Here is a 221,204-nt window from a genome sequence, read left to right as displayed (position 1 = left end):
GAAAATTTTGCAATTTTCAAACTTTTAATTTTTATGCCCTTAAATCAGAGAGTGATATCGCACAAAATAGTTAATAAATAACATTTCCCACATGTCTACTTTACATCTGCACAATTTTGGAAACATAATTTTTTTTTTTTTTAGGAAGTTATAAGGGTTAAAAGTTGACCAGCAATTTCTCATTTTTACAACAAAATTTACAACACCATTTTTTTTAGGGACCACCTCACATTTGAAGTGAGTTTGGGGGGTCAATATGACAGAAAATACCGAAAAGTGACACCATTCTAAAAACTGCACCTCTCAATGTACTCAAAACCACATTCAAGAAGTTTATTAACCCTTCAGGTGCTTCACATGAATGAATGGAATGTGGAAGGAAAAAATAAACATTTAACTTTTTTTCACAAACATTTTACTTCAGAACCATTTTTTTTATTTTCACAAGTGTAAAAACAGAAAATGAACCACAAAATTTTTTGTGCAATTTCTCCCAAATACGCCAATACCCCGTATGTGGGGCTAAACCACTGTTTGAGCACATGGCAGAGCTCAGAAAGGAAGGAGTGCCGTTTGACTTTTTCAATGCAGAATTGGCTGGAATTGAGATAGGACGCCATGTCGCATTTGGAGAGCCCCTAATGTGCCTAAACAGTGGAAACCCCCATAAGTGACCCCATTTTGGAAACTAGACCCCTTAAAGAACTTATCTAGATGTGTCGTGAGCACTTTGAACCCCCAAGTGCTTCACAGAAGTTTATAACGTAGAGCCATGAAAATAAAAAATCATTTTTGTTCCACAAACATGATCTTTTAGCCCCCAATTTTTTATTTTCACAAGGGTAACAGGAGAAATTGGACCCCGAAAGTTGTTGTCCAATTTGTCCTGAGTACACTGGTACCCCATATGTGGAAGAAAACTACAGTTTGGGCACACGGGGGGGCTCGGAAGGGAAGTAGTGACGTTCTGGAATGCAGACTTTGATGGAATGGTCTGCGGGCGTCATATTGCATTTACAGAGCCCCTGATGTGCCTAAACAGTGGAAATCCTCCACAAGTGACCCCTTTTTGGAAACTAGACCCCCCCCAAGGAACTTATCTAGATGTGTGGTGAGCACTTTGAACCCCCAAGTGTTTCACTAAAGTTTATAATGTAGAGCCGTGAAAATAAAAAAATCATTTTTTTTCCACAAAAATGATCTTTTAGCTCCCAATTTTTATTTTCACAAGGGTAACAGGAGAAATTGGACCCTAAGAGTTGTTGTCCAATTTGTCCTGAGTACGCTGGTACCCCACATGTGGGGGGGGGGGGCACTGTTTGGGCACACGGTGGGGCTCGGAAGGGAAGTAGTGACGTTTTGAAATGCAGACTTTGATGGAATGGTCTGCGGGCGTCATATTGCATTTACAGAGCCCCTGATGTACCTAAACAGTGGAAACCCCCAATTCGAATTCCAATTCGAATTCCAACCCTAACCCCAACACACCCCTAGCCCTGACCCTAGCCCTAACCCTAGCCCTAGCCTGCCTACCTGCTTTTTTTTTCTTTACTTTTTTTTTTATTTTTGTGTTTTTTATTTTTTGTATTTTTGACTCATAGTAACGCCACTTCTCCTCTGATCTCACACTGGCAGATGATCAGAGGAGAAGCAGCGTTACTATGTGACAAGATCGCTGCCCGGCACATAGTAACGCCACTTCTCCTCTGATCTCACACTGACAGATGAGCAGAGGTGAAGCAGCGTTACTGTGTGACAAGATCGCTGCCTGACACAGCTGTGCCAGGCAGCGATAAGCTGTGCCAGGCAGCGATCTAGTCACACTGTAACGCTGCTTCACCTCTGCTCATCTGTCAGCATGAGCTCAGAGGAGAAGTCGCGTTATAATGAGGGAGATCGCCGGAAAACAAGCAGCTTTCCCAGCGAGCTCTCTCATTGGCTGCTGTGACGCGACGTCATCAGGACCTGAACCAATCAGGTCTCGATGACGTCGGGGGTCCCAGCATGCATTGTGCACCGGGATCCCCGCGTTATAAGGTATGAGGGGGTCCCGGGGGGCACAAAACCGCCGACAGTAGATAAACGTCGGCGCTGCACAAAGCCCAGCAAGCGCCAACGTTTATCTACTGTGGGCGGTCGCGAAGAGGTTAATACAATACTCCCATCTCATTAAAACACTGGCCCTTATCTTTCAAAGCAATTTTGCCATAATTCTGGCATAATTTTTGCTTTTAAAAAGTCTCATTTTTTGTGCAATTTGGAGTTGCGCAAACATTTTGCTGCTTTTGATGTTTTCACGCCAGTTGGGGACGTGTTGCCTCAGCTTATGTAATTCATGATCCGCTGTGAAGTTGCTTGCACCAGAAATCTTACACCGGTAAAGTTTCTGGCGTGGTGCAATGAATCAGGAGTGTCTACAGTCATGGCCAAAAGTTTAGAGAATGACACAAATATTATATTTTCACATGATCTGCTGCCCTCTGGTTTTTGTGTGTGTTTGTCAGATGTTTTTATCACATACAGAAATATAATTGCAATCATATTATGAGTAACAAAAGGTTATATTGACAGAATGAGTTAATGCAGCAAGTCAATATTTGCAGTGTTGACCCTTCTTCTTCAGGACCTCAGCAATTCTCCCTGGCATGCTCTCAATCAACTTCTGGATCAAATCCTGACTGATAGCAGTCCATTCTTGCAAAATCAATGCTTTTATTTTGTCTGAATTTGAAGGTTTTTGTTTGTCCACCCGTCTCTTGATGATTGACCACAAGTTCTCAATGGGATTAAGATCTGGGGAGTTTCCAGGCCATGGTCCCAAAATCTCTATGTTTTGTTCCCTGAGTCATTTAGTTATCACCTTTGCTTTATGGCAAGGTGCTCCATCATGTTGAAAAAGGCATTGTTGATCGCCAAACTGCTCTTGGACGGTTGGGAGAAGTTGCTCTTGGAGGACATTCTGGTACCATTCTTTATTCATGGCTGTGTTTTTAGGCAAGACTGAGAGAGAGCCCATTCCCTTGGCTGAGAAGCAACCCCACACATGAATGGTTTCAGGATGCTTGACAGTTGGCATGAGACAAGACTGCTGGTAGCGCTCACCTGGTCTTCTCCGAATAAGCCGTTTTCCAGATGTCCCAAACAATCGAAAAGGGGATTCATAAGAGAAAATGACTTTACCCCAGTCCTCAGCAGTCCACTCCCTGTACCTCTTGCAGAATATCAGTCTGTCCATGATGTTTTTTCTGGAGAGAAGTGGCTTCTTTGCTGCCCTCCTTGAGACCAGGCCTTGCTCCAAGAGTCTCCGCCTCACAGTGCGTGCAGATGCACTCACACTTGCCTGCTGCCATTCCTGAGCAAGCTCTGCACTGCTGGTAGCCCGATCCCGCAGCTGAAACACTTTTAAGAGACGGTCCTGGTGCTTGCTGCTCTTCGGCGCCCTGGAGCCTTTTTGGCAACAAGGGAACCTCTCTCCTTAAAGTTCTTGATGATGCGATAGATTGTTGATTGAGGTGCAATCTTTCTAGCTGCGATACTCTTCCCTGTTAGGCCATTTTTGTGCAGTGCAATGATGACTGCACGTGTTTCTTTAGAGATAACCATGGTTAACAGAAGAGAAACAATGATGCCAAGCACCAGCCTTAATCATGACAGATTGATCTCCAGCCCTGTCCTCATCAACACCCACACCTGTGTTAATGGAGCAATCACTGAAACGATGTTAGCTGGTCCTTTTAAGGCAGGGCTGCAATGATGTTGAAATGTGTTTTGGGGGATAAAGTTCATTTTCTAGGCAAATATTGACTTTGCAAGTAATTGCTGTTAAGCTGATCACTCTTTATAACATTCTGGAGTATATGCAAATTGCCATTAGAAAAAATGAAGCAGTAGACTTTGTAAAAATTAATATTTGTGTCATTCTCTAAACTTTTGGCCATGACTGTATTTCCTACATGCCCCCCTCATCAAAATCGGCGAGAAAATTGCCAGAGTTCACAATAATATCCTGTATTTATTTCATGAAAGAAAGAATGGTCTGATTTCTTTCTTTGTGAGATTAAAGTACTATGATGTGAACTGATGAGACCATGACTTGCAGTCCACATCTTCCAGGCTGGAAGGTGTGCAGATAGGGAAAAGCTATACCTGAATGGATTTGGAAGATCTCAGATTGTTCAAATTTAAGAAAATGCTCCAAGCAATGGGTGTTGGTGTAGTGTAAGCAAACTGCTGATGCAGGATAAACTGGAGGCTGTCTAGAAATGAGCACAACTCTCATTACTATAATCCTAAGAACACGCGCTGGAGAAGTTATCTGATGTGTTCTGGTAGACATTTTAGAAAGTCTGTTCTATGTCTTAGAAGGTATACAGCTCCTTTAAAGAGTCTTAAGACCCCCATACAGTTTAGACTTGACTGGTCTGCTGGACCCAGTGTTTTCAATGTGTTTTGCTGATAGAAAAGTTAAACAATTATGTACCCCACAATTTATGCAAAGGTGGTCGTCGTAAGGGGTTTCTGACATTTTTTAACAGGATGGGGGGTGTAGGGTAAGGGAGAGCATGTGCGGAGTGGATATCTACAAAAGTATTTCTCTTTCGTCTCATTGGGGTCACAGCGCCCACGGTTCCTGTGTCCCCCAATGAAGACTTTGAGAAACAGATTTTACGGTAAGCAACCAAAATCCTGTTTTGCTGATGGTGAAAAATGCTGGTTGCTTACTATTAGGGCTTGTGCAGACACTATGCACGGACTGACAGCGAGTCTCCCAACTGGATCATGATAGCTTCATGTATTTCTATAAGACTGAAGCTCTGGTTGGGAGAGCCACGGACAGTCTGTTTATTGCGGCCTGAGACCCAACCAATTTGACCTAATGTCTGAGCCTTTACAAAATGGTGACATTTCCAAATTTGTTTCAGTCCTTAATTAAAACAAATCCACTAACTGGTTGCAGTTTCTATTTTAATTGGCAAAAAAATTAGGGGTACATACTGACATATATTGTGCATCTGTGTGTATATGGAATATATTTACAATGGTTCACACACACCTGTTAAAATGCCAGGTTTTTATCATGTAAAAAATCTTACGGTTTCGTCACTCTTGGCGATGCACCAGCGATCCGACAATGCGACCTGTAGGGATCGCTGGTGCATCGCTATGAGGTCACTGGTGAGATGTCAAACAGTCAGATCTCACCAGCGATGCAGCAACGATATGGAACGATACGACGGTCATTGGGACCCTGTCTCTCAGACCTGTAGTATTGAGGTCGTTCGTCGTTGTCCCTGTCAAATACAGCGATGCATGCTGGCCAGCCGGAAACCAGCGATCAAAAAATGGCCCAGGACATTCGAACACGATCAGGGACATCGCAGCAGGGGCCCGATCGTCACTATGTGACACACGTAGCGAGATCGCTGTTGCGTCACAAAATCGGTGACACAACAGCGATCTCGCTTTGTGAGACGGGAGCTTTACTAAACAGAATCATTTAGGAACTTTTGCCACCTTTAATGTCGCCTAATATCTGTTCTGTTCAACTGAAAAATAAACAAATATTTTCGGGTGGAAAAATAATTAACTAAAATAATGTGGTTTCATAAATGTGCACCATTAAACCCTTTACCCTGAAGCCTGGTTTCACCTTCATGACCAGATCCATTTTTACAATTTTGACCAGTGTCAATTTATGTGGTGATAACTCTGGAACGCTTCAACGGATCTCACTGATTCTTTTTTTTTTTTTCTCATGACATATTTTACTTTGTTAGTGGTACATGTTCCCACTTCCAGGACAGGGGGGGGCACTCAGGGGGTTAAATCCGGGTGTCCTTCTCTTCATAAAGCCTAAACTTGTGGATGTACTCTGTGGAGCTTAATTACATACCTGGCCCTTTTACTGGACAAGTATTGCTGGAATTGGAGCATCCCCCTTGAAATAGATGCCACACAAATTTCTTTGGGGCATGTATTCCTCAGCAAAACTTGTTGCTTAAGTGATTGACTTAAGTTTGTCCGGTCATCGAAGTTGGGGTCATCTCGGGGAAGACATTGTGCGTTATCATTGTAATGCAATAATTTGTGGTTTGTATCAAATCGTTTACGGGTCATAGCCATCCGGAACACTGGAGTATTATACAAAACATCAACACTCCAGTATTGCCGAAGGTCTGACTTCTTAACTATCCCCATGTGAAGAACCAGGCCCCCAAAATGTCATAATTTTTACAGGGTCTACAGGGGTCCAGGAGTAAAAAAAAAAAAAAATCATGAAGGGTGGTTTTGTGCCAAAAATAGCTGGGCATACAAATTTGTATGAACCACAATCCTCAATTTTGGTTGATTAGGAAAGATTAGGAACTCTCCTTCCGTTAGTAGCAAGTACACAGGCATCAACAGGCAGAATTGTGATGGCACAGGTTTCAGTTGGCACCACAAGGCCCAGCAGTGCAAAGTGACCGCCCTCTACAAATCCAAAGCTAGAATAAGGTAGTACCAGGCAGTCACTGCCAGGTCACGCCACGTCTGTGTGCTCTTTTTGGTGCAATTGATGTCATTGTCTATCGCACCAACCTGAGCTGGCCTTGGTGATCCTGGCGTTGTCAGGCACTGATCCTAGGCTGGACATGATTGTTCCAGGCAATCTGCCTGAACCGCTGCGATTAGATGATCAGAATTGAACAGCCAAACACAGCGATCATAGTTGCGAGAGTGCATCGCAACCTCCAGGACGACGACGTCATGCACACGTGTCCAAGATGGCACTGGAATTTTAATGCGATCACTGCGACTGTGGTCACGGTGCCGCTTAAAGATATGACATGTTCATACATCAAAGGTCAGTAAGTACGATCAGACCATAGATGTATCCATACGTCATGTCGGGGAGGTTCGAAGGCAAAGCATTTATCTCCTATCTATTTAGCCCCTTAATTCAAGTTATTTTCTAAAAATACTTGCTTTAAAATTTCCTTACTGTTCTCTTATTACACTAGTTACGTTTGTAGTTTGTTTTTTAATTTCCGATCTGAGTATTTGCTAGCGTCTCATCAGTGCATGCTGGGACACTCAAACAAAGCATCATTGGGGGGGATACGGGGAAAGAGGCTGCTGTCACAGCCTCTGCCCCCTTCCCTTATACGAAGTGTCATCAAGGAGACCACCACCTCTCGTCGTCATCAGTTTTCATCATGTGTACGTTGGGCCCTCATCCCACCTTGATGGAGTCTGTTTTTGACATTTTTGAGCAGACACATGAACGTTAGTGGCCTGCTAGAAGTCTCTTCTGGCAAAAAAAAAAAAAAAAAAGTCCACTATGTTGATGTATGTAAAAAAAAAAAAAAAACTATTGAAAGAGTGGGGAAAAAAGCAGAAAATTGGTCCCTCGCATAAAGGGGCTATGTGCTATGGTTTTGTCCATTCTTTTGTCTTTGGTCATAGGGCATTTTATTGCCTACAATAATTTGTATTCAGTATAAATTGTTTTATTGGTCTCTTCACAATGGCAACTGATCTTGCCCTATAGCGAAGAAAAAAAAGTTTTTTGTTTGTGCCCATCCCCACCCTCTTTTTTTTTTTTTTTTTTTTTTTATATATATAAAGTAATAAAGGGCGGGCTCACAGCCTAGGGACTTATTAGGAAAAAAAAAAACCTTGGTCCATGACATCTGGTGAAGCTAGGCTGTCAACTGCTCTCCCTGAAAGATTTAAGAAATGATCTTGGGGGGAGTGGGCAGCAACCAGTCGGCATAACTGAAATCTGAAAATTGCACAAGTATTTGGGGATTTTGTTTATTTCTGGTAGTTTTCATAAATCTAGCCTACAGCTCATTGGTAAACTCCATTCCTCAAAGAATTTGGGCATCGTAAACGGTAAAGTTTGTATTTTTCAAGATGACTGGTTCCAATTCCTAAACAATTAACACAAACCACCTTGATTAATTGCTTGCAGTGTCTATTTTAATTGAGGAAAAAAATCAGGTGTACATTTAGACACGCAAACTAGTTTACAATACATTGTATAGGAAGTTATAAATTATGTCTACACACGATAATTGGCCAATTAAAAGACATGGTCTTGCTTAATTGCTGTTAATATCTGTTTTTCACCTTCATAACTGGTTTTTGTTTGGTTTTTGTCCTTTGATCAATAATAGAATTAATACAAATGATATGTCTTTTTGTTGGCAAAGGTTTATGTACCATCTTTAAGAGCAGATGTCCCAGAATCGCAAAAAAATGATAAATTCTGCTTTCTGTAGAGCTTTTCAGCACACCACCCCCCACATGCTAATTACGTTTTTATTCACATACTAATTGGTAATAATGATTCTTTGCTTTGTTAGGTCATATTTGAGTCCTCTTTCTTTCCCCATTTTGCATCACGTAGAACACCCTTCAAATTACCAGTTTCTGAATGGTGTTTTCTGGTGAGCAGACAAAATGTGTTGCTTGACAGTTGGTTAGTAGCCAGACACAATAGACTTGCCTACACTAAGAAAGATATGTGCTGCTTGGCTTCCAGCAGGGCAGGAGTCTGAGCGGCTGCCAGCTGGCAACCAGTCACATTAGAGAAGATGTTTCTTGTCTGCTGTATTTCGGTAATTCAGTTAAATGTAAGAGGAGGTAAAGTGGTGCACTAGAAAAAAAAATTATACATTTAAATTTTTGTTTCCTACATTTCGACAGTTAATTGTTTTTATAATACGAATGTTTGAAAGTTTAACGTAGGCCTGTTATCGAAAAATATTTTTATTTGCCAAATATGATCAGTTCAAGTTTTAAATACTCCAGGTAAGTTTTCAAGTGATTTAACTGATACATGACAGGACAATTCAAATAACAGAAGGTGAGCAGCAAGGAGTCTGCATTGTCCAAAGAGTCACACACTAGAGCTTGCATGCCAAACCTGGCCTATAGTATAACTATATTTGGCCAATGTCTACTAGAGCTGGCATGCAGGTAGACTGCGCATGCTAATACTACAAATCCATAACCAACGTTCCCCCTACTCTGACACTCTGCCATTGACACTATTGTTGCAGCCTCCACCACTCCCACATCATTGACTCGGTGCAACCGTCCCCGCACCTGTATACTTCTCGAACACTACATGTCACTCCCTTGATGATGCAGCACTGAGAGCAGTTCTGGGTCCCAGTGCCTGTGTCCCACACACACACCCATAAGTACGTGCACAACTCCCCCTCTCCTTCACATAGCTTGCTCAGTGTCACATCCACTGACTCCCTTATGGCTCTTCCTATAGCTAAGTCTCTCTTTTGAATACCTGCTGTTATACCCACTCTGTCTTGCAAAGATATATAGCTTACTCCTCTTACATACTGTTCCACCATCACTGGGCTTCACCACTGGTCTTATCCTGACTTTCCCTATAAGTTAGCCCTTCTCCCTGACTACATATCCTTTCTTTATCGCCTTATCGGGGGACACAGAATACCATGGGTGTATGCTGCTGCTGCTAGGAGGCTGACACTATGCAAAACAAGAAAATTAGCTCCTCCCCGGCAGTATACACCCACCGACAGGCACTAGGCACCTCAGTTTGTGCTTAGTGTCTGTAGGAGGCGGACCGGGATCTCCCCAGATCCGCAGTTAACTTTTTTTCCTTAGGTTTTCTAGTAGAACGTTTTAATTCTTTGTCTTTTGTTTTTCAGATTCAAGTCTGGAAACAGGGTGTAAGTTTCACCCTGCTTTCCCATATCAGGCGGCTGAGCGAGCAGTGTGGCTGATCCCACATTGCAACTCTCAGTACCGCTGGCAGGACTTTTTCCCTATCACCTTCTGGTGCTATGGGATGTGGACAGGTGGCTGGTCCTTGCCAAATCTCCCTCCTCACCCCTCTCTCGGGACAGGGCTGAGAGGAAGACGGCGATCGCAAGATTCTCCTCGCCAACAAGAGGTTAATGCCGTCTTCTGCAGGATGCGGGTACAGAGGACATTTCCCAGCGGCTTGCCTTATGCTCGTGGGCCCCTGTGATCATCCTCTTCAGGGACGTCAGGTAAGTGCCTGTACGATCCCTCCAGCCCCGCAGTGTTAGAGAACCCATCGGCATTTGAATCTCCCGCGCCTCTCCCCTGCCTGCCGCGCACCGCTCTCATCAGCGCGCGCCTCCCTTCCTATATTCAGGGGGGCACAGCACATGGCCTGGGCAGGGATTTCATGAAATCTGCGGGCATAGATACCTTAATAGCGGCATTTTTTATTGTCTTGAGTTATCAGGCATGGGGCTGCGGCGACGTCAGTTTCACTTTCGCCGCTCTCAGCGCGCTCCCTCCTCCTTCTGAGCGCGCTTTCTGTCGCGCTTTTTCTAGCCCATCACAGGGCTCCTTTCTCTTTGGTCTGGCCAGCCCTCCTCGCCGCCCCCTCCCCCCGCTGCTCTTATCCAATCGCGGCTCAGCCGCTAAGCTCCGCCCCCAACTTCCATCAAGCATTTCCTGGGTTTTCACTTCTCTTCCTGCGCTGCTTGGGGGACACTTCGTCGTTTCTGCTGCTCGCCTGAATCTCGGTAGGCTCTGCTCTGAGGCTGGAATTAGCTCTCCTCGGCATAATTCCTTCAGCCATTCAGCGCAGTTTACTTATGCCCAACCCTTCAGGGGATCTCTGCTCCAGGCCCACCGCTACCCATTACGCCTGTGCGCGCGGTAAAAAGAAGTGGGCATCGGGTCAGTCATCCCCCTTCTGCCCATCCTGCAGTCCTTCAACTAAGTCTGCATCTCAGGAGCACACCGAGTCCCTGCCTGTGGACACTCCACCCCCCCACCCCCCCCCCCGGAGTGGGCCGTTTTAATGTCTGTCACTATCTGACTTGACAAAAGTTTCTCAGTCGCTGGTCCAGGTCTTAGAACGATTACCTTAGGTATCTACAGCCACCTGTGCTCCGACCGCCTCTCAGGGTGAGTCGTCCGCACCTGACCGCGACCTTCAGAGAGACAGACAGGGCAGGAGTTCTAGGAAGCGAGCCTTATCTACTTCGTCCTCTAGCTCGCAGGGTCCTTCTACTTCTCCCAGGCTCCCTTCTCCTTCCTCGGATGACGACCTTAAGTCTGGCGATGACTCTCAATCGGTATCTAGTTCAGAAGCAGACAGCGTTTCTAAAACACGGGACATGGTTGATAGTCTCATTTTGGCTATCTTCCAAACCCTTAAAATTAAGCAAGATAAGGCTCCCCCTCAGGAATGCGCTGTTCTCTTTAAACGAGCAAGGCCTCCATCTCGAACCTTTCCCAATCACACAGAGTTCGATACTACCTTGTCCAAACACTGGGAGCGCCCGGAGCAACGTTTCTCAGTCCGCAAGTACTTAGATGTGCTGTACCCCTGTGATGCAGACCTGCTCACAGTGGACTAAGGCTCCCGAGGTGGATCTCCCAGTTTCCCGGATAGCCTCAAAAATGGTTCTATCCCTTCCAGATGGGGCATCGCTCAAAGATCCTACTGACAGGCAGATTGAACCTCTGGCTAAGTCTATCTTTGAGGCATCCGGGGCCTCCCTCTGCCCTATTTTCGCATCCGCCTGGGTGGCGAAAGTCATTTCCGCTTGGGCAAAAATTCTTCGCAGGGGCGTCTTAGCGACAGCTCCTCAAGACGAGTTGGCAGATCTAGCGGATCAGATTAACCATGTGGTAAAATATCTTTTAGCTGCCTCCTTGGACGCGGCCGGCTGCGTAGCAAGGGCTATCAGCAACATAGTAGCTATACGCAGAGTCCTTTGGCTAAAGTCATGGAATGCGGATACTACTTCAAAAAAGTCGCTTACTAATCTTCCATTCCAGTGCTCTAGGCTCTTCGGAGCCAAACTGGATCAGATAATCTCCGATGCCACAGGTGGTAAAAGCACCTCTCGCCCCCAGTCTCGACCACAATGTTTTTTTCAACAGAAAGGGTTTTCGGCCATTCCAGGCCCTTTCATCCCTTCTCTTCCACGGAAAGATCTGCCCAGCAAGATCGTCAGTCCACCACCAGGGAGCGGGAGCAGAAAAAACCTTCTTACAAACCCACTCCTCGCTGGAGATCTAGAGGACAATACTCCAGATCTTCAGGCGCCAGTTCCGATAGGTTTTCCTCTAAGTGACGGGTCACCCCCACCTGGAACTTCTTCCAGGGTGGGAGGCAGACTTTCCTTTTTCGTGGATGCTTGTCTCTCTCGTGTTGACAAGGCTTGGATCAGGGAAATCTGCACATTCCTGTTTTTGTGCAACATCAGAAATATCTTCGATTTGCGATTCAGAAAGATCACTACCAGTTCACGGCGCTTCTCTTCGGCCTAGCCTCCGCTCCCCGTGTTTTCACGAAGGTAATGGTGACTGTCATGGCCATCCTTCGCTCCAGGGGGATCCTCATCATCCCTTACCTGGATGATCTCTTGATCAAGGGCTCGTCCCGTCAAGACTGCCTTCAGAGTAGCCGCCTGGGATGGATAGTCAACAAAGAGAAGTCCGTTCTAATTCCCACTCAGCGTCTGACCTTTCTAGGCATGGAATTCGACACGAACCTAGCCCGGGTGTTTCTTCCGAGGGACAAATTGGCGGCTCTTTCCAAAGGCATCAGAATCCTAAAACGGCCAACTCCCATTCCCCTTTGGTTCTGCATGAAGGTTCTGGGGAAGATGGTAGCTTCCATGGAAGCAGTGCCCTTTGCACAATTTCATCTTCGCCCCCTTCAGCTGTCCCTTGTTTCAGCCTGGGTCAAGACCACGCTGTCTTTGGACCATCCCATTCTCCTCCCTCTGAGTGAGGCAATCCCTGACTTGGTGGGCAATGCCAGCGTCAGTTCTACAAGGGAGGTCTTTTCTCCCTTTCCAGTGGCAAGTCATCACCATCGATGCCAGCCTTCTCGGATGGGGAGCGGTGTTCCATCAGAAAACGGCCCAAGGACGCTGGAGTCCACAGGAGGCTCATCTTCCTATCAATCTTCTGAAGATCAGAGCAATTTCCCTGGCCCTTCTTCAATGGCAGCCTCTCCTCGTCGGCATGCCGTTACGCATTGTCGGACAACGCCACGGCTGTGGCGTACATAAACCACCAGGGGGGGCACTCGCAGCTAGCAAGTCATGTCAGACGTGGCCAAGATACTACGCTGGGCAGAACGTTACGTTCCGGAAATCTCCGCCGTTCACATTCCAGGGGTGGAAAACTGGGCAGCCGACTTTGAGTCGTCAAGGCCTAGCATCAGGCGAATGGGCTCTTCATCCCACAGTCTTCGATAAGATATGCCAGCGCTGGGGCTCTCTGGATATCGATCTCATGGCATCTCGGATGAACCACAAAGTTCCGCGCTTTGTGGCCAGGTCCAGGGACCCGCTAGCCGTAGCTTGCGACGCCCTAGTGATTCCAGGGTCCCAGTTCCAACTTCCATATCTGTTTCCACCTCTTGCCTTGATCCAGCGAGTGGTCAAAAAGATAAAAATCGGTAGGCGTACCAGTGATTCTAGCGGTGCCAGACTGGCCAAGACGTCCTTGGTACGTGGAGCTGTTGAACATGCTCGCAGACGTTCCCTGGAGGCTTCCAGACCTTCTCTCGCAAGGCCCCCTTTACCACGAGAATTCTCAGTCTCTGAGTTTAACGGCATGGCCGTCGAGGCCGCCATCCTGAAAGGATCAGGTCTGTCCAGCCAGGTTATTCAGACTATGATCAGAGCCAGAAAGCCAGCCTCTTCCCGCATCTACCACAGGTACTGGAAGGCTTTTTTCCGTTGGTGCGAAAGTCTTTCCAATGTCCTTTTCCATTCCGTCCATACTGGGTTTTCTCCAGTCTGGCTTAGATTCGGGTCTCTCTCTCAGTACCCTCAAGGGCCAGGTTTCCGCTTTGTCTATCCTCTTCCAAAGAGAGCTTGCTTCCTTGTCGCAGGTTAAGACCTTTCTCCAAGGGGTCGCCCACGTGGCTCCTCCTCATCATTCACCGATAGACCGTGGGATCTCAATCTCGTCCTTAGCGCTCTTCAAAAGGCGCCGTTCGAGCCTATCCAGGACATTCCGTTGTCCCTTCTCTCATGGAAGGTAACCTTCTTTTTTTGAATCAGATCTTTTTTATTAAACATTCAGGAATCAATACAGAAAGAATATGACATCTTATATAGCTAGTAAAAAATTACATTGAGAGCAGATATTATTTAAAGGGTAAAACTCTTCCTGTGTAAGAATAAATAAAAAGAAGAAATCTCAAAACACAGATATTTGCATAAAATTGAGCCTATAAACAACATGGCTCCACAAATAAACAAAAATCAAAATTATACATCAGTGCCTCATTTCAGCGGGAAAACCATCCCCGCCAGCCGCGCCACTCCGCATCATATTTCGCCCGCCCCCCACGGATATCAGGTCCAATCCACCCCAGCCCCCTCCCACCGCGCCACTCAAAATCTACTTCGCCACAAAGGGCACTAGACTTTATTTTCACCCCCCAAGCATCCCCTCATCGCAAGCACAACAGCAACTGGTCCATCATCGCATCCCGTACCAGTGCGCCCGAGGGGAGACCCGGTGACTCCATCCATGGCTGCCAAATTTTGTAAAACTTGCTTATTGCATTTCTCTTTAAATAAGCCCCCCTTTCCAATCTGATGACATTATTTAGTTTATTTTTAAGCTCTGACAATGTTGGTGGCATAGGATCCAACCAATGATATGCAAGTATCTTTCTTGCCTGATACAGGATGCGTGCTATTCCCAGGGCCACTGCAGAGTCCGGGTCAACCCCCTCCTCCCACAAATTCAACAAACATAGACGAGGTGACGGTCGTATTGTAATATGGTATACCTGGGCTATGAGTCCCAGGGTCTGCCTCCAGAAATCCCCAATGTGCCCGCACTCCCACATAACATGCATCAAGTGGGCATCATCCTGCCCACACCTAACACATTGTGTATTGGGCCTAAGTCCCATTTTAAATAATAAGCTGGGTGTTTTATATATCCTGTGAATGAGATATATTTGCGAAAGCCGCTGGCACTCAGAAACCGCCATTTTAGGGACCTGTTCTAGAATATCGGACCACTGGTCCTCCGTCAGGGGGCCAACGTCCCGTTCCCACTTATTCTTAGCAGCAGTCAGTGGATATGTCTCCAGATGGGCAGGCAATAATCTTTTATATAATTCAGAGATAAGTCCCCTAGAAGACTCAGATGTAAGTAGCATATGTAATGTTTGATTGTGTCACTATCACCGGATTTGTCCTTCTCTGTTTTTCCAATGCATGTCTTAGCTGTAAGTACTGATAAAAGAAGACGTGCGGAAGGTGAAATTCTGTTCTCAATTGTTCAAAACTCTTAAGAGTATTATTTTGCAAAATTTGTGACCCCAGATAAATCCCTTTATCTTCCCATCTTCCGAACCCCACCAGCTTTTTGATCTCTTGCAAATCCGGATTTCGCCACAATGGCCACAATTCCGTAGGCCCATTTATCTTCAAAAGAGACTTACCCCTATCCCACACCTTGAAAATCATAGCCAACGTGGGGTATCGTGCCCCATTTATCTGCCGTCTTCCCACCTCCAACCGGCACCCTGGATATTTCCATACCGATCCTTCCCTCACAATATCACCACCATTGTCACACGCCCCGTCTCTACCCCAACCCTTAAGATGTTGCATCTGGGAGGCTATAAAGTATATGAATGGGTTTGGCACCGCCAATCCTCCCTCCTCCTTCCCTCGCTGCAGTATCTCCAAGTGAATCCTAGCCTGTTTTTTCTTCCAAATTAATTCCCGGAATAATGTATTTATTTTTGCAAAAAAGTCTCTACAGATCCACACCGGAGAATTATGTATCAAATATAATAATTGTGGCATCATTACCATTTTGATTAAGTTAGATCTACCAATATTCGACAACGGCAGGCGACACCAAGTATGTACTTTTGCTCTAAATCGCTGCAACAGGGGCTCCAGATTCAGAGCCCGAAAATCCTTCGGGGCAGGACTAACAATTATACCCAGATACTTAAACTTCCGAACTACAGGGACCGGTATCTGCAAATCTGAGAAATCCGCCGGGAGAGGGTCTATAGGCATTAAAGCTGATTTGGACCAATTAATCCGAAGACCAGACCTCAGCCCAAATTCTCGAATGACCTCCATTGCCGGCTAAATCGAGGAATGTACCTTATCTAAATATAGAAGTAAATCATCCGCGTACAATGATATCTTCAACTCCACAGTTCCACACCTGAATCCCATTATTTCTCTGGACTTCCGAATTGCAACTGCCAGTGGCTCCACCGCAGTAGCAAATAGCAAGGGCGAGAGCGGGCACCCCTGTCTAGTACCTCTCCCAAGAGGAAAAGACTCAGAGACCCTGCCATTAGCCCCAACCTTCGCCACCGGCGAGCCATACAACAGCCTCACCCAATTTATAAATCTGTCCAAAGCCCATTTTCCGACGTACCGCCCACAAAAAACCCCACTCCAGACTATCGAACGCCTTAGCGGCGTCTAAGGACAAAATTGCTCTTCCCCCCAACTCCCCAGAACTATGTTGAATCCCCAAGTATAGTTTCCTAAGGTTCATAGGTGTGGCTCTGCCTGGGATAAATCCCGTCTGATCCTTCTGTATAACAGATGAGATAACTCGGGACATCCTATTGGCGAGTACCTTGGCCAATAATTTAACATCTGTTGATAATGGGGAAATCGGGCGATATGAATCCGGAACCTCTGGATCCTTTCCGGGCTTTAATATTAAAACTATCAAAGCTTCCCTCATAGATGGCGGGAGGACCCTCTGCCTTTCAGCCTCTTCAAATACCTTAAGTAGCTTAGGTAGCAGTAAGGGTGCACAGGTTTTGTAAAACTCGCCAGGCAGGCCATCCATTCCTGGAGCCTTTTCATATTGCATCTGACCAAGCGCCTCCTCCAACAGGATGTCCCGATCCAATGAATCCCTATCGCTATCAGCCAATGCAGGGAGAGAGAGAGCATCCAGGTACTGCTCAATCTCATTCTCCGTGAGACTGCAATCTGATGTGTATAGTCGCATATAATACCTCCTTATCTCACTCACTATGTCCGCACTGTCCGTCACAAGACCACCCGAGTCCATTTTTAGCCTATTGATATATGAAGATCCGTCCTGTGCTCTAATGACCGTGGCTAATAAATGTCCTACTCCCTCCCCTTCTATAAAATATTTTTGTTTGAGGAAATAACGTTTATTTGCTGCCGCCGACATGAGGTTTTCCCTGAGCGACCCATGTGCCTTCTCCAAAGCTTTTTTAGTTTCCTCTGTCGGGTTGAGTATCACCGCAGCCTCCGCAACAGACACCTCTTGGATCAGGCCCCGGGTGTAGCATCTATTTTGGCTTTTCCGTGTGCATATTTCTCTAATATATAAGCCCCTGACATAGGCTTTCATGGAATCCCAGACTATGTGTGATGATGCAGAGTACTCATTAAGTTGAAAATATTCTAGAATGGCATCATGCAAAGATCCCCCTATAAGCTGGATCCAGAAGGGATTAAGCTTCCAGATAGGTCTAGACACGGTGAGGGGGTGTCCCCATGAAAGTGTGACATGTAGTGGCGAGTGATCAGATACACTTCTAGGCAGGTAGGCCACCCCTCGTACATATGGGGTCATGAGTGTATTCCCAATGGCCAGGTCTATCCGTGACATAGCGTGGTGGGAGCTAGAGTAGCAGGAAAACTGTCTGGCTGTGGGGTTTCGGACACGCCAAAGATCTACCATACCCAGCTCCACTAACGTTCTAGCAAATGAGGTTGAGGCTGCATCTTCTGATATGTTTCCCGAATGCAACTTATCCAAATAGGGATGCAAATATGTATTAAAATCTCCTATTAAAAGAGTCGGCGCAGGGGGAAAGGAACCCAAAATAGACAAGATTCTTTTTACTGGTTCGACTGAATAGGGCGGGGGGATGTACATGGCAACCAAAATAAATTGTATACCGTATAACGTGCAAAGCAAACATACAAATCTGCCCCCAGGGTCAACCACTGATTTAGTACATGAGAAGGGGATGGACCTGTGCACCCGCGCATGGGTCGAGTACGTGGAATGATATTCATGTGAAACCCATCCCTTCCTTAGCCAATGAATATTATCTTTCACCATGTGGGTCTCAGACATACACAGGATAGCCGGGAGAAATTTCTGCATATTAGTAAATATAGCACATCTCTTATTTGCATCCCCGAGCCTCCTAACATTCCACGCTACAATATTAAGTGATATCGCCATAAGAGCAGACTAAAAAATGAGAAATCGGAGCATACTCCACTCCCGAGGGAGAGAGGCAATCTCCACCACCCCTCGGTACGATGAATTGGGTGACACGGCCGACGCACATCACATCCCACAGAACAATTAGGGAATACAACAACAAACGAAAAAAACAAAGGAGGGAGAGGGAGCACCGCACACCAGTGCACAGCGCCCCTACCCCCCAAACACAAGTGTAACTTGCACATTTCTCTCAAATAGAGAGAATCAGGGCTAGAAAACTCGCCCAGAGTCCATGCAGGGAGAAGGGTCCACAGCTTGTCACTGTAACGAGTGTCCACAGCAATCCGGTCAGCTCCCGCCCTGAATCCGAAATGAAATGAACAGTTGTAATTATACCAGCATAGCGTCCTAGACAAAAAGGAGTAACAACACCTGGTGGCGAAAAAAGGGAGAACTTCAAGTATTCTTCCTCCTCATGGACCTCTCATTAATATCCAGCCAGGACAGCACCATTCCCGCCGTATCAAAAAAGTGCGTTTCTCCATTCACATCAATCCGCAGTCTAGCAGGGTACATCATGGAATATGTCACCTGTAAGTCACGTAGGCGTTTTTTAATCTCAATAAATTGCGCCCTTTTACGCTGCACCTCCTGGGAAAAATCAGGGAAAATGGAGACTTTCCTCCCATTAATAGCAAGTTCCTTAATATCTCTGGATCTGCGCAGGATAGCATCTCTATCTTTAAAGTGTAGGAGCTTGAGCAAGATGGGACACGGGGGTGCTCCCGGCGGGGGGGCACGCGTAGGGACCCTGTGTGCTCTCTCAATAGTAAAGAATGGGGATAAAACATCTTTACCAAAGGTGTCCATTAGCCATTTTTCAAAAAAGCCCAGTGAGTCAGTCCCCTCCGTCCTCTCCGGAACCCCCACCAGTCGCAGATTACTTCTACGGGAGCGGTTCTCTAAATTATCTACCTTGTTCAGCAGTATTGTAATATTTTGCGTGGCTTTTCCCAGCTCCCGTGTTATTGGTGGCAATTTATCCTCCGTCGCACCAACACGCTCCTCCAGCTCCCCCACCCTGGCAGTCACCCCCCGCAGCTCTTGTTTAATACAGGCCATGTCCTTGGTGACAATCTCCATTTGATTACTTAGAGTGGCCAGTGTGCAGGAGTTAATTGCTGCGAGGATTTCTCCCAGCATGGGCTCAGCAGTCACAGACTCCGGCTGCTCCCCATCCCCCACTCCTTCCTCCTCCAGCACAGGCCCCTGCGTCTGCACGTGTCGGGCTGAAGGGGGGCCCAGTGTACTCACTGCTTCCTCCCTGGAGAGATGATCCCCCAGCTCCATGCTGCAGCCAGCGTCTGCCTCAGTCTGTGCACCGGGTGATCGAGCAGCAGGAGGCACCCTTGCATATCGTTCCAGCCTGCCAGCCACTCCCATCGCTCCACTACCGGCCGACTTGTTTGCTGGCGCCATCTTGGATGTAGCAGAGGCGCGCCCCGGCGTCTCCTTATCTTTTTTACTGCCACGGTTCGACATGGCCCAAGGATCCTCCGCTGTCTAGACGCCCAGGGAGATATTGCAGCCCTCCAGGTCAGTGGGACTCGTCAGCAGTGCCGGTAATCAGGATTTATTGTCGGATCCGGGCAGGAGCTCTCTCACTCCACGTCCTCCCTACATGAGGTCCAGGCCACGCCCCCCGAAGGTAACCTCCTTGATTGCCATTACGTCCATCAGAAGAGTTTCTGAGCTGGCAGCATTGTCATGTCGTTCCCCTTACCTGGTCCTCCATGCCTTTCTTCCGAAGGTGGTGTCCTCTTTCCACATCAACGAGGATATCGTTCTTCCATCTTTTTGTCCTCCTCCTTCTCACTCTCTTGAGAAGTCTCCACAAACTGGACGTAGTTAGAGCCTTGCGTGTCTATCTCGCCAGGACCTCTTCATTTCGCGAGTCCGATTCTTTGCTGGTCATCTATGAAGGTCGCCGGAAAGGACTTCCGGCATCCAAATCCACGATCGCTCGCTGGATTCGTTCTACCATTCTGGAAGCGTACCGGCTACAGGAAAAACGGCCCTCTCCAGGAGTGAGAGCTCACGCCACCCGAGCTGTGGCGGCGTCGTGGGCCGTTCGTCACCAGGCCTCGGCCTTACAAATTTGCAGGGCCGCTAGCTGGTCGTCCTTGCACACCTTTGCAAGGTTCTACAGGGTTCATACCCAGGCCTCGTCTGATGCAGTTGTTGGTAGGAAGGTTCTGCAGGCGGCGGTGGCGCACCGGCCGACCTAAGCCCTTCCTGTTCTTTCATTCCTTATTGCTGTTCCCGCCCTTGGGACTGCTTTGGAACGTCCCATGGTATTCTGTGTCCCCCAATAAGGCGATAAACGATGGATTTTTGGTTCTTACCGTAAAATCTTTCTTGGAGCCTTCATTGGGGGACACAGCACCCTCCCTGTTTAAATTGTACCGTGTTGGGTCTTTGAGTCCCTTGTTGGGTTGGTACATATGTTTAGAGTGGTTTCGTTGCTTCTCCTACTGCTTTTTCACCAACTGAGGTGCCTAGTGCCTGTCGGTGGGTGTATACTGCCGGGGAGGAGCTAATTTTCTTGTTTTGCATAGTGTCAGCCTCCTAGCAGCAGCAGCATACACCCATGGTATTCTGTGTCCCCCAATGAAGGCTCCAAGAAAGAGATTTTACGGTAAGAACCAAAAATCCATCTTTTACACCGTTCTCCCTGCACATTGTTTTGCCTATCTTTCACTCATACCTACGTATCGGCATTCTTCCTCATTACTGGTCTTCTCTCCCATTACCCATACATATCGCCTCACCCACTAATACACCCCCATATCTTTACTAACCTGATGCACTCTACACAACTCGCATTATGCCACCACATTAAACAATTAACATACCAGGAAAACACTTGATCAATTCCAATATAGGGTCACTTGTTGGGGGTTTCCAAACGCAAGATGATGCCTGCTGTCCAATCAATCTGTCTGGGTTCCAAAAAGCACTTTTCTGAGCTCTGGCATGTGCCCAAACAGTAGTTTTCCCCCACATAAGGGGTATCTGTGTACAAATTTTGGAGTCCATTTTCTCCTGTTAGCCTTGTGAAAAAAAAAAAAAAAATGGGGATAAAAGAACATATTTGTGGAAAGTGTTTTGTTTTTTTTATTTTCATGGCTCAACTTAATAAATTTCTGTTAAGCACCTGGGGGTTCAAGATGCTCACCACACAACTAGATAAATTCCTTGAGGGGGATCAACTTTTCAAAATGAGGTAATTTGTGGGGGGTTTCCATTGTTTAGGCATATCAAGTGCTCTCCAAACGCAACATTGCGACCGGTCTCAATTCCAGCCAATTTTGCATTCAGAAAGTCAAACTGTGCTTCTTCCCTTCTGAGCCCTGTCGTGTGCCCAAACAGTGGTTTTCTCCTACATATCGACATGCTCAGGAGAATTTGCACAACAAATTTTGAGGTCCATTTTCTCCTATTATTGTGAAAATAAAAACCATAAAATATTTTGTTTTTTTTCCTTCCACACCTGAAGGGTTAATAAACTTCTTGAATGTGGTTTAGAGCACTTTGAGTGGTGTCACTTCTGGGTTTTTTCTGTCAAATAGGCCCCTCAAAGCCCCTTCAAATGTGATGTGGTCCCTACAAAACTTTTTAAAGTTTTTGTTGGAAAAATTAAAAATCGCTGATAAACTTTATAGCCTTGCTAACAAAAAAAAAGTTTCAAATAGTGTTCTGATGTAAAGTAGACACAAGGGAAATGTTATTTATGAACTATTTTGTGTGGTATAACTCTGGTGTAAATGTTTGGATAAATTTAGAAAATTTCATAATTTTCAAATTTCTGATATTTTCACAAACGCAAGTCATATCGGACAAATTTTACCCTTATCGTGAAGTACAATATGTCACAAGAAAACAACCTCAGAATTGTTAGGATTCGTTGAAGTGTTCCAGAGTTATTACCTCATGAAATGATACTGGTCAGAATTGTAAAATTTGGCCTGGTCATGAAGGTGAAAATAGGCTCAGGGCTGAAGAGGTTAAAATACCGTAGCGGTTTTATTAAATTTGTTTTTTCCTGGGAGAGTTGTAGCTCTAAATGAAACTATACATTGTATGGTAAAAGAAGCTGGAAAACCAAAAGAAAAATTCCAACTGCAGTGATATTGTGCAACAAAGACACAATTCTGCCATTGTGTTTTAGGGCAAGGTTCCCCAACTCCAGTCCTCAAGGCCCACCAACAGGTCATGTTTTCAGGATTTTCTTTGTATTGCACAGGTGAAGCAATTATCACATGAGCAATACTAAGGAAATCCTGAAAACATGATCTGTTGGTGGTCCTTGAGGACTGGAGTTGGGGAACCCTGTTTTAGGGTTTTGTTTATAACAGCATTTGTGTTTAACCCCTTAATGACCTATGACGTGTATGTCTATCATATTTCGCCTCTCCCTCTTTAGTGCTTGCTCTGGCGCTGAGCCTGCACCTTTTCTGGCACATGATAGCTGATCTGATCAGCTAACAGCCACACATTGCTATTAACTAGTTAAATGCCATGGTTAATCTCTGACAGCGGCATTTAACACTCACAAACTGGATGTGTGTCTTAGTTCTGCCCATCGGCGCCCTTGTCACCAGATTGCGGGGTGCTGATGGGATGGCATGGATCTACACTTTGTGCAGAATTATTAGGCAAGTTGTAGTTGAGAGGATTCCTTTTATTATTGAACAACTGTTCTCAATCATCCCAAAAGACTCATAAATATCAAAGCTTAATATTTTTGGACGTTGGAGTGGGTTTTTTTTAGATTTGGCTATCTTAGGAGGATACCAACTAACAAGTATAATGTGAACAAGGGTTACCTATAACCGACTAACTGAAAATAACCCTATTAAAATATAACTTTTATTAAGTACAAAAATAACAATATAAAGTTGCACAGATGTCCCCTATTATAAAGCCTAGTAAAAAACGGGCTATTGTATTGCTGGAAAGATATAAGGTATAACAGTCAAACCAAATCTAACCAGCTGAATCTGCCAATCCAATCATGTGGTAAGAAAAACCTGAATCATAGCAGTTAAAAACTGCACAATACTATTATAGCCCTGTCGTCTTTTAGGATTATCAATTTTTATACATCTTTATGTCCATTTCCTTTTTTTCCGTTTTTTTTTCGGTTTTTGGGCTATAATAGTATTGTGCAGTTTTTAACTGCTATGATTCAAGTTTTTCTGACCACATGATTGGATTGGCAGATTCATCTGGTTAGATTTGGTTTGACTGTTATACCTTATCTCTTTCCAGAAATACAATAGCCTGTTTTTTACTAGGCTTTATAATCGGGGACATCTGTTTGTGCAGGTAACTATTACTGTGCAGATTTATTAGGCAACTTGATTAAAACCAAATATATACCCATCTCACTTGTTTATTTTCACCAGGTAAACCAATATAACACAAAATTTAGAAATCAACATTTCTGACATTCAAAAAAAAAAAAAAAATCAGTGACCAATATAGCCACCTTTCTTTACGATGACACTCAAAAGCCTTCCATCCATAGATTCTGTCAGTTGCTTGATCTGTTTACAATCAACATTACGTGCAACAGCCACCACAGCCTCCCAGCCACTGTTCCGAGAGGTGTACTGTTTTCCCTCCCTGTAGATGTCAAATTTTATGAGGGACCACAGGTTCTCTATGGGGTTCAGATCAGGTGAACAAAGGGGCCATGTCATTATTTTTTCTTCTTTTAGACCTTTACTGGCCAGCCACGCTGTGGAGTATTTGGATGCATGTGATGGAGCATTGTCCTGCATGAAAATCATGTTTTTCTTGAACGATACCGACTTCTTCCTGTACCACTGCTTGAAGGTGTCTTCCAGAAACTGCCAGTAGGTATGGGAGTTGAGCTTCACTCCATCCTCAACCCAAAAAGGTCCCACAAGTTCATCTTTGATGATACCAGCCCATACCAGTACCCTACCTCCACCTTGCTGGCATCTGAGTCGGAGTGGAGCTCTCTGCCCTTTACTGATCCAGCCTCGGCCCATCAAGAGTCATTCAATTCATCAGTCCATAAAACTTTAGAAAAATCCGTCTTAAGATATTTCTTGGCCCAGTCTTGACGTTTTATGTTTCTTGTTCAAAGGTGGTCGTTTTTCAGCCTTCCTTACCTTGGCCATGTCCCTAAGTATGGCACACCTTGTGCTTTTTGATACTCCAGTAACGTAGCAGCTCTGAAATATGGCAAAACTGGTGGCAAATGGCATCTTAGCAGCTTCACGCTTGATTTTCCTCAATTCCTGGGCAGTAAATTTTGCGCCTTTTTTTTTATCAACATGCTTTTTGCAACCATGTTGGATATTTGCCATGAAACGCTTGATTGTTCGGTGATCACGCTTCAAAAATTTGGCAATTTCAAGACTGCTGCATCCCTCTGCAAGACATCTCACAATTTTTGACTTTTCAGAGTCCGACAATCTCTCTTCTGAACCATTTTGCCAAAGGAAAGGAAGTTGCCTAATAAATAAGCATACCTTAAATAGGGTGTTGGCCATTAGACCACACCCCTCCTCATTAGAGATGCAAATCACCTGATTTACATAATTGGCAGTTGGCTTTCAAACCGATACAGCTTGGAGTAGGACAACATGTATAAAAAGGACGATGTGATCAAAATACTCATTTGCCTAATACTGCACACAGTGTATGGTTGTCACTGCCGAACTTCTATGAGCACCACTCAGTGGACGGCGCTTGTAGCAGATGATCATTTTTGATACATATAGCAGGGCTTCCATGGAGACTTTTTTTTTTTTTTACGCTCCTCTAAGTGACATTGATGGATTATTCACCGCCCTGAGCACCTATCGCCGAATACTGTCAACCTTCGATTCTGGTAGTCATTCCTGAGCTTCTGAGTCTAGGACGAGACCTAGGAACTCCTGCACCTTAAGGGGATGCAATCGTGATTTCTTAAAATTAATAAGCCACCCCAATTCTTGTAAGGCCGATATTTTTCGAACTGAGCCGTGCACCTGCACAGCTTTCTCTCATATTCTCAAAGATCACTTACCTGTGGCGTGCAACTGAGTGGTACTGTAATCCATGGGGGGGGGTCCTTCTTAGCTGATGGTTCAATATTACGGCCCGGAAACTTGTCCGGACTAGACTTCTGATTGGTTTTAAAGCCACCAGCGTGACTACTGCCACTAGACCTCCGCTGGGTGACTTCCAAATGGGGTTTCTCCGTGAGCTGCTGCTGCACTTGCTGCTCTGTGATTCCATCTTGAAGAATGAGCCTGGAAGCATCTGGCAACCCCCTTAGCCTCCATAAATAGCTGGACACCCCATTAGGTAACGCCCCCTGACAGGGCCAGCAGGTTTTCTGTACCTGGTCTGCCTGTTGCCCTGCTGGCTGCTGAACACCCCCTGCATCTTCCAGGCCCCGAGCAACTACTCCCTCCTACGCCCCAGCTTCATGCTCCGGCCACGGACCACATTCTCCGCCAGGAGCCACCATGTTTTCTGGCGACCCTGTGACGTCATTGGCCCACGCTCAGCTGCGTCATCCAGGTGTGTCCATGGCCAGCATTTCATGCCGGCCGCATTACCCAGGCCCCGACCCCACGCCGAAGCACACCGGATGCCACAGCTGCCCCCAGGATGCGCACATGACCAGGCCCCCGGGAGACGCCACCACAAGCCCTGACACAGCCCCAGGAGACGGACGCAGCCTCCATACTTACCCGCACCTCGGCGAAGGACCATGCTGCAAGCCAGCTCTCCTTCCCGGAGGCTGCTTTCTCTGCAGCCGCCTACACACACAGTGCCCCTGCAGTGTGGTGCTTCTGGCACTCTGGACAGACCAAGGCAGGGGACCCCCCACTACCTGAATCGGCCCACCGGGTCCAGGCAAGTCTTAAGTCTTCAACCTCTTCATAAAAGGTATGTCTGTAGAGGTTCCCTCGTCAGAGACAGAAAACCAACTGATGCAGGACAGAGGTGCCGACCTTTTATGTCTATAGGTTTCCTGTTCCCGAAGGGTGGAGCCCCGCTCTCGTGGTGCTGTCATGGGAGACTGAATAAAGCGATAATACATCATATATACATAAATACATCTCAAATCAAGAGTGGATAATAAAGAACATAATTGTATAAATGAGATTAAAAAATAGCAAGTGTGTTCATACATTGTTATTATGAACATGGGCGTCGCCCCATGCCAAATCCATCCTGCTATAAAGCTAGAAGCTGATGCGCATGTACATCACATGATAGGGTAAAGAACCAATCAGGAAATGGGTTTCCTGTAAGTCAAGTTCATCATCTGCACTATATACGTCAATCACGAAATCATAGTTTTAGTCTATCCCACACATTGTACATGTACTAGTAAGTGATTTTTATCTTGGACCAAATCTCCACCCCAGCACTAGATCTATTACAGAGGTGGTGTATAACCATCATGTGCAAGCATACAAGGAGTTAGAGGTGTACAACTAAGGTGAATATCACACCAGACTGGGTAAACTTCTTCCAGTATGTTCACCATATGGTACCTATCAATTAGTGTATCCATGGGAACAGCACATTGTATATCCTATAGACATTCATAACTGATGCTGTGCTAGTAAGTGACCACACTAAACAGCACCTGGCGTTACACAGATCAATAAGTCAGCCAGATTGGTCACAGGGAATAAAATGGGGAAAAACCAGAGGCGAAAAGAGGTTACAATGGATTCTCTAGGAGTAGTTCCCCACCTTTGTCTCCTCTAGAACAAGAAAAAAAATGTAACTACGGTATATAAATATAAAAAAATTAATTAGTCCACAGTTGTAAATATCCATGCGGGTCTCATATACCATATTTTTCAGACTATAAGATGCACTTTTTTCCAAAAAATATTTTGGGGAAATGGGGTTGCGTCTTATAGTCAGAATATACTGTACTTACAAATACTGTTGCAGCCTCCCTTCCCATGCTGGTGCGGCGGTGGTGCTCCTCTGTGAGGCGGCAGGGCTCTGCCAGCATATTGCGAAAGCCCGGAGGCCCCCGCAGATCCAGTGCTGTGATGCGGTGGCATCCGGGAAAATGGCCATTTTCCCGGAGGCCACCTCATTGCAGCACTTGATCTGGGGGCCTCCAGGCCTTCGCATAATGCCGGCGGTGCCCCGCCACCTCACAGAGGCGCACCAAAGAGCACCGCTGTGGCCGAATCCTTTCGCAAAATGCTGGCGAAGCCTCACTGCACCACAGAGCACCACCATTGCCGAACCTGTCGCAAAATACAGGCGGAGCCCCCCGCACCACAGACCACCACCACTGCACCAGCCTGGAATCAGATTTCCCAGAGGCCACTGCACCAGCCTGGACCACCGAACAACCCGTGTGACCACTCCACCTGTGCAGATCCACCCTGGTAGCTGAATTCGAACTGTAAGACGAACCCCCATTTGACATATTTTTTCCGTATTTTCCTTGTGAAAATTTGGGGTGCGTCTTATGGTTGGGTGATGTGGAGAAGAGTAACACCACCTACATTACCAAGGAGCTGGCTAGTCCACACTGGTCTATTAACCCCTTCACTCCCAGCCTGTTTTCACCTTCATGACCAGGTCAAATTTTACAATTCTGACCACTGTCACTTTATGTAGTAATAACTCAGGAACGCTTCAACATATCCCAGTGATTCTGAGATTTTTCTTTTCATGACATATTGTACTTCATGTTAATGGTAAATTTAGGTAGACATTATATAAATTGTAATATATCCAAAGAAATGAGCCTACCATTGATGGCACTTCAAAAATACTGATATATCCAATAAGACAGAAGAAATATGAGCCATAAAATATACAACTTTATTAAAGCACAATGTCCGAACAATAAAAGCACAATAAAAAGGAGATACCTGGCCAATAAACCAAACAAGGTAAGTATGCATGTATAAACCCACTAAGGGATGTACCAGTAAAAGATGAAGAAAATTTGGTTTGCAGAGAGGATTAGAATGTACCATGTAGGGAGTTATGTTTGAGCAGTCACCATGATGCTATTCTAGTCATAAGATTTTCTTCATCTTTTACTGGTACATCCCTTAGTGCGTTTATACATACATACATACTTACCTTGTTTGGTTTATTTGCCAGGTATCTTCTTTTTATTGTGCATTTATTGTACAGCCATTGTGCTTTAATAAAGTTGTATATTTTATGGCTCATACTTCTGTCTTATTGGATATATCTATATCTATAATAATAAATGCCCTAAGCAGCTTCCGGTTGTAACAAATTCCGTCCAGTTGTAACCAGTGACGTCACCGCACACCTCTTTCCATGTTAACCCTCAACACACACACTCCTCTCACCTTTCACCATCTCCACTCTTTCACTCCACATACGACCCTTTCTCTCACTCCGTCTCTCATACTCACGCCGTCATCGCCGCTGATCCACGATCCCCGACATCTTCCGCCGGCGCCATCCTGGATCCAGACGTCCTCCACGCCGGCGACATGTTCTTGCGGCGACGCCATTTTGGATCGGCGAAATCCCGCGATAGTCAAGATGGCGTCGCCGCAAGAACATGTCGCCGGCGTGGAGGACGTCGGGATCCAAAATGGCGTCGGCAAAATCTCGCGAGATTTCGCCGACGCCATTTTGGATCCCGACGGCATCCATGCCGGCGACGCTATTTTGGATCGGCGAAATCCCGCGATAGTCAAGATGGCATCGCCGCAAGAACATGTCGCCGGTGAGGACGACGTCGGGATCCAAAATGGCATCGGCGAAAACTCGCGAGATTTCGCCGACGCCATTTTGGATCCCGACGTCGTCCACGCCGGCGACGCCATCTTGAGTATCGCGGGATTTCACGATACTCAAGATGGCGTCGCCGCAAGAACATGTCGCCGGCGTGGACAACGTCTGGATCCAGGATGGCGCCGGCGGAAGATGATGTCGGGGATCGTGGAGCAGCGGCGATGACGGCGTGAGTATGAGAGACGGAGTGAGAGAAGGGGTCATATGTGGAGTGAAAGAGTGAGTGGAGATGGTGAAAGGTGAGAGGAGTGTGTGTGTTGAGGGTTAACATGGAAAGAGGTGTGATGCTATCGCATCCTCCCGATGCGATAGCATCGGGCCATAATCAAGTTATTATATAAATTGTATATACTCGAGTATAAGCCGACCCCCCTAATGTTGCCACAAAAAACTGGGAAAACTTATTGACTCAAGTATAAGCCTAGGGTGGAAAATGCAGCAGCTACTGGTAAATTTCAAAAATAAAAATAGATACCAATAAAAGAAAAATTAATTGAGACATCAGTAGGTTAAATGTTTTTGAATATCCATATTGAATCAGGAGCCCCACATAATGTTCCATACCGTTCATGATAGCCCCATAAGGTGCTCCATAGAATAATATGCCCCATATGCTGCTCCATAAAGGTTATGGCCCCATAAGATGTTCCATAGATTATGCCCCATATGCTGCCCCATAAAATGTTCCATAGAATAGGCCACATAAGATGCTCAATGGATTATGCCCCCATATGATGCCCCTATAAAATTCTCCATAGATTATGCCCCCATATGCTGCCCCATAAGATGCTCCATAGATTATGCCCCTATATGCTGCCCCATAAGATGCTTCATAGATTATGCCCCTATATGCTGCCCCCATAAGATGCTCCATAGATTATGCCCCCATATGCTGCCCCCATAAGATGCTCCATAGATTATGCTCCCAGATGCTGCCCCCATAAGATGCTCCATAGATTATGCCCCCATGTGCTGCCGCTGCTGCATTTGAAAATAAAAAAATGACATACTCACCTCTCCGTCGCTGGGGCCAGGTGCCGTTGTCACTGCTGGCACCTGGGATATTCACCTGTCCCTCAGTCCATCGCTGCTTGCTGCTGTCTGACTGGCATGTCATCTGTCAGTGACATTCAGACTACAGGGGGCACGGTGCGCACTGACCACGTCACCGTGCCCTCTGCTGTCTGAACGTCACTGACAGATGATGTGCCCGACAGCAGCAAGCGGTGATGGACCGGGGACAGGTGAGTATCGCTATACTTACTCATCCTGGCACGGTCTCTGCAGCCCCCAGCTCCTCCGCAATCTCCCTTCCTGCCTTCAGCGGTCACATGGTACCGCTCATTACACTCATGAATATGCGCATATTCATGAGTGTAATGAGTGGTATGTGACCACTGAAAGAAGGAAGGGAGATCGCGGATAAGCTGGGGGCTGCAGAGACCGTGCCAGGAGGGGTAAGTATGACCTGACACCCCTGCCCCCCTCCGCCTCCGACCCCCTGTTGTATATGACTCGAATATAAGCCGAGAGGGGGACTTTCAGCCCCAAAAAATGGGCTGAAAATCTCGGCTTATATTCGAGTATATACAGTAGGTTACGTGCGTCTTTTCGTTACATTTGTGTGCATTTTTTTTACCATGCTCTTATTGCGTTTTTGAAGCTGCATTTTTAGGAGGGTTTTTTGTGCTACAGAAATGCACTAAAAACGCATGTGTTTTTTTTACTGCGGATTTTCCGCATCTAATGTAAGTCTATTGGGAAAATCCACACTGAAAACTCAGCGTACCCACAAGAGAAAGTGACATGCTGTGGATTTGAAAAATGCACCGCAGGTGAGTTTACACAGCGTTAAAAGAAGCACAGTGTGCATGAGATTTCTATAAATTACAAACACTGTGCTAAAACTAATATGCTGCATTGTTTTAGGGACTACATTCCATTTGAAGTGATGTTGTTGAGGGCCTATGTGACAGAAAATACCCAAAAGTGACACCATTTTAGAGAATGCGCCCCTCAAAGTGTTTGACACTGCAATCAATAACTGTATTAACCCTTCAGGCATTTCATAGGAATTAAAGCAATTTGGAAAGAAAAATGAAAATTAAATTTTTCCTTAAAAATTGATGCTTTATCCCCAAATTTTCATAAGGGTAACAGGAGAAAATGCACCATACAATTTGTTGTTCAATTTCTCCTGAGTACTACTGTTTGGGTGCTTGGACAGGAAAGAGGCACCAATTGACTTTTGGAGCACAAAATTGATAGTGGGCGTCATGTCGTGTTTGCAGAGCCCCTGATGTGCCTAAATATTGGAACCCCCCCACTAGTGACTTCATTTTAGAAACTATATGCCTTAAGGAATTTATTTAGATACTAGCTGAAGAGCCCGGCATTGCCTGGGCATAGTAACCAACTGTGGTTAGTTATAACAAATTATGATTATATTGCACATAAAAACCATACATCTAATCCTCTCCTGTGTGATACTGACTGCTGCGCCGTGTATCTAATCCTATTCTGTGTGATACTGACTGCTGAGCTGTGTATCTAATCCTACCCTGTGTGATACTGTCTGCTGAGCCGTGTATCTAATCCTATCCTGTGTGATACTGACTGCTGAGCTGTGTATCTAATCCTATCCTGTGTGATAGTGCCTGCTGAGCTGTATATCTAATCCTATCCTGTGTGATACTGTCTGCTGAGCCGTGTGTCTAATCCTCTCCTGTGTGATACTGACTGCTGAGCCATGTATCTAATCCTACCCTGTGTGATACTGACTGCTGAGCCGTGTATCTAATCCTATCCTGTGTGATACTGGGCTCCCCCTGCAGTCTGTGTCAGGGGGTGGTCTGTGTTGGCATGGTAATAAATTGTGTTATTTCCAGCTTTACAGAAGGACGATAACACCATAGAAATGATAAGAATAATAGGCCTCAGTTACCACAATTGTCTACAAAGAAAACTGTTGCTGATAGCAACCAATCACAGCTCATTTTTCATCTTTTAAACAGCTCTGGGACAGCGTGGCGAGTTTTGTGTGGCGAGTTTTGTGTTTCGACTTTTATGTGGCGAGGTTGGTATATGTGTGGTGAAAAGTGTGCTGAGGGTGGTATATGTGTTGAAGCACGTGGTAGTGTATGGCGCATTTTGTGTGTGTTCATATCCCCGTGTGTGGTGAGTATCCCATGTCAGGGCCCCACCTTAGCAACTGTACGGTATATACTCTTTGGCGCCATCGCTCTCATTCTTTAAGTCCCCCTTGTTCACATCTGGCAGCTGTCAATTTGCCTCCAACACTTTTCCTTTCACTTTTTCCCCATTATGTAGATAGGGGCAAAATTGTTTGGTGAATTGGAATGCGTGAGGTTAAAATTTCGCCTCACAACATAGCCTATGATGCTCTCGGGGTCCAGACGTGTGACTGCGCAAATTTTATGGCTGTAGCTACGACGGTGCACATGCCAATACATACACTTTTTCCCCATTAGGTAGATAGGGGCAAAATTGTTTGGTGAATTGGAACGCGCGGGGTTAAAATTTTTCCTCACAACATAGCCTATGAGGGCCGGCTCCAGGTTTTTGAGGGCCCTGGGCGAAAGAGTCTCAGTGGGCCCCCCTTTAACACATATCACGATCTATGCCGTGTGACATCCATGGTGCCAGCCAAAAACGGACTTGTCTCCGTGTGGATCACTCAGACACGCATGTGATCCACACGGACACTCACTCTGTGGCAAAACACGTTCATTTGAAGGAGGCTATTGATTAGTAGTGTACGTATGAAAGAAAGAACAGAAAGAGAGAGAACAGAAAGAGAAAAAAGAAAGAGGGGAAAGAGAACAGAGAGAAAGGAAGAACAGAGAGAAAAAAAGAACAAAGAGAAAGATTAGCGAGAGAAGGTGAAAGAAAAGAACAGAGAGAGAGAAAGAAAGAGGGGGAAGAAAGAAAGAACAGAGAGAAAGAATGAGTGGACAGAAAAAAAGAACAGACAGAGAAAGAAAGAGGGGGAAAAAGAACAGAGAGGGAGAGAGAAAGAAAGGAAAGAAAGAATGGAGAAAAAGAACAGAGAGAAAGAGTGGACAGAAAAAAAGAACAGGGAGAGAGAGAGAAAAAGGAGGAGGGGAAAGAACAGTGAGAGAAAGAGGGGAAGGAAAGAAAGAAAGAAAGACCAGAGAGAGAAAGAAAGAGCAGAGAGAGAGAATGAGAGGAAAGAAAGAACAGAGAGAGAGAGAAAGAAAGTAAAGAAAGAGAACAGAGATAGAGAGAAAGAAAGAACAGAGAGAAAAAAAAGATTAGAGAGAAAGAACAGAGAGAAAGAAACAGAGAGAGAAATAAAGATTCTGTAATGATACAATAGCAGCCTGGCTCCTATTGTTGTGCCCACCTGAGCCTCCCGATGCAGGACATATCATGATCCGCTCACATGGCCGGCATCCCTGATTCCAAGGCACTGTCCGCGCTGTCAGAGGAGGACAGGGTGATGGATCTGAAGCATTCCCTGAAGTGCCTCCATGGTTCCGTCACAATCTCCTTCCGAAATTACCTCATTTCCGGTCAGCTTCCAGCACATCACTTCCGGTAGAACGTCACGTGCGAGTTTTAAAGTGCTCCTTGGGGCTCCCTGCCCTGTACTCCTGTGTCTGCGGGAAAAGTAAACTCCCGACTGGGGCAGTCTCTCTCGAAATCGGGACTGTCTCGCTGGATCCGGGACGGTTGGGAGGTATGAATGCTCCCCACCATACACTTCGTACATGCACAGCTCCGCTTTGTATGCCTCGTACACACACGGCTCCGCTCCGTACACCTTGTACACATGCGGCTTCACTCTGTACACCCCATACACACCCGGCTCTACTCCGCTCTATAAACACATGGCTCAGCTCCGTACACACAGGGCTCCATTCCGTACACCTCGTACACACACGGCTCTGCTCCGTACACCTCATGCACATCCAGCTCTGCTCCGTACACCTCGTACACATGCGGCTCTGCACAACTCATACACATGTGGCTCCGCTCCGTACACCTCGTACACACATGGCTCTGGGCTCCACACCATACACCTCGTACACACACGGCTCCACTCCGCACACCTCGTACACACACGGCTCCGCTCTGTACACTTTGTACACACAGCTCTGCTCTGTACACCTCGTACACACATGGCTCCGCTCTGTACACCTCGTACACACACGGCTCTGCTCCGTACACCTCCTACACAGACAGCTCCGCTCCGTACACCTTGTACACAGACAGCTCTGCTACATCCACCCTGTAACCCCTCCTGAACCCACGTATAAACTTTACCTCATCCAGCACCATGACAACCAGCACAGCAGAGTCCTGCAGACACTGAGACCCCGGATCATGTGACCCCTGTCTCCTCCCCTCCTGTGACCTCATCACAGGTCCTGTGCCGCACACAAGAGAATGGCCATAGCGATGACTCATTGCTGGCTGTGAGGGGCTGTGTGGGTCCCTCGGGGAGGGCAAGGATGGGGGTGGGAGCTATGTATGGTATCCCAGACAGTGTGAGTGGGCCCCCCCATCTCGCCAGGGCCCTGGCACTTGCCCGGGTGCGCTGAGTGCTGACGCCGGCCCTGCCTATGACGCTCTCGGGGTCCAGATGTGTGACTGTGCAAAATTTTGTGGCTGTAGCTGCGACGGTGCAGATACCAATACATACACTTTTTCCCCATTATGTAGATAGGGGCAAAATTGTTTGGTAAATTGGAACGCGCAGGGTGAAAAATTTGCCTCACGACATAGCCTATGACACTCTCAGGGTTCAGACGTGTGACTTTGCCAAATTTTGTGGCTGTATCTGCGACGGTGCGGATGCCAATCCCGGACATACATACATACATACATACACACACACCCACATTGAGCTTTACATATTAGATATATATATAAGGGCTAGATGTGGACTGCCCTTGTAAGGGCGGGAGTCTGGGTGATAGGATTATGCCAGCTTTGACAGGGCTTAATAGGGCTATTTAATCCTTCCCCTCTACATGAATCCTGGTTTTTCAAAGGACGGATTCTGACAGCTCACGCCCTGCAACACTTGTGTGTGAGATTGTTCTATGTTGTTATTTGTTTACAGATATAGGAGCATAGCAAGGCTCGAGGACCCGGTGTTTCCACCTTCAGGAGAAATCTGGGGGACCGTGATAGATCACGGTGCCCCTAGTTCTAGGGACCTGGAAAGCGCCCATCGTCCCAACACCTTTGTGATGTTTGGCCTCTCAAAGTAAGGCTCAGCGCACACTCGGCGCTATGTTGAACGTTTACATCGAGCTTTCTGTGTAAATCTATGAAATACATGATTCAGAAAGAACCTCTGGCGGAAGATTCCCTCTAATGAGGCAGATTGAGACACTGGACGCCATCTGACCTATGGTCCAGCAGTGTCAGTCTGTTTAGGCGTGTGTAAAAACGCGGTCGGCCACAGTTTTGTGTGCGCATGAAAAGAAGGATAGCAGCTGAGCAGAGGCCAGACAAAGTCCACAATAACTTTGCTGCTTCATTATAGTGAACGGATCCCTCTGTGGTTTCATCTGAATCAAGTCACTTGGAGATTTAGATGAAAATGTATGTGTTCAGCGTAGAACACAGGATAAACATGATTCAAATGTTAAGTAAAATGTTTTCAATAAAAGCTTCAACTCAAATCCACAAAAAAGTAAGTCCACAGTCAGGTCAATCATCTGTCAATGGAAATAGACACATTACTGGTAGAAAGAAAGCTCTGGAAAAGCAAAAATGGCTCCTCCCCCACAAAAAGAAATCTAGCAAATTCTACACTCCTAAATCCTAATGCCTCCCTTACTTTTGAGTCCAACAGTGTCCATAAATCACAGTTAGAATTCACACTTGGCATTTCTGTAGTGATAAGAGCCCATTTAATTGACGGGGTCCATGTCTCCAGAGGCACAAGCTAGGGACAATGTATGAGTACTACAAAGAATGGGCACTAGAATGGCAGATTTGCAATTTTCACTCCGCAACATCCACTGCTGCTTTTTTTCTGGAAAACACCCATAGAGTCAAAATGATCACTATACTAGTAGATAAATTCCCAGAGAACTGTAATTTCCAAAATGGGGTCAATTGAGAGGGGGGGTTCTGCTTTTCTGGCATTTACGGGCTCTGTATATGGATTCCGCAAATTATTCTATGAAAATTTGTTCACAGAGTCAATAACGCTCCTTCCCTCCAATCGCGCCGTGTAGCTTAGCAGTACTGTACAGCCACATATGGGGTATTTCCATATTGAGCAGAAATTGTGTGATGAATTTTGGTGCCATTTTTTCCATTTCCCAATGTAAAATGTGCAGCTAATACAAAATGTTGGGGGTAAAAATGTACGGTAATTATTTTTCTTGACCACCCAATAGTATAAAACTCTGTGACACACCTCACCCTCAGATGAATTCATTGAGAGGTGTACTTTGTAAAATGGGGTCACGTATTGGAGAGTTCTATTGTTCTGGCAACTCTGGCTCAGCCAAAGTGACATGGCACCCGCAAACCATAACAACAAAATCTGCACTATAATATGGCGCTTCTTCCCTTCTTAGTTTTCCACTGTGCCTGAAAAGTACTTCCCGATTACATGCAAGGTATTGATGCACTCAGCAAAAAATTGCACAACAAACCAAGATCCATTTTTGCCTATTAGCCCTTATATAGATTAAAAACTTTGCTCTAAAACATCATTTTAGTGGTAAAATGTATTTTTTCTTCAAAACCCAATGGTATAAAATTCTGAGGCACATGTGGTGTCAATATGACCTCTGCACCCCTAGATGAATTCATTGGGGGGTGTAATTTGTAAAATAGGGTCACTTATGGAAGAGTCCCTTTGTTTTGGCACCTCCCGGGGTCTACCAATGTAACATGGAACCCTACCACCATCCCAGCAAAATCTGCACTTCAATATGGCGCTTCTTCCCTTCTGAGTTTTGCACTGTGCCTCAAAAGTAGCTTTTGACCACATATCCTATTGGTGTACTCAGTAGAAACTGCATAACAAATTGTAATGTTTGTTTTCTCTTATTACCCCTTCTGAAAATGAAAGACTTGAGGCCAAATCAACATTTTAGTGGAAAAAAATGGTAACTCTCAATTTACTCGGCCCAATGTTATAATGTTATAAAATTAATACCAGGAGGAGACAGAGAGCATGCAATAAAAATTATATCAAATTTTATTCAAGTAAAGTACTACAAACAACATGTGTGTAACAGTGTACATTTTAAGGACAAAAACAGACAGTATCCACCCATGATGCCCCAAACCTCCGTATAGATGGAGAATAATCCCAGACTAGGTCCCCGGGGAGTGCTTAAACCCCACAAACAAGGTTAATGTACAATGCCCAGGCAAAATGGCCAAAAGATAATTGTAGTAGGGTAATGGGCGTCATTATAGTAAAATAAACCGCAGGTGTAAAGCTGCGGTATGAGAGTGGGGGAATGTAAACCCCAGGGGCACTTACCGGGAATGGAGGCAAGGGGGAACCAGGCTGTACCCCCCCGACGCGCGTTTTGGTGGTACAGCCTGGTTCCCCCTTGCCTCCATTCCCGGTAAGTGCCCCTGGGGTTTACATTCCCCCACTCTCATACCGCAGCTTTACACCTGCGGTTTATTTTACTATAATGACGCCCTCTACCCTATTACAATTATCTTTTGGCCATTTTGCCTGGGCATTGTACATCAACCTTGTTTGTGGGGTTTAAGCACTCCCCGGGGACCTAGTCTGGGATTATTCTCCATCTATACGGAGGTTTGGGGCATCATGGGTGGATACTGTCTGTTTTTGTCCTTAAAATGTACACTATTACACACATGTTGTTTGTAGTACTTTACTTGAATAAAATTTGATATAATTTTTATTGCATGCTCTCTGTCTCCTCCTGGTATTCATTTATTGTTGAGCTTATGCTTTTCTTTGACGTTGGAGGTTGAATTTTCCTTCCTCCATACGTCATATGATGATTATAGGGCTTTTGATTTCAATGTTATAAAATTGTGTGAATCGCCTAAGGTTTAAAATGTTCACTACACACCTAGATGAGTTTCCAAAATGGGGTCGCTTGTGGAGATTTCTTCTGTTTTGGCAAGTCAGGGGCTCTTCAAATGTGACATAGCGTCCAAAATCTATTCCAAATAAATCTTGCCAAATCAGACAAGGTGATTTTCTGGATTTGTTTTATCATTTTGACTCTCATAGTTGTGGTCTACCTATGATGTCAGTTACAGGCCTTTCTCATCTTTTTAAGTGGGAGAACTTGCACAATTAGTGGCTGACTAAATACTTTTTTCCCTACTGTATGGGGTATCCGTGTACTCAGGAAAATTGTACAACAAATTGAAAGGTCTATTTTCTCCTGTTATTCTTGAAAAAATGAAAAATTGATGTCAAAATCAACATTTTTGTGGGCAAAATGAACTGTTTCATTTTCATGGCTCAAAGTTATGAAATTCTGTGAAGCACCTGCGAGTTCAAGGAGCTCAGTAAATCTAATATACAGTTAGGTCCATATATATTTGGACAGAGACAACATTTTTCTAATTTTGGTTCTAGACATTACCACAATGAATTTTAAACAAAACAATTCAGATGCAGTTGAAGTTCAGACTTTCAGCTTTCATTTGAGGGTATCCACATTAAAATTGGATGAAGGGTTTAGGAGTTTCAGCTCCTTAACATGTGCCACCCTGTTTTTAAAGGAACCAAAAGTAATTGGACAGATTACATAATTGTAAATAAAATGTTCATTTCTAGTGCTTGGTTGAAAACCCTTTGTTGTCAATGACTGCCTGAAGTATTGAACTCATGGACATCACCAGACGCTGTGTTTCCTCCTTTTTGATGCTCTGCCAGGCCTTCATTGCGGTGGTTTTCAGTTGCTGTTTGTTTGTGGGCCTTTCTGTCTGAAGTTTAGTCTTTAACAAGTGAAATACATGCTCAATTGGGTTGAGATCAGGTGACTTGGCCATTCAAGAATATTCCACTTCTTTGCTTTAATAAACTCCTGGGTTGCTTTGGCTTTATGTTTTGGGTCATTGTCCATCTGTAGTATGAAACGACGACCAGTCAGTTTGGCTGCATTTGGCTGGATTTGAGCAACAGTATGGCTCTGAATATCTCAGAATTCATTTGGCTGACCCAGTGCCACTGGCAGCCATGCATGCCCAAGCCATCACACTGCTTCTGCCGTGTTTTACAGATGATGTGGTATGCTTTGGATCATGAGCTGTACCACGCCTTTGCCATACTTTTCACTTTCCATCATTCTGGTAGAGGTTGATCTTGGTTTCATCTGTCTAAAGACTGTTCTTCCAGAACTGTGCTGGCTTTTTTAGATGTTTTTCAGCAAAGTCCAGTCTAGTCTTTTTATTCTTGATGCTTATGAGTGGCTTGCACCGTGCAGTGAACCCTCTGTATTTACTTTCATGCAGTCTTCTCTTTATGGTAGATTTGGATATTGATACGCCTACCTCCTGGAGAGTGTTGTTCACTTGGTTGGCTGTTGTGAAGGGGTTTCTCTTCACCATGTAGACTATTCTGCGATCATCCACCACTGGGCGCCCAGGTCTTTTTGCATTGATGAGTTCACCAGTGCTTTCTTTCTTTCTCAGGATGTACCAAACTGTAGATTTTGCCACTCCCAATGTTGTAGCAATTTCTCAGATGGGTTTTTTCTGTTTTTTACAGCTTAAGGATGGCTTGTTTCACCTGCATGGAGAGCTCCTTTGACCGCTGTTTCCTTCACAGCAAAACCTTCCAAATGCAAGCACCACACCTCAAATCAACTCCAGGCCTTTTATCTGCTTAATTGAGAATGACATAACGAAGGGATTGCCCACACCTGTCCATGAAATAGCCTTGGAGTGAATTGTCCAATTACTTTTGGTCCCTTTAAAAACAGGGTGGCACATGTTAAGGAGCTGAAACTCCTAAACCCTTCATCCAATTTTAATGTGGATACCCTCAAATGAAAGCTGAAGGTCTGAACTTCAACTGCATCTGAATTGTTTTGTTTAAAATTCATTGTGGTAATGTCTGGAACCAAAATTAGAAAAATGCTGTCTATGTCCAATTATACATGGACCTAACTGTTTAAAGCACAATGTGTGTGTGTGTGTGTGTGTGTGTGTGTGTGTGTGTATGTCCAGGATTGGCATCCGCACCGTTGCAGCTACAGCCTCAAAATTTGGCACAGTCACACGTCTGGACCCCGAGAGCGTCATAGGCTATGTTGTGAGGCAAAATTTTAACCCCGCGTGTTCCAATTCACCAAACAATTTTGCCCCTATCTACATAATGGGGAAAAAGTGTATGCATTGGCATCTGCACCGTTGTACCTACAGCCACAAAATTTTGCACAGTCACACGTCTGGACCCCGAGAGCATCATAGGCTATGTTGTGAGGTGAAATTTTAACCCCGCGCGTTCCAATTCACCAAACAATTTTGCCCCTATCTACATAATGGGGAAACAGTGAAAGGAAAAGTGTTGGAGGCAAATTGACAGCTGCCAGATGTGAACAAGGGGTACTTAATGAATGAGAGCGATGGCGCCAAAGAGTATATACCGTACAGTTGCTAAGGTGGGGCCCTGACATGGGATACTCACCACACACGGGGATATGAACACACACACAAAATGCGCCACACACTACCACGTGCTTCAACACATATACCACCCTCAGCACACATTTCACCACACATACACCAACCTCGCCACATAAAAGTCGAAACACAAAAGTCGCCACTCAAAACTCGCCACGCTGTCCCAGAGCTGTTTAAAAGATGAAAAATGAGCTGTGATTGGTTGCTATCAGCAACAGTTTTCTTTGTAGACAGTTGTGGTAACTGTGGCCTATTATTCTTATCATTTCTATGGTGTTATCGTCCTTCTGTAAAGCTGGAAATAACACAATTTATTACCGTGCCAACACAGACCACCCTTAACACAGAATGAAGGGGGAGCCCAGTATCACACAGAATAGGATTAGATACACGGCTCAGCAAACGGTATCACACAGGATAGGATTAGATACACAGCTCAGCAGTCAGTATTACACAGGAGAGTATTAGATACACGGCTCAGCAGACTGTATCACACAGGATAGGATTTGACACACAGCTCAGCAGTCAGTATCACACAGGATAGGATTAGATACACAGCTCAGCAGTCAGTATCACACAGGATAGGAATAGATACACGGCTCAGCAGACAGTATCACACAGGATAGGATTAGATACGCAGCTCAGCACACAGTATCACACAGAATAGTATTAGATACATGGCTCAGCAGACATTACGTAATATGGAAAAAAATTCCAGCATCCAGATCAGTAATTAGATTAAAAATTTTTTTATTCCTTTATTCCAAAATTTAAAAAAATCATAAGATTCTCCATCATGATAAGAGACGCATCAGGACGTGTAGTTGGACGCGTTTCGGACAAAAAACCAGTCCTTATTCTAAGACAACACATTATACATCTGAACACATGCTTATAAAGGGAAACAAAGGAAGTCAAGGAACAATCAAGACTAAACATAGCCACCTGATTAATAGGAGGTAGTAAGTCAAAATCACACTTACAAAACACTCAAAATCTCATTCCTAATATTCATACCCGTTGGAACTCTGCTTTGTAACAATAACATCCATTTTGCCTCTCGGCGTAATAATAAATCATTTAAATTTCCACCTACCCTTTTTGTCTGCACCTTCTCTATGGCATTAACCCTAAAGTTGCTGAGATCTCCTTTATGTATATGCAAAAAATGTCGAGAAGCAGCAGACAAACTGCGTGTGGTAGTGTGACCTACGTCATATACGTGCTCGGAAATACGACGTCTCAAGGTGCGTGAAGTATTTCCCACATACTGAATATTACAATCCACGTATGTTATGACATAGATCACACCAGTGGAACCACAGTTCAAAAAAGATTTTATTTTGAATTCCTTTCCATTAACAGAAGATACAATTTTTTCTGTGTTCCACATAAACCTACATAGCCCACAGTTTTTCTGAGCACATTTAAAAGATCCACAAGTGGGTAACCAATTAGTTATACTTGCTGAACTGTCTGAAAAAAATTTATTAGCATGTCTATTGACACTAGTATGATCACTTGGAGATACCTTATTAGCAATAGTTTTATTTCTCCTTGAAACAAATCTAATCCCATCCTTCAGTATATTCTTTAATGTATCATCAACATACAAAATAGGGAGGAATTTTTTAATAATATGAACAATCCTGTAGTAGTCAGTACTAAAATTAGTTGAAAAAACAATAGGTGACCGACCCTCCGCAGAATTTGGTGTTTTTCTGCTTTCCTTCTGCAAATAATCCTCTCTACTTTTTTCATCCGTTCTATGCTTAGCTTTCTGAATGTCTACCTTAGTATAACCCCTCTTTATAAAACGTTTACCAATGATCTCACATTGTTTATCGTATAAATTAGGCGTGGTACATGTTCTTTTTGCTCTTACAAACTCCCCTGTAGGTATATTGGCTATAACATGACGTGGATGGCAGCTAGTTGCGTGTAACAGTGAATTACCTGCCGTAGGTTTTCTAAAAATATCACAATCAATCTTTCTTTCTTCCAAATTTGCCGACAAAAGAATATCCAAAAACGAAATTGTCTTGGCATCAAATTGATATGTGAAACATATATTGCATGGATTATTATTAATATAGAACATGAAATTCTCAATATTAAATACATCACCATCCCACACAATTATAACATCATCAATAAATCTCAAAAAAAGAAAAATATCAGAAGAAAAAGGATTTTTTTCAGAAAAAATATACTCCTTCTCCCACCAGGCCATAAAAATATTAGCAAGAGACGGTGAAAACTTGGAACCCATGGAACAGCCTTGCACCTGTAAATAAAGATCATCCAAAAAAGAAAAAAAATTGTTTTTTAACAAAAAATAGGTCACTTCAATCAAATACATCTGTAAATCTTCTGAAAAATTACTGTATTTCTGTAAATAAGTAGTAAGAGCCAAAATAGCCAAATCGTGTGGGATGGAAGTGTACAAACTTTGTACATCACAAGTGAGCCAACAAAAGGAACTTCGCCATTCCACCTGAGAAAAAATACTAAGAACATGCTTGGAATCCTGCACATAGCTAGGTGAAATAGTGGCTAGAAGTTTTAATCTTGCATCCAACCATTCTGACAAATTTTCATTAAGAGATCCTATGCCCGATATGATAGGACGAAACAAAGGTAGAAAAACCTCCTTATGAACTTTTGGAAGTGCATGTAACAAAGGAACTCTGGGATATAAAGGACAGAAAAATTCACATTGTTTTTGATTAATAATTCCCAAACTAAAACCCCTATGTAACAATTCCTGTAATTCCATTCTGATGTTATCTGTAGGGTTATAATTAATTCCCTTGTATACCTCACTATTAAAAAGCATAGCCCTCACCTCTCTTTCATACAGCCCAGTATCTAATATGGTCACAGATCCCCCCTTGTCAGAATTTCTTACCACGATATTGACATTAGCAGATAACAAATCAAGTGCCTGTTTCTCAGTACGAGAAATGTTAGAATGACCATTCTGATTAGCATTATAGATTTTCATGAGTTCATCCTCAACAAGAAATTGAAAATCATCCATAACTTGCAATTTTGACTGCTCAGGATAATATCTAGGATTAGGGACTCTAGAGGAAAAATTAACATCAGTTAAATACATTAACTTAGAACCAGATTCAGACAAGTCCCTCAAATTCTTTAGGGTAACTTGCTCCTGGAAAGAAGTAGGCATAAATTCCTCAGGAACTTTATCAACATATTCATCATTGATATTGGAAATTTTTTCACGTTCCACATCTTCTGCAAAAAAATGTCTCCTAAGAGTCAATCTTCTCATAAAGTGATTAACATCAAGCATAGTGTTGAATAAGTCCATTTTCGCTGTAGGCACAAAATTAAGACCCCTTTCAAGGATATTAATTTGATCATTCGATAAAATCGATGCAGAAAGGTTCAGGACTGTAAAATTATCAGTTGTATCTAAGCATGCTTGTTCCGCGCTGATCTCCTGAATTCTCTTATGATGGGAGTGTTTCCTCCCTGATCTGCTCTGACGTTTTCTTTTTCCTGAACCGTTTTTTGAAAAACTACTGCTTTGTGAAATCCGCTGCCCCACATCCCGTGCACACATGGAACTGTTAGATGGTAAATTCTCAGTATCAGAAGTGTCAGTATTAACATCCGTATTATCCATATCCGTTGAGGAAAAGCTTACCCTATTATCTCTGCGTTTGAAAATGGAAGGGTGAATGTTATTACGTTTTCTTCTATAATCATGCCAGTCATAAATATGATTATTCTGGTAATCAGTTTTATCTCTTCTGAATTTCTTTTCCTTTATCACTGTAATAGAGTCCTCCATTTTGCTCAGATTGTCATTAATTTTATCTCTAGCCATTATAAAAGAAGAAGAATCTTTATATTTCACCAAATCACTTTCAAGCACCTTTATAAGCATGTGTTCAGATGTGTTATGTGTTGTCTTAGAATAAGGACTGTTTTTTTGTCCGAAACGCGTCCAACTACACGTCCTGATGCGTCTCTTATCATGATGGAGAATCTTATGATTTTTTTAAATTTTGGAATAAAGGAATAAAAAAATTTTTAATCTAATTATTGATCTGGATGCTGGAATTTTTTTCCATATTACGCTTTGCTGCAGAGGGATCCTGTTTCCACATTCCGTGCACCGATCGGACTTATAGCTGTCTTCTTTGGGGTGAGCTGAAAAAATTTTCTTTTTTTACCTTATGGCTCAGCAGACAGTATCACACAGAATAGGATTAGATACACGGCTCAGCAGTCAGTATCACACAGGAGAGGATTAGATACACAGCTCAGCAGTCAGTATCACACAGGAGAGGATTAGATACACAGCTCAGCAGTCAGTATCACACAGGATAGGATTAGATGCACGTTTTTTATGTGCAATATAATCATAATTTGTTATAACTAACCACAGTTGGTTACTATGCCCAGGAAACGATGGGCTCTTCAGCTAGTATATATATAGCCCTAAATTCACCCTGTGCGTACCGACGCGTTTCTTCATTCCGTGAGTCTTCAGGGGATCTAACAGCACTCTAAGGGTCTATCAATAACATGGAGAATAGAAGGAAAGACAAACAGGAATACATGAGAATAACAATTAGGCCGGAGTCACACTAGCGAGGAATACGGCCGAGTGAGAGGCACTAAAAGCATGCATTAGACACGGACAAATGATTCTCTATGGGTTCACTCGCACCAGGCGTATATTTCTCATCCGTATCCTACGCTCCGTGCCAATCGCAGCATGCTGCGATTGTCAGCGTACTACGCCCGTAGTACGCCAATGCAATCTATGGGTGCGCAAAAAATACGGATTACACACGGACCACACGTGTGACCTGCGAGCAATACGCAGGTCTTTTGGCTGGTGACAGGAAATGGGCCAATCCATCATCAGGAAGCCTAGACATGCAAATGAGCTCAAAAAGAGCTCCAGACATCCAGGAAGTACGCCTCCACGGAGTACAGCAGCAGCATGGCGTCCACGTACATAAATGTGGAGATGCTCATTGTCCTGGTGCAGGAGCGTCCTGAAATATGGGACCCACGCGATGCAAATTATGCTAACCTGACAAGAAAGGAGGTGTCATGGAGGCGCATCTGTCGCCAGATGTACCATGACTTTGGTGACCGACCACGTGATGAGCAGCATAAAATTCGTAAGTGCAACGCAAAACATCATTAACCTTAGCGCGCAAGAAAAAAGGAATCTAGAATTAGCACCCCCCTTCCTGTGCATGTACTTTTAGCCTCATGAGGCCGTTACATTTGGATGTGACACGTGGCTTCACACAGTCATAATTTGGGGTTAGGCCACAAGTTCCTCATCCTCCTAGCCAAACACATTATTTTAAGTGTAGCTAATGAGACCCTGTGTATCTGCCCATTTACATATGCCACCATGGGTAGAAAGCACACCCCAGAAGGCCCCATGCCTAGACTACTGGTAGAAAATGTGACCACTCAAATATGTGAATTTTACAATATTTCCTGTCACATTGCAGTGGAAGATGTGATGAAACGCTGGCGAAGCATCCGGGACCAGTTCCGCCGGGAACGCCAGCAGCGGTCCAGGAGTGGGGATGCTGGATATGTAAAAAGGAAGTACATATACTATGACCGGCTGTCCTTCCTCGCCCCAATTCTGGATCTGAGACCGTAAGTAGATACCTCACACCACATTACACAAATACATTACACAAATACTTTACAGGGACAAAAATATTGATGTTTTTTTGGCTCTGTTCTATTTCATAACAGAACTCAATCCAACCTTACGGATCGAGGAACGGCCTCAGAGGCAGAGCCCATTATAGATCCTGTAGGGGATGAGGTGGCTGGCCCATCTTCTCCCCCTACAAGAAGGATGGCTGAAGATGAGTCATCACAGGACAACACAATGGCTGGCCTACACACAACACCACCAGGACGGTCTGCTGCTGCCCCATCACCCATCCTGGAAGAGCCGGGTAACTTGAGCAGCAGCCCAACTGCCCAGATCAGGGCCTCCCCACAGGCTGCTCTTACATCACAGCAAACAAGAAGAAGGCGCCAGGTCACTATTCAAGAGAGCAGGATGAATGTGGACACAGGGGTGCTCAATTATTTATCTAGAGTAACTACAGATGATGGGGAGGAGGCCTATGCACGTAGCCTCACCCTTTATCTCCGTGCCCTTACCCGTGAGGTCAGGCTCCGTATTAGGGGATGTATTCAGATCCTGCTTGATGCAAGCACCCCCCCAATACCCCATATGAGGTTTTTGAATTTCTGGAGAGGTGGCAGCTCTCACCATGAAATCTAATGCGCATGAGACCATCCACACAGATGCTTGCTCAAGCAGGGTCCGAACAGCCCCTAATACGTGGGCCAACACCTCAACCCCTTCCTCCCCCTACCCAACCTTCTATTCCGCAGCCCCAAAAGTCAGCCTCAAGCCAACCCCACCAATATGGCCACTTGTACCCACCCAGTGTTGGAGGCTGGTCCCAACCTGGTTGGGGACGATCTGGCTATCTTGGTGGGTATGAGCCACGTGCCTACCAGAGCCAGCAAGAAGCCCCTCACCATCATCATTACTCTGGCCAGTATCCCCAACAGTCCCAGGAGGCAGGACAATTCCAGCATCATGGGCAACAGTATGGCCCCACACAGGGCGATGTTGGCCACAGTGTCCAGCAGCACCCACAGGCTGTTCTTCCACGTTCCCCTTCCCCAACCTATGAGGATTTATGATTCTGATGGCGGGAGATGTCCAGTGGGTTTTAACTGGTGCTCCAAATAGAAAGGAAAAAACAGGTGTTCTCCATCACCAACATTTTGTACAGAATTTAACATTCTCATTTTTATGCAATGTTTTCCAAACATATGAAACAATCCATCAAGACAGGCAAGGCTACCTCACGCCTTTCAGACAGATATTACATGTGTGTACAAAAGAGAATATTTCAACGCGCTATACTGTAAAATGAAAGGATGAAAATACACTACTCACTTGCTAATGCCTAGGAAAGGCGTGCTGGCCTTAGTGAAGTAGTCACCTTTTTTGGTACCAATCTCTAGTAAAACTATTCAAGGAGACCAGCATTCTGAATATCACGCTCTCTCTATGTCTTAACAAGTGAGTTTTGTTTCTTCATCCTTTCAAGTATAGCATGGTTAAATATTCTCTGTTCTACAGACAGGTAATATCTGTCTGAAAGCCGTGAGGTAGCCTTGCCTGTCATGGTGGAATCTTTCTATGATTGGAAAACATTATGAGGAAATGTGAGTGTTATCTTTTAGCATTTATTTTGGTGATGGAGCTCACCTTTTTTTGGCAAATCTAGTTTAATCTTGTCATGCAGCAATGTTGTTATTGCCTAATCTTTTTTTGTGTTTTGTTATGTAATGTTACTTTTCAAAAAAGTTAAAGAAGGCACAAAGGGTCATTTTGCCCATTGCCAAAATGTTTTTATGGCAATATTATGTCTGCCTTTAAGCAAACCAAAAAAAAAAAAGGCAAAACTAAAAATTTGTCTACTCTAGTTAACGTCTCTGTGTGATTTTTCACAATCCCTCACAACATACTAACATACACTAACCAATGCAATGAAACACTCATAGAATCATAAGGGGTGGCGTAATATATATTTAGACACAATTAAAGAAACAAATTATAACATAGACACAGCATGCTCTTGCCAAGAAGTTGCCCCCTCAGGTGAGATAAAGTAATTAGTGAAAATATCACGCACTTTTAGGCCAGAGAGCGGTCTACGTTGAGGGTTCATAGGTGGTCTCACCCTGCGCACATTGTCTGGCCTACGCACAACACCATCAGAGGAGGAACAATCATGTATCCTGGTGAAGTTATGCAGAACAACACAGGCTTTCACAACTTCATTCACATTTTGCTCACTCAACTGAATGGCAGACTGGAGTACCCGCCATTTGGCACAAAGAATCCCAAAGGAACACTCCACCAGTCGCCTAGCACGTGATAGGCGCAAGTTAAAAATTCTGCGCCTGTGGTCAAGGTTGCGCCGGGGATATGGCCTCATGACATTGCGCGATAACTGAAAGGCCTCATCTGCCACAAGGACATAAGGGACTGATTCTTCAGGGGAGCCTGGTAGCTGGCGTGGTGGTGGTAGATCCAACTGGTTGGTGCGTAGCCGCCGAGCCATTATGGAAGTATTGAAGACTCTAGAGTCTCCCGTCCTTCCATAGGCCCCAATGTCAACAATTATAAACTTGTATTGAGGGTCTACCAGAGCCAACAATACAACAGAAAAGTATTGTTTATAATTGAAGAATTGGGAGCCAGAGTTCGGCGGCTTACGCACCCTGATATGTTTGCCATCCAGGGCCCCAATACAATTTGGAAACTGGCAGTCCTCCTCAAAGTCCCTTGATATCCTCAACCAGTCTTCCATCCTGGGCTCGGGCATGACCACTTGATGGAGTCTTGTCCAGATTTCTGTACATGTAGACTTCACTATGCCTGAAATGGTTGATTTTCCAATGAGAAACTCATGGTGGAGGGCGGCATAAGACAGGCCAGTGGACAGGAAGCTGTAGAACAACAGAAATTGTTAAGTTTAGAATGCCTAAAGTCCCAAAAAATCAGTTACATGCTGACCAAACTTGGTAGGAATTGAGATAGAATAACACACACATATTTGGTGGCACAATGACTAAGTGATATGCAGGACATATTAGATCTAACATTCTGGTGTGTCAGTTGAAACATATTTGGAGTAAGATGAGGGCATTAAACTTTGTCCAAGAAGGCCAAAAAACATAATTTAGCACACACATTATGAACATAGAAAATGTGGTTGTGTAGTACATACCGTATTGTGAGTAGAAGTCGCTCCTCTGCAGATATCGCTTTGCGCATCCTTGTGTCCTGAAAGGTTATCCCAGGGTGCACTGTCTCCAAGAGTCGATCAAATGTGGAAATGCTCATGTGACAGTACTGGTAAAATTTCTCCGGATGCTCCCGCAGAGAAGAATAGAGGCGGTGAAAATGACCTCTTGTGAGTCGTTGCCTCAAAAGTGGATGTACCCACATGCGCCTCCTCCTCCGTGGATCCACTATCACTGGGTATGGTTGCCCAAAGCGCCGTGTCAAAAGCCAGGTAAAGAGCACCTGCTCAGTTGTATGGAATCTCAGACCCTCTGCCATGTTGCACAAAGAACACCAACACACCTCGTGAAAGCAAGGTCACAAATGGACAGAATGGAGGCAGCCACCTGTTTCAGAGTGTATAAATAGGGTGCAGGCTAATGATTTAAATTGTTTGCAGGCCTCAAAACCGTTAAATGTCCATTTTGCAAGGCTGCGAGAAAATCTCGCCATACGGATTGCATACGGATGCCACACGGATTACATACGGATGCAGACATGCGCAAAATACGCGACCTCACCTGGCTTACGGATGACCTACGGAGCACTATTTAGGGGTCATTCATCCGTATTACACATGTAAAATACGGACCGTATTTTGCGCAGGTTAGTGTGACTCCAACCTTATACAAAATACACACACCAAACAACAAAGTGGGACACAGGAGGTTTAAAGGAAGGAGAAACTAAATAGGAGAAGATGAGGATGTGCACACAGACAAAACTCCAAGCAACAATCTCCTGAACAATCTCCAAACACCAACACCAACCACGAACTACTTAAATTCCAGAACCAGGCAGTAAGAACTAACACTGGCAATCCCTATGTGCCAGAGGCGAGCATATACAGCAGAGGTGAGTGAAAAGCTGAGACAATTCAAGTAGGAAAACTCCAGGAGCTTCAATTGAACAAATTAACCTTTGCACTGGCAGCAAAGAAAAAAAACTGCACTGTTTAATACTTCTAACCAGTGCAGGAGTGCGTGAAACCAGACACCGCAGTCTTTTGGCCGCTCTCTGTCACAGTATCCCTGTGACACAGTATGAACAAATCAATAGCAGGTGAAGAATTGGTATTATTCATTTTTTACGCTATTCCTTGTGCAGTATAAGTGATTAGACGTATGTATTCTTTACGTTTGTTAGATTACAGCGATACCAGATTTAAATAGGTTTTTTTTAATCTTTGGCTGCTGTCACACATTAAAAGACACTTTCATTTTTTATGCAAAATAAAGTTTTTGCATAACCATATTCTGAGAACTATCATTTTTCTATATTTCTGTCTACAGAGAAATGTTATTGCTTATTTTTTGCGGGACGAGTTGATGTTTTAATTAGTTTCATTTTTGGGCACATAACATTTTTTGATTACTTTCTATTCTGATTTTTTTGGTGGTCGAAGGATCAAAAACCAGCAATTCGGGAATTTTTTTTGGTGGTTTTTCTAAGCTGTTTTCCATGTGGTAAAACTGATAAGTAAGTAACTTTTTTCTTCAGGTCAGTACGAATACAGCAAGATCATTTTTACCGTATATTTTTTTCTTATGTTTTAGTGCTTTTACACAATAAAAACTTTTTTTAGAAAAAAAATGTTTTTCCATTGCTAAATTCTGAGAGCTATAACTTTTTTATTTTTCTGCTGATGGAGCTGTATGGCAGCGTGTTTTTGCAGGACAAGATGACGTTTTCAGCTATATCATTTTTATTTACATTCAACTTTTTTATCACCTTTTATTCTGCTTTTTGTTTGGCATTATGATGAGAAAGCAATGTTTTTTTGCCTGTTTTTTTCTTTTTTTTACCATGTTCACTGAAGAGGTTAACTAGTGACAGTTTTATAGGTCTGGTCGTTATGGATATGGGAAACCAAATATGTGTACTTTTGTTTTTACATAAATATATACAGTATATTATTTTTTATTTCGTGATTTATTTTTAAAAATTTTTTGCAATTTAAATTTTTTTTTTTTTTTACTTAGTCCCTCTCTATGGGACTTTAACTTTCATTATTTTGATCTCTGGTATATTGCATTGCAATGCACCAGCACTATAAAACATTATAACTGTCAGTGCTGCACTGACAGAAGCTTCTTAAGGCCCCGTCACACATAGCAACGCACCAGCGATCCTGACAACGATATTACCTTGTCAGGATCGCTGGTGTGTCGCTACATGATCGCTGCTGAGCTGCCAAACAGGCAGCTTCACCAGCGATCAGCACCAGCGACACGTGGGTAACAAGCGACGCACGTCGCTTAGTTACCCACTGTGTACCTTAGTTACCAGCGCGCTGGTGCAGGGAGCTGGTAACCAAGGTACACATCGGGTTTCTAAGCGGCGCGCGGCACTTAGAAACCAGATGTGTACCTTGGTTACCAGCTCCCTGCACCAGCGCACTGGTAACTAAGGTACACATCAGGTTTCTAAGCGTTGCGCGCCGCTTAGAAACCTGATGTTTACCTTAGTTACCAGCGGCAGCTCGCTGACCGCTGGTCTCCCGCCTGGCACACGCAGCGATGCGTGCTGGCCAGCGGGAGACCAGCGATCAAAAAAATGTTCTGGCCATTCCAGGACGATCAGCGATACCCGGCAAGGGGGCCGGTCGCTGGTCAGTGTCACACACAGTGATCTCGCTGGTGAGATCGCTGTTGCGTCACAAAACTTGTGACTCAGCAGCGATCTCGCTAGCGAGATTGCTATGTGTGATGGGAGCTTTAGACCATGCTCCTGGCATGGTCTAACAGGCTTGCCATAGCTGTGTCATTGCCATATAATGTGGGACATCCTCAGACGTAGTGCCTGCTCCAAATTAAATTGTAAAATTCAAATATGTGCTCAGAAGAACCATTCTATTACATTGAGCATCAAAGCAGATCACTCTTTATTACATCATTCAGTCAGTATTTATAAGGCTATGTGCACACGTGTGGAATTCCCTGCCGCGAGAAATCCGCATTTTAAATTCCTGGGTATTTCCCACGGAAAAACTAGCGTTTTGCAAGCGTAATTAGCTTGCAGAATGCTAGCGTTTTCCAAGCGATCTGTAGCATCGCTTGGAAAACTAAATGACAGGTTGGTCACACTCGTCAAACATAGTGTTTGACAAGTGTGACCAACTTTTTACTATTGAGGCTGCCTATGCGGCATCAGCGGTAAAAAGATAGAATGCTAAAAATAAAAAACATAAAAAATCGTGTTCTTCTCACTTTCCGGCGTCCCGCGCAGCGTTCCTGATCCTCGCGATGCTCCCGGCAAATCCCGTTCCCAGCGATGCCTTGCGACAATGACCTTTGATGACGTCGCCGTCTCGCAAGACCACTACGGTGTCACGAGACCGCGACGTCATCAAAGGTCATTGTCGTAAGGCATCGCTGGGAACGGGACTTGCCGGGAGCATCGCTGAGGCCTGGGGACGCTGCAAGGGACGCCGGAAGGTGAGAATATGACGATTTTTTTTTATTTTAATTCTATATTTTACAGGGATATGGTACCCAGAGCCCAGAGGAGAATCTCCTCTCCTCCTGACCGTGGGTACCATCTGCAAATTTTCCGCTTACTTTTCACATGGACCGGGCATAACCACATGCAAAGTAAGCGGAACAATGCAATCCTATGTGTGCGGATTTTCCTGCAATTCCGCACAAAGAATGAACATGCTGCGTATTTTTCCGCGATGCAATTCCGCCGCGGAAAAATACGCAGCATTAGCACAGCATGTGCGGAATGCCATAGGAATGCATGGGATGCTTTTTTTGTGTGTGTTTTTGCGGCAAAATTGCACGTTTAAAAATGCCGCGTAAACGCAAAGAAAACGCTATGTGTGAGCACAGCCTAAAGGTTATTAGTATTCATACATTGTAACAACGTAATTGGCTCAGCTTATCTCTAATATGTACTGGCATTAGCATACATACATCTCAATGGCTAAAGTTAATTCTGTCTACACACAACTGAAAAGTTTAGGTTTGTCTCTCACTTAGAGAAAACATAGGAAAGCAGGAGAGAATATATGTAGAATATCCAAAATAGAGTCAGGATAGATAAATATAAATCCTGCTCTCACAGCTTGCAGACCCGGAAGCCGTCATGTTGACCTCGGGACACCATGGCAACAATCAGGCCGTCACGGGGTCGCTGATCGGAAGGGAGAGGGAGCCCCTTTCCTAGCCTCCTAAATGTTGTTATCGATGTCGACCGCAGCATTCAGGTGGTTAAATGGCCTGGGGCAGGGCCGCCACATCTCTTGACGATAATCGCACGGGCACTAAATAAGAATGGAAAGGAATGAAGGCAGGGAGCCTTCTTCAGGAAAAAAGACCGATTTTTTTGTATATGTTGCCATTCTCATAGCAGATCTATGAAAGAACTAAGCGCATATTGCCACAATTCCCAGTGTGCAAATATGCAGATAAAGAATATAAAACCAAAGTGTTAAATAAAAATATATTTAAAATTAATATAACAAATGAAAAACATTCCTCAAAATAAGACTTATATAAAAATATCGCATATTTCATTTAAACCTTTTGGATTAATAGTATCGAGTCGATAAATCCAATATATTTCTTTTCTACTAAGTTGTAGCAATCTATTCGGAGCATTTTCCGGTATATGGTCAATGGGAAAAAATGTTAGGAGAGAAAAGTCATTTTTATGATGTAGGGCACATCCCGTTCCTGTTATTTTTTTTTAATTTAATTATTGAAGTTTATGTTATCATATTGATTGTCTGAATGGGATACACAATACTATCACTATCTGGAATATATGTTTTTTGATATATATATTATTTTGCCTGTTTTTCTTCTTAAATATCTTTATGTGCAACATGTGTGGGTTGACGCCCTTTTCTTACGACGGGGGGCCATGTCCACACAGCATATAAAGCTATCACTTGTATAGACCGATTACAACTCTGTACTGAACCTGAAGAAGAGGTGCGGTTTGTCTCCTTGAAACGCGTAGTTTTTGTAGTACATTTATTAAAGAACTTGAAATATTTATATGGATTTCTGAAGAATTCGTGTCACTGTAGCAGCGCGGTTGCTCAGAAGTGCTTTTCTTGATCCTCAACTTGAGTTTCACATGAAAGTTCTTTTTTTCTGGCCATTTTGAGAGTTTAATGGAACCAACAAATGTAATGCTCCAGATTCTCAACACGCTCAAAGGAAGGTCAGGTTTATAGCTTCTCTAATCAGCGAACTGTTTTCAGCTGTGCTAACATACTTGCACAAGGGTTTTCAAGGGTATGCTAACCATCCATTAGCCTTCTAAAAAAGCTAGCAAACACAAAGTACCATATGAATACTGGAGTGATGGTTGTTGGAAATGGGCCTCTATACACCTATGAAGATATTGCATTACAAACCAGACGTTTGCAGCTAGAATAGTAATTTACCACATTAACAATGTATAGAGTGTATTTCTGAATCATTTAATGTTAGCTTCCTTGGAAAAAACTGTGCTTTTCTTTCAAAAATAAGGAAATTTCTAAGTGACCCTAAACTTTTGAACGGTAGTGTATATACATACATAGATAGATAAATAAATATAGATATACAGGGTGGGCCATATATATGGATACACCTAAATAAAATGGGAATGGTTGGTGACCCAGATCGGCGCGCAGAATTTGCCAAATGGGCAAAACAAAAATTGGATCAGGACCCTCAGTTTACACCGAACATTATGTTCAGTGATGAGGCAAACTTTTTTTGGGCCATTTATATGGATTCACCAAAATAAAATGGGAATGGTGACCGTTTTCTTGTGTAGGGAGTCTTGCATTGAAATCTGCTGCAATGACCCAGGTACTGCGTTCACCAGACATCAACACAATTTCTATCCACTCCTCACGTGTTAACCTCTGTGACATGTCAATGGCTATAAAGAGAAACTTGTAAATAACTCATGAAAGAATAAAGTTACCTTAAAACCAAGCACACTAATGTTTTTCTTGTGAAATTCTCAAGTTTGATGTCACATGACCCTCTTCCCATTGAAAAAATAAAGTTGGATCCAAAATGGCTGTCTTCAAAATGGCCGCCATGGTCACCACCCATCTCAAAAAGTTTTCCTCCTCCCATATACTAATGTGCCACAAACAGGAAGTTGATATCACCAGCCATTCCCATTTTATTTAGGTGTACCCATATAAATGGCCCACCTTGTATATGTGTATATATATACTGCTCAAAAAAAATAAAGGGAACAAAAACAGCCTGTTGCAAATGGAATAGTGGTCCCTTTATTTTTTTGAGTAGTATGCAGTATACATATATAGTATATATATTATCATATCATAGTAGCAGGATGCAAGTTGCAAGCAGGAACAGCGTATACCGAACGCCACAACCAAGTAGTTCGAATTGTATACAAGAACATCTGCACATCATATTGGCTGAGTCCCCCTAAGTCCAGGTGGGAGATCCTAGAAAAAAGTGGTGGAGAATTAAAGGGATAAAATCCTGTGGGATTCGAGATCCAGATGGACAAGTAGGTGTTGGCTAACCAACCAGACATTGTGATAGTAGACAAGGATCAGAAGACAGCAATGATAATAGATGTGGCAGTGCCAATTGACAGCAACATCAGAAAGGAGACCTCAAAGGCGAACTGGAGAAGATGTGGAAGGTGAAGGCAACAGTGATTCCAGTGTTGATCGGAGCACTTGGAGCAGTGACTGTTAAGTTGGGAAAATGGCTACAACAGATCCCTGGAGAAACATCTCAACTCTCTGTCCAGAGAAGCGCAATGTTGGGAGCAACTAAGATCCTTCACAGAACCCTCAAACTTCCAGGCCTCTGGTAGAGGACCCAAGAATGAGAAAGGACAAAAATGACCATCCCCATTGGGGGTGACAAGAAAGATACACACTACCGTTCAAAAGTTTGGGGTCACCCAAGACAAGTTTGTGTTTTCCATGAAAACTCACACTTTTATTAATCAAATGAGTTGCCAAATGAATTTAAAATCTAGTCCAGACATTGACAATGTTCGAAAAAAATTTTTTTATTTGAAATAATAATTTTCTCCTTCAAACTTTGCTTTTGTCAAAGAATGCTCCCTTTGCAGCAATTCCAGCATTGCAGACCTTTGGCATTCTAGCAGTTAATTTGCTGAGGTAATCTCGATAAATTTCACCCCATGCTTCCAGAAGCCCCACCCACAAGTTGGTTTGTCTTGATGGGCATTTTTTGCGTACCATACGGTCAAGCTGCTCCCACAACAGCTCAATGGGGTTGAGATCTGGTGACTGCGCTGGCCACTCCATTACAGATAGAATACCAGATGCCTGCTTCTTCCCTAAATAGTTCTTGCATACTTTGGAGGTGTGATTTGGGTCATTATCCTGTTGAAGGATGAAATTGGCTCCAATCAAGCGCTGTCCACAGGGTATGGCATGGCGTTGCAAAATGGAGCGATAACCTTCCTTATTCAAACTCCCTTTTACCTTGTACAAATCTCTCACTTTACCAAGCACCAAAGCAACAACAGACCATCACATTACCGCCACCACGCTTGACAGATAGTGTCAGGCACTCTTCCAGCATCTTTTCAGTTGTTCTGCGTCTCACAAATGTTCGTCTGTGTGATCCAAACACCTCAAACTTGGATTCGTTTGTCCATAACACTTTTTACCAATCTTCCTCTGTCCAATGTCTGTGTTCTTTTGCCCACATTAATCTTTTCCTTTTTTTTTAAGCCAGTCTCAGATATGGCTTTTTCTTTGCCACTGTGCCCTGAAGGCCAGCATCCCGGAGTCGCCTCTTCACTGTAGACATTGTCACTGGTGTTTTGCGTGTACTATTTAATGAAGCTGCCAGTTGAGAACCTGTGAGGCGTCGATTTCTCAAACTACAGACTCTAATGTACTTGTCTTGTTGCACAGTTGTGCAGCGGGGCTTCCCACTTCTCTTTCTACTCTGGTTAGAGCCTGTTTGTGCTCTCCTCTGATGGGAGTAGTACACACCGTTGTAGGAAATCTTCAGTTTCTTGGCAATTTTTTGCATGGAATAGCCTTCATTTCTAAGAACAAGAATAGACTGTCGAGTTTCACATGAAAGTTATTTTTTTCTGGCCATTTTGAGAGTTTAATGGAACCAACAAATGTAATGCTCCAGATTCTCAACTAGCTCAAAGGAAGGTCAGGTTTATAGCTTCTCTAATCAGCCAAACTGTTTTCAGCTGTGCTAACATACTTGCACAAGGGTTTTCAGGGGTATTCTAACCATGCATTAGCCTTCTTACCCAGTTAGCAAACACAAAGTACCATAAGAACACTGGAGTGATGGTTGTTGGATATGGGCCTTTATACACCTATGAAGATATTGCATTACAAACCAGACATTTGCAGCTAGAATAGTCATTTGCCACATTAACAATGTATAGAGTGTACTTCTGAATCACTTAATGTTAGCTTCATTGGAAAAAACTGCTTTTCTTTCAAAAATAAGGAAATTTCTAAGTGACCCTAAACTTTTGAACAGTAGTGTATATACAGTGCCTTGCGAAAGTATTCGGCCCCCTGGAACTTTTCAACCTTTTCCCACATATCATACTTCAAACATAAAGATACCAAATGTAAAATTTTGGTGAAGAATCAACAACAAGTGGGACATAATTGTGAAGTTGAACGAAATTTATTGGTTATTTTAAATTTTTGTGGAAAGTCAAAAACTGAAAAGTGGGGCGTGCAATATAATTCGGCCCTGTTAACTTAATACTTTGTTGCGCCACCTTTTGCTGCGATTACAGCTGAAAGTTGCTGGGGTATGTCTCTATCAGTTTTGTACATCGAGAGACTGAAATTCTTGCCCATTCTTCCTTGGCCAACAGCTCGAGCTCAGTGAGGTTTGATGGAGATCGTTTGTGAACAGCAGTTTTCAGCTCTTTCCACAGATTCTCGATTGGATTCAGGTCTGGACTTTGACTTGGCCATTCTAACACCTGGATACGTTTATTTGTGAACCATTCCATAGTAGATTTTGCTTTATGTTTGGGATCATTGTCTTATTGGAAGAGAAATCTCCATCCCAGTCTCAGGTCTTTTGCAGACTCCAATATTTGGCTCCATCTATCTTCTTATCAATTTTAACCATCTTCTCTGTCCCTGCATAAGAAAAGCAGTCCCTAACCATGATGCTGCTACCACCATGTTTGACAGTGGGGATGGTGTGTTCAGGGTGATGAGCTGTGTTGCCTTTACGCCAAACATATAGTTTTGCATTGTTGCCAAAAAGTTCGATTTTGATTTCATCTGACCAGAGCACCTTCTTCCACAAGTTTGGTGTGGCTCCCAGGTGGCTTGTTGCAAACTTTTGAACAACTTTTTATGGATATCTTTGCAAAATGGCTTTCTTCTTGCCACTCTTCCATAAAGGCCAGATTTGTGCAGTGTACGACTGATTGTTGTCCTATGGACAGACTGTCCCACCTCAGCTGTAGATCTCTGCAGTTCATCCAGAGTGATAATGGGCCTCTTGGCTGCATCTCTGATCAGTCTTCTCCTTGATTGAGATGAAATTTTCGATGGACAGCCGGGTCTTGGTAGATTTGCAGTGGTTTGATACTCCTTCCATTTCAATAGGATCACTTGCACAGTGCTCCTTGGGATGTTTAAAGTTTTGGAAATCATTTTGTATCCAAATCCAGCTTTAAACTTCTCCACAAAAGTATCACAGACCTGCCTGTTGTGTTCCTTGGTCTTCATGATGTTCTCTGTGCTTCAATCAAAACCCTGAGACTATCACAGAGCAGGTGCATTTATACGGAGACTTGATTACACACAAGTGGATTATATTTATCATCATTAGTTATTTAGGACTACATTGGATCATTCAGAGATCCACAATGAACTTCTGGAGTGAGTTTGCTGCACTGAAAGTAAAGGGGCTGAATAATATTGTACGCCCCAATTTTCAGTTTTTGACTTTCCACAAAAATTTTAAATAACCAATAAATTTCGCTCAACTTCACAATTGTGTTCCACTTGTTGTTGATTCTTCACCCAAAATTTGCATTTGGTATCTTTATGTTTGAAGCATGATATGTGGGAAAAGGTTGAAAAGTTCCAGGGGCCGAATACTTTCGCAAGGCACTGTATGTGGGGGTGATCTCTTAAAGTGAGATCTCAGCGATTGCCTGTCCCTGACCTGATAAATATGAGCCAAGTGCATGCATAGAAGATGGACATCAGATGCAAAATCAGATGCGTGCCCTTCTTTTGGCAATAGCTGGCACAGAACTGGCTTTATTAGTACAAGACAAAAGATCATGTAACAGACAGGAAGAGGGCGTCGCACAATTTTGGAGCATTATGCATGCATTTGGAGCATTATGCATTTAATAACCCTCTGTGTCTGTATTCTTACTCATACTGGTTGGTTACTGGTTCATGCAGCATTACATGAACACCCTATTTATTACATAGATGGCTGGACCGTACAATACAAGCAATTCTTAGCATCCACTTTTTGTGTCTCCCCTATTTCCTCATAGATCGTAAGCTTGCGAGCAGGGCCCTCATTCCTCTTGGAATCTGTTGATTAATGTGATTATGCCATGAAGTGACTGTCCTAGAGTTACACGACCCAACGATTGGTCGGTCACCAAACAAAATACAAGGTAAGGTAAGACAGACATCAAACGGGAATGGGGAACAAAAATCCAATACTTAGTTTTCTCTGCTGCAATGCACCGCACAGCAAAGTAAGGCACCAGATCACAGCATTCAGCTGTAGCACCACTGCACCAGAAAGCTCCTGTCTCCAGATTGGTTGGTCTCCAAAAGGTCCTGTATAATCAACAGTCAGCTGATACACCAGGTGACCTTTAAAAGGATGTGGGAGTGGTCACCAACTGCATCAGCAAACCCAACAGCAATGCAATTACACCAGCGGGGGGAAAAACTGACATTAACCCCCGATGGCCTGAAAGAAAAAAGTTTTAATATGAAAAGCCAGATCTGCCACAGATCCAAAAATGGATTGTGACAGATTATTGTTATTCTGTAATATATTTTATCTGTACAAGTCCTCTCTAAAATGTAAATCTCTGTGGAATATGTTGGTGCAATATAGATAAAAATATTATTATTACTACTTTGGTCATCCTTCACTCCCAGATTCATTCTTCTGTTGTTTGAGTATAATTGTATGATAGGTATTTCTCTGTTGTTTGTTTGAGTATATTTGTATGATAGGTATCCCTGTTAAAATTACCTTGTTAGTCTGGTTGGTGTATTACAGAACACTACTACTCCCCTCTTCCCTGGGTGGGGGAAGGTTACATACGGAGGGTGGAGCTAGGAACTAAGGCAAGGTACGTGGCCCTGGCATCTTCACCATCAGAAGTAATCCGGGGAACAGCGCAAGCTAGGGGTGCCCCCAGCGTTAGAGACAGGGAAGGAGCCTTTGGTCTTGGACAACTGACAGCAGAGTCATAACAAGTTAAGTGATATACAGTAGTTGTGTATGCTTTATATACAGCGCATGGCAAAAAAGACACCATTATAATGTTGCAGGTGTAAAATAATGCATATCCTGTAAAATACTCAGGACTAGTTACCAGATAAAAATATAGTGGTTTATTTGATTTCTTCCATCAAAGAAAGGTTATTACAAAATAATTCAGGTGAATAAAAAGAGGTGAGATATTGTCCATTGTTCATAGCAAAAGCTTTCCATCTTCATTCTCTGAGATCCCACATGGCAAAAGCAACATGTATTCTTCTTCTCTCCGAGATCCTGAATAGCAAATGGCTGCTGTGTCTCAGTTCGGCTTCTCACATCGCCGTCAAGTAATATACCAGCTGTTATGTCGTGTCATGGCCCAACACAGGCGACATCTTCGTGTCTGTCTCTCATGATGGTGAGGGAAGAAGAGGAGCGACCTCTACAGTTAGCCATGAATTATATACGTCTCCTAAAGCACGTGGTCTCTACATATATGGAGCTGTCTTTCTACCATGAGCCAAGCTTAAAAATAGCCTATGTCATGTAAGCTAAAGCATTCTACAGAACTGGGTCTTATAAGAAATTAACGGATTATTAATATTTAACAATTCCCCCTTTTGAGGGAGACAGACATTAATTGGAACCCTCAAATATAACGATCTTTTTTCTTCTTTTCTTCTTCTTTGACAAAATAATTTAATATTAATAATAATAATAATAATATTAGATTACCGTTATAAGTACTCAATGACATAATTGATGTGAATTCATGTTATGGTAAGCCGTGAACAATATTCATATAAAATATGTATAATTATACTTCCCTAAGTCTAAATTGAAGCATCTCAGGTCCAGTCATCATCATCTGATGTCATCTGGTCTTCATTTTGATGTCTTCTGTCTTCTTCTTGGTTCTTTTAAAAATACAGTTTTCTTATAGCATATAGATGTTGTAGGAATTGTGTGGTGTATCAAATCAAAGTCCATAAATTCAAATGTTGATAAGAAACAAAGTCTATAGATGAAATGCAGCTTTAATATCTGTGCAGTGTCATCTTTAAAAACCTGGGCTTACATTGGCTCGCCTTGGATATTCTGGAATCCTCCATCGGTACTGGTCTTTGAACAGGTGTGACGTCTTTGGTCAACAAAGCAAGGGTTAAAATGACTCTTCCTTGCTAAACATAGCACCATAACCAGTCCTTGTCCTAATGCACAGGACATATGTCAGGGTTGTAGCTTCCTGATAATTACCTTCATTGTTCACCAGCTTTCATCGAAGCTTTTCAGGTGATTGAAAACCTCTGGAACTTGATAAGAACGTGATAACACAGTTCATCTCAGCATCATAGGATCATCGTCCTCTGGTTATCAGGTTAGACACTTTAATCGTGACTGTCAGTGGTGGATACTACACTTGTGACTGTCAGTGGTGGATACTGCACTTGTGACTGTCAGTGGTGGATACTGCACTTGTGACTGTCAGTGGTGGATACTGCATTTGTAATTAACACAGTCTATTACTCAGTAATCACAGCTTTGTTACCTTCTGGGATTTCTGGATCGCGGCATTCTTCTTCTCGCAACTGATAAAAATCAATGAAGTTTAGAAATGTGAAAAGTCTTTATTAACATAATTTCAGTATCTTGCTTGAAGTCTTCATTCCCTATTCTATACCAAATCTGGTAATTTCCCTATCCCATAATATCACAGCGTACCATAGCAATCAGTAATATCCATATAATTATTATCAGAATTTGTACTGTATATGGATTTCAATATTTGAAATAATAAACCAATAATAAGTGATAATACATTATTATCCATTTTTTTCATGTGATAGAACATTTTTATGTCATAGGTGTAATTACCTTTTTCAACCCATAGGTGTCACTGTGTTTTATGTAACCAGTGTTTTCATCTTTATTAATAAGGAATATATTTATTATACTAATAATATGTAGGAATGTATAGCCATGAACCAAAATAAGAATATATGAGTGAGCGAATGAATGAATAAAAGAATTGTTGCATATAACTCAGAAGTGAAACATTTTCCTTAGTAATAGAACCATATAATTGCTATATTTAATGAAGCAATATTCTCAGTAGATATTACTTTACTAAATATTGGTGAAAGAATTAAAAATAATGAAAAATAAGAATAAAAATAAAAATAAGAATAAGGCCTTTATGTTGATGCAGAGTAGTTATGTCTTCAGTAACATATACCCTTAATATTTCCATGATCTGGATTATTTCATAATTGTCATAAACTTGTGTTATCAAAATATTCAAATCATGCAACTTTGCATGTAATTCCTCTTAGTGTAAAGAAATGACTCTTTATAATACTTGTTATTATACCCAATACTTATACCATTGTACCTTATTAATATTTTTTTTTCCTATTAAAATGTGTGAAGAAGAGGTATTAATCAAATGTGATTATGTAGTCAGGATAAAAAACATATTTCCCCCTTAATACCAAAAAATATTGTTTCATGAAATAATTCATTTATCAAAACCAAAATTAAAAAATAATTAATGTATAAATTATGTGAATTTATACTTGCTTATACCATTATTTGTCTGAAGATGTGTAACCATCAAAATTAATTTGAATATCATAAAATTATCCTTTGGAAAAATTAATTTAAATGTAGTTTAAGATTAACACACTTGGACAGAGAAGGAAGGTCCACTATTCCCAGATGCAGCTGGTGAATACCAGGCTCTGTGCTGGTGCCTGTTTAAAAGAGCTAAAGCTGATAAGGAAAGAATAGATTCTCTTCCTAAACTATTTTCTATTTTGTTGTGCGATTGCACTTATCCACAATTAACTAAATCAAGAAATAATTACTATAGAAATATAGAAATATATGTTTGTATAGATAATATTTCATTATGTATCCTAATATTCTAATAATTTAACTGATCTGCATATTTCCTCCTAAAGATAAAAGCTTTTGGGGTTTTTTTTTTTTCTTTCTCTCATGCATTCAGGATCCTGAGGTCTCACAAACGTATCACATTACTCGCTCAGCAGCTGCTCATACACTCAGTCACTGTCACTCAGACTGTGTCACATATTAAGTTTAAACCAAATACCTCACATATGAAGGTGTGATGAATACACGTATTTTAACCCAAATTATCCTAATTATCAATGCATTGTAAACTATTTCAATTTAGTCTCTTAATATTTCCTTGAATATTCCCCAAATACACATGACATAAATATATGTATAGCTATACTTGACATTTAGGCCTGGAAAAAAAATTCCATTGCTTTGCAAAAGTTGAGACCCCCTTTAAAATTCTTTTCCTAAGGAACAGGGACATAGTATACTGGTATACTTGTATTATTAGAACAAGGTTCAAATTCCCCTGCTGTGGTAGTCATTCAAACCATGCAGTAAAAAAGCACACACCCAGAACATTTTAAAAAGCAATTGGTTATTTCCTTTTAAGGGTTAGATATATAAAATCATGCAATTATTGCAACATCCTGTGTAAATAAAGGCATAAATTCTTGGAAGAGAATTTTTCTCGATTAAGTCCTGCTTTGAAATGAAAATTCTAAGGAAACATAAAAAAAATAAGGTTAATATCATATTCATATTCTAAATATTATTACTGATGTAGATTTTAATTTTCATTAAAAAATACAGTTCTACTATTTCTACTTCTACAAACACTCTATATATATACTGTATGACTATGTATATATCCACAAACCATAAAACTACAGGATTATACTCTATAAAATAATTACATATAACTCACTAATTGTATAACACTGTTACACAATATATATATTACTTTTTCTAACCAATTCCTACACCCATACTTATTTCTCTGCAAAAAATATCCTGAAAGGTTCTTGCCATTTTAAAGCTGATAGATTCTTGGAGCAGAGTATTCAGTTTACAGGCCATGATGTCACTCACCACCTGTTTCTGTCTGTTAAATTCGGCCATCTTTGTTACAGAAAGAAAATCAGAACTCATCATTTTTCTTAATTCAATTTGTGTCTTTTCGGTGTTCTTTTGCATCATTCCATATGGTTTATAACAAACATGTGATTTTCTTTTTCTTTCTTCGTAGATTTGATTTTGGGGAAAACTCATTTTAGAAGGTTTTGCTAATACCAGCTTCTGATAAGATTTTACTCTGCCTGTCTTTACAAAATTAGCACAATTTACTTTCCTCTCACGATTCTCGTGTTTTCTGGCAAACTCAAGGAATTGCGCACATTCAAACAAAGAATCTTTTTGTGACGCAATAACACGAGATGCAGGATTTAGAAACCAAAATTTGCTTACAAAACTCCTTATGAGGGACGGTGTTTTGACATTCTCACTCAGCATTCTATACAAACGTTCATATATGGACATGAACGTAAAAATACATTCCTTCCGACCAATCCTTAATTTTTGAAGAATATCAATATCTGGATGATTTTCATTTGATGAACAAAAAATGAGAATTTTTAATCTGTCCTTATCAGTTAAATTCTCATGTGTCTCACCAGATAACTTTAAAGACAATCTCCTAGCAAAATTTACAGGGATCCACATTTTGAACAACTGATTCTTCTCCTCGTTAGATAAATCAAAGTTATCAGTACAACTTTCAAAGATCTCAGAGTTTCTATAAACATCTATTTTGTTGTCATAAGCAGGAATTATTTGGCATATCTTTATCAAATCCTTCCTCACGCTACTTCGGATTTGGGCCTGTGAGTCTTCTATTTTTAGTGGTACGTCTTTCCCTTGTACGTCCTCTACGTCAGTTCTGAAGTCTCCTCCTACTTCTCCATCTTGTTCCACGTCTGCAAGGTCACCTTCAATGGCTGCTACAGACACTTGATTACAGTCAATCTCCCTAACTTTACAGCCAATCTCGAGAACATCACAACAATCATTTTTGGATTTCTCTGACACAGATCTATGAAATATATCTACCATCTGTAGAATATTTTTTAATCTCTCTCTTTCTCTATTGAAAAACTTAGAATCTAACCTCTGATTCTCGAGTTCACACTCGGCATATAAACTTAACCATAAAACTTCTGAATTAGAATTGTCTACAGACTTAAATTTCAATTTACTCTGCTTAGCAAGACAATTAATGACATCCATTTTATCTTACCTTGAAATGTCTCAGCTCCTTTGATGGACAACGCTGGGTTCCTGTCTTCACACGTCTGGCTTAGGTCTGGTACTTTTGGCACTTGTAGTACTTCTCAATCTATCTGGTACTTCTTACTTCTAGGTTCTATGTGATTCTTGTAAGTAGTGGAATTCCCGATAACTTGCACATATGATTTGACGTTAGCAAAGTCCAATCCCCCGTGTGTGCAAGTTGAGGGAAATCCGCAAAAAAGTACAAAAATTCAGATCTGGCTGGCTCTCCAATGTAAAATAATGCATATCCTGTAAAATACTCAGGACTAGTTACCAGATAAAAATATAGTGGTTTATTTGATTTCTTCCATCAAAGAAAGGTTATTACAAAATAATTCAGGTGAATAAAAAGAGGTGAGATATTGTCCATTGTTCATAGCAAAAGCTTTCCATCTTCATTCTCTGAGATCCCACATGGCAAAAGCAACATGTATTCTTCTTCTCTCCGAGATCCTGAATAGCAAATGGCTGCTGTGTCTCAGTTCGGCTTCTCACATCGCCGTCAAGTAATATACCAGCTGTTATGTCGTGTCATGGCCCAACACAGGCGACATCTTCGTGTCTGTCTCTCATGATGGTGAGGGAAGAAGAGGAGCGACCTCTACAGTTAGCCATGAATTATATACGTCTCCTAAAGCACGTGGTCTCTACATATATGGAGCTGTCTTTCTACCATGAGCCAAGCTTAAAAATAGCCTATGTCATGTAAGCTAAAGCATTCTACAGAACTGGGTCTTATAAGAAATTAACGGATTATTAATATTTAACAGCAGGCATAAGCATTAGAATAGTAAGGATTTATGGATGATCAATATAAAAAATAAGGTCATGTTTAACCTATCACTAATTAACAAAATGTGCAAACAAAATAAGTAAACATTTACTGAACAAAATCAAATGTAAAATTGAGGTACGTTAATTAGAGAGCTTACTATTACTATGATACGTTTTATTATATATGTACTAGCTGAAGAGCCAGACGTTGCCCGGGCATAGTAACTAAGGCTACTTTCACACTTGCGTTTTTTGCGCTGCATGCGCAGAGCATACGCGCATAAAAAACGCATCATGCGTTTTTAATGCGTTTTCTTGCTTTTTGCACATGGTTTTTACCCAAAAACGCATGCGTTTTTAAACGCTGACGTGCACATGTCCTCTCCTTTGGCACATCCTGTTGCTAAGCTGTGTATCTAATCCTATCCTGTGTGATACCGTCTGCTGAGCTGTGTATCTAATTCTGTTCTGTGTGATACTGTCTCTGGAGCTGTGTATCTAATCCTGTCCTGTGTGATGCTGTATCCTGAGCGGTGTATCCAATCCTGTCCTGTGTAAAACTGCTGAGCTGTGTATCTAATCCTATCCTGTGTGATACTGTGTGCTGAGCTGTGTATCTAATCCTGTCCAGTGTGATACTGTCTGCTGAGTTGTGTATCTAATTCTATCCTGTGTGTTACTGTCTGCTGAGCCGTGTATCTAATCCTATCATGTGTGATACAGTCTGCTGAGCTGTGTCTCTAATCTTATCCTGTGTGATACTGTGCTGAGCTGTGTATCTAATCCTGTCCTGTGATACTGTCTGCTGAGCTGTGTACCTAATCCTATCCTGTGTGATACTGTCTGCTGAGCCTTGTATCTAATCCTATCCTGTGTGTTAGTCTGCTGAGCCGTGTATCTAATCCTATCCTGTGTGATACAGTCTGCTGAGCCGTGTATCTAATCCTATCCTGTGTGATACCGGGCTCCCCCTGCAGTCTGTGTCAGAGGGTGGTCTGTGTCGGCATGGTAATAAATTAAAAAGATAACACCATAGAAATGATAAGAATAATAGGCCTCAGTTGCCACAACTGTCTACAAGGAAAACTGTTGCTCATAGCAACCAATCACAGCTCAGCTTTCATCTTTTAAACAGCTCTGGTGAAATGAAAGATGCTTAGTGATTGGTTGCTAAGTGGGCATGGCTTGATACACACACATACATACACTCGTTTTTATAAATATAGATATTTAATCAGCAAGTTGAATATCACCATGATAATAATAACAATAATAATACATTTTATTTTTATAGCACCGACATACAGTTGTGGCCAAAAGTATTGACACCCCTGCAATTTTGTCAGATAATACTCAGTTTCTTCCTGAAAATGATTGCAAACACAAATTCTTTGGTATTATTATCTTCATTTAATTTGTTTTAAATGAAAAAAACACAAAAAGAATTGTCCTAAAGCCAAATTGGATATAATTCCACACCAAACATGAAAAAGAGGGTGGACAAAAGTATTGGCACTGTTCAAAAAATCATGTGATGCTTCTCTAATTTGTGTAATTAACAGCACCTGTAACTTACCTGTGGCACCTAACAGGTGTTGGTAATAACTAAATCACACTTGCAGCCAGTTGACATGGATTAAAGTTGACTCAACCTCTGTCCTGTGTCCTTGTGTGTACCACATTGAGCATGGAGAAAAGAAAGAAGACCAAAGAACTGTCTGAAGACTTGAGAAACCAAATTGTGAGGAAGCATGAGCAATCTCAAGGCTACAAGTCCATATCCAAAGACCTGAATGTTCCTGTGTCTACCGTGCGCAGTGTCATCAAGAAGTTTAAAGCCCATGGCACTGTGGCTAACCTCCCTAGATGTGGACGGAAAAGAAAAATTGACAAAAGATTTCAACGCAAGATTGTGCGGATGTTGGATAAAGAACTAACATCCAAACAAGTTCAAGCTGCCCTGCAGTCCGAAGGTACAACAGTGTCAACCCGTACTATCCGTCGGCATCTGAATGAAAAGGGACTGTATGGTAGGAGACCCAGGAAGACCCCACTTCTTACCCCGAGACATAAAAAAAGCCAGCCTGGAGTTTGCCAAAACTTACCTGAAAAAGCGTAAAATGTTTTGGAAGAATGTTCTCTCGTCAGATGAGACAAAAGTAGAGTTTTTTGGGCAAAGGCATCAACATAGAGTTTACAGGAGTAAAAAAAGGCATTCAAAGAAAAAAACACTGTCCCTACAGTCAAACATGGCGGAGGTTCCCTGATGTTTTGGGGTTGCTTTGCTGCCTCTGGCACTGGACTGCTTGACCGTGTGCATGGCATAATGGAGTCTGAAGACTACCAACAAATTTTGCAGCATAATGTAGGGCCCAGTGTGAGAAAGATGGGTCTCCCTCAGAGGTCATGGGTCTTCCAGCAGGACAATGACCCAAAACACACTTCAAAAAGCACTAGAAAATGGTTTGAGAGAAAGCACTGGAGACTTCTAAGGTGGCCAGCAATGAGTTCAGACCTGAATCCCATAGAACACCTGTGGAGAGATCTAAAAATGGCAGTTTGGAGAAGGCACCCTTCTAATATAAGGGACCTGGAGCAGTTTGCCAAAGAAGAATGGTCTAAAATTCCAGCAGAGCATTGTAAGAAACTCATTGATGGTTACCGGAAGCGGTTGGTCGCAGTTATTTTGGCTAAAGGTTGTGCAACCAAGTATTAGGCTGAGGGTGCCAATACTTTTGTCTGGCCCATTTTTGGAGTTTTGTGTGAAATGATCAATGTTTTGCTTTTTGCTTCATTCCCTTTTGTGTTTTTTCATTTAAGACAAATTAAATGAAGATAATAATACCAAAGAATATGTGTTTGCAATAATTTTCAGGAAGAAACTGAGTATTATCTGACAAAATTGCATGGGTGTCAATACTTTTGGCCACAACTGTATTCCGCAGCACTTTACATTTCAGAGGGGACTTGTACAGACAATAGACATTACAGCATAACAATAATCACATAGATCATAACAGATACCAAGAGGAATGAGGGCCCTGCTCGCAAGCTTACAATCTATGAGGAAAAAAGGTAGACAAGAAAGGGTGGTAACAATTGCCCTGATTGTTTGGATCAGCCATAATGTTAAGTGTGTAACAGTACAGACACAGAGGGCTGATAGATGCATAGGGCATGTGGGAGCATGATACAGGGAACCTGGTTATGGTAAAACTTTTGACTGTGCCACACAGGGATAGTTAGGTTAATGTGTTGAGGCGGTAGGCCAATCTGAATAAGGCTAGTTTCACACTAGCGTTTTTGAGCGCAGTGACGGCCTGCGCACGGCTGCCGCTAAGCAGCGGAGGCGCGGCAGGGGGCGGGGCTTAGCGGCGGCCGTTCGCAGGCCGTCGCTGCGCTCAAAAACGCTAGTGTGAAACTAGCCTAAATGTGTTTTCAGGGCACGCTTAAAATTGTAGGGATTTGGGGACTAATCGTAATGACCTGGGAAGTGCATTCCAAATAATTGGCGCCGCACGTGTAAAGTCTTGGAGACGGGAGTGGGAGGTTCTGATTATTGAGGATGCTAACCTCAGGTCATCAGCAGAACGGAGGGCACTGGTAGGGTGGTAGACTGAGACAAGGGAGGAGATGTAGGGTGATGCTGAGCCATGGAGTGCTTTGTGGGTGAGGGTAATAAGCTTGTACTGGATTCTGGAGTGGATGGGTAGCCAGTGTAAGGACTGGCACAAGGTAGAAGCATTGGTGTAACGATTGGCGAAAATATGGTCCTGGCTGCAGCATTCAAGACAGATTGGAGAGGGGAAAGTTTGGTAAGAGGGAGACCGATTAGAAGAGAGTTACAATAGTCTAGACGAGAATGAATAAGAGAAACAGTAAGAGTTTTTACGGAGTCAAAGGTAAGAAAAGGTCGAATTCTAGAAATGTTTTTGAGATGCAGATAACAAGAGCGAGCCAGTGATCGGATGTGGGGGGCAAAGGAAAGCTGGGAGTTAAATATTACCCCAAGACAGCGGGCATGTTGCTGGGGAGTAATAGTGGAACCACACACAGAAATGGCAGTGCCGGGCATAGGTAGGTTAGTAGAGGGAGGAAACACAAGGAGTTCAGTCTTTGACAGTGTGACGAGGTCAGTTTACACTGAGTCGACTTTTTCTTTAGAGTGGACCCTCTGGGTCGTGGCACCCACCCACCTAGGGCGAGCTGACCTTGTGAGGAACCACCCCCTATACAGGGAGTGTCAGGGGCAAGACCAAGGGGCTGAGCCACCACGACTGCTGGCACCAGACAGTCGGCTCAGGTAGACACTAGGTACGAGTGTCTGACGACCAGGACGAGCAGAAAGCAAGACAAGACAAGACATAAGTTCAAGGTATCTTCATTAAGACAACTTTAGGAAAACATTCAGTGCAAAACACGATAACAAGCAAACACGGCAAGGTGCGTGCGTGGCACGCCAAGGTCCATGGAATAGTACATGCTAGAAGGCAAGCCTGGTTACCGGCAAGGGCACGATGGCATCAGACTCCGGACAGCTGGCAGGGATCAGGGCATCAGGCTGTAGACTTCATGCTTATGATCTCTGGCAGTGACGGCAGGTTCCGGGAGTCCAGCAGGCAACCCAGGGTACGGGCAAGGAGGCACAACAGATCTCCAGGCATGGTGCGTGTTAGGGAACACGCCGAGGTCCAAGGCAGGATTCCAGGCAGGGTGCGTGCTAGGGGCACACCAGGGTCCAGGGCAAGGTGCAAGGCAAGGTGTGTGTGTAGAGGACACGCCAGGTTCTAGGTGTGAAACACGGTGCGTGTGTAGGGGACACGCCAGGGTTCAAAGTTCAACATACAAGACAGGATGCGTGTATAGAGACACGCCAAGGCACAAGGGACAAGGCAGAATCCTGCGCGTGCAGAGGGCACGCCAGGGTCATAGTTCAAGGCAGAGTCCTGCGCATGCAGAGGGGCATGCCAGGGTCAGGGTTCAAGGCAGAGTCCTGCGCTTGCAGAGAGACACGCCAGGGTCAGGGTTCAAGGCAGAGTCCTGCGCATGCAGAGAGACACGCCAGGGTCAGGGTTCAAGGCAGAGTCCTGCGCGTGCAGAGAGACACGCCAGGGTCAGGGTTAAAAGCAGAGTCCTGCATGTGCAGAGGGCACGCCAGGGACAGAGTACAGGCTAGGACCTGTGCGTGCAAGAGGGCACAACAGGGTACATGGCAAGACCTGCGCATACTTTTACAGAAGCACGGGGAGGTATGCCACGGGGCAGGCGAGGGCCTGCGCGTGCTAAGAGAAGCATGAGAGCACAGTGCAGAGACAGCGTAGGTGCAAGGAAGCACAGAGAGCACGGCTGGGGCACTGGCTAGCTGGACGGGCTGCAGCACAAACAGGCGAGTATGACTCCAGCGAACCCGACTGGGGCTAGGAAGGCCAGGCGCATGCAAAGGGCACACGGAGAAACAAGGCAAGGCAAAGCAAGAAACAAGGCTAGGCAGGGTATGAAACAAAGAGCGGAACGTAGGCAGAAACACAGAGCCAGGTCAGAGTGAGAACAGAGCTAGCAGCGGAGCGTAGGCCGAAGCCCAGAGACGGGTCAAGGGAGAACCTTGAGACTAGCGTGGAAATGTGCAAGAGAGCACGATAGGACAGAGTCTAGCAGCGGAGCATTGGCCGAAACCCAGAGCCGGGTCAAGGCGGAGCCTTGAGACTAGACATGGAAATGTGCAAGAGAGCACCAAAGGGCAGAGTAAGGAAAACCAGGCAGAGACAAGAAACATGAGAAGCACTACAAGGCTCAGAATAGCAAAGACCAGACATGGCGAAACAGGCAAAGGCAGAGAACAGTTGAAGTACTACAAGGCAAAGCAAGGCAAGGACAAACAGGGCACGAGAGACAACACAAGACATGGCACGAGACAAGAGGCAGAGTACAAGCACAGAGCGTGTGCACAGACACATGACAGGGCAGAGTGCAGGGGCACAGAATACAGGGAGCGACCGAGCAGACCAAGCAGCCATGCAGGGAAGCAACACGATACTCAGGCCCCGACCATAGGAAGGGGCGGTCTGATATAGCACCATAGCACCTGCAGTTCCGGGTCAGGATCAGGGAAGATCAGACTGGGCAGAACCATAGAGAAGGTCACATGATCAGGGCTCCAGGAATACATAGAGGATTGCAGAATCAGACAGTGCTGGAACATAGGAAAGGTCACATGATCAGGGGGTCCAGGAACACATAGAGGATTGCAGAATCAGACAGTGCTGGAACATAGGAAAGGTCACATGATGAGGGGGTCCAGGAATACATAGAGGATTGCAGAATCAGACAGAGACAGATGGTTACCTAGCAACGGCGTCCAGGAGTCATGCGGCACACCAGACATGGCGGGCATGATAGTTCGGTGCACGTGCACACTGCTCCAGGGGTCATGCGGCAAAATAGACATGGCGGGCATGACGGACATGACAGGCATAACGGACATGGCGGGCATAACGGACATGGCGGGCATGACAGACAGGTTCAGTTTCAGATATAGTGAGGACATGATGTTAGACACAGCGTTTAGACAATCGCTGGTGTTTTCTAAAAAGGTAGGCATGATGTCAGGAGAGGAAGCGTATAATTGGGTCTCATCAGCATAGAGATGGTGCTGGAAACCAAATCTACTGATTGTTTGACCAATAGGGGCAGTGTACAAAGAGAAGAGGACGGGACCTAGAACCGATCCTTGAGGAACCCCAACAGTAAGTGAAAGATTAGAGGAGGAGGAGCCAGCAAAAGATACAGTAAAGGAGTGGACAGATAGGAGGAAAACCAGGAGATAACGGTGTCCTTGATGCCAATGGAGCGGAGCATAGTGAGGAGGAGCTGATGATCCATCGTGTCGAATGCTGCAGAGGGATCCAAGAGAATTAGCATGGAATAGTGACCATTAGATTTAGCTGTTAATAAATCATTAGAGACTTTAGTGAGGGCAGTTTCAGTAGAGTGTAGAGTGGAAACCGGATTGGAGAGGGTCGAGAAGAGAGTTATCAGAGAGTACTAGTGGATGTATGATGGCATGCTTAAATGAGGAGGGAAAGATACCAGAAGAGAGAGAGAGGTTAAATATTTTAGTTAGGTGAGTGGTGACAGCAGGGGAAAGGGACTGGAGGAAATGTGACGGAAATGGGTCACTGGTGCAAGTGGTTGGGCGAGAAGATGCAAGGAGCCTGCTTACTTCTTCTTCTGTGACTGGTTCAAATCAGAGAGTGAGCTAGATGCAGTGGGGGAGGGAGGACAGTGCATGGTATGATGCTGCTACTATAGCATCCATTCAGGGAGAACAACGTTAGAAATGACTGTGATGGTATCCAATGTCACTGTGATGTGGTTGCTATTGTAGCTACGTCAATGTGATGATTTTGACAAGCTCCTACCTGATTGGAGCATTGGCGAGCGCGGACCTCTCCAGAATCGGACTGGCCCACCAGAGTACTGGAGGATTCTGCGGTGGGCCCTGGCACCTGCTGGCATACAGGGCCAGCAGTTGCCTAGAGCAACCGCTGCTTCAAGGGCCCCCAGCCAGTAGTGTGTCGCTAATAGCGGCACACCACGCAGCTGCTATGAGAGCCCATGCCAGCGGAGCAGCAGCGGGTGAAAGGAGGCAGGAGCCCCTGTCCCCACTGCTAAAGAGAAATGAATATTCACTGCTTCATGGGCGTGGAAAGGGGTGAATATAATTTCACTTTAGCGGTCTCCGCCTGCTCCCCCAGGATCCCCAAGCCCAGGCAGCCGCTATGTGGCAGAAAGTCAGGGCCGACGCTGCCCACAATTGTAATGGAAGAGAAAGTGTCAGATGACGCTCTCTCCCATCAGTTCCCTCTGCTTCTGACACACAGCCGATGCGCGATGACGTCACTTCATCGCGCACCCACTGTGTGTCTGGCAGATGGCAGCTCAGCCCTGACACTAAAGCCAGAATCAGCATGGCAGCGAGGAGGAGCGGTGATTATTGTGGTTTGTGTTTTTTTTTTTACAGGGGTTGGACAAAATAATGGAAACACCTAACGTTTTGGCATCATCATCTCCGAACATGTTATAAACATGCAAACCGTGACATATGGTAATGTTTTGTAGTTGATTATTTGTGTTATGTGATATGTGTATGTAAATTAACTGTTTGTTTTGCAGAATTGTAAGAACATTGATGAGAACCTGATACCAATGGCAGAAAACTCGGATTTTCAAAGAGGCCAAATTGTTGGTGCTCGTATGGCAGGCGCTAGTGTAACAGAAAGTGCCCGAATGCTTGGCGTGTCAAGAGGTACTGTCTCCAAAGTAATGACTGCGTTTGAATGAGAAGGAAAAACGTCCGCAGCAAAGCACAGGTCCGGCCGAAAGTCGAAGTTGACTGAGAGAGACCGTCGGTCTCTAAAGCGAATTGTGAGAGAGGATCGCAAGACCACGGCTCAGAAAATCACTGCTGAGCTCAATGAACACCTACAGAACCCAGTTTCCACGAAAACTGTTCGTCGGGAGCTGCACAAATCTGGATTCCACGGAAGAGCTGCAATTAGAAAACCGCTGCTCTCAATGACAAATGTTTCCAAGCATTTAGAGTGGTGTAGAAACCTCCAGCATTGGTCCCTCGAGCAGTGGAAACATGTGATATTCTCAGACGAATCATCGTTTACCCTATTTCCAACCTCCGGCTGAGTGTACGTTTAGAGACAGCCGAAAGAAGCATTCCATCCAGACTGCCTTCTCCCTACAGTAAAACAAAGAACTGGAGGGTGTTTTAACTGAAGAATGGGCTAAAATTCCTTTGGAAACAATTCACTCCTTGTATGAATCCATACCTCAGCGGATTGAGGCTGTAATCGCCGCAAAATGTGGACCTACACCATATTAAACTAACTTTTGTTGATGTTTCCAGATGTTTCCATTATTTTGTCCAACCCCTGTATATTATCTCTGTCTCTCTCTATCATCTCTATTACCTCTATCACCTCTCTCTCTCTATTACCTCTCTATCACCTCCCTCTCTCACCTCTCTATCACCTCTCTATCACCTCTCTCTCCAACATCTCTATCACCTCTCTCTCCATCACTTCTCTCTCTCTATCATCTCTCTCTTTTACCTGACTGAATTTGAGAACGGCAACTTTTTAAAATCTGAAGCGTGTCACTTCTTTCAGCAATTTTTCACCCATAGAAAGCAATGAATAAATCTATAATCTCTATCTCTATCACCTCTATCTCTATCATCTCTATCACCTCCATCTCTGTCATCTCTATCATCTCCCCCCTAGCTCTATCATCTCCCCCCCCGCTTTCTATGGGTGAAAAATGCTGAAAAAAGTGACATGCTGAAGACGTAAAAAATGCAGCAGTTCTGAAATTCAGTCAGGAAGAAATAAAAGGGTGTGCAGATTTCTGAAATCTCATAGTTTTTGCTTGTGCTGTAAAATGCAACTTATTTGCAGAAGAGAGAGCTTCAAAAATTCTGCATGAGAACATAGTCAAAAGCTGCTCTTTACAGCACCAGAGAAACACATGAGATTTCCAAAATCTCCTGCACACACTTGTTTTTTTTTCCTGACTGAATATAAGAATGGCAACGTTTTTAAATCTGCAGCGTGTCACTTCTTTCAGCAATTTTTCACCCATAGAAAGCAATGAAAAAATCTATCACCTCTATCTCTATCATCTCTATCTCTAACATCTCTCATCTCTATCATTATCATCTTTACTTCTATCATCTCTATCTCCTCTATCATCTCTATCTCTGTCATTTCTATCTCTATCATCTCTATGTCCTCTATATCTCTATTTCTATCTCTATCATCTCTATAATCTCTATCACTATCATTTCTTCTATCGCTTCTATCATCGCTATCTCTAACATCTCTATCTCGATCTCTATCACCTCTATGACTATCATCTTTACTTCTATCATCTCTATCGCTATCATCTCCCCTCTATCTCTATCATCTCCCCATATCTCTATCACCCCCTAGCTCTATCATCTCCCCCTAGCTCTATCATCTCCCCCCGCTTTCTATGGGTGAAAAATGCTGAAAAAAGTGACATGCTGAATATGTAAAAAATGCAGCAGTTCTGAAATTCAGTCAGGAAGATAATAAAAAGGTGTGCAGGAGATTTCTGAAATCTCATAGTTTTTGCTTGTGCTGTAAAATGCAACTTATTTGCTGAAAAGAAAGCTTAAAAATTCTGCATGTGAACATAGCCAAAAGCTGCTCTTTACAGCACCAGCGAAACACATGAGATTTCCAAAATCTCCTGCACACACTTGTTTTTTTTCCTGACTGAATTTCAGAATGGCAACGTTTGTTAAATCTGCAGCGTGTCACTTCTTTCAGCAATTTTTCACCCATAGAAAGCAAAGAATAAATCTGTCATCTCTATCACTTTTATCTCTATCACCTCTATCTCTTTCATCTTTATCACCTCTATCTCCATCTCCCTCTCTCTCTATGATCTCCCTCTCTCTATATGTATCTTTATTTCTATTATCTCTATTTCTATCATCTCTATCTCTTTCATCTTTATCACCTCTATCTCTATCATCTCTATTTCTATCACCTCTATCTTTATCATCTTTATCTCTATTTTCTCTATCATCTCCATCTCTATCACCTTTATCTCTATCATCTCTATCATCTCTCAACTTTATCACCTCTATCTCCCTCTCTCTATCATCTCTATTTCTGTCATCTCTAGCATCGCTATTTCTATCATCTCTAGTTCTGTCATCTCTATCATCTCTCTTTATCTCTATCATCTTTATCTCTATCATCTCTATGTCTATCATCTCTATTATCTATCTTTATCTCTCTCCATCTCTATCATCTCTATAATATCTATCATCTCCATCTCTATCATTTCTATCTTTATCACCTCTATCATCTCTACTTCTATCATCTCCATCATATCTATTTCTATCATTGCTATTTCTATCATCTCTATCTGGCAAACAAGACTTAATACTTGGTGGCAAAACCCAGAAAGCAGGCAGTGACAACCATAGAGGTCTCCAGGTCACCGATGGGTGGATTTCCGGCACGATTGCCGGAAGCGCATGTCAGCGGCATTTAACGGGCTAATAGCCGCGGGTGGATCGCTATTCCATCTGAGGCTGTTCCAGACACATGTGCCAGGAAAGATGTGGGCTCACTGCTGGAGCTCACAACAAAGGGAGGGTGTCCTACATCGGTGTACTATTACGCCCGAGGTCGGAAAGGGGTTAAATACGTCAGCTCAGTATGCAAAAAATAAGCCCTCACCCACCCCAAGATCACGAAAAATGGAAACAATAGGGTATCAGAAAATAGTGAAAACTTTTTTTTTTAACGTTTGGAATTTTTTTCACCACTTAGGCCTCTTTCACACATCAGTTTTTTGCTATCAATCGCAATCCGTCGAATTGTGAAAAAAACAGATCCTGGGACTGATGCCGCTGGATCCATTTTTTTCCCATCGACTTCTATTAGCAACGGATGGCCTCACGTTTCATCCGTCGTTCGCTGGATCCGTCGAAAATTGTTTGTCCGTCAGCCGGAGATGACGGACAAAGTAACATTTTTTGTCTACATCGAAAAATCGGACGGCGACGTCCGTCGTTTGCTAGAATGGAAGCCTATGGGTGCAGGATCCGTCGTAATCAGTCAAATGATGGAATCCGGTGACAGATTCCATTTTTTTTAACTGAGCATGCTCCGAATACTATCTTAATTTATAATTCTTTAATAAATTTTTTTTTTTATAAAAAGCTTTATTGTCTTTTATTTATTTAATGATAAGGTACAATACTTTGGGTAAAATAGAAAAAATTCATGGTTTAAAAAACGGATCCGTCGAAAAACGGAAGAAAAAACTGATGTGATGGATCAGACTAGCAGATCCGTCTCATCAGTTTTTCCACAATCTGCGACGGATCCGTCAAGCCAACGGATTATGATTGATAGCAAAAAACTGATGTGTGAAAGGGGCCTTAGATAAGAAAGAATCTAGACATGTTTGGTGTCTATGAACATGTAATGACCTGGGGAATCATAATGCCAGGTCAGTTTTAGCATTTAGTGAACATGGTGAAAAAAAAACCCCTAAAAACAAGTGTGGGATTGCACTTTTTTTTGCAATTGTAATAAAGTGCAGGTACTGAGGATGTTGCCACGGATCAGAGACAGATCAAGAGTTAAAAGGTTTATTTCCAGGGAATAGACTCTCCACGCAGGGAGAAGCAGTGGGGGTTAAAAGCGACAGAGTATACGGTAAAAAGGCTAGGGAAAGCTATAAAACAGTTATGCAGAGTTGATTGCAGGGTCTCTTTTTCCCACGTTGGCACCGTCAACAGCGGCGCTTGAAGTCTGTAGTCTCTCTTCTGGATGAAGCCGGGACCTCAGGGGTTAAAGCAGGAAGCAGGGAGACGCTGCGAACCTGAGCCTCCCCTGCTCTAAGTCTCTGTATGATATACTGTCAGTCTCTGGGAAGTCTGTCTGCCACACTCAGGGGCTTTGGCCTGTCACCGCGGGCACCGGGGCTGCGCGCTCGGGTCACAGTCTCTGCACTGTAAGGGGGAAGCCTCCTCTGGTCACGGAGGCTACTGAGTCCACATACACACAGACAGCACTTTCTATATCTCGTCCTGCAGCCCCAGTCCTCTGAAGGGGAGTTCTCTCTCTCCTGGAGCGCGCTGCTGCAGCCTGCTATGTGACGCACGCTGCTCTGTCTCTGGCGCCCTCAGCTTCCGGTCCACCGCCCCTTACAGTCACATGGTGCAGTCAGTCCAGGTCATAAAGTCTTCCCCCCGGCAAACCTGCTTCCCGGCTATGTGGTTCCAGACACGGAGCAGGAGAGCTCTTCTTCCTCTTCACCCCCTTACACAATTTCACTGCACTTGGAATTTTTTTTCCAGTTTTCTTGTAGACTACATGGTAAAACCAATGGTGTCGTTCAAAAGTACAACTTGTCCCGCAAAAAATAAGCCCTCACATGGCCACATTGACGGAAAAATAAAAAAGTTATGGCTCTAGGAAGAAGGGGAGCGAAAAACGAAAACGAAAAAAGGAAAATACCTCAGGGGGTAAACGGGACATATTGAGACACGAGCCCATGCACTGGTACTGACTCCTGCCACCAGCTGCCGCTAGGGTTTCCATCACTTACATGACTAAATATTGTTTCCACCAGGTATTTTGGGTATGGCAGTGGCGTCTGGATAACGGAAAAGCAGCTTAAGTGTCGCCACAGATACAGCGGCGCCCATATATACTCCCCACTAGCCCAGTGTATGAGCCCTCTACTCGTTCGGTGTGGTAGTTGCTTCATTTCGCCACTAGAGGGCGCCGAACGTCTTCTCAAGGCGCAAACACAAAGGCAGCGAATGAGTCAATGGGTTTCCTTTCTTTCACATCCCCCGGGATCTACCTCACCCCGCCTGCCCGTAGTACTTCCCATCAACCAGCTCTTCTCGCGATATCAGCCGGGCGGATCCATCATGGCGGAAGGTAAAGAAGTGGCCCTGGGGGAGCTTTAGGGCAGGGGGATGGCGGCAGGTCCCTCAGTGACAGCTAGTAAAACGGCTGACAGCAGGCAGCGGAAGTCCAGGTGTGCGCGTGTGTTAGCAGAGGCTGGTCAGGTGACCCACAGTGTGCAGTAGTGTCAGTCTGCACGGGGCTGCAGTCAGTGTATGCGTGCTGTACGCCCTATACACTGTAGTCCTGGCACCCTGCACTGGTCGCTGGGGCTGCACAGACTGCCCAGGCCATAGCAATACACTGGTCAGCTGAGGTGTCACGGTCCACAGGGATCCACTGGTCAGCTGTGGTGTCACGGTCCACAGGGATCCACTGGTCAGCTGTGGTGTCACGGTCCACAGGGATCCACTGGTCAGCTGTGGTGTCACGGTCCACAGGGATCCACTGGTCAGCTGTGGTGTCACGGTCCACAGGGATCCACTGGTCAGCTGTGGTGTCACGGTCCACAGGGATACTCTGGTCAGCTGTGGTGTCACGGTCCCCAGGGATACACTGGTCAGCTGTGGTGTCACGGTCCACAGGGATCCACTGGTCAGCTGTGGTGTCACGGTCCACAGGGATCCACTGGTCAGCTGTGGTGTCACGGTCCACAGGGATCCACTGGTCAGCTGTGGTGTCACGGTCCACAGGGATCCACTGGTCAGCTGTGGTGTCACGGTCCACAGGGATCCACTGGTCAGCTGTGGTGTCACGGTCCACAGGGGTATTGTGGTTAGCTGTGGTGTCACGGTCCACAGGGATACACTGGTCAGCTGTGGTGTCACGGTCCACAGGGATACACTGGTCAGCTGTGGTGTCACGGTCCACAGGGATACACTGGTCAGCTGTGGTGTCACGGTCCACAGGGATCCACTGGTCAGCTGTGGTGTCACGGTCCACAGGGATCCACTGGTCAGCTGTGGTGTCACGGTCCACAGGGATCCACTGGTCAGCTGTGGTGTCACGGTCCACAGGGATCCACTGGTCAGCTGTGGTGTCACGGTCCACAGGGATCCACTGGTCAGCTGTGGTGTCACGGTCCACAGGGGTATTGTGGTTAGCTGTGCTGTCACGGTCCACAGGGATACACTGGTCAGCTGTGGTGTCACGGTCCACAGGGGTATTGTGGTTAGCTGTGGTGTCACGGTCCACAGGGATACTGTGGTCAGCTGTGGTGTCACGGTCCACAGAGATCCACTGGTCAGCTGTGGTATCACGGTCCACAGGGGTATTGTGGTCAGCTGTGGTGTCACGGTCCACAGGGATACTGTGGTCAGCTGTGGTGTCACGGTCCACAGGGATACACTGGTCAGCTGTGGTGTCACGGTCCACAGGGATACTCTGGTCAGCTGTGGTGTCACGGTCCACAGGGATACTCTGGTCAGCTGTGGTGTCACGGTCCACAGGGATCCACTGGTCAGCTGTGGTGTCACGGTCCACAGGGATCCACTGGTCAGCTGTGGTGTCACGGTCCACAGGGATCCACTGGTCAGCTGTGGTGTCACGGTCCACAGGGATCCACTGGTCAGCTGTGGTGTCACGGTCCACAGGGATACACTGGTCAGCTGTGGTGTCACGGTCCACAGGGATACACTGGTCAGCTGTGGTGTCACGGTCCACAGGGATACACTGGTCAGCTGTGGTGTCACGGTCCACAGGGATACACTGGTCAGCTGTGGTGTCACGGTCCACAGGGATACACTGGTCAGCTGTGGTGTCACGGTCCACAGGGATACACTGGTCAGCTGTGGTGTCACGGTCCACAGGGATACTCTGGTCAGCTGTGGTGTCACGGTCCACAGGGACACTCTGGTCAGCTGTGGTGTCACGGTCCACAGGGATACTCTGGTCAGCTGTGGTGTCACGGTCCACAGGGATACTCTGGTCAGCTGTGGTGTCACGGTCCACAGGGATACTCTGGTCAGCTGTGGTGTCACGGTCCACAGGGATACACTGACCCGATATATGGGGTACATGGGAATACATTGTGCCTGGCATATCTGTACATAGGAACACATTTGGTCATCTCCCGACCCATGCAGTTCGTATATAATATGCTTTTAGTTATGGCACGACATCCATAGTCCATATACATAGTGCACTGGCCTGTGGTGCCATGGCTGCAGTCTGCACTATTATCTACCGCATTGGGCTGCTGATCACTAGCAGATATTGTCCAAGCACCCTTAGCTGACAATCTATGGTTCTGACTCATCAAGTTTGGCTTTTTACACAGTGGTCTAGATGAAGTGTGTGCTGGAATAACGTTCACCAAATTCATTAAAGTGCTTGAAGAATTGGCCCCTATCAGTTTAGCGCGTACCGTGGATGCCATTCACTGGGGACTAAGAGAAGGCTGGTAGTGCAATAAGAGACTGCGCTGCTGTGGTAGAATGCAAGATATCTTTATTGCCAATGCGTTTCCTGAGCCAGTCCCAGCTCACTTCATCACTTCACTGATGAAGTGAGCTGGGACTGGCTCAGGAAACGCGTTTGCAATAAAGATATCTTGAATTCTACCACAGCAGCGCAGACTCTTATTGCACTACCAGCCTTCTCTTTGTACCAAGTCCTTGGACCTCGTGCAGACTGCTGCACCGGTTTTATGCAATTATAGGTGTTGTGACTCTCACAACCCTATCAGGTGAGCCTAACACTTGCTGTGCACTCATCTACTTTCCATACAGACCTACGCATTGGAAGCGCCCTGTCTCCCCCTTTTCTATTCACTGGGGACTGAGAGGCCATGTGCACACGATGCAGATATCCAGCGGAGCCGCAGCAGATTTTACCGTGCAGAAACGCTGCATATCCGCATTGTGATGTACAGTAGCATGTAATTCAATAGAAAAAAAAAACCGCTGTGCAGACGCTGCAGATTTTTCAGCGCGGTTTTCTTGTGGTTCAAAATATGCAGCATGTCACTACTTTTGTGCGGTTTTCCACCTGCTCCATTCTCCAAATTTGCAGGGGAAAACCGCACAAAAACCGCAAGAAAACAGGAAGAAATCCGCAGGAAAAACGCAGGTCATTTGACCTGTGGATTTCTTTAATTCTGCGTGGAAAAATCCGCAGGGCCAAAAAGTCCGTCTGCACTTAGCCAGAGGCTTTCAATCAGTGAATACTGTTGGTGTGCAGCTTCATATCAGTGCTGCAGACAAGCTGTGCCTCCGCCTTCGTTCTAGTAGTGAGCAGGGCGCTCCGCCGTGGCATTGATGTCAGATAGGGATAACAGAGTTGTGTCTTGGAAAGAAAGAACTTTTGCATCAGTCAAATCTTAGAGAAAAGACGCAATCCTGGGGAAATAAGGGGAATATGTGGTGTTCTCCCACGTGTGATACTACAGTATTATACATTTGTAAGTGACTCCAGGGTTGTGCATGGATGATGCGTCTATATGTGTAAGGCCTCTTTCACACTTCAGTTTTTTGTGTCAGTTAAAATCCGCCAAAAAGGCGTCAAAGCGGATCCGATGTGAAAGGATGCCACAGGATCCGTTTTTTGATGGATCCGCAGAATTTTTAAAGGAACCGCTGGCCGGGATAAGGGGAGAGAAAGAGACGCCAGAAAGGATTTCAGGGTTAATTTTCTCCGGGCATGCGCACTGGAAAATGCGGATCCTACAACAAAAAAAAACGTTGCAGGGTCCGTCCAGGCATGCCGGTGGACGCAAAAAATTTGGCGGATCCGCAAAAAAGCGGATCCAACGGATGGCCATCCATCAAGATCCGCCAGTAATGCAATTCAATGGGGAAAAAAACGGATCCGCCAAAAAAAATGGCGGATCCGTTTTTTTAAAAAACTGGCGGATTTTGACGGTCAAAAACGAAAGTGTGAAAGAGACCTAAGGAAGACTTGGAGTTTTACTTTTAGTGTATCTACTTTTTTTTTTAGAGTAAGTGTTCGCTCCCTCTTGTACAGGCTTCTCCCTTGTTTCCCTACTTGTAACTGACGTGCTGAAATTAATGTTTTGTCACCATTTTCCTCCAATAGTAAAGTGGTTCTGATGTCATTATTAATACCTGGACTGTCAGCCGCTTACTGTGATGGTGATCACGGGGTCTCACAGCTGAATGCTCAGTACTTTGGACTTCAACCTGTTTTTTGATTTGTTAGGTGTTTTTCTGAAATATTTCAGCAACAAGACCATAAATTCTTTACGTTCACTGTCACATAAATTAGAAGTATCCCCTCTAAATATAAATCCTTAGAATAAGTGCACACGACGTCTTTTCCGATGCCAATGGGATTAAAAAGTGTCGTGTGCATTTTGGCATGTTCCACTCTGTACATTACATTACAATGCAAATCAGTGGGAAAGCTCAAAAGACACCTAGAAGTTGCTGTAACGTCTTTTGGCGCACTGTGCCATCATTTTTGCTTAAGAAGAATACTAGTAGTTTCTTAATTATTCAATGGAGTGAAAAAAACAAACAGTAAAAGCGATGTTGCAAAAATCATGTGAAAACCGTAAAAAAAAAATGCCAGTGGCCAAAACTCTGACAAACGCTCAGGATACAACCACAAAACAACACAAAAGATTCTTCTGTGGAAAAAAAATAATTCCTGGAGCATTTTTTGTTTGAAAAACTCAGCTGGTTTGTCTGAATTTAAAAAGAGGTCATGTGCACATACCCTTAAATTATCTATCAACTCTTAGTGCCCCTTATGTTGTGAGGTCAAGAAACTTTTCAAAGTGCTTTATGAACCATGTAGTGCTGGACATCTGTTTATCTGACCACAACATTTTATTGGGTCCTGCTGTCTCAATTTAGTATGATTGATTAACGAGAAGAGAGGGAGCAAAAAAAAAATTTAAGCCTTAGCCTCCTATATATTCAGACATAGTTTGGGGGAGCATTTATGCAGGGGGCATTTATGCACATGTAATTGATGTACATGTATCAAAGTACTGGCAGTTATAACATGGCAGTTAGACTGGGCAGGAGACAGGTAAGACATTTATATACATCTACTCCCTGTACATTTGGAATACAACAAATATATACCATATGCATTTGTGTAATTTATATCCTGGCCGCTGCATTCACACACATCCACCGCCCTGGCATTAACTCTCTACACTCCATCCATATCGGCCTCTCGCTCCTTTCCGCTCCTATGTATAGCACTCACACTCTTTTCACATTGTTAAATTGCACAGGTCCAGTCAGTCCCACCATTTAACATAAGAGACGCTCTCACAAATCACTTAACCATCTGCTCACTCTTTCTATCCTCCTCCTAGTCGCAGGAGACATTGCTCCCAACCCTGGTCCCCCATGTTATAGAAAGTCAAACCCCCCCAACTGCTACACTCAGAAACCCCTCTAATCTTATTAATATTCCCTGCAATGCCATCTGTCTCTCTTAATTGTGCACTTTGGAATTCTCGCTCAGTGTGTAAAGGTACTGTCACACTTAGCGATGCACCAGCGATCCTGACCGCGTCATATCGCTGGTCGGGATCGCTGGTGCATCGCTAAGTGTGACACTAGCGATCCCGACCAGCGATATGACGTGGTCAGGATCGCTGGTGCATTGCTAAGTGGTCGCTAGTGAGCTGCCACACAGGCAGATCTCACCAGCGACATCGCAGGGGTCGGGGGTCGCTATTTACCTGTCACACTAGGCGATCCTGACGTCCTCCCGCCCGGCTCCACGCTCGTCTCTCCACAGGAAGCTGACAACTAGAAACGGTCCAGGACGTTCTCGCGCGATCAGCGATAACCAGCGGGGGAGCGAGTCGTAGGTAAGTATCACACACAGCGATATCGCTAGCAATATCGCTATAACGTCACAAGTTATAGCGATATTGCTAGCGATATCGCTTAGTGTGACAGGCCCTTTACAAACTATTCTTCACTCATGACTTTTTCCTTTCTAATTCTCTTAACCTCCTGGCTCTTACTGAAACCTGGATCCAGCAGTCAGACACTACCGCTGCTCTTTCATACTGGGGACTACACTTCTCTCATACCCCAAGATCAGACAATAGAGCAGGAAGAGGCGTTGGTCTGCTCCTATCACCAAAATGTACCTTTCAGGTTATCCCTCAACTACCCTCACTAGTCTTCCCTTCTTTTGAGGTCCATGCCGTCAGACTCTACACCCCCTTCTCCATGCGAGTGGCGGTGGTGTATCGTCCTCCCGGCCTCTCCCATCAGTTCCTGGATCATTTTGCCACTTGACTTCCACATTTTCTCTCCTGTGACATCCCTACCCTCATCATGGGAGATTTCAACATCCCCATTGCTCTTCCCCTCTCCCCATCTGCTACTCACCTTTTTATCTCTAACCTCCTCGTTTGGCCTTTCGCAGCTTACTAATTCTCCAACGCATGAAGACGGAAACTCCCTCGACTTGGTCTTCTCTTGGCTTTGTGCAGTGGATGATTTTGCAAACTCCCCTCTCCCGCTCTCTGACCACAATCTTCTTTCATTCTCTATCAAGAACTGCCAGGCTGCTCAGGTCACCCCCACTGTCCATACTTATAGAAACATACAGGCCATTAACACCCAGAAACTTACGAAGAACTTGCAGTCTTCATTGGCCCCTATCTCCTCCCTCTCATGTCCTGATTCTGCATTGAAGCATTACAATGAAACACTTCAAAGTGCTCTGGATGAATTTGCACCCCCTATAAATAGAACACCACAACACAGATGGCGACAACCCTGGCACACCCTGCAAACACGTTTCCTGCAGCGGTGCTCCAGGTGCGCCGAACGTCTGTGGAGAAAATCCAACCTACACGAAGATTTCATCCATTATAAGTTTATGCTTAGAAAATGCAAACTGCCCTTCACCTCTCCATACAAACCTATTTTAACACCCTCATCACCTCACTGTCCAATAACCCGAAACGTCTGACACTTTTCATTCTCTACTCATCCCAAGAGTACAGGCCCCAACTACGGAGCTCCGAGCTGACGATCTGGCCAATTACTTCAAAGAAAAAAATGACCAGATTCGACAGGAAATTATCTCCCAATCACCTCATACCATGCACTGTCCTCCCTCCCCCACTGCATCTAGCTCACTCTCTGATTTTGAACCAGTTACAGAAGAAGTAGTAAGCAGGCTTCTTGCATCTTCTCGCCCAACCACTTGCACCAGTGACCCATTTCTGTCACATCTCCTCCTGTCCCTTTCCCCTGCTGTCACCACTCACCTAACTAAAATATTTAACCTCTCTCTCTCTTCTGGTATCTTTCCCTCATTTAAGCATGCCATCATACATCCACTACTTAAAAATCCATCCCTCGACCAAAACTGTGCCGCTAACTATAGACCTGTCTCTAATCTTCCCTTCATCTCTAAACTCCTGGAACGCCTGGTCCACTCCCTTATTATCCGCTATCTCTTTGATAACTCTCTTCTCGACCCTCTCCAATCCGGTTTCCGCTCTTTACACTCTACTGAAACTGCACTCACTAAAGTCTCTAATGATCTACTAACAGCTAAAACAAATGGTCATTACTCCATGCTAATTCTCTTGGATCTCTCTGCAGCATTCGACACTGTGGATCATCAGCTCCTCACTATGCTCCGTTCCATTGGCCTCAAGGACACTGTTCTCCTCCTATCTCTCTGACCGCTCCTTTACTGTATCTTTTGCCTGTTCCTCCTCCTCTCACCTACCCCTTACTGTCGGGGTTCCTCAAGGATCGGTTCTAGGCCCCCTCCTCCTCTCCTTGTATACTGCCCCTATTGGTCAAACAATCAGTAGATTTGGTTTCCAGTACCATCTCTATGCTGATGACACCCATTTATACGCTGCTTCTCCTGACATCACGCCAACCTTTCTAGAAAACACCAGCGATTGTATAAACGCTGTCTAACATCATGTCCTCACTATATCTGAACCTGTCAAAGACTGAACTCCTTGTGTTTCCTCCCTCTACTAATGTACCTATACCCGACATTGCCATTTCTGTGTGTGGTTCCACTATTACTCCCCAGCAACATGCCCACTGTCTTGGGGTCATACTTGACTCCGAGCTTTCCTTTGCCCCCCACATTCGATCACTGGCTCGCTCTTGTCATCTGCACCTCAAAAACATTTCTAGAATCCGACCTTTTCTTAGTTTTGACTCTGCAAAAACTCTTACTGTTTCTCATTCTCGACTATTGTAACTCTCTTCTAATCGGTCTCCCTCTTACCAAACTCTCCCCTCTCCAATCTGTCTTGAATGCTGCAGCCAGGATCATATTCCTCACCAATCGTTACACCGATGCCTCTACCTTGTGCCAGTCATTACACTGGCTACCCATCCACTCCAGAATTCAGTATAAACTTATTACCCTCACCCACAAAGCCCTCCATGGCTCAGCACCACCCTACATCTCCTCCCTTGTTTCAGTATACCACCCTACCCGCGCCCTCTGTTCTGCTGATGACCTGAGGTTAGCATCCTCAATAATCAGAACCTCCTACTCCCGTCTCCAAGACATCACACGTGCTGCGCCAATTCTTTGGAATGCACTTCCCAGGTCAATACGATTAGTCCCCAATCCCCACAATTTTAAGCGTGCCCTGAAAACGCATTTATTCAGACTGGCCTATTGCCTCAACACATTTACCTAATCTATCCCTGTGTGGCACAGCCAAGTTTTACCATACCCAGGTTCCCCGCATCATGTTCCCACATGCTTTATGAATCCATTAGCCCTCTGCGTCTGTACTGTTACACATTTAATATTATGGCTGGTCCATACAATCAGGGCAACTGTTACCACCCACCTTTCGTGTCTACCTCCTTCCTCATAGACTGTAAGCTTGCGAGCTGAGCCCTCATTCCTCTTGGTATTTGTTATAATCTATGTGATTATTGTTATGCTGTAATGTCTATCGTCTGTACTGTACATGTCCCCTCTGAAATGTAAAGTGCTGCGGAATATGTCGGCGCTATAGAAATAAAATGTATTATTATATTAGTGCCTGATTCATCAAGCTTTCACATCAGAATTCTGGTATAAACGCTTTGAAAAGTCGCCAAATTTAGTCACAACTCTGACTTTGCGCGTTTTCACACCAGTTTCTCCCAGCTCTGACAAAACTGGGTCAATTCGGGAGTGCAACAAGGGGTGTGACGCCACAGCTCATCTGATTGATGGCAAGCTCTGGCTTTCCATACTCCAGAAATCTCACTGTTCCTTACTGGAGCGAGGTTTCTGGCGTAGCTGATGGAGGCGTTGATTTATCAATTTCGACTTCTTTAAATAAAATTGCAACATTTTTGCAAGAATGTATTCCAGTCACCCTCTGGAGAGATTTTTTTTTTGTACATTTGAAAATTTTGGGTAAAATTTATGACATTTTAGCGGCTTAAAAAAAAAATGAATCTGGGTCTTTTAGCTTAGATTTTTTTGATCCATGAGACCGATGTTGATAACTCTTTCATAAGATTTGGTGGAACTGTACAGGTGCCACCAAACACTCTTAGTTGTCCAAATGCTCCTTTAACTGGCAGCTATTCCTCCCAACCATCCCATACATATGGGAATGAATCTGCTGTCAAATACTGTGACTAATCTTATACGAAAATGAAGAATCAGTCACGTTGAAATCAAGCGGCCCCATCCTGCTCCTTTTTTTTTTTTTTCAACATCTGACTTTCAGAGGAAAGTCAAGACTCCCTCTTGCACAATAATGTCACAACCTGTGGCATCATCATGCTGCGGGCCCAAACTGTGATTGACTAATCAGACGCCTTTGCTTCAGCAGCATCATAGGAGTGCAGAGACACTGAAGCTCGCCAAACTTAGTAATAGAAAAAAAGCTTGTAAGCGCTTTGCTCCTTGTGTGGGAGGTTGGCCTCAGCTGATAGAATTGCAGAGGTGGCCGGTAACCTAAGCAATAATTGTAAACTATAGAATTAAAAATCACCCCGTTATTGAGAACAAGGATTTTTAAGATCAATTGTAAAGTTGCTTGTTATGATGAGTAGAGATGGTGGACACCTGGATGTTTTGGTTCGGCCAAACAGTTACAAAAAGTTTGGTTCGGGTGCCAGAGCAGTACCTGGACCCGAACCTGGACCCCATTCACTTGAATGGGGGGCCCGAACATCCAGTGTTTGCTGCGCTGTAAAGTGCATGACAGCATGGCAAACACCACTTCTGATCAGCAGGGAAATCATCTCACTGTGCTAGCGGGGATGTCACCGAGGTCACATCAGTTCAGCCCAGCTGGGAACGGAGCCTCAGTGACCGGATGTAACCTCTATGACGTCACCACCGGTCTCTGAGGCTGCGCTTGCAGCAGTTCAGTCACCAGTGGTTCTCAGCCGGGACAGTCGCAACTTGGTGGAATGACGGGACAAAACAGGACAGTTATGGTATATTGTTTTTTTTTCTTTTCTTTTTTTAAATTTTGCTTTTATTACAGGAGAACGAGGGCATCGCTGGAATTAGGCATTTAAATAAAAATGGAAAACTGTGTTTAGTCGTATTTCAAATAAAGGACTTTATTATGGCTGTGTCTTTATTTACCATACAACTATAGGATTAGTAATGGAGAGGTGTCTTAAGGCCCCGTTACACACAACGATGTCCCAGCGATCCCACAACGATCCGACATGGATGGGATCGCTGGGTCATCGTTAGGCTGATCGCTGGTGAGCTGTCACATAGACAGCCCCTCAAGCAATCAGGACCAGCGAGCAAGCTGGTTTCCAATGTAAACAGCGGGTATCTAAGAGCCGCGCAGCTCTTAGATACCCGCTGTTTACATTGGAAACCAGCGTCACTGATCGCTGGTCTCTCGCTTCCACACGCAGCGATGCACGCTGGCCAGCGGGAGACCAGCGATCAAAAAACGGCCCAGGACGATGGAGCTCGATCAGCGATACCCGGCAGGGGGGCCGGTCGCTGATCCCCGTCACACACAGCGATATCGCTGTGGCGTCACAAAATCAGCGATCTCGCTGGTGATATCACTGTGTGTGACGGGGCCTTTATAGACGCCTCTCCATTACTAAGCTGTGGGCTTGATGTCACTGTACAATACAAAGGTGAAATCAACCCCACAAATATTAACCCCACTTGACACCGCATCGACCACCTTTCGGCCCAAGTTTCCAACATATCCAGATCGATCTGTAACAGAATACTAACTTCTCTTGCACTGACTGCTTTACATAGTTTTGTATCATCTGCAAATATTGATATTTAACTGTGTAAACCTTGTACCAGATCATTAATAAATATGTTGAAGAGAATAGGTCCCAACATTGACCCCTGTAGTACCCCACTGGTCACAGCGAGCCAGTTAGAGAATATACCATTTATACCACCCTCTGCTTTCTATCACTAAACCAGTTACTTACCCATTTACACACATTTTCCCCAAGACCCAGCATTCTCATTGTGTACCAACCTCTTGTGTGGCACGGTATCAAACGCTTTGGAAAAATCAAGATATATCACGTCCAATGACTCGCCTTGCTCCAGTCTATAGCTTACCTCTTCATAAAAACTGATTAGATTGGTTTGACAGGAGCAATTTCTCATAAACTCATGCTGATCATAGAATCAGAGTTGGAAGGGACCTCCTGGGCCATCTGGTCAAACCCCCTGCTCTAAGCAGGATTCGCTAAATCATCCCAGACAGATGTCTGTCCAGCCTCTGTTTGAAGACTTCCATTGAAGGAGAACTCGCCACTTCTCATGGCAGCCTGTTCCGCTCATTGATCAGTCTAACTGTCAAAAAGTTTTTTCTAATATCTAATCTGTGTTTCATCCCATTGCTTCTAGTCTTTCCTTGTGCAAATGAGAATAAAGATGATCCTTCTACAATGTGACAGCCCTTGAGATATTTGTAGACAGCTATTAAGTCTCCTCTCAGTCTTCTCTTTTGCAAGCTAAACATTCCCAAATCATGCAACCTTTCCTCATAAGACAGGGTTTGCAGACCGGTCACCATTCTGGTCGCTCTTTTCTGAACTTTATCCAGTTTGTTGATGTCTTTTTTGAAATGTGGCGCCCAAAACTGGACACAGTATTCCAGATGAGGTCTGACCAAAGAGGAGTAGAGGGCAATAATGACTTCACGTGATCTAGACTGTATGCTTCTGTTAATACATCCTAGAATTGCCTTTGCCTTTTTTGCTGCTGCATCACACTGTTGACTCATATTCAGTCTGTGATCTATTAGTATGCCCAAGTCTTTTTCACATGTGCTGTTGCTTAGCCCTGTTCCTCCCATTCTGTATATGCTTTTTTCATTTTTATTGCCCAGATGTAGTACTTTGCATTTTTCCCTGTTACAAAACAATTCTGTTGCTGCCCACTGCTTCAGTTTATATCTTTTTGAATCCTCTCTCTCTCTTCTGTAGTATTAGCTATCCCTCCTAGCTTTGTGTCATCAGCAAATTTAAGCAGTTTACCCTCAATTCCTTCATCTAAATCGTTGATAAAGATGTTGAACAATACAGGGCCCAGGACAGAGCCCTGTGGTACCCCACTTGAGACATTCTTCCAACTGGATGTGCAGCCATTTACGACCACTCTTTGGGTCCGATCACTAAGCCAGTTATGAATCCACCTAACAGTTGCCTTGTCTATTCCATACCTAGTCATTTTTTTCAATAAGAATTGTGTGAGATACTTTGTCAAATGCTTTGCTGAAGTCAAGATATACTATATCTACAGCATTTCCCTGATCCACCCAATCAGTGATTCGTCATAGAAGGAAATTAAGTTAGTCTGACATGACTTATTAGTTACAAACCCCTGTTGACTCTGTTTAATCACTTCATTCTTATCCAGGTACTGACATACATGTTGTTTAATAATTTGTTCAAAGATCTTTCCTGGTATAGAAGTCAGGCTCACCGGCCTATAGTTGCCTGGGTCCACCTTCTTCCCCTTTTTGAAGATAGGAACAACATTTGCTCTTCTCCAGTCTTCTGGGACTTCTCCTGTTCTCCAAGAATTTTCAAAGATTATGGAGAGGGGTTCAAAAATTTCTTCTGCTATCTCCTTCAGTACTCTGGGGTGTAATTCATCTGGACCTGGAGACTTGAATTAATTTAGGTTAGCTAAGTGTTTCTTCACTATCTTTCTGTTTATAGATATCCTGGATTCTTCTGTTCCCTTAATAGGACAGTGAAGAACAATTGATGTTACATTTCCTTTCTGAGAGAAAACAGATGCAAAATAGGAATTTAAAAGTTTGGCCTTCTCAACATCCTGTCTTACCATTTCATCATTTTCATCCTGTAAAAATTCTATAGTATCTTTGACTTTTCTTTTACTTTTGACATATCCCCAAAATCCTTTATTACTTTTGACGTCTCTTGCAAACCTCAATTCATTGTCAGCTTTAATAATCTGATTTGTGCCCTGCAGGTTCTGCAGACAGCATTATATTCTTCTTTAGATATGCCTCCCTCTTTCCATTTTATAAACATTTCTTTCTTCCTTTTGTAGCATGTGCTTAAGTTCTGTGTTCATCCATCCTGGTTTCCTTAAATGTTTCCTTTCCTTTTTCTTCCCTCTTTTCGGAATTGTTAACAATTGTGCTTTGAGAATTTCATTTTTCAAGATTTCCCATCCTTCCTGGACATTTTTGTCCTAAAGGATATCCAGCCATTGGATCCCTCCAATTCTCTTTCTGAATCCCTTAAAATCTGCCTTTCTGAAATCTAACCTTGACGTCTGAGTCTCCACAGGTCTTCCTCTAGTTATCCAAAATTCTAAAATAGCATGGTCGCTACCTCCTAGGGTCCCAGCCACTTTTACCTCCGTAACCATTTCCTCCCTATTTATAAGGATTAGATCCAAGGTAGCAGATCCCCTTGTTTGCTCCCCTACCTTTTGGAAGATAAAGTTGTCAGCAATAGAGGATAAGAATTTCCTTGACCTGTTTGTTTTGCCTGAGAGAGATTCCCAACAAATGTCTGGATAGTTGAAATCTCCCATGACAACTATGTCATATTTTTTGGAGAACTTGACCATTTGATGCATAAAGAGTTCATCCATATCAGCTTGCACAGGCGGCCTGTAGTAAATGCCTACAATGGTGTCCTTTCCATTGTTCTGTCCTTGTATTTTTACCCAAACAGTTTCCACAGAACTCCCAGTCTCTGAAGCTACAATCTCTGTGCAGATATACGCGTTTCTAACATACAATGCGACACCTCCTCTTCAATTATCAAGTCTGTTTCTAGCAAATAAGTTGTATCCTTCTAGCCTTGTTTTCCAATCATGTGTATTGTTCCACCAAGTTTCTGTCATTCCAATGGCATCATATTTCTTTTCCTGTGTTAGTAGTTCCAATTCTCCTTGTTTGTTGCCCATGCTTTGTGCATTAGTATGATATGGAGTTAAACAGTTATTTTCGTTGAGATAATCCAGAATAACATCCCTCAGAAACCCTTCAAATGTTTTACCAAAAATGGAGGTTAGACTTGCTGGCCTATAATTTCCAGGCTCACTTTTAGAGCCCTTTTTGAATATTGGTACTACATTTGCTATGCGCACATCCTGTGGAACAGACCCCGTTGCTATAGAAACCCTAAATATAAGAAATAATGGTTTGTCTATTACATTACTTAGTTCTCTTAGTACTCGTGGGTGTATGCCAGTTGGACCCAGAGATTTATCTATTTTAATCTTATTTAGCAGTTTTCGCACCTTTTCTTGGGTTAGATTGGTGACCCTTAATCCTTAACCCCTTAATCCCATGTGACGTACTATCCCGTCCATGTGCCCTGGGACTTAATTCCCTGGGACGGGATAGTACGTCACAGCGATCAGCGGTGCCCACGTGGTGTGCGCCGCTGATCGCGGCCTGGTGTCAGCTAATTATCACAGGTGACACCCGGCACAATGTGTCAGGGCCGGTCACGGACCGCCCCGACACGTTAACCCTTTGCACACCGCGATCAAACACGATCGCGGTGTACCGGGGGTTAAATGGAAGCATCGGCAGGGAGGGGGGCTCCCTCCGTGCTTCCCTGAGCCCCCCACCGCAGCGCAATGTGCAGCGCTGCTGCGGGGGTCTTTCCCTACAGGTCCCCGGATCCAAGACGGGGACCTTCGGGGGCCTGTAGGGAGCTGACTTCCTCAGTGCCTGCAAAGCGCACTTAATAATAATAATTTTAATAATAAAATTAAAAGAAAATGTATTTATTTCCATTTTCCCATTAGGGTTAGGGCTAGGGCTGAGATTAGGGTTAGGGGTGTGTTGGGGTTAGGGTTGGAGTTAGAATTGGGCGTTTCCACTGTTTGGGCACATCAGGTGCTCTCCAAATGCAACATGGCGTCGGATCTCAATTCCAGCCAATTCTGCGTTGAAAAAGTCAAATGGTGCTCCTTCCCTTCCAAGCTTTGCCATGTGCCCAAACAGTGTTTTACCCCCACATGTAGGGTATCAGCCTACTCAGGACTAATTGCAAAACAACTTTTGGGGTCCAATTTCTCCTGTTACCCTTAGGAAAACAAAAAATTGGGGGCAAAATCACTTTTGTGGGGAAAAAAATTATTTTTTTTTTATTTTCACGCCCGGGCATTATAAGCTTCTGTGAATCACTTGGGAGTTCAGAGTGCTCACCACACATCTAGATAAGTTCCGTGGGGGGTCAAGTTTCCAAAATGTTACAATAGTTTAGGTACGTCAGGGGCTCTCCAAACGCACATGACACCCGCAGACCATTCCATCAAAGTCTGCATTCCAAAACGTCACTACTTCCCTTCTGAGCCCTGACGTGTGCCCATACAGTAGTTTTCTCCCACATATGAGGTACTCAGCGTACTCAGGACAAATTGGACAACAACTTTTGGGGTCCAATTTCTCCTGGTACCCTTGGGAAAATAAAAAAAATTGGTGACTAAAAGATCATGTTTGTGGAAAAAATACGATTTTTTTTTTATTTTCACGCCCAGGCATTATAATCTTCTGTGAAGCACTGGGGGGGTTCAAAGTTCTCACCACACATCTAGATAAGTTCTTTGGAGGGGTCTAGCTTCCAAAATAGTGTAATTTGTGGGGGGTTTCCACTGTTTTGGTACATCAGGGGTTTTCCAATTGCGACATGGTGTCCGATCTCAATTCCAGCCAAAAACGTCAAATGACGCTGCTTCCCTTCCGAGCTCTGCCATGTGCCCAAATAGTGGTTTACCCCCACATGTGGGGTATCAGCGTACTCAGGACAAATTGCACAATAACTTTTAGGGTCCTGTTACCCTTGGGAAAACAAAAATTGGGGGTGAAAAGATCATTTTTATGGAAAAAAAATATGATTTTTTTAATTGTACGGCTGTACGTTATAAACTTCTGTGAAGCCCTTGTGGGTTCAAAGTTCTCACCACATATCTAGATAAGTTCCTTGGGGGAGTCTAGTTTCCAAAATGGGGTCACTTGTGGGGGGGTTTCCATTGTTTAGGTACATCAGGGGCTCTCCAAACGCGACATGGTGTCCGATTTGAATTCCAGCCAATTTTGCATTGAAAAAGTCAAACGGTGCTCCTTCCCTTCTGAGCTCTGCCATGCGCCGAAACAGTCGTTCCCCCCCCACATATCAGGTATCAGCGTACTCAGGACAAATTGCACAATAACTTTTGCAGTCCAATTTCTCCTGTTACCCTTCGTAAAATAAAAATTGAACCTGAAGTATTTTTTTTGTGAAAAAAAGTTAATGTTCATTTTTTTTTTTTTTTTTAAATATTCGAAAAATTCCTGTGACACACCTAGAGGGTTAATAAACTTCTTGAATGTGGTTTTGAGCACCATGAGGGGTGCAGTTTTTAGAATGATGTCACTTTTGGGTATTTTCTATCATATAGACCCTGCAAAGTGGCTTCAAATGTGATGTGGTCCTTAAAAATAAAATGGTGTTGCAAAAATGGGAAATCGCTGGTCAATTTTTAACCCTTCTAACTTCCTAACAAAAAAAATTTTGGTTCCAAAATTGTGCTGATGTAAAGTAAACATGTGGGAAATGTTACTTATCAAGTTTTTTGTGTGCCGTATCTCTGTGATTTTAAGGGCATACAAATTCAAAGTTGGAAAATTGCGAAATTTTCAAAATTTTCGCCAAATATCCGTTTTTTTTCACAAATAAACGCAAGTTATTTGAATGAAATTTTACCACTAACATGAAGTACAATATGTCACGAGAAAACAGTGTCAGAATCACTGGATCCATGGAAGAGTTTCAGAGTTATTACCTCATAAAGGGACAGAGGTCAGATTTGTAAAAATTGGCCCGGTCATGAACGTGCAAACCACCCTTGGGGCTTAAGGGGTTAATATAGGGTTTTCTTTGTCTCTTGGCATTTCACCTAGCATTCTATTTTCCACCGTGAATACCGTGGAGAAGGTGTTTAATATATTAGCTTTTTCCTCATCTACAACCATTCTTTCCTCACAATTCTTTTTGAGGGGGCTACACTTTAACTTTTGAAAGTGTAGGCCCCTTAAAAATAATTAAAAAAGCAGCCTGAGGTCCCCTCTATCCTTGTCAACCAGCCTTGCTGAAGCTGACAGCTGAGGGTTGCAGCCCCCAGCTGTGAGTTTTGCCTGGCTGGGTAGAAGAAATACAGGGGAACCCACGCTGGTTTTTTTTTGTTTTTTTTTTACAGAGCAGGAGATGCTGATGAATACTCCCATCCGCCGCTCCTGCTGTCGCTATAATTAGCCGTATCAGATGTCGGATGTTGGGATCAGTAGTCCCATCAGCTGACACCAGTGACCAGAGGTGAACTTTATACCTCTGATCACAGCTGCAGGCTCATGCTGTCATTTGACAGCATGTGAAACGCGGCTCTCTGACCAGCGGGGTTGGTTTCACCACTGATTAGAAGCGGTGCTTGCCGCGCTGCCATGCGGTGTTCGGGCAGTTGAACCTGAACAGTAACACGGACTTCCTGGTGAAGTCTGTGTTCGGTATCCGTGCCCAAACAGTAGGTGTTCTGTACGGACGCCGAACTTTACTGTTCAGGTTCGCCCATCTCTAGTCACTAGTCTATACACTGACGGGCTTCTCACGGTGCGCGAGTCATCAGCTTCTCTGATCATAGGGGATTTGATGGCACATCATCTCATTAAGTGAGCAGAGTGCTAACTCTCAGCTAATTGTTCACTTCCTTTGCCTTACAGTATAAGACCAGTTACTAGTATTTTGCAATAACAGTGATGATCTTTCCAAGGAAGCAAGTGTCTTTCCTTAGAAGCGTGTTTTGTCATCTGGTGAAGCGAGTGAAAGATGTGCAGCGCCAGTGTTGCTTCAGCCTTCGGCTTCTCAGCACTTCCCATTATACTTGATAATTGAGCAGTATATGTGATGAATGATGATTATGTAGCTTCACATTTCTGAATGATGCTCTTGGATTCCTTTTACTGCATCCCCAGGGTCTCATTGTATTTTCTGGCAAATTTGTCCTCCGCAGTATTATAAATGATGTGTAAAGCAAGTGTATGGCCTGAACCATTCATCCTTTTAAGTGCGCAGTACGATGTGTCTGAGCACAGATGACCATTTGTAATACAAAGTGATAGCTGCATAGTCAGTGTAAGATTTTTATTTCAGGTTGTCTAGATATTGTAGGATGTCTACATATTATGCACGGTCTTCTGATAATGCAAAACACTTTGTACAATGGCCTCTGCCAGGTCCTGTTGCCAGTTTAAAGGGAAACTCTCAGAGAACCTTCGGCATGTTAGAGAACCTTCGGCATGTTAGAGAAAACTTCTCTCCTCCCAATTCCAGTTGATTGACAGGTCTCTATTTACGCACATGGAGAGACCTGTCAGTCAGATACAGTTGGGTCCAGAGAAGCCAGCCGGGGTTAATACCAGACTACTCGGGTCTCTCCTTATAAGCTTCGACTGGCTTTTCTCTGAAACAACACAGAGTTTCATAGAAGATATACTAGGCTGCAGACGTGCAGCCAGGCTCTCATTCATGCTGCCCGTGGTTCTGAAACCAGGAATCTAATGACAAGTTCTCTTTAAACATTGAGAAGACATGACAGGTACCACATTATAACAAAAGAAAAATTATCAGACAGGTGTATAAGATTATAATGTCATTCTAAAGGGTGACAACCTGGATAGCCAGAGTCTATTGGTGGGTTTACTTTACTAAAATTTCTACTTACATGTTTTTATTAGACCAGTAGACCAAAGCTTTATAAACAGTAAAATGTGCAAACTAATTTTTTCTTTTATTTCTCTGTTAAAGAGGAAGTGGGCAAATTACAGAAGCACTTGGCTCTTCTACGCCAGGAATATGTGAAATTGCAGAAGAAACTGGCAGAAACAGAGAAGAAATGCACCCTTCTAGCAGCCCAGACAAACAAAGAGGCTTCCGACGACTCCTTCATCAGCCGTCTCCTGGCTATCGTTGCACAGTTGTACCAACAGGAGCAGTACAGGTCAGATGGGGGAGTATTTTTTGTACTTTATTTGAGTGTTTTCATTCATTCTCTTTTATATCCTTAAAGGAAACCTGTCACCAGTTTTTTCTTTTTGTTTTTTTTTATGTCTGAACTAAGACTAGCTCCTTAACCAGCCACCTGTGCTGCATTTCATAAAGGGTATATAACCCACTGACTCCACCTGTATACCCATACACTTTTGAAATTCTCCCGTGCTCTATATAAATCCTGTCCAGTCTGATACTAGCTCCAGATACTTTAAAGATCTGTCCGGGAATCTTACTGTAGATGAGACTGGTCAAGCGTTGACTCCAATCCGGATCTTTAACCCCTTTCCTACATTAGACGTACTATTCCGTCCACGTGATCTGGGACCTAAGTCCCAAGGACGGAGTAGTACGTCATAGCGATCAGAGGCCGGGTGTCAGCTGATTATCACAGCTGACACCAGGCACTATGTGTCAGGGGCGGTCACAGACCGCCCCTGGCACAATAACCCCTGGCACACTGCGATCAAAAATTATCGCTGTGTACCGGAGGATCAGGGAAGCATCGGCAGGGAGGGGGCTTCCTCCGTGCTTGCCTGAGACCACCCGCAGCAGCGCGATGTGCATGAGGAAGCCTGCTGCAGTGCCTGTGTTACATAGCTGATCAGACACAGCGCTGTGTGATGTCAGATCAGCGATCCAGCATATGACAGTAATGTGCCCCCCCCCCCAGTGACAATGTAATAAAGTTTAAAAAAAAAAGTAAAATTTATAAAAAATCGCTAAATAAAAAAAAATTCCCTAATTCATTTTTTGAAAATAAAAATAAAAACAATAAAAGTACACATTTGGTATTGCCGCATCCGTAACGACCCGCCCTATAACTCTGTCCCACTAGTTAACCCCTTTATTGAACCCCGTAAAAAAATAAAAATAAACGAACCAAAAAATAAAGCTTTATCATCACACCGCCGAACAAAAAGTGCAATAACGTGCGATCAAAAAGACGGATATAAATAACCATGGTACCGCTGAAACAGTCTTGTCCCGCAAAAAACGAGCCGCCACACAGCGTCATCAGCAAAAAAATAAAAAAAGTTATAGCTCACAGAATAAAGCGATGCAAAAATAATTATTTTTTATATAAAATTGTTTTCATTGCATAAAAGTGCCAAAACATAAAAAAAGACATAAATGAGGTATCGCTGTAACTGTACTGACCCGAAGAATAAAACCGCCTTATCAATTTTACCACACGCAGAACGGTGTTAACGCACCCCCCAAAAGAAATTCATGAAATGCTAGTTTTTGTTCATTCTGCGTCCCAAAATCGGAATAAAAAGCGATAAAAAATGTCACGTGCCCGAAAATGGTACGAATAAAAACGTCAACGCGTCCCGCAAAAAATAAGACCTCACATGACTCGGTGGGTTAAAATATGGAAAAATTATAGCTCTCAAAATGTGGTGCTGCAAAAACTATTTTTACAATAAAAAGCGTCTTTTAGCGTGTGACAGCTGCCAAACATAAAAACCGCCATAAATAGTAAATCAAACTCCCCTTTATCACCCCCTTAGTTATGGAAAAATAATAATAAAAAAAATGTATTTTTTTTCCATTTTCCCATTAGGGCTAGGGTTAGGGGTGTGTTGGGGTTAGGGATGAAGTTAGAATTGGGGGGGGGGTTTCCACTGTTTTGGCACATCAGGGGCTTTCCAAACGCGGCATGGCGTCTGATCTCAATTCCAGCCAAAAAAGTCAAATGGCGCTGCTTCCCTTCCGAGCTCTGCCATGCGCCCAAATAGTGGTTTACCCCCACATGTGGGGTATCAGCGTACTCAGGACAAATTGCACAATAACTTTTAGGGTCCTGTTACCCTTGGGAAAACAAAAATTGGGGGTGGAAAGATCATTTTTGTGGAAAAAAAATATGATTTTTTTAATTGTACGGCTGTACGTTATAAACTTCTGTGAAGCCCTTGTGGGTTCAAAGTGCTCACCACATATCTAGATAAGTTCCTTGGGTGGTCTAGTTTCCAAAATAGGGTCACTTGTGGGGGGTTTCCACTGTTTAGGCACATCAGGAGCTCTCCAAACGTGACATGGCATCCGATCTGAATTCCAGCCAATTTTGCAGTGAAAAAGTCAAACGGCGCTCCTTCCCTTCTAAGCTCTGCCATGCGCCCAAAAAGTGGTTCCCCCCCCCCACATATTAGGTATCAGCGTACTCAGGACAAATTGCACAATAACTTTTGCAGTCTAATTTCTCCTGTTACCCTTGGTAAAATAACCTGAAGTAATTTTTTTTGTGAAAAAAGTTAAATGTTAATTTTTTTTAAACATTCAAAAAATTCCTGTGAAGCACCTGAAGGGTTAATAAACTTCTTGAATCTGGTTTTGAGTACCTTGAGGGGTGCAGTTTTTAGAATGGTGTCACTTTTGGGTCACTTTTGGATATTTTCTATCATATAGACCCCTCAAAGTGACTTCAAATGTGATGTGGTCCCTAAAAATAAAATGGTGTTGTAAAAATGAGAAATCGCTGGTCAATTTTTAACCCTTATAACTTCCTAACAAAAAAAAATTGTGGTTCCCAAATTGTGCTGATGTAAAGTAAACATGTGGAAATTGTTACTTATTAAGTTTTTTGTGTACCATATCTCTGTAATTTAAGAGCATAAAAATTCAATGTTGGAAAATTGCGAAATTTTCGCCAAATTTGCGTTTTTGTTTTTTTTTCCCACAAATAATCACAAGTTGTATGAATGAAATTTTACCACTAACATAATGTACAATATGTCACGAGAAAACAATGTCAGAATCGCTGGGATCCATGGATGCGTTCCAGAGTTATTACCTCTTAAAGTGACAGTGGTCAGAATTGGAAAAATTGTCCCGATCATTAACATGCAAACCACCCTTGGGAGTAAAGGGGTTAAAGTATATTTTCTGTGAAAAGCCACAGCATTTCAGAGAAAAATACCCCTTAGCTGAAATCGTGCAGCCTGGCACTTTTTTAACCTATGAAATAAAAAAAATATGGAATATCATCTTTGGATGTGAGTCCTGCGAAGTGCTGCCGTTTATGGGCTGGATGTGCCTTTCTTGATAGAATAAAATGAGTCACACAGTTTTTGCAAATTTCTGCATTTTTCTTATCACGGTCATTGACTTGTTTCATTTTTATGGAAGACTGCTTTGTTTGAACACTTTTGTCTCCCAAAGCTAAAATTTGAAACATTAAAAAAATACAAGTAAAATCAGAGATGCAGCAAAGAAAAAAATATTGCTAGCTTAAAAAATATAAAAAAATCCCTTCTCTAAAAAATATTGTAATTCCAGAAATAAAAAGCTCTGATTAAAGTTGGCATTACATTATTTTTAAAATTAGACCTATGTTGATGAGTCCAAGTTGACAGCAGTCAGGCTTAACATAAGGAGGTGGGGGTCAGCAAACTTTTTGACAACGTTGAGTTAGTAGGTTGGGACCAATAGAAAAATGTAAGCGTATCTTGTGGACGCCTCTCCATTACTAAATTGTGGGCTTGATGTCAGCGGCCATGAAACAGCCGACATCAACCCCACAGGGCAAGTGGGAAGCGATGGGCAACGCGCCAGAGTTGGCGTATCTAATAGATACGCCTTTTCTGGCACGGCGGCAGGCTTTTATTTTTAGGCTGGGTGTGGGGGGCAGTATCCATGGCTCTTTACCAGCCTGAGAATACCAGCCCTCAGCTGTCTGCTTTAGCTTGGCTAGATGTAAAAAAATGGGGTGGGATCCCACATGGTTTTTTAACTATGTATTTAAATAATTTTTAAAAACAGCGTGGGGACCCCTCTATTCTTGATAACCAGCCATGATAAAGCTGACAGCTGAGGGTTGCAGCCTGCAACTGTCAGTTTTGCCATGCTGGTTATCAAAATTAGGGGGCGCTCACACCGGTTTCTTTATTTATAGCGCTCAATGAATTCTGTGATCAGTGACAGCAGGTGTAGGCTGATGGCAGTAATACTCTTCCATCAGTCCGACACCTGTAACCGGAGGTAAACTTTTCACTGTTTCTCACAGCTGTTTGCTTACGCTGTCATCTGACAGCATGGAAACCACAAGGCTCTGATCGCTGGTAATAATCTTACTGCCGATCAGAGCATCCGTTGTTTTTCGCGCTATCATGCACAAGACAGTGTGGGGAAACACCCGATGTTTGGGGTGCCAAACTGATCAGTAACTAGAACTTCCTGGAGAAGTCTGTGTTCGGTACGGACCCCGAACTTTACTGTTTGGGTTCACCCATCTCTAATTGTGAGCTCCTTTTGGGACAGCAATGATAATGTATGTAAAGCGCTGTGGAATAAGAGCGCTACATAAGCAAAAGCTGAATAATACTTGGGAAAATGATGGAAAGCATGTTTTGCAGAGTCTGCTAGACTGCTAAGCAGTATAACTACCGCTTTATTGCTAAGCTAGTTCCTGTGTACATTTCCGGGAATTAGGCTTTTATCACAGGATACTGGTAGAAAGCTTATTTCTCTGCAGTGGAAGCAGTTTTACGTTCGCCATGATTTTTGCACTGGTCAGGTTTCCTGCTTTGTAACATTCCTGCCACTGACTCCATTCATTAATTGTATGAAGTTCTGTATTTTTTCATTGTAAATGTTCATGAGTCCCAGTATGACCTCTTTAATGCCTGCAGAATTTTGTCATCGACTTATGAGTTTGGGATTTGGATACAAAGAAGAGTTTTATAAAATGCAGCACCTAAAAGTAGTAGTGAACTTCACGTGTCTGCATACAACAGCTCATCTGATGTCTCTTCATAAATACTTGTATGCCCTTTCTATAAAGTTCTGGATCAAGCATTTTTTTTCTATAACTGTCCATTGTACCGTTCTTCGGTCATTTCTCCAAGAAATTTATGAATAAACTGACATCTGGGTGTAAGGCTGTGTGCACACGTTGCAGATTTAGATGCGGATCCGCAGTGTCGTGCACAGCCAATGTTTATCTATGGGAAATGGAGATTAGTTGTGCACATGCTTAGGAAAAATCAGCACAGATTTGCAGCGTTTTTTTTCCGCAGCATGTCAATTCTTTTTGCGGATCTGCAGCGTTTCTGCACCCATTGAGTCAGGAACATCCGCAGCAAAACCGCAGATGTAAAAAACATCTGCGGATTTGCTGCCAATGTAGGTGCGAGAAACGCTGCAGATTGGGAGGAGGGAAGTGTGTGTGGGCGGAGCTATGTGCCTGTGTGTCCCTGTGTGTAAGCTGGTGTGTGCAGGTCTGTGTAAGCAGCCATTGTCTGATGGGACTACTGCTCCCATCCAGCAATGAATGCTCACAATGATAGCATTGCCGATGATGGGAAAGTAGTCTCATCAGACTTACTAACCGCCAAGAGCAAGCGACACTACTCTGTCCTCCTTCTCCTAGACCTGTCCTCTGCCTTCGACAACGTAGACCATTCCCTCCTGCTACAGACTCTCTCATCTCTTGGCATCACAGACTTACCCTATCCTGGATCTCATCATACATAACAGACCGAACATTTAGTGTCTCCCTCTCGTACACCACCTCCTCACCTCGCCCCCTGTCTGTCGGTGTTCCTCAAGGCTCTGTCCTAGGACCCCTACTATTCTCCATCTACACCTTTGTCTTGTGACAGCTCATAGAATCCTTCGGTTTGCAGTATCATCTCTATGCCGTTGACACGCAGATCTACCTATCTGGACCCAACCTCGCCTCCTTACTGACTGAAATCCCACAATGTCTGCCTGCTGTCTCAGCCTTCTTCTCTGCTCGCTTTCTCAAACTGAACATGGACAAAACAGAATTCAAAGTCTTTCCCCATCTCGCTCTACCCCTCCACCAGACCTATCCATCAATGTCAATGGCTGCTCTCTTTCCCCAGTCCCGCACGCTCGGTGCCTTGGGGGGGATCCTCGACTCTGCTCTCTTTCAAACCATATATCCAAGCCCTTGCCTCCTCCTGCCGCCTCAAACTCAAAAATATTTCCCGGATCCGCTCATTCCTCAACCACGAAACCACAAAAACACTAGTGCATGCTCTTATCTCCCGCCTCGACTACTGTAACCTCCTACTCTCTGGCCTCCCCTCTAGCACTCTGGCTCCGCTCCAGTCCATCCTACACTCTGCTGCCCGACTAATCCACCTGTCTCCCCGCTATTCCCCAGCCTCCTCCCCATGCCAGGCCCTTCAGTGGCTTCCTATTGCCCAGAGGCTCCAATTCAAAACCCTAACCGTGACATACAAAGCCATCCACAACCTGTCTCAGTGGCGGATTATAATGAGGTCATTCTGGGCGGCAGCCCAGGGCCCAGTGGTGTGGGGGGGGCCCAACAGCCCAAAGAAAATTGCCCCATTATAATCCGCAATCATAGCGCCACGCCCCCCCCCCATGTACCGACCCCTTCCTCCCCCTCCCAGACCCACTGGCCACCGCAGCGCCAGCCCCTCACTAATAAATCCCTGCTCTGTGCGCACAGGACCTGTGATGAGGTCACAGGAGGGGAGGAGTCAGGGGTTACATGATCAGGGGCCTTTCAGTGGAAGCCCTGATCATGTGACATCTGACTCCTCCCCTCCTGTAACCTCATCACAGGTCCTGTGCACGCAGCCCTCAATGTATTATATGTGGGACTGCTCTGCTGTGCTGGTTGTCATGGTGCTGGATGAGGAAATTATGTGTGGGGTCAGGAGGGGTTTACAGGGTGAATGTAGCTGTGTGTGTGTGCGAGGTGTACAGAGCAGAGCCGCGTGTGTGCGCGAGGTGTATGGAGCAGAGCCGCGAATGTGTGCGGTGTACGGAGCCGAGCTGCACGTGTGCGAGGTGTACGGAGCTGAGCGTGTGCGGAGCAGAGCCGCGAATGTGCGAGTTGTATGGAGCAGAGCTGCGCGCGTGCGAGGTGTACGGAGCGGAGCCTCGTGTGTGTACGAGGTGTACGGAGCGGAGCCTCGTGTGTGTACGAGGTGGAGCCTCGTGTGTGTACGAGGCGTGCGGAGCGGAGCCTCGTGTGTGTACGAGGCGTGCGGAGCGGAGCCTCGTGTGTGTACGAGGCGTGCGGAGCGGAGCCTCGTGTGTGTACGAGGCGTGCGGAGCGGAGCCTCGTGTGTGTACGAGGCGTGCGGAGCGGAGCCTCGTGTGTGTACGGGGCGTGCGGAGCGGAGCCTCGTGTGTGTGTGTGTGTGTGTGCGGGGCGTGCGGAGCCGAGCCTCGTGTGTGTGTGTGTGTGCGGGGCGTGCGGAGCCGAGCCTCGTGTGTGTGTGTGCGGGGCGTGCGGAGCCGAGCCTCGTGTGTGTGTGTGTGCGGGGCGTGCGGAGCCGAGCCTCGTGTGTGTGTGTGTGTGTGTGCGGGGCGTGCGGAGCCGAGCCGAGCCTCGTGTGTGTGTGTGTGTGTGCGGGGCGTGCGGAGCGGAGCCTCGTGTGTGTGTGTGTGTGTGTGTGCGGGGCGTGCGGAGCGGAGCCTCGTGTGTGTGTGTGCGGGGCGTGCGGAGCGGAGCCTCGTGTGTGTGTGTGCGGGGCGTGCGGAGCCGAGCCTCGTGTGTGTGTGTGTGTGTGCGGAGCCGAGCCTCGTGTGTGTGTGTGTGTGTGTGTGTGCGGGGCGTGCGGAGCCGAGCCTCGTGTGTGTGTGTGTGTGTGCGGGGCGTGCGGAGCCGAGCCTCGTGTGTGTGTGTGTGTGCGGGGCGTGCGGAGCCGAGCCTCGTGTGTGTGTGTGTGTGCGGGGCATGCGGAGCCGAGCCTCGTGTGTGTGTGTGTGTGTGCGGGGCGTGCGGAGCCGAGCCTCGTGTGTGTGTGTGTGTGCGCGGGGCGTGCGGAGCCGAGCCTCGTGTGTGTGTGTGTGTGTGCGGGGCGTGCGGAGCCGAGCCTCGTGTGTGTGTGTGTGCGGGGCCGAGCCTCGTGTGTGTGTGTGTGTGTGCGGGGCGTGCGGAGCCGAGCCTCGTGTGTGTGTGTGTGTGTGCGGGGCGTGCGGAGCCTCGTGTGTGTGTGTGTGTGTGTGTGTGTGTGCGGGGCGTGCGGAGCCGAGCCTCGTGTGTGTGTGTGTGTGTGTGCGGGGCGTGCGGAGCCGAGCCTCGTGTGTGTGTGTGTGTGTGTGTGAGGGGCGTGCGGAGCCGAGCCTCGTGTGTGTGTGTGTGCGGGGCGTGCGGAGCCGAGCCTCGTGTGTGTGTGTGCGGGGCGTGCGGAGCCGAGCCTCGTGTGTGTGCGTGTGCGGGGCGTGCGGAGCCGAGCCTCGTGTGTGTGCGTGTGCGGGGCGTGCGGAGCCGAGCCTCGTGTGTGCGTGTGCGGGGCGTGCGGAGCCGAGCCTCGTGTGTGCGTGTGCGGGGCGTGCGGAGCCGAGCCTCGTGTGTGCGTGTGCGGGGCGTGCGGAGCCGAGCCTCGTGTGTGTACAAGGTGTGTGATGTGGAGCATTCATACCTCCCAACCGTCCCAGATTTTGAGAGTCTGCCCCACTGCCCCGACCGGGAGCTTACTTTTCCCGCGGAAACAGGAGTATACGGCGGAGCCCAGAGGAGCATTTTAAAACTCACACGTGACATTCCATCAGAAGTGACGTGCTGGAAACTGACTGGAGGAGATTATGACGGAACCATGGAGGCACTTCATGGAATGCTTCAGATCATCACCATGTCCTCTTCCGACAGCACGGACAGCGGGATCGCCTTGGACGCAGGGATGTCGTCCATGTGAGTGGATCATGATATGTCCTGCACCAGGAGGCTCAGGTGGGCACTACAATGTGAGCCGGGCTGGTATAGTATCTTTATAGAATCCTTCTTTCTTTCCCCTCTTTCCTTGTCTTTAGTTCTTTCTTTCCCCTTTTTCTTTCTCTCTGTTCTTTATTTCCCCTTTCTTTCTTTTTTTCTCTTTGTTCTTTCTTTCAACTTTTTTTTTCTTTCTTTCTTTCTCTTTGTTCCTTCTTTCCCCTCTTTCTTTCTCTCTGTTCTTTCTTTCTTTCTTTTTTTCTTTCCCCTCTTTCTTTCCTTTCTTTCTTTCTTTCTTTTTCTTTCTCTGTTCTTTTTTTCTCTCTCCCTCTCTGTTCTTTCTTTCTTTCCCCTCTTTTTTTTCTTCTCTCTGTTCCTTTTTCTGTCCCGTCTTTCTTTCTGTTCTTTCTTCCTTTCTCTCTTTCTTTCTCTCTTTCTTTCTTTCTTTCTTTCTTTCTCTCTCCTTCCTTTCTCTCTCTTTTTTTTCTTTCTCTCTGTTCTTTCTTTCTTTTCCTCAGCAACAGCCACTGTGCCCTCAATACCAGTCAGTGTGATCAGCAGTGCTAAATGGGTGTGGTTGGGGCGTGGACATGGGTGTGACTAGTTGTGAAATGGGTGTGGTCGGGCGGCCGGTAACCAATCATCATAGTGGAAGTCATCTGTTTCCATCAACTTTGTTATGTGTGGGCAGTGGGCACGAGATGGCGGGTCTTGTCACCTCTGGCTCACACATAAGTTACTATGAGGTGTACTTTATTCTTGCCACATTTCTTTCTTAGCCTACTGAGAGAAATGTTTTGACCAGTTGAAAGTTTTACAACCTGAGGATTGTGCATGTGTGCGCTGCCCGCATATATATATTTACTTACTCCGTCCCCTATACAAACCTTGCCCCTCCGACCGCCGTCCACTTTCCCATGCTCCTGTTCCAATCCTGGGGTCTTTTTTGGTCCCCCCTTAGTCCTCCACATGCTGAACATCTGGGACATGACTAACATTGCGAATTGTGCGCTTGTTCGTCACCAGATGCAGCGTCGTGTCCAGTGTGTGAGGAGACGGCGACTTGTCTCTGGCGTTAACCCATCTGCTGACATGTTGGGCACAGCCTGTGACGAGGAGCGTCTCTTCCTGTGTATCCGGCCACAGGCTGCACATCGTAGGCTGCTTCTTCTATCTTGGGAAGTTCATGAAGCAGAAGCCTCTGTGTGACTCATGTGAAGCAACTTGTCTGACAGGTCATGGGTCCAGGTCAGCAGGTGATTGCAGACTATTAGCTGGTTTCGATCTTAGGTACAGGTGAGTCACGACTAATGTTAGATGGAAACCTTCCAGTATTTGTAAGGCCTTGTGCACACGCTGAGTAGTTGGTGAGTTTTTACCTCAGTATTTATAAGGCCTCGTGCACACGCTGAGTATTTGGTGAGTTTTTCACTCAGTATTTGTAAGGCCTCATGAACACACTAAGCATTTGGTGTTTTTTACCTCAGTATTTGTGAGGCCTCGTGCACACGTTGCGTATTTGCAGAGGTGTTTTTTTTTTTACCTCAGTATTTAACCCCTTCCCGCCCCTTGACGCACCGTATGCGTCTTGAAAACTAGTGACTTCCCGACCCCGTCACATGACCGGGGGGCCCACAGTCTGAACAGCCCGGGGCCTTGGCTACCCTTAATCCACCCCTGACCTGTCTTCTCCATACATCTGTGACATGGTCTCTAGGTACCTACCCGCACGCAACCTTCGATCATCTCAAGATCTCCTTCTCTTCTCCCCCTTATCTCTTCTTCCCACAATCGCATATAAGACTTCTCCCGTGCTTCCCCCATACTCTGGAACACTCTGCCGCAACACATCAGACTCTCACCATCAACGGAAACCTTCAAGAAGAACCTGAAGACCCACCTATTCCAACAAGCCTACAGCCTGCAATGATCCTCGGTCTACTGAACCACCGCCCGACCTGCTCTACCCTCTCCTACTGTATCCTAACCCATCCCTGTAGACTGAGCCCTCGCGGGCAGGGTCACCTCTCCTTATGTACTTGTGTATCCATTGGCTTACACATGTTTATTGTACCTGTCTATATTCCCCCTTTTCACATGTAAAGCGCCATGGAATAAATGGCGCTATATAAATGCATAATAATAATCAGACAATGCATTTCAAGTGTAAAAAAAAAACAAAAACATATAACATAGAGTACATACCCACCAAATAACCTTTAATACCCCGAAGCCCTCGATCTCCTGTAACCAAAAATTAAATAATAAACCAACCTATACATTACCTTTCCACCGTAGTCCAGTTAATAACGAGTATCCCACGACGGTCTCCCATGTAGAACACTGACATCGAGTGATGTCAGTGCTCTACAGGGGCTCCATTGATGAACTGACAGGCGGAGGTAGTCCTCTGAGATGTATCCCTCCGCCGCCAGGAGAGAGGATCCCCTAGTTCTAACCCTAATTCTCACGCAGCATTGCCGTAAAGTGAGAGGATGAACTCGGGTAACATCAATGGTGCACTGCAGGAGCCATTGTCTCCTGTTAGTGTGTCACTGGAGGCCCTGTAGAGAGGTCACATCTCCTGATGTGACAGCTCTATAGGGGAGATCGTCCTGGGACACTCGGTATTTAATGGATTACATCGGAACAGGGAGTATTTGTTTGTTTTGATTTTTTTTCAGGAGATCGAGGGCGTCGTATGGATAAGGCGTACAATAAATCGGGAAAACTGTGTAGTGTTTTATTTTATTTAAGCCCCCGTTACACACTGCGATATCGCTAGCAATATCGCTGCAAAGTCACCGATTTTGTGACGTTGCAGCGATATTGCTAGCGATATCGCTGCATGTGATACTTACCTCCGACCGGCTCCCCCGCTGGTTATCGCTGATCGCGCGAGAAGCTCCTGGAGCCGGGCGGGAGGACGCAGGATCGCCGCGTCTGACAGGTAAGTAGCGATCCCTGTCCCCTGCGATGTCGCTGGTGAGATCTGCCTGAGTGGCAGCTCTCTAGCGACCACCTAGCGATGCACCAGCGATCCTGACCGCGTCATATCGCTAGTCGGGATCGCTGGTGCATCGCTAGGTGTAACGGTACCCTTAGACTTTTTTTTTCTGGCCGTGTGTGTGTTTATTTAACCCTTAACAACTATAGGATTAGTAATGGATAGGTGTCTAATTGACGCCTCTCCATTACTAACCAGGCTTAATGTCACCTTACAATACAAAGGTGGCATTAACCCCTTATTACCCCATAATGCCACCACTACAGGGCAGTGGGAAGCGAGAGGCTAAGTACCGGAAAGAGGGCTGCTGGGGGCAGATGTTTGGGGGGGGGGGGGAAATAACCATGGTCCCTTCCTAGGCTATGTATATCTGCCCCCCGTTGTCGTCTTTCCCTCTCTGGCGCAGAAAATTGTGTGGGAGCACACTCCATTTTTTTCCCCCTTTTTTTTTCTTTTTCCAAAATTAAACATATTGTTCACTAATAAACATCGGCCTTGGTATTATACAGTGGGGCAAAAAAGTATTTAGTCAGTCAGCAATAGTGCAAGTTCCACCACTTAAAAAGATGAGAGGCGTCTGTAATTTACATCATAGGTAGACCTCAACTATGGGAGACAAACTGAGAAAAAAAAAATCCAGAAAATCACATTGTCTGCTTTTTTTTCATTTTATTTGCATATTATGGTGGAAAATAAGTATTTGGTCAGAAACAAAATTTCATCTCAATACTTTGTGATATATCCTTTGTTGGCAATGACAGAGGTCAAACGTTTTCTGTAAGTCTTCACAAGGTTGCCACACACTGTTGTTGGTATGTTGGCCCATTCCTCCATGCAGATCTCCTCTAGAGCAGTGATGTTTTTGGCTTTTCGCTTGGCAACACGGACTTTCAACTCCCTCCAAAGGTTTTCTATAGGGTTGAGATCTGGAGACTGGCTAGGCCACTCCAGGACCTTGAAATGCTTCTTACAAAGCCACTCCTTCGTTGCCCTGGCGGTGTGCTTTGGATCATTGTCATGTTGAAAGACCCAGCCACGTTTCATCTTCAATGCCCTTGCTGATGGAAGGAGGTTTGCACTCAAAATCTCACGATACATGGCCCCATTCATTCTTTCATGTACCCGGATCAGTCGTCCTGGCCCCTTTGCAGAGAAACAGCCCCAAAGCATGATGTTTCCACCACCATGCTTTACAGTAGGTATGGTGTTTGATGGATGCAACTCAGTATTCTTTTTCCTCCAAACACGACAAGTTGTGTTTCTACCAAACAGTTCCAGTTTGGTTTCATCAGACCATAGGACATTCTCCCAAAACTCCTCTGGATCATCCAAATGCTCTCTAGCAAACTTCAGACGGGCCCGGACATGTACAGGCTTAAGCAGTGGGACACGTCTGGCACTGCAGGATCTGAGTCCATGGTGGCGTAGTGTGTTACTTATGGTAGGCCTTGTTACATTGGTCCCAGCTCTCTGCAGTTCATTCACTAGGTCCCCCCGCGTGGTTCTGGGATTTTTGCTCACCGTTCTTGTGATCATTCTGACCCCACGGGGTGGGATTTTGCGTGGAGCACCAGATCGAGGGAGATTATCAGTGGTCTTGTATGTCTTCCATTTTCTAATTATTGCTCCCACTTTTGATTTCTTCACTCCAAGCTGGTTGGCTATTGCAGATTCAGTCTTCCCAGCCTGGTGCAGGGCTACAATTTTGTTTCTGGTGTCCTTTGACAGCTTTTTGGTCTTCACCATAGTGGAGTTTGGAGTCAGACTGTTTGAGGGTGTGCACAGGTGTCTTTTTATACTGATAACAAGTTTAAACAGGTGCCATTACTACAGGTAATGAGTGGAGGAAAGAGGAGACTCTTAAAGAAGAAGTTACAGGTCTGTGAGAGCCAGAAATCTTGATTGCTTGTTTCTGACCAAATACTTATTTTCCACCATAATATGCAAATAAAATGAAAACAAAACAGACAATGTGATTTTCTGGATTTTTTTTTCTCCGTTTGTCTCCCATAGTTGAGGTCTACCTATGATGTAAATTACAGACGCCTCTCATCTTTTTAAGTGGTGGAACTTGCACTATTGCTGACTGACTAAATACTTTTTTTCCCCACTGTATATCTATAGATACAGTGCCTTGCGAAAATATTCGGCCCCCTGGAACTTTTCAACCTTTTTCCACGTATCATGCTTCAAACATTAAGATGCCAAATGCAAATTTTTTTGTGAAGAATCAACAACAAGTGGAACACGATTGTGAAGTTGAACAAAATTTAATGGTTATTTTACATTTTTGTGGAAATTCAAAAACTGAAAGGTGGGGCGTGCAATATTATTTGGCCCCTTTAACTTAATACTTTGTTGCGCCACCTTTTGCTGCGATTACAGCTGCAAGTCACTTGGGGTATGTCTCTATCAGTTTTGTACAGCGAGAGACTGAAATTCTTACCCATTCCTCCTTGGCAAACAGCTCGAGCTCAGTGTGGTTTGATGGAGATCGTTTGTGAACAGCAGTTTTCAGCTCTTTCCACAGATTCTCGATTGGATTCAGGTCTGATCTTTGACTTGGCATTCTAACACCTGGATGTGTTTATTTGTGAACCATTCCATTGTAGATTTTGCTTTATGTTTGGGATCATTGTCTTGTTGGAAGACAAATCTCCGTCCCAGTCTCAGGTCTTTTGCAGACTCCAACAGGTTTCCTTCAAGAATGGTCCTGTATTTGGCTGCGTCCATCTCCCCATCAATTTTAACCATCTTCCCTGTCGCTGTTGAAGAAAAACAGGCCCAAACCATGATGCTGCCACCACCATGTTTGGCAGTGGGGGATGGTGTGTTCAGGGTGATGAGCTGTGTTGCCTTTACGCCAAACATATCGTTTGGCATTTTTGGCAAAAAGCTCGATTTTGGTTTCATCTGACCCAGAGCACCTTCTTCCACATGTTTGGTGTGTCTCCCAGGTGGCTTGTTGCAAACTTTAAACAACACTTTTTATGGATATCTTTGAGAAATGGCTTTCTTCTTACCACTCTTCCATAAAGGCCATATTTGTGCAGTGTACGACTGATTGTTGTCTTATGGACAGACTGTCCCACCTCAGCTGTAGATCTCTGCAGTTCATCCAGAGTGATAATGGGCCTCTTGGCTGCATCTCTGATCAGTCTTCTCCTTGTTTGAGATGAAATTCTCGAGGGACAGCCGGGTCTTGGTAGATTTGCAGTGGTATGATACTCCTTCCATTTCAATAGGATCACTTGCACAGTACTCCTTGGGATGTTTAAAGTTTTGGAAATCATTTTGTATCCAAATCCGGCTTTAAACTTCTTCACAACAGTATCACGGACCTGCCTGTTGTGTTCCTTGGTCTTCATGATGCTCTCTGTGCTTCAAACAGAACCCTGAGACTATCACAGAGCAGGTGCATTTATATGGAGACTTGATTACACACAGGTGGATTATATTTATCATTAGTAATTTAGGACAATATTGGATCATTCAGAGATCCACAATGAACTTCTGGAGTGAGTTTGCTGCACTGAAAGTAAAGGGGACGAATAATATTGCACACCCCACTTTTCAGTTTTTGAAATACAGTGCCTTGCGAAAGTAATCTATAGATAGATATATCTATGGATACATATTTCTATAGATAGATCTATCCATAGATGGCTCTATCCAAAGATTGATAGATCTATCTATTTATCTGTGGATAGAAGAAAAAGACAGGCAGGACTTCATGACTTCAGTAGTAGAAAAAAGAGGATTTAATTGAGACCCACATGTCCAGACATGAGGGTCTGAATTAAATCCACTTTTTTCTACTACTGAAGTCATGGAGTGCTGCCTGTCTTTTTCTACTATTGGAATTTGGGGCAAGTAATGGACTTTTTGCCTGGAGGCCTGGCACTCTGTATTTGAATTATTGTGCTGTTTCAGTTTTTCTCTTCTATCTGTGGATAGTGCAAGCTATCTATCTATGTAATGGAGTATGCAAAATAAGAGGTTGGACAAACAAATGACATCAAAACTCTTTTTTTTTTTGTTAAATAATAGATCTTTATTTAGCTTACAAAAACGCATACAAATCCGCATCAAATTCGCATCAAAAACAGAGTTTTACCTGCGTTTTCTGTCAAGTGGTGCAGATTCTATGCAGAAAAATCTGCAGGCAAATCTGCAATGTGTGCACTTACTCTTACCATTCCACCTCATCAAAGGGGCTTGTCCCTACACAGTCTGATATGGCCAGCGCTAATTGAACAGGGTGAAACACTCCTAAATTATAACACAAAGTTGCCAATTTTTAGTTGTGATAAAAAGTTTACATACCCAGGCCTAATTTTTGCTTTCTTGGCCTTTTTTCAGAGAATATGAATGATCACACCAACACTTTTTCTCCACTCTTGGTTAGTGGTTGGGTGAAGCCATTTATTATTAAACTACTGTCTTTTCTCTTTTTAAATCATAATGACAACCCAAACATCCAATTGACCCTGAACTAAAGCTCACGTACCCCCATTTGTTGATACCGTGTATTGCCTCCTCTAACATCAAAGACTGCTTGAAGTCTTTTGTGGAAGTTGTGGCTGAGGTTCTTTATTTTCTTAGATAGTAAAGCTGCCCACTCTTCTTGGCAAAAAGCCTCCAGTTCCTGTGAATTCTTGGGCTGTCTAGCATGAACTGCACGCTTGAGATCTCCCCAGAGTGGCTCAATGATATTGCGGTCAGGAGACTTAGATGGCCACTCCAGAACCTTCACTTTGTTCTGCTGTAGCTAATGACAGGTCGACTTGGCCTTGTGTATAAGATCGTTGTCATGTTGGAACGTCCAAGTTCGTCTCATGCGCAGCTTCCGAGCGGATGATTGCAAATTTGCAAGTATTTGCTGATAACGTGCTGCATTCATCTTTCCTTCAACTTTGACCAAGTTTCCTGTGCCTTTGTAGCTCACACATACCCAAAACATCAGCGATCCACCTCCGTGCTTTACAGTAGGAATGGTGTTCCTTTTTCATAGACCTTTCGACCTCACCTGAAAATGTAACGTTTATGGTTGTGGCCGAAACGTTTAATTTTGGTCTCATCTCTCCAAATTACCTTGTTCCAGAAGTTTTGAGGCTTGTCTCTGTGCTGTTTTGCGTATTGTTAGTTAGATACTTTGTTGTATTTGCGCAGTAATGACTTTCTTCTGGTGACTCAACCATACAGCCCCTTTTTCTTCAAGTGCCTCCTTATTGTGCGTCTTGAAACAGTCACACCACTAGTTTTCAGAGAGTCCAGTATTTCAGCTGATTTTATTTGTGGGTTTTTCTTTGCATCCCGAACAATTTTCTGGCAGTTGTGGATGAAATTTTTGTTGGTCTATCTGACTGTGGTTTTGTTTTTACAGAGCCCCTGATTTTCCACTTGTTAATCACAGTTTAAATGCTGTTGCCTGGCATCAATTCCTTGGATATCTTTTTGTATCCCTTTCCTGTTTTATACAGTTCAACTACCTTTTCCCGTAGATCCGTTGACAATTCTTTTGCTTTCCCCATGACTCACAATCCAGAAATGTCCGTGTCTGGATCCCAGAAACTCACTCAGCTTTTATGCGCATACACACTGATTACAAGCAAACAGGTCACAGGTGAGGATGTTACCTTTAGTAGCCCTTCAAACCCATTTGTGTCAACTCCTGTGCATAAAATCAGGCCAAAATTACCAGGGTATGTGAACTTTTAAGATTATTATTTATTATAGCGCCATTTAGTCCATGGTGCTTTACATGTGAGGAAGGGTATACATAATAAAAACAAGCACAGTCTTCTTAAACAGTACAAGTCATGACTGATTCAGGAGGAGAGAGGATCCTGCCCCCGAGGGCTCAAAATCTACAAGATCAGGTGCATTTGGATGTTTTGGGTTGTCATTATGATTTAAAAAGAGAAAACACAGTAGTTTGACAATAAATGGCTTCACCCAACCACTAACCATGGAGTGGAGAAAACGTTTTGGTGTTATCATTCATGATTAAAGGCCAAGAAAGCAAAAATTTTGCCAGGGTATGTAAACTTTTGAGCACAACTGTATTCATAATTTCCCCAAATCGAGCATCATTGTTGTGTGCTGGAAAAACAAGCTTTTTCCATACAGGCTCCACCATGCATCTAACAAAGGCTAAAAAATCTACAGCTACCGTCATGTTGGATATTACAGGACACATTTGGGGGTCTTGTGACCAGATAGAGATGGCCAATCCAATCAGGATACCGTCACTTAGGGGAAGGAAAAAATAGCACGCAATTCTTACAACTTATTTAACAAATGTAATATAATTTAATTTAAGATAATGATTAGAAGCCACCCACATAGGTCTCTCATGTATTTGCTTTCCTTCTGTGCCTTAGTGATCTGATGATAAAAGTTGGCGATCAAGACATCAATGCTCACAAGTTTGTGTTGGCTGCAAGAAGTGAGGCCTGGAGCTTGGCCAGTTTGGCATCTACAAAGGAACTAAACCTGTCAGGTGAGGACAGTGTGAGCTCTGCTTTACAACACTAGATGTGCTTAATCTGTGCTTCATGCTCCTTCTGTGAATACATGCCTGTTTTTCAATGCCATATTTTACTTATGTGTAAGTAAAATCCTCTGCTGATTAATTTGGCAAATATCATTATATTTGGCAGAGCTCTGCTTTTTTTTTTTTCCTAAAACTGATCTTCAAATACCCAGCAGACATTGAAATTACAAAATAACATGGTGGCTGCCTGAGCCCACCACTAAATGGTGCATAGGAGCTGAATGCATACGACTTACACATTGAACTCAATAGCACAATACGTAGTACCCTTAGCGGTGGCTGCAGCATGTCACCCTTTATATATATATGGTGGGAATTTGGAGAACTGTACAGGAAACGCTAAGCTCTGATGACAAAGCATGTATGGGAAGAAACTACTTGGCACAGATGATTACACCTAAAAATTCCAAGATTCTAAATTAGAGGGCTGTTCCCTAGCCAATGGTACTGAAGATCTTTTTCCAGCGGTCCCATTGAGAATGAATAAAGCCACCGCTGTATTCTGATTCTGGACACATCAGTGCTCAATTTATTCTCTGTGAGGTTTCTAGAAACAGCCAAGTAATGTACCGTGGGGGGAAAAAAAGCATTTAGTCAGCCACCAATTGTGTCAATTGTGAATGTCAAAACGAATGATGTCATTCAAAACTAAATGTTGCCCCACAAAAAAGAAGCCCTCACACTGCTATGTTGATGGCAAACTAAAGAGGTTATGGCTCTTGGAAGAAACGGAGATAACCATGAAAGAGCAAAAAGAAAAAAACACCCTGCTCCTTAAAGGGTTAAGGACAGCCTATTGTGTAGAGACAGGTGCACACAGGCAGACAGCATTTATTTTGCTTTCACCAGACTATGGTAATAAGGCTATGTGCACACGCTGCGGATTGGTCTGCGGATTTTTCCGCGCGGATTTCCCAAAATCCGCAGGTCAAAAGACATGCAGTTTATCTGCGGATTAGCCTGCGGTTTATCATCTCTACAATGGAGGAGATGGCAAACCGCAGCAGAATCCGCAGAAAAGAATGACATGTCAATTCTTTCTGCGGATTGGAAACCGCGCGGAAAATTCCGCACCGTCTGTACTGCGGTTTCCATTTTCCATACAACGCCGTAACAACGCAGCTAAATCCGCTGCGGATCGGCAGCAGAATCTGCAGCGTGTGCACATACCCTAAATCAGCCCTTTCCAGGAGTCTAGTGCATTAGGATTGCGATGCTTCTCTCTGCGGCTGCCATGTTCAGGGTAAAACCTTGTTCACAAAGTCTGATCTGTCCTCAGATTCTAACCCCGAGGTGACCATGGCAATGCTGCGCTGGATCTATACTGATGAGCTGGACTTGCGGGAAGATGATATCTACTTAACAGAATTGATGAAGCTTGCAAATAGATTTCAGCTTCAGCTTCTTAGAGAAAGGTACAACGTTCATATTTCCCTCCAAGCATCAGTGTAGTTGTCATGCTACTTTCTGATATACCATGATTATATATGGATTATGAATGCATCCGATCAACAGTGGGGGGCGGCAGATGGTCTGGGGATTTTCTGCTTTTCTGTGAAGCAACAAATATATAATTTATCTGGATGGCTCTGTTTGTGTTTTTATGGCAGATGTGAAAAGGGTGTTATGTCACTGGTGAATGTGAGGAACTGCATCCGCTTCTACCAGACGGCAGAGGAACTCCATGCCACCACACTGTTGAACTATTGTGCCGAGATCATTGCAAGTCACTGGGTAAGACAATGATAAATTAGGCAAAATAAATAGCTGTGCTGTGTTTTTCTGGTCAACTAATATGTTCTGTCATTGCCACTGGTTTTCCACGTTACACCATACGCACAGACTTGAAGCTGTGGTAACTAACTTGTAATATTTAGCATTTTATGTACAGTGCTCAGCATAAATGAGTGCACCCCCTTTTCAAAAGTAAGATCTTAATCAATATTTCACTGAACACGAGAACAATTTCCAATATTTTGGCAAGACGGAGTTTCATAGAACAGTTTTTAAACCCATAACCTGAGATTAAGGTTAATAATATAGCTTTCATTTCAAAATCTACAGTTTTACTCAAATTAGTTGATGGAAAAATGAATACACACCACATCAAAAACTACTACATTTAGTATTTTGTATGACCTCCATGGTTTTAAGGGGAGAACCAAGTCTTCTAGACATGGAATTAATAAGATGGCAACATATTGCTGCGTCTTTCTTATTCCATTCTTCAATATTGACCTCATTTAGCGCCTGAATGCTGGATGGAGAGTGAGTCTCACCTTATCTGTTCAGAATTCTCCATAAGTTCGATTGGCTTCATTTCAGGAGACATACTTGGCCTCTGAGTCACTTTCACCCTGTTCTTTTTAAGAAATGCAACACTGGCCTTAGATGTGTATTTTGGATCATTGTCATGTTGGAAAAGTGCTCTTCTACCAAGAGAATGGAATGATGGTAATAATTTCAATATAGAGGAGTACATTTGTGAATTCATGATAGCACTAAAATGTAGCTCTCCAACACCAGCAGCACTCATGTAGCTCCACATAAGGACACTGCCACCAACATGTTTCCCTGTAGGCATCAAGCATTTTTCTTTGTACTTCTCACCTTTGTGACACTAAAATTTATCTTGGTCTCATCACTCCAATATATAGAGTCACAGTAATTCCTGGGAATTTGTAGGCAGGCTTTTTTGTGCAAGGGCTTTAGGAGAGGCTTCCTTCATAGGTGACGCCTATCCATGCCTTTCCTCCGCAGTGTACACCTAATTGTGCCACCAGAAATTCTCAAGTTTGACTTTTGACTTTAGTGAACTTGCATGTCAATTTTCTTCAGCCCTTCTCATGATAAGATGCTCCTGTTAGGTGTTTTGTGTTCCACCAGGACGTCTTTGTGAGATGGTTGCAATTCTATCTTTGTTAGGGTATGTGCTCATGATCAGGATTTGGTAGTGATTTGGATGTAGCACATGTCCGCTGCGTCCAAAGCACTGTCAGCTATTGAACACAGGTGAATCCGCATGTGTTCACTGTACTGAGCGGTTTCATCTCGTCCAATAAATCAGATCACAGCATGTCTATTTATTGTCTAGAGATGCCGCATTTCCGTCTCCGCTTGTGAGCTGCGTGCGTTTGTGGACTCATAGTGAACATGGGATTTCTTGATATCCCATCCACTATGCTGTAATATCTGGCCACTGCGGGTTGGATGCTGCACAAGTTTGCAGCATTCAACCAGCGGCGATTACTGATCGTTTGCACATACCCTTAATTTTGGTATCACTTTTGGTACAGTATTCTGTCTGATGAGTAAAGCTTTGCTGATTTTGTTGTAGCCTTAATTTTTTCTTTGTGTAATGAAATTTATTTTCTTTCTCAGGTCTCATGACATTTCTCTTCCTTGTGGTGCCATTGCTGACAACATGAATTGGGAAAGGGTTTTCTTTAACACCCTTTTACAGTTAATTGTTTGTTGGACATGTTTGAATAATTAGACTTAGCTGTGGTTATATTTTTGTTGATTAGAATTTTATAGTCTGAACTTTACATTTGCTCCTAAGACTTTCATTGGGTGTATTCATATTTGAAACATGGTCTTGAATGAATTTGTTAGGAAAATTACTTTTTGGGTGTGCACAATAACAATTTTTATTTACAATCAATGGCCGACATTTGTGAGAGTACTTTGTAGAAAGATATCCCAGAGAAAATGTGGATTCTGAAAGGAAACTAAAGGTTTGCTGACAAATCTGGTGGGGTGTACTCATTTACGCTGAGCGCTGTGTATGCTGCAGTAGACAGTTGCATGATAATTGATATTTTCTTTGCTTGTACCTTTAGGATGACCTAAGAAAAGAAGACTTCAGCTCAATGAGTGCTCAGCTGCTGTACAAAATGTTTAAATCAAAGACTCAATTCCCGTTACACAAAGCAATTAAAGTGGAAAGAGAAGATGTTGTTTTTTTGTATCTGATAGAAATGGATTCCCAGGTATGGTAACAATACAGCAAAACTAGAACTGGGACACAAAATCAATGAAAGAGTCTGATGCTCTTTTATTGTTTCCTACAAAAAGAGGCGCAGGTGGATTTTGTGGCTGCTGGCTCTCTTTTTCTGCAGATTCTATAATATGTTAAAATAGTTTTACTGATCAGACATGGGTTCCTAATTTCTCACCCAATTGTACATTATGTATCGTTCGATTATTTATCAACTACAATGCAGTTTGTTGTGAGAAAGCATCTAGCCCTTTTTTCTGTTTCAAAAGATTTTTTTTTATTTTTAAAAAAAAAAACAAAACAAAAAACAAATTTTTGGAACAACAATAGCAAGCTGTGCATGTGGCATATTACTTCTATCCATCTAGCCCTTTTTTAACCTCTTCACACTGCAGCCCATTTTCTTTTTTTATTTGTTTTTTCCTCCCCTTCTTTCCTGAGCCATAACTCTTTTATTTTTACGTCCACATAGACATATGAAGGCTTGTTTTTTGCAGGACGAGTTGTACTTTTGAACGACATCATTCATTTTATCACATAGTGTACTCAAACATGGGGAAAAGTGCTGTGAAATAGTGAAAAAAAAACACCACAATTTTGACAGTTTTTTGGGAAATGTTTTTACGGTGTACATTTTGTGTTAAAAATGACCATGGATTAGGATTCTCCTCCTCAATACGAATACGGCGATACCAAACGTCCAGTTTTTTTATTTTAATGGTGAAAAAAAAAATCTGAAGTTTGCCCAAAAGTTTTGGGAGTAGTCACCATTTTCCGAGACCCGTGACATTTTTATTTTTTGTCCAAAGGAGATGTAGGAAAGCTTATTTTTTTTGCGGGGCGAGACGTTTTTCTTAGTACCATTTTGGGATAGATTTGACTTTTTCATCGCTTGTTACAGCATTTTTTGTGGAGTTGTGGCGGCCAAAAAAAGTACTTTTGGCGCTCTTTAACCCCTTCCTGACATCCGACGTACTATCTCGTCCATGGGTCCCGGGCCCCTATGCCCATGGACGGGATAGTACGTCTACCGCGATCAGCGGCGCCCACATGGTGAGCGCCGCTGATCGCGGCCGGGTGTCAGCTGATTATCACAGCTGACACCCGGCACTATGTGTCAGGGGCGGTCACGGACCGCCCCCGACACGTTAACCCCTTGCACACCGCGATCAAACATGATCGCGGTGTACCGGGAGTTAAAGGGAAGCATCGGCAGGGAGGGGGCTCCCTCCGTGCTTCCCTGATCCCCCCCACGGCAGCGCAATGTGCAGCGCTGCTGCGGGGGGCTCCTTTCCTCCAGGCCCCCGAATCCAAGATGGCGACGGGGGCCTTCGGGGTCTTGGAGGAAGCTGGCTTCCTCAGTGCCTGCAAAGCGCAGGCAAGAGGAAGTCGTCTTCAATGCCTGTGACAGATTGCTGATCTGTCACAGTGATCTGTGATGTGACAGATCAGCGATCTGTCACAGGACAGTGATGTCCCACCTGGGACTATGTAATAAAGTAAAAAAAAAAATTAAAAAAAAGTGTAAAAATAATTTTAAAAAAATCGCCAAATAAATTAGTAAAAAAAAAAAAAATATTCCCCAATAAATTCATTTTTTGAAAATAAAAAAAAAACAAAACAATAAAAGTACACATTAGGTATCTCCGCGTCCGTAACGACCCGCCCTATAAAACTGTCCCATTAGTTAACCCCTTTAGCGAACCCCTTAAAAAATAAAAATAAAAAACGAAGCAAAAAATGATTTATTATCATACCGCCAAACAAAAAGTGTAATAACGCGCGATCAAAAAGACGCATATAAATATCCATGGTACCGCTGAAAACGTCATCTTGTCCTGGAAATAGCGAGCCGCCACACAGCATCATCAGCGAAAAAATAAAAAAGTTATAGCTCGCAGATTAAAGCGATGCTAAAATAATTATTTTTTATATAAAATAGTTTTCATTGCATAAAACCGACAAAACATAAAAAAAGACCTAAATGAGGTATCTCTGTAAGTGTACTGACCCGAAGAATAAAACCGCTTTATCAATTTTATCGCACGCGGAACGGTGTAAACGCACCCCCCCAAAAGAAATTCATGAAACGCTGGTTTTGTTCATTCTGCGTCCCAAAAATCGGAATAAAAAGCGATCAAAAAATGTCACGTGCCCGAAAATGGTACCAATAAAAACGTTAACTCGTCCCGCAAAAAATAAGACCTCACATGACTCGGGTCAAAATACGGAAAAATTATAGCTCTCAATATGTGGTGATGCAAAAACTATTTTTACAATAAAAAGCGTCTTTTAGCGTGCGACAGCTGCCAAAAATAAAAACCGCCATAAATAGTAAATCAAACCCCCCCGTTATCACCCCCTTAGTTAGGGAAAAATAATAAAATTAAAAAAATGTATTTATTTCCGTTAGGGCTAGGGTTAGGGCTGAGATTAGGGTTAGGGGTGTGTTGGGGTTCGTGTTATGATCGAGTCACCGTAGGAGGCAAAAAACAGAAATGCTAGCTAAGTCCTGAAAACCAGAGAAGTTGGCAACTATCAGATTGCAGACCCCTGAACCTATCAACACAACTAGCAGTAGCCGTGGGGGGTTCCTACGATGACCTAGACCCCTCGATCACAGCCGGAGAGATACATAGGCCTAAAGAAGGAAAGGGGAAATCTAACTGCCCCAGAGCAGACCCCAAAGCAATAGGCAGCCCCCCACATATAATGACGGTGAAGCAAGATGAAAACACTTACACAGACAGAAAGACAGGCTGAGCAAAGAAGGGGCCCAAAAACTACCTAGATGGGAACGGATAGGAAGGCTGCTGTCTGCAATCTGCCAAAACCCTATCAGAGACAAAAGCCAACAAGCTGATATAAAAATGGCCCTGAAGCAACTAAGCTTCAAAAACTAAATCAGCACTCGGGTACATTCAGAAGACAGAGCTCACGGAACACTGCACACTCCAGCAGGGAGTGGCAGAATCCAAAACGCAAGAAAAACAAAAACAAATCTTAGATGCAAAAAGGCAAAACAGAAAACTTAGCTTTAGGAGAGCAGGAATCAGACTGGAGTCCAAGAGTCCACAGAGAAATCACCCGCAGGGCAGAAAGGGCGTAGGCTGCCTTAAATCCAGTCAGTGACTCCACTCAGCCAATCGTCCTCATCAGTCCCAGGTGTCTGATAATCAGGCTCACTACCTTCCTTCACTAGAATAGGGAGTTCACCAGGCCTCAGTGACGGAGGGGAAAATGAACTCACAACAGGTTCGGGTTGGAGTTAGAATTGGGGGTTTCCACTGTTTGGGCACATCAGGGGCTCTCCAAATACAACATTGCGTCTGATCTCAATTCCAGCCCATTCTGAGTTGAAAGTCATATGGTGCTCCTTCCCTTCCAAGCTCTGCCATGCGCCCAAACAGTGTTTTACCCCCCACATGTAGGGTATCAGCCTACTCAGGACAAATTGCAAAACAATTTTTGGGGTCCAATTTCTCCTGTTACCCTTAGGAAAATAAAAAATTGGGGGCAAAAATATCATTTTTGTGGAAAAAAATGATTTTTTTTATTTTCACGTCCAAGCGTTATAAACTTCTGTGAAGCACTTGGGGGTTCAAAGTGCTCACCACACATCTAGATAAGTTCCGTGGGGGGGTCTAGTGTCCAAAATGGGGTCACTTGTTGGGAGTTTCAATAGTTTAGGTACATCAGGGGCTCTCCAAACGCACATGACACCCGCAGACCATTCCATCAAAGTCTGCATTCCAAAATGGCACTGCTTCCTTTCCGAGCCCCGACGTGTGTCCATACAGTAGTTTTCTCCCGCATATGGGGTGTCAGCGTACTCATGACAAATTGGACAACAACTTTTGCGGTCCAATTTCTCCTGTTACCCTTGGGAAAATGAAAAAATTGGGGACTAATTGATCATGTTTGTGGAAAAAATACGATTTTTTTTTTATTTTCATGCCCGGGCATTATAAACTTCTGTGAAGCCCTTGGGGGTTCAAAGTGCTCACCACACATCTAGATAAGTTCCTTAGGGGTTCTTGTTTCCCAAATGGGGTCATTTGTGGGTGTTTCCACTGTTTAGGTACATTAGGGGCTCTCCAAAGGCAACATGACACCCGCAGACCATTCCATCAAAGTCTGCATTCCAAAACGTCACTACTTCCCTTCCGAGCCCTGACGTGTGTCCATACAGTAGTTTTCTCCCACATATGGGGTGTCAGCGTACTCAGGACAAATTGGACAACAACTTTTGGGGTTCAATTTCTCCTGTTACCCTTGGTAAAATAAAAAAATTGGGGACTAATTGATCATGTTTGTGGAAAAAATACGATTTTTTTATTTTCATGCCCTGGCATTATAAACTTCTGTGAAGCACTTGGGGGTTCAAAGTGCTCACCACACATCTAGATAAGTTCCTTGGGGGGTCTAGTTTACAAAATGGTGTCATTTGTGGGGGGTTTCCACTCTTTAGGTACATCAGGGGTTTTCCAATCGCGACATGGTGTCCGATCTCAATTCCAGCCAAAAACGTCAAATGGCGCTGCTTCCCTTCCGAGCTCTGCCATGCGCCCAAATAGTGGTTTACCCCCACATGTGGGGTATCAGCGTACTGAGGACAAATTGCACAATAACTTTTAGGGTGCTGTTACCCTTGGAAAAATAAGAATTGAGGGTGAAAAGATCATTTTTGTGGAAAAAATATGATTTTTTAATTGTACGGCTTTATGTTATAAACTTCTGTAAAGCCCTTGTGGGTTCAAAGTTCTCACCACATATCTAGATAAGTTCCTTGGGGGGTCTAGTTTCCATAATGGGGTCACTTGTAGGGGGTTTACATCAGGGACTCTCCAAACGTGACATGGCGTCCGATCTGAATTCCAGCCAATTTTGCATTGAAAAAGTCAAACGGCGCTCCTTCCATTCTGAGCTCTGCCATGCGCCGAAACAGTCGTTCCCCCCCACAAATCAGGTATCAGCGTACTCAGGACAAATTGCACAATAACTTTTGCCGTCCAATTTCTCCTGTTACCCTTGGTAAAATAAAAAAAATTGAACCTGAAGTATTTTTTTTGTGAAAAAAAGTTAGATGTTCATTTTTTTTTAAATATTCAAAAAAATTCCTGTGACGCACCTAAAGGGTTAATAAACTTCTTGAATGTGGTTTTGAGCACCTTAAGGGGTGCAGTTTTTAGAATGGTGTCACTTTTGGGTATTTTCTATCATATAGACCCCTCAAAGTGGCTTCAAATGTGATGTGGTCCTAAAAATAAAATGGTGTTGTAAAAATGAGAAATTGCTGGTCAACTTTTAACCCTTATAACTTCCTAACAAAAAAAATTTTGGTTCCAAAATTGTGCTGATGTAAAGTAAACATGTGGGAAATGTTAGTTATCAAGTTTTTTGTGTGCCGTATCTCTGTGATTTAAGGGCATAAAAATTCAAAGTTGGAAAATTGCGAAATTTTCAAATTTTTTGCCAAATTTCCGTTTTTTTCACAAACGCAAGTTATTTGAATGAAATTTTACCACTAACATGAAGTACAATATGTCACGAGAAAACAATGTCAGAATCACCGGGATCCATAGAAGTGTTCCAGAGTTATGACCTCATAAAGGTACAGTGGTCAGAATTGTAAAAATTGGCCCGGTCATGAACGTGCAAACCACCCTTGGGGGTGAAGGGGTTAATTTTTTCCGTTTGTGGTGTTTACCGATCTGGTTAATTTTATATTTTGATAGATCAGACTTTTCTGAACGCAGCGATACCAAATATGTATATTTTTTCATAACTATTTTCAATGGGGGGGAAAGGAGGGTGATTTAAACTAAATGTGTAATTTTTTTATTTAAATTTTTTTTTTTTTTTTTCTTTTTACTGATCTTGTTAGCTCACTTTAGGGGACTTGAAAATGCAATTATCCAATCGCTCTTGCTGAGGCATCGCTGCATATGGCAGAAATCAGTCTCCTTTGAAGTCCAGCCACGGAGTTCCGTAGTGACAAGCACGGGTGTCATCAGCTGACCCCCAGCTGTCATGACAACCCATTGGCACTCGCCGATGGGAGGGGGTGATGATGCATGGGCACCTCAGCAGGTGTTAAATGCCGCTGTTCTTGATGTTATAGAGCAAGTACAAAAAAAAATTAAAATGGTGCCCACCACGCCTGCGCAGTAGCAGCTATCGGTGTATATAGAGGTGATCCAATAGCTGCTACTGAGCAAGCAGCGCCATCCTGCTGGAGAAGAAAAAAAAATTATTTTCTAGCCTCCACCATTTTCGTTTTCAGCGTGCTAGACAGCTGCTTAGAAGAACCCATGGCTGCTGTTTTTTGGCACAAGGTTGGAGGAGGCTCAGGCTGGATTTTTATAAAGCTGGGAAATTGGCATTAGCTGACCTTTCGTAACAATGATAGTGAACAAGTCCTAAACCTAACATGCTAACTAACGTCTGAAATCTTGGTCAAAATTATCTGAGCGCACACATTCTCCAAAGGTGCCCAAACTTTGGCATTAGCCCATTTTCCTTTTTGCAGTTTTTAAAACATAAACTATATATGTATATTTTTTGGCCTACAATACATAGGAAATCTGTCATCTTTAAGTTTAGGCCTTTTAGAGATTTTCATCTTCAACTTGCTTAGCTGTTCACAATAATAGTAATTTTTTTTTTTTTTTCAGAAAATATTTATTAAAGTTTTTTTATAACAAAGAAAGGGTACAATACAATAGACCATATGCTACCATTATCTGGGTAGTTAAGCATTATTTAAGTATGGAAGTAGAGAAAAGAAGGAAAAGACATGAGGGAGAAGACATAGTAGTAAGAGTAAGGAAAAAAATAGGTATGGGGATATAGGGTAAGGGAAGGAAGAAGGGGGGGATTATAGCCATCAGTAAAAAAAAAAAAAATAATTTAACTTATTTAACTCAAATCATCTAAATTACTCGGTAGCTAATCATGTATCCAGTTGGCAAATTCCGGACTCTCTTTGAATGAATGCCAAGGAAACCAAGTGTGTCCCTGTCTAGATGTGGAGCCCCTATCTTGGGACATCAGTGATTCCATACGCTCCAATCTGTCCATCTCCACCACCCATTCCATCACAGAAGGGACCCTCATGGATCTCCAATGTCTGGGTGTGATCATTCTTGCTGCTATTAGGCAAAATCTCCAGAGGCCCCTTTTAATTGTTTTTAATGGGCCAGGGATCAGAGAAAGGAGAGCAATCTGAGGAGATGGTTCATATCTGATTCCAGAGATGATATAGAAAATCTGGAAGATCGCCGACCAAAATGGCTTCAGCAGACGACAGGACCACCAGACATGTAGCATGGAACCCCCGTCCTCTCCGCATCTCCAGCATAAATCAGGGACCCCCGGATAAATCTTGTGCAGCAAGTCAGGGCATCTATACCATCTAGTCAAGATTTTGTAGTTCTTCTCCTGTGGCTCACAAGAGATAGACAACTTATGAGTCAGGGTGAAGATTTTATGGCGATCCGCATCGGAAAAGTTAATCCGCAGATCTTTCTCATGCAGTGATGAAGCGGGGCGTGTCTGTAGATTCCAAATCAGAGATCAGGCCATAGAGGAATGAGATCACATGAGCAGGGCCCTCCGTTAGCTGCATAAGGGTCTCAAATGGTGTCGGCAGACCAAGAGCTATCTTTGAAAAACAGCTCTTGAGCTGAATAAATTCAAGCCAGGGTATCGATCTCCCCGGGCAGGCCGTCCTCATATCCCCCACCGCAGGGAATCCTGCAATCTTGTCTGCAGCCTGGCCCAGACTAACCCGGTCGTCAGAGTCCCAACAAAGAAATGAAGTCCGTGTCGTGGCAGGAGGGAAGTCTATGTTATTAAAGAGGGGGCCTAATCTACTTGGTCTGTTAATGATTTTCATTTTGGTGCTATATTTGTACCAGAAATTTATTACCACTTGTGTGAGCGGTGGGAGTTCAGAAACTGTGTAGTTCCGAGGATCATAGGTCCAAGGGAGCCAATACAGTGAATGTGGGGACATCAGCTTTTCAATGATCACCCATTGTTTATACAGGTCACCATATCTCCAGTCCACCAGTCTGGAAAGAAGAGCAGACCGGTAATATGTTTTAAAATTAGGAAGACCCATGCCACCCCTCGACTTAGGTCTAATCAGAGTGGAGAACCCAAGTCTTGGTTTTCTTGCGCCCCAAACAAAACTGTTAATTGCTGATTGGAGACGGTTAAAGAAATGATCAGGAACAAAAATAGGGACTGTCTGGAAAAGATAAAGAAAACGGGGAAGAATGTCCATTTTGACTGCATTAATACGGCCAAACCAGGAAAGTTGGGATCTATTGTATTTCTTCAAGTCAGCTAGGGTTGTATGGAGGAGTGGGATATAATTAAGATTGAGTAGATCATTGGAGTTTTTAGGAATCATAACTCCCAGGTATTTAAGTGCCCTGTCCTCCCACCTAAAAGGGAAGGAAGATTGGAGTCTATGGGCCTCTTCCTCGGGGAGAGTTATGTTCAAAACTTCTGTTTTGGAATAATTAACTTTAAAGTTAGATACCTCCCCAAATTTTAGGAACTCTCGCATGAGCACTGGGAACGCAATTGAAGGGTTTGTCACGTATATTAATAAATCATCTGCGTATATTGATAGTTTAAAATTATCGTGGCCAATCTGTATGCCCTTAATATCAGGAGCGCTCCGCAGTGCAACTGCCAGGTGCTCCATGGCAATTATATAAAGCAGAGGGGACAATGGACACCCCTGTCTGGTACCATTAGATATGCTCAAGCAAGATGAAAGAGTACCGTTGACTCTAATACGAGCCGTGGGGTTTTGGTACAAAGCGAATATTCTCCCCAGCATTGTAGACCCTAGTCCGAGTTGTGTCAATGAAGAACGTAAAAAGGTCCACCCAAGGCGATCAAAAGCCTTCTCGGCGTCAATAGATAAAAGGCAAGCTGGAATCTTGTGTCTGCGTACATAAGATGCGAGCAGTAGTGTTTTAACCGTGTTGTCTTTGGCCTCTCGTTTCTGCACGAATCCGGCCTGATCACCATGGATGGATCCCGGAAGTAGAGGGCTCAACCTGTTAGCCAACGCCTTAGCAAAGACCTTCACATCCACATTAATAAGTGAGATGGGACGATAATTTGAACACATCGAATGGTCCTTACCAGGTTTAGGTATCACCGTAATTGTGGCGGCCAAGGTTTGTCTGGAAAAAGGACAGGTCTCTGAGATAGAATTGAATAGTTTAGTTATAATGGGTACTATATTAGGTGTAAATAATTTATAAAAGGAAGCTGGGAACCCGTCGGGTCCGGGGCTCCTACCATTAGCCATAGATTGAATAGTATCTGAGATCTCCTGATCTGTGAATGGTTCCACCCTGGCCTGGAAGTTAGTCGGGGACATATCAGCTATTGGCCCCCTGAGATTGTATAAGGAATCGTAATATTCTTTGAAAGAAGCCGTGATTTCTTCTGGATGATGTAATAGTTTACCAGTTTTAGATTTTATGGTAGGGATGTTAGTAACAGGAATACGTGGGTGCAGGAATCGTGCTAAAGCCTTACCAGGCTTATTGGAGAATTCATATAAATATCTCCGAAAACGGTCTCTTTGCCGTGCTGATGCCGTATCCAACAGGGAGGTAAGGTCTTTCCTGGCCTTCAAGAGGTCAGCCAAGGTTTGGGAATTGTGGGTATGCTTATGATCTAGCTCCAGCTTTTGAATGCGTGTGAGTAGATCGTTGATTGCGAATGCTCTTTCTTTCTTTAACCGCGCTCCCTGTTGGATAAACACTCCTCTAATTACTCCCTTTAAAGCCTCCCACTGATAGGGTAAGGCTGTGTGGTCTGATTTATGAAAGTCTATGAAGTCAGTGATGGCCGTTCGGATTGCTGTCTGGCATGTGGGGTCTTTAAGGAGGCCAGGGTGTAACGACCACGTCCATTCCGTAGGGGCCAGGAATAATAGTAATTTTGACCAGGGATGCCCAAACTTTTACATGTCCCTGTATATGTAATAGTGTAGGTGTAATAATATACTCACCGCTGCTTCGGACCTCTTTTGGGTGAACTTGTTTGCTTTTGCAGCTGCTGCCTGACATTGAGTGCTGCTCACCTTACTTGTAACCAGAATACCCTGGTCCTTCTCCTGCTCTGTGTCCCAAGTATACTAATAATAATAATAAATTTTATTTCTATAGCGCCGACATATTCCGCAGCACTTTACATTTCGGAGGGGATTTGTACAGGCAATAGACATTACAGCATAACAATAATCACATAGATTATAACAAATACCAAGAGGAATGAGGGACCTACTCGCAAGCTTACAATCTATGAGGAAAAAAAAAGGGAGACACGACAGGTGGGTGGTAACAGTTGCCCTGATTGTATGGACCAGCCATAATGTTAAGTGTGTAACAGTACAGACACAGAGGGCTAATGGATGCATAAAGCATGTGGGAACATGATGCGGGGAACCTGGTTATGGTAAAACTTTTGGCTGTGCCACACAGGGATAGATTAGGTTAATATGTTGAGGCGATAGGCCAGTCTGAATAAATGCGTTTTCAGGGCACGCTTAAAATTGTGGGGATTGGGAACTAATCGTATTGACCTGGGAAGTGCGTTCCAAAGAATTGGCGCAGCACGTGTAAAGTCTTGGAGACGGGAGTGGGAGGTTCTGACTATTGAGGATGCTAACCTCATGTCGTCAGCAGAACGGAGGGCGCGGGTAGGGTGGTATACTGAAACAAGGGAGGAGATGTAGGGTGGTGCTGAGCCATGGAGGACTTTGTGGGTGAGGGTAATAAGTTTATACTGAATTCTGGAGTGGATGGGTAGCCAGTGTAATGACTGGCACAAGGTAGAGGCATCGGTGTAACGATTGGTGAGGAATATGATCCTGGCTGCAGCATTCAAGACAGATTGGAGAGGGGAGAGTTTGGTAAGAGGGAGACCGATTAGAAGCGAGTTACAATAGTCGAGACGAGAATGAATAAGAGAAACAGTAAGAGTTTTTGCAGAGTCAAAAGTAAGAAAAGGTCGAATTCTAGAAATGTTTTTGAGGTGCAGATGACAAGAGCGAGCCAGTGATCGAATGTGGGGGGCAAAGGAAAGCTCGGTATCAAGTATGACCCCAAGACAGCGGGCATGTTGCTGGGGAGTAATAGTGGAGCCACACACAGAAATGGCAATGTCGGGTATAGGTACATTAGTAGAGGGAGGAAACACAAGGAGTTCAGTCTTTGACAGGTTCAGTTTCAGATATAGTGAGGACATGTTAGACACAGCGTTTAGACAATCGCTGGTGTTTTCTAGAAAGGCTGGCGTGATATCGGGAGAAGCGTATAATTGGGTGTCATCAGCATAGAGATGGTACTGGAAACCAAATCTACTGATTGTTTGACCAATAGGGGCAGTGTACAAGGAGAAGAGGAGGGGGCCTAGGACTGATCCTTGAGGAACCCCAACAGTAAGGAAGGTGAGAGGAGGAGGAACCGGCAAAAGATACAGTAAAGGAGCTGTCTGAGAGATAGGAGGAGAACCAGGAGAGAACCGTGTCCTTGAGGCCAATGGAACGGAGCATAGTGAGGAGGAGCTGATGATCCACAGTGTCGAATGCTGCAGAGAGATCCAAGAGAATTAGCATGGAGTAATGACCATTAGATTTAGCTGTTAGTAGATCATTAGAGACTTTATTGAGGGCAGTTTCAGTAGAGTGTAAGGAGCGGAAGCCGGATTGGAGACGGTCGAGAAGAGAGTTATCAGAGAGATATCGGATAAGACGGGAGTGGATCAGGCGTTCCAGGAGTTTAGAGATGAAGGGAAGATTAGAGACAGGTCTATAGTTAGCGGCACAGTTTTGGTCGAGGGATGGTTTTTAAGTAGTGGATGTATGATGGCATGCTTAAATGAGGAGGGAAAGATACCAGAAGAGAGAGAGAGGTTAAATATTTTAGTTAGGTGAGTGGTGACAGCAGGGGAAAGGGACTGGAGGAGATGTGACGGAAATGGGTCACTGATGCAAGTGGATGGGCGAGAAGATGCAAGGAGCCTGCTTACTTCTTCTTCTGTGACTGGTTCAAAATCAGAGAGTGAGCTAGATGCAGTGGGGAAGGGAGGACAGTGCATGGTATGAGGTGATTGGGAGATAATTTCCTGTCGGATCTGGTCAATTTTTTCTTTGAAGTATTTGGCCAGATCGTCAGCTCGGAGCTCCGTGGTTGGGGCCTGTACTCTTGGGTTGAGTAGAGAATGAAAAGTGTCAGAGTCGTTTCGGGTTATTGGACAGTGAGGTGATGAGGGTGTGGAAATAGGTTTATTTGGAGAGGTGAAGGGCAGTGTTGTATGTTCTAAGCATAAACTTATAATGGATGAAATCTTCGTGTAGATTGGATTTTCTCCACAGACGTTCGGCGCACCTGGAGCACCGCTGCAGGAAACGTGTTTGCAGGGTGTGCCAGGGTTGTCGCCGTCTGTGTTGTGGTGTTCTATTTATAGGGGGTGCAGATTCATCCAGGGCACTTTGAAGTGTTTCATTGTAATGCTTCAGTGCAGAATCAGGACATGATAGGGAGGAGATAGGGGCCAATGAAGACTGCAAGTTCTTCGTAAGTTTCTGGGTGTTAATGGCCTGTATGTTTCTATAAGTATGGACAGTGGGGGTGACCTGAGCAGTCTGTCAGTTCTTGATAGAGAATGAAAGAAGATTGTGGTCAGAGAGCGGGAGAGGGGAGTTTGCGAAATCATCCACTGCACAAAGCTGAGAGAAGACCAAGTCGAGGGAGTTTCCGTCTTCATGCGTTGGAGAATTAGTAAGCTGCAAAAGGCCAAACGAGGAGGTTAGAGATGAAAGGTGAGTAGCAGATGGGGAGAGGGGAAGAGCAATGGGGATGTTGAAATCTCCCATGATGAGGGTAGGGATGTCACAGGAGAGAAAATGTGGAAGCAAAATGATCCAGGAACTGATGGGAGGGGCCGGGAGGACGATACATGTAATGTGTATGTCGTAATACGACTACTTCGGGCTAGATGCTTTACTTTATGTTTTGCTATGAGAATTCAGAACAACAAAATGATTGTGTTTAATTTTTCTTTTTAGTTGCCCGATAAGTTAAATGAGCTGGACCAAAATGGAGATCTTGCCCTGGATCTTGCACTGTCTCGGAAGCTAGAGGGTATAGCCACAACCTTAGTTAACAGTAGGGCAGATGTTGATATGGTAGACAAGAAAGGTTGGAGTCTGTTGCACAAAGCAATTCAGAGGGGTGAGTAGTCATTAGTTTTAGTTACAGGGTATGTTTTGGTATTCTATTTCTATTGTATGTTTTATCTTGAATGTCAAATTGTTTATTTTTCAACAGATGATAAGTTTGCTGCCAATTTCCTCATAAAAAATGGCGCACTTGTAAACTGTGCTACACTTGGGGAACAAGAGACCCCACTACATCTGGTAGCTGCTTGCACAATGAAGGACCACTCTTTGGAAGTCATGTCCGATATAGCACAGATTGCTGAGGCACTCTTGCATGCAGGAGCTAATCCCAACATGCAGGACAGTAAAGGAAGGTAGGCTTATGCTTTACGGCAGGGCTGTCTAATTACCAAAGCCTGTTTTCATATACCCGCTTTGCAGAAATTAATGTGGAAAGCGATTATACAGTGGTGGTTTTGTTTGCTCTGAATGATCTTTCTGGTCACGCATTTAACAGACTGATTTAATTGCTTTAAATGGGCACTGTTTCGGGGTTAATATCTGGTTGTCTCATAGGGATTGTCAAATCTCATTTATACTTTAAAAATTGAGTTAGGCCTTATTCAAGCATCCATTTCCATTTTGCGTCCACTCCACACTTGTCACTTGTCTTAAATACCATGGAATATGTCTGAACTGTGCTTACTGATGCAGTGAGATGACATCCGTGATAATCTGCTGCACATGAAGAACTTTTATAGAGTTTTCGTGTGATTAGTGGGTTAACATAACACAGGTCAAGATAACAGAACGCATTGATTTCATGCTCCCCGGGTGATGGCTTTGAAGAATACAAGTGGGGGAATAGCTACATTTTAATATGCATATTTGGCATTTGGATGGTGTGGAATACTGTGAGATAGAACAGTGCCCGAGAGTAACTGCTTACTGACTGTTTGACCCTTTATATGACAGACCAAATATAAGAGTCATTTGATGACATGTTCCTCAAAAGTAACAATGTCCACAGTGGGTATTCCTCTTATGTACAAAAATCACCCCCTGCCCCCTTCCTGCTGGTTTTAGTCAGAGTTGAGTGTTGAAGCATGGAATAGTTGTCTACAGTTTCTGTATTAAAGACCATACATCTTGTTTTATCAACTGACTGATTTAGTATAACCGGTATATTTTAATTCTAATGTTCTTTTCTCGTTCGCCTTATTGGGGGACACAGAGACCATGGGTGTATGCTGCTGCCACTAGGAGGCTGACACTATGCGCAAAAAAAGGTTAGCTCCTCCTCCGCAGTGTACACCCCACCGACCAGCAGGAAGTTCCTCAGTTTAGCTTAGTGTCAGTAGGAGGTGGACACGGGTCTTTCATTAGACCCATATCTACCTCGATGTGCGTCGTTCCTTTTCAGGTTCCAGGAGGGATACAGTGTGAAGAGTCACAACTGTACTCCCACAAAGAGGCTATGAGTACGGCGTGTACTGCCACCCCGTATCCTCTTAGTTCTCCGGGCGGACCACAGGCTGAGCACAGGTGTCGTGCCAGCGAAAACAGATGGTCCATGCCCTCCGCCTCCCACCCACTCGCCTACCAGAGCCTGTCGGACAAGGCGCGAATATGTAGAAGATGAGCAGACAGCGTGGGATACAGAAGGTACCTTTATTGGAGCACCGGAACATAAAGCCACAAGATGACCCGGGAGCGGTGCCAAAGTAGCGCCGCAGATTCTCGCACTGCTCGCGCCGTCCGACGGTCGCCGCATCCCTTTTTGGCCCCGGCGGCGGTGCGGGCCTTCTTCACCCCACCGCCGGTATTCTTGTGAGGGTTGCGTCTGGGAGCAGGGCTATGGCGGCGTTTCCTTTAGGGGCGGACGCGGCTGCGTCGCAGTTCTTCCACGCCGCCCCGTGCTGACAGGCGGCCGCCGTTTGAAATTTAGTCCCCGGCTTCAGTTTGGGCCTTCGCGCCCGTCGCGGCCACGCCCCCCATTCATTATCATAGGCCGGCTGCGCTCCCGCCCGTTCCTAAGCCCTCCCACCGCCTCTCTAGTCTTGTGGCTGGGAAGGGGGTGGAGGCGGTTCTTCCCTCTGGTGCAGGCGGCTAGCTCCGCCTTTCTTCTTACACAGAGACCGCGCTTTTTGATTCCACACATCAGGCTGCCGCCATCTTTGCAGCCTGACTGCCGGAGTCTACAGAAGATGCCATCTTTCGGGGACACCGGACCGTGAGTAGTTCTGCAACTGCAGACTGACACCCTACCCTGCCTTGCTGTCCCCCAACCCTCCAGCACTTCCGCAGGTTTTTTTTTTCGCATGCTCCTCTTGCAATCGCAAATTCCCCTCTGCCGGGACTGCAGCAATCCCGTTCAGCAGGATGCCGTCCAGGAGCCATCTACTGTGCTACGTGAAATCGAACCCCCCATTCCTGGCTGGGCCTCATCCCTTTCCCAATCTGTGGCAGACCTCACCAGGGTGTCTCAGTCCCTAGTTGGCCGTTCTTGATAAGTTGCACCTGGACACTTCTGCAGGGTCCAGCAGGTCGCAAGACGTTCCATCTGAGCCAGCTAGCAGATGCCGCGAAAGGCCCAGGCAGGATCCACGGCTGGAATCCTCTCCTAGTCTCTCATCGGCACCTAGTCCTTCCCAGCAGTCGCCCTCCCGTGCCTCCTCACCCGAGTCAGGTGAAGCGTTCTCGGATATGTCCTCTGAAGGGATTTTAGAGCTGGATTCTGACCAGGACGCGGACATGAAGGTTACGGTACAGAACCTCATTGCTGCGATTAACCACACCTTTGAAATATCTGACTCCCCTGCGAAATCCTCAGATCAGGAGGTTTCGTTCAGACGGGCACAAACACCATCCAGGGTATTTGCCTTCCACTCTGAGTTTGGCAAGATCCTTGCCAGGGAAAGAGAAAATCCGTCCAGGCGATTTCAAAGAGGGAAGCGTCTCGGCGTGCTGTATCCGTTGGCTAAAGAGCTCACTGACAACTGGTCGGCTTCCCTGTCGGTGGACGCACCCGTGTCCAGACTTTCTAATAACACGGTTCTCCCGCTTTCAGGTGTAGCGTCACTAAAGGATTCTAATGATAGAGTTATAGAATCCTTGGCAAAGTCAGCATTCGCGGCGGCTGCAGCGGCGCAATGTCCAGTCTTTGCCTCATCTTGGGTGGCAAAGGCCATAGCCACTTGGGCAGAGGGTCTCCGTAAGGGCATCCTAGATAAGGCCCAACCAGAGCAATTGACCGATCTGGCCAAGCAGATTTCCCATGCAGGGGATTATCTGCTTTCTGCTTCCTTGGATGCCGCGTCTCGCGCTGTTCAGGCGTCAAGCAACGTTGTGGCAATCCAATGTACAATTTTGCTCAAGGCTTGGCAGGCGGACTTGTCTTCTAAAAAGTCTCTTACCAATCTGCCTTTTCAGGGAGCGCGTCTCTTTGGGTCCCAGCTGGACCAGATTATTAAGGACACCACTGGAGGCACGAGTTCTCTCCTCCCTCAGTCCAAACCTCGCAGACCCCCGCCAAGGCGTCAGTTTCGGCCCTTTCGGGCTTACCGCCGCTTCAATACGGCAGAGAACTTCTCTAACCAACAAAGACCACAGGTACGCCAGGATAGAATGACGGTGTCCTTCAGACCCACTCCCTCCTGGCGATCTCACTCCTCCCAGGGCAGACCCTCCAGGTCCAGATCTGGACGGTCCACGTCAGCATGACTGTCAACGAACTCCCGAGGGTCCCTCCCAATTGGGAGGTCGACTCCGTTTCTTCAGGGATACCTGGCTGGCCTCAGTAGAGGATGCTTGGGTCAGGGAGCTTGTATCTTCAGGGTACAAGATAGAGTTCATTTCTCGTCCACGGGATCGCTTCTTTGAGTCCCGTCCTCCAAAAGATCCAGCCTTAGTTCCGGGGTTCTTGCATCCATCGCCTCTCTCCTCAGTTCCGGGGTGATTGTGCCCGTTCCCGAATCAGAACGTTTCACAGGGTTTTATTCAGACCTGTTCGTGGTGCCGAACAAAGGCGGGACAGTTCGCCCCATCTTGGACCTCAAATTCCGAATGGAGTTTCTTCGGTTAATCGCTTCCATGGAGACGCAGGAGTTCATGTGTTCAATAGACATTCAAGATGCCTATCTACATGTTCCCATATTCTCCGGGCATCAGAAATTCCTGCGATTCGCCAGGAACATTATCAATTTTGTGCACTGCCGTTCGGTCTTGCCACCGCACCCAGAGCATTTACAGAGATCATGGTGGCGTTGATGGCCTGGTGGAGAATCAGAGGTCTCGTTCTTTTTCCGTACCTCGACGACATTCTGATCAAAGCTCCATCCTTTCGTCAAGCTCGCCAAAGTCTTACCTGACCAATTTCGGGTGGCTCATCAACGAAAAGAAGTCCTGTCTTGTCCCGACACAACGTCTTGTGTTTCTGGGTCAAATGTTCGACACTCGTCGATCGAGGGTTTTTCTCCCTCAAGAGAAAATTGGCTCCCTGCAACGGGATGTACGATCGCGGCAGCTCATGAGACTTCCATCTCTCCGGACGACCATCAAAGTCCTGGGAAAGATGGTGGCGGCAACAGAGGCGGTCCCCTTTGCCCAATTTCACTCCAGACCTCCAACTCGCCATCCTATCCCGGTGGAACAGGTCTGTCCTTTCCCTGGATCGCCCATTTCGTCTTTCAAACCATGTCAAGCAGTCCCTCAATTGGTGGCTGACGTCTCCTCTCATCTCCCTAGGACGGTCATTCCTCCCCTTTCACTGGCAGATTGTGACAACGGATGCCACCCTCCTCGGCTGGGGGGGGCAGTGTTCCGCAATCACACTGTTCAGGGTCGTTGGTCAACTCAGGAGTCAGCCCTGCCATTCAACGTCCTTGAGATACGAGCGATTTATCTGTCTCTCGTTCACTGGGAGAGACTTCTCAGGGGACTGCCTATCCGGATTCAGACAGACAATGCCATGGTGGTGGCATATGTCACACGCCAGGGAGGGACGCGGAGTGTCTCAGCCCTGGCAGAAATGTCCAAGATTCTTCATTGGGCGGAGGCTTCAGTCCCGGCAATATCCGCGGTACACATTCCCGGCGTGGACAATTGGGCCGCCGATTTCTCAGCCGCGAGGATCTCGCGGCGGGAGAGTGGTCCCTACATCCGGAAGTATTTCTTCAGCTTGCCGTCATGGGGAACCCCGGACGTAGATCTGCTAGCTTCTCGCATCAACAGGAAAGTTCCACAGTTTGTATCCAGGGCTCGAGATCCTCTCGCGGTGGGCGCAGACGCTCTGGCCATTCCTTGGTCGCAGTTCGAGCTCCCCTACCGGTTTCCTCCCCTGCCTCTTCTTCCCAGGCGGCTGAAGAAAATCAAGGCGGAAGGAATTTCAGTCCTCCTCTTCGTCCCGAATTGGCCCAGTAGGGATTGGTTCGCGAACATCGCCAACCTTCTCGCGGACGCCCTCTGGAAGCTTCCAGACTGAGCAGATCTGCTGTCTCAAGGTCCGATTTGCCACCCCAATTCTCGGCCGCTCAATTTAACGGCGTGGCTGTTGAGGCCGAGGTTTTGCAACGATCAGGATTTTCCGATCGAGTTATTCATACCATGATCCGAGCCAGGAAGCCATCGTCTTCCAAGATTTATTGCCGTTCTTGGAAGAACTATTTCACTTGGTGCGAGATCAATGACATTCCGCCCATGTGTTTTTTCGCTCCCTTCTGTCCTGGCGTTCCTTCAAGCGGGGCTGGATGCGGGTCTTGCCCTCAGCTCTTTAAAGGGTCAAGTGTCGGCGCTGTCCATTTTATTTCGGAAGACGTTGGCTCCCGTCCTCAGGTTAAAACCTTCCGTCAAGGTGTGGCTCACACGGTTCCTCCGTACCGAGCGCCCGTAGATCCATGGGATCTTAATCTGGTTCTCGAGGTTCTGCAAGGTCCTTCCTTTAAACCTCTCTGAGATGTTTCCCTTTCTCTCCTGTCATGGAAAGTAGCCTTTCTGGCAGCCATCACCTCCATCCGGCGCGCGTCAGAATTGGCGGCCCTCTCTTGCCGCTCTCTTGGTACTCTACCAGGACAAGGTAGTTCTGCGGCCTCCGCCCTCTTTCTTTCCTAAGGTTTTGTCCACTTTCCACCTGAATGAGGACATTGTTCTCCCGTCCTTTTGTCCGGGTCCAGCTCACCCTCAGGAGCGGTCCTTGAACAAGCTGGACTTGGTCAGGGCGATGAATGTCTACCTAACTAGGACGACTTCTTGCGGAAGACAGATTCTTTCTTCATCATTCCAGATGGGGCGCGGAAAGGTCACCCGGCCTCCAAAGCTACTATTGCTCGCTGGATCAGATTGGCAATTTTGGAGGCCTACCGGGTCAAACAACGAGTGGTCCCTCCGGGAATTAGAGCGCACTCTACCCAGGCAGTGGGTGCCTCCTAGGCGGTACGTCACAGAGCTTCCACGCTGCAGCTTTGCGAAGCTGCAACCTGGTCATCGGTTCACACGTTTGTAAAATTCTACAAGGTCCATACCTACGCTTCGGCGGATGCCAGCCTAGGTAGAAGGATCCTGCAGGCTGCGGTAGTGAGTCCGCTGGCCTGATGGAAGTTTGTTTTTCCCACCCCAGGGACTGCTTTGGGACGTCCCATGGTCTCTGTGTCCCCCAATAAGGCGAACGAGAAAACAGGATTGGGTTGCTTACCGTAAAATCTGTTTCTCGGAGCCTTCATTGGGGGACACAGCACCCTCCCATGTTCTACAACTCTTGTTATTTTGGTTGGTTTGAGTCGTCTGTTCTGTTTTCAATCTATTCTGTTACTTCTCCTACTGCTTTCTCACTAACTGAGGAACTTCCTGCCGGTCGGTGGGGTGTACACTGCGGAGGAGGAGCTAACCTTTTTTTGTGCATAGTGTCAGCCTCCTAGTGGCAGCAGCATACACCCATGGTCTCTGTGTCCCCCAATGAAGGCTCCGAGAAACAGATTTTACGGTAAGCAACCCAAAAATCCTGTTTTACTTAGGTCGTTTGGAATGGGCACTTGATTTTAAGAGTCAGTAGTCTGAGTCATTACCATTAGATCAATAATGACCGGGACTATTGCACCAAAAGAGAACCGATCACTCCATTCATGCTGTCCAAACTACAGAGAGCAAGAGTCAGAGCCTGGGCGCATGATTGCAGACAGGTATTTTTTTTTTCTCTGGAATGCTCCAGTAATTCAATGGAAATATAATTTGAAGATTTGTCGGCAATGTTCAAGTTAATTCACAGATCTCTTCCGTGTATATATCGGGAACGCCTTAGGTGATTGACAGATTGCTCTATATGGTAGAAGTCGGCCAAGGGTATTGCCGGACTAGTGTTGTCTCCGGATATGGTCCCTGGCTAGATCTTAAAACTGTATTTTCTCTGATATTCTGGAGTGTTTCACGGATGAATATACCTGGCTACAATTGACCAGCCAGACTTCGATTTATGCTGACTATGGTTTGGACAATGTGAATCAGATGACCATTTTCCTTTAATAAAGAATGGGTAGCTACTTCCTGGTGAGTATTTCCTTTTGGCCTTTCCTGAATGAAACCACCAAAAGGCTAAATTCTTTATTTTTCATCGTTACCAAATGTCTGAAAGATGAATGAAACCATGCTTTACATTTGGATGTTGTGACATTGTCATTAACAGCCAATGCTTAATATTTTCCCTCCCATTGATGAGCAGCTACTAAGTGGAGATTTCTCCTAATTCTTGTTCTTCTTATTTTCAGGACTCCTCTACATACAGCGATTCTTTCTAGAAACGAGTATGTGTTTAATCAGCTGCTTCAATGCAAACAGTAAGTAAGAAGAGGTTGATGTCTTGTTTGGCTGTTTTTTACAGATTGATTTTAGGTTCTGTTCTGCTTAGTCCATCAGATGACTAATACATTTTGCTCATTGGATGCAAACTATTAGGCTATGTGCCCACGTTGCAGAACTCTCGCGGAAGTTACCGCGAGAATTCTGGAATTCCATTCCACGGGAAAATCGCATTTTAAATTCCCGCGATTTTCCCGCGGAAAAACTTGCGATTTGCAAGCGTAATTGGCTTGCAGAATGCTAGCGTTTTCCTAGTGATCTGTAGCAGCGCTTGGAGAACTGATTGACAGGTTGGTCACACTCGTCAAACATAGTGTTTGACGAGTGTGACCAACTTTTTACTATTGAGGCTGCCTATGCGGCATCAATAGTAAAAGATATAATGTTAAAAATAATAAAAAAAATTGGGTTATATTCACCTTCCGGCGTCCCGCGCAGCCTTCCCGGGCCTCAGCGATGCTTCCGTTCCCAGTAATACCTTGCGAGACCTTTGATGACGTTGTGGTCTCGCGAGGCATAGGGACCGCTACATTATCGCGAGACCACGACGTCATCTAAGGTCTCGCAAGGCATTACTGGGAACGGAAGCATCGCTGAGGCCCGGGAAGGCTGCGCGGGACGCCGGAAGGTGAATATAACACCATTTTTTTATTTTTTATTCTATTTTTTACAGGGATATGGTACCCACAACCCGGAGGACAGTCTCCTCCGGACCGTGGGTACCATCCGCAAATGTTCTGCTTACTTACTCTGTCGCCTCATTGGGGGACACAGAACCATGGGTGTTATGCTGCTGTCCACTAGGAGGCAACACTATGCATAATCTGAAAAGATTAACTATGGCTCCTCCTCTGCAGTATACACCCCTGGACAGCGTTAGCCTTCTCCAGTTTTTGCTTAGTGTCGCATAGGAGGCACACCTAAAGAATTTTTTATTCTTTTTTTCACTCCGGTTTTTTTTCTATGGGATTACAGATGAAGAAAAGTGGGTCTCCTGTGAGACTCCCGGCATGGCTCCTTCCTCGGCCCCCTATTACGGGGTGCCTAGTTGAAGTCGAGATGGCTATTCCCCATGTCGCTTCTTCCCCAGTCCTTCGGGTGCTGGTTCGAAGTCGAGACCCGCCTCCTTCCCCAATTCCTTTTTGCTTTCCGGGTTGAGGTTGAGGCGAGGATAAAGCCCCCTGATGGTGATTGCAGCATCCTCCCTAATCCCCCTCTGGGGGCATTAGGTTGAGACGCCTCAGGTAGGGTCTGTACAGGCAGCACTCTGCAGCTCCCAGCAGCATAAGCACACTGCGGCTGCATCCAGGGACCCCAGCCCAGCTGCGGGCTCCTGTTGGGGCCGGGGGGGAGTGCAGGCAGGCATGGCACAATAGAGACACAGGGCTCCCTGCGCCCCGTCCCTGCAGCAGCACCAGCTCTATCGTGCCTCAGAGGGACCCCTCACAGGGCCCCTCTTCCGCTTATAGCCCCACCGCTATCCTGCCTTTAGATCCGGGGGAGTCCGGTTCAGATCCGACCCCCTCCCGGACTTCCGCTCCGGCCTGGAGCCTTTCTGAGCATCAGGCATCTAATTTAGGCCGCAACTTCGGCATAGCTGAAGCCGCCGCCGCCTCCTCTCCGCCCAGCGGCCCGCCCCCCCGGATGACAAATATGACATTCTACAGTGTCATAGAGGGGGCGGATTGAGACAGAAAGGGCGCGTTTTTTCACAGCCCTGCCATGCTTTTTCAGCTCTCCGCCCCCTTCTTCCCCTTCCTCCTCTTCTCGGCGGCCATTTCTTCTGCAGGACATCAGCAGGACCAGGCCAGCCAGTCTCCGGGGGGCACAGGACTGCGGATCTTCGGCACTGAACCTAGGGGCACACTGGTGAGGTAAGATCACAGCTGGGTTTTTTACTTGGCTGTGAATCCATATTCCCTATAAGGCTCCCCTATAGGTTCCTCTGCATAGCCACCCCTGTAGGGTCCTCTGCATAGCCAGCACTTCTGCACTCTGTGCACTATGCCAGGCTCAAGGTCCAAGAGAACCAGGCAGGACTGCTTTTATGCATTCTGCACAGCCTGCAAAACCACTCTCCCCAGTGGCAGCACGTACCCGCACTGCCGGGACTGTATCACTGGGTCAGAACCCCAAGAAGCCCCTACCAATGCTTCGGTGTCTGCTACCGCGCCGGAATGGGCTACTCAGATGTCGCAATCTATGATGCAGTCTATAGATAACCTAACCTTCACATTGCTTCAGGCTCTGCAGGGTCATGCCTCAGCTATGAACATTACCCAGCAAAGGGAGAGCTTGACTCAGGGACATGACGTCCCGGCCACATCCAGACGTAAGCGGACCCACAGGTCACGTTCATCTGCGTCATCCCATAGCACACGGTCATCCCTCTCTAGGGAGAGACACCGTAGTTCCAGGTCACCTAGACCGTCCCCTACCAGAGACAGACAACGCAGATCTCCACAGCGATCCCCGACCACAGAAGACCTCCGACCCAGTTCACCCACCAGGGGACGCCTCAGCGATACACAAGATTCGGAAGGCATCTGTGACTCCACCTCATACAACGAAGCGGAGGGGTCCCTGATCTCAATTCCCCCTAGCAATACAGCGCTAGTTGAAGAAGTAATCTCTTCCATCCATCGGGTGCTGGATATTTCTGATCCGCCACCGGAGGCTCGAGCACAAGATTTCGTTTGAGGGGTTCTAAAACCGCCTAAGGTCTTCTCTAATCACCCAGAATATAAGGCGATCCTTAACAAGCAGTTCTCACAGCCTGAGAAAAAATTCTCCAATCACAAATATTTGGAGGCAAGGTCCCCCTTCCCGCAGAAGGACACCAAGGAATGGACAGATCCACCCGAAGTGGACCCCCCAGTCTCTAAACTAGCAGCACAGACCCTCCTCTCACTGCCAGATAGCTCAACCCTCAGGGACGCAGCAAACCGGCAGGACGCAACGGACCGGCTTGGGCCAAAAAATTACAAGATGGCTTCCAAGCACCAACCCCTGAGCTGTCGGATCATGCGGTTCAAATAGCAGTTGTAGCAGATTACATGCTTCATGCAGCTCTGGAATCAGCAAGGGGCGTAGCGGGGATAGCATCAAACGTCATTACGATTCGGCGTATCCTCTGGCTGCGGGAATGGAAAGCGGACGCGGCCTCAAAGAAGTCCCTCACGCACCTCCCGTACCTCAGTGGGCGGCTTTTCGGTGAAAAGTTGGACACAATGATATCCAACGCCACCGGGGGTAAGAGTACCTCTCTCCCTCAACTAAAACCTAAACGCACTTACAAAAAGCATAACCAAACACTGTTCCGATTCTTTTGGAATTCTTCGGGCTGGTCCGTCTCGCGCCCAGCACAAAATCGTAACCGTTCCCCATGCAGGGACAACTCACGGTCGACGCAAAGGCCGGACAAGACCTGGCAGCCAACAGCAGGCCAGTCCAAGCCCAAAGGAGGAAATCCTCAGACTTTCTCCTCCTCATAACTCACGAACTCCGGAAGACACCCCACCCGTAGGCGGACGACTTTTGCTCTTTCAGCAAGTCTGGCTGCCTATTACAGAAGACAGGTGGGTCAGGGAAATTGTGTCTTCCGGATACAAGATAGAGTTCACTTCCAACCCACCGAACCGGTTTTCCTCTCTGTTCCCCCAAAACCGCCAGCCAAGGCTCGTGCCTTCCACCAAGCGGTTTCCTCCCTTCTTCAAGCAGGAGTCATAGTGCTGTTTCCCGCGGCCGAGCGCTTCCGAGGGTTCTACTCCAATCTATTCGTAGTCCCCAAGAAAGGAGGCAGCGTACTGCCCATATTGGACCTAAAACAACTCAACAAATATGTGCGGGTTCGTCATTTTCATTGCGTCCATGGAGCAGGGAGAATATCTCGCCTCTAATAGACATACAAGACGCATACCTGCATATACCGATTGCTCCCGCCCATCAGAGATTTCTCAGGTTCGCAATCCACCAGGACCACTACCAGTTCGTGGTTGTCCCGTTCGGACTCGCCACGGCTCCCAGAACGTTTACCAAGATCATGGCAGCCACCATGGACGTTCTACACTCCAGAGGCATAGTAGTCGTTCCATACCTGGACGATCTCCTCATCAAGGCTTCCACCTTCAAGGACTGCGAGCTCAGTGTCTGAATCACAATCGACACCGAGTCGTCTGGGCTGGTTAGTCAACCTACAAAAGTCATCGACTACTCCAAGTCAGTCTCTGTCCTTCCCGGGGATGCTATTTGACACCTCCAGGGGTCTGGTGCTCCTTCCCAAGGACAAGGCACTGGCTCTCCATCTAGGAGTCCGCATCCTCCTTCGCAGCCCCCCCCCCCGATCTCTCCGGTCTGCCATGAGAGTCCTCGGCAGGATGGCAGCAGCAATGGAAGCGGTCCCATTTGCCCAGTTTCACTTCAGGCCTCTTCAGCTAGCCATTCTCAAGTCCTGGGACAGGAATCCTTTTTCCCTCGATAGGGAGTTCCAGCTCGCATCGTCAACCAGGAGGTCCCTGCTCTGGTGGCTCAAGCCAACCTCACTCGCGAAGAGGAAATCCTTTCTCACAGGTCAATGGAAGGTCCTGAAGGACCGAACATGCCCATCAACATCCTGGAAATTCGTGCCATCCTCCTGGCGTTGAGAGCCTTTCGTCACTTACTGGCAGCCTCTATCCGAGTACAGTCGGACAATGCCATGGCTGTGGCATATGTGAACCACCAAGGCGGGACACGCAGTACCCAGGCGATGAGACAAGTGACACACATCCTCCACTGGGCGGAAGACACGGGGTTGGTACTCTGCGGTCCACATTCCGGGTGTGGACAACTGGTAAGCCGACTTCCTCAGCAGACAAGGAATGGACTCGGGATAGTGGTCTCTCCATCCCGAAATTTTTCGCCAGATCTGCTATCGCTGGGGGACCCCGGACGTGGACCTAATGGCATCCCAGTTCAATGCCAAGGTCTCCAACTTCATGGCCAGAACACACGATCCGCGGTTGCTCGGAGCGGATGCCCTGGTTCAGGACTGGACCCAGTTCCAGCTGCTGTACATCTTTCCACCTCTCCCCCTGATATCCAGAGTGGTGAGGAAGATCAAACAAGGAGGAGTTCCAACCATCCTAATCGTGCCAGACTGGCCCAGACGTACATGGTACGCCGACATCATACAACTTACAGCAGACGCCCCCTGGTGTCTCCCCGACCGTCCTGATCTTCTATCACAAGGCCCATTCTTCCACCAGAATTCAGGGGCTCTCAATTTGACGACGTGGCCCTTGAGACTTGGGTTCTAACCCAGGCATGGCTCTCACCGGACGTCATTGGAACCATGATCAGGGCACGGAAGCCAGCCTCTGCCAAGATTTATTATCGTACCTGGAGAGCATTCTTTACCTAGCGCGAATCTCGCGACCAGATCCCACTCCCTTATTCTCTCCCCAAAGTGCTTGGTTTTCTCCAATCGGGTCTGGAGGCCAGACTGTCCCTGGGCTCGCTTAAGAGCCAGGTGTCAGGGCTCTGTTCTTTTTCAAAGACGCATTGCTAACAAGCCGCAAGTAAGGACTTTTCTCCAGCGGGTTTCTCGATTGGTTCCCCCCTACAGACGGCCACTAGAAACGTGGGACCTCAACCTGGTCCTGACAGCATTGCAGGGACCTCCTTTCGAACCCCTTAGGGATGTCCCACTTCGCCTTCTATCCCAGAACGTGGTCTTTCTGGTGGCAATCACCTCGCTACGCAGGGTGTCTGAACTGTTGGCACTCTCCTGCAGACGGCCCTTCCTGGCTTTTCAACAGGACAAGGTAGTTCTCCGTACGGTCCCATCCTTCCGAAGGTTGTGTCCAACTTCCACCTCAATGAGGAAATTTCACTGCCATCCCTTTTCCCGGTTCCGGTTCATAGAGTGGAGAAGGCTCTGCATACGCTTGACCTCGTCAGGGCATTGCGTATATACGTGTCTAGGACTGCACCCTTCCGCAAGTCTGATTCCCTTTTCCTTCTTTCAAGGCTACCCTCGCCAGGTGGATCAAATCCACCATACAAGAGGCTTACCGCCTTAAAAATTCTCCTCTTCCGGCCGGTATAACGGCACATTCTACACGGGCGGTAGGGGCCTCCTGGCGGCCACTTGGACTAGCCTACACACGTTTACCAAACACTATAGAGTTAATACCCAGTCCTCAGCGGACGCGAGCCTTGGTAGACGGGTTCTGCAGGCGGCGGTGCCCCAAGTTTAGGGTCCTGTCTGCACAATATTCGTCCTTTGCTTCCCACCCAGGGACTGCTTTGGGACGTCCCATGGTTCTGTGTCCCCCAATGAGGCGACAGAGTAAAGGAGATTTTTGTGTACTCACCGTAAAATCTCTTTCTCTTAGCCTTTAATTGGGGGACACAGCTCCCACCCTGTTGCCCTTATGGGCAATTGTTACGGTTGAGTTCTCATATTGTTCTTTGAGCTCGTACATAATGGCCTTCTTACAGGCATGGTGGTAATGTTTTCTGTTATTTTCCTCCTAATGCTTTTGCACAATACTGGAGACGGCTAACGCCGTCCAGGGGTGTATACTGCACAGGAGGAGCCATAGTTAATCTTTTTCAGATTATAATAATAATAAATTTTATTTTTATAGCGCCGACATATTCCGCACACTTTACATTTCAGAGGGGATTTGTACATACAATAGACATTACAGCATAACAATAATCACATACAGTAGATTATAACAAATACCAAGAGGAGTGAGGGCCCTGCTCGCAAGCTTACAGTCTATGAGGGAAGAGGTAGACACGAAAGGTGGGTGGTAACAGTTGCCCTGATTGTATGGACCAGCCATAATGTTAAGTGTGTAACAGTACAGACACAGAGGGCTAATGGATGCATAAAGCATGTGGGAACATGATGCTGGGAACCTGGTTATGGTAAAACTTTTGGCTCTGCCACACAGGGATAGGTTAGGTTAATGTGTTGAGGCGATAGGCCAGTCTGAATAAATGCGTTTTCAGGACACGCTTAAAATTGTGGGGATTGGGGACTAATCGTATTGACCTGGGAAGTGCATTCCAAAGAATTGGCGCGGCACGTGTAAAGTCTTGGAGACGGGAGTGGGAGGTTCTGACTATTGAGGATACTAACCTCAGGTCATCAGCAGAGCGGAGGGCGCGGGTAGGGTGGTATACTGAAACAAGGGAGGAGATGTAGGGTGGTGCTGAGCCATGGAGGGCTTTGTGGGTGAGGGTAATAAGTTTATACTGAATTCTGGAGTGGATGGGTAGCCAGTGTAATGACTGGCACAAGGTAGAGGCATCGGTGTAACGATTGGTGAGGAATATGATCCTGGCTGCAGCATTCAAGACAGATTGGAGAGGGGAGAGTTTGGTAAGAGGGAGACCGATTAGAAGAGAGTTACAATAGTCGAGACGAGAATGAATAAGAGAAACAGTAAGAGTTTTTGCAGAGTCAAAAGTAAGAAAAGGTCGAATTCTAGAAATGTTTGAGGTGCAGATGACAAGAGCGAGCCAGTGATCGAATGTGGGGGGCAAAGGAAAGCTCGGAATCAAGTATGACCCCAAGACAGCGGGCATGTTGCTAGGGAGTAATAGTGGAGCCACACACAGAAATGGCAATGTCGGGTATAGGTACATTAGTAGAGGGAGGAAACACAAGGAGTTCAGTCTTTGACAGGTTCAGTTTCAGATATAGTGAGGACATGATATTAGACACAGCGTTTAGACAATCGCCAGTGTTTTCTAGAAAGGCTGGCGTGATGTCAGGAGAAGAAGCGTATAATTGGGTGTCATCAGCATAGAGATGGTACTGGAAACCAAATCTACTGATTGTTTGACCAATAGGGGCAGTGTACAAGGAGAAGAGGAGGGGGCCTAGAACCGATCCTTGAGGAACCCCAACAGTAAGGGGAAGGTGAGAGGAGGAGGAACCGGCAAAAAAAACAGTAAAGGAGCGGTCGGAGAGATAGGAGGAGAACCAGGAGAGAACGGTGTCCTTGAGGCCAATGGAATGGAGCATAGTGAGGAGGAGCTGATGATCCACAGTGTCGAATGCTGCAGAGAGATCCAAGAGAATTAGCATGGAGTAATGACCATTTGATTTAGCTGTTAGCAGATCATTAGAGACTTTAGTGAGGGCAGTTTCAGTGGAGTGTAAAGAGCGGAAACCGGATTGGAGAGGGTCGAGAACAGAGTTTTCTGAGAGATAGCGGATAAGACTGGAGTGGACCAGGCGTTCCAGGAGTTTAGAGATGAAGGGAAGATTAGAGACAGGTCTATAGTTAGTGGCACAGTTTTGGTCGAGGGATGGTTTTTTAAGTAGTGGATGTATGATGGCATGCTTAAATGAGGAGGGAAAAATACCAGAAGAGAGAGAGAGGTTAAATATTTTAGTTAGGTGAGGGGTGACAGCAGGGGAAAGGGACTGGAGGAGATGTGACGGAAATGGGTCACTGGTGCAAGTAGTTGGGCGAGAAGATGCAAGGAGCCTGCTTACTTCTTCTTCTGTGACTGGTTCAAAATCAGAGTGTGAGTTAGATGCAGTGGGGGAGGGAGGACAGTGCATGGTATGAGGGGATTTGGAGATAATTTCCTGTCGGATCTGGTCAATTTTTTCTTTGAAGTAATTGGCCAGATCGTCAGCTCGGAGCTCCGTGGTTGGGGCCTGTACTCTTGGATTGAGTAGAGAATGAAAAGTGTCAAAGAGACGTTTCGGGTTATTGGACAGTGAGATGATGAGGGTGTTGAAATAGGTTTGTTTGGAGAGGTGAAGGGCAGTGTTGTATGTTCTAAGCATAAACTTAAAATGGATGAAATCTTTGTGTAGATTGGATTTTCTCCACAGACGTTCGGTGCACCTGGAGCACCGCTGCAGGAAATGTGTTTGCACCGTGTGCCAGGGTTGTCGCCGTCTGCGTTGTGGTGTTCTATTTATAGGGGGTGCAAATTCATCCAGGGCACTTTGAAGTGTTTCATTGTAATGCTTCAATGCAGAATCAGGACATGAGAGGGAGGAGATAGGGGCCAATGAAGACTGCAAGTTCTTCAGAAGTTTCTGGGTGTTAATGGCCTGTATGTTTCTATAAGTCTGGACAGTGGGGGTGACCTGAGCAGCCTGGCAGTTCTTTATAGAGAATGAAAGAAGATTGTGGTCAGAGAGGGGAGTTTGCAAAATCATCCACTGCACAAAGCCGAGAGAAGACCAAGTCGAGGGAGTTTCCGTCTTCATGCGTTGGAGAATTAGTAAGCTGCGAAAGGCCAAATGAGGAGGTTAGAGATAAAAGGTGAGTAGCAGATGGGGAGAGGGGAAGAGCAATGGGGATGTTGAAATCTCCCATGATGAGGGTAGGGATGTCACAGGAGAGAAAATGTGGAAGCCAAGTGGCAAAATGATCCAGGAACTGATGGGAGGGGCCGGGAGGACGATACACCACCGCCACTCGCATGGAGAAGGGGGTGTAGAGTCTGACGGCATGGACCTCAAAAGAAGGGAAGACAAGTGAGGGTACTTGAGGGATAACCTGAAAGGTACATTTTGGTGATAGGAGCAGATCAACGCCTCCACCAGCTCTATTGTCTGATCTTGGGGTATGAGAGAAGTGTAGCCCCCCGTATGAAAGAGCAGCAGCAGCGGTAGTATCTGACTGCTGGATCCAGGTTTCAGTAAGAGCCAGGAGGTTAAGAGAATTAGAAAGGAAGAAGTCATGAATGAAGGAGAGTTTGTTACACACTGAGCGAGAATTCCAAAATGCACAATTAAGAGAGACAGATGGCATGCAGGGAATATTAATAAGATTAGAGGGGTTTCTGAGTGTAGCAGTGGGGGGGTTTGACTTTCTATAACATGGGGGACCAGGGTTGGGAGCAATGTCTCCTGCAACTAGGAGAAGGAGGATAGAAAGAGTGAGCAGATGGTTAAGTGATTTGTGAGAGCGTCTCTGGTGTTGAATGGTGGGACTGGCTGGATCTGTGCAATTTAGCAATGTGAAAAGAGCATGAGTGCTATACATAGGAGAGGAAAGAAGCGAGGGGCCAATATGGATGGAGTATAGAGAGTTAATGCCAGGGTGGTGGATGTGTGTGAATGCAGCGGCCAGGATATAAATTACACAAATGCATATGGTATATATTTGTTGTACTCCTAATGTACAGGGATTAGATGTATATAAATGTCTTACCTGTCTCCTGCCCTGTCTAACTGCCATGTTATAACTGCCAGAAGTACTTTGATACATGTACTTCGATTACATGTGCATAAATGCCACCCCTGCATATGCATAGTGTCACCTCCTAGTGGACAGCAGCATAACACCCATGGTTCTGTGTCCCCCAATTAGAGGCTAAGAGAAAGAGATTTTACGGTGAGTGCACAAAAATCTCCTTTTTCGCATGGTGGGCACAGCCACATGCGGGAAGTAAGCGGAACAATGCAATCCTATGGGTGCGGGATCGCCGCACAGCATTGCGGAATCCCATAGGATTGCATGGGATGCTGTTTTTTTGCGTTTTCGTGGCAAAATCGCGCTTTAAAAAACGCTGCGAAAATGCAAAAAAAAGCGACGTGTGAACGCAGCTTTATCTTCCCGTGGTATAAATTAACCAAAAATTATTCCTGGGCTGCAGATAAACTTTATGACCTCTGTAGTCAATAGAAGCCTATAATTTCTTGATAATTTTTACAATTGGAAATCCCATTGTCAAAGAGATACATGAGGAATGATCGGAATAGAAGTTTTTAATTGGATGATGCAGCTCATTGTATATGTATGTTCTGCATGTACTTAACATGTCCTCTTAGGATACGGATTAGCGGATCGGCTTTGACAATGTCTTTCTTTCGTTAGACTAGATTTAGAACTTAAGGATCATGAAGGAAGCACAGCATTGTGGCTTGCTGTCCAGTACATCACCGTGTCCTCTGATCAGTCCGTGAACCCTTTTGATGATGTCCCTGTAGTAAATGGCACTTCATTCGATGAGAATAGCTTTGCGGCTAGACTAATAAAACGAGGCAGCAACACAGATGCCCCCGACACAGTAACAGGTAAAAACAAGAGGTTTGTATTCCCTATAAAGCTATGACTTCAATAATGAAAAGGGTTTTCATCATTCTCATTGTTATTTACTCGATTTACTTCACCTTACTACTCAGACTTTCCTTCATAGAGGATTATCATAGGCAATTTTTGAAAATGAACCTATAAAAGGCTGTTCTTCATGTTTTTTGCTGTGTTTAAAAGTATGTTTAGTAAGAAAATATACTTGACAGGGACAAATCCAGAATTGAAACCTTGGGGAGCGGAGGATGGAAAAATGGCAGCACTTGCCCAGCAGAATTTTAGTTTGTTTGGTCTTGCCTCTGACCCATTCCCTTTAATGTAGCTAATTATGCCACCACACAATGGTCAGATACCAGTGTATAGAGACGCTGTGCAAAATATTCCGAGATTACCGCACAGACGCGGATGGAGGCAGAATACACAATTAAGGAGTCTGCTGACATACCTGTTGTAAATAGTTTTATTCTTTGTGAAGTTTGAATTTTGGAACATCTTTTCCTAGAACTTCTTTCTTTGTTATTCGTCCTGGAAATGTATGTATGTGTTATTATTTTCCTTTTCATTATTTTTCCCACACATTCTAAAACTATACAGTCGTCTTACACTATGAGCACAACATAGCAGAACAATGGGGACATTTTTCTCTGGTTATAGATATTTTCTTTCCTTCTTCACCCTCCCCATATTGCTATGACAAATTCTCCTGTCAAGACATTGTTGGCTTCTCGCTTCTACAATTCCCAGTCTGTTATCAACACCAAAAAGTCACAACCCAGAAACCTAAATAAATTAAAATCTCAGTCCAAATCCCCAAATGAATTGAAATGCCAGACTGAACCCCAAATAACACCCCTAGACCCTTCAGTTAACGAAGACCTCATCCCACACCCCCTTTCTACACTTAATTTCCTCTCCTGAGATCCTTTCAGCTCCAAATGCCACCACACATAAAGTTCCTTGTGCTGCCAGTGTCAAGATCCACGCAGTGGCTCACGGAAGTGAAGCTCGGGAGTGCGGAAAATTAAGGGGATTATCCCATCATGAACAAATAACTTCCACAATTGGATGCATTTGAAAAAAATGTTCCTGTGCTGAGATAATCTTATAAATGTGTCCCTGCTGTGTACTGTGTAATGGCTGTGTCTGACCGTGCAGGAACATGGTCTGATCATACCACAGCTCCTGGGCAGGGGAGGAAGGAAACAAAAGGATGCAGACATTAGAGCATGGGGATCACAACTGATGCTTTCTGTAAGGAAAAACCCTTTCCGCTGCCTGTTTTTAAGCTATTTTTTACTACAAAGAAAGAATAAGCTGTCATCGCCTCCTGTAATGTCTGTACTCTTTTCCTTCCTCTCCTGCCCAGGTGCTGTGGTATGATCAGACCATGTCCCAGCACGGTCAGACACAGCCATTACACAGTGCACAGCAGGGGCACATTTAGGCTGCGTTCACACGTTCAGGTTTTTTCGAGGCGGTTTTTACTGCGAAAACGCAAAAAAAAACAGCATCCCATGCAATCCTGTGGGATTCCGCAATGCTGTGCTAATGCTGCGGATTTTCCTGTGGTGGAATTGCATTGCGGAAAAATCTGCAGCATGCTCATTAATTTGCGGAATCGCGGCAATTCCGCACACATAGGAATGCATTGTTCTGCTTACTTTCCGCATGTGGCCGTGCCCACCATGTGAAAAGTAAGCAGAACATTTGAGGATGGTACCCACGGTCCAGAGGAGAGGAGACTGCCCTCCGGGCTGTGGGTACCATATCCCTGTAAAAAATAGAATTAAAATTAAAAAAATCGTGTTATATTCACCTTCCGATGTCCCGCGCAGCATCCCCAGGCTTCAGTGATACACGCGGCAGGTCCCATTCCGAGTAATGCATTGCGATGACCTTTGCTGACGTCGCGTCTCTCGATGCTGTAGAGGTCTCGCGAGACCGCGACGTCATCAAAGGTCATAGCCGCAACGCATCACTGGGAAACGAGACCTGCCGGAGCATCGCAGAGGCCTGGGGACGCTGTGCGGGATGTAGGAAGGTGAATATAACACGATTTTTTATTTTTTTGTATTTTTAACATTAGATCTTTTTACTACTGACGCTGCATAGGCAGCCTCAATAGTAAAAAGTTGGTCACACTAGTCACACTGTTTGACGAGTGTGACCATCCTGTCCATAAGTTCTCCAAGCGATGCTACAGAGCGCTTGGAAAACGCTAGCATCCTGCAAGCTACCGTATTGTTCGGACTATAAGACACACCGGACCATAAGATGCACCCCAACTTTCAGAAGGAAAATAGGGAAAAAAATAATGTGTCAAATGGGGGTCCGTCTTACAGTCCGAATTCAGCTTACCTGGGAAGGGATCCGGCACAGGTGGAAGAGTGGTCACAGGGGTCATTCAGTGGTCCAGGTTCGTGCGGTGGCAGCTCTGTTCTGGGGCAGGTTGGTTGTGCTGGAGCAGCTGGGCTGTACTGGGGCAGGTGGGCTGGGCTGTGCTGGGGCTGCTGTGCTGGGGCTGCTGTGCTGGGGCTGGGGCAGCTGTGCTGGGGCTGGAGCAGGTGGGCTCTGTGGGGTGAGGGTGGCGGCTCTGTGCTCCGATGCGGCGGCGGCTCCGCCGGCATTTCCTCCAAGCCCGGAGGCCCCCGCACATTCCTTGCTGGCCGCCGCCATGTTGCGGTGGCCTACGGGATCATGGCCGCCGGTTCAAATCTCGGCAACGAGATCTCGTCCCCCGAGATCTCGGGACGAGATCTGAACCTGCGCATGCGCCATCCCCGGACCGGCGGCCATCTTCCCGGCGTCCATGTTCCCGTAGGCCACCGCAACATGGCGGCGGCCAGCAAGGAATGTGCGGGGGCCTCTGGGCTTGGAGGAAATGCCGGCGGAGCCGCCGCCCCTGCACCAGAGCACAGAGAGCCGCTACCCATGCACCGGAGCACAGCCCGCTGCCACCACCGCACTACAGAGCCCCGTGGCACCCGCACCAGCTTCCGGAGGTTAGTATATTTCGACCATAAGACGCACCCCCCACTTTCCCCCAAAATTTTTTGGGAAAAAAGTGCGTCTTATGGTCCGAACAATACGGTAATTACGCTTGCAAATCGCTAGTTTTTCCGCGGGAAAATCGCGGGAATTTAACCCCTGCCCGACCTGTGACACAGCGTATGTGTCATGAAAGTCTGTGCCAATCCGACCCATGACGCATACCCTGTGTCATGACTTCAAAGCCCCCCTGCGGGTTGGGTGACGGGGTCAATGAAAGGTCACCTGACCCGCAGATACAGGGGGCTTTGTAATTCACCACAGGGGGCGTGGCTTCGCCCCCACTTGGCTACGATCGCTCTGATTGGCTGTTAAAAGTGAAACAGCCAATCAGAGCGATAGTAATATTTCATCAATGAAAATTGATGAAATATTACAAGCCAGCCATGGCCGATGCTGCAGTAGGATCGTACATGGCTGGTGACACCGATCCGACCCCTCACCACCACCGGCGATGGCCCCCCCACCACTGAATGACAGCGGCGATCTGCCGCCGCTGTCATCTGCCCCCGCCTCCCCTTCCCTCCACTCCCCGCCAGCTTCTGATCCCCCCCCCTCACCCCCCCGGTACCTTCTGAGTCTCCCTGTCGCTCCCGATGTCCCGCGGGTCCGGATCATGGGCGCCGCCATCTTGGAAAATGGTGGCCGCATGCGTAGTGCGCCCGCCCGAATCTACCGGCTGCAGATTCCATTCTTTAATTTTGATCACTCTCACAGTGATCAAAATGAAATAAAAATGTAAATAAACCCCCCTGATTTTCACCCCCATAGGTAGGCACAACTGACAAAATAAAGAAAATATTTTTATTTATTTTTTTTCCATTAGGGTTGGAATTAGGGTTAGGGTTGGAATTAGGGTTAAGATTAGGGTTAGGGGTGTGTTAGGGTTATAGGGTTAGGGTTGGGATTAGAGTTAGGCTTGTGGTTAGGGTTGCAATTAGGGTTAGTGGTGTGTTGGAATTAGGGTTAGGGGTGTGTTGGGGTTAGGGTTATGGCTAGGGTTGGGATTAGGGTTAGAGATGTGTTGGGGTTAGGGTTGTGGTTAGGGGTGTGTTGGAGATAGAATTGAGGGGTTTCCACTGTTTAGGCACATCAGGGGGGTCTCCAAACGCGACATGGTGCCACCATTGATTCCAGCCAATTTTGCGTTCAAAAAGTCAAACAGTGCTCCCTCCCTTCCAAGTCCCGACGTGTGCCCAAACAGTAGTTTACACCAACATATGGGGTATCAGCGTACACAGGAAAAATTGCACAACAACTTTTGGGGACTAATTTCTCCTGTTACCCTTGGGAAAATAAAAAATTGGGGGCTAAAAAATTATTTTTGTGGAAAAAAAAAAAAGATTTTTTTCATTTTCACGTCTCTGCATTATAAACTTCTGTGAAGCACTTGGGGGTTCAAAGTGCTCACAACACATCTTGATAAGTTCCTTGGAAGGTCTAGTTTCCAAAATGGGGTCACTTGTGGGGGGTTTCCACTGTTTAGGCACATCAGGGGCTCTGCAAACGCAACGACGACCACAGACAATTCCATCAAAGTCTGCATTTCAAAACGTCACTACTTCCATTCCGAGCCCTGACGTGTGCCCAAACAATGGTTCCCCCCACATATGGGGTACCAGCGTACTCAGGACAAACTGGACAACAATTTTTGGGGTCCAATTTCTCCTGTTACCCTTGTGAAAATAAAAAATAGCGTGCTAAAAAATCATTTTTGAGGGAAAAAAATGATTTTTTTTATTTTCACTGCTCTACGTTATAAACTTTTGTGAAGCACTTGGGGGTTCAAAGTGCTCACTACACATCTAGATAAGTTCCTTAAGGGGTCTAGTTTCCAAAATGGTGTCACTTGTAGGAGATTTTCACTGTTTAGGCACACAGGGGCTCTCCAAACGCGACATGGTGTCCGATAACGATTGGAGCTAATTTTTCATTCAAAAAGTTAAATGGCGCTCCTTCCCTTCCGGGCCCTGCCGTGCACCCAAACAGTGGTTTATTACCACATATGAGGTATCTGTGTACTCAAGAGAAATTGCCCAACAAATTTTAGGATCCATTTTATCCTGTTGCCCATGTGAAAATGAAAAACCTGAGGCTAAAAGATAATTTCCAGGTCACCACCTGACAGCACACTTGGAGGACGTCCTTCGCATCCGCAGTGGGACAGGAAACCACGAGAGTTTAAAAGGACCCTCCCTCTACCATCCCACAGTGTTTTTCCTGTCCCACTGCGGATAGGAACAACGAGAGGAAGCCAGGGTAGGGGGGCGACTGCTCAGGTTCAGGGAAGAATGGCGAGAGGTTACCACCAGCCCCTGGGTACTGCAAGTAATTTCTCAAGGATACAAGATAGAATTCAAATCCCTACCCTCGAACAGGTTCCTAGTGACCAGCTCTCGACTCTGTCCGACCTCCCCCATGTGGTTAGATATCCAGGACCTCCTAGAAATGGAGGCAATCCTACCAGTTCCCACGCAAGAAGAGGGAAGGGGACACTACTCGAGCCTCTTTGCGATAAAAAAAACCGTCGGGGGAGACCAGGACCATAATAAATCTCAAGCCCTTAAACAAGTGGGTATCATACAGACGCTTCAAGATGGAATCAATAAGATCCACGATTCCGCTCCTGGGAGAAGCGGTGGTAATGTGCACTTTAGATCTAAAAAGCGCATATTACCATGTCCCCATCCACCCAGACCACCAAAAATATCTCAGGTTTGCGGTCGAAAAGGAGGGCAGGGTTCACCACTACCAGTTTCGCTGTCTCCCCTTCGGCCTAGCATCAGCCCCAAGAGTTTTCACGAAGGTAATGGTAGAGGTTGTGGCCTACCTAAGAGCCCAAAACATCACTGTGGTCCTGTACTTAGACGACTTCTTGATCGTAGCAGATTCAGCAGCCCAGCTCAGAGTCGACTGTCAGTCCTCAATCGCCACACTGCAAAGGTTGGGTTGGATAATAAATTGGTCAAAATCAGATCTTATACCCAAGCCCAGAATAAAATTTTTAGGGGTCATGCTGGATTCGGAAAGAAGAATGTCCTATCTTCCAGAAGAAAAGCAGACCAATATACCAAAGAAGATCCGCCAGTTCACAAAGAACCGGGTGTCGATCAGAGACGCAATGAGGATTCTGGGGCTGATGACTTTGTGTATCTCCTGTGTCAGATGGAGTCAGATCCACTACCGCAGACTACAACAGGCAGTTCTATCGTCCTGGGACAGAAGGCAAGGCTCACTAGACAAGAAGATACAATTAATTCCCCAGGTCAGAAGGTCGCTGCTGTGGTGGACCGTCCCAAGAAACATAAAAACCGGTGTCTCATGGATTCAGTCCCCAGAGATCGTAGTAACCACGGACGCAAGTCTGTATGGCTGGGGGGGGCCCTTCGGAGGAGAGTACTATCAGGGGCGATGGAGTCGGGAGGACAGCAACAGGTCCTCCAACTTCAGAGAGCTACTTGCGGTCTGGAAGGTACTACTCGTTGCCTGGCCTCGGGTGAAGAACAAGCACGTCAAGATATTTTCGGACAATACCACGACAGTAGCCTTTCTCCGCCATCAGGGCGGACCGAAACACCCGGCACTACAGGGCTTAGCAGAGCAGATCTTCAGATGCGCAGAAAGAGAGGTCCTCTCAATCTCAGCAGTACATCTGGAGGGCACCAGCAACCAGGTGGCGGACTTTCTCAGCAGAAGAACAACCGCAGCGGACTGGGAACTCAACGAAGAAGTGTTCAGCAGCCTGTGCGATCGCTGGGGACAACCAGAAATAGACCTGTTTGCGGACAAGGGGAATACAAAGGTCAACGCCTTCTACTCCCTAAACCCTGCAGGAAACCCGACAGGGATAGATGCTCTATCGCAGTCCTGGAGCAGGGGCCTACTGTACGCCTTCCCGCCTCTAGCTCTCAACCCAAGGGTTCTCAGGAAGATCTACGAGGACAGAGCCAGGGTCATATTGGTGGTTCCCTATTGGCCAAGAAGAAGCTGGTTTCCTCTGCTCAGGAAGATATCACGGGAAGATCCCATTCTCCTGCCAAAAAGAGAAGACCTTCTTCACCAGGGTCTGGTCTTCCACAAAAGGACAGAAGCCCTCAAGCTATCAGCCTGGATCCTGAGCGGCAGATCCTAAGAACAAAGGGTCTTTCGGATGAAGTTATAACCACTCTACAAGCAAGTAGGAAGCCCGTAACAGCAGCAATATATAACAAAATTTGGAATAAGTTTTGCAGCTTTTGTGGAGAGGCGACAGTCGAAACTGACCAACCCCAGATCCCGAAGATCCTTGACTTCTTACAGGCAGGGTTCAAAAAGGGCCTCAGACCCAGCACCCTGAGAGTGCAGATTGCGGCCTTAAGCGTGTTCTATGACACAACCCTATTATCTCACCCCTGGATAACCCAGTTTTCAAGGGCTGTGCAGAGACTTAAGCCCTTGATAAGAAGGACCGTCCCTCTTTGGGACCTTAACCTAGTCCTTAACGCGCTATGTAGACAGCCATACCAGCTAGGGGTAGAAATAACTATCGGTAACCTCTCTCTGAAGACAGCGTTCTTAGTGGCTGTTACATCAGCCAAAAGATTAGGGGAACTTCAGGCCCTATCGGTTCAGAATCCCTACTTACAAATATTCGACGCCCGATTAGTCCTAAAACTCGACCTGGCTTTTCTCCCCAAGGTGGTCTCAGACTCGAACATGAATCAGGAGCTAGTGCTCCCCTCATTTTGTCAGATTCCTAAAAATAGCAAGGAGGAAGCTTACCATAACCTGGATCAGGGAAACAGTGCTCAGGTACCTGGACGCAACCAGGCCTTGGAGGCAGGATAGTTATCTTTGTCCAGTTCAGAGGCCCTAATAAGGGGAAAAAGGCATCGAAATCCACAATAGCAAGGTGGATTAAATCTGTTATTAGCACAACGTATAGAGCACAGGGTCAGAGCCCCCTGGGGAGCCTTAGAGCCCACTCAACTAGGGCCATGGCCACATCATCAACAGAGAGGGGCGGAGCCTCGGCAGAAAAAATCTGCAGAGCCGCATCTTGGGCCAGTCTCAGTATGTTCTCGAAACACTATAAATTAGACGTGACCTCTGCACAGGTGGCTTTTGGGAGAAAGGTACTCCACGTGGTAGTCCCACCCTAGGACCAATATTCTTTGGTACTACTCCAAGTGTGCTGTCAGGTGGTGACCTGGAAAACGGTAATTAGACCTACCGGTAATTGTGTTTCCAGGAATCCATTCTGACAGCACTATTAGTTCCCTCCCGACAAACGCATCCATGCAATTGTGATGTAACATGTGTATGGAAAATGTTGGTTTAAATAAAAATTTTTGTTGAATCCATCCAGAGGTGTTACTTTGTGAAATCACTGTGGGATGGTAGGGGGAGGGTCCTTTTAAACTCTCGTGGTTTCCTGTCCCACTGCGGATGAGAAGGACGTCCTCCAAGTGTGCTGTCAGGATGGATTCCTGGAAACACAATTACCGGTAGGTCTAATTACCGTTTTTTGTGAAAAAAAAAGTACTTTTTTTTTTTTTTTACGGATCAATTTGTGAAGCACCTGGGGGTTCAAAGTGATCACTATGCATCTAGATAAGTTCCTTGGGGGGTCTAGTTTCCAAAATGGGGTCACTTGTGGGGAAGCTCCAGTGTTTAGGCACACAGCGACTCTCCAAACGTGACATGGCAAGCGCTAAATATTCCAGCATATTTCCCATTCAAAAGTCAAATGGTGCTCCTTCCCTTCTGAGCCCTGCCGTGCGCCCAAACAGTGGTTTATGACCACATATGAGGTATCTGTGTACTCAGGAGAAATTGCCCAACAAATTTTAGGATCCATTTTATCCTGTTGCCCATGTGAAAATGAAAAAAATGATGCTAAAAGAAAATTTGTGTTGGAAAAATTAAAATGTCCATTTTTCTCGTTCGCCTTATTGGGGGACACAGAGACCATGGGTGTATGCTGCTGCCACTAGGAGGCTGACACTATGCACAAAAAAAAGGTTAGCTCCTCCTCCGCAGTGTACACCCCACCGACCGGCAGGGAATTCCTCAGTTAGTGAGAAAGCAGTAGGAGAAGTAACAGAATAGATTGAAAACAGAACAAACAACTCAACTGTAACCAAATCAACCAAAGTAAGAACAGGAGTTGTAGTCGCGGCCACGCCCCCGCCCCTTTCTTCTAAGCGGGCTTCTCTCCCGCCCGTCCCAGGCCCTCCTACCGCCTCTTTCTTGCACCCCAGCCTATTCTTGGCCAGCGGGCGGTGCCTCCTTTAGCCAGGCAGTTAACGCCGCCCTTCTTCCCCTGGAAGCGCGCGTTCTCCCATTCCTCTCAGGCGGTCGCCATCTTCCCAGCCTGTCAGCCGGACGCAGTTCTGTCAGCCGGATATCGCTCTCTGGGCCCGTCAGCCGGATTTCGCTCTGACCTGCAGACAAGCCGGATAGCATTGTCTCTGGGGACACCGGACTCTGAGTAGCGCTGCATCTGCAGACTGACACCCTCCTCTGCCTTCTGTCCCCCAACCTTCCGGCACTACCTCAGTTATCACTATGTCTAACTCTAAATCTGATCGTGCCCGCTCTACGGCTCCCCCCTGCACTCTAGTCAAGTACTTTGCGTGCTCTTCTTGCAATCGCAAACTTCCCTCAGGTCCGTCCACTCCCCTCTGCCTGGACTGTAGCAATCCAATTCAGCCTGACGCCGCGCAGGAGCCATCTATGGCCCCATGTGAGAGTGAACCCCCCATTCCTGGCTGGGCTTCATCTCTTTCTCAATCAGTGGCAGACCTCACCAGGGTGTCTCAGTCCCTGGTAGCCGCTCTGGATAAGTTGCCCCTGGACACTTCTGCAGGGTCCAGCAGGCCTCAAGAGATTCCGTCTGAGTCAGCCAGCGTTAGTCGCAAAAGACCCAGGCAGGATCTCCAGCCGGAATCCTCCCCTCGTCCCATCTCACCGCATAGTCCGTCTCAGCAGCCTCCTTCCCGGGCCTCCTCTCCCGAGTCAGGTGAAGCGTTCTCGGACAGGTCTTCTGAGGGGATTTTAGAGCTGGATTCGGACCAGGATGCGAACATGAAGGTTACGGTGCAGAACCTCATTGCAGCGATTCACCAGACCTTCGAGATTGCTGACCCCCCTGCGAAATCCTCAGATCAGGAGGTTTCGTTCAGACGGGCGGAAACGCCCTCCAGGGTATTTCCTTTCCATTCCGAGTTTGGAAAGATTTTTACCAGGGAAAGACGAGATCCGACCAGACGCTTTCAAAGAGGAAAGCGTCTCGGCGTACTGTACCCGTTTGCTAAAGAGCTCACGGACAACTGGGCTGCTTCTCCCTCGGTGGACCCACCTGTGTCCAGACTTTCTAATAACACGGTTCTCCCGCTTTCAGGCGTGGCAGCTCTAAAGGATTCTAATGATAGGATTATAGAATCCCTAGCTAAGTCCGCCTTCGAAGCGGCTTCAGCGGCAGTATGTCCAAGCTTTGCTTCGTCTTGGGCAGCAAAAGCCATAGCGACTTGGGCAGAGGATCTTCGTCAAGGCATCCTAGATAAAGCACAACCAGAGCGATTGGCCGATCTCGCCAATCAGATTTCCCATGCGGGGGATTATCTGCTTTCTGCTTCTTTGGATGCCGCATCCTGCGCCGTTCAGGCGGCAAGCAACGTTGTGGCAATCCGACGTACAATTTGGCTCAAGGCCTGGCAGGCGGACTTGTCTTCTAAGAAGTCTCTTACTAATCTGCCTTTTCAGGGAGTACGCCTCTTTGGATCCCAATTGGACCAGATTATTAAGGACGCCACCGGAGGCACGAGTTCCCTTCTCCCTCAGTCTAAGCCTCGCAGACCTCCACTAAGGCGTCAGTTTCGACCCTTTCGGGCTTTCCGCCGTTTCAATACAGCGGAGAACCCATCCAACTAACAAAGACCGCAGGCGCGCCAAGATAGAAAGTTTCCTTCAGACCCACTCCTTCCTGGCGATCCCACTCTTCCCAGGGCAGACCATCCAGATCCAGGTCTTAACGGTCTACATCTGCATGACTATCGTCAGACTCCCGAGGGTCCCTTCCGATTGGGAGGTCGACTTCTCTTCTTCAGGGACGTTTGGCTGGCCTCAGTAGAGGACGCTTGGGTCAGGGAGGTTGTATCGTCAGGATACAAGATAGAGTTTGTTTCTCTTCCACCGAATCGTTTCTTCGAATCCCGTCCTCCAAAGGATCCAGCCTTGATTCCGGGGTTCTTTACGGCCATCACCTCTCTCCTCAGTTCCGGGGTGATTGTGCCCGTTCCCGTCTCGGAGCGGTTCACAGGATTTTATTCAAACCTTTTTGTGGTGCCAAAAAAAGGCGGGGCGGTCTGACCCATCTTGGATCTCAAGCTTCTCAACAAGAGAGTACGCCTTCGCCACTTCCGGATGGAGTCTGTTCGTTCGGTAATCGCTTCCATGGAGGAGCAGGAATTCATGTGTTCAATAGACATCCAAGACGCCTATCTACATGTTCCCATATTCTCCGGACATCAGAAGTTCCTGCGGTTTGCGATTCGCCAGGAACATTACCAGTTCGTCGCGCTGCCCTTTGGTCTCGCCACTGCACCCAGAGTCTTCACGAAGATCATGGCTGCGCTGATGGCCTTGTTGAGGATCAGAGGTCTCGTTCTTTTTCCGTACCTCGATGATATTCTGATCAAAGCTTCCTCTTTTCAACAGGCTCGCCTAAGTTTGACGATCGTCCTAGACACCCTTTCCAATTTCGGGTGGATCGTCAACAGGAAAAAGTCTTGTCTGATTCCTTCTCAACGTCTTGTGTTTCTCGGCCTACTGTTCGACACGCGTCGGTCAAGGGTCTTTCTCCCACGAGAGAAGTTTCTCTCCCTGCAGCAGGATGTACGATCGCTGCAGACCACACGATTTCCGTCCCTCCGAACAGCTATGAGGGTCCTGGGAAAGATGGTGGCGGCGATAGAGGCAGTTCCCTTTGCCCAATTTCACGCCAGACCTCTCCAGCACGCCATTCTGTCGAGGTGGAACAGGTCGGCTCTGTCCCTGGATCGCCCTGTACGTCTTTCATGCCGGGTCAAGCGGTCACTCAACTGGTGGTTGACGTCACCTCTTATCCACTTGGGTCGGTCTTTTCTTCCCATTCACTGGCAGATTGTAACAACGGATGCCAGCCTCCTCGGCTGGGGTGCAGTGTTCCGCCATCACACTGTTCAGGGTCGTTGGTCGACTCAGGAATCAGCCCTGCCGATCAACGTCCTAGAGATACGAGCGATCCATCTGGCTCTCGTCCACTGGGAGAGGCTCCTCAGGGGCCTGCCAGTCCGGATTCAGACAGACAATGCCACAGCGGTGGCATATGTCAACCGCCAAGGAGGGACTCGGAGTGTCTCAGCCCTGGCAGAAGTGTCCGAGATCCTTCAGTGGGCAGAGATTTCGGTACCGACAATCTCCGCGGTACACATTCCCGGCGTAGACAACTGGGCCGCCGACTTTCTCAGCCGCGAGGGTCTCGCGGCAGGAGAGTGGTCCCTACATCCGGAGGTCTTTCTTCAGCTCTGCAGTTGTTGGGGAACCCCGGACGTAGATCTGCTAGCTTCTCGCCTCAACAGGAAGGTCCCACAGTTTGTATCCAGAGCTCGAGATCCTCTCGCAGTGGGCGCCGACGCTCTGGCCATTCCTTGGTCACAGTTCGAGCTCCCCTACCTGTTTCCTCCCCTGCCTCTTCTTCCCAAGCTGTTGAAGAAGATCAAAGCAGAAGGAATTCCAGTCATTCTCATCGCCCCGAATTGGCCCAGAAGGTCTTGGTTCGCGGACATTGTCAACCTTCTCGCGGACGCCCCCTGGAAGCTTCCAGACTGAGCAGATCTGCTGTCTCAAGGTCCGATTTGCCACCCCAATTCTCAGCCGCTCAATTTAACGGCGTGGCTGTTGAGATCGAGGTTTTGAAACGAGCAGGATTCTCCGGTCGTGTAATTCATACCATGATCCGAGCCAGGAAGACATCATCTTCCAAAATTTACTACCGTACTTGGAAGGCCTATTTCACTTGGTGTGAGGCCAATAACATCGCGCCTATGTGCTTTTCGCTCCCTTCCGTTCTGGCGTTTCTTCAGGCAGGGCTGGATGCGGGGCTTGCTCTCAGTTCCTTGAAGGGTCAAGTTTCGGCGCTGTCCATTTTATTTCAGAAGACTTTGGCCTCCCGCCCTCAGGTCAAAACCTTTCTTCAGGGCGTGGCTCACACGGCTCCTCCGTATCGAGCGCCCGTGGATCCATGGGATCTTAATCTGGTTCTTGAGGTTCTGCAAGGTTCTCACTTTGAACCGCTCAGAGAAGTCTCCCTTTCCCTTCTCTCCTGGAAGGTAGCCTTTCTGGTGGCCATCACCTCCATCCGGCGCGTGTCGGAATTGGCGGCTCTTTCTTGCCGCTCTCCTTTTCTGGTACTTCACCAGGACAAGGTAGTGCTGCGGCCTCCGCCCTCTTTTCTTCCGAAGGTGGTGTCCTCCTTTCACCTCAATGAGGATATTGTTCTGCCATCCTTCTGTCCGAGTCCAACTCATCCTCGGGAGCGGTCCCTGAACAAGCTGGATCTGGTCAGGGCGATGAGTCTATCTGTCTAGGACGTCTTCCTTGCGAAAGACAGACTCTCTTTTCGTCATTCCAGATGGGGCGCGGAAAGGTCACCCGGCTTCCAAAGCTACTATTGCTCGCTGGATCAGATCGGCAATTTTGGAGGCCTACCGGGTTAAGCATCGAGTGGCCCCTCCGGGGATCAGAGCGCACTCTACCCGGGCAGTGGCTGCTTCCTGGGCGGTACATTACAGAGCCTCCGCGCTGCAGCTTTGCAAAGCGGCAACCTGGTCTTCGGTTCACACGTTTGTGAAATTCTACAGGGTCCACACCTACACTTCGGCGGACGCCAGCCTAGGTAGAAGGATTCTGCAGGCAGCGGTGGTGAGTCCACTGGCCTGATGGAAGTTTGTTTCCCACCCCAGGGACTGCTTTGGGACGTCCCATGGTCTCTGTGTCCCCCAATAAGGCGAACGAGAAAACAGGATTTTCGGGTTGCTTACCGTAAAATCTGTTTCTCGGAGCCTTCATTGGGGGGGACAGCACCCTCCCATGTTCTACAACTCCTGTTCTTACTTTGGTTGATTTGGTTACAGTTGAGTTGATCTGTTTTCAATCTATTCTGTTACTTCTCCTGCTTTCTCACTAACTGAGGAATTCCCTGCCGGTCGGTGGGGTGTACACTGTGGAGGAGGAGCTAACCTTTTTTTGTGCATAGTGTCAGCCTCCTAGTGGCAGCAGCATACACCCATGGTCTCTGTGTCCCCCAATGAAGGCTCCGAGAAACAGATTTTACGGTAAGCAACCCAAAAATCCTGTATTTTCCTTCCACGTTGCTTTAGTTCTTGTGAAGCACCTGAAGGGTGCAGTTTTTAGAATGGTGTCACTTTTGGGTATTTTCTGCCATATAGACCTCTCAAAGTGACTTCAAATGTGAGGTGGTCCCTAAAGAAAAATGGTTTTGTAAATTTTGTTGTAAAAATGAGAAATCGCTGGTCAACTTTTAACCCTTATAACTTCCTAACAAAAAAAAATTTGTTTCCAAAATTGTGCTGATGTAAAGTAGACATGTGGGAAATGTTATTTAGTAACTATTTTGTGTCACATAACACTCTGGTTTAACAGAATAAAAATTCGAAAATTGCGAAATTTTCGCCAAATTTCTGATTTTTTCACACATAAACGCAAAAATTATTGACCTAAATTTACCACTACCATGTAGCCCAATATGTCACGAAAAAACAATCTCAGAATCGCTAGGATGCGTTGAAGCGTTCCAGAGTTATTACCTCATAAAGGGACACTGGTCAGAATTGCAAAAAATAGCCAGGTCATTAAGGTCAAAATAGGCTGGGTCATGAAGGAGTTAAAATGCGATTTTCCCGCTGAATGGAATTCCAGAATTCTTGCGGTAACTTCCACGGGATTTCTGCTACCTGTGAACCCAGTTTTAAGATTATCTCCACACAGGAACGTTTTTTTTTTTTTTTATAAATACATCCAATTATGGAAGTTATTAGACTACGTTCCCACAATGAGTTTCTGGTGAATTTTTTACGTGTGTTTTTGCATCTTAGCAAAGTTGATGGGATTTATAGAAATCTCATGCCCACTCTGCTTCACTGACCTGCGGTGCTTTTTTCAAATCCGCAACATGTCAATTTCTCTTACGGGTACATTGAGTTTTCTGTTCGGATTTTCCCCATTACATTTAGATGAGGAAAATCTGCAACAAAAATATGCACATGCATTTTCGTGGCGACAAAAACGCATGTAATCCTCATCTAATTATATCAGTAAAGTTTTGTCAAAGCAAATAAAACAGTAAGTATCAAAAGCAAAGCCGCTTTAATTAAAGCATGATACCAAACAGATAAAAAAAACGCAGCATCAAAAATGTGGTAAAAATGCATGTTAAAAAAGCATACAAAACTGCAATGAAAAAAATGCAAGTAACCTAATTTAAATAGGTGCATAAGTTCTTAAACAAAAAACTTATCATGAGAGCATACGCTTATTATTCAAAGGTATATTGATTTAAAATGTTAATTAAAATTAACTTTGTGGGAAGACCACTTTAATTATTTTTGAATAATCCAATAGCTGCTTAAAATTAATGGCCCTGTAGTCTTCAGAGAGGAGGAATAAATGGAGTCTAGTGCCATCTACTGAACAAAAAGTCCATTTAAACTATTCCAAAAAGTCCATTTCAACTATTTAATGCGAACCTGTCATCAGGATTTTGCCAAGTAAACTACAGGCACTGTCAGGTTGGCGCTGTTATACTGATTAAAATGATACATTGGTTGATTAAATCGGTTTTGTGGTTGTTGTTTAATCTGTATTTGTAGTTTTCAGTTAAAGAGATTCCCTTGCTTTGGGGTGAGCCTGTGGGGCGTCTTTATTTGGTGTTTTCATATTCATCCTTATGGGCTTGAATGACCGGTTACTGATCCCTCAGTGACCTGCCTCCTATTTTAAAAACTGTGCTTGTGCAGTTCATATTGTGTTCTTTGGGGGGAAAAAATGTAACTACAGCAAAATAGAAGCTGCACAAGCGCAGTAGCATCTATCACTTCCTGATAGATGCTACTGCGCTGGCGCCATTTTGCTGTAGCCAAAAAGTTTCCTCCAACAAAATGGAGCTAGTGGAGCTTGCACAATAGCAACTATCGGATTTGCAGATGTGTTTCTGGGGTTTTGCTCCTCATTAGTGCAAAGCAAGAGAACTGGTTGGCTGGAGATGTAATGAATGTACAATATCTATAGCGCAGTTCGACACTAATGTAGACCAAAATGTTTTATGTGGTGAATAAACACCAATGCTATATCTTCAGCTAATACTGGAGTGCTTTATTGCCTTTGAGAATAGTCTGCCAGAATAGGAGTCACTACTAAGGAATATGGAATAACCCCTTTAACATGCCCATGTTAATGTCCGTCAAAATATGTTTAATTACAGGAAAATACTTGTTGAACTATTACAAACCTATGTTGAATCATATAGCAGGCTAGAAAGTCTTACCATAATCTAAACATACTGCTGTTTTACATAAACTTGATCCTACATATAAATAAACTTCTATTCTGTATGTTCCTCCTAGGTAACTGCTTGTTACAAAGAGCTGCTGGGGCAGGGAACGAGGCCGCTGCGCTCTTCTTGGCAACCCATGGGGCAAAAGTCAATCATAAAAACAAATCGGTATGTACTGTGTTCTAAATGGCAAATCAAGGCAACTGTTTGAGGTGTGTGTTAGTACAGACTATTACTATGAACGCAAATTAATTCCTGAAATTTATACAGTATCAATTAAAGCTTTGGACACTTGTTTATTCTATGGTTTATCATGTTGTTAAAGGGGTTGTCAGGTCCAAATTGATAAGTGTGCAGTCACCCTGTGTGACTGCAGACTTATGTATCCGCCAGCACACGTACTGTACACTGCGCTGATTGACCGGTTTCTGAGCCATGACTAGAGGATATGTATGTGTTTTACATACTCCAGGGCAGAGCCCGACCTGTGGGTCTGGCCTCGCTGCGAACACTTGTATGGAGCAAGGCTGCGCCCCGACTAGTGATGCGGCCGTCGAGTGGGCATGGCCGACTAGAGGGCACGGCCGACTAGAGGGCACAGCCTCGCTACATACAAGTGTATAGAGTGAGGCTGCGCCCATTGGCCGGGAGTATGTATAGCGCATACTTACCCTCTGGGCCGGCTCAGAAATCGGCGAATCCCCATAGTGTGTGCGTTGGGGGAATTAATAAGATTGAAGTCACACAGAGTGACTGCAGATTTATCAATTTGAACCGGACAACCCCTTTAAAGGGAACCTGTCCCCCCCCCCGGGCGTTTTTTACTAAAAGAGCCACCTTCAGCAGCACTAAGGCTGCATTCTGTGAAGTGGCTCTTCCGTTTCTGATCCCCAGTAACGCCGAAATATTAACTTTCATAAATAGGTCCTCATACCTGTAATACGTCCTATAGGTATGTGTGTCCCCCTGAAGCAGCCGCCTCCCCGCAGTCAATCATGTCTCTGCAGCGTCTGGGCCCCGCCTCCCATAGCTGTCCATCATGCCCCTGTGCTGCTGTCTGCGCCTCGCCTCCCATAGCTGTCAATCATGCCCCTGTGCTGCCATCTGGGCCCCGCCTCCTTCTGTCTCCTATGCCGGAGGGTGCCTGCTCTGTGTAAACAGTTCTCGGGCATGTGCAGTGCGTGCTGCCCGTGAACTGACATCAGGCGATCACGCCTGCGTGTTGTGGAGGCCCCAGATCCTGCCCCGCTGTGTGTGTGTTATGATGTATTCACACTGCGGGGCAGGATCTGGGGCCTCCGCAACACGCAGGCGTGATCGCCTGATGTCAGTTCACGGGCAGCACGCACTGCACATGCCTGAGAATTGTTTTCACAGAGCAGGCACCCTCCGTTATAGGAGACAGAAGGAGGCGGGGCCCAGATGGCAGCACGGGGCATGATTGACAGCTATGGGAGGCAGGGCCCAGACGGCAGCACAGGGGCATGATTGACTGCTATGGGAGGCGGGGCCCAGATGGCAGCGCAGGGGCATGATTGACGGCTATGGGAGGCGGGGCCCAGATGGCAGCACAGGGGCATGATGGACGGCTAGGGAGGCAGGGCCCAGACGCTGCAGAGACATGATTGACGGAGAGGAGGCGGCTGCTTCAGGGGGACACACCATACCTATGGTACGTATTACAGGTATGAGGACCTATTTATAAAAGTTACGGTAATATTTCGGCATTACTGGGGGTCAGAAACGGAAGAGCCACCTTCACAGGATGCAGTCTTAGTTTTGCTGAAGGTGGCTCTTTTAGTTAAAACCGCCTGGAGGGGATGACAGGTTCCCTTTAAGTGTTTTCACGGTTACCATATCTCTTTAATGCTTTATGAAATTCCTCTGTGAGGACTGTTCACATCTGCATAATGGTTTCTACTTATAATGGAAGCCACAATGCTTTGACCGATCCGTCAGGCGATAGACCTCTTTGAACTTTAGAATAGTCTTCTGGGGTTCTATTGTGGTTTCCATTATTCTCATGATAAGAATAGCGCAGTTATTCTTGTCTTCAAATCTGAGAGAAATGCCAGCAAAGCAAATGTGAACAGGACCTTAATTCACGGTTATGTTGTTCGCATCCTAGGGGGAGACACCATTGCACACTGCTTGCCGACATGGACTTCCCAACCTTACTACAGAGCTTTTACAGCAAGGAGCCAATCCAAACTTACAGACTCAAGAAGCTATCCCTGCTAATAAAGGATCTCCACCAACCAGCCCATATTTACAGACACCACTGCACATGGCAATAGCTTATAATCATCCAGATGTAGTCACCGTCATATTGGAACAGAAAGGTAAGAGCGCCACCTTGTGGTGATTATTACAAGTGCCATACTACTAAATCATTGATTTCCATTTTTTTCCATGAAAGTTTTTATTATATATATCGATGTATTTATTTCATTTTTCTTAAAGCAAATGCTCTGCATGCAACAAATAATCTACAAATCATTCCTGACTTCAGCCTGAAGGACTCAAGAGAACAAACTGTATTGGCGTTGGCATTATGGACAGGTGAGATTTTTTTATACTAAGAACACTAACCAAGTTTGCAGTAGAAAAAGATCCCACCACCTATTTGAATGCAGGTAATCTACTACTACAAGGCTATCCCTTTCTCTTGCTTGAAACCAGCAGTTTGTGGGGTCTTTTTATTGGATGCTGTTGCATATACTAGGAATATGACCTGATAGCTTAGTGTAAGAATGACTACCACTGTCCTGCACTGACAACCCTGGCCCTTCCTTTAGGTATGCACGTCATTGCTGCGCAATTACTTGGATCCGGCGCCTCAATCAATGACACAATGTCAGATGGACAGACCCTGCTCCACATGGCAATACGAAGACAAGACAGTAAAAGTGCTCTTTTCCTACTGGAACACCAAGCCGATATTAATATCAGGTATGGTTACTTTCTATTGTAATAGGAATTCTGATTGCGTAATTACTGATAGTGACAACGCCACGTTAGTTAGGCGTGATGCGCCTGTGATCCGTCTTACCAGACAATACGTTGCGGGTTTCTTAGCCCCGACGACCCTTTAATTATGACATCATTGGTATTGTCAAATCCATGTTACTCTTTTGTTGATAACCTTTTGGGATCTTTTGTTAATCTGGTGCCTACTTGGAGTCATTAAAATGAGAGCACAGAGATACAGAAATGTCATTGTATCTCTTAATTGGAGCGACACATAAAAAGAAGAAAACCTTGACGGTTCTGATCTCTTTTAGGACCCAAGATGGGGAGACCGCACTTCAGTTAGCCATTAAAAATCAGCTTCCATTAGTGGTTGATGCTATTTGCACACGAGGGGCCGACATGTCTGTTACTGATGAACAAGGGAACCCTCCCCTGTGGATTGCTCTGGAAAATGAACTAGAGGACATTGCATCCACATTGGTGAGATAAACCTGTTCCACAAAATTGTTTGGTTGATTAATCCGTGAAATGTTTTTTCTATCTTGGGTCATTTAAATATTTTCCTGTCCTAGGTAAGACATGGATGTGACGCAACGTTTTGGGGACCAGGCCCAAGTGGCTGTCTACAGACTCTTCTGCACAGAGCCATTGATGAGAACAAAGAGCAGGTTGCTTGCTTCCTTGTACGCAGGTTGGCTCCACAGATTCTTTACTACTTTGTATTAGTGAAATATCTTGTATGATTTACAACTTTGGCTCTGCAGGAGCTAGAAAAGGGATGGAAAACAAGTAGGTGTACGGATTTGCTGCAGCGCGCCAAGGGTTCACCGAACACTTGTGCTTGGTTTGGGCAGTCATTTTATGCTGACCAATTCTTTTTATAAAATTGGTTTCTGTAAGCAGTAAGCATGGGAGTAAATTGGCTTTGTATTTCGTGTTTTCTTTCAGTGGCTGTGATGTGAACAGTGCTAGAAAACCAGGCCCAAACGGAGAAGGGGAAGAGGAGGCCAGAGATGGGCAGACACCTCTGCACTTGGCAGCAAGTTGGGGATTAGAAGAAGTAGTTCAGTGCCTTTTGGAGTTTGGTGCCAATGTGAATGCACAGGTATAGTGATTTAGCTGATATTGTGCAAAAATAAGTCAGTGCAGATTGCACTGAAGATATATACAGTGCTCTGGCCATTAAGTCAAATATGTTTGCCATACCAATGAATGGATTTTGATTTGGGAGAAATACTAAGGCCTGTATTTGTATTACAGGATGCAGAAGGAAGAACTCCAATACATGTCGCCATCAGCAACCAACACCGTGTAATTATCCAGTTAATGATCTCACACACGGAAATCCGGCTGAATGTGAGGGACAGACAGGGTATGACGCCCTTTGCATGTGCCATGACATTCAAAAATAACAAAGCTGCAGAGGCCATTTTAAAACGGGAAGCAGGAGCAGCTGAGCAGGTAATAAAAGAAACCTTTCTACACTGCAGTTTTGTTAACATCAGTTTATTTCTATGGATTTACAGTTGTTTGTTGCCCATCTCATGTGGCTGACGCCAGGGCACTGTGACACCCATCACAACCATGGCAGCCTGAGGTTCTAACATCCCTTTTACCCCTTAACCCCCGGAGATTTTTGGGGTTTTGCGTTTTTGTTTTTCACTCCCTTCCTCCACAGAGCCATAACTTTTTTTTTTTTTATTTTTCCATCAATATGGCCACGTGAGAGCTTGTTTTTTGCGGGAAGAGTTGTGCTTTTCAACATTTATTGATTTTTACCGTGTCGTGTACAAAAAAAACAGGAAAAAAATTCCAAGTGCGGTGAAATTGCAAAAAAGTGCTATTCCACACTTGTTTTTTGTTTGGATTTTTTTTAAACGGTTCACTAAATGCTGTAACAGACCCATTATGATACTCCAGGTCATTACGAGTTCATAGACACCAAACATGTCTAGGTTCTTTTCATCTAAGTGGTGGAAAAAAAAATCCAAACTTTTGTGGAAAAAAAAAAAAAAATTGCGCCATTTTCCGATACCCGTAGGGTCTCCATTTTTTGTGATCTCGGGTTGGGTGAGGGCTTATGTTTTGCATGCTGGGCAGATGTTTTTGATACAATTTTAGTGCAGATACGGTCTTTTGAACGCCCGTCATTGCATTTTAATGCAACGTCGTGGCGACCAAAAAAACGTAATTCTGGCGTTTTGACTTTTCTTCTTACTACGCCGTTCAGCGATCAGGTTAATCCTTTTTTTATTGATCTGGCGATTCTGAACTCGGCAATACCAAATATGTATGTTTGAGTTTATTTTTACTGTTTTATTTTGAATGGGGTGAAAGGGGGGTGATTTGAACTTTTATTTTTTTTTTATTTCTTTTATATTTTTAAACATATATTTTTTTTTTTTTTACTTTTTGCATGCTTCAATAGAAGCTGCCACAACCTGATCGGCTCTGCTACATAGAGGCAATGATCAGATCGCCTCTATAAAGCAGATTTACTCACTTGCTATGAGCACTGACCACTGGGTTGGCGCTCACAGCAAGCCAGCACTGACCACTATAGAGGTCTCCAGGAGACCTCTGATTCTCATGCCAACACACCAATCATCCGCTGTCACGTGAGGCGGTCACCGGTGGGCGTATATTCAGTTCGATTGCTTGAAGCGCTTGTTAAAAAATACATTAAATACTTCTATTATACTGGGAATACTTATTTATAACACCATAGAGAAAACCCCCATAAAAATGAACTTTATTGTTTACTCAATTAGCTAGATATACCATATTTTCCGGCGTATAAGACTACTTTTTAACCCCTGAAAATCTGCTTAAAAGTCGGGGGTCGTCTTATACGCCGAGTGCATATGGCGGGGGAGTGGTCCCGATGAAGAAGGGAGGGTGTAGGTGGTGTTATCATCCCCCTTTTACCTCATTGGTGGCAGCGGTGCGGCGGCTCCTCCTTCAGCAGTGTGGCGGCTCTGTGATGGGGGTCGGCGGTGGCGGCTCCTGTTTGTCCAGCATGGGGGCGCTGTGCTGGGGGGCGGCTGCGGCGGCTCTCTGTCCAGCGTCGGGGCTCCTCTGGCATTTCCCCATAGCCCGGAGGCCCAGGCAGCTCCATTGCTGCGATGGGGTGGCCTCCGGGAAAATGGCCGCCGGAGCCCGCGCCAGCTCAGATTCAGATCTCTTCTCCCGGGACGAGATCTGAATCTGAGCTCGTGCGGGCTCCGGCGGCCATTTTCCCGGAGGCCACCCCATCGCAGCAATGGAGCTGCCTGGGCCTCCGGGCTATGGGGAAATGCCAGAGGAGCCCCGACGCTGGACATGGCCGCCGCAGCTGCCCCCCAGCACAGCGCCCTCACGCTGGACAAAAAGGAGCCGCCGCCGACACCCAGCACAGAGCCGCCACACTGCTGAAGGAGGAGCCAACGATCCCCACAGCACAGAGACCCGCAGCACCGCTGCCACCAGTGGCGCAAAAGGGGGATGATAACTCCACTTACACCCTCCCTTCTTCATCGGGACCACTCCCCCGCCATATGAAGATTGCTCCGCACCCGGCATATAAGATGACACACAGGGCGTATAAGAAGATCCCCCGACTTTTAAGAAGATTTACTATTTTAACTGGAAAAGTTGGGGGGTCGTCTTATACACCCGGTCGTCTTATACGCCGGAAAATATGGTATTACAAAAGAAAAATGCTAAAAGCACCTATTTGTCAGGTAGGTTTTGAAACCAATAACCACAAGTGAGAATAAATTCCCACCATTAATTTTTTCCTTTATCTATACGTGAATATCTAAAATAGTCCCCTATAAATAAAGGACTACACACATAACACAATAGAAAATGCAAAAAGACAAAACCACACCTAGACCACAAACCTGACACACACATGATGCTGAATAACCAATGGCAAATAAAATTTGCTTGTAAGAACGACAATATTCTTTAATGCTCCTAGATTGAGTCAAGAACAATGCCTTAATTTGAGCATAGTAAAACACTAATTCTTTTGTAGGGATATTAGTCCCAATATAGATGTAAATGTTCAGACTGACCCTCACAAGAAGGTATTCTTGAGCCAACCAGTTATCCCGTGTACTGGGCCATATGAAATACTAGTTAGCCAAGAATTCCACTACCTAGATATTGTTGAATAACTATCTAAGATCTTTCCCTACAGTGTTTTAATAAATTGCTCAATAATAAAATGCAAATATGCAGTTGTCCTAATGGACTAAAGTGTCATGCATCTATTCAGCATCAACATATACATAATGAAAGCATGCTAGATAGCCCATATTCTCTGCTATAATAAAACACAGAAAATGCTGCAGTTCCATAAGAGGGCCACATTGACAACTAAGCCACTATGGCGTGCTCCTATCTGTGGTCCCCTGATGAGCCCTTAAATTAGGAGGGGGTGAAATGCTTAGGGACGGGACGATGACATTGACAATATTCAGATAAGTGACCTACAAAGGTTTTTTTTTGGGGTTTTTTTTGGGCATGTTTGTGTCTGCAATCTGGAATTATTTACTTTCCTATTTATGGAACTGCAGCACTTTCTGTGTCTCATTATAGCAGAGAATATGGGCTATCTAGCATGCTTTCATTATGTATATGTTGATGCTGAATAGATGCATGACACTTTAGCAGAACTGCAGCATTTTCTGTGTCTCATTATAGCAGAGAATATGGGTTATTCAGCATGCCTTCATTATGTATATGCTGGTGCTGAATAGATGCTTGACACTTTAGTCCATTAGGACAACTGCATATTTGCACTTTATTATTGAGCAATTTATTAAAACACTGTAGGGAAAGCTCTTAGATAGTTATTCAACAATATCTAGGTAGTGGAATTCTTGACTAACTAGTATTTCATAACTGGTTGGCTCAAGAATACCTTCTTGTGAGGGTCAGTCTGAACATTTACATCTATATTGGGACTAATATCCCTACAAAAGAATTAGTGTTTTACTATGCTCAAATTAAGGCATTGTTCTTGACTCAATCTAGGAGCATTAAAGAATATTGTCGTTCTTACAAGCAATTTTATTTGCCATTGGTTACTCAGCATCATGTGTGTGTCAGGTTTGTGGTCTAGGTGTGGTTTTGTTAAGTTTTGTCTTTTTGCATTTTCTATTGTGTTATGTGTGTAGTCCTTTATACGTGAATATCTAAAATAGTCCCTTATAAATAAAGGAAAACATTAATGGTGGGAAATTATTCTCACTTGTGGTTATTGGTTTCAAAACCTACCTGACAAATAGGTGCTTTTAGCATTTTTCTTTTCTAATATATCTAGGTAATTGAGTAAACAATAAAGTTCATTTTAATGGGGGTTTTCTGAAAGCGCTTGTTAAATGCCTCTGTCAGAGTTTGACAGCGGCATTTAACAGGTTAATAGCCACGAGTGGATTGCGATTCCACCCGCCGCTATTCCGGGCACATGTCAGCTGTTCAAAACAGCTAACATATCCCAGGAAAGATGTAGGCTCACCGCCGGAGCCAACATCAAAGGGAGTCCGACAACGGCATACTATTACGCCCAATGTCGGAAAAGGGTTAAAGGACTGTGAATAATCAGGTGGTTAAAAGGGTTGGTCACTATGTTTATGACTTATTCTTAGTGTAGGTTATCAATATATGATCGATGGGGTACAACTCCCTCACCGATCAGCTATTTTCACCTGCCGCAGTGGCTTGTTGTGAACGGAGCTGAAAAATGGAAGCGCACCGTTCACGGTGTAGTGGCTGCTGCCCCAGTACTGTGTCTCTGTTGATATTGAAGACAATAGTAGCTGATCTGATCTGCGGTCCCTTGCAGCAGCCAATCAACAATGTATGGCGCTATGCTGTTATGGCTGTGTACACGGTTCCCATCCGACAGCCAGCGGAACTAATAATGGCTGACCAGTAAAGGATTCTGAGTGCTAGACCCCCACCAATCTTATATGGTATACCTGTCCTACACAGTGCACTTATACAAACGTGCTCCAGCTCATTTCTTTGGTTTTGCTGTCCTAGGGATAGGTAATTAATGTAAAAGCAGTGGACAGCCCCCGTTTTGTCACTCTCTCTCACCCCCACCCCATACACCACACTTGATTTTAAAGTAGTTGTAGGGATTGAATGATTCCATGGAAATCCTTTCTCTGATCTTCCAATAAAATAAGAAGCTGCGGCATTCACAGAATATTAAACCGAAATATAGTACTTGGGTCAAAAATAAAAATCATTTTGATTTCAACTTAAAAGGATTTTGACACAGTAGCTTCTTTTATTGCTATAGGAGCTTTACATACACACTATTTTTATTAATTTTTTTTCTCTTTTGCCTCATTGGGTGACACAGGACCATGGGTGTTATGCTGCTGCCACTAGGAGGACACTAAGCAAATACACAGAGAAATTAACTCCTCCTCCAAAGTATACACCCTTTGCTGGCTCTATGTTGAACCAGTTCATGATTAGTGTTTTGAAGGAGGCACTAGGGTCTGGCTTCAGACCCCGATTTCATTATTTTATTTTTTATTTTTTCCTGTGGATTAAAGGGGCGACGGGGCCTTTCAAGGTCCCGATCTCCCAAAATCTTCAACAGGCGGGAACGCGGAGAGTCGTCTCCCTGTACCCCCTCCTGCAACCTCAATGCCATGCCTGGGCTCTCCTTAGGGGTGATGGATCCCTTTAATGGGTCTGCTCTCCCCACACCGACAACAGATGGGAGCATGGGGTGTCGCCCCCACGTACCCCTTCTGGAGCCAGGCCTTCAGCCGGACAAAATGCCCTGCCCTCCCCCTAAAGAATTACCTCAGGTAATATGCAGAGGCTCCCATCGGTGTCCGTGCAGCCCCACTGCACCACCACTGTCAGAAAGTGGATGATGTCAGGAGGCGAACGAGCCCTCTCCACCTCCCTATCAAAGGGATGGGCCCATTCACTGCACACCCGGCTCTGCTTCATCTGGCCTGTGAGTAGAGAAGCGTCCGCGATCAGCAGGGGCGTGCGCCTTCTCCAGGATGGTCCGGGCCCTCAGAGGGATAGGTGTCCATGGCTGCGCTCCCATGTCAATCGCCGCCGCAAATTTAGTCCCCGGCTTCTGGTCGAGATAGGTCTAGCTCCGCCCACTTAGGCGCTTCTCGCTCTGAAAGAGAAGCGCTGCGGCAAAATCCCGGCTCCCTGGTCCTGACTCCGCCCACTTTTTTCTGGCGCTTCTCGTTCCTCACAAGAAGCGCCGACTTGTTCTCGGGCCACCATTTCCTGTCACCGCACGTGTAACTACAGGCTGGTGACGCCATCACTTCCTCACTTCACCGCATGTATGACTGCAGGCTCCTTTTACACCGCAGCGCAGACTGCCTTTTCTGGGGGCATTGACCAGGACCTGGGTAAGCTGGTACGCAGCGCTTAACCCCTTCCCTGCAGTGGCCTTTAAGCAGCATTTACATGCAATATGTCTGTCAAAGGCATCTAAGAAAGCTGATAAGACACACACAGTGGTGTATGCCTCATGTACCGCATGTAATGCCCCTCTACCACGAAGACACTGTACTGCAATCTGTGTGGCCTGCGACCCCTCATGAGCACAGGAGCCCCCTGCTAATGCCGACCCTAGTGGACCTAGCCCACCTGAGTGGGCCACGTCCCTGGCACAGTCCATGGCTTCCCTTGCTAAAGCTATAGAATCCGTCCGTGATTCCTCCTCAAGTCAGGGCATCAGTTTACTTTGTAAGGCCCTTCAGCCATGAGAGAGTCTTCCCCATAACTTGTCCCCCCATGCACTCTAGTGCCTCGGAGTCCGCAAGCTCTGCTTCCCGCTCCCCCTCACCAGGGGTTTGCAGCGAACACGAGTCAGATGTGGCCGTAGACCTGGACTCGCTAGAGTACAAGGAGTCTCTAGATTCTCTCATTGAAGCGTTCAATAAGGCTCTGAGTAGACGAAGAACCTGGAACTAATCTGGATCACACTGTGTCCTTCAAAAGGACCAAACGTCCTCACAGGGTTTTTGCTAACCACCCTGAGTTTACGGACATTGTTCAGAGGCATAAAAGTAACCCGGACAAACTATTCACAGGGCAAAAGCAGCTGGAAGCACGGAACCCCTTTGCACCTACTCTAAGACTGAGTCCCCTGCAGTGGATCCACCCATATCAAGGCTCGCTTCTAAAACTCTCCTGTCTTTGACGGCTCGTCCATTAAAAACCCCACTGATCAAAAGATTTGACAATCTTGCCCGGTCAGTCTTTGAGGCTGCCGGAGCAGCACTCATCCCTTCCTTCGCCACCACCTGGGTGGCAAGAGCTATGGTGGCCTGGGCAGAGGCTCTAGCTAAGACCTGTCGAGACCATTACCTACCTCCCGAGGCAGTCAGTCTCGCTTACCATATTGCCCGGGTCGGGGATTATGTGATACATGCTTCCCTAGATGCAGCAAACTGTGCCGCGCTTGCAGCCGCAACGCCATTACCATCAGGAGAGCCCTATGGCACCGAAAGTGGCAAGCAGACTCTGCTTCCAAAAAATATTTAACTTCCCTGCCTTACCAGAGCGGGCGTTTGTTCGGAGATAAACTTGACCAAATTTTCTCAGATACTACTGGAGGAAAATGCAAATTCCTCCCTCAGCAAAGACCCAGTCGGCCTTTTTGGAACCAACACCAGGTTTGCTTCCGGCCTTTTTGCAGTACCGCAAGCTGGTCATCTGCAACCATTTTCTCTAGCTCAGCCCGTCCCCCACGCGGGGACAGGGATCCACAACCTTCATTTAAGCCCTCTCATTCCTGGAAAAGTAGACCCTCACGGTCCAGACCCAAGGGTACATCTTCCCGCAAGTTCTCTGCTCAATGACTCCTTGCAGTATCCGGAGGACACAGACAGGGTAGGCGGCCGTCTACTCTTGTTTCGTCAGGTCTGGATGGTGTTCGTTCACGACAAATGGGTCAGAAATCTGGTGTCCTCCGGATACAAAGTAGAAATCGCGTCTCCCCCCCCCCCCGACACGTTTCTTCCGGTTGCGTCTTCCAAAGAAGGAGGCGCATGCAGCCCCATTTTATCAGGCCATATACGCACTCCTCATCGTTCCGGTCCCACACACAGAAAGGTTCAATGGATTTTACTGAAACCTGTTCGTGGTCCCAAAAAAGGATGGAACCATGAGTCCCATCCTGGACCTAAAACTGAACAAGTTTGTCAATGTGCATCATTTCAGAATGGAGTCTCTCCGTTCTGTTATCACCTCGCTGGAGAAAGGGGAATACCTCGCGTCTGTAGACATCAAGGACGCATATCACATTCCAATCTTCTGAGGTCACCAAAGATTTCTGCGCTTCGCGATCGGAGGCGAGCACTTTTCAGTTCACTGCCTTGCCCCTCTGTCTCACCATTGCCCCCAGAGTGTTCACCAAGGTCATGGCAGCCGTCATGTCCATTCTGCCCTACCTAGACGATTTCCTCATCAAGGGATTGTCCCTTCAGGCTTGTGAAGAGTGTGTCTGCATCACTGTGGACACTCGCTCGTTTGGGTTGGCTGGTGAACCTAAGCAAGTCCTCCCCAGCCCCATCCCAGCAAATCTACTTTTTGGGGATGATCCTGGACACTTCCCGAGGGTTGGTAATTCTCCCTCTAGAAAAGATCTCAGCACTGATCCATGGATCCCGGAAGCTTTCTCTTGCCCGCCCCCATTCCCTGCGGTTCGGCATGCAAGTCCTGGGGAAAATGGTAGCGACAATCGAGGCAGTACCATTTGCTCAATTATATCTCTGTCTTCTGCAGCAGGCATTGCTGTCAGCTTGGGACAGAAATATGGCCTCTCTGGACCGCCGGTTTCGCCAGTCCCCCCAGATCAGGCGGGGTCTCAGGTGGTGGACGTCGACGTCCTCCTTGAGTCAGGGAAGGTCTTTTCTTCCAGTCCACTGGCTGTTGGTGACCACCAACGCCAGTCTTCTAGGTTGGGGAACGATCTTCCGTCACCACACGGCTCAGGGACGCTGGTTCATTCAGGAATCGGTATCTCCCGATCAATATTCTTGAGATTCGGGCACTCAGGCTAGCCCTTCAGCGATTCCATCAACTTCTGGCTGGTCGTCCCATTTGGATTCAGTCGGACAGCGCCACAGCAGTGGCGTACATTAATAGTCAGTGGGGCACACGAAGCAGAAGAGCGATGCTTGAGGTAGTATACATTTTGCAATGGGCCGAGACAAACCATTCAGTCATCTCTGCAGTTCATATTCCGGGAGTAGAGAATTGGGTGGCAGATTTTCTCATCAGTCAGGGTCTGGCCTCGGGAGAGTTGTCCTTTCATCCGAAAGTTTTTCAGCAGATTTTCCAGCCCTGGGGAACACCGGATGTAGACATCATGGCCTCCGAGCTAAATGCCAAAGTTCCGGCATTAGTAGCTCGGTCCTGCAACCCATTTGCCATTGGGGCGGATGCATTGGTGCTTCTGTTGCATCAGTTTAGCCTCCCTTACATGTTTCCGCCGCTACCGCTAATTCTAAAGGTCATCCGGAAGATCATGGCAGAAGGAATCCCGGTGATTCTCGTCGCACCAGACTTGCCGCGCCAAGCGTGGTACGCGGAACTAGTGCAACTAGTCGCCGACATTCCCTGTCGGTTACCGGACCGCCCAGACGTTCTCTCTCAGGGGCCTATTTACCGCCAGAACTCGAGAGTGCTGAGTTTAATGACTTGGCCATTGAATCCTGGATCCTAGCCCAGGCCAGTTTCTCACAACAAGTAGCTTGCACCATGATTAACGCTCGGAAACCTACATCTATGCGCATTTACCATCGCATCTGGAAGGCCTTTTTCTCTTTGTGCAAAACCCGCGGATGTTCTCCACTTGTGTTTTCTATCCCTTCCATTTTGGAGTTTCTCCAAGCAGGATTAGACTCAGGCCAGGCACTTGCTTCTTTCAAATGCCAAATTTCATCCCTATCCTTCCTGTTCCAGTGAATGATAGCTTCCAAATCGCAGGTTAAGACCTTCATGCAGGGAGTGTTGCATCTTGTCCCTCCCTACAAGATGCCACTGGAGCCTTGGGACCTTAATTTGGTCCTAGATGTCTTGCAAGAGGCCCCCTTCGAACCTCTGCAGGACGCATCACTCACTCTTCTTTCTTGGAAATTTGCCTTTCTTGGGGCAGTAACTTCCATCAGGCGGGTCTTGGAATTGGCGGCTTTATCTTGCAAACCTCCATTTCTGGTTATCCACCAGGACAAGGTGCTGTTGAGAACGTCTCCATCTTTGCCTAAAGTCGTCTCTTCTTTTCATCTGAATGAGGACATAGTTTTGCCCTCATTCTTCCCAGCTCTGGCCCATCGTACTGAGAAAGCTCTCCACACTTTGGATTTGGTGAGGGCACTCAGGAAATACATTTCCCAAACGGCATCTTTCCGCAAATCTGATTCCCTCTTTGTGCTTCCAGAGGGACACAGAAAGGGCCTACCTGCTTCTAAAGCTACAATAACCAGATGGATCTGTTCTGCGATCCAAGAGGCTTACCTTGTCAGAGGTCAGCCTATTCCGGCAGGGATTAAGGCACAGTCCACTCGGTCAGTTTGATTCTTGGGCCATTCGGCATCAGGCGTCGGCACAGCAAGTTTGCAAGACCGCGACTTGGTCCAACCTGCACACGTTTCTTAAACATTACAACATTCATTCTCAAGCTTCTACAGATGCATCCCTTGGCAGATGGATTCTGCAATTGGTAGTATCACATCTGTAGGCCAGATTTAGTTGTTTGGTACACAAGCTTTCAGCTGTCATGCTGTTTCCTACCCAGAGACTGCTTTAGGATGTCCCATGGTCCTTTGTCCCCCAATGAGGCGAAGGAGAAACAGGGATTTTTGTATGTACTCAATGTAAAATCCTTTTCTCTGAGCCACTCAATGGGGGACACCGCACCCACCCTGTTAGCTCGTGGTTCCTTTAGTTTTGAAATATTGCGTTTTTTGTTTAATTACGAGCTCCTACTGCTTTGGCACCAAACTGGTTCAACATAGAGCCAGCAGAGGGTGTATACTACAGAGGAGGAGTTAATTTCTCTGTGTATTTGCTTAATGTCCTCCTAGTGGCAGCAGCATAACCCCCATGGTCCTGTGTTCTCCAATGAGTGGCTTGGAGAAAAGGATTTTACGGTGAGTACACACAAAAATCCCTGTTTTTATGTATTAATAAAAAATTAATAGGAAAAAGTCCAGCACTCCATCTCAGTAGCATAAATTCTTCACTTTACAAATACATCAGGAACAGGACAAAAACTCTGTCGTAACCAATACTACCAGTGACTAAGACTCACAGATTGAAACATAGTAAATGAATGCTGGGACTTGTTGTCCAGTTTTGAAGTTTTTTTTTTTTTAAATAAAGTGAACCCTATTTTATGCAGTAAAAATGAAGAGCTGGACGTTTTTGATTTTGATCTTTATACGGTAGATCCACATACTCGAGTGACCATGCATCAGTCATGGGGAGGCAACATGGTGTTCCTAATATTTCCACACATCACACAGAGAGCGGATTTCAATGGCCATTGCAGAATGCGTCATTTCTCTTGTAGGTGAAATGAACACTTGCTATCACGTCTTGCACCATTTGGAACTGACCATTGGGGTCCCAGCATGGACAGACCATGAGATTCGCTTATTGCCATACGGACCACAATGAGCAGGATTTTGGACTTTATTTGTATTACTTCAATTTATTAACATCTGTTATTGGTTTTCTTCTCACTTTTCTAGGTAGATAACAAAGGAAGGAATTTTCTGCATGTGGCCGTGCAGAATTCAGACATTGAGAGTGTGTTGTTCCTGATCAGTGTGCAAGCCAATGTCAATTCAAGAGTGCAGGATGCTTCAAAGCTAACTCCTCTTCACCTGGCGGTGCAGGCTGGATCTGAGATTATTGTTCGTAACCTGGTATGTAATATGTACATCTCTAGATCATGGGATTTACACGTTTACAATCATTGAGATTTCTTAATATTTTTGGGGAATCGTAATGTTTGCTCTACAAGACATCAATAACATCCTAGTTTTCAGACACAAAACTTTATATGCTTTTATTTTCTTGATGTTGGTGTGTAGATCAATAATTTCTCTGCTGCTTTAGCTACTTGCAGGTGCCAAAGTCAATGAGCTGACAAAGCATCGCCAGACTGCCCTTCACCTCGCAGCGCAACAAGATCTCCCCACTATCTGTTCTGTGCTACTGGAGAATGGTGTGGACTTTGGGGCTGCAGATGAAAATGGGAACAATGGTAATTGGAATAGTTAATAGATGATCTTTGACAAGAGCCTTTTATGAAAGGCCGTGCCCTTTCAATCAGTCGAAAGACTAATTACCAAAGGAAATATTCTCCACGTATGTAATACATGGGTCGACAAGTCCAGCTAGAGCGCCACTTTAAGCTTCTTCATATTGTCTCATAGATGTGGGTCTATTTTTATAATGTCTCTTTGCCTTGACTAGACCAAACCACATAGGGATAGGGGTGTTCAGATGGTGCAACGCCTCTTAAAGGGACTAACTCATTCAAGTACAGCCGGTGAAATAAATTTTGAACACGTCACCAGTTCTCTAAATATATTTCTAAACGTGCCATTGACATGAAATGCTGACCAGGTGTCTGTAGCAACTTAAATTAAGTTATGTGTAATAATAAGAAATAACACAGGGAAACAGTATTGAACAAATTAAGAAAGAGAGGTGCAAAAAGCCATTGAAAGTCATGACACCAGCTGAATTCTATCAGTATAAGAAATCAAGCCTGGCACTTACTGAAAGCTTTCAGCTGGTTCAACTGATGCCCTATAAAAAAGGTTTCTCTTTGCCAAGGTGCCACACAAGAAACATCTCATTATGGGTAAAATCCGTGCGCTGTCTCAAGACCTTTGTAACCTTAGTGTTGCAAACCATACTGATGGCATTGAATTTTTAGAATAGTTGTCTAAGAGCCAAGGATCACCTATGAAGAGCTACAGAAAGACCTGGAATTAGCCAGGTACAGTTGTTACAAAGAAAACTGAGTAATGCACTCAACCTCCATGACCTGTAAGCACACTCACAATGCAAGACTCCATTGCTGAACAAGAAGCATGTTCATGAGTGTTTAAAGTTTACTCAACATTTAGTCAAGTCTGTGAAATACTGAGAAAATATAGCCTGGTCAGATGAGACCAGAATCAAATTATTGAATGCTATAATGCACACCATGTTTGGAGGCGAAAATCCACTGTATATCACCCCAAAGACACCATATCAACAGTGAAGTTTGGAGGTGGGAACATCATGGTGTGGGGCTGTTTTTCAGCATATGGCACTGGGAAACTTCATAGGATGAATGGACAAATGTACTAAGACATTATTGATAAAAAATCTTCTGCTATCAGGAGGATGAAAATGAAACAAGGGTGAACATTTCAGTTTGACAATGATCACAGTCAAACTCTCAATTGGTTTTAGTGAAAGAAAATAAAGCTGCTAGAAAGGCCCAGCCAATCACCTGACCTGAATTTAACCCCTTTCTGCCATATGATGTACTATTCCGTCCATGTGGCCTGGACTTACTGCCCATGGACGGAATAGTACGTCATCATTGCTCAACGGCGCTCGCGGCTGACACCCTGCACTATGTGCCAGGAGCGGTCACTGACTGCTCCCGGCGCATTAATCCCTGGCACACTGCGATCAAACATGATCGTAGTGTTCCAGTGGCATAGGGAAGCATCACGCAGGAAGAGGTGCATTCTGAGGTGGGGCATCTCCGACAGGATATGCAGTCCATGGGAGGTCGAATCATGGAAGTTGAATCAAGGGTGTCCCACCTAGAAGATAATATTGTACCTATGGAAACTAAACTGACAAAAGTGGATGGTTCCATAAATGCTTGGAGGCAGAAGGCGGATGACTTATAGAATAGACTACGCCGGAACAATATCCGCATTATTGGGCTACCAGAGGGTCAGTGGCCAGAGCAGTGCCTGGAGAGCTGGCTCAAAGATACTCTAGGGGATGAATTCTCTTCAACATTCTCTGTGGAAAGGACCCATAGGGTTCCTACAAGTTCTCTTCCTCTGGGCGCCCCACCGAGACCTTTCCTGGGACGCCTCTTAAATTGTAGAGAGAGAGATACTATACTCCGCATGTCAAGGCAAAAAAGCCCCATCAGATTCAATAATGCTACTATTTCAATATTCCCGGATTTTTCTATGGAGCTTCAGAAGCAGCAGGCTCAATTCATGGAGATAAAGAAACAACTCAGAGAAAGGAATATTCTATACTCAATGATCTATCCTGCCCAACTTCGAATTGTTTGAGGGCTCTTCCTTTTTTTTTTTACGGCCCCAGCGGAAGCCAAGGAGTGGATGTGGTCCCACGTGGGAGCGAGTGGGAAAAAATCGTGATCTGTTTGCTGCTGTCTATATATGGGTATATAGGAAATGGAACTCTTTCATTGTTTTTTTATGATAGGAGCTCTTTCCGCCAACGTCCAAGATAACCATTCCGGACTCTCTGTTCAGTGATGATACCCTCTTTTTTTGGACTGCGACAGGAGCATGAAACTGTGCTCCCTTTTGAAGCATATTTTGTTTTTTCTTGTTTTAGTTTTGTTAGTTGTTGTTTATATAGAAACTACTGCCATGATATTATTCATTATACATGGAAAATGTGATCTGTGTGACAATGTAGATCTGGATGAGGGGGCACATGGAATCTGATATTATATGTATGACTTGGAATGTGAGAGGTCTTAGATCGCCCCGAAAGAGAGTTAAGGTCTTTTTCCAAATACGTTATCATCCTCATATTGTAGCCCTGGTTGAAATGCACTTGACCAGAGATTCGGCCCGTTGTGTGCAGAAGTCATGGGTGCAATGGTCCGTACATGCATTCCAGCTACTCTAGAGGGGTGTCTCTGTTAATATACAAAGATGTTACGTGGGAGGTTAGAGTGGTTCGGAGAGATCCTGAGGGGCACTTTGTCTTTGTACATGCATCGGTGAACTTGAAAGACTGTTATAAATGTGTATATACAATCCCCCCCCCCCAGCTAATATGTCAATTATAAAAAAGGCCGTAAGTTTCGCTTTAAATTATCCAGATGCGCATGTTATGTGCATAGGGGATTTCATTCTAGTTATGGATAATTGCCTTGATAGGCTCAGATTGAATGACGGGGTTTTGGGGGTGACCCCCTCACTGTCTCGACTATCCATATTCATGGAAGGTAGAGGTTGGTTAGATCTGTGGAGGATGCACCATCCTGACACGATAGAATACACGTGTCATTCATCCGTTAGACGTACTCTGTCCCGATTGGACTATATATTTGGATCCAGTAACCTAGTGGTGTGGGTGGGGGAGGTGAAACATGGGAGCAGGGGTATTTCAGTTCATGGCCCGGTAATACTTAAACTTAGGTTCCGCCAAGCAAAACATAACTTAGTTTGGAAATTCAACCCATTCTTGTTGAAGCTGATAGGCCCCAATGATAGGACCATAGACCAATTGGAGTGCTTCGTCTCGTCCCATCCTGAGCCACAAAATATTAATATGTTTTGGGATGCCCTCAAAGCATACTTGAGAGGGTGTCTATCCTCCACAATATCTTCCATTAAACGAGTGATCTCACAAGAGGATGATGACATGGACAAGCGTTTGCGGGACTCAGAAGCAGCTTACATAGCTAATCAAACAAATGAGAACAGAGCTGAGTGGTTGAACTCTTATAGATTATATAATCAATATGCAGACACTAAATCTAAGCGTAAACTGTTCTTTACTCGACAGGCGTATTTTGAACTGGTAATATAATAAATCTCCAAATCATCATTAATTACTAATAGGTGGCATAGTTGCCACTCTCATAAAGAGAAGAAAAAATAGTTGAAAGCAACGACTCGTAAATATAGCATGATAACCGGAGGAATTGAGTCTTATGCCAATATACAGAAAGTTTCAAATTTTATTGATCATAAAATGTGACATGTAATGTTGTGTCCCAGTGCCGATGTTTCTCCAGCCTGCATGTTTTTCTCAGGTTCATGAATTTAAACCATTTTTATTCCAGCTACATCTGTGAGAACCGGGGATACTGGGGCCTAACAGGATACTTGTTACGTTTAGAGATTCTTTCAGGTGTGAGACTATACTAATTAGTTGCAGCACTCTAGTATTACCACATGCATTAATTTCAATGATAGGCCACCCAAGCCACGGTCTAGGGTATTGAGGTCACACTAAATTGTTTATGTATCCTCTTTTTACATAATCTGTTCATATATTTACTATGTATGGTGTCTCTTTTTTGTATTTTGAACTGGGAAACCAATCCAGTAAGCTTTAAGAATTTATGGTACGCCAACATAATAAATCTAATACTATACTTAAAATTCGGAAACCAAACGGTTCAATAGTGACCTCGACAGATGAAATACTCCAATGTTTTCATGATTACAACAAAATGTTTTATAGATCCAGAAGTAGTTTTAGAACTTTGGATTGCCTTGATTATTTATCAGACATAGAATCCCATTCAACAAGCCTTTCTAGATGCAGATTTTACTCTTGAGGACATAAAGCTATAGCGGATATGGCTTCTGGAAAGGCGCCCGGTCCGGATGGATTCCCCATAGAAATGTATAGGAAAGATCGAGATATTTTGACACCACTCCTTCTGAAGGTGTTTCAGGGGATTTGGGAGGGCGGCTCTCTACCAGACCTATTAAGAAACAAACATAATTCTAAAGAAAGAGGGGAAAGATCCCCTAGAATGTGGATCATATTGCCCGATATCATTGGTAAACGTGGATTATAAAATTTTTACTAAAATTCTGGCCACTAGGCTAAATTCAGTGATATTAGAAATAGTACACCCAGACCAGACTGGATTTATGCCTGGTAAGAGTACATCTATTAATATTAGGAGGGTTCAATCAGTAGCCCCATATAGCTCGCTGGTATTAGAAAACAAATGGGCTACGGCCTCGTTGGACGCTGCCAAGGCATTTGACTCTCTTAAATGGCCTTTTCAATCTGCATGTCTACAGAGATATAAATTTGGTCCTAAATTTCAAAAATGGATTTGTGCAATGTATATGAAACCAAAAACCCAGATAATCATAAATAATTCTATATCTGAGATGCTCTCCTTGGAAAGGGGAACGCATCAGGGATGTCCTCTTTCCCCGACCCTCTTTGCTCTTGTGATTGAAGCACTAGCGTTGCTTATGAGATCCACTCCGGCGATTAAAGGTATAAGTATAGCAGACCACCTTGACATTATTGGCTTATATGCGGATGATATGGTGATATTTATGGATGAAGTACATCCGCATGTGATCACCACTATAGATAGATTTAGTAAACACTCGGATTGTACATTAATTGGGATAAATCCGCTTTAATGCCTCTCTCCCATGGTCCAACAGATCATCTTGAAATGTTATCCTCACTGCCTGTCGTGTCTAATTTTAAATACTTAGGAATAAATATGCCAAAATGCAGTAGACTTGATCTGCAACTTATTATTATTATTATTATTATTATTATTATTATTATTATTTATAAAGCACAATTGGTTCCATGGTGCTGTACATACGGGGTACATAATATTCTCCCGCTGCTGGACTTAAGCTGGTTTCACACTAGCGCATTTTACATGCAGCGCACGGCGCCGCTAAGCCCCGCCCCCTGCCCACTCCATGCCCGCCCCGTCCGGTCATCTCCTACTATCGCACACGGCCGCATGCGATCTGCGCACCCTATCTTTAGCATAGGGTGCGCAGACCGTGCGCTGGCCGTTCGCTAGTAGGATTTGTGCGTGCGCTGCACACTTTTGCAGGTGCGCCGAGCGCGCCAAAATGCAACATGCGTTCGGCGCACACCAGCGCACCTTCAAAAGTGCGCAGTGCATGCACAAATCCTACTAGCGCACGGCCAAAGATAGGGTGCGCAGATCGCATGCGGCCGTGTGCGATAGTGGGGAGATGACCGGACGGGGCGGGCATGGAGTGGACAGGGGGTGGGGCTTAGCGGCGCCGTGCGCTGCATGTAAAATACGCTAGTGTGAAAACTAGCCTTAGTCAAGCACAAATTCGCTGTATGGCGTAAACTACCATTATCTGTCTCCCTACGTATAAATATGATTAAAATGATACTACTTCAGAAGCTTAATTACTCCCTTCATCATAGTGCAGTACCGGTTTCTAGATCGATCTTCTCAAGCCTAAATTCATTAACTTCGTCCTTTTATATGGGGGAAAGCTACACCTAAACTCAAATTATCCACCCTGCATAGGTCTAAACAAATGGGGGGAGTGGCATTACCGGACTTTTTTTTGTATTATTTGGTCGGACAGATCAGGGCTTTGGGTAAATGGATGCCCAGGGGTTATTTACCAAATTCAGAGAGCCACTTGGCCCATGCTGCGAAGATTGATTGCCCGTTGGGGTTTTTGGAAGCGGATAGACCCATTACCCCTAAATTACTACCACTACTTCGGTTAGCACGGTCTTTCTGGAAACAGGCAAAAATGGTGGTCCACTTTGATGGCATTATAGCCGAAATTCTATTATGGAATAATATGTACTTCCCGGGGCTATTAAATCACCCGTCCGCTCAATTCTGGACTTCACATGGTGTCCCCTCTGTAAATGATTTATATGATCAAGGCATCCTAATGTCCTTTGAACAATTGCAAATCAAGAATAATATCCCAAGACCCCAGTTCTTTCCCTAACTGCAACTCAGATCAGCAATTCAATCACATTTATGTGATGTAAATATAACACAAATAATATCATCCTTCCCACCAATAGGGATCCTTAAATCACAGGGACCCCGAGGTCTTATCTCCGCTTTATATACAGTACAGACCAAACCAAAAGTTTGGACACACCTTCTCATTCAAAGAGTTTTCTTTATTTTCATGACTATGAAAATTGTAGATTCACTCTGAAGTCATCAAAACTATGAATTAACACATGTGGAATTATATAATGAACAAAAAAGTGTGAAACAACTGAAAATATGTCTTATATTCTAGGTTCTTCAAAGTAGCCACATTTTGCTTTGATTACTGCTTTGCACACTCTTGGCATTCTCTTGATGAGCTTCAAGAGGTAGTCACCGGAAATGGTCTTCCAACAGTCTTGAAGGAGTTCCCAGAGATGCTTATCACTTGTTGGCCCTTTTGCCTTCACTCTGCGGTCCAGCTCACCCCAAACCATCTCGATTGGGTTCAGGTCTGGTGACTCTGGAGGCCAGGTCATCTGGCTTAGCACCCCATCACTCTCCGTATTGGTCAAATAGCTCTTACACAGCCTGGAGGTGTGTTTGGGGTCATTGTCCTGTTGAAAAATAAATGATGGTTCAACTAAACGCAAACCGGATGGAATAGCATGCCGCTGCCAGATGCTGTGGTAGCCATGCTGGTTCAGTATGCCTTCAGTTTTGAATAAATCCACAACAGTGTCACCAGCAAAGCACCCCCACACCTCCTCCTCCTCCATGCTTCACACGGTGGTTGGAACCAAAGATCTCAAACAAGTCTCTTCTGCTTGTTGCCTGTCCTTAGCAGTGGTTCCACATGTGTTAATTCATAGTTTTGATGCCTTCAGAATGAATCTACAATTTTCATAGTCATGAAAATAAAGAAAAATCTTTGCATGAGAAGGGGTGTCCAAACTTTTGGTCTGTACTGTACATACATGTTATCCGTGGGCGCTGATTCTGCTTCATTGACAGTAAGAGAAAAATGGAGACTCCTTGTTCCTGATCTCCAAGATGAGGACTGGGAGACGATCCTTGAATCCTCAACTAGGGTATCCCCAACGGCTAATAATAAAATGATCCAAAAGTATATAATACACCAATCGTATTTAACCCCGATACGGCTATTAAGAATGGGGTGGTCTCGTTCTTCAGAATGCCTAAGATGTCATACAGTGGATGCAGACTTTATACATATGGTATGGGGATGTCCAGTTATTCTGTCTTTTTGGAACGAGGTAACCTCGTTGTTGACCTCTCTTGTACATACTCCCGTCCCTTTGAATCCATTAGTGTGCTTACTTGGTGTGCTGGAGGAAGAAATGTGGGGACACCATGTTAAAATCTTTCTGAGAGAGACACTTTTCTTAGCATGGAAAATATTAGCCTTACGCTGGATGGGTAATATGCATCCATCTCTCAGGGCCTGGATTGAGTTAGTAAACTCAATTATACCTTATGAGCGAACATTATACCAGAATAAGGGCTGCTTAGGGAAATTTAATAAAATTTGGGATATATGGAACTCATCGCACCTCACTATATCATCTCGTAGGTAATGACCTCGCTCCAATACGATAGAGATAGTGGTAAAGTATACATTGGCTCACACTACACAGTAGCATAATATTAACAATATGGAAATTGCTTTTGGCAGTAAGGTAGTTTTAGTGTTCAATTTTAAGGATAGGTACTTTAGATGTACTGTAATATTTCGAGTTCTGTATGACCAAGTATGTGTATTAGGATTGATTTGTATTACCAAAAACTCATTGTATACACTTTGTTTTCCATAACTATTATGATGAGCGAGTATATGCTGATTTGGTTATACGCAAAATGTGTAAGTCAAACGGTGCTGCTTCCCTTCCAAGCTCTGACGTGTGCCCAAACAGTGGTTTACCCCCACATATTGGGTATCAACCTACTCAGGACAAAATGCTCAACAACTTTTGGGGTCCAATGTCTCCTGTTACCCTTGGGAAAATAAAAAATTGGGGGCGAAAATATGATTTTTGTGGAAAAAAATGATTTTTTTTTTTTTTAAATTTTTATGGCTCTACGTTATAAACTTCTCTGAAGCACTTGGGGTTTCAGAGTTCTCACCACACATCTAAATAAGTTCCTTGGGGGTCTGGTTTCCAAAATGGGGTAACTTGTGGGGGTTTCCACTGTTTAGGCACATCAGGGGCTCTCCAAACGCGACATGACGCCCGCAGAAAATTCCATCAAAGTCTGCAATCCAAAACATCACTACTTCCTTTCGGAGCCCTGACATGTGCCCATACAGTAGTTTTCTCTCACATATGTGATATCAGCGTACTTCGGACAAATTGGACAACTTTTGGGGTCCAATTTCTCCTGTTAGCCTTGGGAAAAAAAAAATAGGGGACTAAAATCATGTTTGTGTAAAAAAAAATTTTTTTAGTTTCACGCCCGGGCGTTATAAACTTCTGTGAAGCCCTTGTGGGTTCAAAGTTCTCACCACACAGCTAGATAAGTTCCTTGGGGGGGTCTAGTTTCCAAAATGGGGTCACTTGTGGGGGGTTTCCACTGTTCAGGCACATCAGGGGCTCTCCAAACGCGACATGTTGAACAATCTCAATTCCAGCCAATTTTGTGTTGAAAAAGTCAAACTGCGCTCCTTCCCTTCTGAGCTCTGCAATGCACCCAAACAGTGGTTTACCCCCACACATGGGGCATCGGCGTACTCAGGACAAATTGCACTAACTTTTGGGGTCCAATTTCTCCTGTTACCCATGGGAAAATAAGAAAACATTGGACCTGAAGTAATTTTTTTGTTAAAAGTTAAATGTTCATTATTTTTAAACATTCAGAAATTTCCTGTGAAGCACCTGAAGGGTTAATAAACTTCTTGAATGTGGTTTTGAGCACCTTGAGAGGTGCAGTTTTTAGAATGGTGTCAGTTATTGGTATTTTCAATCATATAGACCCCTCAAAGTGACTTCAAATGTGATGTGGTCCCTAAAAAAAAATGGTGTTGTAAAAATGAGAATTCGCTGGTCAGCTTTTAACCCTTTTAAGTTCCTAACAAAAAAAATTTTGGTTTCAAAATTGTGCTGATGTAAAGTAAACGTGGGAAATGTAACTTATTAAGTATTTTGTGTGCCGTAACTCTGATTTAAGGGCATGAAAATTCAAAGTTGGAGAATTGCAAAATTTTCGCCAAATTTCAATTTTTTTCACAAATAAACGCAAGTTATATCAAATAAATTTTACCACTATCATGAAGTACAATATGTCATGAGAAAACAATGTCACAATCACCGGGATCCATGGAAGCATTCAAGAGTTATTACCTCATAAAGGGATAGTGGTCAGAATTGTAAAAATTGGCCCGGTCATTAACGTGCAAACCACCTTTGGAGGTTAAGGGGTTAATAGAAAATTTCTGGAAGGAACTAAAGTTTAGTGTTCACAGAAGCCCACAGAACCTTCAGGATTTGAAGAGTGTGTGGAGGAATGGGCAAAAATCACACCTGAGCCAATGCATGTGACTAGTTTTTCCATACAGAAGGCGTCTTGAAGCTGTCATCACTAACACAGGCTTCTGTACAAAGTATTTAATAAATTTCACTAAATGTGTTCAATACTTTTTCCCTGTGTCATTTCACATTATTACACATAACGTAATTTCTGGACATCTATGGTTAGATTGAATGGATTGTCACCGACCTCTGGTGAGGATTTCATGTCAATACTACTTTTTAGAAATATATTTACTGAGAAAATTGGTGATGTGTTCAATACTTATTTCACCCGCTTTATGTAAAGTAAAATTGAAAAGGGTCTTAACTGGAACGTTTTCTTTAAAGGCTTTGGTCAACCACTTAAAATCCAACCACAGGATAGATGATACTTGTCTGTTCTTTGGAGGTTTGACCACTGTGAACCTAACTATTCCTTAGAATGGCGCTATGGGGGCCCAGTTTGAATTGAACGATGGTCTTGCATGGTTTCCATTGTGCTATTAATTGGCTATGGAACTAAGAGCCATCTAGGGCACTTTGCTACTTCAATTTGTCCCATAAACAGTGAACGGAGTTCTTTTGCACATGTGTGACCATTTTATAAGATGGACTATAGAGCAGGAATGTCAAAGTCCAGTACACAGACAGCCAGAATTAAAACTTGGACAAAGTCGCAGGCCAACCTTTTATATTTATTTTAAAAAAAAAATGTGTTAAATTGAGGTAGTTTTTCCTTATAAAATATGGAAACAAACTTAAAGGAGTTTTTCCACAAAGTAAGTACATTTTAATTAATAAATCTTAAACGACAGACCTCATGACTGGAGCATTGGGTATTTCCTCAGAGGCAGGGATGTACATAGAAATCATGGGGTCCCTTAGCATAAGTTGTAATTAGGCCCCACCCCCTAAAAAAAAAAAAAGAAAAAAAAAGCCCTGTAATATTCGGTGGGGTCAGAGGAGCATAGTTCATAACTTTGCAGCACTTACAAAGTAATGTTCCTCTTATTGAAGCCCTTAGATTGCCCTTTCATTGCCCCCATAAAGTATGATGCCAACAAAAGTGCCCCCCAAACACAGTTTGATACCCTCACAATACACACCACACGCACGGTATGATGGCCCTACTGTTCTCTCCCCTCAATTCTCGTGGCAAAGTATGGTGACTCCAGCACAGTATGATGCCCCGTGATCCCCACACAGTATAATGGGACCCACATGGTCTTCAATACAGTATAATGGGTCCCACATAGTCCTCCATACAGAATAATGGCCCCACATAGTCCTTGATATGATATGGCGGGCCAAATATAAGTGACATGTATGATCTAGAGCAATATTCATAGGGCTGACTAGGATCTCAGCAATCAGACACTTATCTGCTGTTCTGTAGATGGGTGATAACTTACCGTATGTCTGCCAACCCCTTTAAGGTAAAGGTAGCATGAAAAAAAATTTATTTGTCGCAAAACCCCAAGCTGCAACCAATTTTTAGTCACTGAGTGGTCTTATGCACTAGTCATGCAAATAGATGAGCTTAGGTGCGGCTCACTTGGCAGCACTAATGTAGATTTACTGATTTGTTTAAAGCCTATTCGGAAAACACATTCATGGGTTAAAGTAGTCTCATCATAGCTCTGACTTGTTTTATTCACCCTTACAGCACTTCATCTGGCAGTAATGCATGGCCGCCTGAATAATATTCGCTGTCTTTTAACAGAATGTAATGTTGATGCAGAGGCACTTAACTTGAGGTAAGCAGTAAATAAATACGTATTGAGCATTACTACTGCCGTGTTTCACCGGGTTAGTGGTGAATTTAATACTAAGAACTTATTCCTGCCTAAATTGAAACAATATGTGGCCCAAGTGCCACTCTACCAGGTCTACGGTGGGCAGAATACACACATCAGGCATCATATATCCAAAATGGTCTTGAACAATAAAGAGAATCTGCCAGCAGCATTTCACTATCTATCTATCTATCTCTCTCTCTCTATCTATATATATATATATATATATATATATATATATATATAGTCATTTGTAACAGTTTGGGCACCCCTATTAATGTTAACCTTTTTTTTTCTTTATAACAATTTTGGTTTTTGCAACAGCTATTTCAGTTTCATATATCTAATAACTGATGGACTCAGTTATATTTCTGGATTCAAATGAGGTTTATTGTACTAACAGAAAATGTGCAATCTGCATTTAAACAAAATTTGACCGGTGCAAAAGTATGGGCACCCTTATCATTTTCTTGATTTGAACACTCCTAACTACTTTTTACTGACTTCCTGAAGCACTAAATTGGTTTTGTAACCTCATTGAGCTTTGAACTTCATAGCCAGGTGTATCAAATCATGAGAAAAGGTATTTAAAGTGGCCACTTGCAAGTAGTTCTCCTATTTGATTCTCCTATGAAGAGTGGCATCATGGGCTCCTCAAAACAACTCTCAAATGATCTGAAAACAAAGATTATTCAACATAGCTTTTCAGGGGAAGGATGCAAAAAGTTGTCTCAGAGATTTAACCTGTCAGTTTCCACTGTGAGGAACATAGTAAGGAAATGGAAGAACACAGGTACAGTTCTTGTTAAGCCCAGAAGTGGCAGGCCAAGAAAAATATCAGAAAGGCAGAGAAGAAGAATGCTGAGAACAGTCAAGGACAATCCACAGACCACCTCCAAAGACCTGCAGCATCATCTTGCTGCAGATGGTGTCACTGTGCATCGGTCAACAATACATGGCATGCATAACGCCTTTTTGTATGACCAAACAACTCAATCTTTGTTTCATCAGTCCACAGGACCTTCTTCCAAAATGTAACTGGCTTGTCCAAATGTGCTTTTGCATACCTCAGGCGACTCTGTTTGTGGCGTGCCTTCAGAAACGGCTTCTTTCGCATCACTCTCCCATACAGCTTCTCCTTGTGCAAAGTGCGCTGTATTGTTGACCGATGCACAGTGACACCATCTGCAGCAAGATGATGCTGCAGGTCTTTGGAGGTGGTCTGTGGATTGTCCTTGACTGTTCTCAGCATTCTTCTTCTCTGCCTTTCTGAAAAAAGGTTAACATTAATAGGGGTGCCCAAACTTTTACATATGACTGTATGTGTGTGTATATATATATATATATATATATATATATATATATATATATATATATATATATATATATATATATATATATATATATATATATATATATATATATATTAGGCAGCACTCAAATTAAATGTGAAAACAGTGGTTACTTTACTGATCCTCAGGTGGCAGCGTTTCAACGGTGACCCGTCTTTGTTTCTTGAGATATATATATATATATATATATATATCTCTCTTTCGAAGGCAGGTCACGCAATACCATTATATGGCCAGTTCGTTCCTCAGTTACTGAGAAATCCTCATTTGAATTGATATGCAAATGAGGCTAAAGAGCTATATGTACATCTGAAGCCTTTGTCACACCAGCTCTACTCCCTATCCTCCTTCTGCTTTACTAACAGTATCTTTGCTATGTGGCGTCAGGCAAAGGCGCTGTGGTTCAAGAAGGAGGAGGTGGCCCTTGGTGGAGAATACCACTCGAGTGACAGAATCTTCAGATCTACAAATGACTCTAATGCCTCATTTGCACATCAATTCAAACACTGATTATTTCTCAGTGACAGAGAAAGGGGCTGGCCATGTTAGTAAAGGTACTGCTGGACTTGTCTTTGAATGAGCTACACATACATATAAATAGTGTGGCGGGTGAAATCCTGCTGACAGATTCTCTTAAAGAATTAAGTGTAATTTATTAACAAAAGCAAGAAAAGTACCATAGGCCAGGGACCAAACATATTGCTAGTTGTTATTTTTACAATACGTGCTTGTCTTAAAGGACACTGGGTCTGGACCCAACAGATGTCCAGAGAGAGGTGCTGTTAATAGTAGTCCTTTCACTGTGGCTCTACCTAATATCCTATTCCTTTTGACAGGGGCCAATCGCCAATGCACATTTTAGGGCAGTACGGGAAGGAGAATGCTGCTGCTATCTTTGAACTCTTCCTGGAATGTATGCCAGAATACCCACTTGATAAACCAGATTCAGAGGGAAACACAGGTAATTACTTTTTTCTCTATCGCTTCATTGGGGGACACAGGAACCATGGATGTATGCTGCTGCCACTAGGAGGATGACACTATGCACAAAAAAAGTTAGCTCCTCCTCTGCAGTATACACCCCATCAAATGGCACTAGGTTAATCCGTTTTAGCCTAGTGTCAGTAGGAGGTAGACATGGGTCTTTCATTAGGCCCATATCTACCTTGGTTTTCGCCGTTTTCCAGTAACGTCTCTTCTTTTTCAGGTGGATCTTCTCTCCTATCTCTGGAGGGATACAGTGTGTACAGTCACAACTGTACTCCCACGTAGAGAATGAGTATGGTGTGTACTGCCACCCCATATCCTCATATGTCTAGATGGCAGGACCCCAGACCCTAACAGAGGAGTGTTTAGGTGATCCGGATTTGGTCTTGGCCCCCATCTCCAATCCACTCGCCCATCAGAGCCTGTCAGACCCACTACACAGGAGCCCCTTACTGCCCCGGGGGAGAGCGGTGCCCCTATTCCAGTGTGGGCTTCCTCTCTGTCATTCTGTGGCGGACCTCGCCAAGGTGTTGCAGACCCTCGTGGTCCGTTGTTGACAGGTTGCCTCTTCCGGCCTCGGGTTGCAGGACTCACCTGCTGTGCCTAGCAACATAGGCCGTAAGAGATCCAGGCAGACGCGTCATTCCAGGTCCTCTTCCCGCTCCATCTCTCCCCTCGGCCTCTCCCGGCGGTCTGGCTCTTCCCGATCCTCCTCTCCCGAGTCAGGCAAGGTGATTTCGGATGCAGAGGATGACTTGGACCTGGATTCCAACCAGGCCTCTAATGAGAGTCATGGTCCAGGACCTCATTGTGGCAGTCAACCAGACCTTTAGCATTAAGGATACCTCTACGGAACCCGCAAAACAGGCGGTTTCATGTAGACGGACGAAACCAGCTCCCGAGGTCTTTGCCCCACATAGAGAATTTGAGGAGGTACTTGCCAGGGAAAGGGAGAACCCGACCAGACATTTCCTATATCCCTTTGCCCCGAGCTCACTGCGAACTGGACTGTTTCTCCAACTGTGGACCCTCCAGTTTCCGGACTGTCCACCAACACTCTCCTCCTGCTCACAAATGGAGCATCCCTCAAGGACTCCAATGATAGGATCATAGAATCTTTTCCAAAGTCTGCCTTTGAAGCGGCCGCTTCTACATTGTGCCCGGCCTTTGCCTCTACCTGGATGTCAAAATCCATAGCTGCATGGGTCAAATGGCTCCGTCAGGTCATTCTGCAGGAGGATTTGGCTGACCTTGGCGACCCAGATTTCTCATGAAAGGAAGTACATGGTATCTACCTCCCTGGATGCCGCTTCATGCGCCGCTCAGGCGTCCAGCAATATTGTGGCCATCCGACGAACTGTTTGGCTTAAGGCATGGCAGGCTGACTTATCTTCAAAAAAGTCCCTTACCAACTTGCCTTTACAGGGTTCCCATTTGTTTGGCTACAAGTTAGACCAAATTATTAAGGAGGCCACCAGAGGGATGAGCTCCCTCCTTCCTCAGTCCAAACCTCGCCAGCCCCCACTGAAGCGTCAGTTTCGGTCCTTTTAGCCTTTCACCGTTTCCCTGCGACTGAGGATTTTTCCCACCAACAGAGGCCACAGGCTCGCCAGGATAGGAAAAGGGCTTCCTTTAAACCCACTCCCTCCTGGCGTCCCCATAACGCGCAGGGTAGGTCAGCCAGGCCTAGACATGGCAGATCTTCCTCAGCATGACTCGTATCAAGATCCCAGGGAAACTTCCATGCTGGGCGGCCATCTCCAGTTTTTCAGAGACGTTTGGCTCTCCTCGGATGAGGACGCATGGATCAGGGAGGTGGTATCCTCCAGATACACAATAGATTTCGTTTCAAGGCCCCAAGATCGATTTGTCGAATACCGTCTTCCAAGAGATGCTTCTCTGGTTCCGGGTTTCTTTGTGTCCATTGCATCTCTTTTCAGTTAAGGGGTCATTGTTCCTGTCCCAGACAGGGAAAGTTTCACAGGATTTTATTCAAACCTATTTGTGGTGCCGAAAAAGGATGCTGCGGTTCGATCCATCCTGGATTTAAAGTTACTGAACAAGAGGGGATCCGACTGCAATATTTCAGGATGGAGTCCCTTATTGCTTCCATGGAGGCGAAGGAGTTCCTGTGCTTCATAGACATCCAGGACGCCTACCTTCATGTCCCTATCTTCTCATGTCATCTGAGATTCCTGCGTTTTGCAGTGCAGCAGGACCATTTTCAGTTTGTCGCTCTGCCGTTCGGGCTCGCAACCGCTCCCAGGGTTTTTACCAAAATCATTGGCAGCGTCAATGGCCATTCTGCAGACTAGGGGTCTATTGCTCATCCCATACCTCGACGACATCCTCATCAAGGCTCCGTTTTTTCTCAGGCCCAGGAAAGGCTGGCTATTCCCGACACCCTGTCCCGTTTCGGATGGCTAGTCAACAGGGCAAAGTCTTGCCTTGTTCCAACTCAGCGCCTCATTTTTCCAGACATGCTGTTCAACACCTCCCAAACAAGAGTGTTTCTTCCCAAAGAGAAGAGAGCAATCCTCCAACAGGGAGTTCGCTCTCTGCAGGGCCCTCGACTTCCATATTTCCGCTCAGCCATGACTGTTCTGGAAAGGATGGTGGCAGTGTCGGAAGCAATTCCTTTTGCACAATTCCAATCAAGACCTCTTCAACAGGCTATCCTATCTCAGTGGAACAGGTCTATTCTTTGGATCTCCTGATTCGGCTCTCGTCCCGAGTCAAACGATCTCTCAATTTGTGGCCGTCATCCCCTCTCATCTTCCAGGGCCAGTCTTTTCTTCCCATTCACTGGCAGGTGGTGATGACGGACGTCAGCCTTTCTTAGCCGGGGTGCGGACTTTCGCCACCTGACTGTCCAGGGACGTTGGTCGGCAGAGGAATCCTCTCTGCCGATCAACATCCTCGAGATAAGGGCCATACTTCTGTCCTTCCGTCACTAGGAAAGGCTTCTCAAGGGTCTTCCAATCCAAGTTCAGACAATGCCACAGCGGGGGCATGTGTCAATCGCCAGGGAGGGACTCGGAGCCCCTTGGCGATGGGCGAGGTATCCCAAGATTTTCCTCTGGGCATATCCTCGGCGTGGACATTTGGGCCTGCTGACTTTGTCAGCCGCGAGGGTCTTGCGGCGGGAGAGTGGTCCCTGCATCAGGAAGTCTTCCATCGGATTTGACTTCGATGGGGAACTCCAAATATGGACCTCATGATGTCCCGGCTGAACAGGAAGGTTCCACAGTTCGTTTCCAGGTTCCGCGATCCTCTTGCGGTGGACCTCATCAAACTGCGATTCCCTGGTCGCAGTTTGTTCTCCCCTTTCCCTTCTTCCTAGGCTGTGGAAGATCAAGGCGGAAGGGGTGCCAGTTATTCTGATTGCACGGGATTGGCCCAGAAGGTCTTTGTTCGCAGAGATCATCAATCTTCTCACGAATGCCCCCTGGAGGCTCCCAGACAGACTGGATCTTCTGTCCCAAGGACCGATGTGCCACCAGAATTCTCCGTCGCTCAATTTAAGTGTGGCTGTTGAAACCGTAGTTCTGAGTGCGTCCAGGTTTTCAGATCGAGTGATTCGCACCATGATCCAGACTAGGAAGCCATAGTCTCCCAGGGTCTATTATTGGACTTGGAAAGCCTATTTTTCAGCTGGTATGAGTCTAATCATACCCTGCCTATGTCCTTTTCTCTTCCTTCCACCTTGGCTTTTCTCCAGGCGGGACTTGACGCTGGTTTTGCTCTTCGCTAAAGGGCCAGGTGTCAGCACTTTCTATTCTTTTCCAGAAAAATGTATCCTCCCGTTCTCAGGACAGAACTTTTCTCCAAGGGGTAGCGCATGCGGCTCCCCTGTATCGGACACCTGCGGACCCCTGGGACCTCAATGTAGTCCTGGAGGCCCTTAGGAGTTCTCCCATTAAACGTCTGACGTCTCTGTCCTTTTGTCTTGGAAGGTGGCGTTTCTTGTGGCCATTACCACAGGCGTGTCTCGGAATTGGCGGCTCTTTCCTGTCGCCCTCCTTTCTTGGTTCTTCATCAGGACAAGGTGGTTTTGCGGCCTCTACCTTCCTTCCTTCCCAAGGTGGTGTCCATTTTTCACCAAAATGAGGATATTGTCCTCCCTTCCTTTTGTCCTGCTTCGACTCATCCTCTGGAGCGTTTACTGAACAGGTTAGACCTGGTCAGGGCAGTGTGGGTCTATCTGGCAAGGACCGCCCCCTTTAGGAAGACGGACTCTTTTTGTCATTCCAGAAGGTGTGCGAAGAAGCCTGTTGGCCTCCAAGGCTACGATTACTCGCTGGATCAGAATGGCAATTTTGGAGGTTTACCGGGTAAAGAACAGAGTGCCCCTCTCCGGGAATTAAGGCACACTGTACCCGGGCAGTGGGAGCCTCCTGGGCGATACACCATAGGATATCTGCCCTACAACTTTTGTAAAGCATAAACCTGATCTTCCATTCACATGTTCACTAAATTTTATAAGATCCATACCTACGCTTCGGCGGATGCCAGTCTAGGTAGAAGGATCTTGCAGGTGGCAGTGGTGAGTTTTTCGACTCGAATGGAGTTTTCTGCTGTTCCCTCCCCAGGGACTGCTTTGGGACGTGCCATGGTTCCTGTGTTCTGCAATGAAGCGATAGAGAAAACAGGATTTTTTTCTGCTTACCTTTAAAATCTGTTTCTCAGAGCCTTCATTGGGGGACACAGCACCCTCCCTTATTTATTAGCTCTTTTTACTGTGTTATATGTTACAGTTTGAGTTTTAAAAGAGCCAAAGAGTGGTCGTAAATGGCTGCACATCCAGTTGGAAGAATGTCTCAAGTGGGGTACCACAGGGCTCTGTCCTGGGCCCTGTATTGTTCAACATCTTTATCAACGATTTAGATGAAGGAATTGAGGGTAAACTGATTAAATTTGCTGATGACACAAAGCTAGGAGGGATAGCTAATACTAGAGAAGAGAGAGAGAGAGGATTCAAAAAGATATAAATAAACTGGAGAAGTGGGCAGCAACTAACAGAATGGTTTTAAACAGGGAGAAATGCAAAGTACTACATCTGGGCAATAAAAATGAAGAAAGCATATATAGAATGGGAGGAATATGGCTAAGTGACAGCACATGTGAAAAAGACTTGGGTATACTAATAGATCACAGACTGAATATGAGTCAACAGTGTGATGCAGCAGCAAAAAAGGCAAATGCAATTCTAGGATGTATTAACAGAAGCATACAGTCTAGATCACGTGAAGTCATTATTTCCCTCTACTCCTCTTTGGTCAGACCTCATCTGGAATATTGTGTCCAGTTTTGGGCACCACATTTTAAAAAAGGCATCAACAAACTGGAGCAAGCTCAGAAAAGAGCGACCAGAATGGTGACCGGTCTGCAATCCCTGTCTTATGAGGAAAGGTTGCAGGATTTGGGCATGTTTAGTTTGCAAAAGAGAAGACTGAGAGGAGACTTAATAGCTGTCTACAAATATCTAAAGGGCTGTCACATTGTAGAAGGATCAACTTTATTCTCATTTGCACAAAGAAAGACTAGAAGCAATGGGATGAAACTGAATGGGAGGAGACACAGATTAGATATTAGAAAAAACTTTTTGACAGTTAGAGTGATCAATGAGTGGAACAAGCTGCCACGAGAAGTGGTGAGTTCTCCTTCAATGGAAGTCTTCAAAGAGAGGCTGGACAGACATCTGACTGGGATGATTTAGCGAATCCTGCTTTGAGCAGGCGGTTGGACCAGATGGCCCAGGAGGTCCCTTCCAACTCTACGATTCTATGATTCTATGTTTTGTATCTCTCAATCATGTTTCTCCTACTGCTTTTTCAATAACTGGTTAACCTAGTGGCAGTTGGTGGGGTATATACTGCAGAGGAAGAGCTAACTTTTTTGTGCATATTGTCAGCCTCCTAGTGGCAGCAGCATACACCCATGGTTCCTGTGTCCCCCAATGGAGGCTGTGAGAAACAGAATTTACAGTAAGCAACCAAAAATCCTGTTTTACTGACCATTAGTGTCGGTAGTCTCCTAATATTCGTGTTTTAGTGTGTAGTATTTGTTACATTCATTATGCTTTCATTATTTAATAATAGTTTTATGCCTATACTTTGCTAACCAGTAGTTTATTTAGATTGTGGTAGAATTTGCAACAACAAACTAAATTGATAATCTGAGATGTTTCAAAAATCTAACAGGTTGAAATCTGTTAAAATAACAAAAATACAAAATCATTATTTAATGCCTTGTTCTCCCATGACCCCCAATGGTCCCACCGTGATGACGACGTGTTTTATCATTCAGATGGGCTTGCAGCTAATCACTGGTTGGCTGCAGCTGCACATGGATGATGGAGGTGACCTAATCGTTGTCTGAGCAGTAGCACAGGAGGGATTGGATACGTCAGTGATGGTCTAGAGAATTTTCAGATGTTAGCCCAGTCGTGGAATATCTCTTAAGGGAAAGGTTTGTTTTGATGTGTTTCACTAGCTGACACAGCTTTTAGCCAGTTCCTGGCAGATCATGCTGGTAGTCGTAGTTTTAAAGCGGCTGGCGTGCCACAGATAGTTGACTTTGTACATAATTCATCATTGTGAGCAGGTAAGTTGACAAAACTATGCTCAGACTACCTATTGTAATATCCCTATCTGTCACCCATGTACCCCAATCGATATCCAACAGATTGAGCTTTGGCGCAAACACCATACATGTTGAGCTCCAATTTGAAATCAAGAATAAGTGGGTAAGAATGTTGGTTTCCAGGAATATTAATAGAAAATATATATTGAAGGGGTTGTCCACTACCTTAAGAATGTAGTCTCGCTTGTACAGTAAAAATTACACATACTCCACTCCCACACCGGCGTCATTCCAGCAATATTGGTGCCAGGTTTATTCGGATTCGCAGTACATTGACTGCAGGGCTCACTTGGCATATCAATCAGGAGCCATCTTTAGGCTGCTGCGCTCTCACGTCTTCTACTTGTCCAATTTTCATCTGTAGGAAGTTAGAGAGCAGCAGCCCAATAGAAGCTGCTGATTTGCTGCAGGACTCACGTGATATCATTGTGGGCGAGTTTCTTCTCAGACATTGTTGAAACGGTGTCGGTGTGGGAGGTAAGCAGTTCCTTTTTATTCTAAAAGGTGGTGTACTTTATTTTAAAAGGCTTTGTGGACAACCCCTTTAAGTTCTAATCAGCTCTATAAAGATTAACCTATTAATATTCAATGGAAATATATTTTATCTGCTATAATTTCCAAGTAATAATACCTCAAAATGTACTTTTAGGAAAAGGTGTTTTCAGGTTTGCTTATTATTATTATTATTATTTTTATTATTATTACATGATGGCCTTGCCATTTTTTTTTCTAGTTCTTCTATTGGCGTACATGAAAGGAAATGCCAACCTCTGCCGCGCCATTGTGAAGGCTGGTGCCAGACTGGGAGTGAACAACAACCAAGGGATCAACATATTTAATTATCAAGTAGCTACTAAACAGCTTCTGTTTCGCCTTTTAGGCAAGTTATACTAGTACTCAAAGGAATACTATTAGTTTAGACTTGTGCTCCATTTTTCATACATTTACCTAAGTATCTTTTTTTCTTTTCCCAGATATGTTAACTCAGGAACCTCCATGGTGCGATGGTTCCAATTGCTATGAGTGTGCGGCCAAGTTTGGTGTTACAACACGCAAGCACCACTGGTAAGATGCATCACTTTTCGAACATCAAGATAGCACAAATTCTCTTTAAGCCTTTAACCCCTTACCTACAATTGACGTAATATTCCATCCATGTGACCATGGACCTAATTACCATGGACGGAATATTACGTCATGCCCTTTAATGCGACATTGCGACTTAAGTCGCGGTGATCGCATTAAAATGCCGATGCCATCTTACCTCAGGATAGATGGCCTCGGCATCCCGGGCAGTCTCCGCCCTGGCCCGCCCCTCTCTGAGCTGTGATTGGCTGTTCAATTCAGAACAACCAATCACAGCAATTCTCTTTGTTTCAGCCAATCAGATTGGCTGAAATAACAGGAATCTAGGCTAGGATCGAGTACCGATGTACTCGATCCTAGGACCGGTGCCTGGCAACGCCAGGCACCGGAGAAAAGCCCCCAGATTGGCGCGATCGCCGATCTAATCGATCGCGCCAATCGCAGCGCACAGCGGCACAATATCGCCGCTGTGCCCTGCCGGTACCGGCCCGGATCGGTGCTGTAATAGCACCGATCCTAGGCCGGAGCCTAGGACAGGCCCAGCAGGGCCTGCAGGAAGTGGTTGGCGCGATCGATTAGATCGGCGATCGCGCCAGCCACAGGGCACAGCTGCGGTCACCATGTGACCGCTCTGTGCCCTGCTGATGACCTGGCCATGACCTGCCTAGGAATCGGAGCTGTGAGCTCCGATCCTAGGCAGTTACCATGGTCACCAGGCAGATCAGGGATTGGTGGGATTGATGTAATCATTCGATCCCACCAATGACAGGTCACAGCAGCGATGTGACCGCTCTGTGACCTGCCCCTGACCTGCCTCTGACCTGTCTAACCTGTCTGCAGGGGTCCTCACTCTAGCTGAGGATTCCTGCAGAGAGGTCGGACGCAGCAAGAGCTCCTGTGCTGGGTATTGTGGTGCCACAGCTTGTAGCATCACAATCCCTGCAGAAGAAAGAAGAAGAAGAAAGAAAACTACAACTGTAAGTGTTAATTGATCCTTGATCCCCTGCCCAATCTATCTTTACCCCCCCACCTATCTTCATAGACCCCCATCCCCCGTCCAACCCCCCTTTTACCCCCCCTCACCCCCTCCACCCCCCCTTTTGCGCCGCCTCCGTGTGCAGCCGCCAAGCGTTGATCGGTGACGCAGTTCACCGATCAACACTTGTGCTCGCTTTTTTTTTACTCCGCACACATCTCGTTTTTCATTTTTTTTCTCCCCCCCCCCCCCCCCTTGTGCCACCTAACTACAACCCTAACTGACCAATGCCCAATCTCTCTTCATCCACCCCAATCCCCCCATCCCCCTTCCCCCTATTTTTACCCCCTCCACCCCACTTTTGCGCCACCTCCGTGCGCAGCCACCGAGCGTTGATCCAGCGGTGACGCAGTTCACCGATCAACACTTGTGCTCGCTTTTTTCCTTCGCACACACATCCTGTTTTTCATTTTCCCCCCCCCCCTTGTGTCACCTAACTACAACCTTAACTGACCCCTGCCCAATCTCTCTTCATCCACCCCAATCCCCCCATCCCCCACCCCCCTCCACCCCACTTTTGCGCCACCTGCCTGCCGTTTAAATTTTTTTCTCCCCTTTTTGTGCCACCTAACTACAACCCTAACTGTTGATCCCTGTCCGATCTCTATTCATCCACCCCAATCCCCCCAGCCCCCTCTTTTTACCCCCCTTTGTGCCGTTTCCGTGTGCACATTTAGCAGCCGCTGAATTTTGATAAGTGACGCAATTCACTTATAAAAGTTCGTGCCGGCTGTTTTCCATTTTTCTTTTTCACTCCCCCCCCCTTTGAGCCACCCCTGTGCACACATCCAGCAGCCACTAAATTTTGGTAAGTGACGCCGTTCACTTACCATATCTAGGTCCTGCTGTTTTAGACTTATTTTTCCACATTTCCTTTTAGCTTTTTCTTACAGGATAGTGTGCACCAATCACTAGCCTCCCACCACATACACAGTTATAAATAAAGTACACCCAAGCACCATATTTACACAAAAAAATGTCCCGCCCATCACGTTCCTCCCAACAGCGCTATTCAATGGAGGAGGCATATTCTTACCTTGCCTCCGACACTGATAACGAGGATGTCGATCCGACTTTTCTTTATTTTTCGGATTCTTCATCCTCTTCTTCTTCCTCTTCCCCCTCCTCATCTTCCTCCTCGGGTCCTGCGGAACCGCCACGCAGACGCTCCAGGACAGAAGATGAGGCAGCGCCCACCATGCCCGCAGCTGATTCAGCAAACCCTGTGTGGACCTCGCCCCCCGAAAATTACGAGCCACTGATTCCTGATTTTGTGGCAGAATCAGGAATCAAGTTTGACACCACCGGCCTCACAGAAATTGACTTTTTCAAAGTCTTTTTCTCTGAGGATTTTGTTAACCACATGGTGGAGCAAACTTATTTGTACGCTCGGCAATTTTTGGAGCAAAACCCGCTTTCATCCTATACTAACTGGTCTCCTGTGGACGCAGTTGAAATGACGAAGTTTTGGGGCCTGGTCCTCCACATGGGTATCCTGAAGAAGCCTGAAATTTCGCAATATTGGAGTGTTGATATTTTATACAACACTCCAGTGTTCCGAATGGTCATGGTCCGGGCGCGTTTTCAGGCCATCCTCAAGTTTCTGCATTATAACGATAATGCACAGTGTCTCGCACGAGATGACCCCAACTTTGACCGTCTGTTCAAAGTTCGGCCGGTCATCAAACACTTCAACAAAAAGTTTGCTGAAGTGTACGTGCTCCAAAGGAACATCTGCGTGGACGAGTCCTTGGTTCATTTTAAGGGCAGGCTCGGATTCCGTCAATACCTGCCCAGTAAGAGGGCCAGGTACGGAATCAAACTCTATAAGCTGTGTGAGAGTACCTCAGGGTACACCCACAGGTTTAGAGTGTACGAAGGAAAGGACACCAGGATTGAACCCCCCTGAGTGTCCTCCTGACCTGGGAGTGAGTGGGAAAATTGTGTGGGATTTGGTGCACCCACTGCTGGATAAAGGTTATCACCTCTACACTGATAACTTTTATACCAGTGTCCCACTCTACAAAGCCCTCTTTGCGCGAGGTACCGCAGCTTGCGGTACTGTCCGCAAAAATCAGAGAGGCCTCCCGAAGACGCTACTTGGGCAGATGCTCCGAAAAGGTGAGAGCAGGGCCCAATGTAGCGACCACCTGCTGGTGGTCAAGTACAAGGACAAGAGGGATGTCTTTCTCTTGACCACCATACACGGTGATGGCAGCGCCCTCAGCACTGTACGGGGTACCTCGGCACAGGTCAGCAAACCTGAATGTGTGCTGGGGTACAATAAAAACATGGGGGGCGTTGATCGCTCCGATCAATATCTCCAACCGTACAATGCTTTGAGAAAGGCCAAGGCGTGGTACAAAAAGCTGGTCGTGCACATCGTCCAATTGGCAATGCTCAACGCATTCCTATTGTCACAATGTGCATGCCCCAGCGATACGTCGTACCTTCAATTTCAGGAGGTAGTGGTTAAGGCCCTGATGTTTGGCACTCTGGAAGGAGCGGGCCCCAGAACTTCCGGAACTGAAGGTGCTCGTATTGTACCAGGTCAGCATTTCCCGGGGGAGGTCCCGCAAACTGGAAAAAGAGGTAAATCGCAAAAAAGGTGCCGAGTGTGTTACAAAAACGGAATACGCAAGGACACCATTTATCAATGCGACACCTGCCCCGAAAAACCTGGCCTGTGTATTAAGGATTGCTTCAAATTGTACCACACCTCAATGCACTACTACATTTCGTTACCGGAAACATTAGATTAGTTGGGGCACATCTAGATAAGTTCCTTGGGGGTCTAGTTTCCAAATCAATGTCACTTGTGGTTTTTTTTTACTGTTTAGGCACATCAGGGGCTCTGCAAATGGAAAATGACGCCCGCAGACCATTCCATCTAAGTCTGCATTTCAAAACGTCACTCCCTTCCGACCCTGCCGTGTGCCTAAACCGTTTTTTCCCACATATGGGGTACCAGCGTACTCAGGACAAATTGGACAACAACTTTTGGGGTCCAATTTCTCCTGTTACGCTTGGGAAAATTGAAAATTGGGGACTAAATGATCATTTTTGTGGGCACAAAATAGGATTTTTTATTTTCACGCCTGGGCAGTGTAAACTTTAGTGAAACACTTGGGGGTTCAAAGTTCTCACCACATATCTAGATAAGTTCCTTAGGGGGTCTAGTTTCCAAAATGGGGTCACTTGTGGGGGGTTTCTACTGTTTAACCACATCAGGGGCTCTGCAAACGGAACATGACGCCCGCAGACCATTCCATCAAAGTCTGCATTCCAAAGCGTCACTTCTTCCCTTCTGAGCCCCGACGTGTGCCCAAACAGTAGTTTTCCCCCATATATGGGGTACCAGCGTATTCAGGACAAATTGGAAAACAACTTTTGGGGTCCAATTTCTCCTGTTACGCTTGGGAAAATTAAAAATTGGGGACTAAACGATCATTTTTGTGGGCACAAAATAGGATTTATTATTTTCACGCCTGGGCAGTATAAACTTTAGTGAAACACTTGGGGGTTCAAAGTTCTCACCACATATCTAGATAAGTTCCTTAAGGAGTCTAGTTTCCAAAATGGGGTCACTTGTGGGGGGTTTCCACTGTTTGGGCACATTGGGGGCTCGTCAAACGCAACATGGCGTCCAATCTCAATTCCAGCCAATTTTAGGTTGAAAAAGTCAAGCGGCGCTGCCTCCCTTCCGAGCCCTGCCATGCGCCCAAACAGTGGTCCCCCCCACATATAGAGTATCAGCGTACTCAGGACAAATTGGACAACAACTTTTGGGGTCCAATTTCTCCTGCTACCTTTGGGAATATAAAAAATTGGGGACTAAACGATCATGTTTGTGGAAAAATTATGATTTTTTATTTTCACGCCCGGGCGTTATAAACTCCTGTGAAGCCCTAGGGGGTTCAAGGTGCTCACCACACATCTAGATAAGTTCCTTAGGGAGTCTAGTTTCCAAAATGGGGTCACTTGTGGGGGGTTTCCACTGTTTGGGCACATTGGGGGCTCGTCAAACGCAACATGGCGTCCAATCTCAATTCCAGCCAATTTTAGGTTGAAAAAGTCAAGCGGCGCTGCCTCCCTTCCGAGCCCTGCCGTGCGCCCAAACAGTGGTCCCCCCCACATATAGAGTATCGGCGTACTCAGGACAAATTGGACAACAACTTTTGGGGTCCAATTTCTCATGCTACCTTTGGGAAAATTAAAAAATTGTTGCTAACAGATCATTTTTGTGACTAAAAAGTTAAATGTTATTTTTTTCATTCCATGCTTCTTCTGCTCCTGTGAAGCACTTGAATGGTTAATAATCTTCTAGAATGTAGTTTTGAGTAGCTTGAGGGGTGAAGTTTTTAGAATGGTGTCACTTTTGGGTATTTTCTGCCATATAGACCCCTCAAAGTGACTTCAAATGTGAGGTGGTCCCTAAAAAAAATGGTTTTGTAAATTTTGTTGTAAAAATGAGAAATCGCTGGTCAACTTTTAACCCTTATAACTTCCTAACAAAAAAAAATTTTGTTTCCAAACTTGTGCTGATGTAAAGTAGACATGTGGGAAATGTTATTTATTAACTATTTTCTGTCATGTAACTCTCTGGTTTAAGGTCATAAAAATTCAAAGTTTGAAAATCGCAAAATATTCTAAATTTTCGCCATATTTCCGTTTTTTTCATAAATAAACGCAAGTTATAGCGAAGAAATTTTATCACTAAAGTGAAGTACAATATGTCACGAGAAAACAGTGTCAGAATCGCCTAGATCCGTTGAAGCGTTCCAGAGTTATGACCTCATAAAGGGACCGTGGTCAGAATTGTAAAAATTGGCCCGGTAGTTAACGTGCAAACCACCCTTGGTAGTGAAGGGGTTAAGGATGCTGCCCTTTTTCACTTTTGTTTTTTTTTTCTTCTCCCAAGAGCCATAATCTTTTTATTGTTATGTCAACATGGCCATACGAGGGATTAATATTTGGGGGACAAGTTGGAATTTTGATTGTCACCATTTTTTCTTTTATATATTTTTCTGAAAAAAACAGGAAAAAATTAAAAATTTTAAGTGCGATGAAATGGTAAAAAAAAATAAAATGCACATCGGTTTTTGTTTTATCTTTACAGTGTTCATTTTGCAGTAAAAATGAGCTGACAAAATTATTCTTCACTTCAGTACACACAGCAATACAAAACTATGTAGTTTTTTGTTACTTTAGTACTTTAGTGGCTTCAAAAAATGTTGAAGTTTGGAAAAAAAATGGTTTAAGTCACTTTTCTCTAAGACCCATAATTTCCACTGATGAACCAGGGCTTGTGTTTTGCGAGCTGAGATGTAGTTTTTATTGGCACCATTTTTTAAGGTACATATAATGTTTTAATTCCTTTTTTATTTCAAAAAATGGCAATTCTAGAGATTTCTATTTTTTTTCCTTTTTTAGCATTTGCCTTATGGGCTAAATACTAAATATTTTGATAGATCAGACTTTTATGGATGCAGCCATATTAAACGTTGTTTTATTTTTGAATTGTGGGAAAAATGGGAAGAAATTAATCAAACTTTTGTTTACTAAAATACTATTTATATGATTTATTTAAAAGTGTTATATTTTTAGATCTCTTTTCCTCTACAAAAAATTAAATTATTACTTGTAGAAGAAACACGTATCAGACACTGGCATGATTTAAGCCAGGTATATTTGATTCTGAAATACTGCGGCGTTTCGGAAAAAAACATACTTTTAAAAGCTGCTGAGGACTGTGCCACACTGGAGACTAGTTGGACAGGCGGGTATAGCCCGAGACATGTCACTCTAGGGCTAGTGAGCAAGGCGGGAGGCCGCCAGCCTGTGTCTGATACATGCTGCTCAGGGATTGGGCAGCATATCGGCTGTCAGGTTCACGTTAAGGCTAATCAGAACAACTCTAATCCCCACTGTATCATAATAATGAGGGGAAAAAAACGAAGAGATCACAAAAATATACTAAAAACAATAAATTCTAAAAACAATAAATTTTATTATGGTAGTTTAAAATACAAAACTGAAAAAAATTAAAAAAAAAACCCACAATGCTGTTCAAGGGACACTGAGCAAAAGGATGTATAACAAATATGATATCTATCATTCACCGATGTACTATGATATACTATTATGCCAATACAACATTGTATATCTCATTGTAAGTGCAAAACAACATGCAGTAAATACCTAAACCATTTATCAATTTGATTCACAGGCGCTTTCAGTATTCATGTAATACAAGCTAGATAACCATGTGGAAGAAAAGCATATACTGGCACATAAATATAATCATGGAATAGACACAGGTGTGACCGCTGTGATATAAGCACCACCAGAGATAAAACTAGATTAGAATATAAATATCAAGTGAATAGAAGGACATATTACCTGGTCAAAGACACATGTAGCTCAGTGTCCCCTCAATCCAACACAATGGGCAGCACTTTGAACACATTTTATAAGTGGTCATAAACTTGTAAATAACTCATGAAAGAATAAAGTTACGTTAAAACCAAGCACACCATTGTTTTTCTCAATAAGTTTGATGTGTCACATGACCCTCTTCCCATTGAAAAAAATAAAGTTGGATCCAAAATGGCCGACTTCAAAATGGCTGCCATGGTCACCACCCGTCTCAAAGTTTTCCCCATCCCATATACTAATGTGCCACAAACAGGAAGTTGATATCACCGATTCCCATTTTATTTAGGTGTATCCATATAAATGGCCCACACTGTACAATACCAATACACAGCCACTACCAGATATAAGCAATTAAGAGATTTTAAGTAGAACATTAAGCAAAACCGATTGCTGTGCTACTAAAACCTATTTGCTCTCCCATCATTAACATAATAATTTTTCTAAGTAATATCTGACTAGAATTTTCATGTTGTTGTTTTGTTTTTTTTTCTCTCTTTCTACAGTCGACATTGTGGACGACTCCTATGTCATAAGTGCTCAACAAAGGAGATTCCTATTATCAAGTTTGACTTGAATAAACCAGTGCGAGTTTGCAACATATGCTTTGATGTCTTGACTCTGGGTGGAGTGTCTTAGTACACTAAGCGGCATATTCTTGCCACATGAAGGACGGCAGCGTAAAAGGCTGTTGGGTAGAGCTGCAGGCGTTTGCACTTCATTACGGACAGAGGACCATATTATGATATATTCCAGTCTAAATAATTGATTGTACGTGTATAGGCTTTGCTTGATACTAAGTGGACTCCTTTTGAAGTCAAGGGAGAAATATGTACTAGTTTGGGAAGATACAACATTGATCTGGCTTCATGGTATGGTCTGAAGATCAATGCGTCACATCTACAGTAACTTGATCTTGGGAACTTTTCCAACTACCACTCATTTACATGATCTTAAAATAATGTCTTCTGCCTGTAAAATGTGTGCGGTGTGTCCCCCATAAGCTGTGGGTCAATATACAAGAGGAGCTTTTTTTTTTTTTTTTTGTAAAACAGGGTTTAGTTTTGAGGAAAGCCAATAAAATTGTGGCCTTAAAATAGAAGCTGTATAACCAACATTATAATGAAATCTTTCTAGCACCTTCCTCATTTAGTATGCCCATATCATAAACAACTGGTTTCAACATTATTACCAAGACCTCTATAATTTTGTCATTACCTTCCCTGATAATTTAATCGTACAATGTTTCTCATTTGTTCCTAATACCAAGTGCTCCATGTAATAGATTTAACACTAACATGTCATAAGAAAAAGATGTCGAGCCTAATCATTTGTTATACAAATTAAATATCCAAGCTACATTGACATGATGCGACTATTGTATTTGTTAACCAAAAAGTTTGCATATTCGTTGTTGGGTCTCGCAAAAAACAGGTCAGTTGATGACTGTCAGAAATGATAGCTCTGTTATATAGTCTCTAGTCTGAAAACATAGGATTGATATTATGTATTGTGATGCAGAGAAGGGTATGTGCAGATGATCAGTAGATGCTGTAGCATCCAACCCGCAGCGGCCAGATGTTACAGCATAGTGGATGGGATTACAAGAAATCTCATGTCCACGATGCGTGAACCGACACCTGCGGCTTACCTGTGGAGACAAACGTGGCGCGTCTTTCCAGACTGCAGCATGTCTATTTATCTTGTGAGCCTCCGCAAGATAAATGTCACCCGTCCAATGTATAGGATGTGGTGATTCTGCACAGTTCAGTGAACACATGCGGAATCGCCTGCGTTCAAAAGCCGGCAGCGCTTTGGACGCAGCAGACATGTGCTGTGTCCAAAGCGATGTCAGTTCCTGATCATACCCTGAAAGTGCAGATGCGGGATTGTGAATATTATGAGATGATGCATTGGCGGTCTGAAGTTTGCCTAGACTTGCCTTTCTCTCTGGAATTGCATGGCATAATGTCTATCTATCAGATAATTACCTCCCATAGGCCTACTAAACATAATGTGGACCCTTGGATTACAACAGGTTTGATGCAAGGCTAAACCAGTCAACAGAATCTAAGTGATTGTACCATCAGAAAATGTTTTAAGAGAACCTTTCACCACTTTTTACATTTTAAACTGACTGCCTTATGATAAAGGGGCTGAAGAGCTGAATAAAACCTAGAAATAGAAAAGCTATTTCTCCTGTCCATTACGTAGATATTGGATTCTAAAATTTTAGGGTGTTCGATATGCTGAATTCCTCTTCAGCCAAGGAGGCATTAGCAGAGATTCTTCCCTGGGGGCGTTTACATTTTCTCCTGTATGACGTTGCCCAATGTTTAGAAGGCAGCGACACACAGGGAAAGGAAAACACCTCCAGAGAAGACTGCAACCACTTTTCGGCAGTGTGTATAATAAGACTGATGTGTCGTAGTACCAAGGAAACTCGTGAGAATCAAAAAGGCCTAAAATATAACATTTATTGAAACCATCACATTAAAAGGGCCACGATAGATAGTGGAAACACACCAAAAACTGGGCTCATCTCAGTTACAGTATGTCTCCTGACTAGTGATGAGGGAGTATACTTGTTGCTCGGGTTTTCCCGAGCATGCTCGGGTGTCCTCCCAGTATTTTGGCGTGCTTGGAGATTTAGTTTTCGTCATCTCAGCTGCATGATTTGCCGCTGCTGGACAGCCTGAATACATGTGTGGAATGCCTGTTTGTTAGGGAATTCCCACATGTATTCAGCCTGTCTACAGGTCGCAAATCATGCAGCTGAGACGACGAAATCTAAATCTCTGAGCACACCAAAATACTCGGGAAAACCCGAGCAACGAGTATACTCGCTCATCACTACTCTTGACCAATGACAGACACACAAGAAAAACGTGACATCTATATAGCATAATTAACCATTGGCTGAATAGTATAGGAGGTTAACAGTAGTTGCTTTTCAATTATTGCAACTTGGTAGGGAAGATGTCCAGCAACAGATCGGGAAAGGTAAGGTAAGTGTTAAAAACAACTATTTATTTCAAAAAAGATTCAATTTTTCGTGTTGGTAAAAAAATTGTATTTCCTAGGGAATGCACCAGACTGACGCGTTTCGAACTACTTGCTCATTCCCAGGGATATGCAATTTTTTACCAATATACAAAAAAAGTTAATAGTTGTTTTTAACACTTACCTCTCCGGTTCTGTTACTAGACCTCTTCTGTACCAGGTTGTCTTCATTTCCTGCTGCTGACTCAGTCCTCCATGTCCCTGCAATACCGGTGTACTTCAGTTCATGGGTGAGCTGGATAACCATTTCATTTTTTTCTATGTGAAATCAGCAATTATTGCAGTATTTAGGAGTAGCTGATTTTGGTTATGACTCTGAATACATGTAAAGCTGACATGATCAGTTGACAATGCAACCTTGTAAATACAATAAGTGATCCAGCTCTGTATGACAGGTACTGTACAATAGAATTATGGTAGAGGTAAACAGATGCTATATCTGATCCTAACATGATACTGTAAACCTGGAAATGTAATTATTGGTCTACAACATATGCAATTGTAAAACAGGGGTTTAGGAGATATTAGTCATATCTAGATGTATAAAAAAGTCTACACCAACCCTAGTAGCATGTAATGCCCAAAATACTGAAATACAATATCCATAACTTTAAAGGGGATCTGTTAGGCTGTGTAACACGTTTCAATACAACCATGGTTTTATCAGCAGGAGATTAACGCCACAGGACAAGATGCTGCTTAGTCCAACCACCCCCTCACCACTGATTAGCAGCTTTCTGTCAATATATACTGTTAGCTCCTCCTCCGCAGTGTACACCCTACCGACAGGAAGTAGGATGTTCAGTTAGTGAGAAAGCAGTAGAAGTAATCTGTAGACGAGATAAAAACACAAATCCACACTGTAACAATATTATGCAGTAACCGAGCTGTTCAACTTGGGAGGGTGCTGTGTCCCCCAATGAAGGCTCAGCGAAACAGATTTTACGGTAAGCAACTAAAAATCCTGTTTTCTCTATCGCTTCATTGGGGGACACAGGAAACCATGCGATGTCCCAAAGCAGTCCTCAAGGGGAGGGAACAGCAAACAACTCCAGTCAGGACGAGGAAGTCACCCTCGTCACCTGCAAGGTCACCTGTGAGGTCTTTTACCCCGACCGGCACTTGCCGAAGCTAGGCATGGGCTCTGAAGAAAACTTCATGGACCTGTGGAGGACATATCATCGCACTGCAGAGGTGCCAGACGAAGGCCCAAAGAGTACCGCCAGGAGGACACACGCTGCCCGGGCATAGTGCATCATACTCAAAAGAACGCTGTCCTTTCTGAGCCGCCAACCCTACTAATACCAACCAGATTCCGCGAGCAGACGCTGACCTGGAGGCCAGAGCACCTGTACACTGAAAGCCGGAGCTTGATAAGTACCATTGCGGTGACAAGGTAGCCTGATGCGACAGCGTCACGAAGTAAAATTTCGAGGCGGACGAAAGAAAGGGAATTCAGAATGATGGAGAGTGGACCCTTGATCCACAGGAAGTGCACCACGGCTGCTACAGGCTCTGTGAGACCCCAAGAGTGGTTGAGAGTCTGAAAGAACAGGCTACCAA

The 221,204-nt window shown here is 45.0% G+C and overlaps 1 protein-coding gene across 2 annotated transcripts; it reads left to right on the top strand.

The window, feature by feature from the left end:
• Nucleotides 1-80,407: 80,407 nt before the first annotated feature.
• ANKFY1 (ankyrin repeat and FYVE domain containing 1) lies at nucleotides 80,408-217,943 on the top strand. Of its 2 annotated transcripts, none has more exons than XM_073574611.1 (25): nucleotides 80,408-80,564; nucleotides 99,767-99,959; nucleotides 118,065-118,183; nucleotides 119,517-119,652; nucleotides 119,848-119,971; nucleotides 122,080-122,229; nucleotides 135,349-135,514; nucleotides 135,611-135,815; nucleotides 143,196-143,264; nucleotides 154,137-154,336; nucleotides 171,065-171,162; nucleotides 173,123-173,336; nucleotides 173,458-173,556; nucleotides 173,793-173,946; nucleotides 174,279-174,447; nucleotides 174,540-174,658; nucleotides 174,916-175,072; nucleotides 175,228-175,428; nucleotides 186,720-186,896; nucleotides 187,090-187,237; nucleotides 198,908-198,998; nucleotides 201,226-201,350; nucleotides 208,755-208,901; nucleotides 208,996-209,086; nucleotides 217,085-217,943. In XM_073574611.1, exons 1-25 carry the CDS (start codon nucleotides 80,441-80,443, stop codon nucleotides 217,215-217,217), a joined length of 3,609 nt encoding a protein of 1,202 aa, XP_073430712.1. In that variant the 5' UTR covers nucleotides 80,408-80,440; the 3' UTR covers nucleotides 217,218-217,943. The 2 variants fall into 2 exon arrangements, with proteins under 2 accessions (XP_073430712.1, XP_073430722.1); XM_073574621.1 differs by lacking the exon at nucleotides 80,408-80,564 and adding an exon at nucleotides 80,583-80,664.
• Nucleotides 217,944-221,204: the final 3,261 nt, after the last annotated feature.

Source organism: Dendrobates tinctorius, unplaced genomic scaffold (assembly GCF_039654945.1).
Source record: "Dendrobates tinctorius isolate UK_male_01 unplaced genomic scaffold, ASM3965494v1 ptg000007l, whole genome shotgun sequence".
Lineage (NCBI taxonomy): Eukaryota > Metazoa > Chordata > Amphibia > Anura > Dendrobatidae > Dendrobates > Dendrobates tinctorius.
Note: the sequence above shows the minus strand (reverse complement) of the source record. Positions and strands in the feature narration are given on the sequence as shown.

Coding starts and splice junctions, on each gene's coding strand:
- ANKFY1 (XM_073574611.1), top strand. CDS start 80,441: ATGAGTCAATGGGTTTCCTTTCTTTCACATCCCCCGGGATCTACCTCA. Junction 122,230..135,348: donor TGATAGAAATGGATTCCCAG/GTATGGTAACAA, acceptor TTTTCTTTTTAG/TTGCCCGATAAGTTAAATGA. Junction 186,897..187,089: donor AGATTATTGTTCGTAACCTG/GTATGTAATATG, acceptor CTGCTGCTTTAG/CTACTTGCAGGTGCCAAAGT.